The sequence below is a fragment of the Xiphias gladius genome, chromosome 13 (genome assembly GCF_016859285.1).
Source record: "Xiphias gladius isolate SHS-SW01 ecotype Sanya breed wild chromosome 13, ASM1685928v1, whole genome shotgun sequence".
In the NCBI taxonomy this organism is placed as follows: Eukaryota; Metazoa; Chordata; class Actinopteri; order Istiophoriformes; family Xiphiidae; genus Xiphias; species Xiphias gladius.
The window spans coordinates 1,270,772-1,552,069 of NC_053412.1; the positions used below are offsets into that span (position 1 = coordinate 1,270,772).

A 281,298-nucleotide genomic window follows, 5' to 3' on the forward strand; every position below is an offset into this window, starting at 1 on the left:
TCCCCCTCTCCATTCAAAGAAAAAAAACTGATGTTTTCAATATGTCTATTCCTCCAATACAATATGAACCTGCTTTTTCCAAACGTGATTACAAAGAAATATCATCTTATATTCGGTCCAGTATGGCAGTTGTAGACGTATGGAAATTGCATACCAGCAGTGAAATTAAAAAACTCGCAGAGCAGGTTTGACAGAAGCCTGGGGGCTAAATATACTGTTTGCTCCTCGTTATGTTTCTGAACATGGAGAGTTGGTACGACTCTCCATGTAGCGCTCTCTTATACCTACAACATATCCAAGACCTTTACCTGAAGCATCATTCAGCTTTAATTCACAATAACCAAGAGGAAAATTTGAAATACACTAAACTTTGATAGTCAGGTGTTGGGTGTATATCCCTTCTTTTATTGGTAGTGGCATGATATCGTTTAATCAGACAGAATGAGTTTCATTTAGCCAGTAGCCCCATTACACCTACTATCTAATCTATTGGTCTACCCGGGCAAATGCTCCGCGCTTACCTGCCAAAATGTCTCAGAGACAAAAAACTAGACACTAATTATCCTTGTTTTTTCACCTATTATATGCACAGTCCGATGTGTGTGAATGTCACTCACCGGCCTCTCTATCCAGCCCCATGATCTCGGAGTCTCCAAACTCCAGCTCTCCGCTCAGCAGGAAGTCGCTCTCCAAAACCAGGCAGCCCGGCTCACACACCACAGCCCCGCCCTCCGACTCCACTGAACACACAAACATTTCTCATGATTACTTGAGAAATTTTACATGTCAAGACACAATTTCAAACATTTCCCCCTAAGCAGTAAATTAAAACAGCGAGCAAGGTGAAAGAGAAGCTCTGAGCTGCCCGAAGCTCAACAGGAAGGTCCCGGCCCCTGTTTTTCATATTGACTAAAACACAAAGTAGATTTCCATTTGAGAGCATTAAGAGGTTTGGGCTTCACTGGGTGTCTGCCTTACTGATAAAATTACAGTGGATTAAGAAAGCTTTATGATTACTTTCATTACCGATTTATCAGACAAGTCTATTAAATGTTAAGAAATAGTGAAACACAAATGTCATGTGCGACTTCTAAGCCCACTGTGATGTCTGCAGTTTTGGCCATCCAGCAGTCCAGCACCTAAAGACGTAACATTTACTTTCATATACCAACAAGAAAAACCGGCAAATTCTCAATGTTGAAAAGCTAAAACCAGATAATTTTTTAGCATTTATGCTTTAAAAATGACTGAAACGATTAATCCATTATCGATATAGTTGCTGATTAATTTGATTTTGATCGACTAATTGTTGCAGCTCTGTTTTATAAAACTGGAAATGTATGTGACTAGTGTTTGGCTGTAGAAAGTGATTTGAGATTGCAAAAAGTGAAAAGAAACAGGACAGAAGTGACAGAGTGATAACCGAGATTTCAGAAAAGGTAAAAGAAGAAGATGGACAAGAGTAAAAGGAGGTGAAGAGGAAGAGAGTGCACGGGGAGAAAAACAGAGGCAGGCGAGCAAAGGAAATCAGTGAGGATGAGATAAGTGCCAAGGAGGAAGAGTTGGAGGGTGAGGAATGAGGCTGAGAGTCAGGAAAAGGAAGAGAAGTGAAAGAAGGGATGAGAAACAGCGAGAACACAGCACTGATGATACATGACATTTTCATACAGTTAAATAAAGTAAAGGGTTATAAAAATGAAAAAAAAAGAAAAAAGAAAAAATTCAAGCAAGCTACATTCATTTTAGTCCTAAAATGGTCCTGGGAAATGAGGCCCAGGCTCCTAAATGGCAATTTACATGTGAGCCTGTGCAGGACACAGACAGGGAAAGTATTGCTGTGACAACAGAGCAGTGGAATTAAAGGAAAGGTCATTACATCCTTGTATTCAAATGATTTTTATTCAAAGTCTGACTAGAACTAAAATTAACACTAAGTAGCTTGTATAAGTCTGAATACGCCGGCTGTACGATGCACTTGACAATTCGTAAAAACTATTTGTAAACTACTTGTAAAATTAAGATTCAGATTACTGACAGATGTAGTTCTGTGACGAATGGAAAAAAGCTCGACAGAGAAGTTAAACCACGCCTGTGTTTTCACACCTCCACACACCTGACCAGTCACCGCATTAAGCTGATGTTCAGAAAGGTGAAAACACTGTCCAACGCCTTTCTTTTTTCATGCACATCTAATGGAATGTAAAGACAGGTGGCAAATTACAAGGAAATTAAAACCTGAATAAATGAGTGAAGAAACACAATGAATGCAGATGCTTCCAAAGAGGTGCACTGCATGGTACAACTAAGCAGTTATCATCCAGTCGTGCTCTGTGGCCTGTATAAAAATGCTGAGCAGGCCCAGCGGATTCTGATTTTGTATCAAGATGGTAGGAGGAAAAGATCTAAGTAACGTTGAAAGGGGGTTCATTGGAGGGGGTTACTGCACTGCAACCCCACTGTATTATCCCTCTACATGTAACTGTCGACGCACTGTTCTTGCTGACACTGTCTGCTCACATCCTGCACTGACATTCTCAGTCACCTGAGGAAGAGCTTCTGTTTTTCCTCACAGACCGTACTAATGCACAAACCTCACGTTCATCAAATGTCCCCTGTCGTCCACAGTTTCCGACCCTGTTTACTGACGTCTCTCCGACTGATCTAAATGCAGATGTCAATATAGTGGCTGTTCCTATTGAAACACCGGCCAGTTGAGCAGTCTGTGTGACCGCTCAAATGTCCATCCGTGCCCCGACAAGTTCTGCTTTGGGAGAAATTTGAGCGCGTTTATTGTAATGCTCTTAGAAATCAAATTTCTCAAATAACCTACCCTGATTACTGAAACCAGAATTCTCATGTACAACACATGTCGTTTCGGGAAACTTTCTTACTGGCGAAAGCTGAACGAAAACCTGGTTAGTTAAGTGCGTGTAACATGGTTTCAAGTTAAATTTAAGACCTTAAATGGACCTTTTTAGTGCCCCATAGAGTGCATTTAATAATGAAAGAGATCAATGAAAACCAGGGATGATAAGGCCTAGAATTATTAACCAAGTACATGAACTTATTTGCATTTATATCCCATTTCTGTCACTACCTCCCAGCAGTATATAACAATAAGTTCTAATAATAGCATTAATTCATCTTTAAACATGAATTTGACCTGGATAAGCAGCAGAAAAAGGATTGATAAATGGATGGAAGGTTTAACTAATCGCAAAATAACCTATTGAGCATAGCATCAGAGGTCTGGATCAATGGTACTGGTGATTTTTCAACCAGTGTTTGCTAAAATCCCATACAAAAACATTTTTTAAGTAATATTATTGTCTATGGCAGGCAAAAAAAAAAAAAAAAGCTTTCAGATCTTTGTAAATTAAATTTAAAACTTTCTAATACTGTTAAAAGCTTCATTTTTAGAAGAAAATGAAATCGGTTCTTTCCAAGACTTTTCAAGACCTGCAGATACCCTGATGTAAACACACTGATGTGCTGAAACACCGTGAGATGAGCCCTGAGCAAAGACACTCGAGAAAAAATCCAAGTATAAAACAGAGATAAATGTGAGGTGGGGGTGCACAGGAAGCAATGAAAGAAAGAAAGGAAGAGCAACGGGAGGGGAAGGAAAGGAGGGGGGAGGAAGCGTGGGGAGGTCAGGTGAAGGCCTGCGAAGAGGAAGAGAGGAAGTGGAGAGTCCAACTTGAGCCAGAACAGTCAGGATGAGATAACACACAAACACATCTGCTTAAAAGGACAACATGACTCCAATAGTCTTCCTCTCTGACAGATAATGAGGAAGACACAGAGCCTGCCATGTCAATACGTTAGACCAGTTTGACAACTTTTTTTATGACTGTTTTCTGGGTAAAATTTTAGTATCAGTTCAAAAGAGGTATAAACTTGAGAAAGGTCATATTAAAGTCGCCTTGCATGGATTAAAAGCAACAAAGAGCCACTTCCTTAAACTGAGACAGTGATTTAAGGCACGAGAAGAGAAGGGCAGCTCGTGGGACATGAGATCCAGCCTCAAAAAGCTGGAGGAAAGCAGCTAAACTCACATTTCACGGGCTGGGGGTTGGATTGTTTTCTCCGCGGCATCCTCGGCTCTCTTCGTCCCAGATCCTGCTCCGGTTGTAGGGAGAGACACCTCACAACGACTGGGCTCTGGTCCGTCGGTCCGCCAGCCAGCCAGCCAGCCAGCTAACTGCATGTAATCATCATCATCACCTCCTTCCTATTCCTCTTCCTCTTCCTCCAACGGACAGCGACAGCCGCGGTGTCATCGCTACCAACTACTGCCTGAAACGGAGGCTGTACACCGACACCAGCACCCATTAAGAACAAACGACTAAACCTTCTTTTTAACTCAAGAAATTACACACTACGTCTACTTCCAGCCGCTGTGTAATTTTAAATAACGTTACACACACTTCTGCCGCTTTAAATCTAACGCTGCGATTCATTCTTTGTTATTGTTTCGCAGCAAATAGCCGCTGCTAGTCGGCTAGCTAGCCACCAAGCTAGCCGGCTAACTTTAACATTAAAAACTAAGCTTTCGTTTCAACTTCAAACTTTAAATAAGATCTACATTAGTAGATATAACTTCGCTGATAAACCTACCTGTGATAAAGTTTCCCAGAAATAACACTGTCGTCGAGAAATTGTCTCTAACTGTTTCAAAAACACTCTTTTGTTGCCAAACGCACACCGTTGCTGACAGAGCTACGCCGGGTCCGGGCTCCGGATGACGTCGGGGAACGGAACAGAGGATTGTGGGACTTGTATTCTTTTAAATGCCCTTTTTGTTTTTCTCTCTCTGTCTCTCAGATGATGAACTGAGGCTTTGAACAGCAAGAGCTGCAAGAATTCAGGACTTTTTCTTTTCTGTAAATGGAATTAAAAGCCTGAAATTCCTTAAAAAACATTTAAGGAATTACTTTTGTAGAGATTTAATGTAGAATGCTTTTTATTTTCTTTTCTTTTTGCTAATTTTTTATCTGTTATTTATCTATTAATTTATTTATCTTCTATTTCACTTCTCTGTGCTTTAACCCTACATTCTTTCAAGAACATTCTGTGTCTTAACGTATCTTAATGTACGACCTTTGTATAGTCAGACTTTTTGTACTTTACTAATGTACATACTTGTATGTAAGTATACTTATATACTTACATACTTACATACATACTTTTTTGCTTGGTAAAAAGAATGACGAAATGGACGTCCGATTGTGAGTGTCATGTCACGGCACCCTTGTTATGTGGGACAATTTTCTATATAAAATCCTGAAAAGAAAAAAAAAAGGATTTGTAGTCTTTTGTATTGAGGCTCTTAAGCTAATCAGTAATAATACATGTCCTGTAATTAACCTGCTTCAGGAGAGATTTTAGTAAGAAAACTATGCCTTTTTGCAGTTTTTTAAAAACATTTTATTCCCCTTTTTAAAATTTTACTGTATTTTTTCTTTATTGATATGCTAGGTCATAATTTTATTGATAATTGTAATATTTTATGCTTTTTAAGTCCTTTTCTGTTATAAAAATGATGTAATGGATGTCTTAGCTGGCTGCCACCTTTCTACGTGTGACGTGTTCCAGTAAAGCTTGGAAAAACAAAAGAGGTTTGAAGTCCTTTAAGGGTGAACCAGAAAACAACATTTTTTCCTTGTTTGTTTGGTTGTTATAGAAAACATCTCCATATTATTAATTACAATATCAAATATGGTAGTTCAAAAATAATGGTATAAAGTTAAGTAATACAAAATAATTTTGATAATATACACAATGTACGCAGAACAAAATTATGTACGATGCTTTGCAAGCCGGTTTAATATTATTAAATTCAGTCATGAATATAATACAACTGTGATTATCAGACTGTGAAGTTTACATTAACAGGAAAACATATAAGTCAGCTACACATACACCATATCACTTGTATCAGTTTCCACCCAAAAACAAACTGTTAAGAGTATCACTGTGTTTATTTTCTACGACTTTACAGACATATGAAGCTATGATGACATCTTACACATCTTGTGTCCAGCAGGCCTCATATCGTTATATTCTGACAGCTCTACACGTACATGTGCAAACTCTAAACTTCTCTTGACATCAAATGGGTGCGGTTTTGACACTTCTGTCCAGGGTCCTCCTTTCTCTATTTACAGTATTACCAATAGGGGTCATCATCCACAAGTACGAGATCACAAAAAGCCACTTGGTCAATGGCACCAAAAGCCTCTGACAATAGTTAGGGCTTGATCACAAGTTAATCATGGCCTCAAACTCATCAATTCTCTGTTTGGTGTTTCCTTTCCGGATCTTCCTGTAGGACACGGTTTTATACTTCGTAGACTGGCAGCTCCCGTTCTTCTTGTCGTCCGCCTCGCCGTTCATCTTGGGAGAGCTTTGACCTCCTTCCTCTCTGTCTCCTTTGTCCTCCTTCGCCTCCATCACAGGGTTCCCTGTGATGGATTGGCTTTGGGTCGGGCTGAGCTCCATCGACGACTGAGCAGCTGCATCCATCGATGTCACTTTTTTCTCCAGCCTGCAACCTGATGCCGGTAGATCTGGAAGTGGAAATATCGTCTGTGTCTTTAATTTAAATAACAAGGTGAGGTATGCATTGTTTTTTAATTATCAGACATTTGCTTTTGCCTATTATGTGAGCGTCATCTTTGTGGAATTTTAATTGGATTTTAATGAATGAAATAACTCTCTGGCCTGGGTCTCCACTTTGAGTGTTTGCTTTCCGGCCACTTGTAGTTTCAGTTACGTAACCTCTTCTCTGCACTGCAAACCCGACAGCAAAGTGGGCAACTTCCAGCCCGACAGTTGAGCACTAATAGCACGAATAACTAAAGGTTTTACAGGATACCGCCAGGTGATTGCAGCTGGGAAAACACAGCTGTATGCAAGCGTCTGGGCACACCTGGGCAGATTACATATTTTAATCGATTTTTTCTGGGGTGAAAAGAAGTAAATACATAAATTCAGCTGTCGGCTGAACTTAATTTCTTAAGTTTGTCCCACTTCTTGACTTATTCAAATTCAGCAAATGTGAATTATAGTTTTACATCAGGACAACTAGTGAACTCTATTCAGTACAAACTAAGTTTACTCAAAAACTGAAGGCACCCTGACCGCTGTGTTTCTGTGTTGACACGACTTGAAGCTAAAGCCCATTTTTGATCCTATTTATAGTCAGCGCTTTTTCAGCCAAAGCCATTCAAGCTATTTACTTTCTTGTGAGTTTCCATGGAAATTCTCAGAAGTTTGTGGTGCAGCCACATCCACACGACATTCGTATTCTATACAGTGTCTACAACATACTCATCATGGCAGAGTCCTGTCGTAGGAGTTGGTATACTTTACCATTTCATACTGTACTAAGAAGAAATTATATTACACCTGTAAACTTCACGAATGGACATCAGAATCTTTTTCCAAAGATTTAATTGTGTAGTCTGGATTTCTGGCAGCTTTCTTGGCAACTTTTAACCGTGGATCAGGTTGTATTTTGCCTGTTTTTTGAAGGGCCCTCAGGCAACGGGCTGCACGCCGTCAGCTCCTCAACAAGGTCCTGTGCCAGGCCGTTGTGTGGAAAAACTGCCCATGGGTTCAGATGGAGGTTGCTCACAGCACAATGGACAAGGGCCTGTTTCGAACTCTGCTCGGCTGCTCTGTAAACGGATTCACCAGTTGCTCTTGTCCTGTTGTATTTCTGAAAAAGCAGCAACTCAGGCTGTGTTTGCTGCCCTGAGCGGTTGATACGACAGCATAAAGTAGGATTGCCAGCCGACGTCTGGGATCTCTATCATTAAAAAGCACTTGCAATTACCAACAGTGACCACGGGTGTTGCCAAATCCGCCAGCGCCCACATCTAAGGGATCATAACTTTACTGCGTTTCCTGCAGTAAAGTTATGAGCACACTGTAAAAAGAAAGGGCAGAGAGTGGTTACCTGTCTGTGGTCGCGGTGCAGTATCTCTGGCGTCGTCTTCAGCTGCCGATTCTGCGTGTGACACCTCGGCAGGAGGGAGATTTGTGTCTGCCATGAACTCTGAAGCGGCTCTCTGAGTTGAAGCGTCTGTGCTGCTCAGAAAAGCCTCCCTAAACTCTTTGTCGTTGCTCGGCGATGTGGGATAAATGTCCCCGCTGTGGTCCTTGGCAGCGACTGAGCCTTTCTCCTCTTCTGTGAGGACTCTGTGAGCCTCATTTTCTGTTTCCACACCATCATGACTCAGAGTTTGGGCAAAGTCAGGGTCTTGTAGAGGTGACGAAGGCGATGACTTTTGGGAATCTGATTGATTGAGCAGGTTTGCTGGCTCATCAGCTGGTTCCTCTTTCCACTCTTTTTCATCTTCTGCATTTTCTTCTTGACCTGCTACAGTCTCCATATTTTCTTCTTTTCCATCAACCTGTTGTTCTTGTTTCTCAGCCTCCTTTTCTTCTTTTCTATCTACCTTTTGTTTTTTATTTCCTTTCTCTGCTGCCTTTTCTTCTTTTTCCTCCATCTCTTCTCCTTCAGTGGGATGTTCTTCATCCACTTTTATCTCTCTTGTTTCTTTCTCTTTTGGCACCGTCTCTTCCTTGTCTTCGGTTTCCTCCACCTCTTCTTCAGCTGTCTCTCTGTCATCTTCTTTTCTTTCTTCGTCCACTTCCTTTTTCTCCTTTTCTTTGAACCCTTTTTCCTCGTGGCTCTCCATCTCTTTCTCTGCTCCGTCATCCCTGTTTTTTTCCTTCATTATCTCCTTTTCTTCCTCTTTCTCTCCATCTTTTGCTTTCTCCACATATTGCCCCACTTCTTGTTTTTCTTCTACATCTTCTTCCACTGTGTTCCTCTTTTCTTTTCTTTCTTCATCAACCTCTCCTCCCTCCTTTTCTTTATCTACTATGTCATTGCTTGTTCTATCCTTCATACACTCTTTTTCTTCTTTATCCTCTAGCTTTTCTTCCTCCGACTGCCCCTGTTCCTCATTTTTCTCCACCTGTTCTTCATCCTGTCTTTCCATGTCTTTCTCTACTGTCCCCTCGACCTCTACTATCCATCCAATTTCCTCGTTGTTGTCCTCTTTTAACTCTTTCTCTTCGTCCTTGTCACTCTCTACTCTCCCTTCTTCTTCCTCAGTCTTGTCCTCCTCCCTTCTTTCTTTCTCTCGTTGTCCCTGAGTCTTTGCTTTGTCCTCTTCCTCCACCTTTCCTTCCTCTGTTTTTGCCTCTTCTTTCTCTTTGTCTGCTTTATTTTCCCGCTCCTGCTCTTCTTCTCTTCCCTCCTTCTCCTCTTCTTGCTTCTCTATATTTTCTTTGTCTTTTCCAACCTCTACCTCCTTCTCCATCGTTTCTGCCTCGTCATCTTCCTTTTCCTCTACCTCATCTCCATTTTTTCCTTCCTCCTCTTGCTCGTTTTCTTTCTCACATTCCTCCTCTTCCTTCTGTTTTTCAATCTCCGTTTTTTCCTCTAAACATCCATCATCTTTCTCTTCTTCTTCCCCCAACTGCCCCTTTGCAGTTTCCTCTTTTTCTCCTTCAGTCTTCTCTTCCTCCACCTTTTTTGTTGTCTCTTCTGCCTCCTCTATTACATCTACTTGTGTTTCTTTATCCATATCAGTGTGTCCATCTTCATCTTCTTCTTTCTCCACTATTTCTCCTCCTTGCAAATCCTCGTCCTCTTTCTCTTCTTCTTCCTCTTCCTTTCCCTCTTGGCTCTCATTTCTATCTTTCCAGTCTTTCCAGCCATTTTCCACCTGCTCCCCTTTGTCGTCCTCCCTCATCACGTTTTCTTCAACCTTTGCTTCCTGAACATTTTTTACCATCTCCTCCTCGCCCGATGCGGTCCCTTCATCACTCTCGGGACTTTTCTCGCCTCCATCCCTTCTTTTGACTCCAGACAACATCGGCTCCATCGTGTCCTCTAATGACAGAATATCTCCAAACAGGCCGACCGCCTGAACGACCCGAGAAACTATCGAGTTCTCCTCCAGGTCCAGACTGTCCAGCGTGTCTGCTGCCGTCCACCAGCTCGCCATCATGAGCGCAAAACTGCTCTTTTTTTTTTACTGCTCAGTTTGTGGAATTTGTCGAACCGAGTGAAAGAAATAAACCTGCATTTGTCCTGCCCGGGTTCAAACCACTTGTCCGTTGTAATGAAAGGCCTTCACACACGCTCAGAAAAGGATTTCATTAATGCTGACTGGCAAAAACACAGCACGCGTCATTTCTCAATCCACCGCCTGGTGACCCGAAGGCCACGTTTTCAGTCCCATGCTCCATGTATGCGAACAGGCTCAGGCTTGTAATACTTTAATCTCTCAGGTATGATCTCTCTCTCTCCTTCACTCCCCTTCACAGTAAAGCGCCCACCCTTTGTAAGTTAGAAATTCCAGCGATGGAACAATTGTTCAGGTCCTTTACTTAAAGTAAATACCACAGGGAAACTCCTGCATTCAAATTTCTAAGTAAAGTATCAAACATAAAAGTACTCAGAGTGCGGAAAGGCCCCTTTTTGGAGCCCCAACGTCCTGAAAGATTATACATATTATTTTGATAGCATGGTAAACAAAGAAAATACAATATATAGCAGCATAAATTGGAAATACTAAACTCCTTCTTTAAAATTGAGTAAATGTACAAAGTTACTTTCCATCACTGGAAGAACACAAACCCCTTAGTCCTGGTGTTGTTCCTTAGTTCCTGTGTGAAAATGATGTGTTATAATATGTTTTAAATGTTTTTTTCCCCCCTATTTTCAATTACAATTTCTGATAGTAAAGTAAAACATTAAGAAAGTCAAAAAAATATACAGCAATGAAAGTGGCTGAAAGTTGTCAAATTTAAATACAGTGAGTCTGAAAATGTCGTAATCAGCCTGTAAAATTGTGTGGACCCAGCTTAAGACCCTTATCATGTCTTTCATGTTGATATTGTGCATATTTCAAAATAAATGTTCAATTAAACCAGCTCAGACACAGGTTCTATTAATAATAATAGCTTTAATTTAAAGAGCACTTTTCAAAGCCCAAGTCACAAAGTGCTCCACAGAAGACAGAGAATTAAAATCAACAAATGATAAGAGAAATAAAACTAATTCCAGTGCGGTTAGATAAATGAAAGGAATAAGGTCAACGTGATAAAATCCGGTTTTCAATCGTAAATAGCAGTACAAACTGAACAGATACTGAAATCTATCAAATGATATAGTTCGAGTCGTAATTCAAGAATAGGTTATGTGTGTTTTGTACTGTCCGGGGTCACAATTTTAGACTCACAAAAAAGGAAACTTCTCTGTTACCATGTTTAGATTTGTAATGGCTGAGCCTTTTCTCCGACTCTGGATTATCCCACTGCGGCATGTAAAGCCTCACAATAAGCTATAATGAGTGCTACACTCTCACATGTACTGGCATTACGTCACCATTTCCCATCCTCACTGCAGTACACAGCCACACTCTCGCCAGAGCTACACCTTTAATGCTAAATTTCAATCAGTCATCCGATTGTTTTTTTGGTCAGGTAAATATGATAAATAGTTGAAGATGAGGTTCACAAACAATACTTAAGCTCAGAAATTCCTTATAGTTTACACGCCGTGAATATTCATCTGAATGACGCAGATCTTCAGCTGCTGTGTCCTGAGTTGCCAGAACATTCAGTAATTACCAGTGAGTCACACACCATCTTTACATTTCCAAAACAATATCCCTCACATTTCCAGATCTCAAGATATCAAAAGCACTAAAGCATTTGTCCACTAGAGAGCGGTATAACATGAGGAATACAGTGGACCGCTCTCCCAGATGAGAAAAGTCTGGGCGACCCCCGGTCAAAGTTTCTGCTACTGTGAATAGTTAGAATAAGAAGAAGATGAACTGCATAAAGTTAAAAGCGAAACATTCTTTTCAACATTAGTATTATTTTAGTTTTGTACAAGTTTATAGGAAAACAAAGGATAGGAGCACCAGACAAAAGTCGGGGCAACCTACGAGATTTGAGCTCTCAGGTAGCGCTTGCCGAGGTCCCAGACCTTAATCAGCTTGTCAGGGTTGTGGCTTGTTCACAGTCATCGTTAGGTTAGGCCAGGTGATGCTAATTTCCAGGCTCTGTAAATAATCAGCAGCCGTGGGCTCCTCTAAGCAGCTGCCCAGCCCTCGGAAAATTAGAACAACCGATGCCCACAAAGCGTGAGAAGGCGATAAGAAGAAAGCCAAAGAGGGTGGTGCGGAGCACTGACCGTTCAGCCTGTCCGCACTTTAGTTTCGGGCCCTTTTCCTTTCATGTTATTTTGAAACTGTGAAAGATGGAAATAAAATAGTTATCTTGCTTAAAATATTAAAGAACTTTGTCATCTTTAACTTTATGCCTTTTGGAAATCAGGTCATCTGATAACTATCTAACTGCTAACTGACTTAGCTATTTACAGTAACAGAAATATCGACCAGGGACGCCCCCGCTTTGTCGTGCCACGGTATATCCATTCACTGCCTGGCAACACAGCTGCTTCTGAAAACAAACCACTATCTAAACATAAATCAAGCCTGTCAAAATCATCAAACCAAAGGAAATGAGCAGAGAGAAGAGGCAGTTTTTGCCTCATTATACAAGGAAAATGGGAGTTTTAATATCAAACTCCTCAATATGTATCTGTAAAGAAATTTTATTTCTGTAGCTATCTGCTGTGTTGTTTAGTTATTCATTTATTCTTTCTTCTTTCAGTTCAGTGAGTTGTTTGTTATAACGTCTGTTTTGTAGACGCTAATGGGGACGCTAATAAATTAAATAAGGAATCCACGAGTCATCATTTATCAGAGTATTTATTGCAATAAAATAATGTAACAAGTGGGATTTGATTTTCCTTTTTTCAGGAGTTTCACCTCATCTTATATGAAAATTCATTATGCACTAAATGTGTTGTATGATCAGTTACATTCAACAACGGTGCATCCAAAACCTTAATTCAGGGATAAACTATTTATATTTAAAGTCATTATTAATAATACGGGAAGTAAACATTCATATAAAATTTAGATTCACGAAGAGCTGAGAAAGGTGCTTATTTTCCCTACGGATGTAAACACTTCTAAAGATAGACATCCACAGTTTGAAAAAAGGGACACCTACTTACACATAATGGCTCATTAGAGCGTTTCGTGAACAATGGCGCATAACAAAAGTCCTTAATCCACCTCATAACTTTTTATACAGTGAGTCTTTAGATAATATACATTTTTGAACCTTTTTGAGAAACATATACTTGAGATAAAAAGAGCACTCTGTGAACTAGCAGCAGCATGGAATTGGCACTTAGCTCTAATTTTCTAAAACCCTCCTGCATCAGTAGTATTTTCTAAGATTCACTCCGACTATGTGACTTTGCTTCTTGCTGCGCCCTCCAAGCAGCAAGCACCTCATCGTCCTCGGCCTCTGCAGCAGCCCGAGCTCTGATTCTCTGCCTGGTTTGGGCGATGAAGGTAGCGATATCATCCTCCTCCTCCTCCTCATCAGCTTGTGCCCTTCTGCTACTCCTCGCCTCTTTCTCGCTGCTTTCATATCGTGAATGGTGGCCAAACTTTCTCTTAGTGGAGAAGTCGTTGTAGCTCTCCGTCCCCTCCTCGTTCTCGGCGTAAGCTCCATACGCCTTACCGGCCCGGCCGTAGCTGTGGGATTGCGTGAACCCGTTGCAGGAATATTCTGCCTCTTCACTAGATAGATCTTCACGTAACCTTGATTTGTATCCGGAGCGGTGCGTTTCCTCGTCTTCTTCATCGGCAGCATAGGATGCCCTGCGGCTCGAGAAATCAAATTCAGAAGCGGAGGCGTCAAGGTCATCGTAGGGATCCTCTGACGGGTCAGCTTCTGCTCCGGAAGCTGTTTTTCTTGGAGGAGGCCTGACGCTTTTAAGCCAGTCATCGATGCTGGTGTGCTTATCTTTCTCCAGTGCTGGGTTGAGATTCAGGCACCCGGAGAGGCCATAACTCCTCGTAGTTTTTTCCTTTTTCTTTGTCTCTTCAAGGAACTCCTCCTCCTTCTTCTTTCTCTCCTCCTCCTCATCTTCGTCCTCCTTCGGTTTCTTTTTCTTGTACAGAGTGCTGCGCTTGTTGTCCTCCAGGATCTTCTTCTTTTCGTAGGTAGCCATCTTGTCCCTCATCTCAGACTTGATCCCCTTGTCCATGGCATCCAGTTTGCCCAGGTTGACCTGATCTTGGAAGAGGCTGAAGAGGGGGACGCTGGTGGTGGTGATCTTGTTTTTCTTGGAGCCCAAGGTGGAGCCCGGGGTGGAGCCCAGGGTGGAGCTCAGGGTGGAGCCTGGACCTTTGCCACTGACACCTGAGATGCTACTCGGCCCACCACCTGAGAGGACTGATGCTGCCCTGCCATGACCCTGGGAGAGAGCACTGGAGTAGGAAGCACCGCTCAACAAGGACGCTTTATCATCATCTACTCCACGGCCGGAAATCACACTTGTTGCACCACCAAAGCTAAGCTCTGATCCTGCACGTGACGGAGGAGGCAGGCTCATCTCGTTCTGCTTCTGTTTGATTGTTTCAGAGACGACATTAGCGATCCAGTTTTGGATACTGGCCAGATTGACCATTGGTTCACCTGCCGGGCCCTGAACAGTTGGAACTGGGAGAATGGGAGGAACTGGGGGCATGGCATTAGGTGGGACCTCAGATTGTGCCGATCTTGTACTCCGAGCTTGTGAAACTGAAGATATGACCGATGACCTGCCGCTAAGCATGGACATGTTGTCGTCATTGGCGACGCTCGGTGGGCCCGTGACCCCGGCTCCAGCCCAGAAGGCAGAGAGAGGTATTGTACCTCCGCTGATGGAGCTCTCAGTCTCCCAGCCACACATGGACTGACTCTCTTCTAAGGTCTTCTTTGAACGCTCCAGAATCTCCTCGCGTCTTTGCCTCCTTTTGACAGTTGCAGAGTCCTCACCTCGACTCAACTCTAAAATCTCATCTGTGTTCTCCTCCCCAAGACGCTTCTGCTGCCTCAGTTTCCACGTCTGATATGCCGTGAGGTTGACATCTTGGAAAGATGGTGTCTTTGCTTCTCCCTCGCCCTCACCTTTCTCGCCATCTCCTACAGAACTTTTCTCTCCATCCTCACGATCTTTCTTGTTCCAGCCAAACTGGATCCTCTTGATGCGCCAACGCTCCAAAGGCGTCAGGTTCTCCTTGTTTTTCTGGCAGAAGTTGTACATGGAGCTGTTGTCAGAGAGGATACTCTCCACTTCATCATCGACCTTCTTCTTTCCTCCTTCTCCTCCCTCTGTAGCGGTGCTCTCACTGCCTTCGTCGTCCTCTTTCTTGCGGTAGCGAGCAGCGGCTTGTTCCTCGATTTCCCTAAGCCGCTGTTTCCAAAGATCAGAATAACTCATGCAGCTGGAGGTGGACATTGTGTCTGAAGGTGGGCGTCTGTTGCGACGCTTCAACCGCTCTTTCACAGCTCGTACGTCCTCGCTGGTGACGCTCTCCACGTCGGCGTCCACACCTTCCTTTGTCCTCTGTGGTCGGCCCCCTGCGAGAGATTCTCCATCCTCACCGTCGCTGTTCAGCTGCGCCTCCCACCACTCGTCACTTTGATATTTCTCATTTCTCCGCTGCCACTCATGGATCACGCTGTTGAGACCATCGTCATCGTCTACCTTGGCTTCCTGCTCAGGTAGGACAATCTTTTCTTGAACAGCGGTTGATCCCTGACTTTCCAGCCCATTCTGTACTCCAGTCAACCCAATCCTGAGTGCTGCAGCGGCTGCAGAAGAGGCGACACTGCTCATCACACTTTCTCCATCCTCCTCCTCCTCCATCATGATGGAGTGAGCTTTCACCTGGATCATACTCTGCTCTTCCTCTTTATCAGTATCATCATCACCATCATCATCATCATCTCCACCTTCGTTGAAGATGCGAGCACGGGTTCGAGCGTCAATCACAGAGCACTGGCTGAGCGTTTCGTCGTCATCGTCACGCTCCTCCATCAGGTTCTCATTGAGCTCTCGCAGCTGCTTCAGGAAGCCTTCGTTGGGGTTGATGGGACGCTTTTTCCTAATGGAAGTCAGGGCCTCCATGATGCTCAAGTGTTGGAAGATCATCAGGTAGGACGCCACCAGGACAGCAGAGCGACTGGCACCCATCATAGAAACCACTAGAACCTTTCCTGCAAGCAAAGAAAATAGTGCGTATAGCTTGACTGATAATGGGTTTTGAGTCCAATACTGATAGATATTTTAGAGTTCACCATACATCAGCAGTTTTTCATGTTTTTACATAAACATATCAACAAATATCTAGCACAACGAACTCTGGAGCACACAGATTTAATGAGGTTAAAAAAGCTGTAACCCATAACCCTTCAGACCTCATCTTTCCAGATCTTTTCTCTGGTTTTCTGTCTGTTGAGCCACTGTTTTGAGCTCAAAGTGGGCAAATGCACGCGGATTACCCCGTACATATCATGTATTTGTTATGAGATTATCTTGAATATTGTTATCAAAGACTAAAGACCCAGAAACGTACTAGGCTGACTGAACTTGTCATGGTTCCCTGGTGCAGAAACTATTGGCAACACCATTTCTAAACTACCTCAAACACATCTTTGACATTTCTGTAAAGAAATGTCTTGTTACTCATTGGCTGATACACTGTACCAATGTTGATATTTCTGTAAAAAGTTAATATTGGCAAAACCTGCAATTCCTTATTTTTTTGGCAACTTGGGGGCAGCAGAAACAAGCTGTGAACATAACATTGACATATCATCACCTTTTAAGTATGGTATGGTGAACTGCTGCAGTTACGGAGCAGCACGATCATTAATTTGGAGCAGTGTTTGACGGGTAAACGAGGAGCTGAAACGCACTGTAAGGCTCCGTAAAGCGGAGCGGAGCCGCAGATTCAGCTGATAACTCTCGGTAAGTTCATCACTTAAAAATATTGATTATAGATGCTTTGAAATCAGTATGTAAAAGATTATAAGGGTTTTTTTTGTAAGTTTGACTTATTGACAATGATATAGGTACTGTAGCCTCCACTTATGGGTGCTTATCAAGAGTTATAGTTGATGAGAAATGCATTGATAAACACTTCTGTATATCTGCTTACAACTGCATTAGAGGGTGTTATGAACTGTTGTCAAATGCACATATAATGCTTATAAATGCTAAATAGCGATGGTTAACGTAAAGTGTTACCCTATCGTTGTGTTTTTCTTGAAATTTTTGTAATTGCTTTTGTTTTGATGCCCTCATTTTGTAATATCAAATAAACTAAACTATGCTTAAATTGTCCAGTTATTCCAGAAGGAGAATTTTTTCGGCCGGGCCGTTACTGCGAAAAATATATAATCTGCGGTAAAATATTCCACAGTTAAAAAAGCGAAACTCTCAGCGCCTGTTAAAAATAAAACACACGATGCATATTTTATCATGGACATTTGGCTATAAAAGTGTTACGCTTCGTCGGTAGCTGCTGCTGATGTTCTCAGGCAAGACTTTGTGAATCAGCTGCAGTTACAATGAATAAGACTCAGTCAACACTGTGACTATAATAAAATGCTCTTCCAGGAACACAGAAGCACTCTGTAATACACTTCTCAGAAACTGGGATGTTGTATAAGTCACTGAGACGTTTCCGGTGAGCTGTTTTTGATCTTTTACTGCGTCAGCATCGACCCCTGCCCAGGGACATACAGATTAAAAAGAAAAAACAAAATGTGCTTTTGGCTAAATCTGGCGAAATACACTTATTGTCCCTGGTAAGTAAACAATGAAATAAATGAATTGATAAAAATCTCTGGGAATCACAGAAGAAATCACAGCACAATAATGAATTTTAAAAAGTTAACATTAAACTGAATTCTGGAGACGGATGGAATAAGTCACAGGATTAGAAATCAAGAATATGAATAGAGGAGACAATGACACAAATGCTTTGATTTCTAGGCCCACAATTAGGAAACATAGAAGGATATGTCATTAAATGCAGGCCGATACAGGAGGGACATAATAATGGGAACAGCCCTGAGAAGATGTAGGCACATAAAAATCTCAAATGAAAAGTTCTTTGTGCCTAATTGTGAAATAAAATGTCTTAATATTAGAATTAATCATTGTTCAGTGATGACAGTGATACGTACAGTATTATTCTAAATGTGAACACGCCCCTGATGTGGTGTTTGTGTCTTTTTGTGTATTAAAACCACTTTCCAGTCAACGCACACACTGCCTGAATGCTTTTCTTACATTAAATCATCGTCAAAAGGAACAAGAAGAGGAAGACAATGGAGACGAAGACAAAACAAACCCTGTCTCACCTTTGTGCGTCAGCAGAGCCTCGTCCAAGAATTCGGCGGTGGGTCGGAAGTGCACTGAGATGTCGGCGTCGGGGAAGTCGTCCACCTCAATGCCCATGTACTGGATGTTCATGCCGGTGTAGAAGGACTCGCCTGTGTAGACCCCCGTGCCGTGGGCGGTGTTAAGGATGTGGGTGATGCCCATTCGCTTCAGACGAGCCTTGTTGACTCCAACGGATCTAAGGAAGAGAACCAACCTTAGACTGACGGACAAACGAATCCCGTCTCATTGGGTGTGAAATTACCAATCCAAACTGAGGCCACCATTAAAGACACTCCGATTTCGGGGCGGACAAAAGATTATGTTTTGAATGAAAATTGTTTTCTTTGACATGGTGGACTCATGGGAAATGTGGTTTCAACTATACATAACACAACATGCTACATCGTGCACCTTTAGCTGAAATCTCTCACGTTTCCACCACAGATTCTTGATACATTTAATTTTTCCAACCCAACTATCCTTGCAGACAACGCTGAACCATTAATCGCCGTCCAGTGAAGACCATATCAAAGACTTTTTTAAGGCTCTTTTAAGGATTTAGAAACGTCAGTCTCATTATTTCAGTTAAACTCACTTCTCGGCTATGAAGATGTTGGGCCACACCTCATCCACCGGGTTGCTGGGAGCCTCCAGGCGGTCCTGCACCATGGCCCTCTGGATGTCCAGCACGCAGGGGGTGTTGTAGGGGCTGCGGTCGTCGATCATGTCCCTGACCCGGTTGTAGAGGTCTTCCACCATCAGCTGCTCAGCGCTTTCCAGCATAGACTCCTGGACGGATTCGGTGCGCACGCCTCGAGGCGGCAGCTCTGGGGAGGAGAGACACAGTTTGCAGCAAAAAGGATTGACTTTGAGGGATTTATCTGTTGTAATGCCAACTCTTGTGGTTTTTTATGTGGGGTTGTAACTCAAGAGTTAAAGGAATACAATCATAAACTGGGAGCCGATGGATTATTGGGGCGACCATGGCAGCACACTCGGCTGTATACCGGCAACAAACGACCATATGTAAGCCAGCCCTCCCCCGTGCCCGGCTTGGCTTTGGGGATTTTTTTTTTTTTTTGTCACAACACTTACAAGTTATTTTGTACAGTTACACTTTGATTCATTCTTTTCCACCCCTCATGCTGTTCTTCTGTGTCTATGTATGAACATACAGTATCTACTACTGGAAAAACATAAGCTCTTTACATTGCGTTGATTATGAACGTTCCATAGTCTCCATCAAGGCACTAGAGACGATCTTCCTCTGGTGTAATTGCTACAACACCTGCTGTCTGACTAACCCCTCAGAGTAAACACATACACTTTCAACTCCCAGGGCGAATAAAACCCCCTCCGTGTGGCATAGGACACGGGAGAGGAAGAGGACAAAAAGGAGGGGTTTGACATCCAGGGAGAACAATAACAACCAATGGGGTCTCAGCTTCAAAAGCAGCGCCCCAGACCTGGAGAAACCGGCTGACAAAGCTGTATTCATCACAGACCGTCGTCCTCCCCCTTCAGATGGAACATGCGTCGTCCATTAAGCGGGCGCTAATGTAAAGTAATGTCAGAAGAGAAATCTGAAACAGGAGCTGCTCTCTGATGAGTCATATCGGCCAATTTCCTCAATCAGCGCGACTCTGCTCCTCCAGTGAGAAACGTCTCAATCTGTCGGTCCAGTAATGAGCTGAAGGAATGAAACGTGGATTCACTGTAATTGCGGAGCATTTGACCAAATTAGAGTTGTTAAATGTGGATGTAGAAATCATTTTTACCAAATGCTGCATTTGTATGAGGAGTCATTTGTGTTTTTAAAATCTTTTACAGCTTCTTGAATGTGAGGATTCGTTTATTCTCACTGTTGCAAATCGGTGTAAATTCAATACCTGCGACACAATAAAACCAATTAAGCAACCAATCCTTTTTAACTGATGAAAATGAAACATGACGATTGGTTGCAGCCCTAGAACTGAGGCTAATTTTAATGTATACAAACAGATCCGAGGGGGAGTTTAGGCACGCTGAGTAATGCTGATCAGACTACATGATATCGAGGGCAGAGGAATCACATTTTTTTTCCAGCTGTAATGTGTCTGAGCACCTACGGGGGAAAAAAACAAAAACACAAAAAACAGCCGTTGATCAGAATTTTCAGATGTGATAACTACTACTGGGCATTTGTTGTTTCTTTGACTTTTTATAGGTTTCATTACTGATCATTAATTAAAAAAAATAAATAAATAATTGGAAGTTAGTCTCATTTAGGTTTGTGCCTGTTGGTTTCTCTTACTGTTCGGCTTGACTATGTAACTGCCCATGAAATACACCCGAACTACATTTAAGCTGCCTGCTTAGAATTACAACACAAAGACAAATGCCTCAAAAGCAAAGTCGAAACAGTTCAAAATACTTTTTCCCCAATGGCTTGTCTCACCCTCGCTGATGATCTTCTTCGCAGCGATGGCCGATGAGAGGTGGATGGGCTCCATGAAGATGCTCGCAGCATCGGAGCCCGAGACCACGGAAAACCTGGACTCAGATACCATGGAGAAACTGAGAGAGAGAGGAAAGTGAGAAGCTTATAAATGACCTTAAGACACGGACAGTTCCGTTTGAGAAAACATTTGCCCAGTTTACAAAAAGTCGAATGCCCTGAGGCCTCTTCACACATCCAACATCACAGGTTTTACTGATATCGCTTCCATTCACGACAGAGCAGTTATAACATGAGAAACCACAGAAAACCAATCGAGATTCTCAAATGTCAGAACAGTTAGATGATGATATTTCCACCGGGGCTGCACAATCCCCTAGTCATGTGATCTCAGTGAAAGAAAACGTTCAGGTGGTCTCCCACCTGGGGGAGGGGCAGCGGAGGTAATGAGACTGGACTCCTCTGATGCTCCCCTCCTCCTCGTCTCCATCAGGAACCGTCTGATCCCCGCGCTCCCCGTTCTCATTGGCCGACGCCATGGCAACCAAGATCCCTCTTTCCTGCTGGTTAAGACGGGTTCCCTCTGTCACAACACGCACACACAGAGGAGAAAAAACAACAACACAAACCCACTTTGATTCCTGTTCAGTTTTTCGGTTGAGGTGAGCTGCACATTTCTCATCTGGCTGGACTGTTGTCCAGGGAGAAATCTTTTTTCAGCATCCAAACCACCAAATACTGAAAGTCTGTTTTCTGATGTTCCTGTTTGGATCAGGACAACATGTCTGACTGTGCTGTCGGCTCCCGTTTCAGATTTGTCCTCTATCCCAAGACTTATCCTGGTTCCTGAAAGCCTACTCTGTCTGTGATCATCAGCGCATAAGTCAGACGCCTCACAGTGAAAGTAACTGTTCAACCGCTCCAGTGACTAATGACGTACGTATCTCATGATTATGACTTTCCATCTCACAAGTCCGAGATAAGGCACAGTAGACTCAGGGGACGGTAGCTGGAATGCTTCAGAACTTGCTCCAGAAACATCAGGTTTTTAAGATTTCTTCAGTATCAGAGTAATTCAGGAACTGTTAAGAGCTAGTTCAGCTTTCTTCATTTTCCAAAAACCCTTTGCTGTTGATCATATATTGCATTTAAGCTCATATTCATTATATAGATATACAGGATAGACTTTAATTGTCTTTTCAAACAACAATAACTGATAACCACCCTTAACCTTTTCTCACAATTACGAGATCCGGCTCGTGTAATAATGAGATAGCGAGTCATAATTATGAGATGAGGCACATTTTAAAGAGGTCAGGGTTAAATAAATAAACAATCCTTTAAATCCAGAATTTTTCCTCTAAATAAAAGGCAATATTCACCATCTCGCATTTATCTATGATATTTTATTCCTAATCTCTTAATCAGGTCTTTAATTCCTGACATCAGATCAACTGGAATTAATGACAGCTGCTCCGTAAACAGATAACTGACGCCGCATGTTAACATGATGGCAATAAATTACAACTAGGGTAAATTTCCATGGAGCACAGTGACAAAGAGGAGCAGAATTCAAAAAGCAAAAGGCAAACGAGTTATTATCCGTCTGGTTCTCTGGGTAATTGATATCGTTTTTTTTTAGGTTTGATACCTAAAATAATGTTTAATCTCACCTTAAAGTTAAAAACAAAGAAATGCTTCTACAGTACGATATGATGATAAAAAAAACCCCTCCATCGTGTTCTGAATAATGGATGCAAGTGCTGCCATTTATGTGACTGACACAGCAGGAGATCTGAGAAATTATACTGACGACTGACATGGAGGGAAAACAGAAACGCACTCATCAGGAGTTACAGAAATTAGAAATGTTTCACTGACCGGAAGCATAAAGCAAAGAGTGGACCAAAGACGAGGGATCTGCACTGTGAAATACTCCAAATTCAGCCGGGGATTTATGACAGCGAGAGGGCTCAGTGCTCCACGCGTGAGCCTCCCGGACCTGGAGGGAAAATATGGTCTGGAAAAACAAGATGTCTTTAGGATTAATGAAGTATTTCGTGAAAGACGTGAAGACTGGCGTCCGAACAGATATGGCCGGTATAAACCTTTGGGGAAAGTAGCTGCGTGTTGATGGGCTGCTGGCTACAGCTTCATATTTACCGTACAGATACAAACTGAGCCTCTTACTCTCAGCAAAAGAAACAACAAAGACGACAAAGAGTATTTCCCAAAATGTCAAACGTTTCCTTTGAAGGAAACATTTTTACGAAGAAACTGGGAAATTTGGATCATTTCCATGAAACAAGACATTGAGAAATTAACTTCACCGTTTCATGGTGGACTGACTGGAAAGGGGATCATGTCCGAGTGTCTTGTAACAGCTATCGACTCTGTCATGGTGGATTTGTGCTACTGGCACATGCCGTAGTTCCCAAACCTGAAAAACCACGCAGGAATTAAAGTGATTTATAAAAGAAAAATCTACCAGGTTTTCAAACTGACGTTGCTGTAAATCTGTGCACGTAAACCGTGTGTGTGCGCGGGGGTGTGATATGAGTCCTTCCAGCCGGTCTATTTTTGGCTGAGGTGACAGCTGCCTCAGAGCCCGCCAGGCCTGAGAGCAGCAGCCCAGTGAAAGGCCAAACAGCCTCAAGCTTTAGAACAACAGCACAGCGCCGCCGGTCAGAGGAGTCAAGTCTCACAGAAATCAGCTTTACATAAAACACCTCGTGTGTGTGCGTGTGTGTGTGTGTGCGCTTTCTTACCTCAGCTCGGACGGCGGTCGGTCACAGTGTCAGACTGGTGGAGGTCGTGTGGTCTGAAGCTGACGGCGCCCGGTCTGACACAGGCTCCTAAAGTTAGACAGAGAGTCCCCCTCCACCTCCCCCACCGGGCCTGTGGAGGCCCTGACACCCGACTCCAGGGCTGCGGGTAACTGAGTACTTTTACTCGAGTAAAGTTGTGGTAATAGACAGTTTAGAGGCTCAGGTACTTCACTGGAGCATTTCCCCTCACAAGATTTCAGCAGAAACCTTTGTAGCTTTTACTGCACTTGTCTGACAGCTAGACTCACTGGTTACCTTGCAGATTTAGACTTGAATGGAAACAATGTCTTATCTGATTCCTTCCTTCTGTCTACCTTTCCTCCTTTCTTGCCTCCATCCTTCCTTCTCTCCCCATTTCTTGCCTTGTTTCCCTTTTGTCGCTCATCTCTTTCCTTCAGTCCTTCCTTCCTTTGTCTTTCTTATTTTCTTGCCTTTGTCTTTTCCTCTTTCCTTAATTCTTCCATTTCTTTCTGTCCTTCTACCCCAATTTCTTTCCTTTCATTCCTTCCTTCCCCTTTCTCTCCCTTTTTTCTTACCTTGGTTCTTTCATTTTACTCCTTATTTCATTGTCCTTTCCTTGTGCTACTCCCTTCTATCTCTATTTTTTTTCCCCTTTTTTGTCCTTGTTTTTTCGGCTCCAAGCTTTAATAAACTAATTAATAAATTCCTAATCCGTGTTCTATAATGATAAGAAGAATAAGAATAAGAATAATGCATTTTATTTCATGGTGCCTTTTATGGCACTCAAGGTCACCTTACATCAAACAGTAATAAAACACACAATAAGTAACACAGTAATAAAACATCAGTAAAATCAACAAAAAGCAACAGAGCGTAGCTCAACAATGAGTTAAAATCATTGAAATGTAAAGTAAAATGCGGTTGATGCAGTTGTCGGTTCAAAACACAAAAATATTTCAGAAAACCAGAAAATATTCACATTCTAAAAAGCTGGAATTTGTGAATTTTTGAATATGAATCAATCAAATTTTTGCAGATTATTTTTTATATGTTAATCAATTGATTAATCAACCAATTGTTTGTGAACTACATTATTGTCTTTCTGTCTTTTTTTAGCCTACTTCTCTGCTTCTTCTGTCCAGTCCTCTGCAGTCATTTAGTTTGTCTTGTCTTTTTAGCTTCTTTCGGTTCCGTTTAAAGCGTTAAAAAAATGAAATGGTGGTGTTTCACAGACCTTGGGATTTTTGTGAACTGGTGAACTGATCCTTTAAGGAATGGGTAAATGACTTTGGTTAGAGTTGGTCAGGGTTTCATTCACTGTAATGTTAAAAAACAATATCAATAGCACAATTAAACCACTCAGACCTGTTAAATAGCTTCTGCAATAACCACAGTTCACTTTTAAGTTTTACTTTTTGTGACATATCTGCCTTTGCAGCTGGACTTTCTCCATCTCTCACAGGAACAACATTGTCTTCTGAGCTTGAACGCTGCCTATGTGTTCATCTAAAGTCAGCTGACAATCGTCTCGACTATTTATAGCACCAGAATGCAGCTAATTTAAGTCACACGGTCACAAACACATCATTTGGTTTATTGTTTATTTGTAATATAAGACTTATGAAATGCACAATGAGCTTTTTATGGTCAGTAGGTAATTTTTAACTGCGATTTTACATTCAACTTAATCACTTTCAGATGTGGCCATTTAAATGCCGACAAATGTGTGTGTTTAAATGTGCTCTAGAAACAAATGCATACAGAGGGGAACATGGACAGACTTTAAGCTATTTCCTATACTGGAAAAGTGCTTTAACCAGATGGCAAATCTTTAACAACACAACTATTCAGGGAATCCATGTGGAGAAAAGCCAAACAGCCACTGGCAGCATTTGCTCCCTTTCCAAAATATTTATCACGCTTATGTGTCCAACACTTCTGCAGAGTTGAATTGAAATTAGGGTGTACAGTCAGAGCCTAAACACGATTTTCAGTGGGTCATTTTTCTCATCTGTTCATACTGTGAGTAAACGTTTCCCTGTGAAGCAGCAAATATGCTGCAAAACATGCAACCGATCTGACATTCCTTCTTTGAGCCAGGGAATCCTGCTGTGGCTAGCCAGCTACTCTACACATGGTTAACCACAAGCTGACTAAGTTAGTCCAAATAAAAAAACGCCATCAGTGCTAACAAGCTATTCTTTGGGGAGTCTTTGTAATTAGCACATGAGAAATATACTTTCATCATTTCAATACTTTCACGCTGGCTGGTCAAGCCATCTGCTGAGATTTCAGTAAGCACACAAATTCTGCTCTGTGAAAAAAAAAAAAAGGCACATACAGGCACAAAAATCGATTACTGCACGACATCTAACTGAAACTTCAACAACAACAACAACAAAAAACTACAGTAACAACCGAGTTCCCAATAACAGAGGTGAGGAGGGAAAGGGGGAGGAAGTGCTGTGAGCCGTCACATTAGCATACAATGACAAGTGTTCTGTAGTTAGTAGTCCAATTTCTTTCAAGTCAATCAGGGTCAATATTGCTTTTGAACCCTAATCCACCTCTGAGCAGTGTGATAAACGTAGTTCACGTGGTACAGCTGCACACCCAGTGAGACACAACGAAGAAGACCCCCATGATAACGGAGTTTACAGCATGAGTTGGGACATGATGGACAATAAGCAAACAAAGTAGCATGTTAGAAGACGCATTCGCAGGTTGTGGCACTTTGCAGTCGAATGTGAGGTAGGTGGGATCAGGGTCAGGGTCTACAAGTCTGAGATCAAAAATGGCAGATTTACCCATCCAGGTTTGAAGCAATTTGATGCCCCAAGTGAAGGAGGTCAAGTACGCTGAGATCCCGTCCATGAGTGATTGTAAAGTGTTCAATATGTTTAAAATGGCCTAGTTAGTACAATGTGCTGTCCGACCAAGTAAAATGCCACCTTCTGGCCACATCCAAGTGTCTCAGTTCTCATTTGCACCTCTGTAATCATGATGCAATAAATTTCACAAATGTGGATAACGGTGCACACTTTCAAAAGCTCTCCTTGGAGGCATTCATGGTGTTGGTGTTGCAAGATTGAGAGATAAGTGCAGCCGATCGTTGGATCATTTGTTCTGGAAAGTTGCAAAGTCTGTTGGACGCAGCCCATCAATTGCAAAGTTGGAAAGGGGGTTTCAGACACTGTCAGGCAGTTCATCAAGTACTTTGTTTTATGCGTAATCGGGCTTTAAAGGGAAATCCTGCTATATTTCAATCTGATGTATTTCCCATACATGTAGCTATTGTGGCTCTATGGGTCATACCAACGTTGTAATCGAGGACTTGCAAGGACCTGCTCAAAATGACATATCTTGGGGCACGCTGCACGAGCCTCATGTTTATTTGGAAAGCTGTAGGCTTTCTAATTCTTCTTTTCTTTTTAATCATTTGAAATGCTTGTCTCAGTCCAACTGAAAGTAAACACGGAAAGTTGCCACCTGGAATAGCCATTAGAGCTATCTTCCACATTTATGGGAAATACGCTAGGTTTTCCTTTAAGATGCACCAGTAGCAGTGGCATTGTTCCTTGGCTGTTGTGATGAGGAAGACTTCAATTTGCTTTATGATTTACAGTCGACTTATTTTCCAACTCTGCCTTATCATCACGAATTTTGGGTAATATCCAAAAGAATGAGGTTTCAGATTACAAGTGGCCAGGATGAGTTTGGACCTCCAGAAGGACCTCAAAGTAGGACCACTGCATCTCGACATCTGATCATGTTGCTTTCTGGAGACTCCCGTGACAGAGTCAAAACACACTGGAGGGACAATGTGTCCCATCTGGCCTGGGAACGCCTCGGGATCCTCCAGGAGGAGCTTAAGGATGTGGCTAGAAAGAGAGACATGTGGACTACCTTGCTTAGATTGCCGCCACCACGATCTGGACCCGCTGCATAAAGCAGAAAATTCATGTAGTGATGAACACCACATTCGTGCGGCTTTCGAGAACCAACGCTCATCTACACAGAGTAGCATCACCTGGCATCAAGCCAGACCAGCAAATAGCTGATGGTCAGTTCCATACATGTGAGGCATCGCCCTACTTTTGGTCTTGATTACTCCATTGATTACAGAAATTCTGGGACGGGAGGAGGAGATGCTAATATTTTCGAAACTTGTACATTGCTCTTATCTTTTACAAACTTTGAGTTCCATGGCCAAATGGCAGATTAAAAATATCTGATTTCAGTGGGAGCACTGGTTCTTTTTGCTGTGTTTGCATTTTAGAAAAAACAAAACACTACCTGAGGTCGGTCCTTCAGCATCTCTAAAATATACAACATCACTTTTTGTAATAGTGTCACATGTGTCAGACAGGACTACAGCAATCCACTGTATTAAAAATATATATTATACTTTCTAAGTAATGGTCAGAGAGGGGCTTGCCAATTGTGATACCTTGTTTTGGCACCAAACTCTTCGTAAGTTCTCTGGAAAATAAATAGATGTCCAGTTTGGAGAGTTCAGAAAACAACACAGTGATAGAAAACATTGTTAAACTGCGTGATGATGATGAAAAGAAATCCACAGATATTCTGCAACAGGAGCTTAAATTCACAGCTTGCATCTTCCTGAGGGTGTGAAAGTTACTTTTTGTTGATTTCTGACCTCTTGTATGCAAGTTGTTTTTTTTGGAATCAATCTGTTGAGCATCATCGTAACGGACTACGAATTGAAAATCTGCAAGACAGGAAGTTTCTCCTCTAAATCAGCCCATTCAAATATCAAGCAAATATCACACAGACTGCTGCAGTTGGGCTAAATACTGAAGGATGAAACAAAAGAGACAGAAAAGTGAGAGGAAATGAGACGGATTCAGAGTGAGACACATGCAGATTAATATTCCATTCACGTTCAGGATAATCAAATATTCCCTTAATGAGCTGGCATATGTAAGTACCACCACATGTACAGTATGATAATGGAATATGCCCATATCCTGAATATGAAAATCGTGTGGAAACTAGCTGGAATATGGTGATATTAACAGGCATTATCTAGGATATAAAAACCAACAGCACAGGAACTGCTTCTATAATCAGTGCATTCAACACAGCAGGAAAACTAAAGGTATCTCTATGTGGTTAAACCAAAGCAGCTTATGGTCTTGTGTGAAAGGCCGTATCCCAACTATGATGTGGTAAGGCTAATGGTTTTGGAATATTAATGTGTGTAAACGCACCAACAGAGAAACAAGAAAAGGGGGTTGGAATGTGAAACGTACCCAGCAGTTAATCGCTCTCTTCCGGACCTGAAACAACATCAAACGATACTGCACTTTTTTAAAATCTTTTTCCTGAGACGCACATACAACCCTGAATGTGAAGCTTTACACAGACAAACTCGGTTTGGGTCGTTACGTTACTGTTTCTTGTCTTCCTGTTTATTTTATCCAAATGAGGTAACTTCATACTCTCGTCAACTTTGACAGACTTCATGGAGTGCTTGCTTGCAGCAATTTGGTTTCAATTTTTGAATTTTGCTCTTAAGGTTTTTTTTCGCCTGAACTTTGGATTTTCGCATTAAGATCTGGCCACCTGCAGCTTTAGAAGCAACAGGTCTGGGCCACTAGAGTATAACTGCTTCTGGACAGGTGACCCGAGCTACCAAAAACAGAAACAAGTTGAGGTCCAGAGGAACTTTTGCGAAGGAGAACGTGTTGGTCGCCTAAACACAATGTTATCGCACCAGAAACTGTGTTTTGCAGAGTGTGCAATGTGTTGGTTTTTTTTGTCCTCAAAAACAACATCTGTTAGTTGAACTGTTTTCAATGCGAGGTCTGGACGTTTGCGAGCTAAAAAGAGTCCTTTGGAGGCTAATGTCCTGCAGGTTACAGCAGACTCTCAATCTGCACATGGCAACAGTTTCCATCTTTCAGCACATTCAGCAGTTTTCAAAGTATTTGTGTTTTTGTGGATGCACTTCCTGTCGTTCACCCCCTGTTGTCAACAGCAACAGGCAGCAGAGGGACGGCTGCTTCGCTCCTCTCGGCCTCGCCGCCATCTTTCGGCTCGTTCATCATATTCTTCCTGGCTTGGTAGCCGGCTAGTTTCTTCTTCTTCTCTTCTTCCTCACTTGTATCTAAATCGGGCCTCGGCAGAGGTGGGAACTCCCGGCAGTACGGCAGCGGTAAGCAAGGCACCAGATGCACCTCGCCGCTTTCATTCATGAGCTGAACACAGGTGTAGAAATCCTGCTGCGAGCGACTGGTGGGGACAGTGGTGGCGTCAAGAGCGGGGACAGAGTTAGGATGTCCCATCATGGTGTAGTCCGTCCCCGGCAGCGTAATGATCTCGGGCCTTGGCCACAGGGAGGGCACGTCCAGCAACGGAGCGAAGGCTTCGGGAGGCGAGGAGTAGTAGGGCAACAGGCTCTGCAGGTACGGTGTCGGGTTTTGGGTTGTAAGCTGATGATGATTGGTCGCAGGCGTCAGGTCACATGGAACCATTAAGGCGTCCTTCTTCCTGTCTGTGAGGTTGGCCGGGATGCTGCAGTCCCTCGGCGTGCTGAGATATACGTCGTTGGCTCTGACCTGGTCCCAGACTTCCTCAGTGTAGTTTGGAGATTTGTAGCCGTGGAAGTTACTGAAGTGACGGTTGATTTCATCCAGGTTTCCCTTCTGAGGAAGGACGTCAGAGGTGCAAGGGATGGAAAAGAGGGAGAGGAAGAAAAGAGAAAAGGCAGAATGAACGACGAGCCATAAAAAGAAAGAGGCAAGACAGAGCAAAGTGCGGGGAATATGGAGGACAACAGTAAGGGCAGGCCCCGGCAGAGAGACAATAAAATAAAAACAGATGAGGGACACATAGAAGAAATAAGAAAAGAGACGATGTGAGAAGAAGGAAATCAAGGGAGGAAAAAGAGGGAGAGACAAGTGAGGAAGTAGAAACAGGCAGGGAACAAAAATGGGAGAAGGATGGAAAAGGAGAAAAGGAAAACCAGAAACAGGTAGAGTAGGAAGGAGGAAGATAAGGAAGAAATTTTAAGTATGCAAAGAAGATGGGAAGATGAAGAGTAGAAGGAGAAAAATAATACAGTGAGAGATTTGGAGAGATACGTACAGGATGGAAAAGTAGGAGGACAAGGAAGTGAAAAACAGAGAAAGAGGGAAGAGTTAAGAAAGGGTGAGGGAAAAAGCAAAAATATAAAGTGAAGAAAAAGGAGGAAAATACAAGCAAAATGCAGGAAGAGAAAGAAGGACGAAGAAAAAAGACAAAAAGAGCAGGAGAAAGGGGGAAAACAGGTTGTAAAAAGTACAGAGAGAAAAGAGGGAGTATAAAAGGAAAAGTAGTGAAGGAGGAGGAGAACAAAATGAACAACAGCGAGACGAGGAGGGAGGAGAGAAAGAAAAAATGGAATTAAGAAAGAAACGCAGATAAAAAAGGAGGAAGAAAAGGAAGAGGCAGAAGAGACCGAAGGGTTTTTAGGCAAAGAAGCAAGAGAGCAGGCGAAAGGAGTCGGGGAGAGAAAACAGAACGTGATATACAAGAAATAAAAAGAAAGAGGAGGGAGAACGAAGGAAAAAGTAGGGTAAGAGAGCAGGCAATGACAGGTGGAGGTGACTTCAGAAGCAAGACAGACGTCTCATTGGCAGATAATCGGTTCAGACCAGCCTTAAATCGGGAACACCCCCTCAAATGTGGGAGGGTGAATTTGACCCAGCTAAATCTGCCCAATTAGCCTCCGGTGTGGGGCCAGCATTACCTTCAGGAGCAGTGGGTCAATGCCGATGATCCGCGGCTTGGGAATTGGCGGCAGGAAGTACTCTTTTATCCTGAGGTGAAGAAACATAAAGAGAGGGGGCTTGAAACACACAACCCCTGCATCCACTGGCTAAATCAACACACAGCAGCCACAGTATCTCCTACCTCTTGCTCTGTGGAATAACACCGAAGGCGATAACCAGCAGAGCCGTGACGCCGACGCCCATCACCAGGATCAGCACCAGCACTTTTCCTGCTCAGAGAAGGTTTTATTAGAGTCACCGCCCCTCCCCTGTCCTCCCCCTTCCTCCCCCGCAGCTTGAAAAGAAAATGCCTCTTATTCTTTTATCTGCTTTTTGTTGAGGTGTTAGCCAGCTTTTCTCCTGCTGAATATGCAGAATAATCCCCAGCTCCACATCAGCAACGACTGCTTGCGTGAGAAACACCTCCGGGACTCTAAGGGAAACGGCTTAGCTTCTCTAATTCATATCTGGAAAGACTCTGTGGGCATTTTCAGGTTTAACCAGGGCTGTGCGGTAGATGACTGGCACACTTCTCGTCCCTCCCGCACCTGACTGGACGAAAACGCACCCCTCGCCGGGCTTTGCTTCCCGATTTATGTGTGTTTAAGTGTGAAAAGAAAAACCCCGAGTCCAAAAGTTTATCGCCTTGGGACACTTGACCGGAAAACAAACAAAAAGATAAAATCCCCACATAAAAGTGTAAAAGGAGTATCGAAGGCCACTGCCAGAATAAAATACGTCTGACGTTTCGCCGATGATATCAAAATATTTGGAAAGAAATTGCTTCAATTTAGAAAATGGAAAAAAAGGTCATAATTTTTCATGAAATAAAGTTATAATCATATGAAAAAAGCCGTAATATTTTGAGAATAGAGACTTGATATTTCAAGAACTACTTTGGGATGTTTCCCCGTGTCGGCCTACCTGCCGGCGGCCTGCCGGGGATGCTCATTAAGAGCGCGGGGCTCCATTTGCTCCACAGGCCGTAGTTCCGTGACCGGCAGCGGACTCTGATCACGTAGTCGCCGACGGGGAGGCCGAGCAGCTCCACGTGGGGCTCGCTTAGAGGGTGTTTCACCTGCCGACAACAAACACACGCATCCGGTTAGACGCGCCCAGCGAGCACTTTACCAGGAACACGACTTCCTTCCTGTACCTTCCAGTTGTCGGGCTCGGTGACGCGTCTGTACTGCAGCTCGTACACCAGCGTGATCCAGCCGTACTTCAGGTCTGAGGGCACCGGGTACGTCCAGGACAGCAGAACGTTGTGGCCCATTTCATCCCCGCCGGCGACTCTCAGTGCGTAGGTCAGGTTGACCGGAGCTTCGGTCTGAACTGTGGACCCCACACACACACACACACACACCGGGGTGTGAAATGTTACCGGGATGGTTGAAGAGGGAAACTCCAGCTTCAGGCTCAGGATTTTCTTGTCTTTTAATCAGCATTTCAACATTTTTCCAAACCCAGAATGCAGTTTTTATTTTTCCTTTTGAATATATTCTCTGTTATCGTGTTGAATCACTGTTAATTCACACATGTAAACAATCGAGAACTTCACCAGACATTCTGTTCAAAATCTCTCACCAAAGCCGTGGAGGCTATAATGAGATCGCTTTCTCTGTTGTTCATGCGGCAGAGAAAACCTTCACTCTTGTAGCCTCCCGGGGCTCATTTATTTTGACCCATTTTGAACATGTCACAATGTTTATTTCAGGACCCTTTATTCCCAAACCCACTGTAACGCTAACGCTCCGGGATGTCACTGTCACTCCTGAACGTTGACCTTGGGTGCTTTCTTTTTCTCTTTCTTTTACAGTCGCTCACCATATGGGCGATCAGGGTCAAATCCACATTATCGCTCATCGTCCAAAATGTCCGCTCGCTTTCCGCAGCTTCTTCCGTCACGGTCTCAGTCATCCAGGGGTGCGCTGAACCCAGAACACCGCGTCATGTATTGTGCTGAACCTCGGGCTGATTTGATCTTCACAGAGCAGAATGCGATCCTCTGCGCGAGTGTTGAAACAGCGAATCGGTAAGTCTATCTTCAGAAGCTTCACTCGCAACAGTTTTGATAACAGAACCCACCGAATCACATCGATACGCGTTTCGTCTGTGTGTGTTCAGATTCGACTCTGACTTTCTAAAATGCCATACGGCTCAGGGAGTTTTATCGCCAAGGAGCACAGTGAATATTTCACATTTCAATATTACACATCTTGCTGTACCGCGTCATTCAGCCCTAATGTGGAGTCTTTAACGCGCCGAAACAAATACAGATCGACGAGAAGTCGATTTTTTCGCGAGTAGCATCTATTGACTCCGCTGGTTCGCATTAACGGGGATTCGACTGCCTGCGAACACAAAGCAAGCGGTTGAAATCCTCGTCGTGCAAACGCATCCTCTCTCCAGGGGCAGGATGGGTTGAAGCCAGCCCATTCACGTGTTCACAGTACTTATTCTACGCTTGATTGCGCTGCTTTGACTTTTGCTGATGCAGAACTTATTCATTTGATCAGCCAAGGATGCCCTTTTCTGGGTATACTACTGCTAAGAAATACATTATACAGTTTTGGTTTCGGTCGGATTTTAACATACAGAAACACTGACTTGCTGAATTTGTTGGATACTGCAGTTATCTGCACCGCCCTTTCCATTTCATCCCCTCTCCTACATTTTATTTTTCCAAGTTGTCGTTTTTACATCGCTACTGTTGAGCCTGTGCAGCATATTTGGCCGCTGTGTGGATAATCCAATAAATAACTGGTCACAAAAAAGAAAATGAAATCCCTGACTTTAGAAGAAGTCCGCACCAAAAACTGATCGAATGTTCCTTGGTCTCATTTTGCAACGTTTTTGCGACGTACTGCTAAATAAACATGCAAAAACTTCCATCCCCAGGCGTCCTTACCTATGTCTGCCACGTCCAGGCAGTGCTCCTGGGAGGTGTAGTTCTTATGGGTGGTGATGGCGGTCACGTTCATACAGTAGATCTTCCATATGGACGTGTGGCTGCTGTCGAAGTGGCAGCTGTTGGGACCGGCAGTCACATAGTCTGGACATTCATGTCTGGGCCCCTCACTGTGAACGTCAAAGGCAAAGAAATGTTTTGATGAACCACAACCTATGAAGATATTTCCAGTTTGGATATAAGACTTTGCCCAGTCTCCCTCACCCCTCCCTTATTTCAACGTGTTAATTTGCATTGCCAATGTAACCTTTTAAAAAAGTGATTTTTATCTCCATTTTTCATTTGTACCCTTTGGATTTTGACACGTATTGTTTGTCTCATTTAAAGGATTTACGACAGTATGACACAGAATATGTTCAATTTAGTTTTACTTTCCTGAATAAAGAAAAAGGAAAAAGCGGCTTTTGTATTACCCTGTTCTTTTTATTAGGTGGCAACAATAGCTTTAATATTCTGAATTAGCTAGAACTGCTGTTGCAATGCTTTTAACGTGTGAAAAATGTTGGTTTTAAGCCCCAATGGGACTCCGTGGCTGAAATGCTTCAGATTTGTTGTACTTTTCTTATTTTGACTCTTATGAAGTGAGATAAAATTGAAACACCACCTCCTCACAGCGTGTGAATTCGCTGACAGGCCGTATGGATGGATAAACTGAATGTGTTTTTGTTGGTCTGTGTGTGGACCGTGTCTACGGAAAAATCTTGACACCGATGCCAAGGCTGGATTAGCAACTAAAATGGGCAACTGGCCCAGGGAAAAAGCTGCAGGCTTTCTGTGTCAACTGGTTTGTGTTGATCTAATTTAACATTCGTGAAAATATCCCCAGTACAGCACAATAGTAACGGACAGCGTGAACCAGGTCCTGCATTTATCACTTTACCCTGAGAGCCTGTCTGACCGGAGGGTTTAGGTGTCAAAACCTAGTTTTAAGACTTCAGGTCTGTGCCCCCCGTGTTGCACATTCCCAAATGAATGTGTTAAATTACCACGCAGCAAATGTGGGACCAGCTTGCCCTGGGGCCCCATAGCAGGTTAATGCAGCCATGTCAGCTTAGATTTTCTCATTGTATTGATTCATTTACCCGCATGTGTCTGCAGTTACATTTTGATCAAATTTGATCCAAATATTTTACATTTTGGTCTAAATTCTAAGGCAAATACTAAATTCATTTATCATTTTGTCATCCTATTTTTAAAAAAGAAACAAACAAAACAGTCAAATCTAAAGATACTTAGCGTAAAAAATATGTTGTTCAGCCTCCGAACTCCTCTTTGTTAAAACCCACAAACTCTGAGAAACAACGCTGAGGTCATGCGTGTGACCCTGCACACTTTAAACGTTACTCGTTTTTCAAACCGTTCATTTATTCCCCACTGTTTTTGTCACTTTTGCTCACATAATTCTAGATTTACAGCTGTGGTTGCAAACACAAAAACCCCTGCCACAATCCACGGAGCCGCGGGTGATGATGCCTTGTCGGATCAAAAGGCGCAGTCCAGTCCGTCCTGACTAGCGGGAGCAGTTTCTTCGCTGTGCGCGAAGAACGTGGGCCGGCCGGCATCTGCATGAGGCCATGTTGAGGCTGCACTCGGGATTTTTTTTGGGGATGCTCCGAAATATCGACGCGTTAAAAGCTTCACGCTGAAGTGGAGCGCGACAAAATCAAACTGGATTTAAAAAGCAGAGGTCACATGACCCGGAAAATGTTGATCTGGGGCTGTTTTTCCCAGTTTGGGCCTCTTGGCTCCAGTGGAGGGAGATGTCAACGCTCCAGCGGTCATACGGCCTCTAGTTGGACCTTTTGTGTGGAGAGCACTCAGGAGCCACAGTCACAAGTCTGAACCCTTTCTGTGTCGCAGCCGTCGCAGTGACGCGAGGATCCTAAAATGCTTCACACAGATAGAACCGGGAGGAGTTAGAGCTTCCGAACTGTGCAGAATTAGTCCCGAGGTTGTGTGAAGACCGAGCCCAGCACAGACCAAAACACACCTGAAGCAGTTCTACGGAGGCCAAAGGGTCGGATTTTAAAGGGTTGAATGTGAAACGATCATGGGATGTATAAAACAAGAGCAGCGTGAGACGGTAAACAGAGTCTCAATGTCTGTAGGTTTGAATTATAACACATTTCTTGAATTTCCTGTGGGAATCTAATATAATACAGAGATGTGTTATTCAATACCTGTTCAATACATTGCTCATTCATCTTCAAATTGCCCTTACCAACATCTGTCCAGGGCAGTTTTCTTAACGTGGAGCCTTAGACCCGAGTTTTCAAACTGAACTGTTACGGACTGTAAGCGCACTACGCCACTTGACGTGCGGCTTAAATTCACCCTTCGTTTAGCGCGTAAAAGCGCAAACACTTAAGCTGTCAGAATAAATGCGCAGCGGTGAAAAGTATTTCCATGTGAAAATCACATAATAAAGCAAATGCTCCAGAACAGGGACATGGCGCAGCCTACTTAAGACGATAAAGTTGAAGTTGAAGTGAAAGAAAAACAATCCCTGTGAGTGTGGTGCACGTACTTTTTGGAGTAGGTGAGGACGTAGGCGACCTCCTCGCCGTCTGTCAGGTTGTCGAGCGGATGCCACCAGCAGGTGAAGTCCTCCATGTTGGGCGAGCGGCAGTAGTAGACGTGAGGCGTCGCTGTCACGGCGGCCTCCTCTGTGGAAACCGCAAAGGCGAGTCAGTGCGGGCTGACGCCGCCGAGTGCTGACGTGTGTTTTCATGCATGTGCAAGGTCAGACACGGGTGGACTTACAGACAGGTGAGAGGTGGGCTTTCTCTTTATCCCTCACATTTTCTGGCCGCCAGCTCTCACCCGCTGGACTTGAATCGCACACCGTCATGCAACACATTTTATTTTCTCAGTTTTGAAAGGTTAAAGCTTAACAAAAGAACACAATAACACCAGCTGCGTCCTCTTGTCTTCCTACCAGCCCTTTTATTCTAAAGCTCTTTAGCTTTACTGAGGAGGAGATTATCACTGTAACTCGGGTTTTATCCTGCTCTTTAATTGAAATAATTGCTAAGTACAGTGTGTTGGCTTACAAGATAAACCTGAGGGGTCACAAGACGATTGACTTACTAGGAAAGGAGAGAAAAAAAAAAAAAAGGGAAGGAAAGATTGAAACACAGTGGAAACACAGTAAAATATCATCTTATCTGTTAAAGGCGCGACACCTCAGGCAGAGACAACGTTTTTTCATGCACTGGTCAATTAGGAGATTTCGTCTCCTTTCAGACTAGTGGAAGGAAAAAGCACAAAATACACATGTAGGTGTTTATTTTTTCTACCCTGTGTCTATTTGCATCAGTGGACTTTTTCCTAAAAAGCACCATGTCCTCACACGTGTCGTGGTAAAGCTCCTTCCCCCCCGCACAACGTTCATGGGATCCCAACACGCTCGTTTCCTTTGTGTCGGCCGCAATATCATAAATAGTGGTTTCCACTGAAAATGTGTGAAATTTTACAATACGTTTCTTTAAAGGCTGTTTTCTCTCATGCTCTGAGCCAGAAATCCCCACTCCAGTGGCACACCGAACTTTCCAGTTTTATTCCTGTCTATGTCCTGAAGGACCTTGGTCATATATCATTCATAGCCTGATTTATGTGACATTTATTTCCTAAAAACATGGGGAAAATTGTTTTGCTTTGTTTGTTTTTTTTTACAGCTGCTGACAGTATTTTCTGATTTATGGAGCGATGAAAAAGAGACATCCAAAGCGCCCTCTGTAAAAACCTTTGGCTCAACCAGGTTCGGTTGCTTTATCCAGTGTTCAGATCTCTGTTCTGGAAATTTCTGATTTATTTATTTAGCCCTCATGTAAGCAATCGGCTGGGGAGGTCTCCTGGTGATAAAAGTTGGTTCAATTTTTACCCTACACATCAGACTCTTTCTGATCAAGTGCTTGTGGGTGCATTGTTCCATTGTGTTTCTGGTATGAAAAATAGGACGAACATGGATCTGGTTCTCTACCTCAGTATCCTGGCCAAAGCAAGTCGATGGCACAGAAAATACGTGAAACAGCACATTTTTTCACTTTAGATTGTCCAAAATCGACAGAATTTAAACTGGCTTTTCCGCTGCCTGGCGGCTTTTATAATGTAAATCCAGGGGTTTTTTTCCCGGCGTCCTCCTTTGTGCACAGAGCAGCCACTAACCCGCTGCACTACGAAGGCCTGTGGAGGTGAGGAGATGAATCAAACTCTCTCCGCAGAGAGAGCACAGACACCTGCTGCCTCTGAGGGCAGACGGGACATCAAGTGCCCACAAGTCGTAGTTTTCGGCAGATGCAATCTCCCAACCCGCCACAAACCCTGGATCCCCACCGTCCTCATTAATGCTTCTACTTACAGGGACAACGGCAACATTTCGTATCATATTTCTTATTATTCTACAGCTACACTGGTGAGTAGCAGCTGCGGGGTCCGTTTCTCTATCATCACGTGCGTTCTGCACAATCTGAACGCAGTGCAGCCACAGCCCCCATACAAATATATATGGAGATCTCCATGTGGTGATGCCCTCCGCAGTCAGTCAGTCTTGACACTGGCAGACATGGGTCCAGTTAGTTTTGTGGAAAGCGGTCTGTCCTTCTTTCATCATGTTTTATATCAGGAAGATCTTTCTCCTTCAAAAAAAAAAAAGGAAAAAGAAAAGAAAAAAAAGAAAAAGCTGAAAAATGACTGAGAAGGAAATGACTGGAAAATGGAGAAGTAATAAAATGGCCATTGAGTCACAATGTCAGGCCAGTAACACACACACACACACACACACACACACACACACAGTCCATTATCTAATTCATCTCTGTTTGATGGACTGTTGGTCCCATGAATGTGATTTAGAGCAGCAGTGGAAAATTGATTGGCGTCTGAAAACAGCAGGAAGTAAGAACAACGCTGCCTACACAGACCAACATGCTGTTTTTGCTGGGGGAAAAAAAAGAAAAGAAAAAAGACACAAAAACCCGTCATTAGAGGCAAAGTCTCTGAACGCTTCTCGTCCGAACAGAGATATTTTATAAACATTATTTTATGTAAGCATTAAACCATGAGGCAAAAAGATGAGTTTCCCCATAAAATCTGATGCTTTACAACTGTATGGTTGTAACTGCTGGCCCTCATAGAGAACAGTTCAAAATCTGTTACGAATGACAGCATATTAGCTGGAATGCTTTACATCCTTTGTTTATTAAGGTTTATCCAGTCAAAGGCCCCTTATACGAGAACTGAAGCCCCGTCAGTTTACTCAGTGTAAGTAGAGGAGGTCTGACCGAAGCATCGGTGGATAAACATCCTCGTACAATATAGGGTTTTATTTGTCTTTAGTCCGTCGGTGCAGTAAAACAGATGTGACAGATGTGTTTAACTTTATAAATAAAATGTTAGTTTTCCCTTAAGAGGGAAAAAGTGAGGCGCTTTCCTGCAGATGAAACACTGGACTCCAATAGTGGGAGTTTGTTCACCATTCTTTGGCTTAACTGAGACATGTTTTCAACAGGAGGATTGTAAAACAGATAGATGGAGGAGAAAAAAAAAAAAAAAGGGGGGAAAAATATGAAGAGATTACAGACGGAAACATTTTCAAAAAAGGCACCTGCTTCTTTCAAATATGTCTTAGGCCAGTGAAGTTTCTTTCAAATTCACTCTCAGGGTTTTTCTTGTTTTCCGGTTCGTTTCAGCCCCGCACCTGCATTTGCACGGAATCTTTTTTGCATATAAATGTTGAGAGTTTGCAGCCGAATGCCCAGAGCGCATGCCGCATAACTGCAACGTCCAGAGTTCCACTCAGGCCGGGGACCCTTCTGATGCGCGCCACACCCCTCCTCTCCCCTTGTTTCCCTGTCTCAGCTCTGCCATCTAACTGTCAACATCAGGTTTGTGTCGTATTTATTCTTGAGACTTCATGTTACACGTACGCCACTGCAAAGGCTTCGAGTCCTGCTTCTCATGTAAAAGGAAATAAAAGAACATTAAAACGGCAAAACATCATGTGCCCTCGAGAGATCGTAGCAGTCAGAGGCCAGCGGTAATCCATCAGAGAATGCATGGAGCTGCAGTCTGGGGGCAGCAGGGAAACAAACGCCTGTTGTGGTTGCTGTAAGGAGCTCAGTGAGCCACGCTGCAGGGATCTTCTAATCAACAACCTCCACTTCCCAGAAATAAAACAATAAAGGGCGCACGCTGGCCACAAAGAGAGCCGGAGAAATGTACACCTGCAGCGAATCAGACCGGCCCCGGCACGGCAGATTTACGGCAGGTGCTGCGCAGCGTTTACGGTCCGGTTCATTTTTAAAAAGGGAATTAAGTTTGAGTTTAATTGAATCAAGGCGTCATGTGGACATAATGTAACGGGACAGAGAATTAAAATATCTTTCCTCATGTAAGAGGAAAGATATTTTCAACCAGTTGAATAATAAAAAAGGACCATGCCACAGTTTCCAGCCCTTCACATAGGTGTAACCACTGCGACATTTTAAGGGCTCAAGGGCAGGGAAGAGCATTTGTTACTGGTTTTTAAAGACCGCACACTGGCTTGCAGGCAGCTAACTCGTAACTCTGATGCAAACCTTTCCATTTCAGTTAAGACTTTCACTTTCGATAAAATCCAACAGCCGCAGGGTCTGAAATTTGTTGTAACTACCACAGGTGTTTCAGATCAAAGTTCTGAGAGGGGTCGACGTGGAGAGTCCCCAGAGAGGCACTTGATAGCCAAGAAATCCCCGCAACAAAAACATGCCCGTGTATCCAGAGAGGACCAGAGAGCGTCACACCTGACAGACACCTGCACGCTCACACTCAAAGTGAGCACACGACTGCACTGAAGAGTCCCTCGGAGGCCGCGCTGTGGCACATCTGGAGGTGGTCCAACCTGCGTCGTACTCAAATATCAGCCAGGTGCAAGTTCGTTTAAGAAAAAAAAGAAAGAAAAGAAGCCGATGCTAAAAGCTCTACCTACCCACTGTGCACACTGAGATCCCATCAGAGAGCAGGCAGAACCAAAGATGATCATATCATAATTACCAGCTGTAAAGGCTCGTCATCCAACGCTACTACCCAGAAAGCATTTCCTGATCCAGGTCGTAGCTGGGATGTGACACGCATGCAAAAAGATTTCCCCTCGATGCCGGTCTGCGGTGCGACGACACGCGTTTTTTTTTCATCCTGAAAAATACGCATCGTTTGTGTCAGTGCGGCGTTTTCAGGCCCATTCTGTGTTGTGATCTGTGAGGACAGAGCGGTGCTGACAACATCTGGAAAGTGAGACGGCTGCTGAGGATTTCATTTCCTTGCTTCTTTCTGGTCAGAATCCAGTTTTCCCTTTTTAAGACTTTTAAATCGGACACATTAACTGACAAAGTAACCACCTACCGAGGAGATTTATTGCGATTTTAGATCGACTTTATAGGATATAAGATTAGATTTATGGGATGATTTTCCCATCCTTACAATTTACGCGCCACAAATGAGACGGAAATGACCGAAGTCATGAGACGCTGCTGCTGTTTATCAGGAGACTGTTTTCTTTCGCTGATGTTGACGTAAACTCGGTCTGTGATTTGGTAACTCCTGCTGCGTGGCTCAGACGAAACGTTAAGGAAACGAGCCGAGGGCCGCACGGGCGCTTCATGTCCAAACAGAGACGGGCGGGGAGAGACGTCTGGTTATGAAGTAACGTGTCCGGTCACATCGACTAATTGGAAGCCAATTACACACAGTTTTCATGGTGAGAGGAGCGTAAATAACCTTTCACTTGGAACAAAAGCAGACAAATCTCAGTCAGAGCCAATCAAACATCAACCTGTCACGGACACACTGATTAAAAGTGTCCATCTCGCCGCAGTGTGCGCCGACAGTCGATCCGTGCGAAGCCCTCCGCCGTTTCTGTGCAAAGGCTCGGTCTGACTGCCGGATAAAACGCTCTGCGAAAAAAAAAGTGGACGGAGAAGGAGAAAGAGGAGGAGCAGAGAGAGAGAAAAGGTGACGGCATTAAAAGGAGAGAAGCCCTGCGGCAGAAAGACGGATGCGTTCACGAGTGTTTGAAAAAGAAAGGCAATGCCAGCAGGGCCGCCCTCAGCGCACCCTCACATCACAACTGCCCCTCACAAGCAGATTCAAAGCAGATTTAAAACACAGATGCACCGAGATTACGGCATCTTTTCCACCTCGGCCAAATGTCAAACAACAGGTGGATGGAAACAAGTGGCAGCCTCCCCCTGTGAGAGGTGTTTGTGTTACCGGATTCTTATTTGAGTTGTCGTTCGTAATATTCTGTATCCAGGTAGAAGTCGCTCTTTGTAACAGTGGGAGAACTTCGTCGCTTTTGGCCTCAAAATCGTATCAAGTTATGAAATGCAGCTTAATTATGTAGGGACCACGGCCACCGTATTTCTACCCATGATGGAGCCTCTCTTATGCCTATCACAGTGTAAAAATGCTGAAATGTCCAAACGTCCCGCAGTCTGATCAAAAAGCCCCAAACAGGGCCGGTACAGAGCGTGTCTGCGCAGGTCTAAGCTCGCCGCAGAAAGAGACAGAAATTCAGCAGTGAAGAAAAGTCAAGTGATAAAAGTTCTCAAAGCAGCAGGGCTGTGAGTCATCCTCCCAGCTGAGGTATAATTGAGCTGCCGACACATCCAGCTGAGCGTAAAGAAAATGAACGACACAGCTGGCGGCCGTCTGGGCCCGGTCCTGCCAGACGGCCGCTGCTAACGGCCACAGTGCTGTTTGCTTCTTTTACGGCCGACACAAACCTTTGTGAATGTCACTGCAGCACGTCCAGTGGAAAGTGGCCAAACCGATAGGTGAGTCTCCCTAAAGCGGAGATCAGCGCTGGGCATTAATTATCTCTACAATACATCTCACCGCCAGCAAAGTGCCCGACTCAGCCTGATCAAAGGCACTGATCAAGCACGCGGCCGTGACAGGTCAAACCTGTGACAGGGACTCAGCCACCGAACCGTTTCTTTTCACAGGAGTCCGCTAAAAAGCTGCGAGGAAAAGCGACCTGCACCAGCTGCTGTCTTGTCTCCGAATGTCCTACACCTGGTCCCTATGGACGGTCCACCTTAGTCCATCCCGATCCTGCAGCGGAGTCCCGGCCCCATCAGCAGATGGAAGCCTCTGTGTAGTTTTTGACCGTGACCTTTCTTTTGAGAATCAAGTCTCAAGGGGTTGTGCAGTCCTGCCTCCTCTGAGGAGCTGAGGAGCATCCCTTAAATCAGGTCTGTCCTTTCTAGTGCTGATCCTGGGAAGGTCATACGTGCGTCTATAATGGTCACTTCTTGATTTGAATGATTCGCTGTGTTCAGGGGGAAACCAGAAATCGATGTCACGCATTCGGTGCAAAACATTGCTGCTCAGCTTTTAACATCAGGCAGGATAACGTAACTTCTGGTTACCAGTCTTTTTAGGAGTTGATTTCGAGATCTTACTGATCATTTTAAAGCGCTTTATGTCTTGGTTCCTGGTTACATTGCTGAACTGCGGCGGCCGTGCGAGCCAGGCTGCAGCCTCGGATCCTCGGGCAGGACCGTGACCCAGGGTGACCAAGCTTTTTCTGTCTAATGTCATTTCTATTTATATTTGGGTCATTTCTACCAATTTTCTTTCTCTTCTTTTTTGATTTGTTTGAATATTTTCTTCTGTGAAACCCTTTGTAAGATTGTTTCAAATGGTGCTATATAAATAAAGTTTGTTGTTATTATTATACTGGTGCACCAACAGCATAAACACAGAAGCATTTTCCTCCACTTGTTTTTCCGCACCCTGCGACGTGTCTTCCATCATTTCAATCCATGAACCGTAAAACGAAAGTGACTCTAATATTTAAAACTAAACCAAAACATATTGTTTGTCACATAAAACGAAGAACAGACCTCCTGGTGAAACTGATTAAAAGATAATCCATTTGGAAATTGTGTTACTGAATTGTGTTACAGCTGAGCAAGAACTGGAGGCTTTTATCATGACAAAGACAAGACTGTGGGGGAAGGAAATCCACATGCTGTGAGAGGACAAGTCCGCTTTGGACTTGTGGCCCCGATGAGTCCAGCCATGAGCTCTTAAGATGTAAGAGTAGGCTGTTAGTATGTCGCCAAAGAGACAAAACCTCATCTAGTGTCAGCCAAGCAAGATGCAGGGTCAGTGCCGGGTTGGAGTTCAGTAACAACATCTGGAGTTGGTCATTTGGTTTTGATTTAGGGCATCATGAGAACACAATTAACACATGCAATGACGTCCTGTCATGTAACGCTACGACGAGGACCCCGAACACACTGCTCAGAAGATCAGGCCTGAGGAGGAAGGCTGGGAAAATGATTCCTGCAGGTTTCTTCAAAAACTTCCACACAAGTCTCTTGAAAAGAGTGGAGCCATGATTAGATTTTTTTTTGCACAGCTCTGGAGGATTCTGTGTAACTTTCTTTTTTAGTTTTCTGCATTGTTTTCTGGGATTGATAAATATATACTTTTTGCCCACAAATGTCTGGTTTCACTGGAATTTAAGTTTAAAAAGTAACATTCACGTCCTCAGACTCACCGTGGTCGTGTCTGTCTTTATAAGTGACGTCCTGAGCGACAATCCAGCTGCAGCCCACCAGAGGAAGCAGACAGAGCAGCCGCCACAGCATCCTGCCGCCTTCTGTCAACCTGTCAACGACCCAGAGAAAGGTGGAAATTTAGACTTTGAAGGGCAACGGCGCGATCGCCCGGCAGCTCGGAGTCCGGAGACTGAGCAGCAGCGACGCAGCATCGCTTCCCCTCATTCCTCCTCACTTCCTCCTCTCTAACAAGGACGCCACTGCCTCGACAAATATCGCCTGAGGAGTGCATGCTTTCTGAAAAATGACACCATTCGTTCGCTTTAAAACAAAGTAGATAACGGAGGGGTTAATTCAAACTTTTAACCGGACTTCAGGACAACTCAATTCCCACAGTCGTACAACAGCAGTGAAAAAAGACCTAGAATCTGTCACATCACAATGGAAAAATGGTCAATCGGTACAGAAATCTATGACCGACAACATCAAAATGAAATCATTGAATTATTCCGCTGTTATTTTCAATCTGGGAGCACATGATGTACAAAAAACACGATGATGCAAAAAATGGAAGCAGTATTACGACGGACAAACAGATGTGAGGCCTTATTTTGTCTTATAATTGTTCTTGTGATTATTAGTTTATTCACTTAAAGATAAAAATAGGAAAACATTTTTCCACTTTTGATGCCTACCGAAAATAAAAAAATAAATCTTGATCCGTGTTTTGTTTTCCATTTCCCAGACTGAATGAAACGGACGGAACAAAGGCCGAGCTCCGCTGACAGATTACTCTCAGCGTCACACCGCCACAACGACAACGGTGAGACCGAGCGCGACACTGACATTTTGCATTTCCCAACCGTTAGAAATTGTGAAACCTAAACCTGGATATTAAACTGCAATCACGACCACTGTGTTTAAAATTTTGAATTACGTCCAGATTTGAGCTCAATAAAAAGTCCAAACGCTTTAAAATGGAAGATGATTATATTGTTGCGGGCGGTAAAGGTGAGTAGAGGTGAGTCTAACCTGAATTATTTTACACACTATACCTACAACTGTAAAGACTCAGAACTAGTGGATTACATTTTGTATCAATAAGTTGAATCCGCAAAGTAACTAGTAACTAAAGCTGTCTGATAAATGTCGTTGAGCAAAAGAAGAATATTTATGTATTTGAAATGTCGTGGAGGAGAAGTATAAAGTAACATAAACTAGAAATACTCAAGCACCTCAAATCTGTACTTCAGTACGGTACAGGAGTGAATATACTTAGTTACTTTCTACCACTGCTAATTTCTTCTTCTCCTCTCCCTATTTGTGTGTGTAACAGCGAGGATATTTTCACCATCGGTGGATTCTTGAACTCCGTTATCTCAGCACGTAAACGGCTTTGAGGAGGGCAGGGTCCTAGCGGCACTTAATAAAAAGAAACGTTAAGGAATAAACGTGGTTATGATCGTGACAGTTGTGCTGCATTTCAAGGCCCAGTCATACGGTGACACCACACGCATCTCATTCAAAGTGCAACATCATTGGTCTTCTGCTCATCGGACCCAGAGGGCGCCGGGGTGTAAGGGTCCGCTGAAAGCTCATTACGCCAAATCAGCTTAGTCCAGTGAACTGCTCTGTCGGAGATTACTGAGCACGTGCAGCACGTCAGGCCAGTCTTCAGGAGTCACTGACACACATAGATCGCAGAAGGGTTATTTTTCTGTCGGTTAATCGAAACTTTCTGCAGAGGTGCAGGTTATCGGGGATTCGTTTAAAAATCACACCTCACGCGTTGCAAAACGACAGTAGAGAATATGAACTAGACGTAAACTGAAGTCTTAGATCGCCATCCCTCGATCTAAGTTTAAATTTCTGGCTCACCTGCCAAAAACCTACCAGCCGTGGATCATTTTAATCTCCATGAACAGCTACACACAGACCTTGTCCACTGCAGGACGTTTTCCAGGAACCCTCTAAAAACCCTAAGAACAGGAACCTTACCTCGGAAGCCTGGAGAAACAAGGGTCTAAATTTAGTTCCCAAACCCAAAAAAGTCCCTGCTGTGAAGGTAGGACTCTGCTGGTCCAGGAACTATCAGGGTCAGGTTGCCTGCCATATCAACCAGGACTACATAGAACCCTTTCCCACTGCAGAACTTTACCAGGAACCAAGAAAGCTTTGTAGGAACCCAGGAGCTTGAAAATGAAGGCCTAAATCTAGATCCTGAACCTGAAGGTGGGACTTTCTGATGGCCCAGGTGACGCTATCAGGGTCAGCCCAGCTGCCAGAAAACTACCTGCCGTCAGTCAGCTAGCGCGATAACAAATAGCCCCTTTCAACCACAGGAACTTTTCCGGGAACCATTTTATGAGCTCAGGAACTTTAGCTGCAGTTTGGCTGGAATCACAAGGGTCTAAATCTAGTTCCTGGCCTGCTAGAACTCCTTTCTGATTGCCCCGGATCTATGGCGCTATCACGGGTTTTCTCCGCCGACAGTGACTGACCGGTCTCCACCACCATTTTAAAGACAACATCCTTTCACAACATCCACACTACGGTCACGACTTGCGCAGCGGTAAAACAACCTGCTGTCCACGTGTTCACCGAGCGTGGTACGCTTCGGTCTCCGGAGCTCGGCGGACGGTATTGCACCGCCGTGCTTCACCTCTACTGCGTCCCATTATGTTAGAGCTGCGGTTCAGAATTTTTAGAACGGGCTCGGCAGCGTCGGTGTCGACCGACTCGTTGTTACGAGCTCGGCTTCAGTTCAGGTGCAAGTTCTTTATCGACACACGCGGAAGCAAAACCTGGTCCTCCCGGGTTAGGGTTAGGGTGCAACGTGTTCGACGGACGAGACGCGCGTACGCCGAGCAGCAGAAGTGCTGACGTTGGAGACTGATTCGTCTCAGAGGGCGACTGATGTGAGTATATCAGAGTAAAAATGTGAACAGCGGACTCGCGTTGTGACTCTGCAGCTGGTGTCCATCACGGTGCGTCTGAATGAGCCTCTCGCTACGAGCATCAGAAAAAAAAAAAAAAGGAGCTCGGGTCAGGTACCTACGTCACCTCTGTGTCACGTCTCCCTCCTGTCCTGAGAATCCAATACACTCTGCTGGCTGGATCCCACCAAACAACGTCTCATTTACTGATTCAATTTGTGGATCTGATTAATCATCGTCTTTGACCTCGGTCTCACATGACTAGGTTCAAGCTTTTCTCTTCTTCTTCTTCTACTCCTCACTTTTATTTACTTTTATACTCATTGCCTTTTTTACTGCCCTTTTCTTTCTTTTCTTCTTCCTTTTCTTTTCTTCCTTCTATCCCTCCCTCCTTCTGTTTCTTATGTGTCCTTTATTTTATTCTTCTTTGCTTTTGCCCTTCCTTATACTATTCCTCCTTTCCTCTATCCTTCCTTATGTTTCTATTTCCTTCCCACATCCCCCCCTGCTTTGTTTTTCCCTTCTCGCTTCATTATCTCATTTCTCCATTTTTTCATCCTGACCTTTTATTTGACCTTTTCTCATTTCTTCTTTTGTATCTTTCTTTTCTTCATTATATTCTTCCTTCGTACTATCATTTTTTCCTTCTGGCTTTCCTTATCTCCTCTGTCAGCTGATCTGGATACAGTAGGTGTAAATCCAGAGTAATTTTAATGTGATCAATTTATCACATTTTACTGCGGACACCTTTACTTGTAACGGAGCTTTTCTCTACTGTCTTATTGCTTTGAGGATTTGAGGACAGGAACCAGACATAAAACAAGGTGAGAGAACAATTAAAGGCCTCATGTGAATGATCAAACGCGGAGACTCTGAAATGGTGGGAGCAATGAGGTCACATGGCAGCTTTGGGGTTTTAAAGTCTGCTCTTATGAGGGGCAGGACGACAGAACCGACATTCAAACAGCAGCAGCTCGGTCCTCGAGCGCTAAAACAACAATCACAGTGAATAATCCCTGCCTTGATCTCATGGGAGAGGCGGGGGATTAAAACAAGGGCTTGCTGGGTTTTATCTGGAAGCCTCGGCTCCTTCCACACCACAGGACGCTACGACACAATGACACAAGAATGACCGCCGCAAAAAGCCACTCACACTTCAAACTGAACACAGCAACGCCAGACCCACCACTCTAACTGCAGGTTTCTAATCCCTCAACATCTGCCGCTCAGATTGTCATTTGAGACAGGAGCTTGGATTTCGTACCGGCCCAGATCACGAGCCATGCGGGGTATTTAAGGCCCCGACAGCCACCTGCGGCTGATACTTGTGACAAAATAAGCGCGTTCGGTTTTCCCCTCTCGGATGCAGCTTAGTGGGTTGGCAGGGCATATCATCATCATCATCATCATCATCTTTTTCAGTCAAAGTCCAGGGGCCAGAAATATAAAAAGAAATATGCCCTCTGCTCATTAGATTTGGCTGCACGGTTGGTTCTGTGCAATAAATCTTAGCCTTTGTGAAAATGGCTGCACGGTTCTAATTCGAGCTCCCACGGTGAGAGACTGCGCATCAATTCCTCCCTGTTTGCTCCACCAACTTTTACATCTGAAGAAAAAAGCAATTTCACACATTTTCTACGGCAACATTAACAGAGCAGCCACAGTCATGCAGTGCTCTCGGTATTTGTCAGGCCTGCTAACTATCGTTAGCGGCGATACTTTAATCTCCTTCACGGTAATTCATAAATTAGACTTTTCTTCACGGCTAGATTCTAAAAACGGGTGTTCCAATGATTTATTGTTGCAAATCTGATTCTCCTAAAAAGACGCTGAAATTGAAGATCAGTCAAAAATAAAAAACACTGAGTCATACTGAAAAAAAACAACAAAAAACCAGACTGATGAATGGAAAATATTTATTAACGAGAGATTATTAAAACTGGAAATCATCACTAGTCCCACTCCTTCTGTTTTACCTGGTATTAAACAGCGTCACTATGACAGGTTTCAGTGGAACAACCGAAACGACAGCTCGTCAAACAGTTGTGCGTTTCATGTGGGAAGCGATGGGGGTGAGGTGTTTGTGAGCGTGAGCAGATTTCTGTCAGGCTTACTCTCCTCACCTCCGGGTCACTGGCTCATTCACGGCCCCCCATCACACAGAGATGATCTGAGAAGCCAGACGGGAAAGCCCCCGTACCAGCTTCACGCATGTGACTCCTTGGACCGAGAAGAGGCCTCTTTGAATGTCCTCACTGGTCTTTCTTCATCACGCTTTTTGGATCTGCGTCGACCCAGAGGGACTACATAAACTGAGGAATGTCCACTGCCTTTCATTCGAGCTCCGGAAGCACACAACAAGCCCTCCGACGCATCTCTTTTCTGCTCGGAAGTAAACAGCGCAAAGACACAGATGTTGAAACGCCTGTATTAACACTTTTGCTTTAGCCATAATGACTGCTTTAACGTGGAGTTTTAATGTGTCATTAAAGCTACTTACCTGAGGAGTTACTGTGATAACACCCAGCTGGATTACAACTGTTTACACTTGTGATTAGGGACTGACTGAGGTCTGCGTTCATAGCCCCTTTTACTGGCCCATAAATCGACAGCGCGCATGGTAAAACCACTGCAACGCCCGGCTGCTTTCACAGATACAAAGGTGACCAAGCGTGTTCAGGGGAAGTTATTTATCATTTCAGGTTAAAGTCGTTTATGCAACTTTTTTCTTTTTTTAAATCAGGTGCACTTCTCCACGTCCTTCAACCCTCATAACATCAACAGGAAGTCATACGGCACTGATGTAACACAGCGTAAAAAAATGTAATGTCACAGCAAGGTGCATCGAAGGGTAATCATGTAGTTTTACAGACTGAGATCCTCGGCCGAGAACTCCACACGCACACAAGTACATTCGGTACATGCAGTACTAATGCACTACAGTATAAGGACTTTGAATACTGATAGAAAGTAATACCGCTTTCTGATAACGTCGACACATTCCAGGGCCTGACCTCATCTACATCATGCGGTTTAAAGTTCATGGCTGAGACATTCTGACCTCTTCTTCTCAGGAAAAACAACAATAAAACTCCCCGACGCTGAAGTTAGGGCCGCCCGCCGTCTCCTCCAGCCCTCACCCTCTTTCCATCAGGCCTCTTGCAAACTCTAAAAGACGCCATAAAATCAAAACCACACAAAACCGTAGGAGTAAATACGGCCGAGGAAGTGAAGGTGTCAGCCACTGCTGCAACTTCGGCGCAAAACAAAACCTTTATGATATTTAAAGAGGAGAATTCTCGCTTATTTTCCAAAGGAAAATAAAATCATTTTCTTGAAGGAATCTGCACAGGGACACACTGAGCCTGTATCAATTTATTCAATGAAGAAGGTATTTTAATCCTGAACGCCAAGAATTACGAGTTGATGGACCATCATGCGTCATAACTTGATCCAATTATCGTCTAAGAATTCAAAAAGTGATCTGGAAAGCTGCGGCCGCAGTCATGCAGCTGTGAAGGATGGGACAGGGTGAAACCGGATTAGATCAGCTGTGATTGGTTGGTACGATGAATCAACCGTGACACGTGGTAGGACGTCCCTCCAGAGGACAGGAAGTCTTTGTTGTGCTGAGCTGTATTTAGCCTGCGCTAACGCTGCTACCAAAATAGTTTCCAAAACACTACTTTTCAATTCTAGAAATGAAGTCGATAACCAATTACCTCCATTATAAACAGGTCTTAGAAAAGTCTCAAAGCTCCTGAAATCTAAATTCAAGGTCTAAATTCTGTGAATTACATATTTAAGCAAATATCTGAATATCAGAACTATTTGGAAATATCGGAATTTGAGGCGGAACGGTGTTTCTGAAGATCCTGTATTTGAAGATTCGAGGAATCCCCGGAAGAGCGACGGACTGGACTTAAATGTCCCGACTGAAAAACGTCTCCATCTTCCGTATAACTAGAACCGAATTACACAGTCACGCACCTTGGAAATTGTGAGGACATTCGTCGACCTGCAATTGATGGACTACAAAAAATATTACATGTAATATGATCAACTGTCTGCAGCTCTCTGTTGGAAAAAAACAAACAAATAAAAATCTAATCACTGATTAAAGTCATTAAGGGGCTGGAGCCTGCCCTGACAATATCCGGCGTCTCACCCTGTTGCACCTTCCTTCAGCAGCTGCTTTTACACACTTTATCCACGTTCTCCAATCTGTGCACGCACCACGTCCGTTCCACAAAAAAAGGGAACGCTATGGAAAGCGGGCCGCAGGCCAACGATTCAAGCCCAGCTGGCAAACCCGAGCTGGGCCTGATGAGCGCGATCACGAGGCCCCGGCAGCTCTCTTAAACTGACGTCTGACCATTTTTCTCACAGGCTCATCTGGTACATGGAGGCGGCGTCTCTCCTGCAGGGCACCACTCACTATCTGAGCGGTCGCAACGCGCGCTCTACCTGTTGCCGTGGCGACCGGCTCCCTACGCGTACAGCGGCGAATCAATTCCCATCTCAGCCCCCCCCCCCCCGCTGTTTGAAAGGAGCGAGGTCGCGCAGGCAGGGGTCCTGATGACCCACGGGCTGACAGGGAAATCCATTCTAGTGCATCCGGGAGCTTAACGTGAAGAGACGCCGCAGCCGGACGCGCTGCGCCGCAAGCCACGCACACGCCGCTTCGCGCATCCGAGACCGAACGCACTCGCAACAGGGTGTCCACACACGGGGGGACAGATTGCTGTGCACTTGGACCAAACTAACCTGTGACATGAACACAAGGACTCTGCCTCAAACATCTCTATTTAACAGCCTGTGAATTCTGCTTTGGCAGAAAAATTCCCGTTTATCCAGCGCAACACATTTTTCCTTTTTTTTCTTTAAAAGCTTTTTTAAAGTTAAGCTGGAAACTCACGTAGAAGCACTGCAGTGAGTCATTTTGGTCAACGTTGGCCTTCAAACACCTCATGGAAAAAACCAGACCTCAAAAGTCGAGTTTTGATTCTTCAGAGCTGGGACCAGGTGTACGAGCTACGAGCACAGGGCTCAAGAAATCCCCGTAAAAACCACACCTATGTCAGACGGATGATCCAGCACTTCAGTCCAGACTGAAGAAATCTCGTACCAACGTTCATGGTTCCCAGAGGATGAATCCTGACTCTGGTGATTTCTCTCCTCTGGCGCCACCATCAACGAGCTCGGCATCTCTACAACTCTTTGATGGATTGTCAACATTTTAATTTGTCCAGTACTTTGGTTTGTGAACAAATACCTGCAAAACTAAAAAAAAAAAAATCAGTCTAACTTTGTGTAGCAGAAATATGTTGTTTCTGCCTTCCTCTCTTGCTAATGACTAATGGGCCGTCACATTAATCTTGCGATCTCCTCGTGGGAAAGATTGTCCGAGATAAGGCGGAGTTGAAAAATAAGGTTAGAGTGAAAATCCAATAACACAACATTTATCTTTGAATCTGTAGAAGGAACCAAGCTCCAAACTCAGCGTGAATCAATTTGATTGTCAGCTAACGTCATTGATTGCTTGACTATTTTGCAAATCGGAGAAGCGCTCAGCGAAATGCCGATCAAGGGCCCACGAATTACCGAGAAATCCCCGACGACGACGATGGTCAATAACTAAATACCCACAGCCATGTGTCATGACAGCTGCCCTTGCATCACTGTACAACCCTAATCGATTTGACAAATCATTGAAAGTGTTCTTGTTTGCTGTTATTTTCATTCACAGGTCTGATGACCGGTGGAACAGGCAAAGTACTGATATACTCCAGCAGACGATGAGTGTATATCCACGTCTGATTACAGATAACTGTGGGGGTCGAAATCCGTTTTACGGCGTCAGCGATCTATAAAATACAGAGCCATGCAATTACGAGTCTTAATAAACCTGACAGGAGGAGTGAGCGCAGTATCTCGGAGTTTCAGGAATCCTCCTCTTGACAGACGCAGGCCAAGAAAATGTATGAACACAAACTCGTGATTGAACAGCACAAGGCGCTTTCAATCGGTGGGACTCCGGCGGCACAGCAAATCAGACCTCAGTAGAGCCACGAGTCAGCCCCTGCAAGTCGCCTCACTTGTTTGCACTTACACGGATCAAGTGGTGAGGAAAATAAAACAAAAAAAAGAAATCCGTGGCCGTTAAGATCGCTCCTGGTCCGAACCTCTGAGGAGGTGCGACGCTTAAAACCCCTTCAGCGTCGCTGCAGAGTGAAATCTGGCGTCCAGTTTGGAAACAGGGACGCTCTCACAGTCACTGGTTTGTGGAAAGAGTTTAGGTGAAAGTATGAAGATATTAGATTTCCATCTCATCAGTGTAGTTTTCCTGGCGGTCTTGAAAATGATTACGACTGTTCAGAGCTGGAACTCTGTTGACAGAAAAATGACCGGCAACGTCATTTTTAAGCAAAAAAAAAGAAAAGAAAAATGCCAAATCGTGCGATTCCAGCCTCTAAAAGGAGATGATTTGATGCTTGTCTTTGTCATATATCACTGTATCACTGTATACTACATATTTTTGGGTATCCGGACTTTTGGTCAAACAAGAGAAAGATGGCATTTAAAGACGTGACGTGACAGTAATTGTGTCACGTTTCACTCACTTTTAAATGTATGACACAAGTACAACACACCTTTTTCACCTTTTTCCCTTTCTGATAGATCAGGAACATGTTACCATGGTTTTATATATGTATATATATATATATATATATCCTTCCTTTTCAGGCTGCCTTGCCTCCGGCTGTTTAGCCACCACAAGAGTTGGACCGACGGCTTTCACACCGACCCAAACAAACTAAACCCAACGGCACAAACTTAGAGTTCATTTGAACCAAAAGGTTAGAGGGTTTTTCTTTTTAGCCTTTTTTTAATTACTCTGGGACATTGTGTTAACTCACACTACACATATTTAAATCAGCCTTTCTTCACGGCCAGAACCTGAGGCTTTCATGCTCACACTGTATGGATCAGTTGACCGGCCACGATGTGCAGCGTCAACGGTTCTGTCCGGGGACAATTCCCAAAGAAAAAAGTTTATTCAAACAGGACGAGAGAATCCTCAACAATGTTGACGAAAGGGCAGAGAAAGGCAGCGATTCTTCTACGAAGAGAAAGTCAGAAGACAGAAGAAAAATGAGCCAGAGACGGAAGAGGCAGACAAGCTGATCCCTCTGTTCTGCAGTGAAGTTCAGTTTTGTATCACGGCTCAGGCAGCGAGATTAGCATTTTAGCCACAACACGTAAAACACTACTCCAGTTTGATCAAAAAAGCTCACCACAGATTTGGAGATTTTGCCCGGGTCTGAACCGAATCCTGGTTCCATCCGTGCCGTGTCTGCCCAGCTCTATTCACTTCCACGTGGTAGTTAGGCTCAGCTGGTCTTGCGTCTGGTCTTTGGACCTGCGCAAAGCGGTCTCGTCCTACCCTCTGGCCACCACGTCTTATGCAATTTTAAATAAACATCGTGGCAGTTACTTAGTGTCCTCTCGTTAGAAAAAGCCTGTACTTGATGTCAGCTAGATAGTGACTGTTTGACAAGAGTCAGAGGCCACCAAATGTTAACGTGCGGAGACACCGTGTTGACAACCCGCAGTGGCTTTGCAGATATCCTGCAGAAAACAAGACACATATTAAATGCGGTGAAATGCATTATTTATCTTTATCCCAGCTTGGATAATAAAACACTTACAACACACTGAAGGCAGAAGTTGTTCCTTTGTAACCACAGCACCGGTTCATTTATTCCAAAACTATTCAGTGTTTCTTTCCCTTGAAACACGTCTGCAAAACTCTGATTAACATGATGGTTTGTCCGCATATGGAAGTCGTCAGGGGCTCCAGTGGGGCGACGGAGAAATTCACCCTGAGAGGGCAAACGTTTAAAAAGCCATTTGAAATAAGAGATAAGGCTTATTTAGACAGCGGGGCTGTTGCTGTTTCATCACAGCGCTGTCCCCTCAGGCGAGTCGCTGACCTTTAACAATAAAGGCTCTAATTAAGTCTCAACAAACAAACAGGAAAAAAAGAGAATGGATCTTGGTGGCTTTCAGTTCAATTAATTGCTGCATTCAGTTTATCACTACCAGACTGGGAGCAGCACAACACATGCTTTGTAAGTGCTGACATAACATTTCAGATGAGGCTAATACAAAAAAAAACAAAAACAAAAACACAAACCGACTGTTTTGAAATGAAATGACGGAAGTGGTTGGTTCATTCAAGCGAAAGGTTCCCAGTGAACAAAATGCATGGTCACAGTCGAAGTTTGTGGAAAAAGTCCCACATCTCATGTGCAAAAGTTTAAACCTTCACTCTAGTCAAAAAAAAAAGTTAATATTTCCTGCCTCAAACATTCTTGGTGACAGATTTTAGTGGACGTTTTATGCCAGATGTTGAAACTTTCCGTCCAAGCTGCTCTGAAGTTTGTTGATCAACCAACTAACCAGATGTGTGTTTCCTACTGGACAAAAGATGAACCAGTAACTATTCTGACAGCAGAATCCCTCCGAGTCCCTTTTTGAGCGAATGTTTTAGCGCAGCGTTGTAAACTAAAGCACGATGCGGCCTGATGACGTCCGTCTAGAGGTGTGGCGGTGCCATCAAAAGGCGCAGTTTGAAGCTTTAGGGCCCAAAACTTCTTGATTCAGGTTAGTTCAAGCTGGTGGCCATGGTTGAGAAACACTCACCCACACCCACACCCACACCCACACACACACAACTTTGACTGTTGGTAGGAAACAGGAAACCAACAGCGGTCTGTCACACACTCTGTGAGCCCAACCATCCATCCATCATGCTCTATGAAAGTCTCCCGCTACTTCTGGCTTTGTTTCCAACAGCCGAGAACGATCGAAGAGTCTGTGGTCGGGACCGTCTCCCTAAACCCGCGGACTGATTTTCAAGCCTCGCAGAAGTGAAGGGAAACCGGTATGCCTGAAATTTGGGTTTGTTTCTCTGAAACGTTGTGACTGTTAAAGCTTCCACGTGGCAGTAAGGGTAACGGAGGAACAAGACGTCTCTGTCAGACGGTCTGCTGGACTCCGTGGCCACGACTTCAACTGCCACGTGCAGATCCAGCAGCGATAAGTCTTATCTGGAGGATGTGCGCCGCTCCGGAGCTCCACTCCAGCAGGGGTCAGAGCCTCCGCCCATCGCAGCTCACGCCGCGCCTCAGGCAGACGCACACACACGCACACGCACACACACACACACACACACACACACACACACACACACGGCAGCGCACAAACGGGCAGGAAACACTGATCTGAACAGACAGACAGGGGCATTCGATCCACAGGGAGTCACATGTTTTTTCGCATCAACGCTGCAGCATTATACAATCCTGTGTCCACGCTGACCTGTTACTAATTAACAGACGGACGGCTATCATATCAAGAACAGGCTGACACACACTGACACAGAAACATAATGACAACACCGAGAGGACAATGGTCCATTTTAAAAGGGATCAGGTCCGAGTCACCAAACCATCACTGTTGAGCGATGCTGCTTAAGTTACTGACTTTCAAACCACATTTCGACGACATTCATGGTCCTTTTTCTGCAGTAGCCACCGGCCGCACTGTATCTGCATCCTGAAACTGGTAGTTTTCGCTGTTTCAGGTGGAGTCCAGCTTCCGGGGATCCGAGGTATTCGCAAGCTTTGTTGCGCTCGGTGTCAGGAAGTACGGTGAGATTGTGCGGGGAATGTCTGGTGAACTGTAGCGCTGCAGTGTAAATGGTGATATGCGGGCAACACAACGGGTCACCGTGCCGGCACAAACCTCGACTTATATTTCATCGCGACTTTCCTGATCGACTGACATGGCACCACCCTAATACTAGGGGTCAGCCTCACTGACTCAGGCATGTTCAACGGCCAACAGCGACTAGCACACGGAGAAACCGCGTTTACATCCGGAAACGGGGCAGAAGGGTCACACTAGAGGCTAGTCCACTTTGTCAGCAATTACAGCTCTGTCTCCCGTTTACAAAGAAAACAAAGGCGACAGTGTGAGAGGAAGAGAGGGTGTGTGAGGCCAGAGAATGTCTCGAGGCAGGACGAAGGACAGGAAACACGTGAGAGGCAAACGCAGCCCATGAGCGATGGCAGCTTGATGGGAGCGACAGTCTCGCAGTTAATTAGCCATAAATCAAAGCATTGGACAAATTGAAATGCTGACCTGATGATGGATGAAAAGTCAGAGGGTCACCAGAGTTATTACAGTTCATCCCCAGCAGTTGTTGAGATATTTCAGTCTGGTCCGAAGTGGTAGCTGCTGCTGGAACGGCTAAAAACACGGCACGCCGGTAAACTCAAACTCAAACTCAAAAGGATAAGGCTTCGGCTGTGGTGCCGGCCCGACGTCCAAAAACCTCCAAAGAAGAGGATGAGGAGGAGAGCAGGGGAAAGGGGGCAACGTGGAATGCGGACCTTCAGTCGACACCAACCGGTCCAGAGTCCAGTCCAGGCCTTGGACTTTGGTCCTTGCGTGCCTTTCATCAAATTGAACGTAATCTTAACAGCCGGTCTTCTTTTGTCTGGCTGGCCGTCACTGACAAAGCTGCTGCCCCCGGTGATCAATACGTGCCACGTCAAAGGGGGGCAGCTGGAGCTCAGCTGCTGCACTGAGACGACCAGTGATGGCAGGGCCGGCGGCGGGTGGATGATCCCTGCCTCCTCCTGCCCACACGTCGAAGTGACACGCGGAACTTCGGACGTGCGAACAAGATGAATACATGTGTACATTAATACAGATGTAAGTCGCTTCGGATGCCGCCGTTGGCAGCGGTGAACACAGGAGGCCCGGCTCTAGGAGAACGGCGGTTTGAATAATGTGCAGTGAACAAACGGTCAAAGGAGAGAAGCCTCTGCATCCTCAGTCCCGTCTTTGCCCTTTAAGGTGTAGTTAATTAAATTACCTTTTTTCCGAGGCCTGTACAGAGACAAGATTCCCCTGTTGCCCTGGCCCCCTCAGATAATGAACGAACGTATGATGTTAAGGGTCATATGACACATGACCAGCCACGTGGTACTGAATTGTATATGTCCGAATGGATTTTCCACTCCAACGCACAGCAGACAGGACGTGTTGTACAGTTCTGGTAATGTTAAACAGTGCAGGGCAGGGAAAGTTCCCTGCTGCTTCCCCCATCCGTTAAATACTGATTTCGTATTTTTCTGAACAGGATCCGGGGGTTTTAAACACAAATCCACAAGTGCTGAGCTTTAGCTACTTTTCAGGCCCGGCATTTGTCCGGTCTGTCTTGGATCTGGTCCGTGTTTTACATGGTCCATCCCAGGTTTGGAAACTTTGAAAACGGCTACCGCACCAGAATAGTGTGAAACACCTGTTCTAATTTCCCACAGCTCCAGGTGACGTCTTCAGGTGTCTAGTTTTGTTCGACCACATTCAGTTTAATATCAAAAATTAGATTCAAGTCTTAAATTTGAGAATCTGACACCAGCAAATGCTCTACATTTTTACTTGAAATAAAAAAAAAAGGACTAAAGTTATTATTTGATCATCAAAATAGTTTCTGATTAATTTCATGTTAATTGACAAATCGATTAATCGACAAATCATCGCAGCTCTACGTTTAGTCGTCAAGTCGAGCCTACAATCATTCCCTCACAACGTGAACTCTGGGCAGAAAGGACACACTGAAGCCAAACCGTGAACCGCAGCCTACTAATACAAATCTTCATAAAGAAAAACCTTGATTTAAAAAAAAAAAACAAAAACAAACATGTAGCAGAAGTAGCAGAAGTAGCATGTAGCACTGCTACGAAAAGGTAGCAGTGTGCAGAGTCTGTCCTAGATTTAGGATCAGTAGCATAACAAATTGAATAAAATGGAATAATGGAGGGTAAATGCACACTACATTAAAGCTCCTAAACCTTTTTTATTTGGACTGAAAGACGATTCAACCCCAACTGATTATTCAAAAGATATACAACAACACTTACAACATGACCCCCAGAGATGACCCCCATCAACATGTGAAGTAGCTGCAAAAAAAGTTGTAGAAATCACAAACCACAATACATAGAGAATGTATGTCCTTATAAAAAAAAAAAAAAAAAGGGGTACATGACAACACTGGGAAATATTTAGTTGACCCCACTGTCGACCAGGACGACCGGTCACATCACAACACTGGACAGTATTTCAACAGACCAAAAAAACAACCGGAATCCACTCAATTTTATAAAACTACGAGAGACTGACTCAAGAGGGAAACTTTATGTTAAATTCACTTTCTTTGAACGAAACTACCCGCAGGTCTTCGCCTCTCTCCCGTTTTCCTCGGCGGCCTCTCGGTATCTGTAGTTCGGTTCTGCGGGTGTCTGACGGATGTTCACAACATTAGAAAACTAACAGTGAAACACTCAACAGCGGCCACGGAAAAACGTCTCGTTTTCCTCTGCTTTTCTTCGAGGCGCGGCCAAATGTGCGAGTCCCGCCGTTCTTATCCGCTGTAACACATGCGGTCACCCAGGAAGTGTCGTCACCACTGATAGCGCTCCAAGGAGAGACCAACGCACCGTAGTTCCCGTTATCACGGCGACCACGCGTCGCGATCTCATCTAAAAACTACGGCCGCATCTTCTTTGGCCACGGCCGCTTCAAAAATAAAATGCATCTGCAGTCGCAGTGCGGCTTCAGCGCCGGCGCCACTGGGCAGCCTGTGGCGATAGCTCGAAGTTGGGCCGTAATCAGGTGGAAGACACACAATCGGAGACGCCGGGCTAATCTGAGGCTGGACGGTAGAAACGCCTTCGTCCTCCAACATGGTGGGTATGCTGAAGTGGGATTTTTGACCGGGAGACATGCGCGCAGAGTCTGGATTTAGCCAGAATGGTGAAATGGGTTGTGGATTTTACCACAGCGAGTGAAGTTTTAGTGAGAATGGGCTACGTTTGGCTGCATTTAAGCACTCAAATCAAAAAACGGGACAAATTATAGGTTGGGGTTTTTTTTAGAAGCCTTATTTCGATGGTTGTCCAGAATCTCCTGCACACATTTCTTGACGAGAGCTGTGGGGGGAAAAAAGGCTCTAAAAGTTCAATCCTGTTGCAAGGCTCCTGCTCAGCACCCGGAAGGAAAGCTTCAACCCCAGACACTACTCTAAATACACATGAACCACGAAGGTAAAACACACAAAACGCAGGGAGCACATGGCCGACAAACACACTGGATCATTTGCACAACGACTATGTACCAAGGAAAAAAAGAAAAGGAAAAACAGGCACAAAAAGCTGTTCAGCTTTCACGAAACTATCCTTGTTTCTCCAGCTCCTCCACAGGTTCACACCACAGGGAGTCAGGACTCACTCACACTTCGTTCGGTTCAGAACAAATGAAGCAGTGACACTTTACAATCGATCACTCAACAGGTCCTTCATCCGGTAAAAAACCAACTACAGATATTTAAGGTTTCTGGTCTAAAACAAAATGAAAGTTTTGAGCTGTGGGAACTTCTGGTCTTGATTCTCTACAGTCCAGATCTACAAAAACGGAATCAGCATGATTGCTGTTGTTTAGTTAAATTAAAATTCCACCGCCATCTCGTTCTTCTCAAATTCTAAGGCACACCTGTGCACGAGCGCCCTGTGCACGGTTGCCTTGAGGTTATAAACCACGGATCCGTCTTACCTGTCGAGCAAACGAACCCCGCGGAGAGCCGCCGCCGCCGCCGCCGCCGTCGCTTCACAGCCTCCTGGAAGCCGATTCCTCGAACATGCACCCACGCCGGGACCGGGACCGGGACCGGGAGCGGGACCGGCCGGTAGCCGGTCGATGGAGCCGTTAGCGGTACCGCTGCTGCTGCTGCTGCTGCCGCTGCCGCTGCCGTGTTCGTCGGTGCGCTGGCAGCGGAGTGTGGCGTTCACTGCGCTCCCCGCGTATTTCTATTCCTGGCCCTCTGTAAGGAGATTTGTCCGCCACCTGACCCCGCGTCATCAGACACACGCCAGCTGGAGCTCCGGGCCTCCCCTCTCTGAGCTGGACCCATCTCCTGTCCGCTGGAGGGGCTACGGAAGACCATCAATGCCAAAACGAACCAACACAAAAACAAATGAATGATAGAATAACAAAACAAAATACTCAGAATTAGTTAGAATTAGTCAAGATTATGAAAAACTATATTCACAAAGTCATGACATTTACCCTATCAAAATAAAAAAAAATAAAAAATCCTCCCAAATGATGATAATAGATCGATATGTAGGAGTTTTTGAAAAAATCACAATCACAAGGAAAGAAAATTAAAAAGAATAAAATGATAAGACATAAAATCTTGTTCTGCCTGATAAAACCAGTATAGTTACAGCAGCAGACCACAACTGCAGCTCCCCCAGGCTTTGCTCCTTTGTTGAGACAGCCTCCTGACGGCTGGCAAAACAAGTGTTTGAATTTTCTAAAACACTGAGTCGTTCGAATGTTGTTACGTTACCGTGGCAAGATACTCATTTAACCCAGAATACGGAACTCCACATTGGCCGATATAAAATAAATGATCTCGATCATTTTGAGAAAAGTTATACAAATGACCCAATAATCAATCAGTAGATCATTAAAGCCCACCTCGTTATTGGAAGTTGTTATTTCACTATTCTTGTTGATTTCATTTTTAATTCATTATAGCTATTGAGAAAGTTTAGATTTTTTTTAACTCTCCTTCCTCATCTTTTAATATGATTGAAAGCGCCAGCAAATATATACATATATATATATATATATATATATTGTACATTGAGAAACTTTTAATGGGCCAACGACTCTAACACATAAAAAGATGAAGTCAAACCGAATATTCAAACTGACCGTCGCACTGTAAAGTATTTGTTTACTTTAAGGGTGAATCTTTACTCATTGTGAAGCTTTTTTTTAGGAAAACCTCGATCCTGCAGCGGCACATTGTGTGAAAGAGCAGTCACCTCAAATCAGTATTAGCTTTGCCCCACGGCCACGACATAAATAATCAGATTATCCTCCCGAGCAGATTGTTTGGTTCCCGATCTGGGAGGCCGCAAGTGTAGGTCGCCCCGCGCTGGTGTCTTACCAATGAGAACAGCATGACTGCTCAGTGCCCCGGAGCTAAGAGGCATGACTCAAATTAGCTGGAGTGTGTCCTCCTCTGAATGATTCATCTAACGGATCCAGATCCCTGGATGCGGCAGGATGCGGTTTGTGTTTCACAACATTTTTCCTGCATCACAACAGAGAAGTGAAATTAACGACCGGACTCTCACCTACACTAACTGACACGTAACACAATATCTGCTCAACGACACTACGAAATACTACCTGAAAGCTGATCCCTAAATTCAACGGAAAGTAAGAACTTAAAGCAGCAGTTGGACATTTTTGTGAGATTCGCTCCTTCACCTCCTTGCTCCCTTGAGTCTCTGTTGCCCGGTTGCCTGGCGAATGCTCAGAGCCCAAGAAACAGTCGGAAAAAACAAAACAAGAAAAACCAAAAACCCACTCACAACTGCAGTGACATCAGTATGCAGCCCTGCCGTGCAGTAAGGAGCTCGTGCATCCTTCACGCTGCATTTTGCAGAACTGCGTAGACCACTGATTAGATCCGGAGCAGAACGGAAATGTCTTATACTCCGCACCGAAGGGCCAAAATCCACAAATATAATATAAAGTAAAAATTACAAATATAATACACAAGACTTTCCTCCCCCCAAAAAAACGACCCTAGAGGTCGTCTGTGCAAGCGGCTTATTATGACCCATGGTCACGTTTTTATGGTTAGGAGGCCTCTCGTGTTGGTAGGATTCATTACGGCAGGAAAGGAGGACGTCGGCTGACGTTGTATGAAGAGCGACGAAGTCCGCGTAGAGAGGAGGTCGGGGTTGGGGAGGTTGCCACAGGAGAGCGCTGTGACAGCCACTTTCTCGTTTGAAACCAACAGTCACCGTCGTTTCTTTTGACCACGACCGCCCCACGACCTGAACTGCGACTTTACCACTGTAACCGTGACGATGAAGGTCCTCTATCCGTAATCAAATCCTTATTTTAACCCAAACCACAGCTCCTACACATCCGGAGCGTGGCACGAAGCCACAGCCCGATATTGTTTTTCTATAAGTCACGATCCAAAACGGTTGGAGACCACGGGATAAACTTTAATAATGTATTTTATAAGCTTACATTTATAGAAAGTAACATTTTAATCTGAAAAGCAGTTACAGTAGAGTAGAGTAACTTTATAAAGTAAATAAAAATGATAAAGATGAAAATACTCATGTTAAGGAAAAGTACCTCAAGATTGTACAGTACTTGAGTAAATGTACTTTGTTACTTTCCACCAAAGGAAATGCCTTTTTCCAAACCTTAAACAACCTAAAAAAAAAAAAAAATCACCAAGAAACTGCAACCAGGACCCTGATCAGGATCAGAGAGATTGAAAAAGATCCACTGAAGCGTTTTTTTTGTTTTTTTAACCTGACAATTTGTGCACTGTGTAAAGAAAGAGATCTCTATAAAATGTCTCAAAAACGTATGAAGAAAAAGTTTTAAGTCTTGTCTCTGGCCTGCTGCGGGCGGTAATGTCAGGAGGCGCTTGTCCCGGTCCAGGTCATGTGAATCGATTAATAGTAGTAGGGGGAATTATTGCTGTTGGGAAGTTTTGACCAAAAAGTGACATAAATGTCGTTAAACTTGTGTCTTTAATGAATGCTTACAGGCCTTTTTGTCCCTACTGTTTTCCTGTCATTCTTTGACTGGCACGACAGTGAAAAGGGTATTAAACTGTATTCTCTGTAGAATTAAAAAGAGGTCTTGAAATGTCTTCAATTTAATTTGGCGAACCCTCAAGAAACCAAGGCAGAAAAGGGGATTTCAGGAGGCCTCCCAGTGCTTTCGTAAAATACTCTGTGAACACGACCCCTGGTCCAGGGCACCAAGAGGTCCAGAAACCTCCCTGCCTTGGCTGTGCTTGGCAGCGCAGAGGTTTCGGCTGCAGCGTCCTCGGTGGCTCAGGCACGTAAAGGAGAAAGCCGCAGTATGGCACAGCGCTCTGTGATTATGCATTGTGAAACGGGTCGGTGCTGATGTCACAGTCGCTATGCAACAGATTAAATCTAATCCCCTTCCCCCTGCCCAGATTAGAGGGGAAAATCACTAGAGGGGCCTTTTGTCTAAATTGCTCAACGTGTGAGTGTTGCTCTAACCTTCACCTCCAGCAGCAGGCTTTGTCATTTACCTTATGCTGCTACGCTTCAACCTGTGTCGACTTTTGACTCTTGCTTCCCTGCTAACTGCTACAGGGGGAGAGTGGCTGCCGTGTTATCGCCACGGCTAAAGAAAAATACCCAGACCAGTCTGAAGCGGCGGACCGACGTGAGAGCACATAAGATGACCCAGCGTGTCCCGAGACATTTTCAGGGAAAGCAAGAGCACTTTACTCCAAAAAGAAGAAAAAAAGCCTGTTTCATGATTCATTGTTATTCATTATACTACACCAGACTTCACTTGGAAAATAGTGATATGGATGCAATGATTTAGCAGTAGAAATATTAATAAGAATTATAAATCATAATAATAATCATAATAATAATAATAATAATAATAAGCAGAAGACATCTGGCATCTTAATTTTTGACGACTGATTGACTGACGTAATTCATTTGGATGTGTTTGTTACAATGTGCCGAGCTAGACAGGCTAAGACTGGCTTTCGTCGCATCCAGACGATTTAGTTCTGTGGCTGCTCTCCCTAGAAAGCGGGCGCCTGGCTAAGATGACTCCAGCGGCACAAACGCACAACGCTAAAGGCTTAAAGGAATCTCTGTTCACGAGTCGACCTTACACAGGTCACGGCGCGTGGCTGCACGGAGCGTGGCGTCAACGACGGGACACCGCCAAAGAGCGCCCTCACACTCCACAGCACTACTGGGAAACAAAAGTGGAACTGTTGTTTGCTCTACGTCTGGTATAAAAAGGGCACAGCACACCAACATCATCCCGGCGGTGAGGTACGGTGGATTCTGGGCTTTGCTGCCTCTGGTCCTGGACAGCCTCGTCATCATCCAGGGGAAAATGGATTCCCAGGTTCGTCAAGGTATCTCACAGGAGAACGTCATGGTGGCTGTCGGCCCGCAGAAGCTGGGTGATGCAGCAGGATAATGACGCCAAACGTCGAAGTAATCTACCACAGAGTGACTTCACACAAAGAAAATCCCCCTTCTGGAGTGGCCCAGTCAGAGCCCAGACCTTGACCCAACAGAGATGCTGTGGAACGAGCACAGGGAGCTGCTCCCACCAGAGAATATGGCCAAACAGGTTCCTCCTGAACGTTGTGCTGGTCCGATCCGCAGCTACTGAAGACCTTGTTGGAGCTCGTCGCTGCCAAAGGAGGTTGGACCACTTACTTTTTCCACCAGCACCGTGAAAGTTCAATGGAGGTGTTCAACAAAGACACGAAAGATTATAAGTGTTTTGTGTGTTATTATCGTAAGCACGAAGCGTTTGCCTCCACTTCAGATCACGTTTTATGGCCAATTAACGCAGAAAACCAGACCTTTTGAAAAAGATTCACACTTTTTTTTTTTCTTGCCGCTCTGTTCTTCTATCACACGGTACCTCGGGGCACAAACGGGCAGGACAGGATCCCAAATCCACCGGAAAGTGAAAACTGACATGAGGATACCCAGAACGATCCCAACTACCTTTGGCTATGGAGAGCTTTATGAAACTATGGCAACAGCGTCGCAACAGACACGTCTAATGTCACTTAAACCCTGCTACATGTTTCAGCTGGGCGGCCATGCAGAGATACACATGCCTGGTGGGAGCCCATGAGTGCATGTTTTCATTGTGTGTGTGTGTGTGTGTGTGTGTGTGTGTGTGGGGGGTACAGTATCGTACAGTATTGGACTCATTCTGTCACATCTCGTGTTTGTCACTCTGCCATTAAACTTCAACCTTGTACAGTGTGAATAATTTGTTTTCCCCACTCACTCCCACAACCATCGGTCTGACACTGCCGGAAGAACACACACACACACACACACACACACACACACACACACACACACACACACACACACACACACACACACACACACACACACACACACACACACACACACACACACACACAAACAAAAAACACACTCACACAGACAGTGCTTGTGCAGCTATCCCGTTAGGACTTCCATTCATTGTGGACAGCCAAGCCCAAAGCCAGACCTCAACCAGGACCTGAAAAAGGACGCTTGGCCTCGGCAGGACCGGGCTTTGGTCCCAACAAACACAGCATCCCACACACGCACACAACGCTTCCCCATGGACACACTTGGTTGCTGTGAAATGAAATAATGCCGAAGAAACATTTACCACAAAGATCTGGATTCTTTCCCGCGGCTAGATATTGATTACGGGCCCCACAGAGGACTCTGATCAGTCCAACTTTCAATCTTCATCTTTACATAATTATTCATCGGTCACACTATTATTTCCTGCTAGGTGGCAGTAACACACTTCCTGCCACCTCCGTTGTGCCTGCCCTGTTATCTGTTGCATTGTTACAGACAAATCCCCGTGAATGCAGATTTAATCATCTTTAGCTGGGACTATACAGTGATTTGTTTAGTGTGTCGTGATTACATGTCATCGCATCCCGTTTCTTGGTTTAGTGACACTGGTTTAACGTCAGTTTGTGCTTTTAAAGCTTTGTAACTATTATTAAAGCACATTTCAAGGTATTACAGCCCTAAAGAGTATTAAAATACACACACATCAACGGAGTACACAGTAACACTGGTTAAATAAAGACGGCAAATAAGGTAAGCTATCGCTAGATCTAGATGCTAGAATCATCTGAGCCCCAGACAGATATCTAACTCAGTAACCAATGCCTTGCTCAACGGCAGCCTCGCATTCTTTTCCTGTGAAACAGGGAGCTTTTTCTAGTTCACTCGTCCGGGATTAATCGTGCTTGCCCTTTCAGGATTTAACCTCAGTTGGTGTGATATAATCTACAATGTTAAATCCCTCTGAACAATCAGCAGCAGCCTGATTGACAGTAATCCGGAGTGAAAGTTGGATTTCCATTCATGCGATTGTGCTGAAAGCACCGGCGCCGAGGTGATAGATGAAACCATTGTACATGCTCGGTATTTTATTTTTTTATCGTAAACAAGAAAGCGTGTACAATCCTCTGAAGCCGGTGGCTCGATGTTGACTAGTAAAGCTTCTCTTTCAAGTAGAGATGACTGGTTCCCATTGCACTTACAGGGATGACACCCAGACCTTCCCCAGGGTCGGGGACATCAAATAAGTAGATTTAATTAGGGATTATTTTGTTTGTGAGACTGCAAACAACTAAAGGTATCAGTAAAATCTGATTAGTTACTGTCATAAATTATCCAATTATGGATTTTTGGGAAATTAAATTATGATCTTTATTTTGACCCCTTCAAAGACTCCTGGAACCGAGATCTTATTAAGAACTCCCAAACCCTCCCACGGACTCCTGGAACCATATCCAGGTCCCATGGAACCTCTTTAGGGGAAGTTGAAACCACCCCATAGACTCCACACACAAAAAAAAAAAAAAAAACCTTCAACAGACCTCTGGGACCCTTTCAAAAGCCACAGGAATCCCACCAAGGACCCTAAGGAAGTTTTCTAGCCCCTCTCAAACATATCTAAACCTCAGGGCCTAGAGTTGTCAACCAATGACACATGAAACCCTCCGTCAGAGCCTGGACCTCCTCATAGAACCCCTTAGACCCTGACAGGGACCTCTGAAAAACCTCTCAAGAATCACTAGATCCTATGAAAGGTCCCCTGAACCTCCATCAACAGTCAGTGGGGGCTCGAGTGCTCTTCAGGCCTCTTGACCGTCTCTGAAACCACCTGTGATACCTCTACAACATGACGAGAACCCCTGGGTTGTTTTAAAACCCGAGGGTGGCTCCTGAGAGCGAAATCAGGCAACTCGTTCACAGCAGGAAATGAGACGCAAGTGTGTCCCTGCTGAGAGCTCCTTTCATCACGCAGGGTGAAAACTACAGGGCTGCGGCTCATCTTCGCTCCGTTAAAGCTCCAGTTACTGCGAGCACCCCCACGTGAACCGGCTGTCCATCCTACCGCCATGATCGGAAACTGATAATGACTTTAAAAAAAGACGCAACAAAAACAATTTAACACTTCCGTTTTGCACTTGTTATACTGCATATTGCAAGTTGCTTTTCTGCTTTGCCGCTTTTTTTCTGGCGTCAACCAAATTTGAGTATTGGCTCAGGTGTTTCCCTTTCTGCAGTTGAGTTTAAAACAGGAAGCATGTGGCAACTCATCTGCTTTACTTCACGTTTACAAATCTGCCACTTCCTCTGCCTAAAATTCACAGTGTCACCATCAGGTATTCGTTCCTCCTCAACGGTCACCTGGCCTCGAGCATTAACACACTCAGGGCTCCACAACTGCTGCTTGTGACAGGAGGGCGTCGACACCTCACAGTCCACATCCTTCCATTTCATGTGTGTCAGTGTCTAAGTTTCGGAAGTGTATTGTTTTTCATCATGTTTTGCCATTTCAAGACCCTGAAAAACCTTTTTTTTTTTGGCTAAATAATTTAGAACTACCTGTTTATTTTTTGTGTTTTTGTTTTTTACCAACTTGAACCTTAGTGGATATTGAATTCATTTTCTAGTTATAAAGAAATTTGTGTTATAGTCATAGAGAAATGTTTGACAGGGATTTAACTTTTTTTCATTTTTTTCGAGGTGTGGAAAGCATAGTGCTTCCCATACCATGCAACCGTCCTGAGTTGTCCAGCGACATTAATACTCGCAGGATGTAAATGTGGGATTTTTTCCTACTGCTGGCTTTAATCAACTTTATTGTCCTTACACAGAGTAGCTAACATCACCGCCTGGCGGTTTCGACGCCTCCGCCAACTGCTCGAGTTGCAGTTTACACCCGTGTCTGTCCAGACCCATTTACTATATGCAGTGAAGACTTTGAAGGAATTTGATAAAATGTATTAAGTGAATTTCATCATAATTGGCGTCTGGATTCTTGAGTTATGGCCAAAAACGTGTTTTTTGTGAGGTCGCAGCCACCTTGACCTTTGACCTTCGACCACCGAAATCCACTCAGTTCATCCTTGAGTCCATGTGAAGGCCTGTGCCGGAGCTGAAGAGATTCCCTCCAGGCGTTCAGTGCATCACAGTCGCTGCTGGCCGAGCATGCACAGGTCGGGGGCTGAGCCCAGGTGAACGCTGCCGGGCTCATCCTTCTTCTCTCTCTGGCCTCCAAACAGCTTTTCTTACACTAACTGTGATGAAACCTTTCACAGGTAAACACTGGGATTCAGCTAGTTGACCCAGGCTCAACAAGGAACCCTTCAGAATGGACTGTGGATCTTTATGACTGGAGAAATGAGTGTGGGTTAGACCAGCGGCTGGTGGGAGGACAGAACTTCCTTCTGAAAAGTTTGAAGGGCCACTTCCTTATTTGCTCTCAGCAGAGGTTGTTACTGTCCTCCTTCGCTGTTTCCTGCTTCCTTCACCATTATCTCGATAACGCCCTCTCCTCCACACATAGCATTTCAGAAGCACTTTTCACTATGGGGAACTTTGCTGCCAATGAGGGACTCTCCATCTTTGTTATTGTGAGTAGATTTACTTTAACACAATTTTCTTTTTCTGGATTCCTAATTTTTCACGTTTGCTTTCATCATTTGCATTTCTAACCGGCTAAATCTGCACGTTGGAATATTTTGGAAGAGGCAGTTACAACTAGGCAATGCTTTAATGTAAAAGGTCGTAACCCAAAATGTGTGGGAAACTGTTTGGGAACCGACTGCTCTGCAGATTTGTTTCTACTCTTCCAGGAGTAAAATCTAGACTCACTGTGCGTAACTTTAAATTTTTAAAAATGCAAACCGCACTTCGGGTCCCCAGATGCCTCCCGCATTACCACGGACCCTGTTGTGTTTTGTGGTTGTGTGGAGACAACTTTTAACACTTGAGAAGTTTGGCTTCTTTTGTGAAATGAAAATTTTGGGAAGAAAAAAACAAGAAGTGACCCTTTGGCATCAGTACCGAGACTCCAGAGTCGTATCGGCACTGGTACCGAAACGTTCCGAACAACATCCTGCCTTTTCTGTAAACGTTGTAAAAACTGACCTCTTGAAAAATGAATGCCTTCTATTACAGCCTGTCTTGATCCATTTGTCTGGCTGATGAATTGTGAATGATGAATGTCGTCTGAATTGTTGGCGTGAACTGTGCGTTGCAGCTGGTGTGGCTGGGGATCAATGCATACCTGTTTGTCCATTTCTACATGGCCTTCCTGGTGGAGAGATGGTTTTACACCAGGGTCCTGCTCGGGGTGAGTCTGAGCCGCAGCATCACTTCTGAGCCATGAAAACGTGCCAATATTTTGATTGACATTGTTTTTTATTATTATACGGATTGTGATTCATTTAGGGTATAAAGTGCTTTATCCTGAGTTTCAACAGAGAGTAGAAAAAATAGACAACTAATTTAAGAACTCGTGAATATTTTAGGAAAATATGAAATTAGTCATTTTCGAAAAAAAAAAAAGTGCCTTGCCTTTTTCAGTTCCTCAAAATGCCGCAGCTGCTAGAAGTCCCCACCATTAACAGCATCAAACTGCACGCCCACTCTTCCTCTCTTTTCTTAAACTGTATGCATGCAGCAGAATGCAGGACTGGTAAACTTTATAGATTAAGAGATTAGCGGACAATCGTTTAAGTCACTTTTTAGGCAAAAATACCAAAAGCTCTTTGGTTCCAGCCTCTGAAATGTGAATATTTGATCATTTTCTTCAACCTCTGTCACACCAAACAGAATATGTTTGGGTTCTACTACTCATGATTGCCGGTCAGGGACTACCTGGTTTTTCCCACCCGGCTGCTTGTGTTTTCTCAGTCAGGGTTGGCGCTTATCTCCTGATTTCTTTCAGTTTCAGACTGAAGAGTTCCACTTCGATTTGCTTGCATTCAACTTGACTCTATGGGATTTGTGTACGTCAGATAAACACCGGCAGTGCTTGAAAATCAAAGCACTCCTCTGGATTAACGCTGGGAACTGACATTTCTTATCAGTATTTTTAATAACACTGGATCATTCAACTGATAATCGTGATTAATTGGAAAATAGATTTTTTTTCCCCAATTTTTAATTACATTCTATCTGATATGACGTGAACATGGAGTTCAAGTTGTCCTTACATATCCACATATACATATCTTTTAACCTAATATCACAGACTATGTGATGTTTATATTCATTATAGGGATATAAACCTGACATGTTGGCTTTTCCTCGGTCAGTTTTTGGATCTCCACTAGAGTTTAAAATAAAGCCCCGTGGTTTCGAATAGCGCTATGAAGTCACTCCATCTTAGATACGAAAGAAAGAGTGATTGAGTTTTTTTCAGGTGAATTATTTATGTTCTTCCTCTGACAAAATGCACAGCTGGCTTCAGGTTGGCAGAAGTGAAACGCAGATGCTGCTTTTTTTCCCTTTGGTCTGCATTCGATCCGACCAAATATCATCACAAACGTAGACAGATGGGGAACAGTATTCAGCATTACTTCTTGACACAGCCTTTATCCCTCAAAGTATCAAGAAATCTTGAACCTTAAAAAGTTGCGTCAAGGTTAGGAAAATGTTTATTTTTTTGGTTGAGGAGAGGGTTGAGGTTTGGATGATTTTCGGGACTGGGGCCTGGGTTTGAGGTTAAATATAATATTAGTGTCAGTAACACTGATACTACTGTGTCAACGTAAGCCACAGCGGTGAGGAGAAAACTAAAGGCACGCGCAATCTCAGCAGCATTTAATGGTAACTGCATTCCAGTAACATTGACATGCAAAGACTAATGGATAAAGATACCGTATTGTATTGATCAGGGCTATCTAGCGAGTAAGCTCCAGCTCACCAGGAGCCTGCTAGGGATGAGGGGATCGATACAGTGTAAAGGATGGATTACATCGACAGTGACTAAATTAAAAGTTCGATTAAAACGTGGGCCAAATGTACAGAAGCATACGGCTGCCACTCTTAAAAGGAAATCGTTCAATCCAAGCCAAATGCCATTTTCTAATTGTAGGCACATGATGGATTTTTCACGTTTGAGGTTGTATAAATTTAAACTGAAACTCCAATTAATGAATCACAACACAAAAAACCTGCCATTTTGATAGTTAAACTAAAAGTGAAGTTGACTTTTCAAAAGTTTCAATTTAAAATAGTGAACTGAAGTTTTGTTTTCCTTCATTTCCAAAAATTTTAGAAACAACTTTGAACATGAAAATGACAATTAAAGCTGGATTTTCCTATCAAATCCTATCAAATCAGATCAAATCCTATCAAATCAGATCAAATCCTATCAAATCATATCAAATCAGATCAAATCATATCAAATCCGATCAAATCCTATCAAATCAGATCAAATCCTATCAAATCCTATAAAATCAGATCAAATCCTATCAAATCATATCAAATCATATCAAATCATATCAAATCCTATCAAATCAGATCAAATCCTATCAAATCCTATCAAATCCTATCAAATCAGATCAAATCATATCAAATCCTATCAAATCAGATCAAATCAGATCAAATCATATCAAATCATATCAAATCATATCAAATCCTATCAAATCCTATCAAATCATATCAAATCCTATCAAATCAGATCAAATCATATCAAATCCTATCAAATCAGATCAAATCCTATCAAATCCTATCAAATCATATCAAATCCTATCAAATCAGATCAAATCAGATCAAATCATATCAAATCAGATCAAATCATATCAAATCCTATCAAATCATATCAAATCCTATCAAATCAGATCAAATCCTATCAAATCAGATCAAATCAGATCAAATCAGATCAAATCAGATCAAATCAGATCAAATCCTATCAAATCCTATCAAATCAGATCAGATCAGATCAGATCATATCAAATCCTATCAAATCTTATCCAGTTCTTTAGTAACCAACCAGTTAGTTACCTGTTTAGGAAAACTTTTTAACCTGACCAGTGAGATTATTTCTGTGACCTGTTACCTGAACTCTTACTGACAAGTAATCTGATCACATTTTGAGGTAACCCAGCGCTCTCTCTGTCCCATCAGCACGCCCTGTCCTGGGCCAGAGCTCCTGCTGCCTGCCTCAACTTCAACTGCATGCTCATCCTGCTGCCCGTCTGCCGAAACCTCCTCTCCTTCCTCCGTGGCACCATCCAGGTATGGATGAAAGCTGAGGGTTGGTCCAGAACGTTAGATCATTTAAAATCCAATAAATCATTATTAGAGGAGTGGATCTACCTGCTAATGACACCATTTCTCATTGCTCATTATTTTAACGTTGCTGTATTTGTCTTTCTTGATTGCATTCAGTGCTGCAGCCGCACGGCCGCTCGGCAACTGGACCGAAACATCACTTTTCACAAACTGGTGGCCTACATGATTGCCTTCCATACAGGTAGCGTTTTTCTGTGTGAAGACGTGAGCGGCAGAGTCTCACAGTACTTTTCTTGATCACAGTTTTTGAAAAACAATATAAAGTTGGTGGAAACACTTTCATTACAATTATCAAAGGTGCTACTGGAATCAAAGACAACGAGGAAGAGAGAGATGGCGTTCGTTGTCCCGGACGACAGCATTTTAGATTTTTCATTCCTGAGCTGGACGAAAATTATCCGGCGTCCAACATCCGATGTCAGTGCGCCAGTTCTGTAAGGACGTCAGGCCGCCGATTGGTTCCTAAATTTTACAGACGCATAAAGCCGCGTGTCAGCGGCAGAGCTGCACAAATTGACATTATCATTACTATTTTTCCCGTCTAGACGGAGTTAATAAAAAGGGTCTCCAGTCAGTCCAACTAGGCCCAGACACTTTTTTCAAACCTTAATAGACATATAAAGCTGAGTATCATTGACATAGCAGGATGTATTATTTGGCCAAGTGGGAGCATGTAGCCTTAAGGTACTCCCCAGTTCACATGGGGCACTTTTGAAGACTTTAGTGTCCCTGTTTTAAAAAGTGGTAAATACAGGTTGACATTCATCTCTATCTGTCCAGATGAACATAATAAATTGTCTTTATTTAATCACCACGAGTAAGAAAACACAAGGTGCTGCGGATATATGAAGCTGCATTTCATAAGCATCATAACAGTGAGAAGAAAAGCATGAAGATGTAAAATAGAATTCAGGGGTTTTTGAACAAAGGCAGTCTATAAAAATGCAGCCTATAAAACATTTAGAGCTACATTTTGTTTTGCACATCTGCCAATATATCGGGCACAAGGCTGAAGTCGAGAAAACAACCCGCTGACCCTGAGCGATGTTGAAGGGTCTCTCATTTTTCTGAAAACCGCTTGTAATTCCGTCACTGTCACGGAATTCCCAATCATGAACCAGTGAATTCATTTTATTGACCTCCTTTCTCTGACTAAACCCGTCTGATTACTACGCCACCACCTAAAACCCCTTTACATCAGTTTTACTCATTATATCTTATTAATTGCGAGCAGCATTTGGCAGCTTCGTGGCTTCAGCTTCCCATGTGACTTAAAAACCCCATTTGGGAGAGCTTCTGGCTTTTTTAAGTGCTCCTGATATACCTCTCCCTTCTCTCCTACTTCTAGCCGTGCACATCGTTGCGCACTTGTTTAACTTCGAGTATTTCATGGACGCCCAACTGATTCAAAACAGAAGCTCCCTGCCCTTCATCCTCTCTGAAATCGGCACCGGGGACAACGCATCTTTCCTGAACCCCATCAGGACAAACGAGACGGTGAGTTGTGGTGTGTGATATGTCGCTGGATGCTCCTTGTGTTGCTAAAATCTGTGAAATTGTCACTGCTTAATTGCTAAATTTGTTGTCTGAAAAAAAATATATATATTACTTCATCTGACAAACTTCCTCCTTGGTGGTATTGGTCTTTGCAGATATTTTGTCATTTCAGAAACTTCCTCTATTGCAGTTACGGCTTTTATCTTCCAAATGCATTTCTGCAAAAGCCATAACACAGGGAACAAACGATTAGATCTTTTGTGTCATCAGAGCATAGAATACGCTGCTTCTCATGGAAGTTACATGGATTAGGACCAACAGTATATGTTCAATCTGCTTTCTGCAGTTTTGAATCCAGACTCTGAAATATTATAATCTGAGACCAGAAAACTAGGCTTTCTCAGCCTCGCTCTTACCAAGAAATCTACTAATTACCAAAGTAGATCACTTTAGCCTTAACATTAAAACTCCCCCACTGCCTCTTTACTGAGTATGTTTTTACCAAGCATAAACTTTAGGTCATCACTCCCCCTCTTTGTCTCTCTTTTCTGTAAACCTCCATGTGTTTCAAGATTTTAACTATTAGGCTTCAACTGACCCTTTCACTGCTTTCATCTGTCATTTTTTATCCGAGAGTTTATGTGCAGTCAGTGATTACATTCCTACCGACATCTCAACTCCTTTCAGTGCTTAAACCTAAGAACAAAACACGCCTCCGCCTCTTATGATTCCCAAAACTTCCACGGTGTACACAGAATTGGCTCAAACGGAACTGCTTTCAGTGCTTACGCTTCACTCGACACTTCATCTCCTTAACGGTTTATACAGTTGAACTGTCGTTCATTTATTTCGGGACAGGCACTTTAACTGACACTTCAGCTAATTTTAGCTCATCTTTAATTTCAGTTTCCTGCAGTAATTCTATTTCAATTGCCACGTCAACTACTTTCAGTGTTTCAAATGTTACCGATGCAAAATTTCACCTGTAAACACGCAAATTTTCTCAAACAACTTTACTCTTATTTAGTCCCCATAGTATAGGGCCTTCGCTTGAACCAATCTGCTTTCTAATGCCCAAACTAGCTTCCCTCTTGGTGTCCTTACCCTTTTGATCCTTACATCTCAAACAGCAGAGTAACCAGAAGAGTACATGGCTGAAGTCAGTCTCAGCAGTGAGAGGAACTATGACAAAACATGAGGGAAATTAGCCAATAGCCATGCGAGGGGGTTTTGTGACTTAAGTGCAAACGAGTGAGGAACTGTCAGAGGTGATGAACCCGATCCGCATCACGACGAACGAGCTGCGTGTTTATGTGTGAGATGAGTTTAAATGTTTGAAATCTGGATCCCCCAACAAATCAAACTGTGTTTTCACGCAGAACCCCACAATCGTCATGTTCACCACCGTCGCCGGGCTGACAGGCGTGGCCATCACGCTAGCCCTCATTCTCATCATCACCTCGTCCATGGAGGTGATCCGGAGGTCGTACTTCGAGGTGTTCTGGTACACCCACCATCTCTTTGTCATCTTCTTCATCGGCCTGGTGTTCCACGGCTTCGGGTAAGACAGCACAAAAGTTCAGGTACAAAAATACAGCTCACTTCTTTCTGAGAATCCCTGCCTGGTCTGTGGTTACTGCCGTAGTTGCTCTGGATTTGGAGAGGAAGCCACTTTGGACCGGACCCTACCCTTGTTGTCCCACGCTTGTCTCGGTGTCGGCCACCAGCCTTGTCTGTTACAGTCTTTGGTCCCCGCTGAGTTCAGTTCCCATTGCTGAATCCCATTTGGACTCGGCCTCGACTCTTGTCTCTACACTGTTCAGACTTGGACTTGCCTCAGAGTCAATTTAAGTGATCACTGTCTACATTTCTGCTGTGGACATGTACAATTTTACATGAAATATAAACTATATGTAATAAACAATTAAATAATATAAACAAATTTTGCATTTAAGTACCACCACACTAATGTTAACTTGTTTAATTACATATGCATCTTGCCAATATTCATGTTTTTGGAGTCCTACAATTCTACTGAGGTCCAGATTCCCCCAGTTTCACGTATAATAAAAAATCCTTATCGCTATTTAAGCGTTCGTCCTTCCTCTGTTTCTGACTGCAGGCGTATTGTGCGAGGACAGACGGCTGCTAGCCTGCGGACAAACGAACCAGAGGTCTGCGCTGACCAGTTTGAAGACTGGGGAAAAAACGGATCCAACTGCGCCGTTCCAGTGTTTGCTGGAAACCCACCGATGGTGAGCTGTTAAAGGTCGCAGGGTTTTCACTACAGGGCGTGTCAGCTGCCGGTTTCCAGTGTTGCTGTAAATAACAACTGGGAAACTCTACTGCTCTACAAGACTAAAATATCAACCAAAATAGTGTTAGCAAGTTTTATCGTTCTTTGTAGTAATTATTAGGAATCATTCAGGATCACTGTACATTTTCCTACATTTTCCTTTCTCTAGACATGGAAGTGGGTGGTGGGCCCCATGATTCTCTACGTGTGTGAGAGGCTCGTTCGCATCTATCGATCCCACCAGAAAGTGGTCATCACCAAGGTGTGTATGTTGGATATGAACAGTAATGTCCTGTAAAGGTGAGGCGGCAGGTTCGACGAAGTATCCTTGAGCAATACGCTGAACCCCTGCATTCACATTTAAGTTGAGTTTTTTTCTACTAAATGCCTGACATGTAACAGAGCGTAAACTTGAAGGGACTTAAGACGCGCTTCAACTGCAGGGACATTTGAACCTCTACCTGTGAGGGACGTGTTCGTAGCCAACAATGCTACTTGCACCTGGAGGGGATATCAAATGTGGCTATTTACACCTGGGGGGTCTAGGTGTCCCGTGGGAGAAGTTCTGGCAGAAAGGCTTTCTAACACGTGGTTAATGCTGTGAAAGCATCTACTTTAACCCAAACCATGATCTTTTCCATAACCTAAGCAAACTGCGACTGAAAAACTGAACGTAATAAATTAAAAAAACATAAGATAATAAGTCAACGAAGTGTAAAAATAAGTCAATATTAACTTTTGGTTTCACATGGGAGCTGAACCCCAGTCTTTTGTCCTGGGTGAAAGTCCAGTGCTTGACCCATTCATCCACCACAGCCTCTTCCCTCAAAACATGTTGCTGTATATTTGACATAAACTGCCATAATTTACAGAAACATTGCACAAAAAGCCATAATACGTCCATATAGGACTTAAGTATTCTTCAAAAATCAGAATGATTTTCTATCACCATCTATTCTGAGCTAGATTCGAGTGAAAATGCAGATTCTAGTAATAAGAAACACAAGTTTAAAGGATTATGCAGCGCTGAGTAAATTCTAATTATATCTGGTATTGAAACAGGCCAAGGGACAAAATGTTTATTGATTTATTGAGCAGTTTTGATTTTAGATTAATCATTTATCACACAAAATTGCCAATCGTTCTTTGGTTCCAACTTCGTGTCACCAGTGACACTCTGAACTCTGGTGAGGTTGTGAACGCTATTTTCTGACATTTCATGGACTATGGAATTAATAGAAAATGGAAATAATCACTATCAAAATCCCAAGCTGTCCCTTAATACTTGTTATCTGACAAATAAGCCTAAATAAATAACCTGACTTTATAACTGAAATAACCCCGTACCTGGTCTACAGGTGGTGATGCACCCCTCCAAGACTCTGGAGCTGCAGATGAAGAGGAAGGGCTTCCGTATGGAGGTGGGTCAGTACGTCTTCATCCAGTGTCCGTCCGTCTCCAGGCTGGAGTGGCACCCCTTCACCCTGACCTCCGCCCCCGAGGAGGACTACTTCAGCGCCCACATCCGTATCGTCGGGGACTGGACTCAGGCGCTGTATGAGGCCTGCGGAGGAGACAAAAACGAGACTCAGGAGGCCTGGAAACTGCCCAAGTACGTCAACCGGGGAAGCGTGTGATAAAAGAGGAAAATTGTGCCTGGAATTGCTTGCGATTACATTTAACTGCACCCTGCGCCCCCTCCATCCGGCTGGTCTTTGAAAATCTGGCAATGGGGGTCACATTTACAGCCGAGTGGTTTATTGTGTGCGTCTGTAATTCTTTGTCCTTTCAGGAGTGAGTGGAGTCTCAAAGAAACTGTAGGAACCATACAATATTAGCAACACGACCTGCCACAATGTCCAGTTAGTGGCCCTGCTGATCAAGCTGCAGCATTTTGCTTTTCTCTTCAGACCAGACAATGAAAGAGCTGCTGCCTCTAAAGTAATTACCCCCAGGGCAGCTTTGTTGCACTTGTTGAGCATGGGCCCGAACAACGATCAGGTCCTCGAACGTACCTCACAAATGCAAAAGAGATGAAACGAGCACCTGATTTAGACCAGCTGGAGTTGGTGTAGATGCAGAAAAATCAGATTTCCTTTCCAGAGAAAAGTCTCCCAGACTTTCTCATGTTTCTGTTTTGGTGAAATGAAACTTGAATGAAAAGTAGCTGAAGTGAAATGGGTGGCCTTGCACGGAGGGTGAATTTATTGAAATCTACTTCCCTCTTGCTGTCCTCCATCATGAGCAGTCTCTGTCTCTCCGTCTGCCTGTCTCCCAGGGTTGCCATAGACGGCCCGTTTGGCACTGCCAGTGAGGACGTGTTCCGTTACGAGGTGGTGATGCTGGTGGGCGCAGGAATCGGAGTGACTCCTTTCGCCTCCATCCTGAAGTCTGTGTGGTACAAACGCATCCAGAACAACCAGGAGGTCTTCACCAAGAAGGTGAGACGGACCGAGATGCTGAGACTGGTATCAGGCGGGGAAAAAAAATGTTAAAACGATGTTTGGAAGATTTCAAATCAGCTGCGTAGAGAATTCAAAATCACGATGGACCAAGTTTACTTTTCCTTCGTTGTGTACACTGGAGCACACTGCTCCCCGACATTTAAGTCTACCTCCAGCTTCGACTTAGTATTGATATTTAAAGGCCAAAACTAACTAAACCGGGGGCAGCAATGAGCTGTGGGCCCCCGCTGAACGTCACGTTTCTCCCATTTCCAGTGCATTGTGTACTGTCGGTATTAGTTTGTGGTAACTTCCCGGGAAAAACGTACCATTTAAGCACATGGTAACGGAACCACATGGCTTTCACCAAAGACAAAAACAAAGTGTGGATCTCATTAATCTTCTTTGTTATGACCTCTCTGCGTCACAGTTATGACTCAGTGACCCACTGTTATCCCGTATTCAGGGACCTGATTAGGAATTTCAGCTGTATCGCCAATTCAAATGTTTTTATTACACTTTTTAGCTTTATTGTGACACCAAATGGACCCATGGAATGTCGATAGGATCACAAACGGGTTTTGTGTCCTTGAAGCGTCTCATACTGGCTTAGCTAATAATAATAATAATAATAATAACGTCCATATTACTCGTTGACATTAATGTTTCAGTGTCCCCGACCAAGGAGGAAATAACAGTGAATTAAATCTCATAATTACTCATTTCTCATATTAACAAGAAATCTATCTTGAGATGTGATGAGTAAACATGAGATAGTGAGTCGTAATTAAGCGATACGATAATTACAACATTAGGCTCTTGTTTTTCTTCGGTGAGTGCAATGTGCTCCCACACACTATCTACTGAAACTACTAAAAGGCCAGACTAGAACTGAACTCATAAATATGCAATGTGCTTTATCTGTACATGCAGTATGAGCAAACTAATCTGCAATACATTAAATTACCGCAAACTCATTTCACCTGGATAAACTGTCCGTGCAGATACGATTGATTTTATTTACCCAGGTTTGAAAATATCCATCGCTGAGGTTTGCTTTGAAATATTGGCCTCAGCCTCCTTCCAGCTTTTTAGAGAACTTTTTGGGCTTTTTTCCCTTTTTTTTTTGTTTTTGTTTTTGTTTTTTGCAATCAAGTTTTTATTCCATTTCATTGATTTTACAGTACAATAACGCTACGTTGCAGCGCTGCGATACAAGCTGTGACAGCTGTTAGAGAAAGAAAGGAAAAAACGAAGGGGGCTGTGGATAAATTATGAAAACTGCAGTAATCCGCGTTTGAGCCTCTGTTGTCAGCAGCAACATCCCCGGATGATTCCTCTCGGATTTGGTAAATACGGTGACTCGTGTCGTTGCCCCTTTCTTCCTCAGATCTACTTCTACTGGCTGTGCCCGGAGACGCAGGCCTTCGAGTGGTTTGCAGACCTGCTGCAGTTTCTGGAGGGTCAGATGACGGAGAAGGGCATGGCCGACTTCCTCAGCTACAACATCTACCTCACCCGCTGGAAGGAGACTGAGGTACGACGGTACCGTTCAGGCGGTAGAAACCCTTCTCGAGACTTACTCATACTCAAAAACCTAATCTTTAACTTAAAACCAGGACGTTTGTGTAGTTCCTGAAAAGCTGACACCCTGCAGCGACAGAACTGTCCTTCCTGGATGCACTAAAAACATATGTGGTTGCTAAACTTAGATTGAAAGGTTGTTTGTTTTAGTGCCTGAGAAATCCCAACCTTCACCCAACACCCAACAAAACCTTGTGAACCCAATACAGTGACAAATTCTTTTTCATGTCTGTTTGCTGAAATATAAAAAGTCCTTTAAATTCTGTTTTTTTTTTTCTCTCTCTCTATCAGGCGGCTCACTTCCGTGTTCACCACGAGGCGGAGAACGACCCAATTACAGGGCTCAAACAGAAGACTCTTTATGGGAAACCCAACTGGGACAACGAGTTCACCAATATTGCGTCACAGCACCCGAGGTGAGGCCCTTTGTCACATTATCACGCTGTACACAAACAAACTTCATCTCTGTGCCGTTTATGAATAAGTCATAAGTCTAAATAAGTCAAAAGGATCGCAGTCATCACGAGTAACTGTCTTAAGACTTAACTACTCGTACTGTATGAATGGCTCCTGCTTCTGCTGCCAACACTGCCGCTACTACTGCTGCAACTACAGCTCCTTCTGCTGCTACTAATGCAGTAACTGCTGCCCCCACAGCTACCCCCCACCACTCCTACCCGGGGAGCGTTAGGGCAGCAGACCCCATGGTTAAGAGGGCTACGAGTCGCGCCGTCTGACAGGCTGTTTACGCACAAGGCGTTCAGTTGTCTGTCATATTCCTGCTTTGTTGTGTAAAGTCTTCCACTTGCTGCAACCTGAGGAGTCTATTTTTGCTCTAACACCTCGTCTACGAGGCAACAGAAGCAAGTCAGCGGTGCAGCAAAGGCCTGCAAACCGGAAAATCCGGGGTAGCGCCCCGCTGGCCGCACCTTACATCTCAGTCAAGTGGGAACGCACGGACAAGATGCACTGTTGGATTCAGTGTGACTCACACTTTCCAAGGGTACAATTATCTCCGCTGTCCGTCGGACACAAATGGCCGTTAACCCGTTTGGAAATCAGCGGGGGGAAAAAAGGCGCTCCTTATGAGTGCAGAACTTGCCTGTGAATCATCAGGTTTTTGTTTTCTTCTGCATCAAAGGGATCCAGTGAAAGTTCTCGCTACATCCATTGGTACACAGGAAACAGGAACTGCCAACAGCCAATCCGGCATAGTTCATTTTCCCAAACTGTGAACAAATATAAAAAAATCTACCATCTGTTCATATAAGTGAAGCCTTTCAAGTTTAATGTTAAATTAACTATAATCATGTACATAAAAAAAGGTACATATGAATTTATTCATGCTGATATTTAAACTCATATTCCTGACAGTCAAATCTGGCAACACTGACGATATGGCCGAAAAATAAAAACTCTGATTCACAGCTTCACTTTCCACAAAATGTGGGAAGAATAAACCAGTATAGACACATCGTATTTTGAAGGACTTATTGTCATTGTTATACATACGTCGCAACAGACACAGCTATTGAACAGCTATTTGAATAATTAGTTTCAGCACAGACAGAGCGGGAAAGTCTGCGCTCTCATTCACCTGCTCCTGCTGTCTGTGGCCTTACAGTTATTATGATAAAAAACCACATGCAACTCTGCTACTGCAGCTACTTCTCCTCTATTCTTCTACAGCTCAATAAAACTAATAAAATAACAGAATCAATATTGATTGCGATAATAAATAAAATGGTGTTTTTGTCCCCTCAGAGCTAAGGTCGGAGTCTTCCTGTGTGGTCCGCCTCAGCTGGGGAAATCTCTGGAGAAACAGTGTCTGTCCCACTCAGAGGCCGACGTCAAGTTCATCTTCAACAAAGAAAACTTCTAAAAGTCCAAGAAATCTACAACTGCTGGAGAACGGCCGCAACGACGACACGGAGGAAACTTCCCACGTAGCAGTGGAGGTCCAGCGGTCTGCTGAGATTCACGTCGGGGTTCCTGCACATTTCACACCACCTTTTTTATGTCAGTGAAAGTGCTTGAATTTAGGTGGGAAGCTACAAACATCAGTAACGGCTGGCAGCTCAGCACCACTCAGCTGGACTTGACTGTTCCTCTGCTCTTTGCTTCTTACAACAAAACGTTTTGCAAAGTCTCCATTCTTGCTCAAAAAATGAGGAAATAACTGCGGTTTTTCCACATTACTTTGTTCTCCTTTAGTCTTGCATTAATAAGTGAAACGCTGATGCTTTCAAAACTCCTCAGAGCTTTCTGTGCACTCTAGCCAGGGGTGCACATGGCCACGATTTCTGAAAAGCAGGTTTGATACCAGAAGTTAAAGTTCCCAAACTTGCTGATGGAAGAAATGAAACCGCCAAACTGTGATCGAGCAACAAAAAAAACCAACTTTGGCTGCCGAGGTGGAGCCGTTGAGTAGCTCCGAGTACGTGACTGTGCTATAACACAAAACAAAACAAAAAAGCATCAAACTTTCCCGCAAAAAAAAAGATAAAAGAATACAAGAAAGTGAAGCAGCTTGAAACAGGCTCCTCAGTGCTCTCTGCTTGTGCGTTGCTGTGCTTTTCTATATTTATTGTGCATGAGCAGAAGCCGTTGCCACAATTTCAGAACTACTGAGATCATGAGTCCTGGATCGGGCTTTTGTAGGTAAAAAGTGGCTTTAGAAAGAAAATCTTTTCTGGGTTCGGCTTCTGAAATGTGGGCATTTGCTGCTTTTTTCCCTCTGTTTTATAATTGTAAACTGAGTGTGTTTGCATTTTGGACTAATGGTTGGATAGAACGAGACATATGAAGCCGTCACACTGGATCTAGAAACTTGTGATGGACATTCTGTCCCATTTTCTTTGTGAAACAGTGATGACAGATTAACTGCTAATAAAAAACAGGCGTAAGTCGCAGCCCTACTTTCTAAGTTTTTTCTGTATTTCCACAAAAAAGTCTCAACAAAGCGTAAAAAAGGTGTTTCACTTGTCATATTGAAACACTATCATCATCAACTATGACGATAACTGAACCATCTCCATGACAACTGAGGAAATTACATCCATTGATGAAGGACAAGTTGTGGCAGAAAGCACCGGAAAATTAGCAGGAAGTGGACTACCGATGTTTTTATGAAGCTACTGTTTGCAAACTACTGTAAATTTACACGGTCGATAATTCATCTTAAAGCTCAAACTGCCATTAAAGCTTCAACGTGTGTCTGAATTTGTGTCATTGTTACAAGAAAATCACCAAACCTTCCAAAGAGGCAGGAAAGTACCAAAAAGATGCTGGAAAGTTGCAGGGATTCACCAGGTTTTTCCCCGTAACCCTGCGCAGAAGTGTCGGTAGAGGCTCTCATTTAAAAAAAAAAAAAATGTCAAAACAGCAAATTGTCACAGTGAAACCTTTCAGTGTGTGTGTGTGGTTGGTTTGCTGCTGTCAATCAGTCTTTTATTTTGTGTTTGTTTTTGTGCCTGTGAGCAAGTGAATTTCCATTAATGGATAATTAAATTGAACTTTCAGAGAGAGAAGTTTTGTGGTAATTCTACCTTAAACGTGTTGTAATTAGTGATGGGCAAACAAAAACAAGAGGGGAACTTCAATTAATAGCCATTTTTAAATTCCCCGGCACTCTGTGAAACATAAGTTCCCACAGAATGGAGAAGTCAAATTCACGTGATTTTATTCAATCCTGTCTGTAACACCAGACATTAGGACTGGCTGTAAAGTTAGGATCCTTATCTTGACACATCAATGTTCTTCTGTGGGAAAAAGCAGCAACAAATCATCATGTGAAGAATAAGTTATTTTATTCTTGTAATCAGTTTTTATTAATCTAAATTTGCAGAAATAAACTGGGCAGGAAACACCTCTTCAACCTCGAGGTCTTTCTCGATTATACATTTCCACGTTTCTCATGAAAAATGCCTGCCCATAATGATCATGGGTGGATTAGTGAACGGGCCTTCCAGGCTCCTGTGAGAAGTGACAGTTGATATTTCTCGTGTGAGAGGTCGATAACTAAAAAAGACCCAAAATGACCAAAAAGAGACAAAAAATTACCACAGAGACACAATTTCTTTAAACTGATGTAACAACATATGAGCATGTTGGGCTGGTTACTGTTTGAAGTTTTTCGATACCGTTTTGCTCCCAACAACAACTTTTTCCAGGATCTTACTTTGAGAAATATAAACTCTTCTGTGTCTACAAAAGAGAAAACCTTTTTCTTCCAGGTCAGTTGTTAAATGTCGTCCAAACACAAGCAGCTGTTCAAGACTCTGCCTGAATCAACCATTCTAACGTTGACCGAAATCAGAACACGTCAACAAGCCGACCAGACGGTAGAAACCCGAATCAGTTTGCTGCTCTCTGTGCTACAGACACATTTCAGACTGTGCTCAGAGTATAGGAGGCCGAGTTTTCAGAGCAGGTGACACCGCAAAGAAAATACTGCAACGAAAACCTCAACGCTCAGGACAGCGGAATGAGCCTTTTTTTCCAGCACGCCGCAATGAAGGCTCACGCCTGCAGTCGCCGGACGCTTTCCTCCAAAGTGAGGCAGCTCGGGGTTCAGTGTCTTGCCCGAGGGCCCTTTGGCACGCGGGCTGGAGGAGCCGGGGGTCGAACCGCCACCACTGAGATGAGTGGACGACCTGCTTATCCCCTTAGTGGATATAAACTGGAGAAATCCACGCTCGTGTTGAATCTTCTGCAAATCGTGTGTTTTGTTTTTACGTGATAGTTGTGTGAGAAGTGTGTCCACAGAATGTGCATCTGACAGAGAATAACTACAAGACAACGAAAACTGAGGGAATATCACAGATAAATAAAAGATGAATAAGTTTCAAAAAGCAAATAAAAGCCTGTTCAACTGCCTTTATTCATTTCAAAGAAATGACTCGCTCAGAAATCTGATCATGTTTATTTTCCTGCAGCCAAAAGTACAAAAGTCCTTTCTTTTCTCTCACTTCCACGGTGATGCAGATAATAAACGGAAAACAGAAACACAGAGGAAGACTCAGCTGTCAGGCCTCGGTGACGAACAGAGATTAACGTGGAGCAATTAAAGCACTGCAGTGACATGAGAGGGTAAATACTTCAAGGTGCTGATGCATCTGAGGGCCGAGAAAGCCGAAGAAAACCCAGCTGTTTTCCTCCCTGCAGCTGTTCCTCAGGGGTCAAAGGTCAAGCTTCGAGGTGTACAATCAGCTGCGTGGATGTGGGCTCTTGGTGGCCCCCTGCTGTTCGCAGGGGGACACTGCATTCCTCTTCTGGCGATGGTGGTCATTTGTGTGTGCGTGCGTGCGGGTGCGTGCGTGTGTGTGTGTGTGTCTTATGCGACAGTGACAGCAAACACACTGACCACACAGTACATGGTGCGGTTTTCCCATCTCACCGTGCAGCTTCCTGAAAAAACAAAAAAACGAGTATTAGGACAGAAAAGACAAATCCAGGAGATTTTCAGGTCAAATCTTTTGGACCAGATCCAAAAGGGACCCATCCGAAACTGATGGGCATAAATTACATTGTAATCCAATGGATTTATTTATTTATTGACACTAGCATGGTCAGACACAAGCTGAACAGTTCCAGCTTTCAGCTCTGGCAGGCACCTGCTGAGACCATTCACGCCATGGCAGGAATGGGTTTCCTCAGGACAGCGCGGCGAGGTAAAAGTCTTTTTTTATGAGGGAAGTCTCACTGTGGCTGTTCCTGCTTGTGCCGACAGTCAATCAAAATGCAGTGGATAACTTCCAAAGTTCCTGTTTTTTTTGGTACAAAATTCCCTCTTTTTGTTACTGTCCTTCGGTAACTTTGAAAGATCTGCACTTGATTTGTCCAACTCAGACTGCTCAAGTCTCGTGAAGACAGATTAACCTTTGAGCTGGGGATTCTGTCCCCCGTCGCTTACATTAAAAGCACATCAGGGAGGGATCTCCTAATGTCCAGTATGAACAGGAGAGGCGGTTACAGCGAGCCAAACCTGTTACGGCGTTCATATGGACGCCTGACCTTTGTTTTAAAGTCAGACTAGAAAAGCTGTGAACTTGCCCTTTAACTTCATGCAGGAACACAGGGATTAAACTAACCTTTAATCCACAGAGATTCGGTTGAAAACTTTTCTCACTAGACTGTAAGGACGCAGTGGCAACAGGTGGTGGAGAGCCAACATTAATGTTATTAGTTCCTGCACTTTTCCTGCTGTGAAGAACGTCTATTAGTCTTAACTTGAAAATACCTCTGGTATGTTTAAAGCAGACACTTCCATTATAAGCTTTTATTTCTGCGTTACCCTGTGGAGGTACCGTAACCACGGAGAAATACAACAGACTATTTATTTCAGTTAAATCTATCAAACAATTAGTTTGAATTCCCTTCGCTGGCGACAGCTTCGGCGGATAAGGTCTAGATTATACCCTGGGGTTTTCATTTTCTGAATTGATCAGACTCGACAAATCAAAGCGAGAGCTGCTCTCCTTACCGTCTACGGCAGTGTCCCAGTAGCAGGAGTTAGCTGTGTGGAGCCCTGCTCCTGTTTTCTGCATCACAGCACACGTCACTGTACAGACAAACAAGCACATTAATCGGTTTATCCCATTAAGCATTCTGAGAAAAAACAAACAAGTATCAAAGCTCATACATAAAGCCCCATGGGACAGGAGGGGATTTCATTTTTATTTTGTTGGAAACTTTCATTTCACAGTAGAATTTGCGGTCACTTTTGCCAGAGAGGTCGCTGGCACTCATACCGATGTACTTGTATGGTTTCCCCTGTTTGACCAGCTGTGTGAGGCAGCGCTCCACGATGCTGGCGGTCCATTTGTTCACCTGATTCTGGCTGTAGTCGTCACCGCCGACGACGCTCTCGATACACTGAGAGAAACACACACGCGCGCACACGCACACACGCACACGGGGGTCCATGAGGTAACATCACAGTGTTTACAGTCATGTGGGAATCACTTGATGCTGTTTCACCCCGAGGAGACTGAAATAAAGAGCCAACACTGTTCTGCAATTCAATAGACATTACTGTTGAAAAATCTGGGTACAGCAGCACCAGTGAAACAGCACTTCAGATCAAAAATAAATAAATAAAAAATCTTGGTACACAGAATCTTTCTAACCATTAAAAAAAAAGAAAGAAAGAAAAGAAAAAAGTCCTCAAAAGCAGCTTTAAGCCATTATATGATCATGTGTCCATGTTTTGATGTGGCATTTTTCATATTATTTAAAAAATCTGTGACTCTAATCTTGAACCAGATCCTCTAGTAATCCTCCTCTGCTGATCTGAAGCATTCACTGGGGAATTTCACTTCAGCACAGAAACTCTCCCTTACTCCCTCATCAACTCAACAAAAATAGATAATGGCAGTAGCGTCTTGGAAACAAACCACTGTCCGTACAATTAAAGTGTCACCAGGTTTGGTCAGACAAAGTCTCACATTTTGGTTTAAGTGAGCAGCCCCTAGCCATGTGCAAATAAAATGGAAGTTAGACTGTGCGGGAAACCTCTCCTTAACCCCTGATCATGCAGCTTGAAATAAAAAGACATGTTACAGTCTCAGTTTCACAGTTTCAAACGCATCACATCACACATTAAAGTGAAAGTCAGACTAAAACACCGAAAGGGTGGGATAATCTTGGCTTGTCCTTTCCCCCCACTTTGTCTCGGTGTTATCATTACTGATCCTATGGTTTTCATTTATTCATAAAAAGGCAACAGATACATTCACAAAAAACCCAGTCACCTCAGCTGTTACACTTTTAAGTAAATGAGCGAGACGATGTTATCTGGGTGTGAAACAACCTGCTCTTTAAAAATATATTTGTATCTTCCGACTACTTTTCTAGGTAATTTCCTGGAAACACATATTTACTGATGTTCTAATTACTGGCTGAATAAAGACAAACTTGGGCTTAGACATGTCACTTTTCACAAAGAGCTGAAACCAGGTGATAAGTTCTGGTGGACTGGATTAATATGATTTTAACAAACCTTAAAGCTACTCAGGAAAGGGGGGAACTAAAGAGAGGCATGGTGTTGAAGCGTTAACATTACCTCTTTGACCATGCCATCAGCTTCTTCAGAGTTGAAGGAGCCCTGAAAGAGAACCAACGGACAAATATGAGACACAACGCTGAAAACATCCAGGTTAACAACTTTCAGACATTTTTCATCACAGGACTACTGACAATATATCGACAGCAGAAGTGCATACCCATGAAAGATTCAGTATGAGACCAAAAACATGCAACGTCCTTTTATTATTATTCATAAGCAAAAAGAAGCCCTGTAGGGTTGATACAGGTATCGTGAGCGGGTCATTAGCGAATTCCGAATATAACATGGAATTTCATATAATGGTTTGACAACGACAGGACCGCGGTACTTGGGTGGCGGCTAACGTTAATGTAACGAGTGGCAGTAACGACCCCGACAAATCAAAAAAAACAGGGCGATTCAAGGACAAACCTCGTTGCCGTTGTGGTATTCCTCCATTCCCGTCATTTATGGCCGGTTCAAAGCGGCGGCAGTGTTTGTTTGTTTTTTGTTTGTTTTGTTTTTTAAGTTAAAAACCAAGGGGAAAGGGCGAAGCTGCTCCGAGAACAACACGGAACTGTGGCGGACTTCCGGCGGGCTGCCAACAGTCAACGACGGCCGACAAGAGCGACCGGAGCCCCGGGGAGCCGGTGACCCCTGCTGGCCGCTAATGGAACTGCAAAATAATACACAATTCATCTTCGCTCAATGCGCCACAAAAACTGAAATAAACTACTTCAAACAATCAAGTCCATACTTGTGACTAACTCCAATTAATATTTTCAGATATTGCGTCCAAAATATGTTGTTTAAACTCACTCGTACACTTGAAAATGAACTTTCTGATACAGTAACACACTTTCTGCTGGCAAAATATTATTTACACACATATTTGAAGTGGGTATGAACGTCTTTTTAAAAGTCCTCTGGCCATATTCATGGAAAAAATTCATACTTGACTCCCTAGAATTGTATTTAATGTAATCCCTTCTCTCCCACTTTTTATCTTGTTTTTTCCCTTTTTTAAAAATCATATAATCATATGTTCTATGTGATAATTTACTTTTATGGTCGTGAGGACCCCGACTCCCATGATCCCACGCTACTTCACGACGTCCCCAAACTCGGGCTTTTTTTTTTTTTTTTAACTGTTTTGATGGAGAGACCACTGGTGGCAGAAAGTTACACATTGTGCGTCTGAGTCAAGATCAGACTGGAAGAAAAGAAAGTGCCAAATGACCATTTATCAAGGATTTCCATCCATTTTCCATCCATGTACGTATGAGAAAAGTAGATTCTTTTGGTGTAAGGTTTACTTGATAAATGGGTAACAAAGTATGTGTCCAGATACTAAATGTAAAGCTGTACATGTGGGAAATGGAATAAGTCGAGAGCAGCAGTTTCCACATTATTAACATATATTTCATGTTTTTGTTTAGATTTTTACACAGCGTTCAAATTATGACTTAAATTTTTTCTTGCCACTCAGGCTACAATGGTTTATTTTTCTAGTAATGACAGCAATTTGTCACCTTATAACAATAAAAACAGGAGCAAAGTGATCCTGACGTTTAACCTCAACTTTTCCCAATACAAAATAATGACTCGTGCTCAGCTTTATATCAAAATGCTTTACTGATGTCACAAAAAATCCAAAATGATAAAAAAAAATTAACACGAGAGTCAGTTAAATGAGATTATCATGTCGGAATATAAAACTGATGCATCTCCTTGAAATGCATACAGATCACATCAAAAGTGCAAATGTGCTCAAGGACCAGGTCGCAATAAATAAGAATGTTTACATCCTCACAGTTTAAAACACACACACACACACACACACACACACACCTTGAGGTTCAGCCGCCGGGCAGGTAACGTGCCACACAACAACAGATTAGCACAACTGAAAGTTAAAGACCTCCCAGCAGCACGGTGCTACTGGTCACACTGGTGGAGGAGGCTCAGCCGTTAGGCCACTTGTGAACACACTGTCGTCAGAGTTCAGTGGTCGAGTTTAAAGGTGCACTCGCAAAGATGGCGGCTGGTGGCTCCCAATACAGGCAGAAGGAAACTAATGAAATATGATAGTGTCAGTCCAGGTTTTCTTTTTTTAGATTTGACCCTTGAGGCAGAACTCCACGCATAATCTTTCAAGTATGGAAATACTCATTTGGATTCACAGCAGTTACTGCGGCTACAATGAAAAAAAAAACGTCTGTAGGAGCTTATCTGGATTTAAACTATTGATCGATTAATAGATTAGTCATATGACAGAAAATTAATCTGCAACAAATTTGGTAACTGGTCCACTGTTTCTGTCACATTTTAAGCAAAAATGACAAGAATTCACTGGTTCCAGCTTCTAAAATGTGAATATTTGCTGCTCTTCTGTGATTGGAAACGACTTGTGATGGATATTCTTCACAGTTTTTTGTCATTTCATAGCCCAAACAGTGAACCGGTCAATAAAGAAAATCATGAGCGAGTTTTGCCCACTTTGCCCCAGTTGGTAGTCCAGCTTTTGTGGAGACATATTTGTTTTTGCTGTGACTGTGTCTCGGTTGGGGGCCATTTTCACTGCTGCGAATCCAAGCCGAATCCAAGCCGAATCCTACGCCTAAAAGTGACGTCACAGTGTTCTGACGCACCCTGCCGGACGGTGCTTCGTCACTGCAGCCGGGTGAGAGGTTAAACTACTGTCTGGGGCCTGTAGAAACAAGATTTTCAGAGGGCGTTCGTTTGCTCCTTAACCTTGAACTTGCCACCTCTGGACTGAGGAAAAAGCAAAGACAGTGACAACAGATTTTTATTTAAGTGAATCTGCAGTGTCTCTGTTGTGGCTTGACTTTGGGATTCAGGCCGACATGATGAGTGTATTTACATAAAATCCCGTCCCAACAGAGCTGACACACCGTAGAGGAGCTGGATGATACTGTGTACCACTGACTGTGTGTCATGAAACCATCATCCCCGAGGGGAACTGCTTGAAAACACCGTCAAGCTCTGCTAACGAACCTTTCGCACTTTGGTCTGACTTTTCGAGATAACTGAGGCCACCTGAGGGTTTAGTTCCTGGGTTCACAGAACTGCGCAGGCACCGGAGCGAGGCCCTCTGGCCACAGGGGGCAGAGGTTTCTGCTGTGCTCCACCCCTGTGTGTCCCCGGGTTGCCACTCCCGGCGGTGGCGGGGGACGGAGGCTCTCCCTGGACGGCCGCGTCCCCGCCCTGGTTGTCCTCCGCTGGGGTTTGGTCCCTGTCGGTGGCCTGCTTCGACCTGGAGAGGGACAGCCGCCTGAAGAGGGAGAGCTGAGAGGAGGACAGAGGAGAGATTGGTTTTGTAGCGTCAGGGTGCTGTGGCTTCACACGGTTTCAGAGAAGCAAAGGATGTTCAAACCTAACACACTGATGGATCCAAAACTTTGTGCTCACAAAGTAAATTTGTTGTGTAGATGATAGAAAAACTATCCTTCCCATCCTCCAGACTAGACTAGGCTTTAAGGCAGCGGCCGTCAGTATTTTTTCCACAGGAGCCGCAGGCGACAGGTGAACCACCGTTACCGTGTAAACACCAAAAACCACAACATTTTGAGCGCGTGGTTTGGAAAGTTACTTCTACTTGAAATCGACAGTTTCCTCCCCTCTGATTCATTGTGAATGCCTGAGAAGGTTACATGCTCATAGTTAACTGTACACGTAGTTTTTTTTTTGCTTTACCTGTCCTGCAGCACTTTTTAGATTGTGAGGACTAAACACTAAAAAACAGGCAGATGTTTTCGCTTATTTTAAGTTGCTCTTAAAAGCCTTAGGTGTAAATGTAATGCATTCCTGTTGTGGTGTACAGTGCTGTAGGAGATGTTTGCGTTACTGTATGTGAGCTGCGCGGACAGACTTCCGATTTTCCACCTTTTTGTTGGAGCCTGATTGGCTCTTCGAGCTGCTGTGTGCCGTCCCATTGGCTGGCTCGCTGCTGTCACCTGTCTTTTCTTCACCACCGCTGTCAGGCTCCTCAGTGATTTCAGCTGCTGTTGAGACCAGACATTTGTCAAAACTTTTTCTTTAACTTTATAAAACATTCTTTGGAAACTTGATTTTTTTTTTTTATTTCTGTAGTTTTCTGTGCTTCGTTAACAAATGAAACACAGGCAGCACCAGTGCTTGAATTAGTGACTGGTAGAGCATTTATATTTTCTATGGGTAAGTACAGGTAAAAATGAAAAGATGATGGAAAGTAAATAGAGGAAAGGACACTAACAGTGACTTCATGATACAATTTTGGTGAAACTCAACCGGGTTGGACTCTTGCAGGACACATGCAGCCTCATTGTGATTTGCACAGCAGCTCGACTGGAACTAGCAACGTAACAGCAGCTGAATTTTACTCCTTTCGAGCTGATTAAACTTAACAAGGCGATGGAGTTTCTTGAAACTCTTCAGAGTAAGACTCCTGTGCCTCTGTTCTCCGGGAGGTGACGGTACATTATAAAAAAGCAGCTAAAATCAGAGTTACCAGTGCTGTGTCCCCGTGTCCCCGTGTCCCAGTCAGTTTGTTGTCTTTTCCCTTCGCCTGAGGCCAAACGTATCTCTAACCATAGACAATGGTTTTCTCTGATGCTTCCCCTCAACCCAACCATAACCTAACCCCAACCAGTTTTCTCTGCGAACCTACAACCACCGTACAGAGGACACTATTCAAAAGGGGGAAACGCACTTCAAGACACAAGACCTGTTTTCCCAAACAACTTGGTGGCAGATGTCAGTCACCTTTCTGCTCTCCATCAGGCACAGACTCTTCTTTCAGCTCCTCAGGCCTCTGGAAAGTTCAGATGTTACATGTTAGTGCCAACGTGAAAAATGAAGATCATACATCAAATTCAGCTCTGTAGACCTACGGGACTCTGACTCTCCTCTCCTGATTTCTCTGTCGACTCTTCCAAACTTTGTGAGGACGGAGCTTCTGTCGGAGAGGAGAACGTATCATTCTCCTCATCTTCCACCTCTTCACCGCCAACGTTCTCTTCCTCCTCATCGTCTTCCTCTTCTTCCTCCTCACCTTTGCTCCATGTTTGATCAAATCCTTTTGTCAAATCCTAACAAAAAAAAAGAGAGAATTAAAGACATGAAAGACACATCATGTACGGACGGGAAGGAAAGCTCACTGAAAAAAAAATGTCTAAAGAGACATAATCAAGTCTTAAGATAATTTGTCTTGAACATTCTTCATCTTTAAATTCTAAGACTACAGAAGAACTTGGCGTGCATGTGATCTACTCCTACTAGTTGAGACAAAGTATAGACACAGTTGGAAAACTATACGTCCAAGGGCTGAGCTCAGTTTACTATTGTGCTAATCAATAATTTAGGAAGCACATTTTCTTCCAAAGGACTTTTGGTAGGGAAGGACACTCAAAGCTAAATGGAAGCACGTAGCGCCAAAAAAAAGAAAGTAAGATGAAAAGAAGCACTGAGCTCCTCCGGGCTACAGCGGGGAATGATGGGAAGGGATTCCAGCTGGGGTTATAAAGACAGAGATGGTGGCGTGACAGGAAGAAGAAGACAAGCCCCACCTGCTCCTGAGACCGGCCAATCAAACACTCAACAAACCGGGCAGGTGACGGAGGAAAAGCACCAAACGTCAGAGTTTAGGGACATTTGCTGAAAAGATCAGTCGCTCAGTGGATCAACAGTAACGTTTTTCTTTGAATTAATTATTTAGACGGAAATGTCATCATTCGCTGGTTAGAGCTTCTCTTCCATGAGAATTTGCTGCTTCTCTCTGTTTTATTTCACTGTCAGTTGAATGTCTTTGGGCTTAGGACTGTTGGTCGGACAAAATAAGACGTCACCTTAGACTCTGGGAACATGTGACGGACATTTTTTATTTTCGCTGCTGTACTATCTTTACCATCAATTCATCACAAAACATACTCATACCTACATTTTCAGAGATCAGTTTAAAATGAAAATGATCATTAGTTGCAGAAGTAGAAATGTGAAACCCTAAATCTGATCAGGACTCACTTTTCACCCGTCATCTTTAGTTTCGCTTTTAAAATCATTCACAACTTGACTTGTTTTTTTCTAATAAGGTTTTTTTTGGAGAATAACATTGAAGTATTTTGAGAAAAGTTCGCAATTTTATGTGAAAAGGTTGTAATATTTTAAGAATGAACTTGTCATACTCCTTCACAGTAAACAAGTGAGAGCAGTCTATCGGCCTTTACATGTCAAATGAAGGATATGATGACCCGACGTTACAGGCTTCAGCATTAAAGACGTCACTAGAATAGATTTTATGAAATGTTGACATGTTTTGAAGCAGAGGTTGGAGCACGGGGGAACCTGAGGCAAGAGAGAAAAAAGTTCTCAGCATCAGAAAAGGATTAAAGGCCGATTGTTCAAAATACTACAACTATATTCTTGAAATTTCAGATTGTTTCCTCAGACAGTGGCCGTATGATGAGCTGTCAGGAGGCTACTGACTTTAGGGTGAATCTTAAGTCACAGGAACAGAAAATATCCCTTCTGGCTTCAGAGCTGTGTGTTTCAGTGACGTGTTTCTTCCCCTTCAGGTGCGTCTACAGAAAAAATGTAGGAAGATGAAGAAAAAAGCAAACATTCTGAATTCTCCCCCTTAAGCTCGTTATCAACCTCCCCCCGCCCGCTGTCATTTAATTTCTGATAGTTACCATACTTTGAATCAACACACAGAAACGACAGAGAACAAAGGAGACACAGATATTTATTACAAAACACAGAGATGAATGGAAACAGAAAAAAGAAAGTAGGTAGAATGATCATTCTGCATAAATATGTTAATCTTTTACTTTTCCAAAGATTAAGGCACCGTGTCGGAGAATATTAGAGAGCTGACTGAGATCTGACTGACTGGTTGCGTTGTCTACTCTTCACTGCAGTGTCAATACAAATCGGCGTTTAAAAGATCCCACGACACTGAACCGAAGTGTACGAAATATTATAGAAAAAGGTCATGTACTGCGTCATCGTGGCAGAGCGGAAGCAGAGGAAAAAAAAAAAAAAGCTGCCAAAAAACAAGTAAACAAGCAAAACTGAAGACTAATTTTATCAGTTCAGAAATTTCTGTCATCACTTTACAGCAACAGCACGAGAGCCAAAGGCTGGATGGGATTAGAAAAGCAGTTCACAGATTCAGTTCTGAATCTGTGGAAGAAGAAGCTTGAAATGCATTGTGAGTGAAACTAACGAGGTGATGTAACGTGACGGGAGTATGTGCAGAAAGGCACAGCGTGGGACAAGTCATTGCCGTAGCGGAAGGACTCACCGCCTCATCTACCAGCTTGTCAACGGGTTAATGTAGCTTCAGGTCAATCAAGAATGAGCAACACAGGCCTTAAACATTTTTCAAAAACCTGAAAAACGTGGCAGGCGCCTGCCCTGAAAATTCGGGGTAACACCAGGAAATAGGGGTAAAAAAAAGCAAATGTTGGTAAAACTCACATTCAGGTAAATTATACTGAACGTTGAACAACAAAATCTTCTGTATTTTTTGGCAGTGGCAGCCTTTGATTGTCTTATCCAGTTTACTTCCATCTCTCTACTTCATTAATGCTTTTGGATGATTTGCTTTGCAGATGACAAGACATGAAACTACTCTTCTTGCAGCATTATTTCCTCTGGGGCCCGGGGCCGGATTAACCTCCTGAGGGGCCCCTGCTGACCCCCATTATACACGTCAGTTTCATTTCCCGGGGCACCCGGAAACCAACAAATGCTGCGGAGCTGAAATGATTAGTTCATTAATAATGAGTCAATTGACAGAAAGGTCATTGGCAACATTTTTTGATAACCAATTCATTGTTTAAGTTTTTCTTTTTTTTTTTTACAGCAAAAAAGCAAAAATTTGCCGGGCGTAAAAATAATTAATGGTTGCAGCCTTGAAGTTCTCCCACGGTGGAATAATACTAACTTATCCAACGTTTTCTGTGTGTTGTTGAAATAAGTTGAAATACAGAGAAAAGCTGAACTAAAATGATTCAGAATCCCTCTACAAGGCCGAGCCGAAAGACAGAGGATGGAGTAACCGGTCATATTTGAAATTGTGCTTTAGTGGAGCAAATTTCTAGCAAATGCGTGATTAATCAAATTTTGTAGACGGGAAAAATATGCCTGTAACCACTGATTAACCAATTAGTCAGCGGACGTGAAAATTTACCAACAATGCTTCGGTCAAAGAACTGAACTCTTTAGGTTTTTCATGAAGCAAAAACACCAGACGTTCTCGGGTTGAGAGGATTTGCTGCCTTTCCCTGTTTTATGTCAGTGAACTGAATCTCAAAAACAAGACATTTGAAGACGTCACCAGGACATTTAAAATTCAAACATTTCAAATAATTAAATCGATTGATAGAGAAAATAATTGACAGGTTGATCAGTAATGAAAATGATCCTAATTTCAAAGATCAGTGTTATTTCAGGTTGAGGTACTGGGGTAAAACATCGCCCCAAAACTCTCCTGCCGCCTGACCTTTGACCCCTGACCTCGGCTTACTTCTAGATTTAGCACTTTGTCTTTTGACTTTTTTGACCTCTTCCTCTTCCTCCTCCTCTTCTTCTTCTTCTTCTTCACCTTCCTCCTCCTCAGCCTCTTCCTCGCTTTTCTGTTCATTCTCCATCTCCTCCTCTTCTTCACTCTCTTTTTCCTCTTCTGCCTCTTCCTCCTTTTCATCTGCTTCTTCTTCCTCCTCCTCCTCCTCCTTTTCATCTGCTTCTTCTTCCTCCTCCTCCTCCTCTTCTTCACTCTCTTTTTCCTCTTCCTCCTCTTCCTCAGCACCCTCTTCCTCCTCTTCATCTGCTTCTTCTTCCTCCTCCTCCTCCTCTTCACTCTCTTTTTCCTCTTCTGCCTCTTCCTCAGCACTCTCTTCTTCTTCTTCTTCTGCTGCTTCCTCGTCCTCCTCCTCCTGCTCTTCATCATCACTCTCCTCCTCTTCCTCTTTTCCTTCCTCATCCTCTTCTTCATTTTCACTCTCTTCTTCCCTATTACTCTCCTCCTCTTCCTCCTCAGCACTACTTTCCCTTTTCTCCTCTTCCTCACTCTCGCTCTCTGCATCACTCTCGTCTCTCTCCTCTGAAGACTTCAAAGACTCACTTTCTCCCTCCTCTTCCTCACCCTCACTTTCCAAACCCCCCTCTTCTTCCTCACCTTCCTCCTCCTCGTTTTCAGTCTCTCCTCCTTTGCTTTCTGTTTCATGACTTGACCCTTCCTCGCGTTCCTCCTCCTCCTCCTCCTCTACATCATCTCCTTTGCTCTCTTGCCCTTCAGTCTCGTCTTCACTTTTACTTCCTGTTGTCCTGCTTGCTTCCTCTCCCTCCTCCTCTTCTTCTACACCGCTCTCGCCTTCCTCCTCATCCCTGCTTCCCTCCTCGTCTATGTCACTTTCCGACTTATCTACCGGCTGAAAAGTGTCGCTCTCTTCTGTGACTTTCTCGATACTCTGGCTCTCCTCTTCCTCCTCCTCCTCGCTTACGTCTGCACTCGTTTTCTGCCACTTCTCGTGTTCATCTTCCTCCTGTTTGACTGTTCCAGAGTTTGTCTCCTCCTTACTTTCCTGCTCACTTTCATCCTGACTCGTCTTCACTTCAGAACTCTCAGACGCAGGTGTCAGGTTGACGCTGACCGCTGATTTGTTGCTATAATCAGCAGCGTAGGATTCAGATTCGTGGCTTCTTGATTTCCTCACGCTGTCTTTCAGGACACCACGGCTGCTCTCAGATGGGGATGACGACTGCGTGCTAAAACGGCTTCTGGACGCCACTTGATGCGCTAATACCGTGCCAGCTGCAAGTGAGACGGCCCCAGCGTGCAGGCCGAGATCTGACACCTCTTTCTGAATTTCTTTTGACTGAGCTTCTTTTTTGTTTTTCTCATTCTTAGATTTTTTGGAAAAATCTGCGCCCTCTTTAGATTTGGAGCTTCTTTTCACCTCGGAAACCAATTGAGATCTGCGTGCGTTTTCCTCATCCAACGTGTCCCTCTTGTGAAAGCCAGGGGAGTCCATGTGATTGGCTTTACCTGGCGGGCTAACTCCTGCATATTGACTTTGCACGACTATCGGTTTGCTTTTCACAGGTTTAGCCTGCACTTGCTTAACTTTTGCCACTGCGGATTCAGGGCCAACACCTGAAGCTGTCTTTTTTGTATCAGGACTGTGTTTGGAGCTTGTTGCCTGCTTCCTGCCAACCTCTATCAGCTGGCTTTTACTCTGAATCGGCCTGGGACGCTGCTTAGATGCTGCCTTCCTGATGTCCCCTACACCCTGAGGTTTCTTTTTACTGGTTTTCCTCTCTAGCTCCCGAATGGCCATAATCACATTCTCTTTGTTCTGGTTTGTTGTCTTCTGTCTCTGTGGACTCCGAGAGGCCAGAGAGCGAGCGCTGTGGCTCCTCAGGAGCTCGGTGGGTAACGCCTGGCGAGGAGAGACAGTCTTGCTCTTACCAGATGGGGAAGTCAAAGTGAAACCGCTCTGCTTCAAGAGCTTTCTCTCCTTTGTTTCAATCTCTCTCTGTCCTATATTGGTCTTACCATGCTTACCCTTCCTCTATTCCCAGCACCAGAAAGCAAGAAGAGGATGAAAAAAAGGCATGCATTAGAGAGGGAAGAGACATGCAGATAACTCAAGAGATAGAAAATCAGACAACTATGAAGGAATAATGCGAAAAAAAAGAATGAGAGGAGCCTAGTCAGTATATTATATATCAATGGATGACTTAAATTCAACACAGGTAAGTTGGTATCAAATCAAATGTTGACTGAGGAAAAAGCAGTAGAGAAATCACAAAGTGAAAGAAAGTTTATGTTCATTTAGAATCAGTGTTTCTATTGCACAGTTTATCCACCAGAGAGCACTCAAGCTTATTTTTCGGCTGTAAAACGTCCTGCTCAGTGCATTTCTTGGTCACAAAACTTTGAGAACACGTACAATGCGATGAGGACATGTCACACAGCTCCTCTCCAACGTAACAAATAAATGTTTTCAGCTGTGTCCTTTCAGCTTTTTTTCTGTTTTTTTTATGCTTATAATTTAAAATATGGACAACTGATTTAGTGCACTTTAATTTATGCATTGCCACACTGTCATTTGTAATTTGCACCTCCTTTTGTTCCTAACGTATATATGTATGTATACATATTCAAAGTTTTTATTTTGGTCTGTATGTCAGCATCTTCTGCACAAAAACTCTTATATCTGACATCTTATCATTTGCAAACCTCTTTTATCAATTAAGAGTAAATATTTGTAAAACCTATTATAACTACATGTTGTTTAACTTTGTATTAATGGGGCTTTTTATGGTCACATGACTAACTGATGAACTGTGTATAAAGAAATCGGAAACAACCACAGACATCAGCCTGATGAAGGAAAAAAAAAAGCTGTGCAATCTTTTTCATCTTAAACGTCACAACTCATTAATCACCAAATGTAAGGGGCCCTTTAAAAAATGTTTGCTTTTATCGTGTTTATGTTAGAAAGCAAATATCAGATGATATATCGTTTGTTTTATTTTATTTTTCCATAAATTATCAGTATCATAATCAATCCATTTGGGATCTATTGACAAACAGTGTATGACAGAAAAAGTGTCTGAGTTACCTTCTGAACTGGAGACAGAGTGAGTGTTTTATCACTGGGGTCCAACTTCATCACATGTGTCTATCGGGAGGAAAAAAAAGGGGAAACGAGCAGAAATGAGTGACAATAATAGGCTTAATATTCGCTGAGACATGCTGCCGTCGGCATGGAGGTCAGAGGTCAAATAACAGACAGTATCCCTGGAAGTGGCTGGGATCGACTGATCTCTCACCATGTTGAGGAAGTCTGTGGTTTCTCCCAGGCCTTTCACGCTGTCCGTGTCGGTCAGGCTCTCCACAACGCTATCTGTCTCGGCCCCTGCCTGCGCTGACGAGGTAGAAAACAGGACACCATGTTAGTCCAATTAGGTCCAACTGTACACCAGTTTTTTCCTGATTCTGCCTGATTTGATGCAGCAACAAACGACATTCATAACAAAACATTCTGATCCCGAGGTGTCGATTATTAAATTAAAACGTTTATAATGTTTATACTTTTGGCCTAAACCTGGAAGAAACATGGGAAGGAGGATTAGGAGACGGAGGTGAGGTAGGTACCCTGGTGGATTGACCCTGCGCTACCGTGCTGGCGAGTGCCGTTGAGCAGCCTTCTGTGGGTCAGCTCAGGTGGAGGCAGTCTGGGCGGGATAGTCTGGCTGGAGACGGGCAGCGGCGGGTGGAGGTAGCCGTGCGTCATGGCGGGCAGAGTGCGGAACATGGCGCCAAAGTGATCTGGAGATCGCTCCTGGGGGGGGGCAGGCATCAGCAGAGGGTTTGATTAACCAGGAGTCACATGGTAATGTTTGAGCCACAGAGGAGCATCTCTGCTTGGAGATGGAAGCTAGAATCCTCCTGTCAAGAAAATACTGCCCTTCGTGTTTTTCTTTTTTATACTGCAGTGTTGTATTAAATTTAATCTGCCAATGCAGTAAGATAAAGTGGGTTTGTAGCTGTATTAAATGAGAGTCGTGTACATGATCGACACTGTTTTTGGAATCATAACTTGTGACTGGTGACTAATTTTCCACAGTTTTATCTACGCATGAATCCTGCCTCCGTGCTCTCACCCTCTCCCTCCTGCGAACCCGGGCGGAGAGGCTCCTTTGCAGGGTGGCGGAGTCGGCTGTGTCCCCCAGGAGCTCCACATACGGCTTCTCCAGGTAATCCTCTGTCACGTCGTCCTCCTCCAGAGTCACATCACCACAGCTCGGGCCCCTGGGACGAGCCAACACCACCATATGACAGCCGCCGCACGGAGCCTGGACACGTACAAAAAACGTAGTTCACCATTTGTGGGACTTTTTTTAATCCTACACCTACTATCAAAAATTGCTGCATCACTCACAACATTAAGAGACAAATCATAATATTTCTATGGTCAACAGGAGAGAAATATAAACTAAACAAAAATACAGAAAACACATAAAACATTTAAATGTAAATTTAAATTTAAAATAAAATATATTAAAATAAAAAATAACAAAATTTAAAAAAACTATACAATAATGAATAAATAAAAATATATATTACTAATATGTAATATAATATGTATAGGAAAATGTATAAACTGAGAAAAAATAAATCTATAAACACACATACATAAAAATAGACAAAAATAAACAATTAATTAATTAATTAAAAATCAAATATATTAAATATGAATATATAAATATACATTTAAAAAATGTAAAACTTAACTTGAATAAAAAATAATCATGAACTCTCCTGTGAACTTTATCACTTTAAACCTCAGTATTATTTTTCTTTACAATTCATAAACAAATGAAGTATGTGAAACACCTACTGCCTGAACATTATACTTGAGGAAGCGTGGACACAGAGTTGGTTTGAACTGGTTGGTAAAGTTTTCTTCTCCCAGGCCCAGTTTACCATGTCTGCCATCTCCAAATGTGTAGAGCAAACCCCCATCTAAAAACAAACATAACAGCAGCATCTCAATCTGGCAACGAGGAGGGGGAAAGCTACTGTACTTTGATCAAACCAGTGAAGACTGTGGGACTCGATGAGAAAACCAGTTAAGTTAGTGGTGGCACTGAAACAGAGGCTAGATGATACTAAAATCAGGCAGTGTTTACCAGTGATGACGGCAGTGTGATTCTCTCCGCAGGCCACCTGACAGACCCGTCCCTTCTTGAAGTGTTCGACCGGACGTGGCAGCCGAGACTCGAAACTAAACGTCCCGTGACCAAGCTGCCCGAACTGACCGAGGCCGAACGTGTACACGTTGTCCTCTGGAAGAGTTGGAAGAAACGGACAGAGTGAGGAGCTTAAGAAGAACCTGGTCTGCTGAAGGTAGTGTTTTCAAGCACAGTGACCTCCTGGAATGATCATTTTAGCTACAGCTGTCTACAGCCATACTTGCAGACCTCTAAAACATTTCAATCTGCAGATACCCTGTGTGGCCCGTGTCCGTCCCCTGCGTTGGCTGTTACCTGTAAGCGCCACAGTGTGTCCGCCCCCACAGGCCACCTGTGTCACCGGCTCCTTGATGCTCTTCACCAGCTGAGGGACTCGGTGTCTGGGCAGCTGGTCAGTGCCCAGACCCAGTTTGCCACTGTCACGCTCACCAAACGTGTACAGAGCTCCGTCAACTGAGACACAGAGGAAAATACTTTTCAAACAACTAAAACTAAAAGTTTGCACTTTACCTTTAAATTCTCTATGCAGCACATTCATTTTAAATTGATGCATTGCGTAAAATAGTAAGAGGTTAAAAGTGAAGTGTCCTTCGCTGAAGCATGTTGCTCTAATCTCTGCTCACCTGTCACTAAGGCGGAGTGGTAGTATCCACAGGACACCCAGCTGATCGGTCGCCCAACGCTGATTTCCTGTGGCGAGGAGGCGTGACTCTCCTTCCCCAAACCGATCTGACCCTCCGTGTTGTCGCCCCACATGAACAGTTTACCGCTCTCTGTAAGATTTCAAATTACATTCCACAAAAAAAAAGCAACTGACCTCTCGCGTGAGCTGAAGTATCTATAGGATTAGTGTATGAGTCTCACCTGTGAGAGCAGCGGAGGTGTTTGAACCAGCTGCGAGCATTTTGATTGGCCCGTGTGAATCGAAGAAATCAACTCGCTGAAACGCCGTCCTCTCGTCACAGTCCCCGAGCCCCAGCTGACCCTCACTGTTCCCACCTGAGGCGTAAACTTTTCCCTGAGCTGCAGAGGAAACGCAAAAGAAGAAAAAACTGGAGGAGACAGGAAAGTTTGCAGCTGTTTCAAATTCATCTTCAACTGAATCAAAATACTCATCGGAATCAGACACTGACCGGTGCAGATGAGAGTGTGGTTCCTTCCACAGGCCACAAGCTGGACTTTCTCAGACTTCAGAGCTGAAATTGTATAAATGATATTTTAGTAAACGACGCTATGTGTATCTTTGCAAAACCACGAGTGCCCAAACACATCTAGTTTTGAGCTGAAAGGTGACACCTGACCTTGAAAACTTAGTTTGACGTAAAAATCTTCAGCTCAGGGTCCACTTACTAGCTCTTACCTGAACTTTAAAGCGCCCAAGGTCTTCATCAGAGGATGGAGTTCGCTAAATTGTCATGGAGATGGATGTGGCGAAGTGTGAGCTCAGTAGGTGGTCTGATTTCATTCATAGCGCTTTTAGAAAACTTTCACCAACCATCTACCAAATATAGGAGGTTATTCTCTGTCTGTCAGATATTTTAGTGCGTATAGAGCTTTTTGTTTAAGATCTACAGGTCTTAACCTGGTAAGATTTGGGGGTCAACCAGCGACTTAAAATAGTTTCCTGTCCTGGCTGAAGCATGCGTCTCCTCCTCCGAGGGACTCCCTCTTCTCTTTGAGAAGGCTGAAGGCAGCTGTTGGTGGCAGTACTTGCAAACAATACTCACTCCTTTTTAGACTAAAATAGGGAACAGAGAGCTATTTAAAAAGGACCAACCTTTGACACACGTAGGCTTGTTCACAGTCAGTTTGGATCCCAGACCGAGCTGGCCCCAGTTGTTGCTGCCAAAGATGAAGAGTTTTCCATTTTCTGTGGAGACGAAGACAGCAGAATCTGAAAGGCTCAGTTGGCTTTTACGATGCTTCGGCTGGAAGTGACACATTACATCAGTACATGGTTTGCCATTATGCACTAATGGATTTTTTTCTTTGAATTTGTTTGATGGTAAGCACAAGAAAATGTCCTAGTGGAGAAAAGCCAACTATTAATAAGCATTAGGTCCTGCATGCATGGTCAATTAACTCAGTCCAAACAACAAGAGGAAAACTTGTCGGGGTAAAATTCAAATATTGTAAAAGTTTTCAACATGTTTCCAGTACAGATGAGACCTTAAAAATGGCTCTTACCCGTTATTAAGGCTGTGTGTTCGTCCCCACAAGCTATTTTGAACGGGACGTCATTTTTAAGCCAGAATTTACTGGGGACGTTGTCAGCAAATTTACTCTTTCCAAAAGTGAAAACTGCTCCCGATTCTGTAAGAAAAGAAAAGGAAACAAGTGAAGGGGCAAACTCTACTTGTGTGGCGACTAATGATTATTTCAACTATTGAGTAATCTGACGATTATTTTCTCAATTAATCAAGTAATTACATGTCCATAAAACATCAGAAAATAGTGAAAATTGTCCATTACAGTTTCCCAGGGCCCAAGATGACAACTTCAAATATCTGATTTTATCTGACCAACAGTCCAAAACCCAAAACTAATTAGTTACCTATCTAAACTTTGTCATTTTTCAAGCAAAAATGTTGCTGCTGGTTATTCTTTTGTGATTCAACCGACTAATCGATTCAGCTCTGAACTGTACCAACCAAAGTCTGGTGAGCATGAAAGTTCAATCTCGACCGCAGAAACGGCCGTACATAAAAATTAAAGCTCAAATAATTTGCCAGACACAAAATTAATAAATGACAATTTTGATTTAGGTTAATTATTAATTTATATCGTCAATCAAAAAGCAGGAAGTTGAAATTGTTTGTCCTTACAAATATCTGGGAAAAGTGAGGACTTGCTTTTCTGCCTTTTCTATCACTGTTGGTTCAACAAAAGAAGCAATCTGTAGACCCTGCTGTGAGGTCCAGTAACTAGGCTGAGCAACTGTCATCATTTTTGACATTTCTTGCCCAAAATATTGAATCTGTTGATGAAAAAAGCGCTCAACAGCTTTATTATCTGCCAATCTAAAACTAATTTTATTTTTACGTACCTCAGCAAGTACATGTAGAGTATGTTGTGTAACATGACTGAATAAAGCCAAACCAAACGTTAGCTTTTCACGTTAATGGAATTTCAATTATTATGTTACAGAAATATGAAGGTTTAAAACCCAACAGAAAACGTATTAACATTTAATCACAGAGCACGTTTCAAAATGAACTTTTAAAGTACTTCACAATCAAGGAAAACGGAAAAGAAAAATATAAATAGAAAATGCGGTAAAATACTAAGTCGAATACATAAATAACCGATGAGATTAAAGCGGAGAAAGTAGATAAAAATGGTTTATTTTAGGTTAGCCAGCCAGCCAGCTACAGCAGGAGCTAACAGCAACTACCTGGACCGCTAATTAGCTGTATGATGCTGGCTAACTATCATTCTGCCTTTTAAACGGTTAGTTACGAGCCCGAGGGAGTCTAGAATAATGACATGATTATTGTGACTGACCTGGTATCTCGTCCTCAGCCTCCCCGGCCATCTCTGCGGGACTCTAATCCGCTTTGCTCGGTGTCGTGGGCGTGTTAGTGCCCCTCTTGTTTTCGACTCAGGCAACCCGGAAATAAACAAAACGTCTCCTAGGTTACGGCGCTGGCCACGTGACCCTTAAAGGGCTAGGACGAATCTTTTTTGGAAGATTCAAGATGCAGCTTCTTGTTTTTTTTGATACTGTTATTTTTGAAGTAGTGGAAAGTAACACAGTACATTTACTAGAGTACTGTACTTAACTACTGTTTTGAGGTAGTTGTACTATACTCGAGTATTTCCATTTCATGCTCCTTTATACTTCGACTCCACTACATGAAAGGAAGTATTGTACTTTTCACTACTCTACATTTATTTGAATACTAGAGTTACAAGTTAATTATCCAAATAAGATCTTACATTTAAGAAAAACTTAAAACTGCAGCACACTGTTAAAGATTAATCCAGTTGTTTCTGACCTTTTTGGCTTGTGAAAAAAAATCAGCGTGTAATGTGTCTCTTCACACATTTCACGTCTCTGAGAGGAGACATTTTTCCATTTAAATAACTGTTTGAGACCCAAAGAGTCAAAATGATCACAGAAAAATCAAAGAGAAAAGTCCAAAAAAGAAAAAAACATTACCGTATCATTTCTTATTTCCTCTCCCATGAATCATCTCCAACCCCTCGGATTTACCTGGTGACCCTTTGGAAGGGGCCCGACCCCTAGGTTGGGAACCACTGGACTAAACTACCTACTATTGATATTGTTAAACTAACTATTATTTGTTATCATGTTACTGTTAATACTGACTGATAGTATTAATCTTAATCAGGTTCACTACAGGTTTACAGTTACTAAAGTACAAAAGTAATATTTGATGCAGGGCTATGTTGCATAGGCTATCATCACAACAGAAATAAACAACTTTTGAATGTTTTATCAAAAGCTTTAATTTTGAAACTCAAAGACACTTAGTGACACAAAACATATTATTATTATTATTATTATTATTATTAGCAGTAGTAGTACAATTTAAAATAAAGTTTGTTGGATCTGAACAATGATTAGCTTTTCAAACATGCAGGTACTGATAAATGTGTTTGTTTGTTTCTTTGTCTTCATGGCTCCACAAAAAGTCAAAATAATAAAAAGCCTTAACAAAAATTAAAAATGACACAGTATCGACAAAAATAAAAGAGACTACACAAACCAAATACGAAGATCAGAAGATGAGTGAAATCATTTAACAGCCATGAAAAAGTTGGAAACAGAAGGAAAAAGCAAACTGTTAAACTAAAAGAGAACAGAAATGAAATTTAAAAAAAAAACAATCAGAATTAAAATAAAAACAAAAATAGTTTTGGAATAATGTGATGGCAGGAGGACAAGTGCAGTTCAAGAGGTTAATTTCTGTGGCTTTTCAAGAAATAAACAATACTATAAACAAAATCATCCTCTTTGTCTCTGGTGGCTCTGTTCCACTGTCAGGGAGACCTTCAGTGGTAGGATCTTCAATGGGAGATGATCCACAGTGGAAATGAGTGGAAGCAGCTTCTCAGTGAAAGCGTGTGTGAAGGAGTGCATGCGTGTGTTAGTATCGGGATCAGAGAAGAACAGCTTTCCTCTGTTCCAGTCCAGATTCACTCTGATCCTCTGCAGCTTCTTCTGCACGTGGAGATCAGTGGACGGAGCTGGTGGTCACTGTGCTGAGTAGTTACCTCCAAGGAACCTTATTCCCCAGAATCCAGGCCCTGCGTGTCTCTTCCTCCGGAAGGACTGTACTAACAGAGCCAGTATCCAGCCTCTATTGTTTCCAATTTCGACACTCAGCAGTGAGTCCCTGAGTTAAAGCCGTCAGAGCCCAGGACGGAGGGGTATGAATCAAACCTGTCTGAATTGTCAGGAAGCTGCTCTTTCTCTCCCGGTCTCACACTGGTCAGATCTTTAGACAGGAGGAGTCCTGGACCAGCAGTGTTTGTGTCTAGAACCACAGGAGTGTAGGAGACCATGTCCTTCATCTTGTTCCAGACGTTGAAGGTCAGGTTGCCCATGTGTTTGGCTTTGTTTATCAGAGCTCCTGAGACCAGCTCTGGATCATCCGGCAGGGGGCGTTGCTGGACTCTTTCCACTGCAAACTTGTAGTTCTGCAGGAATGAGACGTCTCGGCTCTCAGCTCGTCCTCTGTGGCTCTGACTGTGGTTGAAAGAGCTGCTATATCTCTGCTCAGAGCCTCTATCTTTTCCTTCATCTTCTGACTCTTCTGACTCTTCTGCTCCTCTTCGTCCCTCATAGCAGCTTTCCTGTTCTCCTCCTCCTCTTCTAGAAACTGACGGAGCCTCGTAAACTGCTCCTTAATCTGCCTCTTTGTGCGATGGGCCTGGATGTGCCTTAATGTGCTCTGCTGTATGATAAACCTTCACTTTAATGTTTTTAAAACACGTCTTTAAGGGCTCCAGAGTTTCCTCATGTTCCCGTTTGTGTTGTCGTGCAGTTTCATCGATGGGTCTGAACATGTGGTTGGTGTGTTTTTCTGAATCTCTGCAGATGACACACACTGGCTGCTGATGGTCCAGACGGAAGAGTTTGAGTTTCTCAGAGTGCAGACTGCAGAGAGCCTCTGAGGCTCTCTGATCTCTCTCCTGTTAGGAGGCCTCACACAGGTTCTTTAACACCTGGTTACAAGGCGGTTCTGCATTTGAAGACCTTATTTTACAAAGTGGACACACTTTTTCTTGTGTCTCTGTCCGCCAGCTCTTCAGACAGTCTTTACAGAAGCTGTGGCTACATGACAGAACGACAGGATCTCTAAAGACCTCTTGACAGACCGCACAGTGGAGTTCCTCCTCTAATCTGGAAGCCATTTAGTCTCTTGAGTGAAGCTGAAAACACAGCAGACAGAAACTACAGTCAGTCATGGCTCCCCTCCCCCTTCTACTAACTTCACTGAAATTTACTTTCACTTTGAGTCCCGGTTTTTGTCTCACATTCAGTGTGTGGAGTGTCAGCAGGTTGAAGCAGCAGTGTTTTGGTTTCCCGCTTTTCACTCCTGTGGTCGGGCTCACCCGGCTGGAGTTGTGAGCTTGGTCTGAGGGTGAATCCGATGGTCTGTTCGTCTCAGATGAGGGGTGGAGCTTGAAATGCTGGCTGATAGTGTGCAGCCGGATGTTGCAGCAGCTCTGTTTATGTTCAAATGTGGAAGATGGTAGGAAAAGGGCTACCATGGAATATTCAGGGGAACCATGGAGCATAAGGGGCTGCAGAGTTACTGTATTTTTTATAAATGTTTTTAACATGCAGTCCGTAGAACCTAAACATATCTGTTCTTTAATAGAACATAAAGACAGTAAAATAAATAACATCTAGAAACAGAACGGAGAAGGGGCCTGGACCACTAAGTGAGTTCAACTTAGTCTGTCCCTCTTGGGGTTATCCGGCTCCACTGAGTCCAACGCTGGCTCTCATGGATACAGGGGCAAGAAAAAGCCAGTGAAACCCTTCCGAATGACCTGGTATTCTGCATTAATTGGCCACAAGAATCAGAACTTAGCAGAGCAGCGGTTGTGGAAAATAAAAAAAATCTACATACAGAAATTCAGACAGAGATTGCTCCATTTATTAGCAGGATTAGTAAGACTGTTTTAAGCGGAACCTTTGAAACGAGCTGTTGTTTGACGTCGGCGTCGCACTCTGCAACTGTCAACAAGAGCCGGAGCGGGAGCCGCATCCCTTGTAGCAAACGCTGGTAGTTTCGAAGTGCTGACATACTTGTTTTCATATTTTATCACGTCTCTAGATGTGTTGCAAGACGCTGTGGCGGAATGATGACCGAACAACACTTAACTACGTCAAAAGTCAAAGTCCACCGCGGCAGAAAAACAAACTCTTAGCTAACGTCCCTCGCCAGCTTCCTCTGCCACGAATTAGCCAAGCAAAACCTGCGTTTTATGACTTAAAGGGGGAATTTCGCAATAAGTATCGCTCATTGTGCTAGCGAGAACACCGCCAAGTTGAAGAATAGCTCCTACAAATGCAGTCACGGTTTAAAGTCACACGCTATCGCATAACTATATTTGCCTATTAGTGAGGAAACTTTAAAAATTCAGAGATTTGTCACTTCAGTTTGGTGTGATTTGCTTGTCGTTACCGGTTTCTTTTGACGTGGAGTAGCTAGCAAAACTCCTTTCAAAAACCTGTCAGTTTTTGAATACAGAAGTCATATCAACTTTTAGTGATATCAGTACTGTTCTTGTTTTGTTTTTTTGTTTTTTTGTTTTTTTTACTTTTTCTTTTTTTGTCGTTGTTTTCACTGTAGTGTAAACGTTACGTTAACCGTAGCATTTTTCCTATAGAGCTATACTCCGGGAATGACAGACTACTATTTATAATGTGGGCGTTTTTTCATTACACGTTTTTTATTGCACTGGATAGTTGTTGGCAGAATTAAAGAGTAGCTTCTAACGAGGTAGACAAGGTTTAAAATAATACGGTGTCTCGTACGAATGTGTGCTGAGAAGCAAGGGAGGTTTAAATTCAGAGATTTATGAATGGAGTTCGGTGTGCTGCTTTCGGCTCGCAGGCGAGAACGGAGCGTGTCAGGACTACATCCTGCCCTGATAACCTCTAACCGCTGGCACCCACGTCCAGCTTTGTATGGCTGTATATTGTAGTCATAAAGTTACTGATTTGGTATTTATGCGATTTCCAAATTGGCATGAGTCACCCTCTGAAACGCGCACTGTGTTTCAAATGGCGACTGACGAGAAATACCTCTTTTCTTTCCCAGAAAACAGCCCCATTACAGATCAGCAGAGAGGAGCCGGTAACCCGCAGGAGCTGCCACTGCGGTCTCCCGGGGGCAAGGTGGTGATTATGCGGTCGGGATGGCGTCTGTAACGCAGCATTAACAGATCTCGGTCCAGGCTTTGGGGGCGCATTCCTTGGAGGTGAGTAAAAAAAAAAAAAAAAAAAAGTTTGATAAAAAAGAAAATTACACCGTGTTTTGGGTGTGGGTGTTCACAGGCATCCACCTCCAGAACCAATCTCAGGACATGCATTTCGTTAGGAGCCTTTACCTGTTTTGACCCACAATGTTGAACTGTCGAATGAATGTAAATATCAGTGTATAATCTTTGCTGCAAATAATGATTATTTTCATTCTTTACAAATCTGCAGATTATTTTCTCGATTAAACGATTAGTTGCTTTGTCCATAGAATGTCCAAAAATGATGAAAAATGCCTGTCATGGTTTCCCAGAGCCCAGCGTGGCAGTTTCAGATATCTTGTTTTGACCCACCATCAGTCCAAGTCTACAACAAAGTTCAGCAAAGATAAACATTAAATCTACGCATCTGAGAAGCTGGAGCCGGCAAATTTATGGCATTTTTACTGGAAAACTGATTAAAACGGCCGATTGATCATTTTCTGGTGAATGATTAATGGGCTCTTGTTTCAGCTGTACTCTAAAAAACACACAACCCTGTATCGTGATAGTCACTTATTAAGATATTAAGTTATAAGATATTCATTTCATTTTTTGTAAAATTTACATACTTCGTAGCTCAATTTCCTCAACTACAGAACACACTTACGGTGTACCTCAAGGGTCGGTTCAGGACCCTGTTCTTTTGTCTGTTTACATGTAATTTCACAGACATTTTCATTTTTATGCAGGTGATACACAATTATATCTACCGGTCAACCATACCGATTCTTGTAGTTTGTTTGGTCTAAAGGATCGCTTTGAGAATATTAGGTGTAGAGCTACAAGAATACTGGATTGATGGATTGTTCGAGTAATTTTTCAAGCAAAAATTTGATGGTTACATGTTCCCAAATTCTCAATTGATCCATCAAATTTTCCTTGTCTTACATTATAGAACATCATATACTTGATGCTGGTTGGACAAAACAAGACTTTTAAGGACGTCACTTCTTGTTCTAAGAAATTGGGATGAGCATTTTGTAAACAATCAATCAGTTATTTGAGAGAATGTTTAGCAGATGAATCGATAATGAAAATAATTGTTAGTTGCAGCCCTAATTAAGAGGTGAATGTTTTGTAACGTTCTCCAATTTAACAAGGATATGAATGATTTGAAGCTCTCTGATTGGATGTTTCTCATTGAGATGCAGCTTGGGAGTTGTTGTCAACCTCTCCCTTCAGTTTTTATATCCACAGGCTTCTTTTACCTTTGACTTTTTCTTAAAGAACCAGATATTTTCTCACACAGTTGTTCAACTTTTGGGCCGATGACTCAACCGGGAGAGTTTCATGTCGTCTGTCAGCCTCCTCACAGTGTCATTCGGATCTCTTTTCCCTTTAGTGTGTGCATCCCATACTCTGTGCCCCGATGGAGGTCAGCGGAGCCCCCGCCGACATCCTCCTCCAGCGTCCCTGGCTTCCCGTGAGCATCAGCGGCTGCCAGTTCCTCGCTAAGATCTGGTTTGGCGACTCAGCGTACCACATCCTGCTGACTGACATGATCTGTGTGTGGGAGGAGAGGATGGACTCAGCTGCCATCCAGAGCCGAGCACAGGTACGCAGAAAACAAGGTAGAGGATCGAGCTTTAATTATTTCTGCAACTGGTGGTTATTTTGTTGATCGATTAGTCTGTCTTAATTAGGGTTGTTCAGTTTGCAACTTTACCTGCTATTGTCACACATAGTCAGGCAGCTTCAGCTTATGAGGATCTGGCCACCATGTTGCAGCATTGAAAAATCTAACGATCGGCCCCAAGAGCCGTGACTTTGATCCTTTGTTAATTTCTATGTTTGTTTGTCTGTCACGTGCAACAACTCGGACAACATCTTTTTAAAAGAGGAAAGGATGTATTGGAAATATGCTGGGGCATTTATGAAATAAAAGAATAGTGCAATTATAATGCGGGGAAATATAATTAAAAAATAAAAATTGTAATAACTAGTCAGTCCATTAGGATTTGACTTTCCTTTTACTTACCTTTCTAGACAATGACCAAAAAAATGACCATTGTCACATAACAAATATTTTGTGAAGAAACTACAAATGAGTAAAGAAGAACTGTCATCAATAATACATAATACATTTCAGATAAATACTAAAACACATATAACGGAACAATATTAAACTTGAGAAATTTTTTTTTTCAAATTTACTTAAAAATGCCGTCAATAAGACATTTGTGGTGACAGTTTACTGCTCTGCCATTTCTAAATATTGACCAATAATATCAGTTTTCCAATGTACTAACTACTAATAAAGCCCGTGTAACCTTCAACAGTAACTGAAGTAAAGACTAATCAAGTTGTCCATCTTGTCGTCTTTTCCAAGCTTTTGTGACAAAATAATTTTAAATTAATCAACATTTCCAATTTTTTGCTCATCTGTACAGAAAAATCAGGTCATTTCATGAAAAACTAAAGGCATCAGCATCTGTGCAACACATAAAAAAATGGGGCTCACTTTCCACTTCTTACAGATCACACAGTTTTCCTCCTGAATATTTTTCAGTCTGCCAGAAGTAAAAATAAGTTCTTAATTCTAGTAAAGACTTTAATGATGATTGTTTTTTTTTCTGTATTTACCTCCTTGCCTTCGATAAATGCATCTTGTTTTCCTCCACCAGGAGCTGAACAGGCGTTTGCGAGCCACGGTCACAGCTTTCTTCTCCCACCTGTGCGAGGTGGTTCAGCCCTGTCTGTCGGGAAGCGGTGAGCGAGCTGATAGTGAGGCTCAGATCTCCCTGAGACGACAGGAGGACGGCAACATCAGCATGAGGCTGAAGAGCGAGCTGGCGGGGCTGCCCTTCTACTGGGAGTTTCACTGCACCCCCGCCCCCGTCACACTGGTACGGTACACGGTGGTGGATGTGAGTTTGTTGTGGGCTTTGAACCTGTTACGTTTTAGTGGGGTTATGTCGTTTGCTAAAAAGGTCACGAACGTCAGTATTCTGGGTTTCATGTTATGTTTCACAGGCTTTTCTTTCCTGCACCTAAAACTATAGCTGATTGTCAGCTTTACTGCAGATGTATTGGTGTTACAATACATGATGCCCCAAAACTGGAACTGTGGATTTAATCAGCTTTGAAAATACTTCTTGGAATGTTTTAGGCAAATTATTGCACTTTATGGATGGATAAATGGTCAGATAATCATGTAATGTGATTTGTGTGGTGAGCTGAAGAATTTGATGGGGCGAAATCACGTTTATTTGTGGAACACTGCCTCCAAACAGTGTGCAAGAGCAATTCAACGGGCTTTCCAGAGTGATAGAGCAACCAAAAAAACAGATTTCGGAAAGTTAAAACATAGATACATCACCAGCTTATCTGATAAATGTCTGTTTGCTGCCGTCCATGTATTTATTTAAAACAAAATTTACAAATTAGCATGTTTAGGGGAAAGTTGGGAACCACGTGTATGTTTTTTTTTTAAATGGTGAAAAATTCAAAAACAAAATTGCAACTTGAAGTAATACTAAAGGTCAAAGCTGTAAAAGTGCGATTTTAAAGGAGGAATTAGAGGAAGACACAACAGCCAGTCTGAGGATGAGCAGCTCAGACCCCGCAGCGGCCTCTCTGACAGCATCACGTGATTGCGCTTTCAGGCTTGTGTTCAGCTGGTGCGCCCCCTGCTGGCGATGAGCCGCCTGCTGCAGTGGCAGGCGGAGCAGCTGCGAGGTCTGCTGGTGAGGAAGGACGCAGAGATCCAGGACTACAGGGAGAATGGAGCCACGCTCAGCAGAGGTACCCACACATGTAGAACACACATTAAACGTAACGTACATGGAGTTAATAGTAAAGTGTCTGTGACTGTCCATAAACAGTAAAATTACCATTACGTTCAGCCATTTTGCAGAAACAAATGTTAGATTTCAACTCTGAAACCAAAGTTTATCTTCCAAAAAGAATTTTACCTAATGTTTAAAACTCTCTGGAGACGTCAGTGCCAATGGTAAACTAAAACACTGCTAAAAGAAGACTGTACTCACAGGGATGACCGTGGACGCTGAGCGGCTACCAGTTCCTCACTTCCCAGAATCAGTCAGCACAAATTTACTTTATGTGTTTATTTTAAATATTAAAAAAAAAATGATCAGCAACTCGTGCGTTTAACCACATTCATCTGTTCAAATTCTATAAATAAAATATTTTCTGAGCTGTCCTCAAAACAGGAAGGCTTTCTGCTTTTTTCAAAAGTTCCATGTACGTATTTACACATCTGACATATATACAGCCTCCAGAGAGGGGTTGGCTTGTGACCCCACAACACAGGTTATGGCCTTGATGTGGAGTTAGACACAGTTCAAGAGTGTTTTTTCCTTCTCAGATTGTTTCATTTGAAGGATTTTAGAAGACCGAAAGAGATTAAAGTAATTTCATGTAACAAAAATATGTATGTTTTTCTCTGTCATTGGTTTTAATCGTCTTGTGACCCAATGGAGGGTCTTTATCCACAGGCTGGGAACCACGTGGTTAGAGTGAAGGTTTAACTGTAGAGTAGTAGACAGTGGAGAGGGTTAATGTTTTATAATACGCTCATAGTCCAAACGTGTGTGTGTGTGTGTTTGAACTCAGAGCGGCTGCAGACGGATGTTTTTGAGGAGCAGACCTACAGAGAGCATTTCATGGCAAAGGTGAGAGGTCAGCAACCCACACACACACACGCATGCACGCACGCACACCACAGGCCTCGCAGCCTGTTGTTTGGGTCTGTTTTTACCGTCCTCTCTGCTCCGTTCCTGATCGTTAACCGGCTGTGGTCAGTGCGGCGAGAACCACATTATAAAACACTGCGGCCGCTGGAACGAGCAGCGCTCCGTCTGACTGAAACACGAGCCGCCGTGACACGCTTTAAACTCGCTGCACGTTGCTCTCAGCCAATCAGGACGAGACGAGGAGCTGAGTTTTTTTAAATTTTCTGTATGCGTGTGCGTCTGTGTATTTACTGTATTAAGGTGTGGATTTTCTCATCTCTGACTGTGTTGACCCCTGACTCCTACTGTCTGTGTGTGTGTGTGTGTGTGTGTGTGTGTGCATGTGTGTGTGTGTGTGTGTGTGTGTGTGTCTGTGAGAGACTGATTGACTGACTAGGCATTTCAGATCTACCTGTGGAATTTTCAGTGTGTGTCTGTCTGCTCCCTCCTGGTTTCTTTTTGTTATTTCAGTTCCACTTCAGTTATGGACTTAAACTTAAGTGAGGTTTTTAGTTGGTTTTCATTTGTTGAAGTGACTCTAGGTTTTAATAGTATTCAGTCTTTTAGCATTTTTGGGAAGCCTTAAATCTTATGAGAGCAGTTAGGACTATAGCCTAAACCAAAAAATTTTTTATATTCTGGGTTTTAAAAAATCAGATAATGAGACATCAGCCATTCAGCCAAACATCATCATTTTTACATAAACACATAACCTAAACGACAATCTTAAAACTCCATACCGATACTCAAACACAAACTGAGAGCTCACATCAGTATACAGTGTTTTTTTTTTTCAGTCTGTCCATCTCATAGACGCAGCCGTTAAACTCATGAGGCGATGGCAGGAGACAGCGGGAATCACGACAGTCCAGTTAACTGTGGCGATGTGCATACCGTCTAACTATTCACTTGACAGTTTACAGGCCTGTTGTAACTCAAGACTGATACTGTAGCAGCTATCATCTACATCACTTTTTTTTTTTTTTTTTACTGAAAATTAACTTCTTGTCAGTGTTGTAATAACTGCAAAAACTAAAATTCAAATTAATTTTATGTCTCACCCAGACCTAGCCTAAGCCCCATTCAGACAGGATTTATTTCTCCAGTGGAGAAGGTGGGGTGATTTTAATATTACCTGCCTTGGTCAGTGATTTTTATCCAGTCTGGAGCGGGCAAGTCCCCAGTAATAATTACAGCTGAAACGAGCGGCTGTTTTTTCAGCGAACGGGCTGTTCCTCCTGTAATTTAAATCCCATCTGGAGCCGTGTCCTTGTATGTTAAAGCGAATCTTTGAGTTTTTTTTTCTCTACGGGAAGATCATCTCTTCTCCTGCATTTTATCAGCTCAGTGTGAAATTTGGCTTTTTGTGTGAAAATGGAGGAAGTCAAAAACGTTTCTGCCAATCTGATAGACTGAAACACGTTAACGCCGACCTATGGGCCTTTTCGGGAACCACTACGACGACTGAAAAGCCGCCAGGAGAGCTGTACCCTGTAAGCTCTCAAATGGGCTTTTGTAATGTCAGCTACTGGTAGGTACTGCTATTCTCTGTAAGTCCTGTTTTTTAGCCCTCATTTCTTTACGTTTTGGCAAGTTGGCACCATTAAAAATCTGCCAGATTAGCGATTAGCATTTCATGGATTTACAGACAACTAACAGTGGATCACTGTGATACTGAAGAAAACTTTAAAAACCTGATGATTCCCAGGCAAGTTCTGCATCGTCTTTTTTCCATGATTACTTCTCTGATTTATGGACGTTTATTCACCTCAACTGGCTTTCTCTTTTGGTTTGTCCAGCTCAATGTCCATGTTTGTCACAGACCATATCCTGTAATTTTGCAGAGTTTAAAATCCTGTCCTCAACGATGAGTTACGACGAGGGACCACAGGGAATATTTTATCCACCACCTCCGCCCATAATTCTAATCCTCGCCGAATGGGGCTTCAATCTTATCTCTTACATTTTTTACGTCTTATATTATCATCTTGACTAACTCATTACAGTTGGAGCACAGTAGAGAGCGAGTTGTAATTTCACTGCATGTTTTACGCAAGTGTTGGCCTTTCTATTGTGAGATTACGATTTCTGCATAAATATAAAAACTAAAATTAGCTTTTCTGAGGGGAAACTTGAGTTTCCCTCAGAAAAGGGACATTGTTCCAAAAACTGTGAAATCTGATTTCATGTGAAGGTCATGCATGTCGTGGAATTTTTTTTAAAGGTGAACATCAGAGAACTTGATTGTAGGGAAATTTCCCTTCACGGGTGACTTTGCAGGAACACACTGTAGTATAATTCACAGTTTGTTTAACTCATCAGTTGCGTCATGTGGTGGTTTTCAGGGAGGAGGAAACCAGCCTGTTTGTTGATGCTGTTTGTCTAAAAGGACAAACCGGGAAAGAATCACATTTTTAGGTGGTGGAAAGGCTCCAGCTCAGGTACAAGGAGTCATGGAAAGTTACATCAGGGCCACAGTGGCGGCTCTGTTTTCAGCTTTTTGGTGACCATACGACGGTTGAGGAGGGCGAGTGGACAGTCAGAGACCACAGAAGAAGAAGAAGAAGAGAAATGCTGCAGTGGATCAAAGTCTCCTCTCTCGTGGCAAATTCCACCAGGCTGCGAGGAGGCCGCCTTCAGACCAAAGTCAAAACTGAAATAAAACGTGTCTGGGAAAAATGTCACCGGAATGCGTCAGACGGAGGATCGCACACACTGGATGGACTACTGTGTATGTGTGTGTCTGTGTTGCTGTCTGTCTGTCTGTCCTTGTCTCTGTGTGTGAGAGAACGTGTGTGTGTGTGTGTGTGTGTGTGTGTGTTTGAGAGTGTGTGTTTGAGAGTGTGTGAGAGAGTGTGTGTGAGAGTGTGTGTGTGAGAGTGTGTGTGAGTGTGAATCAGAGAATGAGTAAAGGCGTTTGGCATGTGTGTGCAGTATTTATCTATCAGGGTAGGGCCTTTACGTGTGTGCGTGCGTGTGCGCGCGTGCGTGTGTGTGCGCGCGTGCATGTGTGTGTGCGTGCACGTGCCCTGTCAGTCCACCCAGTGACTTGTGTTTGTGTCGCCGTCTGTGTCCGTCTCCATGGCAGCGTTCACCCTACAGGCCGTCATGCTCGTGCTCCGAACTGACATATAATTTTTTTTTAATGTCTGTTATGAATGTGCACCTGGTTCAGTTATGAAGAAGCGTTCACGTCAGTAGTCAGCTGATCAGTAAGTCGATTGAGAGAAAGCTATCTGGATAATCAATGAATAAAATCAGTTATCAAAAAGGTTATCAGAAAAAATCCTCAAGGGCCACTTACTAGCTTTTTGCAGAAAAGCTTCAGGACATAGGAACTAAGAAAGACTGTAAGATGTGGTTGAAAGCCCAAGAAAAAACCGGGAAGAGTGCTTTTCTCCATTTTATAGCACTGGAAACTGAATATCTTTGGGTTTTGGGCTGTTGGTCATTCAGATGTGATTTAATACACTTTTGTTTACTCTTAGCCATATACAGTATATGCGTCTCCATTGGCCAGATCAAAAATCTGATTACAAACAGTCTTGCTTGTCCTGGGCTACTAACAAATCAGTGTCAGCCCTACTCCAGTCCAGAAGGAGGTCACCCATGGGACACCTTGGCCTTGGTAGCGCTACTGTAGGTGTTTTGGTCTGTACTGGGCTCAATCTGGACCGATTCTACATTGTTTGAAGGCTCTAAGTCTCCCGATTCTGTCTTTGCAAAGCATTTTATGGTCTCCATATCACTGCAACAGCTGTTGACGCAGAACTGGTTCGGAGCAGCCCAAGACACATAAAGTGACTAAGTGTAAATGCGGCCCTTATCTTTTCTAGCGCGGTTCCCAGACTCCTGAATTGCTGAACCTCAGATTGTTTTCAGCATTTCAGATAAGTCCTTTGTGCTCCCCTGGTTGGAAAAGGACCCATACGAGCATTTTCTGATCTGATGCCATTAAAACTATTATCCTTATGTTCTTTTGCTGATCTGCTACATTTTTATGGCTAAAGTTTGGTTAGGCTTAGGCACAAAAAAGTACTAGGGTTAAGGCTGTGGAAAGGTCATCTTCATGCTTAAAGGACACCGAAGTTGACGCTTGGTAGGAGAAAGGATGCAAACAGCGCTCCCTGGTGTTAAAGTCCTGCTTTGTTTTGTGGTGGTATTGTCAGGAAAACGTAAACATAGGTCGTTTTATGTGTTTGAACAAATAATGCTGTCATTTTTCTGGTAAGAAAAGTCTTTGTCCAGCATGTTGTCCTTTTTGCACTTTTGTTTTTGTCCAGATTTAACAAATGAGGTGCTTTAGAGGTGCTGGTTATTGAATTTTGTTAGCTTTGGATAGAGCAAGGCTCGCAATTTTTCACCTGCTTCCGGTCTTTATGCTAAGCTAAGCTAAACAGCTTCTCAAAAGTGATATCGATATTCTCATCTAACTCTGAATGAATAAGCAGAATCTAATAAGCCTATTTCATCAAAACCGTGGCTTTAAAATCGAGAGAGCAGAGCCACAGGTAAATACCCGAGTCTGTATTTGTCTCCTGTTCCTGTGAAAAACCGTCCAGCGTCAGTGTCACCTTCAGATTTTCCTTCCTTGAACTTGAACTTCTTTGACATTTACACAGATATTTACGTGCTGAGTGCCAAAAGACGGCAGAGCAGACAAATATCCGCCTCATCACCCCCTCTTTTACCATTTCCACAAGTGTGTGTTTGTGCTTGCGCCATTTGTGGCCTTTGTTTCCCACACCAAGGGGAATGAAGGGCAGAAGGACAGTGAAAGAGAGACGATGATGACAGGAGCAGGAGCTTTTTTTTTTTTTTTCTACTGCAGCTTTCCATGAAAGCCCCTCCCCACCCGGTCACCACACAAACACCCCACCCAGCTCAGGTCAACATTTACATGGGTGGAATTAGCCTGTGCTTCCCACTGATACATACACACACTTGGATTTAACTTGGGTACAGGCTAAAGCTGGTCATGGAGCTGAAGGATGAAAAAAATGTTCAAATCCTTTTAGGATCACATCAGCTTCCCTTACGACCTAAATTTGGAGTGTGTGTGTGTGTGTTTGTGTGTGTGGTGGCAGCAGCGGCTCATGACCTGGCAGAGGGGAGTGTCTGCTTGTCCACACAGCGCAGCCTGTGACGCATGCTTTTGGTTTTTCAGAGCTGAGTGTTGGTGTGTGTGTGTCACTGAGGCTGGGTTTTTTATCTTTATGTTTATGTGCATTAATTTGCTTGCTTGTGTCTGTGTGTGTGTCTCGTGTGTGTGTGTCTGTCTGTCTGTCTCTGTGTGTGTGTGTGTGTACGCCTCGGGTGATGCATGCTTCGCAGTTTTCAGCCCAGAGTCACGGTTGTCAGCTCTGAATTGAACTGTCACCCTTTGGGAACGTCACCGTCTTCCTGCTTCATGAGACAGTGGCTTCACAGCTCCATGGTGACCGCGCTGCAGTATAATGACATCTGACAATTAGTGGCCACTTCTGACCAAAACACCTCACTTGAGCTGCACAGAATCACATAATTGAGCCAAAGTGTCGTGGCTTCCAAATTTGGCATTCCTTACTCCTAATTTCCTGCTTTTTTTTTTATTTTATTTTGCTTAAATTGAAGGTTTTTCTGGTCAGGTTTTCTGTCGAGTGTGCTAGAAACGGCTTAAAAACAAAATGAGAATCAATAAGAAACTATTTCGCTCTTCTTTACAGCGTAGAGATGTGAAGTTTTCCATCTCCAGTAAAAGCGGCTGTAATGATTATGTGCTCAAACGGCTGAAGAAATTATCCTTAAATGCTACGTAGCTCTCCACGTGAAGCCCTGCACTGGCACAACAGGAGGAGTCAAATCCTAATATCTGTTTGCCTCAACCAGAGGCTCTAAGTTAAGAGCAGAGCAGGAAACTTAATTTTTTTTCATCCAGTTACCGCAGCTGCTGATGGAGTCCAAAATACACACTTTGACTCTAAGCAGCCAAACGCGACTTAAAGAACGAAGAGAAGCAGCAGATATTGATCGATTTGATGCCTGCTGAACAAGAAAAATCCAAAAACACAACTTGGAAGCTGCTTGTTTGCATAAAGTGAAATGTTTTTATTACCGATTCTAATGGTAAGACAACCAGAAGAGCACAGAAAGATGAACGTCAGAGTGGTTGAACCAAACCACGCAGATCTATCCTGCTTTGCTCTTGGCACTTGTGTTTTTATGTGGTCAAAAGTATGTGGACACCTGAACATCAGCGGGCTGCATTAAGAGCCTCTACTCTTCTGGTTCCAGGCCTTCCACCAGATGTTGAACCTGTTGCAGGGGCCTGCTCCTTTTTCAGCAACATAAAGATTAGTGAGGTCCAACACTGATGTAGGACAGTAAAATGGGGTTTATAATTGTCCGTTAAAGGGTTACGGTGTAGTTATGGAGACTACGCACGTAGCTTCTGTGGCTGACATGTGCCTCCTACATCAGGTTTATGGTGACTATGAAGACACCACACGGGGATTAGCAAGAACTGTGACTCGTCATCTTGAGTTTCCGATGCCAGTGGAGATTTTTATTTACAGTATATAGTGAATGAAAGACTAAACACAGCGATCGCAGGGGAGGAGTCTCCGGCTCAGTAATAGAACAAGACGAAATAGAAATTGCCTTGTTGTACAGCAGTTAACCACGTGTGTTCAGTGGCCCGCCATCACTCATATCACAAAGTAAATTGCACTTACTGTAAGTCACTTTGGCCGAAAGTCAAATGAATGCAATGTGATGTAAGAGAGAGAGTGTAAAAAAGTCACCTTGCGGGATATAATCAAGGCGCAATGCGTCCTGATCACATTCAACACATCTGTGTAGCGTTGTACTGGTGATATCGATGGGTGAAATCCGACACCCAGCTGTTGATCAAAACTTACGGCATAGGTACAGTATGTACCTTGGGGCTCCTGTTCACCCCCCGCATCAGCTATGAATACAACACAGGCACAGTTGATGTTCCAGTTCATCCCCAAAGGTGCCGGATGCGGTTGAGTTCAGGGCTCTGCGCAGGTCAGTCGAGTTCTTCCACACCAAACTGCACTGACTCGATTGCAGTGTCTTGAAGATGCTGCGTTTGGAGTAGGGAGGGAGACTCCCCTTTCACCACAACAAGTGCGAAAGAGAACCACCTTTCAGGGACCGGTGAATCACATGGTGTCATATGTGAAGATTTTAAGGCAGAGAAAATGAGAGAATAAGTGAAGGGGTATGAGAGAAGGCAAAGGACAAGGATACCAGAGAGAGGGAGGAAGGTGGGAAAGCTGGCAGCCTCTTCCTCTTTTCTTCCACTCTCCTCGGTAAATCATTGACTCTCAAACAGAGCGAGCGGGTCTTTATCTCACATACCTGAGGAATTCAGGGCCTGGGTGGTAGGCGAGGCTGATATGAGCAAGGGCTGCACACATCAGCATGAAAGTGATGTTGACCTGAGAATATTTAGCTTCCTGGCCACAACATTCAACCTAATATACTTGGTCATAAAGAAATTTCATTTGTCGATTTATATTTAAAACAAAAAAAAAATTCAGCTCTGTATTTATGTTGCAGTACTCTGACATGCCCCCTGTTTCAGTTTAAGGCGGGAACACACTTTGGGACTGTTGTGGCAATTATGAATGTGATGTGGGCGTGATGAGTGTGTCAGTTGGTGTTGACTGTCGGAAGATTAAATTGTATAGTTTGTGATATGTAATGATTCTAATGTTTGATATTTGCCACTGATGTCAGGCATATCGGTAAATTAAACATCTTTACCTGATGTAAGCTTAGTTTTACAAAGTTCTCTCGGCTCCAGTTCCCTCTTTGGGCTCTACTGTCTACACGCCTCTCCACCCAGGATCTCACCGACCTCTGAGCTTCTTTCCTCCTTTTTTTTTTTTTGGCCTTTTCTGCCAAAATTGCACTGAATATAAAAAGTACAAGCTGCTGGTTGGTGTCCATGTTTTTTTTTTTTTTTGGTACAAGAACGCGCAACATGCATGTGTTCGGTGTATTTATTCAGTCGTCGTAAGGTTTATCAGCAGATCTTGAAGAGGTCTCAAACAGTTTTGAATTTAAATTACCAAACAGGTGGAGCAGCTATTAGATGGCGTTTTGTGTGGCATTAAAAAGGTCTTAGAAGCCACGTTGATGCTGGAAACAATCTTTGTGTGTGGTTTGTCTTTGTCTTTGTAGGTTTCAGCCAGTCTTCACTTTAGTCCCAAGCTTAAAATATTATAGACTCAAATGGGAAAAAAAAAAAGAAAAATCTGCGCATGTAGTATTTAATGTGCAAATAAAATTAGTAACATGAACATTTATTTTTAGGTTTGGTAAGAATGAATGCGGACAGAAAAATAGCAAAGGCCAAATGCCATTCCTCTCATGGAAATAACATAAAAAGATGCAAAAGATGTGTTGAGATTCTCTGGTGTAATGAGAAAATAATAACATTTGACTGTTATTTAGAAAGACAGAGAGGGGATTTTCAGTTTTTGGACTTAGATATGTGTCTTTCTGCCAGTGCTGAAACAGATAGTTGGTCATCAGAGAATTAATCATCATTTTTGATAATTGTTCAAGTCATTCAATGAACCAAAACGTCAAACTTCCGCCGGCTCCAGCTACTGAAATGTGATGATTTACTGCTTTTATCTGTTTTATATCATGGCATACTGGAAATCTGTTGGTTTTAGACAGTCGTCAATACAAAACATAACGTCTGAAGATACCTCTTTAGGCTCTGGGAACTTGCGATTTCTTAGATTTTCTTAGAATTTCATAGATTCCTTTTCTTAATCAGATAATGAAAAAAAATCATTAGTTGCAGCTGTAGTGTATACTCGGTATGGAGTTAAAGATGGCAAAACAAAAACATCTCCATACAGTAGATCTTCCTCCGCCTCCTCCTGTGCCTTCTGTCAGTTGCACAGAGTTTCCACAGGGTTGTCCCTGGTCTGGGTCTGTAATTAGGCCCTCTGTGGCCTGGCTGCTCCCCCTCTTAAGCTGCTGGTCGCTGGGCTGAGCCCCAGCCTGGAGCGGCCGAGTGCGGCGTCCCGCGAAGACATCATGAGACTGTGAGCAACACAAAACACGGCAGCAGCACTTGTCGGCACGTGAACCCGCCGTGCGCAATTTGCAAGAACCGCGTCCTGGGATACTGTATTTTATTTGTAACACTTAACACTTCCTGTTACAACAACGTTGTGTAAGTGTGCGGTGTACCGAGTCAAGCCAAAACAGCTTTAAAATGAATGTGAACCACAAACAAATATTAGGGTTTCCTCAGCTGACAGAAGATGAATTTTCAGCATCTGGAGTTCACAGTTCAAACAAGAAATTTTTGTCATGTGTGGGCTTGGCCTGCTTTTTACTGTGTGCTGAAGATTTTCCTAAAACCTGCAGGCATCAGAGCTGACACTAGATTTTTTTTTAGGCCAGTGTCAGAATTTGAGTGTGGAGATTAAAAAAAGAAGATTGAAAGAGAAAAGTCCAACATTTTGGCCTGAGATATTTCTCAAAACTCTTGCGAGATTTTGACGGCCAATACCAATATTATAGACTAAAAACAAAGCCTGATGACCCTTTTTAAATTTGTGAGCATCTGAGGTCTCATTTGAGGGGACACAGATGTCGATATCTGGAGCATAAGAAATGTAAAATGCCCCGCTCAGTGCATAGTGTGCTCACAGTTCTTTGATAACCAAATTTAAGGGATCCTTCGCAAAAATTCTAATATATCGTTATCTAATCGGTCTCAAAAGTCCAGTATCTGTCAGGCTATACAGTAGTTTGATATTCAGCTCCAGATAAGACCCAGTATTTTCCTGAAAAGCAGAAGACTTTACCAGAAATTAAACATTTAACCTGATTTACAGCACAATGCTGGTTTTTAAATCTGGAATGAGTGTATCTGAAGATCACAAAATCCCTTTGAAAAACAAATTCTAAACACAAGATCCAACTTGCTGGTTATTTCCGATGCTTTCAAGCGTATTGTTTTGCCTTCCTCAGCAGACGGAGTTGCTCAGGTGTAACGGAGATGGTTTGTTTTTATCACGTGACCTACACTACGGAATTTCAGTTACGTGATAACAGTGAATCGTGTTTGGGAGGGATTGTACGCCGTTTCTCTGTTCGCCTGGCGCTGGATCGCACTCTTGGGTCACGTGATAATCGCACGCCATCTCCATAACCACATCCTCTGAGGAAAGCCATGAGGTGTGGGTGAAAGCTTCGAAAACAACAAGTAAGTTGGACCTTGTGTTTGAGAATTTGAGAATTTGTCAAAAATGAAACCTTTAAATCACAAACATGTCTGTTGAATAGGTTTTCACAGCCTTGGCACTCTAATTTGTAGTTCTTTAATCAACTCCATCAATATAAGTAATTTAATTTTTAAATATTTTAATGTATTTTTAAATGTATTTGTCATTTCATTTATGTATTAGTATAACAAGTTAGACTGATGATGGTCTGGGAATTGAAATGTTTGCTCCTTTCTAACCAAAACACCAGAGAAGTTTATTGCTTTTGGCACTCGTAAGATTTCTGTCTCAACATACACACACTCAGGCATGGTTTTTGTTTCCACGGTCCAAGGCATATTTTGAGTGTGTGCTGATTTTAATCTTTAAAACTCAACCTACTAATTAGGAATAGGGAATCTCCGCCAATCGGCCAACTTGGAGCTCAAACCGGTGCCTCGACAGGTGGACATCTGAGAGAGGATCTGACAGTATGAGATCTAAAGCGCCATATTGAAACGCTGCGATTCAGCTCCAGACCTCGTCACTTCATATCCCGTCAACCTTGTCATTCTCCTGTTCCAGCTGTGCACCTCCACCTCTTCCTTTGTCTTTGAGTAGTTTAAATCCTCCAGTTTTTTTCCAGAGGAAGCGACCTCGAGACCTCAGGGTTCAAATGGAAAAGCGATTCATCGCTCCTGGCCTTGGGACGGGAAAGCTGAGGTCACATGGGGAGAAAACGAGGTCGAGAGGAATGGCGGGAAAGTAAACGTGAGGTCGGCAACAGAGACGAGGATGGGGGAAATGAGTGTGAGACTCTCCGGCACCAGATCCCCCCCCAGTTAAAACACAACAACAACGACAGCAGCAGCAACAGCAGCAGCGCATCTAAAATCAGAGCTGTTTACCTGCTAATAATAGAAAAACAGCAGCATGCTGCCAACTTCTCCCCCTTTCCTCTCATCGCCTCCCCCCTCGCCCGGGGCAGGAGGCAGGGTTCGAGGGCGTGGCCACCAGGTGAGCGCTCCTCCTCCTCCTCCTCTTCCTCCTCCTCCCTGCTTGTTTCCTCTGCGGTTGGAGGACTTTGTTCTGTTACAAGAGCAGGGAGGAACTTTCCAGAGCATTACTCAGCTCGACAAAACGGGCAAAGGGGTTATTGACCTGCAGTAATCACCTTTTTATTCCTCGTCTGGCATTTCATTTCTGGTCAGCAGCAGCAGCAGCAGCAGCAGCAGCAGCAGCAGATAACGATCTGCTCACTGCTGTGTTCACACCCTGTGGCCCCTTTTGTGCCTTTCCTAAAATACAGAGGTATGGAAGCCTAGTTCTGCCCAGAGAAGAATTAAAAATACATACAATGTCAGCCGTGATCATTTTTTTAAAAAGATACTCATGAAAAGTCATGATGCAGACTTACTACAGTGGTTTCATTTCTCTCTCCCTTGATTCAAGTCATCTCTTGACTACTGCCGTCTTCTGATTTTGAAGTCAAAGTCAAAGTAGTGATAATATAATTTTGATCCTTTTGATTTAGGAGATCAACTTTTTTTTTTTTTTTTTTTGGGGTCAGGCAAAAATAACCACAACCTTGATCTGATTTCATGCTGAACACAGAGCCAGTAGTTTTCCAGCAACAACAGCAGGAAACAGTACAGTTGGTTTTCTTTCTGAGGAATTGGAGGTGTGCAGCTCTTCATCTTAAATAGCTCACCGTGGCTCACTGCTCCTCACTCCTCCGTGACTCCCTGGCAGACTGGTCCTCTGTCAAAAAAAAAGAAAAAAAAAAACCCAAAATTGACTGTTGTCTTGTTTTGTAGACGCATTTCTGAGAACAATCTTAGTCCGTCAGCGCTAACCACTGTGAAAAACCGGTTGCATTTCCTGTGACTGCTTTACAGTAAAGGCCTCCCCATGTGTCACCAGTTGAATGCTTTTAATGTGGAGCGTCAGCAGCAGGACGTGGCATGTTAGCATTAGCGGTAATTTAATACAGCTCTTATATTAAGTAAAGAGAGAGGCCAGTAAACAGCAGGCTGATACCAATAAAATAAAACCTGCACTGGATTACATGACTCCACCATGGACAAGGAAAACTACTGTATAGAACTGTAGTTACAGGATCTAAATAAAGTGAATGGCTATTGCTGAAAAACTGCCGACCAAAAATAGATTGATTCAAGGAAAATCTTAAGGATTACAACTAATCTCATAATTCGAATCTGTTAGTTGAGTAATTTATACGACCTAAGTCAAATTTCTAGGCTTGGTATCTCATTATTTTGACTTGGCAGCTCATGATTTGACATAATAAAGTAATAAAGTGGTATTATCATGCAAAACTTTTAATCTTTTTTTTTTTTTTTCTCTCTCTCCTTCTGGGAAAAGTGGGCTCCCTCAGAAAATAGAGCAGGGTCTATAAATGATCAAATAAGGCAGCCGGATTCAACAAATTGAATGCAACATTTCAGATCAAATAATCCGAAGTGAGCTGGTTGGCAGCCGGTGGGGGGGGGGTTAAAAAGAGAGAATAAGGATCGGCTTTCTGCTGCTTTCTCTGCCCTCGGCACATTGGTTTCTCTGTGCCCAAAGCAGAACTAAGCCTCACCAGAGCATACATTTATTTTTACGATATTTAAACAAACAAATAACAAAAATAAATCAATGCGAAACCTCGAAACCTGACCAGAGTGTGTTTAGGAGCCCCTCTGCCCTGACAGCGAGCGGGAGACCACCAATTCCTCCCGGTCAATATTTGAGGAGCTAATTTGGAGAGTTTGTCCTCTCAATTGGGGAAAAAAAAAGAAGGATTTAGTGAATAGTGTGTGTTTTTCTATGCGTCAGGCGTGTGTTCGCATAATGTCGCATGAGTTTACACGCACCCTTATCTGTCAGGCCTGTGGTTGACAGAGCTGGTGTCGGCGTGCGCGCGTGCGTGTGTTTCAGTTGTTCCCTTTCACGAGTCTACCTGTGGTCAGCTGTGCTAATAATGCAGCTTTGATTAGAGGCTTATCACAGCCCCAGCACACCCTGCATCACACCTCAGACATGTGACTCCCACAGCCGGGCCATAAAACAAACATACCCAAAGGCACCGAGCTGCTAAAGGGGAACCTCACATCATGTTTTTAGTTCATGCATCTGATTATTTCTTTTTATTTTTCCTGGATTTACTGGCTTTAAAAGACTATTTATTTCCAGGTTAATACAGTAATATGTTCAAATAAGATCTCAAATGGGAACATAGTGAGGGAATTCACACCTGAAACCTCAGCAGAATCTTATCACACCAGGGCTTGAAATAAAGATCCCAGAGATTTTTTATAATAAGATATTTGAAATGCACATTCCAAAAAAGACCATTTTAAAATACCCGACATTCGTCGTTTGGTGTTTTTATAGGCTTTAAGGCAAGAAAATTGAGCGCACCTTTTATTTCCAGGGCTGATTAACTTGATTTCATAAAAAAGATTGTTAAACATACTGAAGATTGTCTAATATCTCAAGTGGGACCTAAAACTGGTGCAGAATTTCATCACATAAGCTCTTAAAATAAAAAACTGATCCTAGAAATTTTAACAATGAGACATCTGAAACATTTTAAAATACATTTAAAGGACCATTGCGGTTTATTACTACTTTATTTTGCTCTTATAGTTTTGGCTGTTGTTTCTGCTGTTTATGATAATGTTTTACTGACAGTGTTTAGAGCAGAGATCTGGGAAAACGCTGCCATTAAAAGCAATTAATTGCTGTGTCTAAAATAAAATCAGTTCAAATGAACGTGTTTTGAACATGGTGAACATGTCAGGAACCACTTTTATTTGGAAGTGAAACTTTCTCTAATCTGTAGGTTTGTTTCCCACCTGTGTGAACATCGGCCTGCTTGTGTGTCTGTTGTACTCCTGAAACACCTCAAGCATCGCAAGGAACAGTGTTTTTTCTTTCAGTTAGGTATTCACTCACTTCCGGACTGTTGTCGCTCACCTTTTCCATCTCTCTGTCCCCTGTCTCTCCCCCCGTCAGGCTCTCCCTCTGGCTTGCTCTGAGCAGGAGGACACTCTGGGCTTCGACGACGGCCTGCAGCACCTGTACGCCTCCGTCGTCGCTCACGGAAACGCACGCACAAGAAAACGCAAAGCGTCGGAGGAGCGCTCTGTTGAGGAGGACCGGCCTGCCGCCGAGGAACCTGACCTCACCCCATCTTTAGGTGCGTGTGGTGTAAAGTCCAGGGGGCACACTGCTGACTACTTACAGCTTCACAGTTCATAAAAAAAAATCAATAAAAAGTTTATAATGCTGCAGTTTTTAATGATAGGAAAAGGCTTTTCTTATCATCAGCCAGTAGAATGAGCAGACCTTAACTGTTAGCCTCCCATTCTCTAGCTGAAAAAATTTCAAACTCATCGAAAGAGTCAAATGGTGGTGTTTTTGGTCGGCGCTTCACAGGCCTGCTTCTCCAGTCAAATAAGTCAAAAGCCAAAAATCCCATCCAACTTTTTGATAAATGCAATTCCGCATGCAGACAGAGCAAATCAAACACATCAGGACTTCAGTGTGAAATGCGTGTGAGTTGTCTAGATGGAGCTTCTGTCAGGACTCGAGGCGGTTTCATTTTTATAGCCCAATATCACTAATGACAAAGTTGCCTCACGTGGCTTTACAAGAGCTGCAGGCGGAGGCTCAGTGACTTTCGGTGCAGCAAGCGAACCCGTTTTCACCATTGGTTCGTTAGTGTGTGGATAATTACACGATAATTAAAAATGCCAGTGTTCCAAGAGACTTTGTTGACTTCTTGAAACGTCTGATGAACAGTCCAGAATCCAAAAACATTCAGTTCACAATATATGATATAAAAGAGGAAAAAAGCTGAAAATCCTTGCATCGGAGAAGCTACAACCAGAGTATGTTTGGCATTTTTTTTTTTTTTATCAATGATTGAAACAGTTAATATATTTCCAAAATTGTTGTTGGCTTTCAAACAGTAGTGAACCACATACATTATCACTGACAACTGCCAGACAATAGATACGTGGGACATAATTTATGCAGCGAAGCGAAAAACAAAAAGTCAGTTTACGCTCATGGTGACACCAGCAGCATTTGTTTTGGAGAATAAACATTTTGTGTTTGTTTCTTCTGTAGAAACTTTTAAGACTTTAGGGCCAATTTCATGTTCAAAATGTTGAAACTGGCATCATCAGGGGGCAAAGGACGACGTTTTAACTAAGAAATGGCTCAAAATGTGAACGAGTCAGCGTACGTGGAGTTTGATTTGTTTCTTTAGCTTCACGATCTGTTAAAGGCCCCTACACACTGTGAGATGACAACCTTCCTGCAACTAATCTGGGTTGCAGTTCGTGTCACACTGTACGACGCCGGTTCTGCGCTGCGTCAGATTGTGGGACGAGCGTCTGGTGAACTGTAGCACTACGGTTGGAAGTTTGAAAGAAAAAAAAAGAGGTGAAAGTAACGACACCTGCCACACTCTCTTGATTTTTTTTTTTTTTTTAATGCAAAGAGACATTGAAGTATGTTTTTTAATATTTTCATAGGATTGCATCAGCTCACCGGCAGTGGTGGGAGTATTCAGATCCTTAAGGAAAAGGATCACAGTGTGAAAAGGGAAGATTTTTAAGATTTAGTCAAGTAAAAGTGCAAAATGTAATTGAAGTGTTAAAAGTAAAAAGTACTCATAATGCAGAATGGCTAAAATGGATTTTTTAATTATTATTCATTAAGGTGTGAGCAGCATTTTAATGGTAGTTGAAGGAGGAGGAGCTGATTTGAACTCTTTTATATGATGATTATATTGTGTTGTGCACTGCCAAAAAAATCTCCATCTTACCAAGTTATGATCAATTAGCCACTGAGTCCATAAGTCTTTTGGTTTTTGTTTTTTGCAAAATAAGCAAGAAAAATCTGCCAGTCTAGTTTTACTATTTCAGCCTGTTTTTGTTTTTGGTTGTTTCAAGAACGTTCTAGAAATAAGTGTGAGAATCTAGAAAAAAAATACAGAACGGGGGAATCGCTGCTTTAAAGTCAAGAACAATGTCACCTTATTCTAGAAAGCTCATAAAACTGGTGACTTTATTCAAAATCAAGCAATCAACCTGATGTAGTAGAGTGAAAACTACAGTATTTCGAAAGTAGCACGGAATGGAAATACTCAATTACTTAAGGACGAGTAAATGTACTTAGTGTGTGACTTTTCCTGTGTCTTCTTATGCCATATTGTGATTTCCAAATTTTCAGAATTTGATCCTGAATTTCAGACTCTCTGATCTGCCGCCAGTAGATTTCGATTCGGACGATTTCAGGCAGTTATGCCGACAGTGTTGAGTTTAATTCACACTTCGCCTCCAGGTGTTGGATCTGCCCGCAGCCGAACGGCTGAGGGGGGCGGAGAACGGAGCTACAACGGCCGGACAGACGCGCCCGGAGCCACGGTGGCCGACGGAGCCGCGGTACAACAGGTACGACTGGAAGAAGACGTCAGCTTCTTTCACATTTATCAGCAGGGTTTTCTACAAAGAATCCCAAATAACTGACATGAATTTATTGTTCAACAGGAAAGAGACTCTCACATATTCACATTTTATGATTAAATTCCTCATTTACATCATATCGTTGGCTTCAAAATAGAATATTGTGGTAATTTTGACATTTATTGGCTTTTAACTATGGTAATAATTGTGATAGAAATGTGTCCAAATGCAAAAAGACATGAGGGAAAATTTTTAAATGCACGCTTTTACTAAACAAACTGTCTCATGTTGTTAAGCTAAACATTGCTCAACTTCATTGTAATTTCTAGTTGAGAAATCCAAATATCCGAAAATACTTTTGCTGAACTGGAAAATGTGGGAATTCCCCATAAAAGTCTTGGTAAATAATGTAAAGACGGTGTTGGTATTTAGGGTGAAAATCAAGAATCTGACAGGTTACAAGATGGTTTCTTGATTAAAATCATTGAATTTAGATAAAACGAACCATTTAAAAAAATACATAAGATATGAGATGAAAGGTAAAGACCATTTTAACAAGAACGTTATAAGAGAAGTACCAGTGTATAAAAGAGAGAATGAAAGAATGTAAAAGATAGTAAAAACATCAGAAGGGATATAAACACATCCCTCCCCTCCTTTTTGTCCTCTACAGTCTCTGCCCATCACGTCCAACCCTGCAGAGCGACCGTCCTCCAAACCAAAGAAGAAGAAAGTCGTGGGACTGTTCAGATGAGCCCGAGCAGTAGGACACACACACAATTAAGAACCTCATTGGAAAAAAGCGCCTTTTTTCCATTTGGAGGAAAATGGAAAACGGGTCTGCCTTTTAAACTGTTTCTCATTTTTAAACTTGTACTCTGAAGAAGGACACTTTTGTAGTTTGAGATCCTGTAGCTGGTTTTAATTTAGCTTCGATTTGATCATATAAACAGCTTTTAGATTTAAAATGTGATTAAATATTTTTTTCTACTTTTAATAATTTTGTGATCTGCGGCATGAGGCTTGGTTTTACCTACGTATTAAATTTGACCTCTTATCTGATAACTGCTATCAACACTCGTTGTTTTACGGACACAATATTGAAAATATTCAGGTATTTAAACGGGTGACTAGTTGTATTTTTTTTTCATATTTTATCGAACATTTATTGAACATGATTTAATGGATATTTGTGGGGGTTTTAGCGAAGTCAAGAAAGCTGCTGATTAAAGATGTAAATGAAATTTTAATTCTGATGGATGTTCTCGTCCGTTATTCGCCAAATCGATCACAGAGAACGGTCAAAGTGTGATTGACAGTTTGAAAGAGGAGATGTTAGCTCTAAAACTTAAAACGGCTGTAAACGGAACATGTTTTGGGCTTTCCACTTCTAAAGAAGAAAGATTTTTATTTTATTTTTTTCTAGCTACTTTAACACAGTCACTTCCATTAAAGCTCTGACAAAGATCCTTCAGATCTTTGTATTTATATTTGTTTGGTTTTAAAACCACAAACTCATCTGTGTATACGTCTAAAGATGCACTCTGAAGTACTTCTTTTCTTCCCAAGCTCAGAGAGACGGAGTATAATGGGTTGACAGCGGTCGATAGAGCAGCCTCTCTCCTTTTTTCAGAGCACAGTGAGATGTTGACTCAAGGTGTTGCAGCATCTCGGGAATGCTTTTGAAGTCTTAGTTGAAAAGTCACTGTTTGTCTGCATGGCCCTGGAGGATTTCAAGTGTTTCTGTGTGAGAAATGTTACTGAAAAGTGGTTTCACTTTAACTGGAAATGCATCACGCTCTCGAGAGGACATGTACGTACTCTTGAGTGGCTTTTTTTCGGTGAATTTCCCGGCAATCCTGGTCCTAATAATTTCCCATAAAGACTCTGGTATCTAACTGTTAAGTCTTTGAAAATTTTCATCCTGCTGACACCGTCATCATTTGGTCTTAAAAGTTTCCTCTGTGGTTGTGGCGGATAAACTTTGGTCATAAACGATATTTACTGGGGTTACTGAGTACAAGAAATTGTCAAAAATCCATTTTTATTAGGAATTTTTTGTAGTTGTTTCCCCCTCGGATATTAACGGTTGCTAATAAACTCTTCCCTTGATCCCGTCTGACGAGTAGATCACTGCAAATGAAATCTGATAAAAGTGCAACACCGAGCGCTTTCTCCAGTTCCCGAGTTATGATTAGTGCCACTAGAGCTGCAACGATAAGTCAAATCAATCAGTTAGTCGCTTTAAAGCAAAGTGCTCGGCCCCTGTTTTTAAAATCGATTGATCGTTTCTCACTTTTCACGCAAAAATGCCACATATTCCATGACTCCAGGTTCTCGAATTCTACAACTTGCTGCTTTTCCTGGTCTCGTATAAAAGTATATTGTACAGTTTTTCGATGTTTTCTCGACCCAGTGATTAATATAGAAAATAGTCAGCAGATCTCTCAATGATGAAAATAATCCTTAGTTGGAACCTTAAAGTGTTTATCACCTTGGATTAACAAGTACCAAGAATTGTAAGAAAAATCTCAGTTATTGAGAATTTCTTCAGTTCTTTCTCCCTTCAGCATGAATGGCTGCTTACGAACTCCTACAGCGCAAATCCCAAATAATGAGCGGATAGGACTGAACACGTCCTCCGTTTTCCAGGTTATAATCAGTACCGCACTGTGTAGCCTTTTTGTTCCAGTCATCGTTATGCTTTATCTATTTGTCCTGAAATCTTGTGTAGGGAAGAACAGAAAGTCATCATTTTGCTTTGGGCCCCCGAAAACCCTTCTAAAAGCCCCCTGGCAGTCTTCAAACCCCAGTTTGGCCCCCAGCTGAGGGCTCAGCGGGCTCAGCGGCTGGGTGTAGGGTGTCCTGTCTCCGTTGCTGAAACCGGACCTTTCCTCCCCGGCGTAATTCACTGCGGCGGGCCGCTCCACTATCCACTGCTGAGCTCCCCGTACAGCGACCGAGGTCTTCAGAGATCTTTAACACCAAAAACAAAGCGGCCGGGGATCGTTTCAGGGTTGGTTTCGTTGTCTGGTCCTGTATTTTTAGTAACCTCTGGTCTAATGTTCACAATGAAACGTCACGTGCAGATATTTTCAGCATCTCCAGTTGGTGGATAAAATATTCTGTCACAGTTTATGTATGTGATATTGATATACGGATGAGTGACGAAAGAAAGGTAAAACCGGGGTCAGCCATCTGCCCTTTTACACCGGAAGTCCCAGGTACTGAAGGGGGACAGGTTCAGAATTTGTCTGAGGTGCCCATACGGACAATTAAACCGTTTTCTTCTTGTTAACAGGCAAAGATAAAGCCCTGACACGCTCCATTCTCACCTGTAAGCAGAGAATTGTCAAACCAAACTCCATTTACAGTTCTCTGAATTCAAAGCTGCCTTGCTCCTCGACGCAAAATTCTCAGGCAATACCGCGTAATTTAAAACCACGCCTGCATCATTAGAAGCCACTCTTTAATTTGGCCAGCGTAACCCAGAACAAGCAGCGGCACTTTTACCAAAAAATGCCTCCTCTCTGAATTGTATTACTGTAGAGTAGAGCTCTGTGGATAAAAGGGACTGTCACAAGAACTCAAGGCTTCTTCAGCACGTTGCGTTTTGTGTTTCCACTGCGTTCACATCATATCATAATTACAGTCATTTCTGACTTATAAATACTGATCACGTCAAGAATCAGAGTTGTATTTACGGCAGGAAAACTGAAATTCCTCGTAAAGCTCTGATATTTCCAATGATACAGGAACGCCGAGGAATTCAAACGCTGCTGATGCCTCACGTCAGCCGAGGTTGCTCCAGTGACACAAAGGTCTGGACTGGCTTGATGACCTTTCCTTCACAGGGAGCGCGAGCACAGCATTAAGCCCCTGGAAGATGAGGTGAATTGAGAAGCGCCACCAACGAAGCGGGGACTTTTTGAGGGGCAGGAACTGTATTTAGACTCTGGGCCCCCCGGTCAAAACTCAGGTCAAGCTTCTGGTCGCCTGAGAGAGAGTAACTGTGGTGGAAAGGGGCTGACGGCCCGACAGGAACCCTGGGAAGAATCTTCAGTCCACGTTAGTTCTTTCGACTCTGATGTGTTTTGGCATTTTCCTTCCATTTCTGGCCTTTTCCTAGGCTGCGGTGTAGTAAACTCTCTGGCGAGTCAGTGTAACAAAGCTTGGCAAAATACAACATAACCTGATGGATTATGTTGAGATGGATTATCTGCTGTCAGATTTTTAAATTCGTGGTCCCATCACATTGGAGCAAAGAAAACGGTGTGAATGGTCCCAGAGCAGTTAGCTCAGCACAAAGGAGAGAGGGGATATTTGAAGACAAGCGTCTTTTGCGTCGCGATGTGTACCATCGCACGCTTGTGGAAGGGGCTTCTGGGAAATGTAGGAAAGCGCCGAAAGAGCCACCGGTGCGCACCTGCGCTGCGCGAAGACCGGGGTCCAAAGGACAGAGTGAGCGCGCGCGCCAGGCCGGACAGTCTCGTGGCTCGGCGTTTGTCTGTCCTCTTGGCCGAAGCCCCAGCTGACAATAAACAGATGAAGGCGGCCGCGGGGCCTGTGCCACCCCGATGGGAGGAGAGGACGGAGCAGAGGGCAGGTCCAGCAGGGCGCGGTCTTCTTCTTCTCCCGCGGCACCTCATCTGTACTGTAGTAGGATCTCTTCCATTTCCATTTCTGCCAACAGCCCTGCGCCACAGGGACGCATTGAGAACAAACCCGAGAGGCAGAAACCGCTGCGGGGACACCCTTTGACCGCCGTGCCCAACAGGCGCAGCCAGCCTACGCACCGCGCGCCTCCGTGTCTGTCTGTAGCCCGTTTCTCACAGCTCCGACACAGAGAGACCGCTTTGAACCTGCGTGCCAAGATAAACTCACCTCGCCTATTTATGCCCCTGCCTCGGCGTGCACTCGGGGCAGGAGAGTGTCAGCGGCGCAGAGGACAGGTTCAGGTCTTTCCAGCTCGTCTCCAGCTGCGCACTGGCCACTTTTACGCGCCGGGAATGGCGACTTTCGGGGACTCGGGGATGAGTCCTGCACCGCTACCTCCACTCTAAAATTACCAAGGGGAAGCCACGCGAGGAGACGCATCAAGAGAAATACAGCGGTGACATTTCGGCCACCCGCCGGGGGGGTGACACACCGGCCCCGGGGCGGAATGCTGTTCCCCACGCTGGTGACGTGCCTCGCCGGTTGCGCCTTTCTCCTCTCGACGGTCAGCGAGGGCTGCGGACCCGGTCGAGGCTATGGCAAGAGGCGGCCGCCGAGGAAGCTCGTGCCGCTCGCCTACAAGCAGTTCAGCCCCAACGTGGCGGAGAAGACGTTAGGGGCCAGCGGGAGATACGAAGGGAAAATAACCCGGAACTCCGAGCGCTTCAAGGAGCTCACGCCGAACTACAACCCCGACATCATCTTCAAGGATGAGGAGAACACAGGTGCAGACCGCATGATGACACAGGTAACCCTCCCGGCTACCGTAGTGCCTTTTAGCCCGGCTCTTCCAGCTCTAGAACGTGCTTCTTTCGGCGCATTACCCGCTGCACTTTGGCCAGTCTTTAAACGCGTGGACGCCGTTATCTTTTTCCGCGCTGCTTGTTGACTCAAGGCTCGTCGCTGCATAAAAAAACAAAAAAACAAAAAACCGAAAAAGCCTCTTAACAAAACCGAGTTTATCACACGCTTTTCTTAACGGTCCCGAGAACCGCTGTTCAAAGGGAACGTGTCCTTTCTCCGAAATGTCCCCGGGGAGCAGCTTCATTAGAAGATTGTTTTTCACTTTCTGATAAACAAAACTGCGGTTTTCACGCTTCTTCTTAAAGAAACCCCGTTTTTTAAGGTGGATTCTTCTTGCAGCGCTGTTCTTTGGAAAGGCTGATTACAAAACCTCTCTTGTTTGCACAACTCGTTCTCCGGTCAATTCTAAAAAGAAAAACAAACAAAAAAAACCCCAAAACACTGCAGCTTATTGACACAGTTCGTGAATTGTGGAGGTGCCCGGTTCGAATCAGAGCTCTCCTCTTCCGCGCCACATGGAGTTCCAGAGCTTCGCTGTGGGCAGCCCGTGCGTAAAAGAGGACAACCCCGCGTCTAAAAATGTATGGAAAAGCGGTCGCTTTAATTAAAACACTATGTCCTCTGTTTTACATCAGGTTTTTTGGTGGAAAAACTGCCAGAAGTCGTATTTGGTTAGAGCCCGGGTCAAGCGTGTACTGATGTTTACCGTTTTCGTTTTTAGCCCGACTGGCCAGAGTTAACAGTCGCCTTTTGGACTGTCAAAAATTTTTACGACACCGTCATTGATGTGGCCCCGGCTGGAATTTATTTGACTCCCAATTTCCCCAGGAATAAAGTATTTATATCTGGCTCTTGTGACCGCGGGCTTCCTCCCCGAGCGGCGGCGTTTATGTCCACAGACCCACGTGGGGAGTGAAAGCGCGCGCTCCGGTCTGGAGCTGTCACCTCTCGGCGCGCGCTGCAAGAAATATCGGCCGGAGCGAGTCTCTCTGCAGCTCGAGCTTGGGGTGGAAAATGTGACGGACAGGGTCTTTGAATGCAACAGGCAAAATGCGCGCGCGGGGGCGAGTTCCGTCGGAGCAAAATAAAACCGGTTCGAGAGTTTTACCCTCCAGGATCCATCGACTCCATCAGATGTGTTGTCTGCTTTTTTATTTTTATTGTTTTTTCTCAGAAAGTGACCATATTTCCGGAGAAACTCGGTCCAAGAAGCGCAGCCGCGGGCAAAGCACGAAGCGAAACATCCGCTCTCCCGAACCTTGTTCGTGGAATCAGAAATTCCGACGGCCCTCAACGCGCAACGTCTCCCCCAGACGGGACATTTTTTGCAGCGCGCTCCCCCGGGCCGCCGCGCGTCAACGGCGCATGACCTGCGCACAATTTATGGGCTCCAAGCCACAAGAGACAGCCTCCTGTTTGTCTTGTGCTGTCCCGCGTTACTTTGTGTTTGTTTTCGCAGCGCACATGTGCAAAAATAGCCTCCGCTTCACTTGTGTCGAAGCCCTAATTATACAGATTTTTTTCTTCGCCTCTTTAGTTTTTATTCGCTTTTTCCTGGGCGCCCCGAGCCGCATACAGGCGCGACTGTTCGTGGGGCTGAGGCCCCGCTGCAAAAAGTGTCACTCTCCGCGCTCTGCCCGGACTTTGAATGGGGCAGTATGTGCCTCCCGGAGGCACAAGCGAAGAGCGGGAGACCGAGTGTCCTCACGTCCGACACGCGTTCGCTAATTTTGGGGGGGGGTTCTCGTGGACACGGCGCGGAGAGATGGCCCCAGAAAGGAGAGAGAGAAAGGGAGGAAGGAAGGAAGGAAGGTCACTCCGCCGCCTTCTGCAGAATATGGCCCCTCCGCTCTAAGAGGAGGAGGCTTTCGGGCGCCCCTCGGACCTGAACGGTCACTTTTTGCAGCGCCAAGGTGCGCATAGGCGCGTGTTGTCAGCCCGCGCGTCCAATGTTTGTGCAGCCAGCGGTTTGGTGCCGAAACCGCTCCTACAGAAACCCCCGTCGATCCGTATACCTTGAAAGGAAAACCAACAAAATCCACCGTCTGATTTATGAAGTCCAACTCGTTGCTCTGACCGCAGAGGGAAAACATAGGACGTTCAAATCCACACTGAACGCCGTGAAAAGGCATCTGTGGCCACTGAGCCGCGAGCTATTCTTATCGCAGCCAACATGGAAAAAGACATTTATAGGGTTTAATCCCAGTTTTCAGCCTTAATAGGGAGAGATTCGGGAAACGTCGCATCGCTGAGACACGCATTCAGAGGCCCCGAGCCGCTGCAGAGGCTTCCGCAGTCACGCAACCTCCGTTTACTCAAACTTTAATGGGCTCGCTGCAGAGAAAACGTCCGCCCGTCCACGCGCGGTCCACGTCCCGGCAGCTGGAGCCTTTATCTCCGAGGATGTGACCGGACGGGAGCGGCTCGGAGTTTTTAAAATCAAGTTTGCCGTTTTATTGTAGTTTCCCACCAGAGCAGTTCAAGTGTTTGACCGAGCGTTTTTACAAAACGGCAAAATGGCGCAAAGACGCCGGAACGCAGAGTCAACGTGCATCGTCCCCGCATGACCCGTCAAAACCCACACAACCTCAGCATCCTCCCGTTGATCTGTTTCAACTCTGCTCAGGATCAGACCACAGGTGTGTGGAAATGGCGAGTCGGGGGAAGCAGCGTGCGTTTTTTCTTTCTTTCTTTGTCTCCATTCACTCATTCATTCATTCATTCATTCATTCACTCATTCATTCATTCATTCATTCATTCATTCATTCATTCATTCATTCATTCATTCATTCGTTTGATTGAGAGCAGCCTCATCAGGCCAAATCCAACGAGCGGTGGCTGAGACATCCAGACACTGATGTCCTGAGACCCCTGCCGAGGCTCAGTGGTGTGTTCAAACACTAAAGGACAAGACAACACACGCATCGCGTTTCGGCAAAGTCCGAAACAGAATCTTACAGTTTCTCAGAGAATTGGACCAATCGCATCGTGATATTGTTTTATGTGTTTTTGTCACTTATCTCGCTCATGTGAGTTTTAGCGTGAAGTAGCGCCCCCCTCAGGCCAAGCTGTGTCACTTTCTAATGAGGGGTTGCTGAGAAAACCAGTTCCCACCTGTTCCATCACGGTCTTGTTACAATTAGCGTGTAATATTTTGAACTGCCCTGTGACCCTTTTGAGGGAGAAGGTCCTTCCTGGGACCAGTCTCTGTTGTTTTGTCGTGAATTCTCCACCCGTGTGTCTGAAAATCAGATTTATTCTGATGGAAAAACGGGAGAAGGTGAGGCAGCCCGTGAAAACCGGTGAACTTGATTTATAAAGCTTGTCCTCGTCCAGCCGATTCCTAAAGCTCTGATCTCCTCGACCTGTTCCGACATTGGACCTGGGCTTCGTCCCAGTTCAGTTTGCTTCCCTTAGTGGTGGAGAAATCGCCCTCTTCGGGCCGCTCTCCCGCCAGTTTTTGGACCAATCTGTATCGTGATTTGAATGAATTCTCTCCCCAGGTTTGGGGGAAAGGGACCGGCTGGGCTATTGTACCAAAAACCAAAAAAACCAAAACCAAATCACAGATTTAAAGCTTTATTCATTCTGCCCTCATCAGTCTCTTAACTCATCGTCCTGTCAGACATAAGCAGACTCCGACCAGTGGTGTGTTAGAATATAACGTGTTTTTAAAGTTTGAAGGTGAACGCAGCTTCCTCCTCCGACCAAATCCAGTTGATTCTCTCCCACCGGACAAGGGGTGAAGGCCGTAGTGACACATTTTGAACTTGGCCAACCGGCTCCTACATTCCTGAACGGGTGGACTCACTATTTCCAGGAACACGAGTTTTATGTTCGGGCCGGTCTGTTTTTTGTTTTTTTTTAATGAATTCTCACCGGGCGCTTTCTTGTAAAGCATTTCAAAGTCAGACCAGGTGTATCAGAAAGGTCACCTGAGATATTAAGACCGACGCCCTGACAACGCCGCCTGGGTGTGGATCCGATAAACGGGGGCGGGCCCGGAGGATTTATTTGCGTCGGCGGGAGCAGGAGGGAGTTGAGCGAGTCCTTCAATGGGCCCTCTCACCTTCTGTTTGCTCAACCTGACCAGACTCCAGGTTTAGAGGGACGCTGAGGACCTCTCGTTCATGTAGCTGCCACCCCCGTCGCTCGCCCCCACCACCGCCGCCACCCTATAACCTCAAAGCCCCCCCCCCTCCATCCCTAACATAGCCTCCCGGCTCCCTCCGCTCGCCACAGAGAGCAAACATCGGGCCCGACCGGGACAGCAGGGGTGCAGTGTTGGAAGGCTGAAGCCACAGACAAGGGGGAGAGGGGTGACCGGGGTTCGGTGAAGTGGATGGGTGCAGGCAGAATGGGTCTTTGTGCGGAGCCCGAGTCCAGACCTTTTTCTGAATCGGTTTTAAAGTCCGGGCTGTGGGTGCAGCAGCCGAGGGCGGGGCTCCGACTTCTAAATCCTCATAAATTTCAGACCAAACGGCAGAAACGAGTTCAAGGGTCAGGTCTGTGGACGGGGAAGTCATGTGACAGGGGTAAAGGCCGAGAGACAAGAGCGAGACGAGCTGACGGCTCATAATTTGGCTTTTTTAATTTTTATTCTGTCAGGGTGGAGGAGATGTACATTTGAAGCAGTCACAAAACATCACCTTAGATAATGTGGCAGCAAATAACAGGAAGTGCCTCCAAACTCCATTAAAAAAATAAATAAATAAATAAATACACAAACCCTGTCGACACGAGCTTCAGGGGAGACACACTTTGAGTCCACACGGAGAAATCAGAGGGTCACAGCGGGAAAAGGCTGCACGACAGCAGGCAGAGTTCCCAGTACAGGTGACAAAGATGCCCGCGCTGGCAAACAGGCGAAACTTCTGCTGGAAGTCTCCCACGTGTAGGGGCTCAACAGCTGGGATCCGCGAGTTTGACCCAAAAATGACCTCCTCGTCCCGTGTCGCAACCTCGGTAGCGAAAGGTCGCTGTGTTTCGATTGGCTCTCGGGGTCCGGTTTGACACCTTAGCCGACGAAACAAGACAGAACATAAAACGGGGCATGGGAGGAGGTAAGAATGAGTCCGCTGTGTCTCCTCTGCTGCAGCGCTGCAAAGACAAGCTGAACTCCCTGGCCATCTCGGTGATGAACCTCTGGCCCGGGGTCCGGCTGCGGGTCACCGAGGGCTGGGACGAGGACGGCCACCACTCCGAGGAGTCGCTGCACTACGAGGGCCGGGCGGTGGACATCACCACCTCGGACCGGGACAGGAACAAGTACGCCATGCTGGCGAGACTGGCGGTGGAGGCCGGATTCGACTGGGTCTACTACGAGTCCAAGGCCCACATCCACTGCAGCGTCAAGTCAGGTGAGAGACCCCGGTTGTCACCAAATGTCTTTTTTTTTTAGGGGAGAGGTTTTCCAGAGAACGTTCGGGTTTAGGTCTCAGTATGTTCAACGTGTCATCTGAGCAGGTCTGAGGGCAGACTACCTGATCCACCTGGCCGCGCGCAAAGGCGGGACGAAACGTCTGCCGCTGTGCAGAGGTGTGGGACGAGAAAGCAGCGCGCGCGGTCAGACGGTCCGTCCTCGGAGACGTTCAGTTGGCATGAAAAATGACAGGGGTTGTGTGGAGGAGTCTGAACCCGGCCTACTTCCACACCCCCACACACCCGACCAGGTGGGACTCGTGTTGAATTGTCTGTTTCGGACCGTTACCGAAAAGCAGACCAGGTCCCGCCCTCTCGGTTCAAACGGCGCAATGCGGCCGGACCAGCGCCTCCGGTGAAGCACGCCGAGGCCTGTAAAGCTTCCACCACGTCCAGACTGGAGAGGTCTCAGTCTCGACACGTAGAGTACCGAAGAAAGCTGGATCTGTTAAGTCCCTGGACATTCCTCCGTCCCGTCTCCTCCCAAAAATAGACCCTCAAAGGGACGGAGCCGCCCTCCGTGGTTTGATCTGTACGCGCGCGTTTCTTCCCTCTGCTGCCCAGACTCCATTTCTGAAGGGAGATGGTTTTGACGAACGTGCCGACGACGCAGTCCGTTGGTTGGTTGGTGTGTCCGTTTTCTTCGATATCAAATCAGGGCAACTCACCGTAACGTTTTCACGGTTTCGATTGGGCAACTCAAAGGACCTGGACGCGGTCATGGAAAACATGGTGGTCTTGTTTAAATGCTGGTCAGAAAGTCAACAGCGACTTAAGGCGGTTTACTTTTTCAATATTTAACCAAAACCACCATCTTTTCCGAACCGTAACTGAAATGTTTTTGTAGCCTAAACCCAACCACACGTGGGACGCGGCGCCCGGGTGGGACCTGCTGCCAAAAAACGGACAAACGCGCCTTTTCTGCCGACACACATCCGAGTTTGTTACGGACCAGGTCTGCGCCGGTGCCTGCTGCTCCCGGGAGAAAACCAGGGCCTCGTCACCGGAGCCGGACACCGACGGAAGCCTCCCCCCCCCACTCAGCCCTGGTGCATAACTAATTGCAATCCACGCGTTTCCTCGGCGCGAATTTTCAGCGGCCCCGAAGCTTTAACTTCAAATGAAAAACTGAACTGATTTTTGTGCCAATAACCGAACACGTCCCGTAGACGTGCTCCTCTGTTTGAGGCTCCAAAGGTGACAGGAAGTCACCGGCAGATTTTAACGGGAACTGCTTCTGCTGCCTTCTTCCTTCTCTTAAGTTCTTCCTTCTCTCCTCCATCCTCGACCACTAACTCTCTCCCTGCTCACGTCTCAAGCGAGCTCCCCGCTCCTTCTCTCTCACCGGCCACTCACCCGGTGTTTCCTCGGAATGGGCCACGTCCCGAGTCCCGTCCGGCACGGGGGCCTTCTCTCTAGCGGTCTGTGGCTTTCTTGCTTTCCTCGCGCAGGGGCAGGCTCGCGCGTACCTTCATGCAACCACGTGCCCGGCGAGTGATCGGGACGGTGACGCCCGTTCCCCGGAGGTGCCTCGTGTAAAAACACACTTCGCGGCCAGAAAAAGCCGAGAGTCCGGGCGGGAAGCTCACGGGAGATTACGCGCAGCCAATTAGCAACCCGTCTCGGGGGGGGGGGTTGGCTCTCGTTTTACTGTTTTACACACACACACACACACACACACACAAACAGCTGACGTTTAATATTCGACTGAATTCGAGTCAATATTTGTTGTCGCCTCGTAGGTTTTTTGGGTTTATTGGTTTATTTCATGAAGCGGGAGATAATCGAAGCTGTCAGGGACAAACAGATTGAGTCCTGCTCGTGATTCAGGGGGAATCCATCCCGGAGGACCTTTAGTCTGCCTCGGTCCCAGCGGGTCCCAGACTGACTCCGTGACGTTGAGGGTCAGGGCTCCGGGGGTTCGGGCCCGTCGTCCCGCATGGGACCGATCAGAACCCCAAGTTCAGCACTGTAGGTAGGAAACGGAGGAGTCGGCGGGGTGGGTGTCAGGTCTAGGAAGCCCCGTTAGCCCTATAGATTTAGCCAGTCCAGTCCTGCTGGTCTTACACGTCGTAGTGACACAAGACCCCCGCACGTTGTTACCAGCCGGTGGCGGAGTTGCTTTCCCCTCGTGGCGTCAAATCGGCTGCTGAGGTCCGCGGACCTTTCGGTGACCGGTCGGGACTTGACACATTTCCATCCAGGTTCAACGTGTTCAGTAGGAACATAACCACAGACGCACAGTGCGTGTGTGTGTGTGTGTGTGTGTGTGTGTGTGTGTGTGTGTGTGTGTGTGTGTGTGTGTGTGTGTGTGTGTGTGTGTGTGTGTGTGTGTGCTGGGGGAAAAAACGTGCAGCTAGCATGAAAAGTAACACCCATGTGTCCTCCAAAAGTGGACACGCACACACACACGCGTGCTGAAAGTCACACACTCTCGTAAAAATGCATCAGAATTGAAACACCCACCTAAAACCCCCCTGACACATTTGACACTGAGTGGTAATGAGATTTTCCTTTTCTTTCTCCTTTTTCCTGCTTCATCTCTCTTTTCCCTTCCCGTTTCCTCTCCTCCTCTCTCCTTCCCTCCCAGATCGGGTTGCGAGGGCCCAGTCCTTGACTTGATCAGAAGGGCAACCAATCAAGCCGGTATTTTTTTTCACGTTTTTGATTTCTCCTTTTATTTTTGGCCTTTTTTTTTCTTTTTTTGTGCTTTTTTTTTTTTTTTGGTTTTTCTCCTGTTTTTTTTTTCTTCGAAATCGTTCTTGGGAAGATAAATCCACCCAGCTGAGGAAAAGTTGTAACCGATGAGCTCTGCAGCAGCAAATCCACCAAAATCCTGCTGAAAGGCACTTTAAAGGGGGGCGGCTGGACTGTAGTCAGCAAGAGGAGACAACCACTAGGGGGCAGCAGAGCGCCGGGAGCCTGTAGATGGAGGACTGGACTGAACAGGGGGGAGAGACTGAGGGGGAAACGGGAGAAACACGGGGATCAAAAACCGCCACATGTCACCTCCGACTTCTGCTGCGTTGCATCGACGAGATGAGAAACGTTACCGCGGTCAAACCGGGACCAGAGTTAGGAAGGTAACATTTTGAGTTCTTGATCGTGAAGACCAGCGCCCGTGCGATGAGGCGTTGTGGTTCGGGATTAGAGTCAGGACCAGGTCGCGCCCGCGGCGGCTCAGAGTCCAGTGATCCGTCAAAGGAATGAACATTTCGTGAAACACGTTCGCCCCGAAATTTCTTCCTCGCGCTGGAGGTTTCGCGTGGCTGAAAGTTCAGCATCAGGATACAGGTTCGAGTCTGACATCCGGTTATCCATTTTATTTTATTTTAACTCAGGTGTGAAGTCGACACTTTGGTGGAAAAAGCAGTTTACGAGGATTGTAGTTATTCCTCGCTAATTCTCTCTGGCCTTTATTGATTGGGCAGAACCGGGGCCCAGACTCCGATCCCGCCTCCGGTAGCTCGCTCTGCGGCGCAGTTTGTGGAAGTCACCTCGTAAAAACTGACATTTTAGAGGAGACTTGGTGTCATTCATACAAATGGCACCGGACACCTGCTGAGATTCGCAAAAAAAAACAAAAAAATTAAAAGAAATATGTAAATTTCATGCTATAGACAATAAATGATTCATTAAGAAAGTATAGTCGTAAAATAAAGAAATGAGTTTTGTAGTAAAATCGATATGTAAACAGAAAATAAGAAGCGAGCGACACCTGGAAGAGACAGGTTTTAAACGCGTGAGCTGGAGTCACGTGTCGTTGGCGGTCCGTCAGTTTCCCGCTCCTTCCTCCTTCACCTGACTTTATCTTATCACCTGGCCTCGGCTTTCCCGCCTTCCCCAAATGTTTGTCCCCAGATAAACTTGAGACAGTCCCCGGGTGTCACTTTCAAGCGCCCGGACGCATTGTCCCCAGCACAATCCCACACACACACACACACACACACACACACACTCAGAGCTGCAAACGGGAGCTTTTATCTGGCAGCTCGGTCACCGTTCCTTTATGTCCAGCGTCAATATTTAGCTAAAGGGAGCTGGAAAGACTCCTTATGCGCCCGGGTCCTTTTTCTACGGAAGCTCGTTCCTGCCGAAAAGAAAAGAACAAAGTGTTTTATGAGTCACGATGATAATCGCTTTAAATTTAAAGCATGAGCTACCACGTCGAAGCTAGAAGAAAAAAAATGCGATCCAAAGGTCACAGGTCGGATTTTCTCAGATTATGACACAGTTTAAGCAAAATTATGAGATAACGAGTCAAACATATGATACAATAAATTTTAGGTCAAAAGTAAAGGATTTTTTTTTTTTAAATTATGCCATAAATCAAAATTTTTACTTTTTCTCAGAGAATTATGGGATATTACGTCAAGATCAATAAACAGAGACGGTAAATTGAAATTACGCCTTAGAAATGATGGGATTATTAAATCAGAACAAGAAGGTATTGAGTCAAAATTCTGCTCCTTTTTGTGTCACATTTATAACTTTTAAGGTCAAGATTATGTCCCTGTTTATTTCAAGTTATGTGACAATAATGGAGAATAAAAATCCGAATATCATGTTTCAGGTCAAAATGCTAAGACATGAGACCAACTTAAAACTTTTCAAGCAGACATGCGAAGTAACGAGAATGTTTTTGGATTATGAGACACAGAGTCGAAGTTACGGGACAGTAATTTAACATTCAAATAAAAAGATAAAAAGTCAAAATTGTGACGTAGTGATTCAGAAATATGAGACACTATGTCACCATCGGGACTCAGACCTATCACGTGAACTGGACTTGGTGGTAACAGTCAGGTTTAACTTACATAATTAATCCTAATTGTGATTTAAAAAGTCCCATAATTCTGATTTACCATCGCCGTTTTGATTTTTACGATCTCTCATGATCTCTGCACGTCAGGAATGAGGACACCTTCTTTAACCTTGCCGTCTCTGTCTTCGTCTCTCTCTCTGTCCGTCAGACCACTCGGTAGCGGCCAAGTCCGGAGGCTGTTTCCCCGGCGAGGCGTTGGTGGCGTTGGAGAGCGGCGTCCAGAGGTCCATCAGCGACCTGCGGCCCGGTGAACGAGTCCTGGCCTCGACGGGCAGCGACGGCAGCGGGGAGCTGGTTTACAGCGAAGTCCTGACCTTCCTGGACCGTGACCCCGTGACCCGGAAACTCTTCTACACCCTGCAGACGGAATCCGGGACACAACTCTCCCTCACCGCCGCCCACCTCATATTTGCATCCGAGGGGAACTGCTCGGAGGGGGCCGTGCCGGCCGGCGGCGCCCTCAGGACCGTGTACGCCAGCAGCGCCCGGCCGGGACAGTGTGTGCTGGTGTCTGGGGGTAAGCCGGGACAGACGCACAGAGAGGGGCGCCTGTCTCGGATCACCCGGGTCGGCCTGAGGAAGCGGAGGGGGGCGTTTGCACCGCTGACCCGGCACGGGACGGTGGTGGTGGACGGGGTGGTGGCGTCCTGCTACGCCGTGGTGGACCAGCACTCCCTGGCCCACTGGGCCTTCTCCCCACTGAGGCTAATGCACAGCTGGACCGGCACCACTGGACGCCACGCTGACGGCATCCACTGGTACTCTCAGCTTTTACACTGGCTGGGGAGGGTGCTGCTGGACTCAGGACGCCTCCACCCGCTGGGCGTGGCTCAGGACGACAGGTGAGGGAGGAGAAAAGGTAAAACCGAAACACAGAGGAACCTGAACCCTTCCCCTTGTGACGGACGTGGACCTCAGATACAAGCCTGTAGAGCTGATCGGGACCATGATGAACCACCTAACAGGATGGGAGACGTTCCGGCTCCTGCTGAGGCCTGATGGGAGATTTTTTTTTCAAATGGATGAAAAGGGGGGGGGGGGACAAACTGTGAACTGACACGGATGAATTCTCCCAAAATAACACTCAGAGCACTCAGAGTCAGAACGACCTCAAGACAGACTCTGTGTCCTCAAAACACTATGAAACAATAATCCCACCATCAATCCTCAATTTACCCCAGAAAACACACCAAGCACCTTAATCTAGATCTACGTGGTCATTTGTCCATTAATTTGAAAAGCGAAACAAAACACAAAAAACACCTTAATTTCAAAATCCTGTCATTCGCAAGTTATTTACACTCGGAGGGGACGCGTGATTTTCTCCCTCATTTACTCACGTATCATCAATCCAAAGTGTTGATTGGGATTTTGGTTTAAGTTGGCGGCCAGAGATGTTTTCAGGGTCAAATAAATTACAACTTAAGTGACTCAGGATGAATTGATGGGTAAATTAATTCGTTTTTTGAGTTGACTTTGTGGGTTAAGGGGATTTGTAATTAAGGGACAGCTTTTGTGTTATTTGGTCATCTTTAAGGGGTTCCCACCCCCCGAAGAAGCCCCTAAACTGTGCAGATAATCCATCTATAATACCAAAACATATTGCAGTTGATTTTACCCGTAAAACCCCAATACATATACCTTACTTTCATGATTGCAAATGGTTGAGTTAATGGTTTGAAAACGTATAAATGGCTTCAAGTGGTTTTTCTCAGTCAATGGAGGAGGATTTAAGGGGTAAAAATGCCTTAAACATGCCTGAATTTTCACCTTTTAAAGAAATTAAGGCACCTTTAAGGTATACTGTAAATTAAAGAGAGGCTTTAATGTTGTCTTGATCAACTTTACGGGGTTTTTACCCCTCAGAAAAAGAAACCCCTTCAGCCAAGCAGAAAACCCATTGAAAACCCTTAATATAATCCATCCGATCCATGAATTTATCAGTTAGTTAGCACTTAATCTGGGGTAAACCTTTCAAATACATGAATACTCAGTAAGAATCCTTTCAAATCTCGTTAAATTGCACCTGAGCATGAACCAGAATCCCCAATAGTTAAAAATGCATGTATCAATTAAATCATTATCGGCCTCTTAAAGCCCTTAAACCCTGCTGATTATCCATTAAGAATATTATACATTAAGATCCATTATTGTAAAAAACCATTCAAATAGCTTAATCCTTTTAATATTAGTGTAAATTAATGAAATTTTAATGTAAAAACAAATTAGGGGATTTAGTTTTATAGTGTCCACAGGGATGTTGTGCTCGTTGTAAACACGTTGTATGTGACATTACTGCTACAGTACAGAGATTTTAGAGGAAATGAGAAAATGTATTTAAGTGTTATTTGTTTACAGGAAATCCGACAATGTTTATGAAGTTCTTATGGGTGAAGAGATATTAAAAAAGATTTATTTTTGAAATTAAATTATGTGGAAATGAGCCGTGTGTGTGTGTGTGTGTGTGTGTGTGTCTCGCTTGGTTTTTTTTCTGACGGGGTATTTTAACACCTGCCTCCCGTTGACACGTGAGCGCACCTTTACTGACATCTACCGGCTTTCTCGTCAACAAGCACGAGCCTCCCGCTTTATGTCGGTCTTTATAAATCAGCAGCTGGTGAATGTGTGTTCGCGCGTGTGTGTGTGCGTGCGCGTGTGTGCGTGTGTGTGTGTCTCCTCGGGGCGGGGGTCAGGACTGATTTAGCCCTCACGTCGGACTGGAACCCGCCCTGTGCGCACAAATAAAGCCGTGCGTAAAGACAAGACTCGCCGGCTGCGTGTGCGCAACAGTTGCCTGCTAATAATAACGGCGGCCCGCTGCGCCTTTAAGAGGTTGACTGAGGAGGAAACCTAATATCTCCCCATCTCGAGCTCCGGCCTCATCGATTAACAGTCGGAGCCGAGAACAGGACGACACCCAGACCGGTCCCCCCGCTCTCTCTTCACCAGGCTCCACCTGCTTTTTGTTGTTTCTTGTTTTGTTTGGTTTGTTTTTGTTTTGTTTTGTTTTGTTTTGTCTTGTTTTGTTCTGTCACACACGACCCGGATTAAATTACGCGTTGCGCCTTTAAGAAGCTGTCGCCGGGATTAGAGTTACGCGCCGCGAGCCAAATCGCCACCCGGAGGGGGTTTTTACGCACAGTAGGTATCCCGTGCAGGCTCTGCTCCTTCAGCGACACCCCCCCCCCTTGCCCTCCGTCTCTCCTCTTCCCCCGCTGATCCTGACGCGAACCGGGGAGCCCGACACACCGCGCGAGACATGGCCGAGATAGGCAAAGGGGTCACCGCCGGGAAACTGGCCATCAACGTCCAGAAGAGACTCACCAGAGCGCAGGAGAAGGTAAGAGAGGCGAAGCCCCAGCTCGCAGGGCAGCGGGACACGGTGTCCCGGTGTCCCTGTGAAACTGGATCCCTCGAGACTTTTTACCTTCCAACGCTGCTTCATTCACCGGCTAACGACGAGGCAGCCGATGGGCTAATTCATGGACTCTAATATGTGAAGGTACTTTGTTTTCCGAACGGTTCAACGGACCGGTCTCCTTTAAAATATTGAATGAACCTTTGCCCGAACCTCAGCCCCGCGTCACTGAACAGGACCCCCGAGTTTACACCTGAATTCAAGCTTAAAACCCTTTAATACCACCTTAACTTACTGTAAGTAAGTGTCCTAGACCCGGTTGCTAAATGTCCCTTAAAATGCCATTACTTTCATGACGGGTAGTAATATACGGCGCTGTGAAGTTTAACGGGTCGTCTGCCCGGTTAAAGGGGGGTTTCGACACCTTATAAATAAGGGCCTTCGTGTTTCTGCTAAGATCCTTTTAATGGGTTTCCTGCGCTGGTTAAGGGGTTTTTCTATCGAGGGGTCGGACGCACCGACCCGGGGGGGGCGCAGCTCGATCTGCGCACCGATTGAAACATTGAACGAGGGTCATGTTAAGGTGCCGAACCGGGGGCGTCTTCCATGGTATCTCCACCCTTGAACAGTGCAGCGCGGTCACAATAAAGAGGGATCTGTCGAAGGTTTCAACCTGGCGCGTCAGTTGAGGGAGAAGTGCCTCGCGGATGAAGCTCTGCACAGTTTAAGGGTTTTCGGTTGTTTTTTTTTTTTTATAAAACTCCCTTAAAATCTGCCAAATAGCCCGAAACCCATCAACCGACTTTTACCTCAAAAGGCCTTTTATTTTTCACTTAAGGTGACAAGTTGCATAATTTAAGGGGTTTTTACACCTTAAAAACCCTCAATCCATAAATTATTATAATCACGATCCATAACTTGTCCATTAATTTAATCCAGATCTGGGGTCGACCCCTCAACAGGAATTCGCATTTTCATGTTTTCATTTTTTTTAAATGGCAGTTGGTCCATTTGAGGGGTTTAAGGGGTTCGCATCTGAGAAGTCCACTGGATTGAGGGGTTTTTCAGATTAAAGAGCTGAGGTGGTGAACCCGCGACCGGCCACAAGGGGGGCGGGGGCGCGGTGAAAATCCTTTGCGTCACCGTGCACTTCACGTGTTACGGTATCAAAATCGGGCGTGCTCGTGCGCTCGCGGTCTCCGCTTCACTACTTTTTGTGCTACTGCAACATCCAGATACTCGGCTTCCAGGTCCTGCTCTCTAAGATTCACAAAGAAGGAACGGTAAAGACGTACAGGCGGTAAAAACAGGTTGTTTTGTCCTTCGAGTGCAACTTCGACGATACCTCAAGAAGGAGGCGTCGTCGGATCGATTTAAATGCGTCTAAAGTTTCAACGACGAGATCGAACCTGAAGTAGAATCGAGCGATAACCTCAAACCTCCGGTCTGGGCTGTTTTCCTGCTTGTAGATCAGCTGGAGAAGCAAAAGACGTAAAAGAATGACTAGAAACAGTTTCTCGGGGGGGGTTGGGAAAAATTCGCCAAAGCCCTTTAGACAATTTTGAAACTTATAGTGTGTTTCATCGAGCTTAAAGAGCCACTGTTACGACACAGTTAGAGCGAGAGGTTCGTTTGCAAACTAACCAGTGGCCCCAGAGTAAAAAAACGGAATTATGGCTCCGACCTGAGGCCCCAGGAGGAGCTCTAAAAGGGACAGAACGAAACCCGATCAACAGTCTGTGTCTCGCTCTCCGAGTTATTATTGTCCTGATCACTCTTGTTGCTTAAGCCTGCGGAGGTTTTACCCTCTAATCACCTCAGTGCAACACCAGGAGCGCTGTCAGTCAGTCAGTCAGTCAGAGGTTTAGGTTTTAAACCAATTATTGTCCTCGGTCCGTTGCTCCGATTGTCTCCTTCCTCTAAAGTCTTTTTTTTTTTTTTTTGTCGTTGGTTGAGTTGTTAAGGTTAGAGTCAATCTAAATGAAACCTGTCATGGCAGGAACACAAGTCCTCCAAAGAAAAGAAAGAAACAAGACAAAAAAGAAAAGACGAAATCTGTCGTTTGTCAGTGTTTTCCAAAAACGGTTAGAAATCACTGTAAGGTTCGGTTGAAGGAACTGTTCAAGATTGTTGTTGCTCTTTCCGGGGGTGAGACGAGAAGGGTGGACATCGGTCTCCCCTCTGTGTCTGTGTGTGCTAATTAGCCTAGCTTAGCATAAAGACTGAAAGCGGGGGGAAACAGCTAGCCTGGCTCTGTTCTGGAAGTGTTTCCTGACAAGCAGCGGGGGCATCGTGCATCCATCCGCCCTGTGCGTTTGGAGGGTGTGGCGTCCGGGCTGGTGGGTCGGTCTACAGGATCTTTCGACCCGACCTTAACCGAGTGTTTTAGTGGGGGGAAAAAAAACCCCACGAGAAAGCAGAAGAAGCTGTTTGAGTCTGCAGAGCCCGATCGGTCGCTTCAGGAGCGCCCGAATGAACTTTACACAGCAGCTGCTGCCGCTGCAGCTCCCTGCGGAATGAAATCCACGCCCCGCGCCCCTCGCGTCTTCACGCCAGAAGTTTGCTCCTGAACCCGGAGGGAAGCCAAGTGTGCATTTACCACACCGACAAGACGTAACAGAGGAGGACTCCTGCAGGAGTCCTTTCCAGACGGGCAGAGTTAGGGAATGGTCTTAGCTCTCTGCGGGGAATAGCGGGAACGTTTAATCACCGGGATTTGCCAGAATGTGGATTTGAGCTGGAGATATGGAGCCAATCAGGAAAAAAAAAAATGAAGGCAACGTGTCTATGTTATAAATGGCTGCACATTTGTGAAAAAAGCTACAGAAAAGCCTGGTTACAGGGGTCAGAGGTCCTGACCCAGACCCAAAACCTCTGCAGAGCTCTCTCAGGCAGCTCCTAGATAGTCCCCCTTGCTCAGGATTAGCCAGGGGTCATGGAGACTGGTCCCCGCAGGCTGTCTGATGATTTTCGTTGTTATTTTAATGGCATTAAAGGCCAGGCTATAGCCATGTATCTGGATATTTGGGAGGCTATAATGACATAAGGAGAAGTTTACACCGTATGATTACACACATACCGGGTTTTGAGGCCAGTTCTGACGTCTTGGACCACATGGGTTTTGTATTCTCCGCCCGGTTTTACATATCCAACGGAGGCAGGGCGATAAGAAAATGCAATTCAGTAGTAAAATAGAAATTTTGTGATTTAAAAAAAAAGAAAATACTTAGAAAACATTACAGAGTCTGGTTGGTGCCTAGTCCTTTTATTTATTTATTTTCTTAATGTGGACCATGTTCTGCTCGTGGCCCAAATTAACAGGCACTGACATGTGTTTCATAACCTTGAAATCCTGGAATCGTACACAGAAAAATTCAAGGTTTCTGATCCTCCATGGATATTTACCAACCCGAAGAAGGTGGAGACGCTAGGAGACAAGCAGCAGTCTGACCGAGCTCCGGCCGACGCTGAGGCTTTCAGCTGTGTAGCGCTGGTGGCGTAGACGAAGGTCAGAGTATCATCTTCCCTCTGGCGGAGGCGGAGGAAGGGGGGGGCCCGGCTTCAGCTGTTTGTCTGCTGGCATGCCGCCCTGCGCCCCTCAGGCTCCCGAGCAGGAGGAGGTTCAAGAGGATTCGAAATGAGATGAAACTGTCTCCAAACAATTTGAGCATCAAAACCTCCAGAGGGTCCCGGGACGTGAAAGCTGCACGATCGCGTTCACTAAGCTGCGGGTTTCACGACCCCCTTGAAATGCAGCGTTACCACGTGACCCTGCTCTCCTCATATGATGGCTTCTCCCGGTGAAACGAACACTTTACGTTTCAGTCAGAGGAGTGAGGACACGTCCGTCGGACCGGAAATCGCGATTCCGGTTTATCCCGGGGGATCGAAAGCGGCACTCGAGGGATGTTCGCTCGTTTTGTGGAGCTGGGAGGAAGGGGAGCCCAGGAAGAGTTGGTAGTCACACTTCTGATCTGACAGCAGCGTGGCTCAGGTTTGGTTTCTCTGAGGCACAAATCGGAGGTGCCTGTGTTTTTCCCCCCTTTGGCACTTTCTACTTCTACTCCACCGCATTTCAGGCTCCGCTTTCTTTGACCCGACACCTGCGGTCACATCGCGAATGAACGTTTCTGGAAAGCTTTCAAGATCTGGTCTTCTTCTCATAGAGGAACCTACCAAACAGTATCTACAAGTACAGCCTGACCGGATTCATCGGTGGACAGAATTCATTGGCAGCTGCTAAAGCAGGACGTTCACTTTTTGCAGTGTATTTGTACACGCCTGTTTTTACAGTGTGGTATTAGGACTTTTACCAAAATACAGAACCGGCCGACCTCCTCTGCTGCTGCTCTAGAGGGATTCGATGCCCCCTGTGCCCCCTCTCAACACAGTGAGGAAACACGGAGACGCAGCATCCTGCTGACGACCAGTTCAGCAGCCCGTTACGGTAATGGGATTACTCCTCTCCGCAGTGGGTAGTGTAAGGGATTACATTTTGAACGATAGAATCGGTGACTGGTGACATTCGTGGGCTGGGACGCGTCCTGTGGAAACGGTTTCACATTTCACTGTAAGTTAGAATTTGATTCAGACCAGCTGGCCCCATAATCCCGAGCCTCTGGTGGGTGTCGCCCCGGTTGTCATAGCGATCACGGACCGGTCAGCTGTGCTGCAGAGCATGCTGGGAAACTTTTCCCTCGGAGGAATCCAGATGAGCGTGGTGGTGGTGCCCTTTAGAAAGCAGCTGGAGACCCGGTGCGGTTCTGGGAGTCGAAGAGGCAGGACCCCGTGACACCAACCTCCCCCCTCTCACACCAGCCCTGACAGAAATGTCCCCAACAGAAATGTCCCCAAAAGAAATGTCCCCAACAGAAATGTCCCCAACAGAAATGTCCCCAACAGAAATGTCCCTGACAGAAATGTCCCCAAAAGAAATGTCCCCAACAGACATGTCTCCAAAAGACATGTCTCCAACAGACATGTCCCCAACACAAATGTCTGTCTCCAACAGAAATGTCCCCGACAAAAATATCCCCAGCAGAAATATCCCCAGCAGAAATATCCCCAGCAGAAATATCCCCAACAGAAATGTCTCCAACAGAAATGTCTATGTCTCCAACAGAAAAGTCCCCAACAGACATGTCCCCAACTGACATGGTCCCAACTGACATGGTCCCAACAGACATGTCCCCAACTGACATGGTCCCCAACAGACATGTCCCCAACAGAAATGTCCCCGACAAAAATATCCCCAACACAAATATCCCCAGCAGAAATATCCCCAACAGAGATGTCTCCAACAGAAATGTCTATGTCTCCGACAGACATGTCCCCAACAGGAATGTCTCCAACAGAAATGTCTCCAACAGAAATGTCTCGAAGAGCCATGTCTCCAACAGAAATGTCCCCAACAGAAATATCCCCCAACAGACATGTCTCCAACAGAAATGTCTATGTCTCCGACAGACATGTCTCCAACAGGAATGTCTCCAACAGGAATGTCTCCAACAGAAATGTCTCCAACAGAAATGTCTCCAACAGCCATGTCTCCAACAGAAATGTCCCCAACAGAAATGTCCCCCAACAGACATGTCCCCAACAGAAATGTCCCCAACAGAAATGTCTATGTCTCCAACAGAAATGTCTCCAACAGAAATGTCTATGTCCCCAACAGAAATGTCTATGTCTCCAACAGAAATGTCCCCAACAGAAATGTCTATGTCCCCAACAGACATGTCCCCAACAGGAATGTCTCTAACAGGAATGTCTCCAACAGAAATGTCTCCCACAGACATGTCCCCAACAGAAAAGTCTCCAACAGGCACAAGAGTTTAGTGATAAACACAGAACTGACCCTTCAAACTCCCTTGAACTGCGAAGCAAACCGGACTAGAACACAGATCCACGAGTCCATGTGCGAGTTTCACATCACAACAACTCACCGGTCGCATTTTAATACAGAGTCTGAAAAAGTGCCAGAGTTTGGCAGAAGGATTGATTTTCCTCTGGTAGTTAAAAATCAAGAACGTCAAGGAGAAAGAATAGAGGAAACTACGGTCAACAACAAAAGCAGTGGACATATGCAAATACAAACAGAAGCTGCAACACACAGAGAGAAGAGAGACACACACTAAACAGTGTGAGGACAATCAACTAAAACCAAAGATGAGCTTTTCTTTATTTGGGTTCACTCGCTGCTCTTATGGGGCTTCGTGGTCACAGACATGACAGGTAACAGTCTCGGGAGCAGTAAAAGCCTCTGGGACGAAAATAAAAAGAGGCAGCGAATAAAGAAATCCTACAAGCGTGTCGAATAAAAATTAAATGTATTTTTAAAAATTAAAATAAAACAGAGGATGTTTTTCTGACTCCTTAAAGTTCTACATTATTATTATAATGATAAAAAGTTTGTAACTCAACACGATGATAAGTCGGACTTTGTGAAGTATGAAAACTTTATCAAAACATCTGTATGAAAGTGGTTAGAATCAACGCTCAAGTCAGACGAGACCGGACATCTTTTACGGCTCATGTTAGGAACTCGAATCCAAAGTTAGCAAACCTCGAGGTTGCCCTGCTTGGCCTGAACACCTGTCCCTCCCTCCCAGGACTCCCAGCATGCCTCGCTGCTGTGGGCAGGGCTCAGATGTGTGTGTGTGTGTGTATCTATCTATAGCCCCCCTCCCCCCAGGCCTCCGCCTCATCATCTCTTAATACCCCACAAACTGCCTGTGTGTGTGCTGCGGGTGTATTTTTGACGGTTGAAATTGAACACCGGCGACCGCGGCCTTCTGTGGATGAAAACACACACACACACACACACACACACACACACACACACACACACACACACACACACACACACACACACACACACTTACAGCGCTACGCTCTAGTATGTCCCCTTATACCTGGATTGACAGTGTAAGTGACATTTTCCCTCCACACGTGAAAAATACACGGAGCACGTGATTTTTCCAGGCCTCTGGAGGGTCACTTGAATGCACCACGACGCATCCGACTGCAACGCGACGAGTTGACGGACACCGGGGGCCTGCGGGGCAAACGTCAGCTGTGTCGCCCCAAAATAGGTCCGGATTTCAGTAGAGGCCGCCGATGAAATCCTCAGTCATCGATCAACGGTCGCCGAGATCGATTTCTATCGATCTCCGGGGGGGGGGGCAGATCGAGAACGTAACGGGGATAAACAAGTGAAAGCAGAGAGGCGTCCCGCTGCTTTTTGCTCCTGATGGTGCAGTTCTCTGATCATCCCAACCAAAACGCTGGAGTGTAGATTTTACACGAGAGCGTGGATCCGCAAAGAGTGTGACCCCGAATAATAATGCAAATGTCACATCAGAGATATTCGGACACACACGTGCATACAACACCCGTTTACACGTGGAGCACGTGTAAGGCTTTTACCAAATGCGGCACAACATGTAGAGAACATTGGAAAGGTGTTTTCCTTCAGCTCGGCAGGTAACGACAAACACGAGATTCACACCCGTCTGCTCAGAGAGAAAGCAGCAAAAATGCCGGAGCGCTCCTTTAAGGGCGGGCTGCTGTCCCCGTTCGCGGTCCTGGTGGACACCGAACCGCCATGTCCAAAAATGAGCAGACTGCACCCTAAATGTCAGTGCGCGACGTCGCAAGCATTCACGCGCGGAATCCCGGACGCGCTTCCGCGGTCAGACGGTCACCGTACGTAGTCCAGTGCAGCGCCGAGGCCCCGGAGGACCCCCCCCCCAATGCCGCTCTACATCCGCACTGGGCCGCAAGCTCCGAGCTACTTTTCACGTTGAGATTTGACACAAAGCAAAACATGGTCCAGATAAAAACAGTTTATTTGTTTCATTTAAAAAATAGTTTGAGGCCCAAAGATGTGAAAGTGTCGAACGTTTCACGGAGAAAAGCCCCAGAACTGAACCCGGATCAGCGAATCGCAACCTTGGTCTGAATTCCCCCCTCTCCCGTGAATCGTCTGACAACCGCTCAGATTCACCTGGTGACCCCCTGGAGGGGCCCCGACCCCCAGGCTGGGAACCGCTGGGCTCAACCGCACATAAAGCGGCTAAACGCAGCTTTACGGGTAAAGTGCTGCCGAAGCGTCGATGCTTCGTTGTCAACAGCCCAATAAAGTCCTGTAACGGTCACAGTAGAACCAGAGGTCGTTTCACAGCAGAACCAGAACTTTTACTGGGGGTCCTTTCAGCTGATAAAGGACTCTAACGGGGGGGGGGGGCTCCCTGCAAGAGCTATAAACAGACTCTGGCAGATAGAAACTGGCAGCGAGTGCGTGGACGCTCACTGAGCAGGTGTGTGTGTGTGTGTGTGTGTGTGTGTGTGTGTGTGTGTGTGTGTGTTGCAGCAGCGGGGAAGTCCCCTCCGTCGTGTCGACGGAGGTTTGTGTATCCGTCACAGGACTATTAGGGCGGCAGCTGGTGGAGGTGGAGGCTGCGCAGTCAGATGATCGGATCAGCCACCGGTGACCTTGTCACCGATTTTTCCTCTTTCTCTAATCCCTCCTTCCCTCGGTTGGTCGAGTCAGCACCGGTCGACCGACCTGCGGGGTCGCTCCGGTGAACGGGGACACAAGACGACGGATCACAGGCAGCAGCTGAGAGCACTGGGGTCCGACCGGTGCTGCTCGTGTGGACGGGAAGCAGCAGAATCGACGATCCAAGCCAGCGGAGGCCGGCTGACCCAACTGTCCCTCTTCCTCGGTAGAAGAGAGAAAAAAAAAACGAAAATAACAACAAATAAAACAACAAATAAAAATAGGAATATAAAATAATCTCTAAAAATGATTTAAAAAACCCTCTAAACAGCAAATAAAACATTTTAAAAAAACAACAAACTAATATTTGAAAGGAAAGAAAATCTTTCAACACCTTTTGTCCGATTTTCTCTTAATTTCTGTGAAATAATTCGCGTCGACATCAAGCTAAAACCAGATCTGGTCCCCAGGACCACGGACACAGGTGACTGCGGTTAGTCCTCTTCTCAGGAGCGTGTGTGTGTGTGTGTGTGTGTGTGTGTGTGTGTGTGTGTGTGTGTGTGTGTGTGTGTGCCTGTTGCTGTGTGACAGTACATGAGGGTCAGAGACCTCACGTCTTTCCTGCCGTCGCTCGTTGCAGCTTTAACCTGAGCAGAGGTCCAATGAGGAAAGGGGGGGGGGCTGTGGACCTGGGGTCCTGGGCCCAGCAGAGCAGGTAAACAGCTGCGCTTCAACCGCTGGCTCTCACTCCTCCTCGTTCTTCCGTCCTCTTCCTCTTTGCCCCTCAGTTTCCCCTCCCTCTTCTGTCAAGGTAGTTTGGTCAAGGTATGAAACAGTTCCGGAGCAATAAAACTCTTATTGTGACAGGGCTGCACATGACTGCTTTACAAGTGTCAGCGGGTCGGTGCGGCTTTGACCTTTGACCTCCTGGCACACACACACGCACACGCATACACAGCTGGCGGTAACCACAGACACAGGGGAGACACGTGGCTTTGACAGGCAGCCTGGAAATAGACCGATACACGGCTCCGGTTATAGACCCGAACAAAGTGGCGTGAATGAGAATGAGCCCGGGCACACGAGGAGATGACAATCTGCTCGGGTTCGTACCTTTTTTTTTTTTTACTCCTTTTTACTCCTTGTCTCCTCCGCAGGTCTTGCAGAAGCTGGGCAAAGCGGACGAGACCCGAGACGCTGCCTTCGAGGAGATGGTGGTCAGCTTCCACAAGCAGATGGTCAGGAGCCATTTTCCTCCCTCACTTCTCTTTTTTATCTTTACCGAAAACCCTTTTCCTCGTCAAGGCAGGTGAAGAAATCATCATCCAACAGATTCAGGGAGTGTCGCTTGTTTTGTTTTTTTGACGCAGTGGATTCACCTGTTTTCTCATGCGATTTTTAAGAAGTAGTTCCCCACATTGTTCAGGCCTTAGTTCCATTTTTTTAGAGGGTGGTCAACGGAGGAAATGAGGAAATGAGACCAACAGAACGCCCCCGTAATCCCCACATTCAAATACAGTTTGGTTGAAATGGAAAAGTGGGATTTTTCAGATATTCCTGTGAGGCTTGACTCCGGCCCGCACGACGCGTTCATCCCCCGTTCTGTCTTGTCCGTTTCAGGCCGAAGGCGCCAAACTGCAGAAGGACCTGAAAGCCTACGTGACGGCGGTGAAGGGTGAGTGTGTATATGAGCGCTCGAACCCCCGAGACACTTCCACACCCGTCTGTCTGGTATAAAGCACGCTGTCTTTATTTCATGGGCTGGTTCCAGTGTTTTCTGCACCCCGGGGTGTTTTTTTTAAGCGTCTTCCTGCGCGCTCCTCTGTCTGTGTTTCAGCTCTGCACGACGCGTCGCGGCGGCTGCAGGACTGTCTGGCGGACATGTACGAGCCCGACTGGTTCGGCAAAGAGGAGACGGATGCGCTGGCAGAGGTGAGACCGGGGAAACGAAAAGCGGGACGCACGACACTGCCTGCGGTGGGAGAGGCGTCCGGTTACTTTCGACTACCTCTGCTTCCACCCCGGCTGCTCCCTGCCAGGAAGCAGCAAGGGCCCTTTAGCTCTGTTCAGTAACATAGACGACGATTTGTACATCTGACAAATGCTTTGATCTCACATGAAGGTTAGGAAGAGACGTGTAGGAAAAAAATCAAGGAAATATTTAAACACAAGCACCTCTTCTGTGTCACACATCGTTGACTTTATTGTAAATGTTCATCAGTTTTTAGAAAGAAATTTCACTCCGGAGTCTGAAGAAAGTCCTGGAATTTGCTTTAATGTCTTTTTCTTCCTTAATAATGAAAATCTGAATCTCTGTTTTGAAACTGATCAGCGCTGCTCAGTGTGAAGAGGCTCGGCTCATTCTCCGGTGTCTTTTCCCTTCTTTTCCCACTTTCTCTCTCTCTTAACCCGCATGCGTCTCTCCTTCCGTCCCGAAGGAGATGATAGAGAAGGAGATGGACAATAACTTGGAGGTAAAACGCAGAGAGGTTCCAGCGTATCCCACCGACAGGGGGCGCCGTACCGTAATGATCGCTGGCCGACTAGTGGGGCACATTTTGTGGAGGGAAGTTTCCACAACAGCGGCCTTGTGGCGCTTCCTCGCCTCTGGCAGCACAAAAAAAGGGGGGGGTGCGACAGTGACACTGACCATTGGCCTGTCGGTCACTGACCGGGACTCGGTTGAGAACCGCGGCCCGACGTCCTTAGACGGGGAAACGGCAGGAGTGCCCTCGTGTGGGAAACGCTGGTGCGGCTCTGCAGCGGAGGGAGTAGACACGTTCAGCTTTTTGGTTTTTTTAGAGCAGACTTTTATCTTCACCCTAGAACCCCTTTCACATTGCCGGACTGCAAACGTGGCTGCAAGTGGCCGGGATCCCCCATTTACGCGGGAAAGTACAGAGGCCAGGGTCGGAACCGAGCGCCACTTTGGGCGGTCACGGGTCGGAGATTTGATTAATGCCGCAGATGACCCACCGGTCGCCGCAGAGCGACAGGAGAAAACCCACGAGGTGGGTTCCGACAAACGAAGGAGGGCATAGGAAAAATAATGTCGGTAGCGCGGGTGCCAGATCTGCGCAGCACGTCGTCTCGTGCCTCGGTGCGTTGAAAGAAAGAAATAGAAAGGCTGAAATTTCCAAAGACGAGCGGGGAACAAATCCGCAGCAGTTCTGGCAGTGTGAAAACACAGAAGACAGGGCGTCTGGGCTTTTGGCGGGAAACACGGCGCCGTGTCACTGAAGCTGTGTCGTTGTTGTCGTTGTCGTTGTCTTTGTTGTCGGGTCGTGTGTTTCAGGACACGGACACTCTGTGGCTGGACTACCACCAGAACATCACGGACAAGTCTTTGGTTTGCGTGGACATGTACCTGACTCAGTTTCCGGAAATCAAGGTGTGTACGTGTGTGTGTGTGTGTGTGTGTGTGTGTGTGTGTGTGTGTGTGTGTGTGTGTGTGTGTGTGTGTGTGTGAAAGCCCCAAAATATCAAATTTGTGAACTGTATCATCTAAATTACAGAGAATCCTGTTGCCTTTGTCGAAGACTCAGTCTACCTGCTAATCTTTGAATGTGTGAATGTGGTAGAAACTTCATAAGTGGCTTTAAAAAAAAAGAAACCAGCTACATCTAATTTTGAGCTTTAGTTTTAAAGGTCTTGGTTGGATTTCTCACTGTAGATACTTTGAAAATTAACGAGAGCACTCGGTAGCATTACGAGTGCCGATAAAACTACATTTCCCCGTGAACCCCCGCCGCCATCTGCTTCCTCAGGGCCCAGTGGGCGTCAGGGGCCACCTCACTAACCGTTCCTCAGACAGGAGGAAACAGCGCATGGGTGGGGGGGGACTATTTTCAGCGGCGGATGAATCCACATTTGGTGCTCTAGTGTGTATTTGAGGCAGCAGGGCGTGTGTGTGTGTGTGTGTGTGTGTGTGTGTGATGGTTTAAGGTGGGCGCAGCTCTCGGGCCTCACTGACGTGAAGGCGCTCTGACTCTGAGCTCTCCCGCAGGCTCGTATAGCGAAGCGCGACAGGAAGATGGTGGACTTCGACAGCGCCAGGCATCACTTCGCCTCCTTACAGAAGGGGAAGAAGAAGGACGAGGCCAAGATCGCCAAGGTGACCGCGAGCGTGTGTGTGTGTGTGTGTCCACATTTGTCTAGTCTGGTGAATTGTTTGTGTGTGTCCGTGGTGTTTATGCTGAAGTTTAAAAGGATTAGTTCTGATTTTTTTTTTGGACTTAAGGTGCTATTGGTTATTACTGATGCACGAACAAGTCATACCACCTTAAACTGCTGTGACCCATGTCTCCATGAATTAAAACTGGCAACTGAAACTGTTTCCTCTGACAAACTAAACGCTATTTAACATATTTGCATTTGTTTTGAATTGTCCTTGTTTGCTTTTTATCTTCTCTCTCTCTCTCTCGTGTTCTACAACATCTCCCTTCTCTCTCTCCCCTTCTCTCTCCCCCTCTCTCTCTCTCCCCCTCTTGCATGGTGTGTGTGGTTAGCCAGCAGCCCTGTTGGAGATGGCGGCTCCCAGCTGGGCTCAGGGTTTGATATCGGCCCACCAGTTGGCTCAGACTAACCTCTCCTACAACCAGGTGAAACTCTGGTTCATCACTGACACATACACAGACACACGTGTGTTATTTTGACGAAATCCTCGTCGTGCGTCAGCTCAGACTTAAGGAAAACACGCGGAACGAGAAAATGTCCTTCCTGATGTTTAGGCAGATTCGAGGCTCTTTGGTGTCTGGCTCGCGACAGATCCCTGATGGAGAGCCTCGCCTTCATTTGACCCCCAATCAAAGCTATTGTTTGCTTTCTTTTCGGGTCATAGTTGCCCCTGTGTATTTCGACAGAAAAAACAGAAAAACCTGTACTTGCTTTTCATGGCAGGCCCCTGAATGCCTCACAGCGTTCGCACGTTATTAAACCCTGTGTGTGTTTGCCTGCATGCGCGTGTGCTCATGGAAAATTGTCTCTCTCGAACAATTTGGATTTTGAGACACACGGTAGATGTAGATATATTCACTGTGTGTGTGTGTGTGTGTGTGTGTGTGTGTGTGTGTGTGTGTGTGTGTGTGTGTGTGTGTGCGTGTGCGCAGGCAGAGGAGGAGCTGGGCCGAGCTCAGAAGATTTTCGAGGAGCTGAACGTGGAGCTACAAGACGAGCTTCCAGCACTGTGGGACAGGTGAGACACCTTTTTTGTTGTTGTTAGTTTCAAAGTGAACTCCTTCTACAAAATCTCCCATGAAGACTCGGTCCAAATGTGTGTGTGTGTGTGTGTGTGTGTGTGTGTGTGTGTGTGTGTGTGTGTGTCTGTGTGTGTAGTCGTGTTGGCGTCTATGTTAACACATTCCAGAGCCTGGCAGGTCATCAGGAGAAGTTCCACAGAGAAATGAGCAAGGTGAGTCAAACCGTGCACAGGGTGATCGATCAGGCCGATAGAAGCGATCTATTGATTATCTGATCAGCGACATTTCTCCGTGCGTCTCCTCAGCTCAGCCAAAACCTGAACGACATCATGACCAAACTGGAGGAGCAGCGGCAGCTCAAGTGAGTGAACCGAACGCTTTTTTAGCTCAAACCATGGACGGATTACGAGACAACAGGCCCCTGGGAAGAGACATGTCAAAGCCCCCCCCACACACACACATACACACACACACACACACACACACAGGAGAGCGACACTCAAACTGAACTTCTGTGTCGTCTGCAGTAATTTTGATTCTCTTTGGGCTCATTTTGTGCCATTTTGTTGTTTTTTTGCATCTTTTTATGGTCATTTTGAGTCTCTTTGGGCTCATTTTGTGTCATTTTGCATCCACTTTTGGTGGTTTGCATCTTTTTGTTGTAATTTCTAGTCTCCTTGGCATCTTTTTGTGTGTTTTTTCGTGTCATTTTGCCTCTTTTTAAGGTCATTTTGAGTCTGTGGTCATTTCAATTCTCTTTGGGCTCATTTTGCATCTATCTGTGGTCAGTTTGTGTCACTTTGGGCTCATTTTGCATCCACTTGTAGAAAAGAAATGTTAAGAGTCACCTCAAACCAGTAGGAGTCTCCTGTCCACGGGCCTGGTCAGTAACCCTTCCATGGTTCAGACGCTTCAGATTTTAAATGCTCAAGGGCGGGAAAGACAAATGAGAGTAACGTCCCTCGCACTGCCTCCTACTGCAGAAAAGGTGGTACTGCAGCAGCCAAGAAAGAAGATGGTGCAAAGAGGTAAAGTCGGGCTGAGCATGCTTGCTTTTCATGCGACGCTTTCCTGCACTTGAGGAAACCCCCCAGCAGTCGGTCGAGCTTGAAATCGGTTGGCGTGAGAATAAAAGAGCGGAGCGTGATCACGCAGCTGCAGGGGATAAAAGGAATCAACGTGTTAAAAGGAACTTTTCTCTAAGGTGTTGCTTTAGGGGAAAAGGACGACGTTAGAACCTTTTGGTCGTTCCGTTACGGAATTTCCCGAGTGGGAGCAGAAACCACGTCCAGCTGCTTGGCGCGGGTCCGGGATTCGAACCTGTGTGACTTCCGTTTGTGCCGAAGCGCCGCGTCCTGCTCGGGGGGTTTTCTCAACCCGACGGCAACAACGTGCATGCTCTGGCCCCGGGCTGCCTGGGAGTGACGCGGGCCCCCGTCCCGCCCGCTGAGCTCCAGCAGGTGTGTGTGTGTGTGTGTTTGCAGTCTCTTTGTCGCCCTCGTGTGGAGCCGAGAGCTGCACCGCTGTGTGATGAGTGTGCGACGGGGAGCCTTTCCTCCCCCTCCCTCTCCCTCGTCCTCCGTCTCTCCTGTCTGCCTTCTGTGTTCCGCGTTTTCACGCCCGTCTCTTCCTCTGGCTCCTTTCTCTCTCTCCCGCAGTGACGAAGCCAACCACAGCGACCCGGCCAGCTCGCCACCGAAGGTAAAGCCCCGTCCCACCGCGCTTCCATTACACCGAGCCACTAAATACGGACTCGAGGAGTCGCTTCTAGGGTCAAAGGCAACGAGAGAGTCCTGAACTTTCATATTGGTTCCAAAAGAACAACTGTAATCATCCAGATTTTAAATTGTTTTCTCTGCAGTTTTCTGATAATCAGGGTTTTTGATCATCTTTAAAGGCAGTTGGGGACTTTAAACAAAAAATGTTGAGGAGGCTAAATGTGAATTCTCCAACTTTTAAAGCCACATAATGATGCAAACCTCCGTCATGTCGTGTGTACTAATGTGTGTCTGTGTGCGCCACTGCTCTGCGTGTGTGCACGCGTGTGCTGCGTGGGTTTGATTTAACCCCGCCGGCGGTGCAGAGGCCCGGCCCTCCTCCCAGCCGGCCTCCGCCCAGACTGACGCCGTCTCCGGACCAGAGACGGCAGCGCGTCGGCCCGTCCGAGGACGGGGCCTCGGTGCCCGACGCTGACGCGGACCCCGCGGCCGCAGCAGCGACGCAGCAGGTCAGACCGCGACTGACCACCTCCACATCTCAGTCTGTCCTAGAAAGATGTTTGTGCGTGAGTGGAAAACACGGGTTGGACTGAACCACCAAGGTCGACCAGACTAGCTCACTAAATGAGCCTGGCCAATGTTTGAGCGGGGATGTGGAGCCTGGATTGTGCCACTGGAACAGGGTTTCTTTAGAATCCATTCATAAACTGACCAGTTTCAAAGAGGTGCTAGGAATTTCTCGATGAAAAAAGAGCTGGACTTAACTCACAAAAACAAATTGAATGTTGGTGAATTGTTAAATGAATAAGTCTGTTCAGTCTCGGAGCGAAGAATTAATAGTTGAATTTTGAGTCATTTTTAAAAAGGGCTTTGAACTTTTACCCGTCATTCCATCTACCTATGTGTCTGCCCATCTTTTTCCATCTCACGATGCATTTGTGATCACTTTAATTTATCTCTGGATTTAAAGCTGTGTAAGCGGTGTGCGTCCTAAAAATGATCCGGAGTCAAACCCGCAAAACAGCAGCCGGAGCTCCGTTTGGCCACCGAGTATGCGTTCGAGGGGATCTGGCCGATCCAAGCTCCCGCTGCTCCGTCTGTAAAATATATTCACTGTGTCGTGTGCAACAGTACATGCGTTGTGACTTATGTGTTAAAATACATAGCGCCGAGTTACTTTAAAAAGTAGCAGCACCGCGGACAGCTGGCGTACTTTCTCTTAAGCGATGCGCTGGGAAGACACATAGGAGATGAGGAGGCTCTTAGAAGACACTCAGCTTCTGAGAGTCTAAACAGAGCCAGGCTCCGTCCAGTGTTTACAAATCTAAGAGCTCCAGTGAGATCGTCCTCCCAGACGGCAGAGCCTGCTAACCTCATCTGTGTGTGTGTGTGTGTGTGTGTGTGAAGCAGTGTGAGCCCCCGTCCGGGGTGAACCTGCTGGACTGGGATGTGGAGGTGTTACAGCCCGTCAGGCTTCCAGCTCCCAAGGTGGGTGTGCTTTGTTGGGGGAGCTCTGCCAGAGCCGGAGGGTCCACAGACTGTGTTTACATGCAGCTTAATAGACCAGTTGACCAGAGGAAGAAGAGGAGAAAACTCCAGATGAACACGAACCGTTCTTAGTGTCTCGTCTCTGCCAGTTCGCCACCCGAGCTGGTCATTTTGAAACAGTTTTTAAGTCTCGCTGACAGTTTAAAAATCCAGTTTTAGACTGCATGTAAACTCAATCCATGTCATCTGGGGTGTGTGTGTGTGTGTGTGTGTGTGTTTGTGAAGTCAGTAAAACAAACCTCATGTTCTTTTATTCTAATTTGAACAGATCCGCTTTATGGCTTCGAACGTGCATGCCCGTTTCGGCCTCACTTTGCATGTTTGTGTTGTGTGATACTTGTTATCTGATCAGATTGATTGATTGACGGTGATCGATAAGATTTGTGTATTTAAAAGGACCCCGAGGAGCCAGAGGAGGGACAGCCGGGCAGTCACGCATTTGGGGCATTTTGCTGGTGTTCCTATGAGGCTTTGGTGCTGTTTGAGTTTAGAATGTAATCGTTATTTTCTTCTTTTGGTAAGAAGCCTGAAAAAACCACTTCGGTTGGTTGTATTATCGTGGGTTAAGGTATTGCTGATACTGAAGTCCGAAATTTCCAGAACATGTGGTTGACATTTACCCAAGTGCAGATTTAAAACGGGGTCACCCAACTTATACGGGACTGCAGACGACGCTCACGGAGCCCACGTCGAACTGATGTGTGCTCCGTGAGCGTTTGATGGGGGTGAAGATTATGATGAAAGCTCTTTACACACTCTCACCTCACGAGTTGTCTTGTCTCTTACTGCCCCACGGAAGGCGCCATCATGGGACTCATGGGTAAGCAGGGGTTAAAAGACAAAATGGCAGAGCAGAAAACCACAACTAGTCTTTTTACTATATTTTGTTTATTTATGGACTGGGAAATAAACTCTCTAACTGCATCTTTTTTGACCAAACCCTCCTTCCTCTGGCTTCGTGATACCCTGTGCGACCCCGGGTTGTGACCTTTATTATACCCTTGGCGACCCAATAATCCTCTTGCGTCCACTTTCTACAATATGTCCTCCTCCCACCCTCCATTCCTCTCGCTTCCAAAACGACCGCAATGCTCCACAACCCTTGATCTCATAGCAAGAAAATACCGCGGCAGAGCAGGAACCCCCTCATGATGACTACCAGTACCCAGAAGAGGCCCGAGGTGGCTGGGATTACGACGAACGCTCCACCCAGAGCTACACTGAGCCCGGCTGGGATGATGCTCAGACGGCTCAAGATCAGGAAAGCTGGAACGACGACGGAGGCTGTGCCGCCCAGTCGCAAAACGAACCCAGCTGGGATGACGATGGCGCCAATGTGGGACAGGGTGGCTGGGGCGATGATGAAGCGGCACAGGTAGAGTTGGGTGGATAGGGAGGCAGGCGGGACCTCAGCGCGGTCTTGAAACGATAGCAGGTTAAAACCTGGAAGTCCCGAACCCCCACATTCGGTTGAAAGCCACAAAAACCTCTTCCTTTCTGAGCTTCTTCTTTTTTCCCTCATTTTTAATACTTTTAATACATCATTTTCCTGATGACAAATCTTGTCGGCTACCTACATTAACCATTTCTTTGTCTTCCTTCAAAATGTACCTGGATCCTCCTTATTTTTTGCTACAGAGTGCAGTGTCCAATGGCTCTGATGGCGAACTCCCTCCAGGATTCCTCTTCAAGGTGAGACACTATCCCCCATTAAAGACAGTCCTACATTCACTTTCTAAGGAGAGTCTGCGTGATTGGGTTCATACAGTGTACAGGGTCCATATTGGATCAAAACTTTTAATTTGACTTCTGGTTTTATTTCATTTCCTCCAGGTAAAAGCAATACACGATTACACTGCCACTGACGGTGATGAGCTGGAACTGAAGACCGGAGATGTTGTGCTGGTTCTGGCCTTTGACAACCAAGATGAACAGGTCAGTGAAGTACGCTTATTTCACTGTCAGTTTAACTTTTCCATGTTTATTTGCCTCCTCTTTTGTATTTACACCTGCATTTACATTTTGTTTAAATCACTTTTAAATACGTAGATGTTTGACCTTGTCCCAAATTAAAGACTCCTCCTCCTCGTCCTCTTCGTCTCTACTGTCTGTCTGTTATAGTTCCTTTTTCATTTTTATGTCCACAAATATTAGGTGGTTATTCTAATGGTTGTGCTCTGGAAATAACCTTTTTCCTGATGTTCACCTCGATCACTCAACTTATTGATAGGTTGTAGCAAGCCATCTAACACTGAACACGTTCGTAACAGTAAAATATTATATATACAACAGCGTCAACAGCGTAAATTCACGCAACAAAGTTCCTGATGCAGAAACATTCAGTGATCGATCAAACTGATTTTGCAGTTTTTTTTGAGAATGTAAGTGTCATTTGTCATTTGACTGTAGATATTTTAAGATTTTGCAATGAGACTCTGTTTGTATTCTGTCTTTCTGCAGGACGATGGCTGGCTCATGGGCTTGAAGGAGTCTCAGTGGTTGCAGAAGAAAGATATTTCAGCCAAAGGTGTTTTCCCTGAAAACTTTACCCAGAAGGTTTGAGGCCCTAAAGATTCTGCCCCTCTTCCCTGCCCCAGACTCTTCAGATGTGTTATCTGAGACAGAAAAAGTCAAATCATTCATTAAATGTCTATCTACACAGTAAAATGTTATTGGTACTGCATGATTAGAAGTGTGCACTGAAATAAAAGGACATCTCAATTGCTACAATACCGAATGATTTGTTTGTTGGAAACGGCGTCGGTGTTTACTCATCTGTGTACTCATCACTGATTTCTCGAACACATTTATGCAAAACAAATTAAACAAATGTCAAAGTTAATGATAATTGAGAAGACGTGGGTTTAGCCTATTTATCTAAAATGTTAAAGATGTCAAATCGTACACCCCAAGTTAAACTTATTCCAAAATTATTTATATTATGCTGAACTCAAATGAAACACAAAACAGTGTGTTCGCAACATTTAAAAAGAAGAAATAAGTCATGGATGTACTGTATGAATGTCAAAATATTTATGTTGTGTATTGTCAAGAGGTTTTGAGAACTTTTCACAGTTCCTTGCATGAAGCATTTGATCGTATTGTCATTTACTTTGTGACATGACAAACACTGTGACAGCAGGTGGGATCGCTCTATGAAATATGGTTGTGATTGTCAAAAAAATTGCAGGTGTCCTAGAATAGAGCCCTGGGGAACACCACAGATATAAACAGTATGTTTGCAGGGCTTTGCCTTGCATTATTAAAATCTATTAGTTTCTTGGGCTTGTAGAAATATCAAAGGGAACAGTAGTTTTTCATTTATTTTATTGGCCATTTTGAGGAAATGACTTGACGTGTGGCTTAAATTTTCTAATGCACATATGGTTTTATTTTGATTTTTGAATCATCTTTTCATTGACGCAAGAAATGCAAATGCAAAACCTTATCACCGAAACTCATCTTCTTTAGTTGCCACTATTTAAGACTATTCAACCACTGATTTAGATGCAGTACTCTGAGACAGGAGATGTACGTTTTTTAACTCTTCTTAAATATTTTTCATATGAATTTGATTCTGCAACTCTGTGCTTCTTTTGGACACAACTATCTGACTGGACTTGTAGTCTTTTGCTGTATAAAGGGTGACACTGGATCAGATTTGGAGACACATTTTTCTTTAGTTTTCCCAGTAGAAATATGGTTTAGACTCCATACTGTGAGTCCTTGGCTGGACTGTCAACAGCTGAATGAGGCTATAACCTTTGTTTTGTTCAAAAATAATGAGCCTTTCGTCCAAAGTAGCTCTAACCAAACGTCCAGTAGAAAACAAAGGTAAACCCATGAAAAGGGTATTTTTACACTGTGTGGAATAAATGAACATGTGGTAACTAATGCACCATCTGTTGCATCAAATCAGTCATTAAAGATGAATGAAACATGTCGTGTCCATGTGTGATGTGTCTCACTTTTACTTTGTTCCGATTCTGTTGGGTTAAAGTCACATTTATGATAGATGGATGTCTTATTTTCTTTTGAATATTTTTTCTTAAAGGATGGAAAGGACTACTTGACTTGTGTCAGGGTAATCAAGTAACATTTTAGTGCACTTGCACTTCTTTAAGTAATTTTACTCAGTTATTAAATAAAACTTTACTTAAATTTTAATGTAAATAATGTGCCAGAATCACATACATTACAGAGAATAAACTTTTTGTCCTGTCTTCATGAGCACCCAAACACTGGCACTGAGTCACACCCTCTAAAAGAGCAGTGTATTAACTGAGCTATTAGTTAATAATTAATAGATATTTACTAATTCACCTGTTTATACCATCTAGTTGAAACTCTGTGTAGTTTGTTTTTAAAAATGCAATCATCACTGAAATAAAATAACAGTAGATTATAATGTGGAGATATTTAAACTAAAATATTTTGTACTTTGTAACTTGGATAGAGTTTTACACACTCGAATAATTAAGTGGATTTTCCATAATTCATAAGTTCTATATAGAAAACCCTCCAGAGACAGTGATAAGATGCCCAAAAGAGATCCACGCACACACTGCTGGTTTTCCTTTATGCGACAGCAGGTGGTGTTGTGGTCAGTTTCTCTGCTTCGCATGACTGCTGTATCTCCATCTCCAGTTCTGCAGGATTAGGTTTGGGGTCACTTCAGTCCATTCATCAAATACGGCCACTTTTATGTGAGGTCCTTTTATGAAAACACCAGTAGTGTGAGAAAGTAACATTTTCTCACAGATTTACTGGTTGGAAATACAAGTGGCGGTCACTTTTTAAGATCATGTCTTAGAAATATGCAAAAACAAACTTAGGAAACCACTGGCTTTTGAAAAAAAGGGAACTGTGTTAAATATAACCCAGTTTTAACAGTTCCTTCACATTATATAACCTACTTATTCTGAGCTTTGTTTGTGTATTTATGTATTTATTGCCATGTTGTTCTGTAACTCTACATTGCTGCTGACATTTTGAGCTTACCACCAGCAACAGCAGCGTGACCTTCGATGTTTCTGTAACAACAGGACACTCAGTCATGTGGAAAACACAACAGAGCAGCCCAGCCAGGCCTAATGGGGGGGGGTCCTCTGCTGCAACACTGGATAAAACAGCAGAGAGAGAACAGGATTACAGGCCAAGAACCAGAGAGACTGTAATGAAATTTATTATGTATCTATGTTATATCTGGACTTTATAACAATCAACTGGATAATCACTTATTTGCAGGTTACACCTTAAAATACACTGTGATCATTTTAACCCTTTAATCACACACCTTTTAATTTTGAATCTCTACCAAATAGTTGAAATCGTGGAGTTTACTATCACTTCTGTTGCTAAGAAATTTTTTTAAGAAAAACTTGGTCATTGGGTCAATTTGCACACTGCACATACAGAAAGAAACATAAATGTATAAATGGCAAACATGTCGATTTCCACTAAAGAGCAAACCTAAATGTTTTACCAATTTCTGCATGTTCTTCTCTCATTGTAGATTTATTGAAACAGTTCTGCCAAATCTGTGTTTCTGAGCCATTTTGTATCATTTATGGGTTTTTTTGTAGGGTTTTTTCTTTTTGTTTTTTTGTATTTGAGTATGTCTTGTTTAGTTTGAGAGCTTCTTAGTTAAAATGGACTCCTCATCTTACTCAAGGCTCCGTTTACCCCTGGCTCCCCTAAACCTAAGCCCTACAAACAGCCAGAATTAAAGGGTTTAATTCTGCATAGGATTACTATTCTGTTCACAGGCTATGGGAGGGATTTATGCAAGGTCTCTGGATACAAATATCTGGGGATCTCACTGAATATCCTTGACTGACTCCAGAAGATCTCCATGGAGATGTCAGGCCCCCACAGAGCCTTAAGTTCATTCATCCCAGGGCACTCCACAAAGACTAAAACAATGCACCGTTTGCTTTGTTGCCTGTGGCTTAAACGACTTCTATGTGCCTGACGTATGCGGGGGTTATACATTATCTTGGTTTGAAGACGAAGGGTTATTGATGTGTGGCGGAGCATGTTTGCACACTGTGTTCCACAGATGAATTATTGGCTTTTCCCCTCTGCTAAACCCAGTCAACCCCCCCATTTATCGACAACAAAGCTTGTTACCATAGAGTTTAGAGGAACTATAAGTACCAGACAAATCTTAACAGACACACCGACAGAAGTCTTCCCCTGCAGATCCTCAACTTCAGCAGCAGGAATTTTTAATCATGGTAAACCTCAGCAGTTTCACAGCCTTCAAGCACATGCTTTTTACTTTCTTGCCTGGAGAAACTAATTTACAAAGAATGAATACAAACTGCAATGTGCAATTTCAAAAATGTGTTACTGAAATGGCTTCCACTAATTATACCTATTTTCTATCGTCCTCAAGCGGGAATGCCTCTCCGTCCATGTCGGTCAGGCCGGTGTCCAAATGGGCAATGCATGCTGGGAGCTGTACTGCCTGGAGCACGGCATCCAGCCGGACGGTCAGATGCCCAGTGACAAGACCATCGGGGGAGGAGACGACTCCTTCAACACCTTCTTCAGTGAGACCGGAGCTGGCAAACATGTTCCCAGAGCCGTCTTTGTAGACTTGGAGCCAACAGTCATAGGTAAAACTATTATTTTCTTATGCAAATTTGCACTTTAGGTTGAACTGGATTCTGGAACTACTCATTGTATCCTTGGTGTTTTCCATGTACAGATGAGGTCCGTACAGGAACCTACCGCCAGCTCTTCCACCCCGAGCAGCTGATCAATGGAAAGGAAGATGCAGCCAACAACTACGCTCGTGGTCACTACACCATTGGCAAGGAGATCATCGACCTGGTTCTGGACAGGATTCGTAAACTCGTGAGTTGGCCTCCAAAAAATTCATATATTTGCTCAGAGGAAATCAAGCATGGAGGGAATTCTGATATTTTATTATCCTGCAGGCTGACCAGTGCACAGGACTCCAAGGTTTCCTCATCTTCCACTCCTTTGGAGGAGGAACCGGCTCTGGCTTCACCTCTCTGCTGATGGAGCGCCTCTCTGTCGACTATGGCAAAAAGTCCAAGCTGGAGTTTGCAATCTATCCAGCCCCTCAGGTGTCCACAGCCGTGGTGGAGCCCTACAACTCCATCCTGACCACCCACACCACCCTGGAGCACTCCGACTGCGCCTTCATGGTGGACAACGAGGCCATCTATGACATCTGCCGCAGAAACCTCGACACCGAGCGTCCCACCTACACCAACCTCAACAGGCTGATTGGACAGATCGTCTCCTCCATCACTGCCTCCCTGCGATTCGACGGCGCCTTGAACGTGGACCTGACAGAGTTCCAGACCAACCTGGTCCCCTATCCTCGTATCCACTTCCCTTTGGTCACCTACGCCCCAGTTATCTCCGCAGAGAAAGCCTACCACGAGCAGTTATCAGTAGCAGAGATCACCAACGCCTGCTTCGAGCCGGCCAATCAGATGGTGAAATGTGACCCTCGTCATGGTAAGTACATGGCCTGCTGCCTCCTGTACCGTGGCGATGTTGTGCCCAAAGAAGTGAACGCTGCCATCGCCACCATCAAGACAAAGCGCACCATCCAGTTTGTGGACTGGTGTCCCACAGGCTTCAAGGTGGGCATCAACTACCAGCCTCCCACTGTGGTTCCCGGAGGAGACCTGGCCAAGGTGCAGAGGGCCGTGTGCATGCTGAGCAACACCACGGCCATCGCCGAGGCCTGGGCCCGACTGGACCACAAGTTTGACCTGATGTACGCCAAGAGGGCCTTCGTCCACTGGTACGTCGGCGAGGGAATGGAGGAGGGAGAGTTCTCCGAGGCCAGAGAGGACATGGCAGCCCTGGAGAAGGATTACGAAGAGGTGGGAACCGACAGCATTGGGGACGAAGGAGAGGAAGAGGAAGGGGATGAATACTAAGAGCTTAACACAAAGTGTTAAATGTATTCACACATCTAAGCCACAATTGTATTTCAGTTGTGACAAAACTGCAAAAATATCACTTATTGATTTAACACTTCTAAATAAGAACGCTAAATGGAAAATAAAGCAAAACTGTGAATTACTTGTCTCTTTTATTTGGACTTAAATTTCTTAGAAATGTTAATAAATTCTGTCCGGTAACAATAAGAGGCCTTGCAGGAACACAGCAACCAACACCTCCCTATTGTGTGCTGATGATTAGTTTCTTCCTTTAGCTTTGTGTGTACTCCATCAATGAGAGTGTGTGCCGCTGAGTGTAATGCACACACACCTCTTTGAACCACTGCCTTGCCTGTTAGGATCAGCTTACATCCGAGAGCAAAGAAGGACTGAGAAAAGAGTAACTAGGGAAACGGAAGGGGACCATGTCCTGGCAATCCTTTCTTGGCAGATGCATGCAGTTTGTCATTATGTCTGTAAGGTTACCTTCAGATGTAGAGTACATTGATGGAAGCACAATCGCCACAAACTAAGATTTCCTCAAGGGTTTTCACTCTTCCTAAACCGCATTATATCACTGGACACCAAGTCTGTACCTTAAAACAATGCTAATTAAATTCTTTTAGGGTAGGCAGCTTTCTAAAGCACTTTGATCAAACCATACCCCTTCAGTATTTGGGGAAGGTCTGCCAAAAACTCTTGGGGGAGATTCCTTGGGAGAAATCATAATCCTATGTTGGTCACTAGCTTTAAGTATTGCATGCATCCGGACAGCTCAATAAGAACACCATTCACCTATTCTCTTTCTTTGGTGCAATAAAACTCAGTTGAAATATTTATCACATTCATCGCTGCTCTGTAACCTGCTGCAAAAGAAACAGCCATCTCAAATGTCCCCTGCCTTCGAGAGAGTGTGCTCTAATGTTTTCCCCAGGTAGACGGCTATCTTTGCATTGCAAATGAATCTCAACCAGAGTGGTGACGCAACGGTGATCTGTAACAAAAGCCTATTCAGGTCACTCCGGGGAGGTATCTGTTTTCTCTCCACTGTGAGATTAAAAAAAGGAGGCTACCAATGTGTCATATTAACAGGGCCAAGTTTTAATTTGAACAGCGCTGCATTGAGAAGTATTTTTTTTCAAATACACAACCTTTTTCTTGCATGGTTACTGAAAGGTAATGAGTTTGATCCATCACCAGGCAAAAAAATGTTTCCAACAATTTGTGTAAGTATCCTTGAGCAAGTTCAAACCCCTGACTGTTGACTGCACAGAAACAACCAACATGTCTTAAATCTAAAATGTGAAATTTGAGGGGAGGGCAAACAGTTACGGGTCATGTTTCACCGCCCTTCAGGTCATTGTTGCTGGTTACTCATCTGTGTAAGAACAGCCGTTGTTCCTTAGTACTGTGCAGGGAAGCATACCAGTATATTTTCTTTTTTGTGCTCTTTCTCCTCATCTTTCATCGAAGGAGATGCTGTTTGCTTCTCCAGCTCCTCCAGTTACCACAACACGCCAGGCTGTTGCCTGGTGATGCTGGGCTATAAAGCAGCTTCTTGCACTCTGACCCAACACAACATCCCCAGCCACTCATCTCAGGTGAACAAGGGACTGCTTCAAGAGACGAAAACATGGTGAGGACTACTTCATTTTTATGTTTTAGTTCCACACATCAGCTACATTACACAAGTTATGAAAAAACGAAACTCCCCAGAAAGATAAGACTTACTAGCTATATATATCAACATATTGTATATTGATACCCTTTCTTTGTGTTTGGTAATTATAGCTAAAGAGGCAGTGTGAAAGAAAAAATAAAACCTGTTTAGTGCATGTTAATATTTGGGATTTTGTGACAGCACCGCTCTTTCTGTTTGCTGTAAAAAAGCAAGTAGGATACCTGTTAGATTATAGAGCTGCAAACACGACCACATATCATTCTGTAGTAGCCTATAAGTTATTTCTCCTACTTACCTAAAGTTAAACAAACACTCTGATGCCTTTTTAAAATGTTCCAGCAACCAATATTGAACACTTTGTATGCTGAATGGTGGGATCACTCTAGTTTGGCTCAGTTACAAGGTGTCAATGGGATCAGGTAACAGCTCCCTTCTTAGGGAAATACATCTTATCACTAGGTTTAACAAATGATTTTAATTACTTTTTTGTTGGAATTGATGTCGCCGATTGGGATTCACTGTTCTGACATATTTTTCTCCCAACACCTATATCCTTTTCTCAAATTTAAAAATCTGTATACCTCACTGTGTGGAATTCATTGGCTACTAGAGGACTGTGATAACAGTCTTTTTTTTTTTTTAAGAGTGCTATGTAATTTTGTTTAAATCTGAATCTCGTCCTTGCAGCGTGAATGTATCTCTGTCCACGTTGGCCAAGCCGGAACCCAGATAGGCAATGCATGCTGGGAGCTCTACTGTCTGGAGCACGGCATTCAGCCAGATGGTCAGATGCCCAGCGACAAGACCATCGGGGGAGGAGACGACTCCTTCAACACCTTCTTCAGTGAGACCGGAGCTGGCAAACATGTTCCCAGAGCCGTCTTTGTAGACTTGGAGCCAACAGTCATTGGTAAGATCATACGATTTCTTTGAAAGCGGGAATAATAACAAATAGTCTGGTGATGTTTTCATGGCTCCAGAAACATTTAAGATACAAAAGCAATGGAACGTATCTACGTGTCAACAATTAACTGGATTTGTTTGATTGTGTCGCCAATGTTTTCCATGTACAGATGAGGTGCGAACTGGAACCTACCGCCAGCTCTTCCACCCCGAGCAGCTGATCACTGGAAAGGAAGATGCAGCCAACAACTACGCTCGTGGTCACTACACCATTGGCAAGGAGATCATCGACCTGGTTCTAGACAGGATTCGTAAACTGGTGAGTTGGCTTGCAAAAATTTCATATATTTGTTGATGGAGGGAATTCTGATATTTTATTATCCTGCAGGCTGACCAGTGCACAGGACTCCAAGGTTTCCTCATCTTCCATTCCTTTGGAGGAGGAACCGGCTCTGGCTTCACCTCTCTGCTGATGGAGCGCCTCTCTGTTGACTATGGCAAGAAGTCCAAGCTGGAGTTTGCCATCTATCCAGCCCCTCAGGTGTCCACAGCCGTGGTGGAGCCCTACAACTCCATCCTGACCACCCACACCACCCTGGAGCACTCCGACTGCGCCTTCATGGTGGACAACGAGGCCATCTATGACATCTGTCGCAGGAACCTGGACATCGAGCGTCCCACCTACACCAACCTCAACAGGCTGATTGGACAGATCGTCTCCTCCATCACTGCCTCCCTGCGATTCGACGGCGCCTTGAACGTGGACCTGACAGAGTTCCAGACCAACCTGGTCCCTTACCCTCGTATCCACTTCCCTCTGGCCACCTACGCCCCAGTTATCTCAGCAGAGAAAGCCTACCATGAGCAGTTATCAGTAGCAGAGATCACCAATGCCTGCTTCGAGCCGGCCAATCAGATGGTGAAATGTGACCCTCGTCATGGTAAGTACATGGCCTGCTGCCTTTTATTCCGTGGCGATGTGGTCCCCAAAGACGTCAACTCTGCAATCGCCACCATCAAGACAAAGCGCACCATCCAGTTTGTGGACTGGTGTCCCACAGGCTTCAAGGTGGGCATCAACTACCAGCCTCCCACTGTGGTTCCCGGAGGAGACCTGGCCAAGGTGCAGAGGGCCGTGTGCATGCTGAGCAACACCACGGCCATCGCCGAGGCCTGGGCCCGACTGGACCACAAGTTTGACCTGATGTACGCCAAGAGGGCCTTCGTCCACTGGTACGTCGGCGAGGGAATGGAGGAGGGAGAGTTCTCCGAGGCCAGAGAGGACATGGCAGCCCTGGAGAAGGATTACGAAGAGGTGGGAACCGACAGCATTGGGGACGAAGGAGAGGAAGAGGAAGGGGAGGAATATTAAATTTGAGATAAACAAACAGAGCCAACACAGATCTGGTCCTTTCAGTATGCTTTAAACAAACCACCTTGCACAGAGTGTTGTCCAACTGTTGTCCGGCTTTTAGACATGATAGACAGGGACAAAATACAATAAAATGTTCAAATTCTTTGCCTTATAGCCAAGGAATTAGGAGTTATATGATATTCTATATTAGACAGATATTTATTAACTTCAAGCCTTGAATCGTCTTCAAAATTCACGTGATTACGTAGAGCGATTAGGAGGAATTCAGTGTCAAGATGTGGTCTTTCCTATGTGTCTTTGTCTTGAAACAATAAACTGAAACATGGTTCCACTGGTCTACTTTGTTGTCAGTGTCTGATCACACAACACAACCCTCAATCACTATTCACAGCTCATGCTTCATTAGCTCCTTTCACCTCCCTGACAAGCAGTGAACATTTGAGTCTAATTCCTCCTCATATATGTGCAATGCCTCAGATAACAAAAATACTTCGAGATTATGCCCGTTTTCCTTGGTAGTGTCAGGAATAGGTTTCCGAGTTCATTCCTCGTTACTCATGAATAAATGAGAGGTCATCATTTGTTACGAATATTAAGGTACTCTTTTTTAATAATAGCTTTTGGCCCAAACATGAGAGTTAGGCTAATTTAACGAAGGTTACTTAGCTTTTGATGAATGAATGTGATGTTGCTGTATGAGTGAGGGCCTTCATATAGTGGAGCCACTGTACGAAAATGTCCTAATTTGAGTCATGCTGCATTCATGTGCATCTACATTCTCCTCCGCAAGTTGCAATACCAAATAAAACAATGAATTCAAGTGCCTTTCAGAGTAAAATTACAATAAAACAGAGCCTGTAGTGATAGCTTTGGCTCGGTATTATGCAATTCTAGAAATTAAGTCGAACACACCAACTGACAAAAGTTTCTGTGTGTTTGTTTCACGCTTTGTAGCAATACAAATATTTTTTTATTTACTATTATTTATATTAATGCAATTGCGTGACAATAAAACTGCTATAAATAAAAACACAGTGAATTGATATAACGCAATTAGAAATATTAAAGCAGTAGGTAAGAATTCACCCAATACCTCAAGATCTCCAGTTGGTGCTTCATGTAATCGTCATTATTACAATGTATAGGCCTATTTTACCAAGAAAAGCAGCACATTCTCACATTTCACAAACCTATTGTTGTTTGATATCTGTCTTTAATTGTAAAGTCTCGTGTTGTTAATGAACTTGTCTGACAATTGCCACAGATACAAAAGGAATTTCTAACTAACTAACTAACTAACTATTTTTAAAAAGTGGGATTGCACTGCAGGACGCTGTTCAGTCCTTTTTTTGTGGAGTTTCAGGCAACACCAATCAATTGTTTTGTTTTGGGTTAATCTTTTTTTTACCACTTATCTGGGTCCAGGTCACATTTATTATATTATTAAGAATTATTGTTATGCAGAGCTGAGAAAATGCTGACAAAATGTGATATAAAAGTCAATAAATCCATGTACTTAATGAATAATTGTAGACTTTATTGTTCCCTTTGATTTTCCGTCATTCTTTGACTGTGAAAAGGGTATTAAATCGCGGTCCATGTGGTTTTAAAAAGGTATTAAAAAGTCTTGCATTTATTTTGTGCACTGCAGCAACCCTGTCCTTCAGATGATGCAGCTAAATTGTCGGGGGCATTTATCGGACTGCACCTGAATGCAGCACCGGCCAACGTTCGCTCCCGCCGACGGGAGATTCAAACCGCCGCTTTGGCTCCTCCCCCTTGAAAAAGTATAAATACCACTAGCGTCTCTTCCTCTGCTCAGTACCACCTTCAGCAACCGATACTTCACGTCGGCGAGAAGGAGAAAAAAAATTTAAACAAAACCAGTCAGAAAAATGGTGAGTATCGAGGTTAAAATGCATTTAAAAAGTCGTACTCAGGTTTTTTTTAAATTTATGTTATAGACTGGCTATTGCTGCTGTTAGGAAAAAGCATTGTTGTGTAAAATTTAGCCGTCGCACGATGAAAAGTGACGCATTAATATGTTTTGATAGCTTGTGTATCGCTGTAAAATAACGTGAAATCCGTTGAATTTCGTCAAATCGACGTGAAATTGTTTATCGGTAATGATCCCTTCAGGGTGTGCTTAACGTTAGTAGACGTGGAACGAGGCCAAACTGCTGGCGCAGTTTCAAAAAAGAAGAGACGGCGACAAAAATGACCGTTAAACTTGTCCGTCCTGACATCTCAATAAATGATTAAAACGGTTTGTAGGAGACCGTGTCCGTGTAGCTGAAAACCGTGCGTCCATGTGGCTGATTGCCGTCTAATGTGCAGGAACTGAGAGTGAAACTTCACAGCGGCATTTTTTTTTTTTGTGTGTGTGTGTTAGCTGGTAGGCGCCATCAGATAACGCCCTGTCCGTGAATGTAGCACAAAGGTAGGGCTTTGCAGTAAGCAGTGTGGGGGCAGGGAGGAGGACCTCCTCCTGCCGGTGTGGATGTTTGTTACACTCCTCCCTGCTAGCGGATTTTTTTTTTTTTTTAATAAACTGATCTGCTGGTGCTGCTGTTTAGTCTGTGTGGCGGGGGTGGGTGGGATGGGGTGGGGGGAGGGTTGGTGGCGGGCAGCGCTAACCCACCGCAGGTCTGCAGCCAACCTGCCAATGTGACTCAGCAAGTATGATTCATCAGGCCTGCAGAAAGTCATCACCTGAGGCCGGGGATTACCAGAACGTTGCCGCCTAAATACCTTCAAATGCGATGCCATTAAAGGCTTTAAAATACCCGTTAACCATGTATCTGCTAGTACTCACATTTTCCCCCTTTAAACAAAATCATGTAGCTTTGATAAGATCCCTTAAATGTCCAAAAGTGTCCATATTGTCTGAGTCCAAGGAGGCGTTTTCGAATGTCCCAATGGTACAAACCCACGATACTTAAATTTATTATCACAGGAGGCTTTAAAAAAATGCTTTTTAAAAAAAAATATATATATTTTTGCTTAAATTGATAATCAAATAGTTTTGTCACTTGTTTGAACTCTAATGTTCACTATACAATACAGGACTGCATAATGAAATACAGTTCTTGATTAAATAATTGTTTTGTCTATAAAATGTCGGGGGGAAATGGCAAGATAGAGGCCTCTGATTACTGTAACTGCTGTGTAGCTTATTATGAAAATCCCAGAAGGCCGTATTATGACAAACACGCAGGGTCTGGAGTAGGTGATGTGATCAGGCTCAGTGAGTTCACTGCAGAGGAAGAGCTGTGCAAACTAACAGTAGAAACGCGCAGTGTCTCGTCATTAAAAGACACGATCTGAACGTGGAGCGGTTCGTACGTGTCAGCAGCTTCTGTTAAGTGAAGCTGGCAACTCATCTTTTTTTTTTTTTTTTTTTCCTCCCCCTGCAGCGTGAGTGTATTTCTATGCACGTCGGCCAGGCCGGCACCCAGATGGGCAATGCATGCTGGGAGCTGTACTGCCTGGAGCACGGCATCCAGCCGGACGGTCAGATGCCCAGCGACAAGACCATTGGAGGAGGAGACGACTCCTTCAACACCTTCTTCAGTGAGACCGGAGCTGGCAAACATGTTCCCAGAGCCGTCTTTGTAGACTTGGAGCCAACAGTCATTGGTAAACATTAATTTTACTAAATAGAGGGGGAATTAGTTTTTTCCTTTTTTTTTTTTTTTAATTCGAACATTGATGGAAGTAATTAAACGGGCACATTGTACAAACATTTCTTGTTTTGTTGCAAAGATTATTAGGGCTCCAACAAAGTTTCAATATCACTCAATCTCTAAATGATCTTTTGATTTATATTTTTGTCTAAAATGTCAGTAAATGATGTGATCATCACTTTCCCACATAGGACAAAGAAACGCAGTAAATCCTTACGATTAAGATGCACCTAGGGATTGTTTTATTTTTTTAGGTTCCAACTTGATTAACTTTAAACATCATGAACTGAAGTTATTTAGGAATAAACATGATTTTCTCTCAAAGCTAGATGAAATTTTAATTTTGTATATGGAGCAGAACACACAGGTTATACAGTTTTTTTTTTATTATGTAAACTGAGGTGATGTACTGAGAAATTTACTTTTTTAGCTGAAACAAAGTTGGTTGGGGTTTTTTTTTTTTTTTTCCTCAAATGTAAACTGTATAAACTCAAGCAGCTGAATGTTACTAATAGTTTAAACGTGGTGAAATTGTGACTAAATTCTATCTAATAAGTGAACAGGATTGCAAATCTCACCACCAGGGAATTTTCACTTGGACACATGTCGGCTAGTAGCAGAAAATTAGGGAGGTTCAATATTCAGCAATAATTGTAACTATGGTCCCAAGAAAAATTGACAAATGACATTTCTTGAGCAGCTAGGCTTTTAGGTTAGAGCAAAGTGGAGCATCACTGTAAGCCAGTCTTCTCGTTGCTCCTCAGATGAGGTGCGAACTGGAACCTACCGCCAGCTCTTCCACCCTGAGCAGCTGATCACTGGAAAGGAGGACGCTGCAAACAACTACGCTCGTGGTCACTACACAGTTGGCAAGGAGATCATCGACCTGGTTCTGGACAGGACTCGTAAACTGGTGAGCTCAAATTCTCCTCATTTGTTAGACTAATCGTATTATTGAGAGAACCGTATTGATCCATGTCAACATTTAAAATAACCTCTATTTTCCTGCAGGCTGACCAGTGCACAGGACTCCAAGGTTTCCTCATCTTCCATTCCTTTGGAGGAGGAACCGGCTCTGGCTTCACCTCTCTGCTGATGGAGCGCCTCTCTGTCGACTATGGCAAAAAGTCCAAGCTGGAGTTTGCGGTCTACCCAGCCCCACAGGTGTCCACAGCCGTGGTGGAGCCCTACAACTCCATCCTGACCACCCACACCACCCTGGAGCACTCCGACTGCGCCTTCATGGTGGACAACGAGGCCATCTATGACATCTGCCGCAGAAACCTGGACATCGAGCGTCCCACTTACACCAACCTCAACAGGCTGATTGGCCAGATCGTCTCCTCCATCACTGCCTCCCTGCGATTCGACGGCGCCTTGAACGTGGACCTGACAGAGTTCCAGACCAACCTGGTCCCTTACCCTCGTATCCACTTCCCTCTGGCCACCTACGCCCCAGTTATCTCCGCAGAGAAAGCCTACCACGAGCAGCTCTCTGTTGCTGACATCACCAACGCCTGCTTCGAGCCAGCCAATCAGATGGTGAAATGCGACCCTCGTCATGGCAAGTACATGGCCTGCTGCCTCCTGTACCGTGGAGATGTTGTGCCCAAAGACGTCAACTCTGCAATCGCCACCATCAAGACAAAGCGCACCATCCAGTTTGTGGACTGGTGTCCCACAGGCTTCAAGGTGGGCATCAACTACCAGCCTCCCACTGTGGTTCCCGGAGGAGACCTGGCCAAGGTGCAGAGGGCCGTGTGCATGCTGAGCAACACCACGGCCATCGCCGAGGCCTGGGCCCGACTGGACCACAAGTTTGACCTGATGTACGCCAAGAGGGCCTTCGTCCATTGGTACGTCGGCGAGGGAATGGAGGAGGGAGAGTTCTCCGAGGCCAGAGAGGACATGGCAGCCCTGGAGAAGGATTACGAAGAGGTGGGAACCGACAGCGTTGGGGACGAGGATGAGGGTGAGGAGTACTAGGTCACTGAAACATCTGCTGCTTGCTGTGGCTCCATCAGCCAACCAATCCCGGAAATAAAAGCTAAACACCAAAATGTGTAATTGCTAAGCTGTTTGGACTCATTCCTTTAAATTCTGCACATTCCAGTGAGCTGCAAGTTTCCTGAGTCATTTTACTCCCAACTAATAAAGAACATGAAGTCATTCTTTGTCCTGTGTTTACTCACGTTCAGTCTTGTTTTTAGAAGCATCTTATCATCCTCAATCAGGAAACTAGTTTTGTTAATGCCTTCATTATATAATCTGATTATTTTCTTAATGGCACAGTGGCTTAGTATTACAATTTTAAATGGTGACCAATAGTCCAAACCCAATGATTTTCCATCATAAGGTAAAGGAAACCAGTAACTAATCAGGTAGGAACCAGTGATTTTTATTAATCTACCCCCCAACTTTTCCTTCAGTGTCTAGACAGTTGCTGATGCTCAGCTCTGCACCTGACAGGTGACATTTGTGTAACACAGCTAAGGCTACTTCATACAAAATGGAATTGTAATCTTGTAAACTAAAGAAAAAGGGGGCAGGTCTTTTTTTTTTTTCTTTTTTTTTCCTACTCTAAACTGTACACACAACCTGCAGCCTGTGACTTTTAAAATCAGTGAAGCTTTTGCCCGAGTTGGGGATGAGGAAAATCCCTAACAACTCATGAATGAGAAGCCGAAAGCTCAAACTGCTCTGGAAGCAGATTTTAAACCCCCGTTGTGTTGGGGGGGGGGTTGAACTGAAAGTGAGAGCCCGGTGATTATTTTTTAAACTATTGTGATGTGTCATCTAATTCTGGGCCGGGCTCAGTCCTGGCGCAGCAGCAGCAGGGTCAGATGAGTGTGGTGTTTCTAGGGTAGGCCCGCCGAGACGCAGGGGAGGGAGCCGAGTGTTTTATTTCTGGGTCAGGAATCGGGAAACAGACTGAGACGGGACGAAAGACCGGAGCAGTTCGGGGAGTTCTCGGTCTCTGTGCCGTGAACGGGAACGTCTGAGGAGACGAGGCGTGGCCGTTGAGGCCTGTATGTGCTAAAAACCAGATCCTTAAAGACGCGGTCAAGCAGAAAACAAAGGAGATTCAGTCACTGCAGGTATCGGCTACATGAAGCAAAGGGTAAAGTGTGTTTTATGCAGCTGTCAGTTTATCTAACGTCCTGTTTCTCAGGATCGAAACATGGAGTCAGGTGGATGTGACCACGCCTTTCACGTTCTTGTGGTTTTCACTGTTGACCTCGAGTTCTCACCTGTAATTTTTAGATTAGATTTAATGCATTTTTGTGACAGTAAATAACTACTGAGAATTTAGCTCTAAATCAACTATAAATTTTAAATGAAAATGCTCACGTCAAACATTTGTATAACGAGGCACCAAGGGTTCGCAAAACAGACAATGTCATATTAATATATTAGATGAATATATAATGTTAGTTAATGTTAGTTATATTAAACAAGATTTTTCATTTACTTCTTATTGGAGTTGCTGCAGATGATTCACTGTATTAAAATGAATGGAGTCCTTTGACCTTCTGACCTCATTTTCGTCTCAGAAATCTGTTATTCATCGCCAAGTCTTGATCTTACAGTTTCGGCAAATAAATGTATCAGCAGTCGCTTCCAATTTGCTTTTTGTATGCTTAACATTTGACACTTGACAAGGTTTATTATTAAATCAAATGGAAACGTTTTGATAAACAATAAAGGCTGTAAAATGAGGATCACAAAGTACAGAAAGTCAGACAGGTCGAACGGAGTGATTGCAGCACTTAAACACAAAAAGATTTATTTAAGGTCGCACAGATACAAAATAGCTTTTATTTTTTTCATAGAATAGCATTTCTTTCTTTTTTTTTTTTTTTCATTTTCTGATTTGCGTGAGGTATACAACAATCTATGCACTTCAGATGATCTGAGGGACGGACGAAGTACGTTTGTGTTTTCTGCAGGTCATGTGATGAGGAGGAAGAGGAAGCTACAGATGTGTAAACAATCAATTCAACACCAGCCCTCACTTTCACAAAACGTCCTACACTTAACCAGTGACCTTCAAAGCTTGAACACTTATTCCACCCTGACATTTTAGCTTTCGGAGCGTTTAAAATCATCTTTTAGCCGTTTTGTTTCCTCATTTTCCACTTTTCAACAAACTTACGAGAGGAAAAATCAATTTTTTTGTAAAAATCAGGTTTAGAAACTGCTTAAACTGGAGCGTCAGGGCCGGATTTCCACAGGTGGACGTGAAACCTGATGGTTAAAATTCACATACAGGTCGTAAAAATGAATTCGGGGCGGGAACGTACAGAGTCAAAGAGCTTTCAGGTTATGAGGCGCGACTGTAGTGTTTCAAAAACCCTCGGGAGCCCATCTATTCACAACTTTATTTATATATCGTGTGAAGACAAGCTGAGAAGGACCAGGTCAGAGTGAAAAAAGTCACAATCAGGAGCTGGAACTGACTCACGTTACTATTTCAGTTTTATTCCCTATATTATTCTGCTCTATTGGTGCGTAGAAACAGTAAAACGACACTGAACTGTTCCATAGTAACAACTCAAGTGATTATCACTTGAGATTTGCACATTTTTGTAGGTGTTTGTTCTTGTAACGTGGGTTCTGGCCTCTTTATACTTTGTTAAGTTGACAACAGGAGGATCTAGTAGCTGAGGATAACATGCATGTGGGCGTGAGGGCAGTTTAAAAGGTGCTGGAATAGAAAGTCGGCAAAAAATAATCAAAATGAACCTGGACTCCAGAGGGGTCTGAGAATTTTAGTGCAGCTTCATTCAAATTAGCATGAATGCAGCACTTTTTATCCTCTGAAGGTCCCTGAACACACCACGTCTGCGCCACAAACACTGAAAAATCCGACACGCCTGCGTAAATCCTTCCAAACTTTGTGTTTCAAGGCATCACCCGACAGACAGAAAGATCATCATCATCATCATCATCATCATCATCGTGGAGAGAAGAGCGAAGGGGAGGGGAGGGGGGTCAGGCTCGGTCTGGATCGTACTGGTTTCACTGGGGCAGAGCTTTGAGGATGGCGTTGACTTCCTCGGCGACGGCCGTCAGCGCAAACTCAAACTGGTCCTGGAAACGAGAGGAAAGACAATGAGGCTGTTATGCGGAACAATTACGGCACAGATAGTACCGACCATAAATCCTGTGAGGCCGGACCGGTGTCATCTGCTGGTCAACGCTCGGCACCGACAGATTCAATCCGAGGCAGCCAAGCTCAACGTGCCCGTGCAGCCAATGTCAGGAGGCGGGTTTGCTGCTTGATTGTTCTGCAAGTTGCCTGGGACTCTTTGGCTCTTTGTGTTCAAACCTCTCTGTTCTGTCTCTGCGGATTCACCTGCCTGGTCTGGGCACCGAACTTGAGCTCCATTGAGTCACTTTAGACACATTTACTACCGTAACTTTTTTTTTTTTTTTTTCCTACGAGCAGCCATTGATGAATCAGCCACCCCTCTACATGTCAGGTTTTAAGGTAGCATGTGGGACCTGGCAGCTCAGGTGGATTAGGAGGAACAGGTGTGTCAGTGGGCGGTGCTTAGGTCATAAAAAAGGCAGGGTGGCCACGTGGCACTGGCCTCTTAGACGTGCCCCTCCTCACCCTGACAAACACTATGAAACCCTTGTGGGTAACGCTCTGTGCTGGACTGGAGGTAAAAGACAGAGGAATACCAGTTAAATTGGAGCAAAGCATAAGTGTTCTGACCTCATCAGCCTGTTCCTCAGTGAAGCCCAACTTCAGTCCCTACGAATTACTCAACAAAACTTCCCTCCCAGACCCAGGATTCTACTGGGTTTGGTTGATTTTTGCTTCATCTCAGTGTTTCTACAAATACCAACATCTTAGTGTCTCTGGCATTTCAGCAAAATGACATCTTGCTTCATTAAACCTTTAAATGACCTTAACTGTGTAGTCGCTTTGGCCAGCTTTTCCTAAGAGAAACACAAAAGATCTGGCTGCAAAGGAGACTTTCGAAAAGGCTTCTCTCGTCCTCAGTGTGGAGAGCAGCGCGACAAAGAGGTACCACACCTGTTCCTCCCTCCGCCCGCTGCTGATCCACAAAGCTTTTTCCACAGCAGACATTCTGACACGTGCGGGCAGAGAGAAAGCCCGGGTTTAATCGACCCCATTAGTGACAGCTGTAGTCCACCTAGACGAGCCACGGGCCAGGGTCTGGTGTGGTACACGCCGGCCCGCACACCTGGAGACGTATCCCGGGAGACTTAATGCGACAGAGCCCTTGTTAATCTTAGCAGTTCCACCTGCTGTAACTCAAAAGTATCCGCTGTGGAGGAAAACAGGACTACGTAAGAATGCAGTGCCTTTGAGAACCAACTCAGGCAGACGCTGTGTGGAAACCTTAAGCAGCGATGCATTCTAAACGTACGAAGAGGGATGGAGAGCCAGACTGAAGCAGGGACATCAGTTCTGGAGATAAAAATTTCACAGGTGGAGAATTTCTATTTTCAGTTTAAACAGATTCAGAATAGGCTCGTTTGTTTTCATTCTTTATCATCTTATTTATTCCGTACAGTATACGTGTGTTTCCCCAATGGTGGTGGAGACAGGCGGAAAATGTTGAAAAGTGCAAATATATACTATATTAAAAGAAAAAAAACCCATAAAAATGATATCAAAATGGCAGAAATGTATTTGTTTAACTCGCCTTGGTGCGAACCATCCCAGGCCTCTGGTCCCGGACGTGCTCCAGTGTCGCGGCGATGTCGATCTCTTTCACACCTGTAGCAGAGCAGGTAAGAAGCTGTTTCATTTTTATATCATGTCGATGTAATCAAACAAGACCATGCGTGGCTCCGAAACACAGACACACACATACATAGAAACCTCACCTTTAGCCATGCGGTTCAGAACCATGTCAATCAGGATGTAGGTCCCAGTGCGGCCCGTACCGTCGCTATGGAAACACCAGCACAAAACAGACTTTAAAAAAAAAAAAAAAGGCAAAATGATCAAATTCAGCTCGAGGCATTAACTAATGCAAGAGAGAAACTTGAAGTAGACCGAGTATCAAGCTTCAAAGTGCTTTACAATAGAAGACAATAAAAATCAGAGGGTTTAAAGAGTTTTCTCGGTTTTCAAATGGTCAAATCTTCTTTTCTGAAGAACAGAATTGTTTGTGCAGCAGGGAAGTACATGTTGCATATGCCTGCCGCCCGGTGGATTGATGTGGTACTACAATGGAGTGCATCTGAGCGTGCCCTATATCATGTGCACGTATCCGCACGTGCGTGACTTGAAATGTTGTAAAAATCAAAATGAAACCCCTTCCTTCGTCGTCTTCATTTCCCTCTTATTGCTGAAAAAACGAAGACGCCCGCGGTTTACCTGCAGTGCACGATGATGGGGCAGGATCGTCCTCTGTAGCACTTGTTCACCTTCCTGAGGAGAAAAATACCAGAAACAAAGACACAATTACTTAAAAAATATGAATTTGCATTAGCTCATAGTAAAAAAAAAAAACAAAATCATTCAAGCTTTCTGTCATATCCCGCTCACTGCTGGTATACTTATTTACTAATTGATGGTGTTTTGGTCCACACCAAGTTCATCAGGTCTATGAACAAGCATCACAGAAACCCCGTGCGCATAAGTACATGCAGGGTAAAATTTCCAATCAGTGTATAACAAAAATCAGGCCCAGTGGTGATTGGAATCGAATGTAGTCCGATACAGGAGTTCTGCCGTAACATCCATCTTTACCAAACTCATAACGTTCCGTCACTTGTGTTTATTATTGAGGTCACAGTTAACGGGGGTGTTGCACTCGACCCCTTTATATTGAGAGATTTCTAATTTCATCATAAGAGTGGATGCTATGGCAGAACGGTTGTGTTGGATTGCATGAGACTGTGCAGGTGTACCTGATAAGGTGGGTACTGAGTGAACATCTGACACGACATCGTCTTAAGCTTAGAGAGCGACAACAGGCAACAACTGGGGCTCGTTTCTATTATTGTTTCTATTATACCCCAATAATAGTTTACCCAGTGTCTGTTTATATGTACAACTGCTGTAATGCTTGTTCATAAAACTAATAAATGTTGTTAAAAGAAAGTTTGTAAGTAGTTAAAAAATATATAATATACACACACAAGCAGCAAGTGATGGATATAGACAGACAAGCAATAATTGTAAAAGTTAGTAAAAGAAAAAAAATCTTCTAATTACTAAAAAGTCCTAAAAGAAAAAAACCAGCTTGTTTCAAGAATTTTCTAGAAGTTATTATATCATGCAAAAAGAGAATATAACACTTGAAACATGTTGAAATTTTCCTTTGTTTTCACTTGTTTCATGAAAATAAATCTTAAAGGACAAAATAACATAAGACAGATGAACCTTTTTGCTTTCAGCCAGAGAAGCGGTGTGTTAGATAAGGGTGTGTGTGTGTGTGTGTGTGTGTGTGTGAGGAAGGGGGGTGTAAAGGGGGTTTTCGGCGATGGACCTCCTGCTGCAGCCACATCAGTCCATGATCATTTTTGTGACTATGCAACTGGACCCAGACCACTAGCTGCAAACCACAAGAATGACACAGACAGATATGTTCAAAATTAAACCAGGGGCCCCGCTGACCTCCATCGCACAGGGTGGGAGGACGGGGACAGAGGAGGGACGGAGGAGGGACGGAGGAGGGAGGAAAGACTGGAGGATGGGGGAGAGAAATGTTGTTGTTACTAGGGGTGTGTAGCGTTTAAAATAAATGTTCCAATATCTGATCTTTATCATTCTCTTCATATAAATATTTGAACATGTATAATCGCTGCCAAACTGACAATTCAAATGGACACAAATGGCTTAACAGTGTCGTAATGATCATGAAATTTGAATATGGCTGAAAATGTTCAACGTAAACCTGAAAATTTAGCAACTGACCTATGTGCTCATTTTAGCTTGATGCTAATTAAAAATAAAAGCAGGAAAAGGCCATTTTCACTTTATGATGCTCAGGAACACGCGGAATACGCAGTTTTAATTTTCCTTTTTCAGTTGGGCCGTGACTGTGCATCCTCAGACATGAATATGAATGTTGTGCTGAACATATCCAGGAGAATCGGAGATGAAGTATTGGACGTTGAAAGGAGCTGACTGAAGTGTTAGTGAAGCCAAACTTATTTCCCAAATTCAACTTGAGGCTAAATTTGTCTCTAATTCACGTTTAAATCGAAGAAGAGGAGATCAGCTTGGCTACACATGCTTTTGGGAAACTCAGTGCAGGAGAGAGATGTACTAGGCCCCTTTTTAAGAATTTTGTAATATTTTTATAACCATGCTTGACTTGAAGACAGCAGTTGGTAAAACAATCTGTAGCCGTAGCCGTTCTGGAGCTCTCGCCTTCACGTTTCAGATAGCGACATTGACAGGAAGTCCTCGGAAAAACGATTCGGCTTGACTCTACTCTTTCACGCCAACTGGGAAAACTTTTTCCGTCGTGTGGTACTATCGAGGTCCAGGACAGCTACAGCTGCTAAATGGCTCTGTGGTGAGATTGTTTTGTGCTCAGCTTCTACTCCTCTTCCCCACATTAAATCTAGCTGTTGTTTCTGTAATTTGACTCTTTAACGTGTGCAGAGTTCTAATATTTCCAGAAGAGTCTACCTGCGGAAGTCCAGCAGGGGGCGTGTGGAGGTGGGGATGCCCTGAGCCGGCCAGCTGAGGAAGTGGAACTGAGTGAGCGTCCTGGTCTCCTGCGTCTGCACGTTCTTCAGGTAGAAACTTCTCACCAGGAAGTCGTTACACCAGATGTGCTCCGACACCAAGTTCACCTGGGAGACGGACGGAGGGACGGACGGATGGGCAAAAAGAGATCTGCCGTAAAGGGGCACTTTATTTTACCATGATAACCAAAGGTGTGGGCATGGTCTGTTCTCACCTCATAGATGTGGTAGAGGGACGAGCCTTCATCGGGCCAGTAGCGGTCACACTGTTTCTCTCCGTCTTCCACCAGAGCCGTCATCATCACGATCACAGTGCAGCCGTTCTCCCAGACCATCTACGCAACATCATCATCAAACAGAAAATGAGTCCAGCGACTTACCTGTGAAATACACAGGTATGAGATGGTCGCTCCACGGTACGAGACAGTAACCGTTTCTGTTGACCTGTGTGTTGTCTAACTCCCACCTGGGAGACAGGTGCAAAGCAAAGTGTTTAATTCTTGCACTCCCTCAGCGCTTGAAGGTCCATGGGAAAAGAAGCTGTCTGCACGCTGAAATTTCAAGGCTCCCACGTTTAATTAGTGGGGGGGTTCGTTATATATGTTTGTACATGTAGGTCTGTTGACCTGTTTAAAAACTAAGCTTTGATAAATTACATTGAGACTCTTAAACTGTTGGGTAACACATAGTCTGCACAGTACAAGGCTCTTATCCGTGAAGCCTTTAAATAACTGATACTTAAGCCTCCTTTCTTAGAGCTTATGATTCTTGCCGGGGGGGGTCAAGCTCACAACCCTCTAACACCCTGCGCTCTCTTTCTCACAGCCTTTGACTCTGTTCTCTGGATACTGGAGCTCAAAATCGACTGCCCTGAGTTTCGAGCCCACAACACCCCGAGCGTCCTTGGCCAGGTCCCTTATTTTTAGAGCTAAAGTCTTCAGTTTTGGATTTGGGCTTTATGAGGATTGTGCTTAAACTTCCTTGAGTTATTTAGTCCGGGACAGTTAAACTCCCTCCCTTTAAGCTTTTGAGTCTTTCCTTTAAAAAGATTGAGAAAATCGATTATGCTATTAACGCAAGAACATTGGTATATTCATTCTTAAGGAGTGTTGAGGTTGTTGGTTCAATCCTTAGGGCAACTCAGGGACTGCTCAAGTCCAACAACCAAAGTGAAGACTCAAAAGCTTTGAGTGAACCTTGTGGCCTCCCGGTGGTTCAAAGCAGAAGAACATCTCACTAGGTCTGAAAAAACAACTTAAACACAGGCATTCCTGGTTGCTGGTTCAAGCTTGATGTCCAGAAGAAAGACTGAAAAGTTCTTCAAAAACAAGTCTAACCTGCTTCGCCCAACTGGCTCATTGTGTCTGCTTGGGGGTTTTTAGATTACGGGTCCAGTCCCACAGGGAGTGTTTTTGAAATAAGAGAAAAAAATTCACCACTTAAGAGTCGTTGGTCAAATAGATCAGAGGACTGTTGAGTAGCTTCAGGCTTGTGAAGTACACTGAATTTTGAAGTAAGACTCAAACGCACAGGCTGATTAAGAAAGGATGAGTTAGTGTCACTCACTGAAAGGCTCAATGAGTAAGAAGAACAGTGAGAAGTTTTGAATTTTTGAAGTCCCATGGCCAAAGGACTTGAACTGAATTTTGATGTCCATCACCCAAAGTAAACAGTCGAAGGCTCTAAGGAGTAAGGATTAACTGTCTTAACTAACGGCTCAGGCTGTTAGAGGACTGACTGGGTGTTCTGAGGACGTGGGTTCGATCCTTATGAGGCTCGGTAGGTTTTGAAGTCCAACAGCCAAAGTGAAGAGTGAAAGCCGCGCCGAGAGAAGTTCCCAACACGAAGGGCACTTGGTGGCGTGGCGGGTTCGTTGGTGGCCGTAAGGTTGTGCCAGTTGTGGAGTGGCTGGTTCAAATCCTCCCCGTTGTCAGTACCCTGAGCATTAATATCTGGAACATTGGGTGAGCGGGTGGGCTCGGGGGGTGGGTCCCCCCCCGAGCCTCCAGAGAGATAGAAGCAGGGGGTTATGGGAGGGGAGACAATGAGCGGCTGAAATATTACAGAGGCAGCAGGGAGGGAAGGGAGAGTCTCCAGTAGGAGGCTACTTGGTTTTAACTGTAATCAGCTAATTATAGAAGTAAAGTGAGTTGTGTTGTAGTTTCTTTTATCTAATGTTGTAACAGGAAGAACAGTAGAGTTTGTGAAGTGCTGAAACTAAAGAGAGTAATAATTATTCATCATGGTTTCCTCACATAGTAAAGTGAATTACACAGTTATATAAGCAGAAATGATGCCACTTTAATACAAATGTTTCTGTGTAGAGTCACTGACCTGCCAGAAGTCAGAGATGGTGTGTGACAGGGGGCCCTGGGTGGCAATGTAGGCCGGCATCCGGGGGTCGTGCTCAATCTGAAGGGAGATGGGAGGGTGAAAGGTCTTACGGGGTCAGAGGTCACCCCCGGCTAGGTACAAAGTCTAAGAGCAGATCCTGCATTTCAGGAAACGTTCAAGGAGTTTTGGTCCATTTACAGCCAGTGAGGCATGAGAAATCCAGGCTTTTCCTGGTGTCTGCAGTTACCACGGAGACGGGGACTTACTATGGTGCTGGCGTTGACGTAGTCAGACCGTGAAGGGTTGATCTCCGCTTTCAGCTTTACCCTCGAGTGATCATCTGGAGGACAACAGTAACAGTGAGCCCTCAAATCCGTCTCACAGTATCAAATGATTCCAGCTCTTTCTCGAGGCTGTTGGGACTCACAGGGCACGGAGTCGGGGCAGCGGTTCTTCTTGGCGTTGGCGTCGCTCTGAGCCACGGAGACGGCGCTGGGCTCGGCCTGGTAGGAGCACAGAGCCTCCCACTCCTTCATCAGACGGTCCTTGTTCCTCAGGTGGTCCTCCATGTAGGCCTTTAGAAGTAAAGCTTGTAGTTATTATTCTGCGACTGATGCGGTATTAGTCTGGCGACGTTCTGTATATACGGCGACAGGCACTGACCAGTATCATGTGACCGGTGGAGATGTCCATGTTGGCCTGCGCCGGCTCCTCGCACCACGACGGCGTGCTGCTGTGGGAGCTGGGGCTGGGCTGGGCTCCGTCGCTGAACTGGGACGACACGCTGCTCACCCTCGAGTCCGCGCCTCCGCCTCCTGCCGCTCCTCCCCCAACGCCAGCAGCCCCTCCTCCCCCTCCTCCGCTCGCGCCGCCCACGGCGCCCAGGGCGGCGGCTTCCAGGCGTCCGAAGGCGCCTTTGGAGGCCATATGCTGCCGACACAGGTCCTGGTGACCCAGTCATGCATGCAACGTGTTGTTTAAATTCTGTGTTTCTAAGCTAATGAGTTTTAATGCTTTAAAAACATTTAAAAAATCCTTTAATGTGCCTTCGTTGTACGATATAAAAATATCGGGAAGAGCAGCTTTAAGGGTAAAAGATTTAGCAGTTGGTTCTGTGTACCTGGTACTCCTGGTGGCTGAAGCTGCCCCCCTCCGGTCCCAGGCCGAGCTTCTTCGCCGCCAGGCGGTGGGCGTGGTGACGCAGGCAGGCGATGGTCATGGCCGCCACCAGGATGCCGCCGATGCAGGCCATGGCCACCAGTGTGGCAAACACCACGCGGGAGCCGGGCTGGACTCGGGTCGCCAGGGGCAACGCTTTCCCGTCATTCCTCTGTGGCGGGAGGGACAAAGGAGGAGGATGCTGAACTGATGTTGAGCAGGTTGTTCATTATTATTGTATTTTCTCCTTCAAGACCTTTGCACGTAGCAGTGCTACGGGGCTATTGGGGAATTGGCTGGATGTGTATGGGTTTATTCATTCATTTATTTTCCAAGCTTAATATTTGTGGCTGCATTATTTCTATTTTATTTTTTATTTATTTCTCTGTATTTTACATTTTCCATTCTTCTTAATTATTTCTATTTGACATTTGTCATAGTGGGACAACACGACGGGGGTATTTCTCTAAAGCTAATCTTCCCTCCTCTTTCCCCACTCTTCCCCTTCTTTCCTCTCTTGTCCCCCATCCCTTCCTCTGCTTCCTCCCTCCATTCCCTTTTCTCCTCTCCTCCTCCTCGGATGAATTGTCTCTCTCGAACTTTCAGACCTCCTCCTTCCTTTCTGTGGGCCTCAGGAATGTGAGATGTGAGGCACTCTCTCTCAGTGTGTGTGTGTGTGTGTGTGTGTGTGTGTGTGTGTGGGGGGGGTAATCTGACAGACATTAAGGTTTGAGCTGAGAAGGGGAGGGGGTGTAGAAGAGGGTACTTCACCTGCTATTATAAACAGGCCCCAACAGGGTTTTGTGTTTGTGTGTCTGGTGTATGTGTGTGAAAGGGGGGGAGAAAAAGAAAATGGATGACCAGGCTACATGTGGTCGAGAGAAGTGAGCGGATTTAAGGTGGTTCCGGTTTTTTGAGTCAACTTTTCTTCTTCTGTCTTCCTTTCATGATGCTACAAAACCACCTGCAGGACTGTTAGTTAACGCGGCGCTGGATCCTTCAGCGAGGCTGGTTTAGAGACAACATAAGGCAGCTGCAGAGGGACATTATTCACGTGCCGGTGGTCAAATAATCTAGAAACAGCAGAAAGTAGTCCCTAAAGGAACATCACGAAGATACTGAGCACAACAGTAGGACGTCTGATGAAACATCAGAGACAAAGGTTGTGAGTAATTATAAGTAATGAACTATGACATAACTCATTACTCACGACCGGCAGTTGACGGAGCTACAGACACTGGGTCACAAGTGACTTAAAGAATCTTAAGTAGTCTACAAAAAATATACATTCATCAGTACAGAGACCACATCATCATCATCATACCGCAGCAATACTGAATGACAGACAATATGAGGGAGTGTCATTAATTACTGAACATTATATGGTTTCATTTTATATCATACAAGTGGTCAATGAGCGCGAAGCCTTCGTCTCCACTAGACTCTATAATAATAATGATGATAATGATAATTATAATGATGAAGAGTTAATTTGTTGTTTTCATTTATTCACTCACTCACCGAACACACGACGCAGAGCAACTCGTCCTAACGTCCCGCTGCTGCACACACACACACACACACACACACACACGCACACACGCTCACACACACACACACGCTCACACGCCGAGTGTCAAGTTAAACTCGCTTCAAACGAACTGCACTTCCGAGATCAGCTTTCAAAATAAGAGCCGCGAAATGAAGGCGTCGCCGGGGAGATCGGTGCCATTTAAAACGACGAGCAGATTTACAAGTCACCGCAAAACTGTTCGCCCTTGCAACTGAAATCGAGCAGCCGCGAAACGTACACGTTGTAGCCGAGGACACGCCGTGCTTTTAAACTGAAGGCTAATCTGCTACGGCTTGATTCGGGCCTGTCGGCGTCTCCGGGAGGCACGTGGGGGGTCGGCTCATTCTTTCAGCCACCGACCGTCACCACCGTCACAAGATTATTAGCATCATTATTAGGATCATTAGTGACAGGAGTCATTGACAGAGCAGACACGGCTCCCACCTCTCCAACGCCGCTCTGCAGCACCTTCAGGCCCGTCTCCGTCTCCAGGAAGTTCTTCTCTGCAACTGAGCAGGCACAACGTTAAACGAACCAACAACCAGTGGGGGTCAGATTAAATTCACATTAAATTCACTTGGTCATTCTGTCGGCCTGCTTCGTGGATGTGGATGGAGGGAAAACGTGGACTTTACTTCAATTAACATCATTGACAAATAACTGTTTTTACTGTATTTTACTAAAATTCAGCTGCAGTTTGCGCTCGTTTGTAGAGAGAAACCCGGCAGCTCAAGGAAGAAGCCCTTTGATTCACACCAAAAATCTGAGGATCATTCTCGATGCTTTAAATGACAGGTTGTCTGTCTTTGGCCATTTTACAGAAACAAAGACAAATGACCAGGTCGCGGTCACCTGCTGTCGCTGCCACTTTTCCGGCCGTCAGGTTCTTGGAGTTGGGCCTGATCCTGAAGGTGATGGCGGGTCCCACAACGCTGCGGAGGAGAAAACACAAAGGCGGATCCGCATGTGAGTCACCCAGGGAGAGAAAACTCTGACCGCTTCCCTGGATGTTGTCGTTCTGCCGTTGTAAATTACGCGAGCGGTTGAAAAAGTACCTATTAATGGAAAGAAGAGCCGCCAAGAGCCGACATCACCAGAAGATACTCTCCTTAGAATCTTGTCAAGTCTTTTATTTTATTTGTAAAGTGCTTTTCTTCCTTGCCCAACTGACAGATGTCTCAGTGTTATAATACAGTATATTACATTATTAAATTATTATTACAGCTGTATGTGTACAAAATTAAATTAAAGCCCTTCACAGTCCTTGTTTTGTTTTTGTCCAACCATCGGTCTAAACCTCACAATTATTTTTGTATGTAATCTGGATTTATTCCGTAGATTTTCTTTTCTATTGTTTTTTGGAAGATTTGTTTGTTTATTTTTATTTTATATTATATATATATATATATTTATATATATATATATAGTTTATTCTGGTTGGTTCTACCTTTTCTTGTACCATCAATAATATACGATTTTTCTGCTCTTTTGTTTCTTGACTAGCTGTTTAATGGTCAATAATAGGTCAGAAATGTCCAGCTATATTAACAGACTCTAATCTTTATATTAACGTATCTAGTATTTCTATTTATTTTTTTTAATTGTTTGTGACTAAATTACTTGCTTCCTTGAGGACCAGGATTTTTTAATTTAATGGAAATATATTTGTAACCTGACTTGACGGCCGGTTTTCACTGTTAGGTGAAAAGTCAGGGGTCGTTGGAAGGCGAGTGATCAGACACGAGCAGGAAGAAGCAGAAAACGAGCAGTGATTCGCCTCCACATCAACACACACCACGCTCCTCGGCTCCACCAGATTTCACGTCTCATTTGGCGTTTAGCTTTAGACAAAAGGTTTGGGTTGACCCCGCGAAATAAAGGTCAAACGGCGAGGAGGATCCAGAGGCGTGGAGCGAGCGGGGTGGGGTTGGCGACACCGCCGGTGTCCTCGGTCCTACCTGATGTTGATGAAGGAGCCCGTGGAGAGGCCGATCCTCTCTGACAGCAGCTCCAACAGGCGCACCCCGTCGTTCAGACCGAGGGGGCTGCGGTGACAAAACACACACGCACACACACATATATAAACACACAAACACAGTCATCCACACAGACACACATGAACACACATCCTGACGTCTGTCTTTTCCATCATTCTTTTCCTTTGGTCTGTCCTTCCCTCTTTCCCTTGGTTTTGCTTCCTTCCCTTCTTCCTTCCTCACCTTTCAGCCAGTCTTTCCTCTCTCTCTCATCCTCTTCATCCCCTCCTTCCTTTCTTCTTTTCTCCCGTACTCTCCCCTCATTGCTCTCCTCTTCTGCCCCCTTCAGGCTTCATTGTTACCGTTCTTACCTTTTCTCCTCTAAATGCAATGTCAGTCTTTACCACCTCTCAACTCAGCCTCTTAACTCTGGTCACTTCTGAAATCTTTTCAGTTTCTCCGGACTACTTGAACTCTGCGGCGGAGGATTTGAGACGAGCAGTGCTCCTGCTCCTCCTCCTCCTCCTCGTCACTCTTAGATTCGAGACAGGAGGGCTTCGTCACAGCCGATTCACCGTTGGCGGAGCACTCACTGTCTTGGTGGAGCAGATTAGTTTATCAGCAGCAGTAAGTCAGAGGTTGTGGCTGAAGGCAATTTTCTGATAAGCGCCAATAAACAATTAAATGCAATTTATAGTTTGTTTTAAAATGATTTTTTTCGTTTTACTCTACTATTTTTCTACTCTCTTTTTCTTTCCTTCCTTCTTCCTTTTGCTTCGCGTTCTTTCTTCCCTCACCTTGTGGTCCCATTCTTTCCTCCTTCTCTATAAACCTCTATAAACTACCTCCCTTACCTTTTTCCTCCCTCCTTTCCTTCCTTTTATCTTCTTTCTTTTATTTCGTTCAAATTTATCATCCTTTCCAATTTTTCGGACTTTTACCTTCGTTCGTTCTTTCTTTCCCTCCTTTCCGCTGCTTTGCTTCAGCAGCTGATCTAAAAGCATGAAAATCTCCAAGTACTTTCACTTTAGACAATTTAGAAGATTTTAATTTTAAGAAAGGATAAAATTGAATTAGCAGTAGGACTTCTGAGGACTCCTCTCACATCCATGTCTCCTGACATCTTTAATTTCACCACACAAACAGAAAACATCCGTAACTTGACACCACGTTCATCCACTCATTCACTCATTCACCCATTGACTCATTCATTCACAGACATTAAGTCGTTGCACTTGGTGGGAAACAGACTTGCTGTACCTGTGGTTGGTGACGATGTAGCCGTATTCCTCCGCCTTGGCTGCCGTTTCCTTCTTTCCCAGTTTGTCCTGGTTGGACGCCACAGTGGGAGCCGTCTCTTTCTGGGGCCCCTCTGCTTTGGGGGCCCTGACGGTGGAGGGCGGAGCCTCCGGAGCCGCCATCTTGTACGCCACTGAGCCCTCCGTGATCTGATGGATGAAGACAAATGAAGACATGAAGTTAAAGAACTTTTTTAAATCCTTTGCACAGAATTTTAGTATTTTACTAGTTCATTTGCAGATGACAAGCTAATGAGATACAACAGATTTAACACATTGTGACAGTCACAACATTAGCTAATGTGTTAATAATAATGTTCGTGGTGCAAATGTTTAAACACAGTTACAGGTAATCAAATTACAGAAGCTACATTCTCACCTTCTTTCCTGCGGCAGCATTGTTTCCGTATTTATCTGAATAGTAAAAACAAAAACATAATATGTTAGTCTTTGGCCTCCATTTTTAACCCCTGTACATGCAGTTAGCTAAGGTTGGGACCAATCTGAAAACTACACGTCGTTTTTAAAGCGCAAAGACTCGTGATTCTATCAGTGTTTGTAAGACTTTGAGATCCCCACGTTACAGTGACAACAGCTGCAGGTTGTTGATTTTTTTTGCAACAGCAGACACCAAAAAAAATGTTAAGAAAAACATGTTTGAGCCTCGGAAAATTTGGTTCCGTATCACGTTGACAAATGATGACAAATGATGAGAGAACTGTCCGTCGGAAGGGACCAGGATCGTGACTTCAATCAAAAGGGTTCCACATCAATAACCATTTGATGTTAGATACAGTATATAGTCATTTTGGGGCTTGTAAGGGGTTTAAAATGCACAATAGTGCCTGTGTTTTCTAATCTGTGACTTATTTATGGTATAACATGTCAATGCACATCTTTTGTCACATTTTCACAACCATCAGGCTGAAAAAGACCGTTGGTCTTAAGTACTTTGATTCAATTCAGTTATTTTTTCTTTATGACTTTGTACGTCTGAGACAAAAATGCACATAAGTGGAAAACGTGCCCACTACAGTCCTGTTGAGTACACGAAGGACCGGTGGATTGAACAGCGTTCAGGGATCGTCCAGAGAGCAGAGACACCCGCGTATAAAGAGCTGACTCAGCCCTAACGACGGCAGCGATGAGCAGCTGATGAGCCGATGACGCTGACGTAGGCTGAGGCCCCCGAGCGCACCGACCTTTGGTTTGTTTGTGGGCGTAGGAGCTCCCCAGCTGCAGCTGCTTAAGGGCGGCCGGCACGTTGTCTCTCTGGTCGGGGGACAAGTCCTTCGTGTCCAGGCCGTAGTGATCCAGCAGCAGAGCCAGTCTCTGCAGAGAGTGCTCTGCAAAACACAGAGAGGAGATGGAAGCATTCACGTCTACTGATAACAGGTTTTACTGGCACTTTGCAAGAGTTCTTCCAGTTTGGGAGACTTTCTACTTTTCCTCCACTCGATTTCAGGGTCAAATATTGTCCTTGCAGTGACATATTTTTGTTTCTGCAATGACATATAATAGTTTTTTTTTTACACATGTCTTTATTCTCTCTCCTCTCTCACCGTCCAGTCCCGACAGGGCGTTGTATTCCTTCTGTGCCTTCTTCTCCGCCTGCTCCTGCTGCTGCTGCTGCTGCTGCTGTTTGCTGAGCTTGGACATCTGCGAAACGTAGTCCTCGCCGTAGTCCAGAGGGAAGTCCAGCTCCGGGAAGAAAGAGGAGGACGAGGAGGAGGACGAGGAGGACAGTGGAGAGGGGAAACCTGCTACCGCCCCCCTGTGATGGGAGAGGGACTGCACAGGTGAGGACAAAGAGGAAGAGGAAGAAGAAGAGGAGGAAGGGGAGGTGAGGTAAAAAGACACCAGGTCCTGGAGGACCTGCCGGTCTCGGTCCAGAAGGTTTCCTCTGGATCTGGAGCGAGAGGGGGAGGCGAGGAGCGGGAAGGCTGGATTATCGTCCAGAGAGTTGAGGGAGCGCTCCTCCTCCTCCTGGTAGCCATACTGCTGCTGCAACAACATACAAGACACGTGTCGCTTTTCTTGGCCACTAGGGGGCAGAGCAACCCCACAACACGCTGAAAAACACACGCCTCTGGCGTCTTATCGCGCTTCAGCTGCTAAATGCTCCGCTACGTTCAGCGTAAAACTGTCTGCTGTTTTACTGCTGAGCAAGGGAAGGAAAAGTGGATTTATCAGAGCTTTTCTGGTGAAAACTGCTGCTGCTGCTGCTGCTGGAAATGCTGGAAGTGCTGGGACTGAACCAGTAAATAAAACCAAAACAAAAGCATTGGTGGTAATTCTCTGTGGGTCCGTCACTGCAACTGACGTGTTTCACATTAGATTTATTGTTGAAAAGAGCGTTGATTTGTTCTCTCTGTAACCCTGATACGTATCTGCAGGTGTATTTTATCTCAGTTGTTTAAAGACAGTAACACTTTATTTAAAAGGTCTGTAATTTCCAAATCCTTTCCTAAGACGCTTCCTAGAAAGAAATATGTAATTTGTAACTAGTTAAGGGGAAAATAGGAATTTCCTTGGGAAGCTCCATTTACAACCAAGTAAGTCTTCATTCATTGTGCCTTCATTGCTGAAAATTACTTAATCAATTGCCAGTGGAAGATGCAGTGAACCAGCTAAACACTGTCTCTAAAACGACACAGGTCTTTCCAGGAAACCTTGTGAAAATTACTAGAAAACAGTAAAGGAAAGCACTAAATTTAAAGGCCTTTTAAACGCCGGATTTTGGTGAAACTGAAATGGAAAAATGAATGTAAAAACCCTCTATACAGCTCTTTCCCATTATGGCGCAAAGAAAGTCAAACAAAAACTACGCATTTGTGAATCCGGCTCGAGAAATGTTTGCGCCTTTTTTCCTGGGGAACAGGAGCCCACTCGTTCTGCCTGTAAGCCTCCTTTTGCCCACCTGGTGGTAGGTGTACGGGTCCAGCAGGGGCGTCTGCATGTGGACGGAGGATCGGGAGGGATCGAGGATCATGTAGTCCACATACTGCTGCATCATCTCAGGGTCAGCTGGATCCTGGGGCCCTTGGGCCCTCCGCTGGCCGGAGCCCGACGGTCTGGAGGGACTGGGAAATAAGACCAAGGGAAGCGCAATTTTGTACAATGTGTTTTGGTTGTACTTCTGGTGCTGGTAGGCACTAGTCTGGGATACAGTGTTGGTTTTCTTACTGTCTGGGCGTCTTCTCGCGAAGTTTAGAGGAGGCGCCGATGGTAGGAACATTACTCAGCTCTCGGCTGATGACCGCCTGGGTGACGTCATCCCTCCACGTCAGACCTGAGCGGCCAGAGGGCGACAGAAAGAAACGTCAATCAATCGGACTTTGGTCCCCGTCCGACTCACTAAAGGAACGATCGGCGAGCAGAGTTGAAGGCTTAATTCTCCTGCTCTGCGGCCGTGAAGCTTCAGACCGGGACTCACCTTGCACCATCAGGTCTTTGAGGACTTCCTGCAGCCGGTGCAGGACGGGTACAGACACCTGGTACTGGACGGGCTCCTGGTGAGGAGCCTGGCACTGTCCGAACAAACCATCTGCACAAGGAAGAGACCCAGCAAGTCAGAGCGAAGACATCAGCGTCCCGGAAAACTGTCACCTCCTGTAGACGCAAACTTAAACTCCAAGGAAGTTTCAGGAAGTCCCACGGCTGTTTTAAAAGACCCCTCATCGCTTAAACAGAAAACAGCACCCCCCGGACATCGGTTTTCATTCGGCCTATGCAGGATTTTAGCTACGCTTGCAGACAGGACACGGGCCGTGAATATTTTTATCTAGACGAACATTCACATTAGATATAACTCTTGCCGCTCTTCGCTGGCGGCGTCTGCGAGGTCTGAGGTATCTGTCCCTGACATTTCCGCTGCAGTGGCGGCGCATGGGACTGCACGTGTGGCGCTCGCAGCCTTGAGGAGGGGCATTTGAAAACGCGCAGCAACGAGCAGACGCTCGAGCCACCGACGGCTGACGGCAGGCGTCAGCGAATGTAGTCGGTCGATACGTCGGGAGCTGAAATATGCCAAAGCGGGTTCGGGTTCGTTAAGAAAACGGACTTCAACCACCGGAAGCCTCTGACAAATTGATTCTCCAAATGTCCCACTCGGCATATAGCTATCGCTACGAAGATTTTTCTGTTTCGTGTGTTCAAGTTTAAGAAATTGCAGTCGGCCAATACGTCGTTCTGTGAGTTTTTTTAAAACCCAAATAGCCTAAATGTGGATATCAGCCTCGAAAAGCCAATAACGGTCGGGCGGTAGTAGATATCTGTAGAGGTCAGCGTGGTCAGAGTCTGTATGACCCATGTCACACAACGAAGGAAGAAAAAAAACACACACACACACACAGAAACCAGAGTGAACACCAGGGCACACACGTACACGAGCATGTAGACAAACACTCGCGTGTGTGCGTGTTGTACGTGTTGTACATACAGTAGAATATAGTGTATGAAAGACACATCAGAAGCACACAAACGATATACACACACAAAGACGCAGACACACTCAGCTTCACACAAACACACATACATAGTGAAGCACGGTGTGTGTGTGTGTGTGTGGGCCGTGATGAGTCATCACCTCTGTGTCCCTCCATCTTTCATCAAACACACACACACACACACGCCCACACACACGAGGGAGACACACAGTCGTCAGGCAAGTGATGTCACCGTTGTCATGGAGACGGCCGGGATGGGCTGTGATTGGCCCCGAGCAGCTGACGGAGGGAGACCTTGTTTATGTTCTTTTCCTCTCCGTGGCTCACCCCATCCCAGCTTGTCGCTGCCTCTTTCTGTCCATCTTCCTGCCGCTGCCATGATTCTCATGGACAAACGGATCGTTTTTTCACACGCACATTTGGGCACGACCACTCGCACACGTCACCGTCGGTCACGCACTCCGCGACCCAGAACAAGCACACACTGAGAGGGAGCGGTTACGTGTCCTGAATTTAAATTTCTTTCGATTTAGCAGATTACAGATGAAAGACAGATGTCTTTCGTAAAACGGGCGTCTTTTTCAATGCAGTCTGGAATGTGTTTATCTTTACTCAAAATATTCCAGAGGTTCATCACAGATTAGAGATGTTTTAGCACACAAGCTGGATTTTTTTTATAATGCAGTCTTGAAAAAATGTGCTAAAGGTTTAACACATATTTTGATGCTTAGGAAACAAAATTGGTAGTTTTCTTATTTGCACTCTGGAACGTATTTCATTTCTTCACATAATGTCGTTTACACACCGTTTAAAGATTTCTAAGGACACAAAATTGTTTTTTTCTACTGCTGTCTGGAATCATATTTATTTTTATGCAAAATATTGCAGACTAAAGATGCTCAAGGACATGTGTTTTTGGATGCAGTCTGAAACCGAATTTATTTTACTCAGATATTCTATAAGGTTCAACACAGATTTTAGACGTCGCTTTTTTAATGCAATCTGGGATAACACGGATTTTAATCAAGTTGCCACCATTTTAACACGTACTACAGATGCTTCAGACCGAAAACCTGATCATTGTTTTGAATGCAATATGGAAATGCATCTATTTTACTGAAGTATGACGGAGATTTAAGACAGATTCACGTCATGCAGTCTGGAACCTAACCTGTTACTCTCTCTACCTCTTTTCCTCACACACTCATTCTCGCATTTCAGTCATGCACCTCCTCGAAGCATCGCCCGGCCCTCGCTGCGAGACCTCGCTACGAACGCCTCTCATGTTCCTGCCTCTGGAAAACAGGGAACATAACATCCTCGGGGTGGACACAGAAACACACGGCCGTCAATAATGCAGCAGCCGCCGCCGCCTCTGAGGGCTGAGAAACGCAGGTGCACGCCCATGCACGTGCACGCTCTTGTAATGACATCCTCATTATGTCTGAACAGGCAGGAAGGAAGCAGGAAACCCACTGAGGGATTATAGACAAGCCCGTTGAAGGCAGGCTGAGCCGTGACGGCTAACCAGCTCCTGTCTGTTTGATGGACAGAAGACACGTCAGAGCTTCCTGAAGCGTGCTGCTGCAACTGTGGCCTGCTGGGATTGCTCGCCACTGGTCGATTTACTGTTCTCGTCACGTTGCGTTCGGGGTACCTTAAATATGAGCTTCCTACTGGGGGAGAACGTGTCCACGTCAGCCTCCCAGTTCCAACCGAGGAATGTGTGAAAATAGTGTGAAAAGAGTGTATGGATTATAATACACATATCACATAATAATAGATGTTTAAAGGTTCAGTTCACTCAAATAAGAGAAAACGATCTCTCCCTACTTCCTGTTTCCTACTTGTTGTAAACAGATGTCCGATTATTTCACCTTTGGTAGAAAATAGTCCGAATAAAAACCACTGAGGTGCGTTTAGGTCTGTGGAATCATTGTGTTGGGGTAGAGGCCCAGGTCAAAACTGGCAAATAAAACCGTACCTTTATTTTACAATAAAACCATCATGGTATTGTCCCTGCAAACCTGATCTTTCCGTGGTTCTGGAACAAAGAAATCAAGTGACGACAATCACGTCAAAACACTTTTTTCCATGTTCCTTTCTCAACTTTGTCCTTGTCTGTTACTTTTGCCACTTTGATGTTTAGACCGAGATGCCAAAACGTTTAAACTTTCAGCTTCGTGTAAATACATATACCTCTTAAATTTAACTTAAAATTGGAGTTTGTTCAGTGCAGTACCACATGCTATTCCTATTTACATTCAGTCCTTATTAGCGTTCGACTCAAAGCACCGCTGCACCTCACGTGTTCATCTCTGCGGAAAAGAAACGTTAGTCAGCTGGTCCAGTTTGCAGATTCAATATCCAAGTGAAACGTTAGCCTTTCAGCAGCCAGGATTCGTTTACAATGTTGACGAGGATGCTACATCAGAGCTCTACGCTCATGCGAGAGTGACGAACAACCCTCCAACGTGTGAACGCAGAGAGGTGTCACCACGTTGTCAGTTCACCGTTTCCGCACCTGAATGCAGGGTCGCTCTTACGGGGGCCATTTTGTTTTTTTCACGTGGTGGAGTAAAGCCCTGGACGAAGGCCGCGTGTGATGCAGATGCAAAGTCAAACACTCACCGTCGTTGCACAGCTGATCTCTGGGACAGAGCTTCTTCTCAAACAAGCAACCTGCAGTGACAAAATGACAACGACAAGAAGAAAACAACAGACTTAATCCAAACTGAGAAACACACAGAATTTTCAAAGCAGCCGCAAAACCCGCACCAGGCCTATAAAATGGACGGTGTTTGTAATGCGGCTTGAATGAGCCTGAACTTTGCTCCTAAAAGTATTTCTCTTTGACCGTAAATAAATAAAGCGTGAAGTCCGATGTGTTAATGTGTGCGTGGACATGCAGAAGGCGGTGACTCTGACCATAAGCAAACACCTGGGGGCTCACTGCTTCAGGTTCAGGGCGAAGTTTTTAAATTTGAACTCGAGGAGAAAACGTCCACCTTGCACCAAATGAGACTTTGCCCGTTAAAAGGCTTGAACCCCCTTTAATAAGAAACAACGAAAACCCGTACAAGTTCAGTGTTTTGTAGGACTGAAATATAGACAGAGATGAGTTGGGGAGTCCCCAACTAGAGCAGGCAGCTATGGCGGATGTGAGTCTTGTGTTGCTGAGAGGCTTTGGATGGGAGAGTGGTTGTATACGCTTGTGTGCGTTGCAGCTGACCTTTTCCTAGGTCCTGCTCTGTTGCGAGGCAGTAAACGGCAGCAGATGTGAAGCCGCTCGCTCCGTTTCTGTTCATTCACGCCTGTTGGCGTTAGGTTTTCATTAAAGATTTTCATCCTGCGGTACGCGGCACAACCTGCACAAGCACGCTGCGCTCCCATAACAGAAGTCATGGTTCATCCATCTTGATTCTAGAGCAGCAACTTCACCTATTCTTTCCCGTTTCAAGACGGAGACAAACATTTCTGGACAGTTTCTAAAACAATTTGTTGTTTTTTTTAAATTTCAAACGGATTGAAATAAACTCACTTGTGAATCTGACACTGTGTACACAAGGTTTTCCTCCGTGTCACGTGTTGAATGTACAGTCAGTGAAATGCCACCGAAGTGAAAAGTTCTAATCTAAAAAACTCAAACCTTTGAATCTCCAGAGAAGCCTCACGTCCTCCCTTCAGGACAGACTGTCTCCGTAATTATTCCTGACTGGAATTCTGCTTTAATAATTTCATGTGTCCCAGATTTTTAGTAAATAAAATCTGTTTACTCCTATTTACTCTGGAAGGACTCAGAAATCAGGCTGCAGATTGGTTTACAGAGGGAAATGACCATAGTTGAGTGAGCGGTGGGTGATTAATGCTGCCTACTTCGTCCCCGCCCACGTCAGTGACGTCACAGTCCCCTCCTGAGGAGAATGACATCACTACTTAAACAGCCTCCTCTTACGGCAGAAAGCAGGGCTCGGCTCCCGACAGAAATAACCGCCCATAAAGCAGCGCATCCCCCGGGAGACGTCGGCTCCGCTCGATGACTTAGCCCAGCCTGACCCCGACCGGCGCTGACGCTCCTTTCCTTCACCTGGAGCCTATAAAAAGCCAGGCGGCGCCTCGGCCGCACGACGACGCAAACAGACCGCCTGTGCGGCAGCTATCGGAGGGGGAATCTCCATTGGGCCAGGAAGCTGAGCCGCGGCTAAACATAGAGCGGAGAGGTTCTCCATCCATCCACCTGTCGCCCCCTCCATCCAAACTCCACATGATGACTAATCCCCGCTCCGTCCTCTCTCCTCCGCCCACGCATCCCTCCCTCCCGTCTCATGTCTCCGTCGCCGCTCCTCTCTCTTCGACTGTCTGTTTCTAGAAGATCTCGGTCTTGTCGGACTCGCGAGACTCGCACCACACTCGATCACCTCTTCTCCTGCACGACATTACCGACTCATCAGCAGGAATTCCTGTGTAACTGAATCTCGAAGGGGCAGACTGATAAATGCAGCGCTGGGGATGAGCAGCTAGTTTCTATAACACTATATGGGTGTCTGGCTGATTTTGAGGTAGTTCTACCGATTTGCAAATAAGCGGCCGTGCTACAAAAACAGCAAATCTTATTTCCTTAGAACAAGTGAAAAGTCTACTGGGAATATTTCAACCTGTTTTCCGACAAAAGTTCAACTGATTTTGAATTTTTTTTCTAGAAATTAGCGTCTGCATCTTGAAACAAGAAAGAAAAAGAAGGTTGCTGCACTGAAATCAACCAAAATGAAACTACTCAGTGAAAACAAGTTGATCTGCACTGCAAACGCGTTAAAATATTCTTCCCGCCATGGCAGATTTGTTTTTCGTCGATGGACGAAACGGACTCAGCGAGAGGCAGATTTGACTTAGCGGCGGTGAAACTTCAAACAAGGCTGTTTCAACCCGGTGAGTCACAGACACAGAAACAAAAAAAGCTCTGCCGTTTGACTGAGTGTCACCAGAAAAACCACGAAAACGTCTCAACTCGGCGTCAGTCAGCGGCTTCAGGCAGCGGCAGGCCTTCAGGTTTCTCAGGGGAAACTCCTCCAGCTTCTCTCCCCGTCTCATAAACAAAACTTCGTTCTCCAGCTAAAGCTCATTAGAGAGAGTAGGTGCTGTGAAGAGTCGCCGTCTGGCTCTCTACCCTCCATCACGTACAGGCTTTCCTCTGAGGTTACATTCAGCACCGGCTCCATTTTGTTTCCTGAGATGTGCTTGTGTCAACAAAATAAAAGCTTAAGTATGTTGAGAGGCACCAATGATGACAAAGGCAGAAATCGGAAGCCAATTCGAAGGTTTTTGTTTGGTCTCCTCTGATTTTCAGACCAGAACCAACTGGGAACCGCGCAGAGCCGTCCACGTGTCGCCCGCACGGGTCAGGAGTCGCATCCGGGTCAGGTAACGATACAGGAGCTCGCTGCGTCTACTGAATGAAGACCTGAAAGGTCCGGCTGAAAGGTCCGGAAAGCTCGGAAGTGGCATTTCAAGCTTGAGTTATTTGGTTACGTATACTGGTCCCAGAGTTCAAGAACAAACTTCCATGACCAATGTTAGTGTTTTACACCGAACAAGTCATTTGTTTTCCTGTAGAGGTAAGAAAAGTAGCAAGGAAGTAGCATTTAGGCCATTTTAAACAATCCTGTCTCCCAGAAACTGCATTGGTTTGTAGCCAGAAACAGGAAACCACAGCAAAACCAATGTTTTTGGTTCTGTTGAGGAAAAATTCGAGGCACGTGATTGAAGGCAGGGAAGGGTGGCGGTCTTGGTTTAGTACTGAAAAAGTCAACAGTGACTTGAAGCTTGAGACGGAACAGGTTTAACCAACACCACAATCTTTTCCCGAACCTCATCCGGGTAGTTTCAGTTGCCTAAACTTCACCAGATCTTAGTTGTCAAATCAATAAACAGTCACACGGGTTGTTTTGAGCGGCACTGACTAATTCCCCACCGTAAACCTGTTGCAGCTGAATGTCACCAGGGAGTGGATCCCCAAGGTTTGACGGCACGATTCAAATCATCATTCAGTGGTAGGAGAGACCGGGAAACACACGCGGCATCTCAACGGAGAACCGGCTCCCAAGAGACTCGACAACTAGGCAAATAAATGCTGAGCATCAGTTTTCATTTGCAGTTTTCTGACCCGACTATCGATAGATAGATGTAAAAAACAGTGCAAGATTTTCTTCAAATGTGTCTTCTGCGGAAAAGCTTTGATTAAAACAATCAGGCTGACTCATTATCGGCTCAGAAACTGAACCCCAGCCGGCCATCATCATCATCATCATCATCATCAGCGTCTGCAGTGTCTCTTTGCTTTTATCGTCCATCAACCGCCTGCCAGACTCAATCCGGTGTCTCTCTCGTAATGGTGCTGCTGGCATTTGAGGCTGCTGCTGCCGCCGCCGCCGCCGCCAGTGTGTGAGCTGCCAGGGGATATTTAAGGTGGAGTGAGTCAGGCCCCGGACGGAGCAGAATAAAAACCTGCGTGGCGCTGTTGAGTGGCAGCGGAGGCGGCGAGGTCGTGGCCCTCCGCGGCTCGGCCGAACCTCTGAACTTTGAACTTCACACCGACTCACACCCTGCTCCGCGAGCAGCGCGTTAAAGGACAAGGCGGATGATATTTTATACTTTTATGGCAAAGTCCACGAAAGGGCCGACACCAGCGCTGAATGTCTCCCGTGTGTGTGTGTGTGTCACAGCCTGATATATCTTATTAAAAACACACCAGTGAGTCACACTGTTGCGGTGGGTGACACGCTCCTTCATCGCCATGAACACACACTCACACTGTAGTTTATTTAGACTCAGTCCCACACACACACACACACACACACACACACACACACACACACACACACCACTGCCACAACTACACACTGGAGAACCAACCGTGGATTAATCCGCCGCTGAAAATAGTCCCCAACAAATGCCCCATTTCCTCCTGTTTATGTGGTGAAAACTACAGTGAGCAGTAAAGATGAGACTGACCTATTTGTTTTGAGGCGTTTTTTAAAAATTCATGCTGGTCTCGGGGCCGAGAGCCACAGACAGAGCAGCGGAGTCAGAAACTGTGGAGAGACGGACTATCACGCGCTGCTGGTTTGGGTCTGAACATTGGATTTGTTGGCAGAAAGGAAAATACAGAGAAGCGGCAGCCTCACCCTTTAAGGGAGAAACGAAAGCGGGGTTGTTAAAGGACCATTCAATTATTAATCCCGGGTTCATTCTCCGTACAGACTCTGGAAAAAAACGCTACTGACGTTTAATCCATCGCACTGAACGTCGGGTCTGCGCTTATTGTTTTTAGTTTTTAGAGAACAGGCTTGATTTTTGTTCACTGTGCTGGTTGTTGCACTTTTCTGTCACCAGTTGGAGATTGTAATTCAGCCACTGATAAAGCCACGAGTTATTTATTTTTCTTTACTCGGTCCATAGACCACGAGCTATGAGCTGCTGCACCACCGCCATGGATTCACACATCCAGTCCTGCGAGAAAGCTTCGACTCCGGGCAGGAATATCAGAGCACGACGCTAAAAATGAAATGAAAATCTCCGCAAACTCCACAAACAATCACCGTGAGTCTCTTTAGGAATATCGCAGAGCATTAGAATCACATTAGGTGTCGACCGATACGCATCCCCGCAGGAATCCCCGGGGAATCTGATTGAATCCTGCCTTAGGAAGCCGCCGGATGCAGCTCTGGGGGGGACGGGGGGGGGGGTTTGGATTTACGCGCTGCCGTTCGCTCTCCGCGGTGCCGAAGTCCTCCGGGCCCGCCGCTGTCCGCGGTGCTGAGACACTGGGCTGCGTTGGGTGCGCGGAGGAGAAGCAGGAATCCGTCGCAGTTGCTGCCGGCAGACGGAGCCGAGAGGTCGGTCGTGAGTCACGACGCTGAGCACGACGTCCCGCAATGGTGCTTCGACATTCTGACAGGGATTTCCATTCTCCCTGAGGCTTTACCCGATTCGGTATTTATTGATTTCTCTCCGCCATAAACCCTCAGGAGAGATCTTGCAGTGGCGAAATGATTAGAGCCAACGCGGCGTAGGGTCGCTGCTGAGAGGCTTTGTTGTTGGGGGTTTACAGCCCACATTCTCATTTTATTTCCCACCAGAAAAACAAGCACTTGAACAGAAGCTGTATTAATCGCTTTTTTCTTTTAGTGTAATTTTCCATTTTATTGATACAAACATGCTTAAATTCAGACACACTGGCCAAGCGGGCGAAGGCCCCCGGAGCACAAGGGGTCAGGAGGCCCTTGACTAATATTCCCTCTGCTGAGGAAGGTTGTCTGATGTGGCTGAAAGCTCCAGGGCAGATGATTCCTTGTCTTTCCTTGCGCTACGGTGTTCTGCGGGGAGCCGGGTCCCGGTGGACGCGCCGTTTCTTCCGGCAGGGTTTTTAAAACCGATAGCAGCGGTTCAGGGTAAAGGTTAACCCGCAAAATACCCGGGAGGAGAAAAAAAAGAAGAAGATGCAAAACAACCAGAGGCAGCGGGGCGGGGTTTCACGACGGTTTTCGTGTAGAGCTCCAGCCTTTTTTGAAATGATGCTCCTCCTCACTGGACCGTTTTTCTCTGGTGCTCAGCAGTGAGTTTACGAAAGATTTTTTTTGAAAGGGTGTCCTCCATTTCCACTGATCTTCAGACGCCGACTCGCGTGTATTTTTCCTCAACGGTACGTCGGTAGTGCGGCGTTCACCTGGATTCGCAGTGTTACCTCTGCAGGTTAACAGCGAAGATACAATGACCGTTAAAAGAGCTTAAGGTAGTTTTATCCCCCGTAATAATCCTATATGGTGACACAGCGTGTGTCTGGCATTCAACAGGATGTTAACAGTGAACGTGATTAACTTCACGATTATTTTAACGTCAGCTGTCTTGACTATATTATGCGCACAATTTCCTTTCTCAGAGTAAAGGCAGTTGCTGCCATACATGTATATATTACAACATATATTAATCCTATAGTCTGCATATGGTCCCATGGTTTTTATTACTATTAGTTTAATGACATTGTGAGACTTTCTGACATTTTACTTCCCATTTACATGACTATAATTCCTATAATCTTCTTGTAGGTGTGGCTGTTCTGATTTATTTCATGTCTTTTAAATGTAGTTACTGAGCTTCGTGGTGCATTTTTCTTCATCTAACTCACCGGAGACCAGGCAAATATTGTTATTTACAAATGTTGCTGTGATATCTGTACTGTAGCCCTGCAGATTTCAACCACAAGGCCCCGGTAGGTGATGTTCACAGGGAAAATGTTCCCTCAGATATGCAGCAGACAGGCCAGGGCTCCGCACCTGGATACCGGCTCCGCACAGCCACGGATTAACCAAATCACCCAACCACCTCCCTCCCTCTGTCTCTCTCCTGCCGCGTGGCCGTGTGTCTGTCCGTGTGTCGTCCTCGCAGACCGAACAGCAGAAATGATTCATTCAGGCAGTCAGACACATCCAAGCCGACCCCCGGTCAGAGCGTGTGCGTCAGTAACGCAATTTAGCAGCGGTGTAAACAGATCAGAGGCAGATGAGCAGAGCCCAGCAGGAAATGAAAAAATATATGGGATGAGGGCTGGCAGGTGATGATGCTCTTATTGATCTGTACTGGCAAGACTGGTCACACATTTTACAGGGATGTCACAGCACAATACAACTCACTACAGGTGCGGTATATGAATATTATGGGCAAATGATTTCCACCTTTTTTTTTTTAGAACATATGGGAGGATCCAGCCGAGAAACTTAAAACCTGCGTTTTCCACGAATCCTGCAGCACATTTCAGGGAAATACAACCGAAGTATCATTGGAAAAACTAGCGATTTTATGACATCCTCGATAAATGTTATAGTGGAGGCAAAACGCTGACATAAAGTGCGATAAGGTCACTTCAAACTCGCTGCCAAGTCTCACAGTTACTATAGGAACACCGCAACAGGGACCTTTCATCGGGGAAGTCGTGATTTACGCGCCGCCTCCCAGTCTGGACGCGCCGGGTTCAGTAAAAGACAAGCGCGGCCGCCCCCATCAGCGTCTCCGTCAGACCTGATCCGTGGACTCTCGTGACAATGTCTTACCGTGTCGGGCGGCCGCGCAGAGCCGGCAGGAGGCGGTGAGGAGGAGGCACAGAGCCGCCCAGAGCCGCGGAGACCTCATGGTACATCCAGCATCCACCGGAGCGAGGAGGGGAGAGCCGCCGCCGCTGCTGCACTTCTACCAGCTCTCCATCTCCGAGGAGAGGCCGCTGCTGCTGCTGCTGCTGCTGCGCAGGACTGATGGAGAGGAGGTGTGTGAGAGGGAGGGAGAGAGAGAGAATGAGGGAGGGAGAGAGAGAGGGAGAGAGAGAGAGAGGGAGAGAGGGAGAGAGAGAGTGAGAGAGGGAGGGAGAGAGGGAGGGAGGGAGAGAGAGAGAGGGAGGGAGGGAGAAGGGTCGGTTGGAAAACGCGGGCAAGGGGAGGCGCCACAGTGCCATACATTAACAGAACGAGAGCTTTAATTCAATTCAATTCGATTCAGTTTTATTTATATATCGCCAGGTCATAACAGAGGTTATCTCACGTAGAGCAGGTCTAGACCGGAATCTTTACAGTTATATTAACAGAGACCCAACATTCCCCCATGAGCAAGAACAAAACTCCCTTTTAACAGGTAGAAACCTTGAACAGAACCCGGCTCATGGTGTGTGTGTGTGTGTGTGTGTGGGGGGGGGGGGGTCCTGCCTCGACCGGTTGGGTTGAGAGCAACCAGCCAGAGACCACCCCCCCATAAAAAGGCCACAGGTTGCTGTGCAGGAAGTGGTTTGAATAATTGTGTTTGGTTTTTGTTTTTGTTTTTTTTGGAAATATGCACAACTGACACACAACAGGACACTATGGGGTCCTAGAGGTGGGTGCTGATTTCTCCACGAGGCCCCCCGTGATCTAGTTTTACTTTTTGCCGACATGTTGCTCATTCCTAAACCCACAACTGATCCCACAGCGGACACGGGGGTGACGGACTCCCCCAGCATATGTCAGAGGGCCTGTTCCTGCCGACTACCACCGGTCCCTCTGCTACAGCTGCCGCGCTTTCTACCAGAACCACCGTCCCCGCTGCCTTTGCTGCAGCCTCTCACGGAGGAGGCTCAAGGTGTGTGGAGGTGTGAAAATGTCAGAGCTCTGGGAGGAGAAACAAAACCTGAGGATGAAGTTTAAATAGTGAAATCCAACGGTGTTTTATTCCTGCTCCTGCTTTAAAGAGTCTAAACTGTGGATATAAAATTATATTAAAATCTGATGTGGTTCTAATTATTAGGGTTTGTTATTTTTGTCCTGCATTTTGATTTTTCCATTGTATTTGATCATATTTTTGAAATGTTATCTGCGTTATTAGTTTATTGCCTCGAAACATCCAAATAAAGAGTTTTTGTCAACGCTTCTGACAGTCTCAACACCAACCCAACGTTCCTGGCTCCAAAGGAACGGATTTACTGCAGGTAGTTATTGTCCTGAACTGTGAGGTTGACCTCCTCCATTTTCTGCAGAGAGCTCTGCTTGTTTCAGGACATCTATCTCTAGAAAACGATGCAGGCTGCATTAGGCGCCAGGGGGATTATTTCACCCCGACAGAAACCTCTGCTCCTTTCTAAGATAAATACAGCGGACTACTACTTTTTTTTTTTTGCAGCGTGGAGCTGCGTCCTTCTCCCTGCATCAGGATGTGGCTCATATGGATCTGAAGTGCATCTCGTTCTGCCAAAAACCTGTCGAGACACTTGGCAGAGCAGCACATCTGGCTCGTCACCGCGTCGCATTAAAACCCGGGGGAGGTGAAATCAAATTACAGCAGCCGTCCCCTGCTGCAGGATGAGACCTTCCAGATTGACAGTCATTTGTGTATTTACTCCTTTTGCTTTGTTTTGTCAGACAGAAAGAGGAGACAAGAGGAAAAATCTGCAACACTGGATGACTCAAAAAAAAAGGAAAAAAAAAAAGGACACTTTTAAGTATTTTATTATTTTCTAAACAATTTCATGTCATAAGAAAGATCAAGAAGTGCTTGTGTGGTCTCTGAGTGATTTTCATTGGGAGTATAATTACAGCATGTCGGGTTTTAACATGGAGGTTTTCTCAACATCGTCCACAAAAGAGAAATCACAGTTTTTAAAAAAAGGATTTGCCATTTTCAACACAAACAGCACCATTTTTAATGTCCACACCCTTTTGCATCAGTATATGTTGAATCCTAATGCATTCTTATGTTGAAAATGACGTGTGATCCTTCCCGGCTCTAATCGACGACCAGTGTGCTCCTCACTGCGGGGAACAACTCGAAGAAACCCTGCAGGGGGAAGCAGACAGGAAGTCAGGATGGAAAAATAAATGGCAAATGTGTCAAATATGTAGAGGGAATTGAAAAAAAAAAAAACCTGTGATGAACAAGTGTCGGGAAACACCAGCCGGTGAGAGAAAGGTAGAAGCGATACGGTTCATTTAATATCTACACGGCAGCTGGAGGTTTCGCTTTTATCAGTGTGAACGCACAGTGTTAATGTTTCGGCCGCCGTTTGTGTGCATTTTATTTTTTAAATATGTGTTAAAAACTCTTAAACCCACAAAACGAGGGAACCAAGGCTCTACCGGCGCTCTGACATGTTCACACGCGTTTCCTGAAGCAGAACTTAGAGGTGCCCTGTGGAGTTTTGTTCCCATTCAGTGAAACGAACCCATCGAGTGCATTTCCTTCCTCATGAAACATTTGCAGAGTCGACTTAAAAATAAATAAATAAATAAAAACCAATGTTTTCGTCCATGCTAGGATTCTTCTTCTTCATCGCTACAATTCTTTGCGCGTCACCGCCACCACAATCGATCAGTGAAACAGTGTTAAAGTACCAGCAGGATGTGAATCACACGTCCCGCCCTCTCGCAACGTGTGCACAGTGCACGCAAAACGTAAAAAACCCCAAAACAAAACACTGCTCCGTTGTGCCGCTGCCGGTCCCTTTCATGCGAATGCACAAAAACTCCATTAAAAGGCTCCTCTACAGTTTTATTTTTTATTAGCAATTCATCTCACACTAATTTTTTGATAGTCTATAAAATGTCAGACATTTTGTCAGTCCTTCACAAGTCTCGTCTTGTCCGACCGACAGTCCAACACCCAAATATATTCAGTTTACAATGATATACAGGAGGGAAACGCCACAGGAAACTCCCACTTGTGAAGCCGGAAGCAGAGAACGTTCTGCATCAAAACTGCCGTTGGGTTTTCACTGCGTTGATTAATTTTCTGTCCATCGACTAACTGTTCCAGCTCTACCCAACGGTGCTGCAGGAAATCCTGACTTGAACAAGCTCCCTCACACTCAGTTTCTGTTGAGACCGTCAGATGCTGAGTCAAACTCTGGGGTCGTTTTGAAGAAAATGATTCTTATCAAATGTCAGTGGGGGTATAAAATAAGGAACGTAAACAGCTGGTTTGGAGAGAAAACCTCCGAAAACAAAGCGAGAACTTCTCGACTCCACGTGAGTCTGTGCTTTTCCTTTCTACTGCGCGATTCAAAACTACTTTTTTTCCAAGAAGGAGCAGCTCGTAACAAGACGCTGCTGAAATAATCCTAAAGAAACGTCCCTCTGCTGCACCGCTGGGAGAAAAGGCGTGTTTGTTTAACAGACTGGGGTTACCTTGAAGAGGGTGGTGCTCTGCAGGACGCTGGAGGTGCAGCACATCTCCCTGATGGAGTGCATGGAGAGCTGCGGAGCTCCGATGTCGACCACGGGGACGCCGAGGCGGGCGGCCAGGATGGGTCCGATGGTGGTTCCACACGGGCTGTCGTTACGGACCATCACATCCTGCAGAGGAAGAGGGGTCACAGGTCAAACCATCTGAAAGTGATTGCAAGCACAGAAGCTTCTCTTAATGACGTCTGCCTTTCACCACCTGGAACGTTTTCAGTCACTCACTCACCCTTCCACAGGTGACCTACGTGCCCCTAGTGGCCACTAGGTGGCGGCGCCGCAACGTCTAAAAACAACCAGGATTAATCAGTTGTCGTCTGAAGCAAAGAATCTTAAGTAAATTAACATATTGTCCTTAACTCTGTCCATTTTGTTTGCTACCAAAATCTCTTGAACCCACAACATGACTTGAAGGCATCACACAGATCTCGTCACTGACATGATTTAGTGGCAGGTTTCAGGAAGCCAAATAAATCAGACAGAATAAATCAGTGCAGAGGATTTCGGTCCTTGTACGACCACAATAAAACAACAAGATAAAACCACTAAAAAGTCCAGGACTTCCTGCCTCACAGCAAAACTTAGTTTTTTATTTTGATAAGGACGCAAAGATTTGGCGAAGATCCGATCCGACTGCATTTTTTTTCCAAGTTCAACTCATATGTGGTTTACGAGCACTGGTACCAGCTTAGATTTAATGTTTAACTCGCTGAAATGCTGCTGAAGCTCCTCGGGCGCCTGTGTCTCTGCTGTTATTACACCATCACTCGACGCGACGCACACAAGCTCTCCCCGGGCGTTATCTCCTGTTCTCCATCTCAGAGGCAATTTAGAGGCTTTGTTTGTGGGGCTGGAAAAGGATCATGCGTCCTCTTCCATTTTACCTCCTTTGTTTCCCTTATTGTGGATCTTGTCAGTGATTCTGAAGAGCCCTGTGCAGGAATGTAGCGTCACATGGATTCTCTGTACTTTCCATCATTACTGCAGGGATTTCTATTTGAAAAGTTTCAGGTTTTTTTCCCCATGACTAGATGTGATATCTGGTAAATACTGATTAAAGAAAAATACCTGCTCCCTAACTTTTTGTCCGTTTCTGACACTTGCAGCTCCGGAGATGACAACACGTCTTTCAGCATCTGTGCAGTCACCTCGATTCTTATGATAATGTCAATAAACTGCCCTTCTTTTTGGCCGCGAGTCTTTATTTCACACGTCGATTCTTTTCTTTTCCTTTTCTGCGTCGTCCCGGAGCGGTCCGCCACGTTGCTAGGAGATCTGCGTTCGCTGCCAAGCGACTCGAGACACACAAACAAATGAAAAGCTGCCGAGCCTCCACCTGCAAACGCTTCATCTATAATCACACAAACACACACACACACACCCAGTTACCTGCAGAGGCACACCAACCCGGCTGGCGACCTCTCTAATGATGGAGGCGGTGACGGCCGTGGTGGCGTAGCGCTGGTTGCTGTTGAACTTGATCACTGGGCCCTGAGAGGAAAACGACATCGATAAATGTGAGCCTGAGCTAAATTCCCATTAGACTGTTACTATTATACGACCGGACAGCTTTTATATCTTGTGGTCATGAAGGAACATTTTCAGGATTTAAAAAAACAATAATTGACAAATAAATCTGTTCACCTTGTGGAAAGCTGGTCGGTGGTTCTCTTCGTGCTTCTCCCTGGGAAGACATTGTCAACAGCTCTCATCAAAATCAGAATCGGGAATTACAAACTGAAACCCAAATGATGAGGCTGACGGAAGCCTCCCCACGGCTGATTACAAATTATGTACAATGACTAACGTGAACGGATTTTTTTTTAGTGTTGTGCCCACAGGATCAAAATAAAAAACGGCATTGTCTTATCTGTTCTCCCCTGAAGTGTGATGTGCGATTGCAGTCTGGTTTCTGAATACAAAAAAAAAAAACATACTCAAACTGTCACTTCGTAATGAGAAAAGTGTTAAAGTTTGTTCGAGGCTTTGGACCGAGGATCGCCAGTGATCACCCGGTGAAAATTCAGGCGTAATCGTCCACAGCTCAATGAAACAAATCATACTAAGCAGAGATGTCCTGTCAGTGAAATGTGGACAGCAGCGTTACGTGTCCCCCCGTCGCCCATACTGACTGGTAGTTGGGGTGCACGGCGTGCGCCATGTCGGCGCTGATCATGAAGGAGAGCGGCATCGCCTGCTGGAAAGCGGTGAGGTTGGAGGAGGAGGCGGCCAGGCGGCTGAGGGTGAGCTCCGTCAGGTTGGACTGGGCACCCTGAGCGCTCTCTGACCCCACCTACAGGACACACCGATACACTGTCAGTGAAACCCACCAAAAATAAAAAAGATAACAGATAGTTTGTTCAAGTGTTTCTACAGTCATTGTTGATTAATCTATTGGGTGTTTACTCTAAAAAACGCCTTAAAATGGTGAAAAGAAGTCCGTGAAATTTTATCAGAGCCAAAGGAAGAAATCTGCAGACGTCTTGCTTTGTCTGACCAATGGTCAAAAATCCAAAGTTATTCAGTTTACAGTAACAGAAAAAAAGAGAAAAAGCAGAAAATCATCACGTGAGAAGCCACAATCGGAAAAACGCTTTCCGTGGTAAATTACCTGAATGATTCACTGGTAAATTCATTTTCGAACAGTTTAATCATTTCAGCGGGAGCTTCAACAGCTCTTGAGGTAAGTACTTCGTTTTGTCAGGCTTTGCCCCAACTCTCTCCTGAAACCTCCACCTTTTGTCAGCCACGACAGCAGTGGCGATGGTACAAATCGCTCGCCCACCGTCTCGCTCGCATTGTTATAAGCTGACGGAGTAACGGGAACCAACCAAAAAGCCGTGAGGAGTTTCTGTTTTAAATCTCATCAGGTTTGAGGCAAACCGAGGCTTCTAGACAACTCCAGTTTTTCACTGCGCTGCCTGTGGATGTGAAGCGTTTTCAGGAGACGAACTGAACACTAATGACTTCACTGGTTAGGGATCACCCGTCACTGAGAGTTGGGAGTAAAGCGACAGCCGCTTGGGAGACACTGAACGCAGCACGCCAAGAACCAACCGTCACGAGGCATTCAGGGTCTAGCCCGTTTTATCGTCAAACAAGACGAGCAGCTCTCCCAAACTACGCCAGACGGTTGACGTGCCTCTGTCAGCACTCACCTCCTCGTTGTCGTAAAGGGTGACCATGCGGACGTTGGGATCGTTGGCCAGAGAGTCTCCGGAGCAGGAGCCCACCAGCCCCTGAGAGAGAGAACACGGTCAGAAAGATAGAAAGTGAGCAACGGGGCGTTGCTCCTAACTAAACAAGTGAGGCTTTCTGTACAGGAGTAACCGCTGTCAGTAAATAAACCGACATGTAGGAACAAATGAGAGAAGAGAGTCCCACTTTCTGGACACGGACATCGTCACAGTGAAACGTTTAGAAAACAAACAAAAAAATTAAACCAGACTAAAGAACGAGTAAAAGCAGATGTATAAGAAGAAAGTAAGGCTCTGACAGTAAAGATGCATCTATCTCTGACACCAGGTTGCAGGTGATGCGATTGGTGGGCGCGCAGGTGCTGAGTCTGACCTGCAGGGCGCAGTAGCAGCTGTGGAGGTTGTCCAGACGAGGAGCGTAAATGAACTCCTCATACACACCTCCCAAAGCCTGCGCAGAGAGGAGGAAAATGAAAGGGGGACGAAAGACGTCTAGTCGTTAATGCCTTCATTCGGGTCATACATTTATTTGGCAATAAAACCTGGAACCACGCACAGATTTAAAGATAATTACTAATAATGCCGTTAAATCACAAAGTTTACTTATTGTTTTATCTTTTATTTTCTGTTTCTTGTCCTGCTGAAATTCTTAACTTGTCTTTCCGCTGATCAACTGAGTCCTATTTTGATATTAAATAAACCTGCTGCATCAGGACCATGTACCCAAACACTCCAGTGAGTCTTATTCCAGAGAAATAAAGTTTCATGTTCTGCTGCAGTTGTATTTGTCGCCGAAAGAGAAACTACAAGCCGTCATCTGTGACAGCGCTGAGGAAACACGCCCAGCCCTACTTGGCCTTCAAAGACACGCCAGATTTTTACTTTACTTCAACAATAAAACATTTTTGCATGAATGGACACGATTTTAACAACTCTGCATTAAATCAGAGATTAACATGAAAACTCCCGACAACTTTTCCTCGGTTCTGTGCCAGTGTTACAAACAAAATTTGAGACTGTGCTGGTCGCCTGAGATCACCGCTGCTTTAGGGTGTAAAATTGGATTATTGCATGCGACAGAAGTCAATGGTTTACTTGCAGACTCACCGCAGGCTGAGTGTCGGCCAGACAGAGCTCAAAGTCCAGCAGGGCTTCAGGCGCGACGCCCAGCTCCGAGCACAGCACCTTCACCAGCGCCGGGTGGTGTTTCTCTGCCTGGGGGGGGGGGGGACGATACAGCACTCTCATTCTGGTATCAATCCTCTGAGAACCTCTGTTGGTGTTTATAACTTAAGCTGACGAGAGGTGTGTATTGTAACGAGCATCCGAGAAAACAAAGCAGCTTCGCCATACGTTTCAAAATTTTTTGAGGCCTGTAACTAAACTATCTGGAGATCTTTCAAGCTACTAACACGTCAAGATGCACCAAATTATGGCAGAAAAACTGCCACCATTTAGTGTTTCTCCATCTCTAAATAACCGATAAATTATCCTGGACTTTACAAGGCCAATGTGCCTTTGGGAAGACGAAAGAAAGTAAAGCTAACAGACTAGAAACTCGTCTTTTAAAGTTTCCCTTCGTGCCGCATGCTCCGTTATTACACAAATGCCGCCATATCGGTTGTGTGTGACCGTCGGTTTTACCGTGTTGGCAGCAGAGGCGGCGTCTCCAGAGGACGCGCAGCCGGTCTCCAGCTCCTCCTGGACGACCGTGGCGATGATGGGCACACTGAGACAGAAACACACGAACACACACACGATCACTTTGGCACAAACACCTCAGTTAATATTCGGCCAAACTCTGATCTACAGGCTCATTTTTTTCCCTGCTTTTATTTTTACTCTTTTCACCTCCCATGTGTATCTGAACTCAGCAGGTATAATATTTTTTTATTAAATCCCCTAAACCGCCGTGTGTTGTTACTGACAGGTGGTTTTCCTTGTTGGGGCCAAAGGAGTCGTTGATGTCCCGCTGCAGGTGGATGGCCAGGTGAGGGATCCTGAGCAGGGGCCTGGAGACGTGAACCAGCCGTTGGAGCAGCCTGCCGTCGCTCTGCAGGAGGACGATAACACTGTGACTGAACCGACAACCGTTAAGGCTGATAGTTATTGTTTTACATGTTTTCACTGAAAAACACAAGATTTTATAGAAAAGCAGTAGGTTACTTTAAACTGATATTTAAGAGAAAAATGAAAAAGTCTCAGAAATACTTTGATGACAAAACAGAAGTATTAATTGTACTGTAAATTGTTTACTAAGACTGAAACTGAATGTCGTTCAGCTACAGAAAACGTCCAAATAATAACAATAATAATAGTCTTGGTACCTTGACCATAACACGGCCGGCGACGGTCAGGTCACGGTCAAACCAGGTGTTCCAGATGCCGCCACCGTAGCACTCCACCCCGACCTGCAGACAGCCCTGCTTCGTCCTCTTAGACCTCGGCTTCACCTGGATCACAGAAAAATGAACAATCTGATGAATAAGAACCCGAGTCCCTGAATTTTCCAAAAAACGCAGCTCCCTCCCGTGTTTCGGTAAATTAATACGTTAGATTCAACACGTGCATTCAGTTTGATGTCAAAATTGCAATAGGACAGCTATTTAATGACAAAGAGATTTCAGGACAGCAGTACTTTCAAGAATGTTTCAATGTTATGAGCGTTATCCCGTTTAAAAGATGATCTTGCTTTTTTATTTCCCTGAAAAGAAATCGGGCCAATTCTAACACAACCTTTTTTTTAAGCGGCACAGGAAGTGATTCACATACTAGGCCTCCAGAGAAGAAGAATTTATGGTTAAGCTTTATTGTGTGGGTCCTGTAATTTATTAGGGATTTCCAAGAAAGTTTCCTGTGAAGAGGAATTTGGTTTTGATTGACTAAATACTTGCAGAGACAGTAGGGACAAAGATACGATAAAAGGTAGAAGTTGTTGATTTCCAGTGAAATTTCCTCTGGAAATCAAATGGAAAACAAAAGAAAAGTAAATATCCATCCATTATTCATTTATAACTAATTTACAACTTTGATCATCATATATATTTAATTTTATGATGTGACAAATGTCACTGTTTCTTAATGCTCATTTGTCCTGCTGTGGACGGACTGAAAGACTCCATATGACACTGGATGTGTGCTATTAAACACGGTTTGTTTCCCCTACAACTAGAACCATTTCTTTCCTATAAATGTACAGTTATACATCAGTCGCTTTCTGTGAAATTATCCGCAGACGTTGGACCTGTAAAATAAAGGGTTGTAGAATTTATCAGTGGCGAGAGGCGATGTTGAAAGTATAGGACACAGATAAGATCACAAAACAGGTCATCTTTAAAAACCTGTCATAATTTGACTCCCCATTCATTTATTTTTCTGCATCACGGCACAAACGGCAGACGCCGTTGGTCACCGCGACTTTGGCTGATCTGTGTGACGAAAACAGCCCAATGTGCTGCAACAGTTTGGGCCTCCACACGCCCACACATCTGTGGGAGAAAGTCACGTCTAACACAGTAATATTAAAAACCGTTCTTCACGCGTGACTCTTTCATGGCATTAGTGCCTGTACTCTGTCTCCTCTCACGTTTCATCCGAGTCCCTTCCTGTGTATCTTAGCTCACTTTTACTGCATGGGGGTTTCACATCCCGAAGATTCTGACTGCTTTCCCGGGGTGTAAAAAAAGGGAAAAGGCAGATGGGGGTTGGACGGGGCAGAAGTGGGCGGGCTCTCACCCGGAGGCAGGGGCTGTCTGTGTGGGCTCCGATCATGGAGAAACCGTTTCCTGGCAGGTAGCGTCCCCCCACGGCGAAGGCGATGAGGCTGGAGAAGTTTCTGGTCACAAAGTACTGCAGAGAGGGGGAAATATTCAAAATCACGAAAGGCTCGCCAAGAAGCAGGTGTGGAGATTCTCATTTAGCGCTTGAAAACTGTCTAAAATAATCATTCTAGTTTAGTTTATTTGTTGGTTGCACTGCTTCAGAAAAGGGGGCAAAATATATTCCCCTAGAAATTCCTCAATGTTTCCATTTTCTGACTTGACTCGACGAATACGTGTTAAAGAAACAAACCACTGTTTCCAAACACTGCAAATGATTTAACCATTGGGATGTTTTCCAAAGCGTTCAAGTCATCACAAATTTTGGAGTTTTGGCGTATGCACTCTGAAGGTACCAGGAACTTTGACATCGAGACACCGATGTAAAAAGCCGGATCCCATTTAACACCTAGCAAACTGACCGGCCGGCTCGTGTGGCCCTGCTGCAGAAGACCGCCAACCCCGACTCACCTTGCTGGCCGGCTTGATGTCCCACTGCTCCGTCTCCTTCAGCTCGATGAATCCCGCCTCCAACAGAAGCCCCCTGCATTCTTCAACCACTGCAGGGAGGGAAAGAAGAGGGGGAGGAAAAAGAAGCTCAATCTCCCTATTAGCGACATTTCTGTTCACTGCTGCACTGACTTTTATCGGGTTTTGGAAAACACAGTCTGAGTGATCACTTTTCCACTTTATCATTTGTTTCCATACGTAGAGACATTCCTACACAATTGGCTGGAATGAAATTTATAAACTACTGAGGCAGAATACACATGAAGTTAATTTTTTACTGCTTTTATGGTCTTTATTTGTTAGAGGCCCAGTCTGTGGGATGCCAGAGGTCAGCGTGCAAAGGTGAGAGACATGATGAAGAATCTGTTTCATCTGCAGAAACTCTATCTTATCTCAAGCTCAAAGTCACCTGTTGGACCGAACAGCGTCTCGACTTGGCACCTTGTTTTAACGCTGACACACGCACATCTCCTTTGTTTTCACATCACAGGAGAGGGAACTTTATATCGCTGTCTTCCTTATCAAACACAACTGCTACCTTGTCTGAACTGTTAATCTCGAACTGTATAGATTATAAATAACGTGTGAGTCGGTCAGCGGAACTTAAAATTGAAGAGAGTGTTTTAGAAGCTTTAGAACAAATCCACAGTGATGGTTTTTTGTCAAAAGGGTTTTTGTCGGAAAAGAAAGTTATAAAATATGACACTGTTAAATTTACCAGCAAACTTTAAGGTGTCAGATGTGACACACATTCTGTGCTGGAAAGTAACTAAGACCATTTACTTAAGCACTGTACAAAGGTAGAACTTTGAGGTATTCGTACTTCACCTGAGTACTCCACTACATTTATTTCATAGCCATAGTTATTAGTTACTTTTCAGATTCAGATTTAATATGTAAACACGTTTCCTATGAAATACTTGTTACAGATTAAGCTACCCAGCAGCAGCTAAAGTGGTTAAAGCTAGCTCTTCTTTGACAACATTAAAATGCTGCTCACACGTGAAAGACACACAATGAATCACTTTGACGCAACCACTTTGCTACTATTACTTAATGAAAAGATCTCAGTACTTCTTCCACCGCTGTTCTTGCTTGTCAGTTGTTTTCTGCTTTTATTTTGTCGAAAGTGAAGCAGGAGGTTAAAGAATCAACGAGGACTTTAATTACTAAACTGGCATTTCTGTTACCTTTTTTCTCACAGTTTGCATCAAAACTAATGCGAATTTACTTACAAATGCAAATTGTGTGTGTGTGTGTGGGGGGGGGGCTACATTCATTTATCCTGAAATTACATTTTTTTTTCAGTCAGACTTCAGTGTGTCTGGAGGTAGGACTGGGTCTTATTACCATACTGTTTGCACTGAGGGATCTCTTCGTTTATCGTCTACGGGTGTAATATTGTAAATTGATGAGCAGGACTGACATGACTCTTCCTGCCTGTCGTGTCGTTGAAGTGCATTGAAAATAGGCCAGAAATGTAAAGAAACATTTTGGAAGAACATTCAAAGTGCACCTCCACCAATGGTCAATGGTCAAGGTATGAGGAGAGTTTTGTAAAAGATGGGAAATGTTGTGTTAGTGATGAGGAGACAGCTGGAAAATTAAAGGGTAAATGCTCAGTTTTCCAGACTTTACCGTGATATGGAGACACCCCTTTGTTGACAAACTGCAGAAACTCTTTGGCAGCGGATTGCACGGCCTCCTTGGAGCTCTTCATGATCAAACACTGAAAGAAAAAAAAAAGGACAAGAGTGTAAAATTATCACAAGGAATGAGACAGCAAACCTAGCAGCTAGCAGCGATTAGTTCCAACGTCGGACAAAGGTCAGGAGTTTAGACCCTTCCCTGATACTTTCCGATAAATCAGAGATATACACGAAGAAGCCTCCGGTCAACGATGTAAAAATAATTATGAAATGACAGATACTTTGCTGATAAACTCTATTTTAAAGACTTTATTGTCGCGTAACAACCGGACTTGTCCGATAAAGGATGCAGCGGCTGTGAGCTTTGCTAGCTTCTTGCCTCTTCTTCTTCTTCTTTCTCCTCTGCTTCCTTGCTCCTCTTCCTCTGCCGGCCGAGGTCAATGCAGCTCTCAGTGAGGGAGCAACACGTCCACGTACTGAAGCGACATTAATAATCATTTTTATCGCACTTACCTGCATTAATTGGACTTTCAAAGTCTGAACTCCGCCGCCGTGCGACAGGAAAGACAAACAGATCCGGATCAGCTGAAAGCAGCAGCAGGAGCAGCAGCAGCAGAGGGAGAGAGAGAAGCGGCGACTGTTTTCAGACACAGCGCCACAGTGACACCCAGCGGCCAGGCGGTGCATTACAAGCTTTTCATTTATCGCTCCAAAGGGGGAGAGAAGTGTTGCAGCTGCACAGTAAACACTTCCTCTACACGATAAAACGCATCAGCAATTTGACAGAGCGTTTTAAAAAAGCATATGAAAACCAGCTGTGCAAAGGAGGCATGGTCCAGTATTGCGCATGAACCCGCGTGGTTAAAATAAATAACTGTAAGAGTGGCAGAGCATATTTAAAAGAATCTAAACAATAAAAAGGGGGAAAACCAGCTGTGAGAAAAGGAAAAAATGTCCATAACTTATACCCAAATAAAATAAAGTAACTGAAATAGTAGTGCATTCACTAGCGGTCCATATTAGACATGAACCCATGTGGTTAAAACAAATGGTTTTGATTTTAATGGCAATAGAACGTCTTCCTGGGGGAAACAGTTCAAAGTGTAAAATATGTGCTGGGTCCTTCAGTATTCTGTGTTCTTGTCTGAGTATTATTATTACAATACAGTGTGACCTGCTTACTCTGAGCTCTTTTATCTGTATTTTTTGTGTGCTCTGTCTGCAGTCTGTTTTCTTATTATTGGCCGTGAAGCCCTTTGAACAGCACCAGGTTCCTCCATGTTGCTCTCTCTCTCTCTTCTCTACAGGCAAGCAAAAAGTCCCAGACGCAGTTCCATCATTGCCTCCGGTGTCCACCTACTTTTGTCAGACATTCACTGCCTCGGCCAAGAAATATCAGAAACAAAGACAACTAAAAAACTGGGCATCTGAATTTTAAAGGTGGAAATATTTGGACTGAATTCTTTCGTATGGGAGTTTTATGTCTGTGTTAGAAACCAAAAGTCCTCTACTATCACTATACGTCACTGTGGAGAGGAACAGCTAAGGGCCTAAAATCTACCTGGTGTGGACTGACTCAATGCCCCAGAACCTAATGAAACACCGATGTTGTGATTTTTTTCTAATTCCAACGATGAGAAATGATCAATTAAGCAGAAGTACCGAGGCAAAGTGTGTGTTTATCTTGAATCAGTCAATGAACCCTCCGTCTGTTGCCCATTGTTTTCACGTTTGTTTTTATTTTGAGCGTCTATGTAAAGGCCTCACTCTCTCTTTCTGACTCACTCATGTTAGTTTACTTCCAATCTCCGCCCCACCCCCGTGCAGCCGTTTATCACTGTGTCCCTACAGGAACCAGCCTTATATAGTCCTGAACGCCGAGTGGGTGGGAGAAGGAGGAGGAGAGTCAGAAAAACGGTGTTTACTTCAGCTGTCAGCTCGCATCGTCTCTCCCGCTGTTGAGGAAGCCCAGAGGGATGAAAGCACACGCGCACACACACACACACACGCACACACACACACACACACACACACGCACGCACACACACACACAATAGACATGCGGCGAGCAGCAGGCTGCAGCAGTGGGATTTGTTGAGCACACTGGGATCAAGTGGGAATTTCTCTAGATCACACCAGATACATCTCTGTACTTATAATGGTTTAACAGCAGCAGCACATTATGAGGACCGTGGTCTCACCATGCCAACCCCTGGTCACTTGGCGTTTGGTTGTTCGACTGAAGCCCCTGTAGCTTTGGCCTCTGCCTGCAGACACCACAGCGTGGCGTCCATGAAGTCCAAGTCCCAGCCAGAGTTTTTCAGGTTAAAGCGTCTAATTAGGGTCTGTTTTTTTTCGGCGGAAGGCGGTTACAAAACCGTTGGCAGCAATGTTTAATAGCCGCTGTTGTTCAACATCTAAACGTCATCTCCGGCGCTATGAGCCTCCGCAAACTAAATAACCCATCGACTCCACCAAAACCAAAACTACCTGGGCGACTAGTAAAAAACTCGATTTTTGTAATTTACAAATTACATTCTGAAAGACTTTTAAACAGACTCATCATGTAGTGACGCCGGGAGCCTGACCCGCTCCTCACCCAAATTTTTGTGACTCTAGAGCCCACGCCTCAAGTTTGAAGTTTTGAAGAGATAAATATCTTAATAGCTTCCCTTTTTTTTCTTCTTCTTCTTATTACGTATGTTTTAATAAGAGGATATTTTTGTTTACTGATAACCGCTCACCAAATAAAGGCCTGTTGGAAGGCGCTGGAGCTGTGATTCAGTCAATGGAAAAACACTCCGATCTGTGTAAATATCCAACAAATTAATAATGCTGCCCGGGGCTGATGTGTGCAGATGCCTCTGTAATTTTACAGTAACTATCCCCAACCTACAAAACTTTTCAAAATTTGACTAGCAGCTGTTTGTTTTTTTTCATCCCCTCAGAACAACCTTTTAATTAAATGAATTTAAGAAGTGAACCCAGCAATGGAAGAGACCTCACCAGTGGAAGTTTTCAACCACTGGTCCGGTGTTTTTTGACACAGCTTGACATGACTCAGAGCACATTTGAGTCCAGTGAGTTAGCTGTCAGAGGTATAACCTCCCTCCAAATCCCCTTCACCGTCACACACCCATCATTAATGGCTTATTGTTTGGGAATGTGAGCTTTATCCTGCTCTGGGAGCGCCGGCAGGATAGGATAGTTTTCCTTTTTAAGGCAGGGTTGTCAAAGCTCTTCCCCCTCGGGCGCTGTCGTTAACAACCTGTGCCGCCTTGCCATGTGAGGACGCGGAGACGCAGAGTCTTGACAGCCGCCGTCCCTGCACGCTGGCATTGTTGTGTCATGAGATCACAGAGGCGATTTCCTCACCAAACTGTACGTCCACGGTGGATTCGGCATGTCCTCTCAGCTGAGGATTAAAATAAAGCGCTTGTCATCGCCTTCCAGTTCCCATGTCTTCTAATCCAACCTGTCGCCTCTGAGGTTGAGGTTATTGTTGACACGGACGTGGAAAGAGTCGCTGACCGTGAGCCAGGGTTTTGCAGAACTGTCCTGCCTGGAGATAAGTCTGCAAAGGTCACAGCTTGCTCATTTATTATTATTCATTTTCACACCGCCACCCTCGTGGGCCCTTGTCCCAAAAATGTAAACGCTGGCTGTTTCAGGCACCAACGCTGGCCGATGCTGCCGTTTTTCCTTGCGAGGACAAAATGATTCTCATTCCTTATCAAAGTTACAAGTTGTTTCGCAATTTCAACCACAAAAATCCAACTTTTACTGCAACCGGTTGCTGGGTAGGAACCTTAAAAGTTAAAATCCAATTTTTTATTTTTATTTTTAGGGGTTTTAACCCGCTGTTGCGTGTCGGTTGTTTTGTTGAGTTTGTGTACACACGACATCGGCATCACAGCTACGTGATGTAACGACTTCCGAGGTATAAATAGACAAAACAAAGGATTCGATGCCAAAGAAGTTCGAAGGGAAGGAAGGAGTTGAGGTAAAAGGGGGGAGGAAGTTAAAAAGGGGGAGGATATCGATGGAGGGCAAAGGAAGGGAGGAAGGGAAAATGGAGAGAGAGCACATGAAAGAGAGGGAAAGGACGAAGGGGTCGACGGAGAGGAAGAGGAGGAAGGAAAGGACAGAAGGATGGTGACAGAGAGGCAGAGAAAGAAAAAACAAGGAGAAACGAGCAGAGAAAAAGTCAAAAGAAAGAAAAGAGAGGGATGATTGGAGAGAAAGAGAAAGAGCGAGACAGAGAGACCAGAAGGACACAGGGAGGAGGGGGAGAGAAGGGAGGGAGGGGCTACTACAAATAGCCCGGGGCGGTAGGTTCTTCCTCAGTGCTCTTCTCACCAGGCTCTGTGTGTCCACCAACATGGCCTGCTACAGCTCCTCCGCCCAGGCCACCTCCTCCTACCGCCGCACCTACGGTCACACCGGCTACGCCACGCCCTCCCTCAACCGCTCGCTGCTGGGCCACGCCGCCGGCGGAGGGGGCCACGTCACCTCCAGGGTCTACGAGATGGCCCGGAGCAAATCGACGCCAGCCTACCGGGTCTCCTCCAGCTACTACGGCAGGGGGCCGGTGGCGTCATCGAGGGCCTCCGTCGCACGCTCCTACGCCGGCATGGGCGAGACTCTGGACTTCAGCCTGGCCGACACCCTCAACCAGGAGTTCCTGACCACGCGGACCAACGAGAAGGTGGAGCTGCAGCACCTGAACGACCGCTTCGCCAGCTACATCGAGAAGGTCCGCCGCCTGGAGCAGCAGAACCAGGCGCTGACGGTGGAGGTGGAGCGCCTGCGCGGCCGCGAGCCCGCGCACGTCGCCGACCTGTACGAGGAGGAGATGAGCGAGCTGCGGAGGCAGGTGGACATCCTGACCAATCAGAGGTCGCACATAGAGATGGAGCGGGACAACCTGGCCGACGACCTGGAGAAGCTCAAACTCAGGTGCGAGGGGCGGGGCGGGGCTGTGTGTGTGTGTGAGTTCGAGTGTGTGTCTGTGACACACACTCGAACTCACACGCGTGTGTGTGTGTGTGTGTGTGTGCAAAAATGAGAGAAGCAAAAAAAAAAGTTAGAGAACTGTGACCGTGCTGGTTCCCGCCGACCACGTGAAGGTGGAGAAACGCGTGGACGGGCGTGAGGACACGCACGCGTGTGGAAATATTTGACGGTGCCGTCTGCTGTGGTGACAGGAAGTGTTTTTAAGCCCCGACGACTGACGTGAGGCAGCTCGAGCACAAGCTCGAGAGGCCCGCCATTGGCTCGTGCCGCATCTGCAGGTGGACGTAACCGTCGTCGGGCCTCTCCGCACGAGGCTCCCGCTGTCCCGCCTCAGAGCGCGGGACCGGTCCCCGTCCGAGTCCTGGGTCCCGAGCGTTGTCGCCGTGAACGAGCTGCGTCTTAACTTCGCCCGCCGACACTCGCGAAAAACGCCCGTGATGCCGAACCGGGCGCCAGACGCAGCGGAAGCGCGAGGGCGGGGAGTAATCGAGTACGTTCCCCCCGGTCCGGTGTGCAGACCCTCGCACTTCCGTTTCCGCTACTTCAAGCCTCAGAAGTGTTGGACTTTCCGCCCCGTTGCGTTCGGCTCATACCTGCAGCTGCTCCGTCTTGATTAGTGGTTAAACACTGAAACGGTGATTTCACGTTAATGCACTAACAACAACAACAGCAGCAGCACTGAGTACTTTTACTTTTTAATACCCGCTGCAGGTACATTTTGCTGATAATACTTCAAACTTTTACTTTCTGCCAATGTAAATAAAAAAAATCTGAATACTTCTTTCATTACTGCTTCACTAACACTATCATTACCGTTACTTTTGCAGAGCTCTTTAGTTCCAGTTAACAATTACTGTCGACCACTACCTACAAACGCAGAATGCTGCTTTTTGCCACAAGGTGCGATCACTAACTACAGTGATTATTCATGTATTAACAAAGGCTAAATTAACGGGACATTCATAAATATTTTACGTGAAGATACTGAATACAAAATGTGCCTCGGATGAAGAAGAACGCGGACATTTTCCAAACCTTGAACCAGTCTGGATTGTGCCGGACCTTCGGCTTAGACCTGACAGTGAACTTCATTTTTGAACCAGGCACACGATGATCTGTGATTCCCGCCTTTACTAGTGTTTGTCCTGTCGAAGCGTCGAAGACGCCGAGTCCACTCCAAAGATTAAAAAAAAAAAAAAAAAAAGGCCGCGGGACATGATGAAGAGCTTAAAGTCAAACAAAGATGATGAGTAATGTGTGTGTGTGTGTGTGTGTGTGATGTGCTCAGACTCCTGCAGTAACACACACACACACACACCATGTTCACCCTGTCCTCTTCTATAAAAGGAGAGGACAGAGCCCGGGACACATCGGTCCTCCTTCCCCTCTCTCCCTGGTTTTCATTCAAAGTGCCAGTTTTATAAAGATTCAGAGAGAAGACGACGACACTGGAATTCAAATTAAATTCAAAGTAATCAGAGGAAGGTTCTTTACAGGGATTTGCTCCGTTTTCACTCAGACCCGAAATAAAAATGTAGCTTTTATCTGGGGTGTTATCTGCTTTTATTGCTGACGGGATTTTGCTTTTTCCAGGCCGGTGCTGTAACATTAAATGCAGTGTAGACTTTCCTTAATCTCTTTGTCTCCTCGGTACATTTCTGTTTAAAGATGCTTTTAGCGGTCACCGCTGACTCACCCCAGAGGATTGGAGTTCAGATGTTTTGCTGTTTCTCCAAACAAATCTCGGCCAAGTTAAAGACAGTACGAAGAACCCGAGGATGTTTTCCCGGGAAGGGATGAGGGGAGTTTCACCTCATGACCTCAGCCGCAGCCCTGACGGCGATAAGGTTGAACTAACGGTCTGAACTCGTTCTCACCTCCCCCAGACTCCAGGAGGAGATTCACCAGAAGGAGGAAGCCGAGAACAACCTGGCTGCTTTCAGGGCGGTGAGTCCCTGCACATCGCCTCTCATGCATGCGTCACGACGGGAGACGGAAAGTTACATTAAAGTACATTTCCACATTTTCTCCACCTCTGCAAGGCAAGCCTGTACACGCAGAGCATACGGTGAGCACATGGAAAACGACGCAGCCTCTGAGTTTACACCGCTTGACTTGACAGGGTGGGATCTGTTGGATGGAAAATAGTCTGCGCCTCGCTGCAAAATCCGATGTCATTAAATATTATATAGCAGCACTATCAGGTTGATACGACGTCAGTGATGAGAATCTTTACTGTGCTGTCAGCTCATTAACGCTGGTACGATACCACCAGGACCTGCTTTAAGCAGCCACTAACAACTTGTCCTTCATAAAACTTAAAAAATGATTAAACCTGATCAGCGTTTTTTTTATCGTGAATTATGTTTAAGAGGGCAACTTCTAAAAAAAAATAATAATGATAATGAAACAGAGTAGACATAACACCATTTATCTGAAAAGTGCTGCACCGGGGCCGCGGTTAGGATGCAGCACTGATTTTGACTGTAACACCCTGTTTATCAGTATCAGTAGCGCAGCGGAAGTCGTAAGCGCTTAGACTGTCCAACCGAAAGCTGCAACATGTGACTGATCCACCCGACTCCTGCAGGACGTGGACGCCGCCACTCTGGCTCGCCTGGACCTGGAGAGACGCATCGAGACGCTGCAGGAGGAGATCGCCTTCCTGAAGAAGATCCACGAAGAGGTTCCCGCTTCTTTTTCTGTCTCTCTGCTCTCACCTCAGCGCTCTGCTGTCAGGATATCAGCACTTTATGGCAACACACGGTTGCATCACAAGGGCAGTTAACACTTGGTCATCAAAAAAAAAGTCTCTTTTGATCCCTGATTCCTGTTTCGTTGTCTACCTTTGCTTGTGCTCTGTCTGACTGTCCCGCAGTTGGCCTGTTTGTCTTTCCGTCTGTCAACATCTGTTGTCACCTCTGTGTGTGTGTGTGTGTGTGTGTGTGTGTGTGTGTGTGTGTGTGTGTGTGAGACATGACGAAGGTATAAGTGAACAGTTTCCCACTCAAAGCTTGGGCCTGAGCAGTGCTGCTGAAATCTCCCACAGCAGATGTGGGGCTAAAATTACTCTGTGTACCAGCAGCGGACTTCCACCAAGGTTGGATGTGTGTGTGTTGTGTGTGTGTGTGTGTGTGTGTGTGTGTGTGTGTGTGTGTGTGTGTGTGTGTTTGTGTGTGCGTGTGTGTGTGCGTGCACGCTACCAGACTAGAGACTGATAAGACTTGACCACCAAAACACTTTAGCCACCATTCTCCCACTCTAAACACACAAACATATACCTGGGTCTAACCCCCGTCTGACCCGACCTCCTCCTCCTCCTCCTCCTCCTCCCGCAGGAGATCCGCGAGCTGCAGACCCAGATGCAGGAGACTCAGGTTCAGGTCCAGATGGACATGTCCAAGCCCGACCTGACGGCGGCACTGAGAGACATCAGAGCCCAGTACGAAGGCATCGCCGCCAAGAACATCTCGGAGGCCGAGGAGTGGTACAAGTCCAAGGTGAGGCAGAGACAGATGGTACCGTGATTCCCAACAGCAGAAGTGACAGAGCTAAACTCTGACACAGCTTGTGGTTTATTTCATTGATCTCTTTCCTTTTTTTTCCTTCTTCTTTTTTTGATGTTGGGAGTTGAAGCAAGGCTTCTGACTCTTTCTGGGAATTGGGCCTGAAACGCAGTTTTCCCATCAAACACGGCGGGTTTTAAAGGCCAAAGTCAAATACTTTCCAGATGCAGTCAAATAATATTTGACCCGAGCCACGTTACCACACCAAACGGTGACGTCGCAGTGTCCCGCCGTACACCTGTACACCGCCGCATCAAGGTGACCCGCTAAACCACTGGGGGCTCAGCAAAAAGGGAAGCTAACAGTAATACCTGACCTTTGACTTTTCCCCCTTGCAGGTGTCTGACCTGAACCAGGCGGTGAGTAGGAACAACGAGGCACTGAAGCATGCCCGGCAGGAGACCATGGAGTTCAGGCACCAGATCCAGGCCTACACCTGTGAGATCGACTCACTCAAAGGCACCGTAAGTCCCCCCCCCACACACACACACACACACTTTCAAGATCTGCCTCATCCCGTCTGAGGCCTGTTTCATCTCAGACCTTTCTTCTCTCGAACAAATCCAGAACGAGTCCCTGATGAGGCAGATGCGGGACATGGAGGACCGGCACGGGCGCGAGGCCGGCGGCTTCCAGGACACCATCACCCGGCTGGAGGGAGAGATCGCCAACATGAAGGACGAGATGGCGCGCCACCTCCGCGAATACCAGGACCTGCTCAACGTCAAGATGGCGCTGGACGTGGAGATCGCCACCTACAGGAAGCTGCTGGAAGGGGAGGAGAGCAGGTGATGCTGGAGCCACGGAACAGTGACTTTTTTTTCAGGTTTTCTGGACCAGCTGGACCAGGTTGTTTCACACTTAACCTGAACAAAACAAACCTACAAGTTTTTTCCTAACTGCTACATGGCTGCAGGTATTTTCTGTTAACGTCTGATAGTTAAGTGGTGAATACTTTGTGAAGGAAAAGGGTTTTTTTTCTTTTCGTCTGGATGAAAAACTTCTTTGTATGAGCTGGTTAGGGTCGATTTAGCCAGAACAGAAAAGAGAAGTGGTGCGTTAAAAGTATTTACAGAGTGATTCACTGAGGCTAAGCACAAAGCCTGAGGGTCGTATTTCACAAATCGTTCACAACTCTGCCCGCTGGTTTTCTGTCTCCGCAGGATCACCTTGCCTGTGCAGAGCTACTCCACCCTGAGCTTCCGAGGTACGACCGCATCCACCGGTACCCGAACACACCACCAGAGGACACACGTCTCTGTGACCAGCACGGGGTCTGGAGTCTGTGACCCACACTATAGCTTATGGCTCACCCACAGATGTCGTTACACCTGATTTATGAAGCACCGTTGTTTAAATATACAGTTTGGGGTAATACATGGGATTATTACAACACTATGAGTTCATCCATGCTACTAATTGTCTCATAATCTGCTTTGAATGCATACAAAAAATTGATCTAAGAATTGAACAGGACCTATTTTACCTTACATTTTTGGATACTGTGTCATGTATATTTAGGAGGATTTTAACATATCCATGACCATAATGTAAGTATGTGCCAGAATGCTTTAAAAACCAAATACAGGCAGGTTTCGATCTGGTTAGTCCCAGTGTCAGGATGATATCGGCACTGACGATTTCCGATCTGCGTTTAAACAGAGACCAGCCCCGAACACCAGCAGCGTGCCACCGAGATGCATTCGAAGAAAACTGTCCTCATCAAGACCATCGAGACCCGCGACGGAGAGGTAAACATACTGCGGGAAACTGGGATCCCTTATCTTCATATGAACCTTTTTCCCTTTACAGAATAATGGAAATAAATCGAGTTTTTTGTTCAACTTTATTATATATTTAGAAAAAAAAAAGTCTAGAAAAACCTCTTTTTTTAGAAATGTTTTTCTAGCCGCTGTGGATCGACAAGTGACACTTCAAACCCCTCGATTTTTCACGTATTGACATATTGATTTCTGGTCCTAAACTAATGGGTTTAAATCTACATTGATCAGTTTTCAGACTGGGTCACTGCTCCCTTTTAGTTTATCCTGCCCTAAATAGCTCTCTTCATGACTCTTTACCTCCTGTCCCGATAAAAGTTCCCTTTTTTTTGAGGTGAATGTGGACAATAGCTCAGATCGTGGAAGCTCTATGTACAGTTTCTGGTCATTTTGAAGCTAATTCAGACCCCCCCCCCATTTCATTCGGAAGGCATCTGTGATCCCACCAAGTAAACACATCAACACATGCAACAACTAGTTCAGCCGAAGTGCCATCCAAACGTCCTGTCCCGACCGAGTGGAAACACACCGCACCCGCAGCGCCATGGGGGAAACACGCATCCCGGACGTGTCGCGACGGGTCGGAAATCAACTGCACTGTTTTGTCTTGTCAACGTGCAGCCCTGTTGACTGCGCTGAGGGATGGCGTGCTGCTGCGCACGAAGACGCCATCTTATCAAACCGTTTCCATCTGCACAGCCAACAGATTTCGCTTTGTTTTAAAAATGTTCCTCTGTCTTCAGCTAAGGAAGGAAGGATTTCAAAGTCCCAGATATAATAAACCAGAGGAAACAAAAGAGAGAAAAGACAGAAAGGGACCTCGACCAAAAGTTGAGATTACCCCACGATCTCTCTGTGGTTCATGGCTGAACTATGGACCACAGCAGAAAAACTACCACTGACCACACAGGCAAGTCTGTAGCTTCAATAAAATATCAATAAAGATGTGATAATTAAAAACCAACACATAGAAACTTTGTTTTGTTGTAAAACAAAATAAGACTTTAAGGACTAAATTACACACAAAAAGGGTTTGATAAAGGCAAGATACAGTTAAGAGTCTATTCTACACACGAAGTAGGTTCTGCTCTGCATACTAATGGTCATAGTCTACTGTCAATATTAAGAAAAAATAAATCAACACACTTCAGCATTTTCTTCTAATCCAGGATATTAATACCATTTAATGCATGTGTGTCAATCACACTGGGACTTTTCGAATGCTGCTGCCAGTTAAACTCCGCCAGCAGGAAGCACAGTGTTTCTCCAAAGACCTGCTGTAATACCGGCTTTACGTTCTCAGACGTTCCTGAGCTGCGAGCCGGTTTTCTTTGTGCAGGGGGATTTTGTCTGCGAACCGAAGTGTACATCAATCACTCGACCCCGACGCTCAAAACCTGCCCAGAATTAGTTCGGAACCGGGCACAGCACAAGGGCCCTCCCAAATAAAAAGCATCCATTTATTCGGAGAGGTCGGGCTCACTCTCTCGGTGTCTTAAGGTGTGTTTCTGTGTCATCGACCGGCTCCTGACCGTTTTGTGTTTCTGCCTTCCAGGTTGTCAGTGAGTCGTCGCAGCACCAGCAGGACATCATGTAACCACCTGCAGAAGTTAAAGAACAGGAACACACACACACACACACACACACACACAAAAAAAGAAGAAAAAAAAAAAACACACATCCTTCCTTCCCTGAGTTGGACAGATGAAGGAAAAAAAAAAAAAAAAGATTCGCAAATAAATCTAAGTAAAAAGACTCTACAAACTCATCATTATGGCCTGTACTGATCTTGTTTGAAAGTTACTGCAATATGTGAATTTAAAGCAGGGTGGTGGTGTCATCGACTTTATCAGGGTTTATTTATCTGTGCTTACTGGTGTGGTTTAGCTGGACACAACATAAATGTATGTGGCTGTGGGTGCACAGGCGACTCGCAAACAATCTCTCATTTCTGAGCCTAACTGATGCCTAAAGACCTGATTTTCTTTGAAGAGGCGACAAACAAGCATATTTTAACCTGCTCTCGGTAGAAATCAACAAAGTCTCTGCCTTGAAATGAGAAAAAAATAGGATCGGTTGCTGCAGTGGAATCGAGAAAGGGACGCAGATGAAAGAAATCATGATGAGATGAGAGATGTTTGCAGTGTATCGCCGAAGTCTTCTAATGACAACTTTAAAAGCAGCATTTGTGCTTCTGAGAGAGGTAAAGGCCTTTAGCTTTGCAGAAAAAGGTGAAAGCATTTCAGACGGCCTCCTAGATGAAATATTCTGCCGCTGCATTCGCTTCATAATCTGCTATTTAAGTTGAATGTGCTGTTTGCACTCGGCTCTTCTTCTGGTTTCTTACATACACGGCAGCGTTCGTGCTGTTCCTCAAGGTCGGAGCCACGGTTTTGTGCAGTCAGGAGCCTAACGAGGGATCAGGTGGACCGTACTGTATGTGCCCCTGTTCCTGCTTATCAGCCGAGGGGCCCAGAGAGGACAGATAAAAAGGAGAAGATGGAGGAGGCGATTAAAAAGGCGTCTGGAGATGAAGCGAGAGATAGAGGGAGAGGTGGTGCAAGGTCGAAAATACTAGGAAAAGAGGCAGAGAGAGAGAGGGAGGAGGGGGCTTGTTAGCAGTTACCATAATCCCCTGTGACTTTCAAATAATGTTCGCTAATAAAAGTAAAGTGGAATCATGTCGCAGCTGAATGATGTCTGTGTGTCCTTGTGTTAAAAGACGACTCTCACACACTGATCGTATACAGGCCCATTGGAACACATGCTTTAATAATCACAGTCATAATTCAATTAAAAAAAAAAAAAAAAAAGCATGGGGTTACCGGCCTACAGTGACGACATCTCACTCTCCTTTACCGAAATAAATAAAATCAGCAAATAAATACATCCCACTGGAAAAGAACACGTCTCAATTAAATCTGAGTTCCAAGAAAAGAAAAAGAGACTAAATTAAATGATAAAGTGGTGAAATAACCCAAAAAAAAAAAAAATCGTTAGTAAGTGCCGTGTTTTATGTACAAGTTTCACACCGATGCACATGAAAGGGTGGAGGAGTGTTTGGTGGGAGCCAAAATGAGGTCACTCGGGGCGGATCGGGGACGGGATGGAGGGGTGAGATCATGCAGTTCGGTTCCCCAACCCACGAATAAAAACGTACGGTACATTCCCAACCTCCCCACACACATTTGTTTTGCTTTTCCTTTTAAAAAGGTAGAGACGGTACAGTATTCACATGTTCAGTGTTGAGCAAAATGTTGTGTTGTCCCAAATAAAGAAAACCAAAGCACATGATGGACGGAGTGGTTGGTCTAGTACCCGTTGCTATGGCCACCAGTCCGCTTCTTCCATTCAGACCCTCGGAGCCTTATTTACACCGACACCTCAGCCTGGTCTCGTTTATTAACGGTGCTTTTCTGAGATTCTAGAATCGGACGGATCCGACCATTGCAGAGAGGCTATTTTTTTTAGTTTCCTCCCGGCTTCTCCAGTGCTTTTAAAAACTGGTCACCTTTTGGCGGGAAACTCGCCGGGAGGAGGTTGCCGTTCTGTCAGAGCAAACGGAGCTGAGGCTCCGAGGTTTCTCACAACGTCGTGGAAAAAAAAAAAATCACAAGATCTCAAACTCATCTGAATTTAAGGGACACAAAAAAGTGTCAACTAGTCAAGCTGTGGGTAAAACCTGCGGCTTCGCCTCTCCGTGCGTCAACCCTTCAACTCAAATCACGACAGAGGCGACGGACTGCGTGATGGCTAACCGCCCCTTTTGTTCGTGCCGCACACAGATACCGCACCAATCGAGTCACAGTACCGACGCCGTCAGTCACAGCGCCCGAAGAGCACTGATGCAGGGGGCGTCGTCACTTCAGACAAATAATAAAACCTACAGTTATTCTTTTTGGTAAAGAATTTTGACCATGTAAGTACCAAGTCAAAACAAACAAAGGAGATTATATATATATATGTAAACTATTTATTTAATTATTTTATTATTATTATTAAATTCAGTTAGACTTTAAATTTTGATCTGTTGGACTGTATAAAAGCACAAAACAGAAAGAGATTGAAGCTTTATCACGATGACAGACGGTGGAAAGTGTGAAACATCTTTCATTTATGCTTAGGAAATAAAAATATCACTTCTACTCTGCTGAGCAGTGCAAATACAGTTTACACTGCAGCGATGAAATTCAAAATAACTGCACTTTTTCCACACTTGGAAATCCTCAGAATCTCTTTTCCGTACGTACTGGGTGAAATCTCACGAGGTGCCAGTGTAAATATGGCTTTTCTTGGTGTCGGCTGAAAGCAAATCCCCCTCGTACATCCAGGCATCTGTGAAGACAACTCCGCTCCTGTACCTCCTACCCTGCTCGTCGAAGCTCCTTGGCTACCCCCTTCTAAAAAGAACAAAAAAAGTCCTTCTGTGATCACATTTAATGCAAAAACAAGCCGTCTTATCGGAGGTCTGCCAGTAACCGCCCTCCTGTTGCTGACTGGCACAGTCCAAGGAGGGGCAAGGCACCCGTTTAAACAGACTCCCCGGCCTTCGGAGAGAAGTTTGACGCTTGAAGTAGTGTATCGTCCAGCACCGAGGGTGATGAGGGGATTCCCCCTTTAAAAACGACGTTAAAGACACCTCTCCCCATTTCAAAGAGGATTTTTTTTTTAGTCCAGATGGCACAGAAGCAAATAAAGGATCCTGTTTTGCATTTAAGGGCCCCTACTTCCCTTTATATAAGATCCGTGTTGGGCTTTTCAGAGGTCTACAGGCTGAGGAAAAATGGCGGCAGCAGTAGAAACGGCACGCCGCATGAGGGCGACGCTGCATTTTAATTTGTCGTACGATGCCTGTGTTTGAACCTGAGGCGGGTTTGCACCAAAACTCCAATCCCTGATCTGGTTTGACTTGAGACGGTGACGTTGCAGGTCGGGGCCGGGTACAGTAGGCTGCTTCGGGTGTCCACGTCAACCCTCCTGATTGTAGTTGCGGCGTGTATCTGTGGAAGTGCATGCATGCATTTGTGCATTTGAATCTACCGAGAGCCAGTGAAAAGAGGTCAACCAAACCTCTGCACCACACTGACGGCTCCAGCAGGTGTCCGTGAGGAGAGCGGAGCTTTAGCATCTAAAATTTAATTAGTAAAGGGTTAAACGTGTTTGCATTTTGGGTAAATTCAGCCCTAAACATATTTTCATCCTCTTAGGGTTGTGGCTAAACCCAGACGGTATTCAAACCCAGAATCTTAGCATCTATCCCCGGTAGTGGTTCATTTTAGCACAGGCGTGATTACACCCGGGTGGGGTAGTGATTGTAGAGTCACGTATCTCCCTGGTTTATGGTGTGTTCAGGCCTCTGGGAGGTGGAGAAGGGGTCAGACCCGTAGCGAAGGTCCTGCTGCTCCGGCGAGGGGCGTCACGGAGCCGCAGTCGTAGCCCACGTCCACCACATCGTGGGGTCCACCCACCAGCCGTCCCGGGAACGGCTGCGCCTGCACCTGCCGGTCTCGGAAACTCTGGATGTAGCTCTGGAAAAAAAACAAAACAGAGTGGGGTTTAAGACTGAAGGATTTTATATAAATCATTACAAAGAAAGTAACAGCATCTACGGAAATCAGACATGACTTCAAATGCAAGAAACTTGATCCTAGAAAAGGAAAGTGGTTTCTTTCCACCACCACCAAGTTTGCTGGAGGAGGCAACACGCAGCCAACAACAACGTTAAGGCTCCTCACCGGCGAGAGGACGTCCGTGTCGTAGCGGCGGATGGGGTTGGGTTTGCGGCGGTAGGCGGGTTCTGGGTGGAGTTGCTTGGCCTGGTGGTTGTGGTGGGAGGCGGAGCCGTGCTGCTGCTTCTTCTTCTTCTTGTTGCGGTAGCGGTCGTCCCGCTGACGGATCCGCATCACCTGCATCCTCCTCTGTTGCCGGCTAATGATAACTGTGGAGGACGGGGGGAGGTCGATCAGAAAAGAGGGGCTACTGGCCTTCGCCTTGTTTGTTGCCATGTGGAAAAGCTCAAACATCAGTCAGACGATGCTACTGATGAGAAAAATAAATGGGACGACTTCACCTCCGCTCCCTTCCAACCCCTCTCACCACAAAGCCATTATGCTCATTTATAGAGTATTCTACATTTTCCCATCATGCTGTGCACACATAGCTTTGTGCTTTTAAAAGAGTAAATGGAGGAAAAACAGGTAACATGCACCAGAAGTTTTCCTCACCCTTGGTATGGGAGTATCCCTCAGCGGTCACCTTCCACTGGACCATGACACCCAGGAGGGTGAGGGCAGGCCACACCCCAAGCACCACCCATGTCAGCCAACACACAGGCTTGCCAGGCGCCGCCTTCAGCCGCTCGTACATGTACAACACGAGGGCGAAGAGCTCTATGAAGTAGTCCAAAGCCACCGTGATCACTGCTGCGCCGAACACTGCTGTGGACAGCGTGGTGAAGAGACGCTGCCACTGCAGGGTGAGCACGGCAAACAGCATGCCCAGGCCAAGCAGCACGCCAAGGGGCACCCAGACGGAGCGCGGCGGGCTGTCGGAAAGCTCCTCCAGGCCAACCAGGGTGGCCACGGCCACCAGCAGGCCCAGCAGCAGGCCCACCATGAAGAGGCCCACGCTGCGAACCAGCATGGTGACCAGGCCGCAGAGCGTGCCGATGCCCAGGCCGATGCCCACCGAGGCCTCCACGCTCAGCTGGGTGTCCAGCACGCGCTCCTTGTAGCAGAGCATGAAGATGACGACGGAGCCGAACATCAGGCCCGTCAGGAACATCACTGCTTTGAAGCAGCGGTAGCCTGAAAGGAGAGGGAGAAACATACCACGCCGTCAACGGGCCTGCAACTCAACCAGCAGGTCAAACTCGAGAATTTTGCACTCCCAACGAAATTTCACAACTCACCAAAGAAGCAGTAAATGATGCCGAAAAGGCAGCACATCGAGCAGACGACGGAGGGAACCACCTTGTAACGGCCGCCAGAGTCCCCGCAGCCGTCCAGCCGCTCGGGGCTCAGCTCCCGGTCGGGCCGGGCCAGCAGCATCTCCAGGGTGGTCGTCATGGCGAACAGGAGGAGAGAGACGGAGGGGAAAAGAAGGCGGAGAGGAGAGATGGAGGAGGAGAGGCGATCAGGTGGGCGGCGAGGGACAGGGGAGGCTATGGAGCACTGCCGAGCCGCATGGTTTTACCTGCGGATAGAGAATGGAACAGAAGAGGACAAAGAGAGAGGAGGGAAAAGTGAATTTTTTGTCTGACAGCGTGAGAAGCAAACAAACAAGTGTAAAAAACAAAATTGTTATTTTCATTGAAACTAGAGTAAATGGCCATAAGCTCTGACAACCAAGACACACGACATCAGAATCTGTAGTAGAAGCTTCACAAAGTCAGAAACAACCGAATGTAGAAAAAATAAAAATGCAAATGATCGTCTGTCTCAAACAAGATGTCCGCATGTTGATTTTCACAAGAACTGACGGAAACCAAGCAGAAATAAATCTAGAAATGGATTTTAACCATATGATTTGCAAAAACGGACGTCAAGTTTATCCGATTTAAAACCACCTGCATGATCCGAGGGATCAGCATCAGTGCCAGCAACCAAACCCCGGTTAACCCCTCAGTAAAGTGGCTTTCACATTCACAGCGGTGTTAAACAGATTTGGTTTTGTGTCCGCACACGCGCACACACACGCACATGCACACACACACACACACACACACACACACACACACACACACACACCAACAGACACACTAAGTTTGGCATCCCCTGAAGGCGGAAGCAGCGATAATAATAGCTCAGATAACAGCGGGGTGTTTGCGCCGGGTGGACGAGGACGATCTCCCTGCGCGTGATCACGAGGCGTTTAAGGGGAGCGAGAACCGTCCTCCTCCAGGCCACGCGAGCACCAAGCAGAGAAACACGTTTCTCTAATGGTTCTTTGCTTTTCCCAGCTGGCCGAGGTCGCATCGGTCATTCCGTCATTCGTTCCCTCAGCGAAGTCCATCGTTCTTACTTTAGACCGGATTAATGGCCGTTGGGTCTCCTTAAGCAGGGTTCTTCCTAATGCTTTTCTCCCGTCGTGCTGTTGTTGAGTGCCCAGCGAGAGCACGGTGATACTTTTACTTCGGCTTTTTGTTTTTGTGTGAAACATTGCAATGTCTTGCTGTTATTAATAAAGCACTCTCTTATCCATCTGTCTTTAGCTCTCAAGCCCCTTTCCCTCCCTTTTTTTCTCCTCTCTTGCAAACTCATCCGTCGTCCAGTAATGGCTTTTCCTTCGAGCACTTGATGAATAAATTTCCTCCTGGCGCTGTGTTGTTCCGCGAATCCCGGCATTCCTGCTGAATCTCACCTCATCTTTCACCCCGTTTCCCGCTGGCTGCACCACTCCGCTCGCTCCCTTTGTGCTCCACGTTCCCCTCCACGCCCTTTCTAACCTTCCATCAGTCTGTTGCACTCACTGCAACCTCCACACGCTTGGTGCTTAACTTAACTGTATAGTATTGAATGCCGAGACACTGAAACAAACACTGGACTGGATCAAAGCGCCGCTAAAGAGTCGCATAAATGATCGTCTTTATCTAAAAACTGAAAAAGTGCACGTTAGGTTCGATAAAACTGATCAGGGTCAACTCTCCTTTTCTATCTTCTTTCACCCCCCCGGCTCCTTTTGTTCTCTCCATCTCGGGGGTGAGTTCAGTCCAACTGTGGAAGGTTTCTGGGTCAGAGGTGCTTATGCAACTGCCGTCTGGGGAACTTTATTCTGAAATTCATGAGCTCCCCTGCCCCTATCTGCCTCTTCTCCTTTCCTCTCTCCTCTTTGTCCCCTACCTCCTTCCTAAACTCCCCCTCAGTACCGCTTCCTTTCCTTTTCTCTCTCCTTCACGCCATTTCACCTGACTCTGATGCTACTCCCTCTCCTCTCTCCCTTTTCCTCGCTTTTTCTTCACTTTCATCGCTCACTTTCCGTCCTCGCTCTCTAGTTAATTGCCTCCCAAGGGGTCGAGTCATGAAGGAGCAGATAAAAAATTTGTTTGTTTCACGCAGGAGGTTGAGTCTGGTCTGGCATGTCTGTTGGAGGATGAGGAACGCAGACAAAGTGCTTACGTGTCGAGCTAAGTATTAAACCCTTATTACATCTGGCTGCTGCTGCTCTGTATTTGACCTTTGACCCTGCGGTGTCTTCCCTTATGAGCAAGGTTGTTACACCCCTGGAACGCTGACACTCTCCTCTATCAATTCATATACCGTGATACACCGTGATCAGCAGAAAGCCTGGGGGCTGAAATCATTTCATTTCATAAAATCTGCCTATGACGTATAATACCGCAAATTTGACCGCATTTCTGAGCAGCCCAACTTATCCTGAAAATAACTTAAAGGGAGTGAAAACCGGGCAAAAGGGCCTCGGGTTCAGAGGGTTTCAGCCGGGATAACTGCCGTCAGACGGGGAGCAGGGCAGGTAGACGGGAACGTGTCGTCCGTCTCACTTTCCTGCAGGGAAGGTGGCTTTTAAATAACACCGGGCCGGGCAGTCGAAGCTGTGAGCCAGCGTCCACCCGCCGTGGCCTGACCCCGCTGGACAGGCCGAGACGAGAGGGGTCAGTGAACCGCAGAAAAGGATGCAACAAGCGCAGTCGACTGTATGGTCAACGTCTCATTACGCTTCCTACAAAATATGGGATTTTGAATCAGTCTCACACCAGTCACCATTTTTATTCTTTGACCGGAGGGTTAATGCAGCAGCTTCCACTTTATCATAATTCGCTTTATTGCCTCTTTTCTATGTCAACTCACCAACTTCCTTCACTCTAAAATAGGCAGAAAAAAAAGAGAATATTTTCATGTTTTCTTTTTGCTTTTCTAGCATTTTATACTGAAACTATTTTATATCTAAAGTCAAAACATGCATAAAAACAGATGAACGGAAACGTCCTTATTCTAAATAAACAAATTCAACTTTGCTGCTGAAGACGAATGACTGTGTTTTGCATTTGTTGCTGTTTCTGGAGCACTAAGTGTGTGTGTGTGTGTGTGTGTGTGTCTGAGACAGAGAAGCTTCTGCATTTGAACTGAGCCATAACAGAAACAGTCAGTAGGAAATGGTTGATGAATAGTGGAAAAAAAACCCAAAGAATGTCTTGAGAACGAACTCAAGCGCACAAAAGCACACACACACACACACACACACACACACACACACACACACACACACACACACACACACACACAGGCGCAGACACAGACAGACACACACACACGTTCTTTCTACATTTTCATCCCCATTTTCATCCACGCATGTCATATAATAATCATCTTTTTATGGAGGATTAGCAGGCCGCTACTGGGTGACCTTGTGTATGTGTGTGTATGTGTGTGTGTGCAGAAGACTAAGCTGTTTCGTACGCTGCAGATCAAAATGTGTATTTTTTATGTTTGCAGACGGATCATCCTCTGTAAAAAAAAAAGAAAAGAAGAAAAACAGAGAGTAAATAAACAAAAATAAACGGCAGAGGAGTTTCTTCATCTGCTTTTCGAGTCAGCAACAACAACAACGTTCTCCTCCTCCTGCCCTGCTTCCTGTCTGTTGCCATGACAACGGCGGGATGCTGACAGACAGCCGGCAGCCGGGGCCTGGTCCAAGCTCTGGCCAATGGAACAGCGGCTTAAATTCCCATAGCAACAGCGTGAGAGCCAATCAGTGGCCTCATCTGTTCCCTCTGAATGTGTGCATACACGTCAGTGTGTGTGTGAGTGTGTGTGTGTTATAAAAGCAGGTCCTGCTCCTATAGCAACCCTCCTCGCTATTATAAATAAAATATGTCAACACACACACACACGCACACACACACACACACACACACACACACACACACAGTCATAATCATGACGCCACGTGAAGGTTTTTGGCCTCTAGTATCGCTATGGAGCGATGTTTGGTTGTGTTTGTCCTCTTGCACCAGTACGATGGCTTCACGCCGTCCCACTGGTCTACAGGTGGCAGGGACACGGACCTGTGAGGCACCAACTATGACCCACAACATCCCCGGTTCTAGTCCCGGCGACCTCTGTTGCGTATGTTGTCCCAGTCTGTCTCCGCATCTCTCAACGTAGCATGTCAGCTCTGGTCTTGAACGGTCCCCTAGTCGTGCTGCTGTAGGACTAGACTGCCGGGTGACTTCCCATGATGCACCGAGCTCCTCTCTCCTCCTCCACGCATTCATATCCCATCAATGCTCGTCACTAGACCTCTTCTCTCTCTGGCGGCTTGGTGCCCCCCCCGTGTGGCGAGGGCAAAATAACCCGGACTCCCAAAGGTGAACACATGAGCATCATGTCAAAACCGATTGATGAAATGAAAACCAGATGGCACTGCAGTCTGACTATCAGGCCTCTCTGAGAAACAAAACGAAGAGAATCTGAGACGAACCGAGACCAGCGGTAACGACAGAAAAGGCCGTTTAACGGCGTTCAAACTGTCTGCGGGTCAGTCGGTAGGACTGGAGGTTCGCTACTGCTGCTTCCAGCGTTTTAGCCGCTAACTCTTAATCTGTGGATATCTGACACTGACACAAAATGAACTGCTGACCATAAAAAAAAAAAACCACAACAAAAATCCACCAGATGTCAAGAGCATGACTGATCCCAGCGGAATGACGCTGTTGCCGAGACTAAAGGGCAACACAAGCCCATGTGACACAGCATCCAGCGCCCTCTTCTATTGTTTCCTGTTCACGCCCACGCAAATGGGCAGCGTCGGTGTCTGACATCGACACATCCTGGCCACTGAAGCTCGACTACTTCTACTGTGGGGGGGGCGTCAAATGATGCAAAACTACCAGAGATCGTTGCCCTTGTGAGGCAACAAAAAAAGCAAAGCGGGTCCCGAGGGCGGCAACGCGGGAGATGCCGCGTAGCTGCCTAAACCAAAAGCGTAACAGCGACACCATCTCAGACTCGGCTTTTCAGGCTCAGCTCCAAGCCGCTGAAACTCATCGTCCACTAGTCTAAGCGAACGTCTGCTGTCAAACTTCACGTCTAAACGCGCGCTCTGCCTCCGTGACCACCGAGAATCCTGCCTCCACACACGCACACAGTCTCACGCGCCGAGGCGGGAGACGCGATTCATTTTGCATCCGTGCATCCTAACGAGCTACGACCCAGACAGAGAAATGTCTGCAGAGCAAATGAAGGAAGCTTTTTCAAACCGGGTCTGATTACGTCATCAAACGTGGAGACGATCAATACCCCCGTCGACTTTACTCTTTGTTCTCTTCGAATGTGCCAGGAAATTCAAACGTAAGATTTCAAATTCTCTTTCTGCGTCCTCTTTGCCACCTTGATGGTTTCTGATCACTCCCTGTGCACTGAATTCAGTTCCTGCTCGGTGTCCGCAGCCCCGTCATTCGTTAAATCTGTTCACGAAGCGTTCATCTAAAAATATTTCGGTTCCTTTTTGGTAATTAAAGCTTCTCTATGGCGCCCGCCAAAGAGCAGGAATTAGGAAGCCTCAGTAGAAACTGCCCTGCTCCGGACCCATAAACTGTTTTCATTTTCATCAATTCTTTAGGCCGAAAGTCGAGTTGAATCGAAAATGAAGGAAACTATCTGCAGTTTTTTCCTCGCTTTATTGTTTCAAGTAAGATTTTAGGACTGCACGGCTTCTCGAGATGCACATTTCAGCAGTGTGTGTGTGTGTGTGTGTGTGTGTGCACCGGGCGACACCCAGCTGTGTTAATCCCCTCAGACGAGGCCTCCCTGTCGGGGTCGGAGGGTGTCGCTCCCCGACCGAACTCTTCCGTCGTTCAGCTTCAGCCAATAAGACGAAGCCAAACCCCCGTGACCTCATCAGCGATTGTCTGGCCGGCCATATGTTTTAACATGTTCTCCTACTGCTTGTATCAACCTGGTGTACGAAAAACAAACAAACGAACAGCAACAACAACAAAAAGCACTGGGGTGGTCAGAAGAACTGAGCCGTGGCCTGAAATACTGAAGCCACGTTCAACTCTGACCCATTTTCGTCGGCGTTTTCCTACAAACTGGACGATTGAGACCAAATTTCTGTCGACTCCAAACCATGGAACACGTCAGGAGAGATGGAAACTAACCAGTTACATTCACTCAAGTGCTGCACTACTACAACTGAACCAATGATCCAACCAATCGATCAGCTGACTCGCAGAGAATTAAAACAACTATCTTGACAATCAATCGCTTGTTGAAGTTATTAGTGATGCGAACACATCAGACAGACTCTGGTTTCAGCTTCTTGAATGTGAGTATCATTGGAACCGAATATCTTTGGGTTCTGGACTGTTGTCGTGGAGATGTTATTTTTTGTCACTGCTTCCTGACATTATATCTAAACGTAACTAAGCCAATATCGAATAATAATAATACAGAAAATAATATGTTGCAGTTTTAAGTTGTAGGTTCTGGTATTTTACTGCATTTTTAAATTGAGTATTTGAAGACGTTTGACTTTTCCTCCACTTCATTTATTTCCCTGCACAAGTTGCCGCTTGCTTTGCAGATTCAGATTTTACACTAAACATGACATGAGATCTCACGGTGGCGTGAAAACCATCTCTCTTTGGCTTTCCTTCATTTGATTATTGGTACTTTTACTCTAAGGAGTTGAGTACATTTTCATTACGTCACGTTTCAGAGGGTTTGTAACTCAGCTCCCGTAACCAAAAGAAACTCACATGAGCAGAGGCGGTGAAAGTGGAAAGAGTTCGGAGGAAGATAAAACCGAAAAAGTAAAGAGATACAATGAAAGAGATAGAAAAAGGAGAGGGAAAAGAAAAGACGCCTTCCCACCGTGTTGTGTTACAGCCTCAGGGTGCATTACTCCCCGCAGTTCAGCTCCTTGCCCCATGTCTTTGCACTGGCGATGATTCAAAACAAGAGAAACACACACTCACAAACTTCCCTGTGTCAAAAACAGGTACAACATGGGAAAAAAAAGAACGCAGGCGCACAGTGAAGTGAAAAAGTCTGCTCACATTCGTACGAACATTGAACTTCCAGCTCCTGAACTTCAGCATCTTGTTTAGCTTAATACTTAGAAAATCATTCATTCCTTTCGTGAGCGTGAACGTTTGGGAAAACGCATGAAAAAGCTCGTAAAACAAACGACATTAAAATCAACCACTGTTGTGCTTCACACCAGACTAAACTCTTCAAACGTGTAAAACAACATGTTTCCACTTGACTTGGAATCATCTATTCCGACAACCACCAGAGACCAGACCAACCAGGAAACATTTAACTTAATTCACAATCACTGAGCATCCTGTTCCGTCTCTCACTCGTTTTATGAGCACAGAGACAAAGTATGGATGTTGTTACATAAAATGACATTAACACTTAAAATAAATATAGACTTGAATAATATTTAAAGCGATCACTATTGCCTAACAACAAAACAAAACTGGAATTGATTTTGACGACAAAATACGATCATATGGCCACGATGCTCTTCCACTGAAAGCCAATAACTGATCATTTTGAGATATTTCCCAGCCCTGCATCCAGATAACGACTTAGTGGCAAGTACAATCTGACCTCCAGTCACAAAGTGCAACGGACTGAGCCGAATCTCCTCCTCTCTCCGTCACTGACCTGGGAAATCTGCCGGTGCGACCGAGGCTGCAACATGTTCCCGTCCAAAAACCTCTTCCCTCCGAATGCCGGCAGTTTAATGAGAGAATGAGCCGGAGCGCGCGGTGCGGGACAGACGCCTCCCTGTCACTCGGTGTCATGCACAAGCCGTCCAAGGTAACAGGCTGGCGGGTGAGCTGCCAGCGTCCCGCCGCTCGCAGCGGAAGACCGAGTGTGTCACCGGTTTTCACGTGTCAGCTTCCGGGACGGAGACAGCCAGGGAGAGGGGCTGCTGTCGTCAATCGCCCTGCCGATGACCTGGCACGCCAGCTGCCATCCCTCGGCGCGGGTCAGTCAATACCGGCCGGGGGTTGCTGTGGAAACGTGACAGCGTGCAGGGGAGGTTGTGGCTGATGGCAGCAGCATCGTGACGTGTGTGTGTGTGTGTGTGTGTGTGTCTCATCACGTGTCTCACTGACAAAAGGCAGGTCAAATTGGTCAGGACACGACGGGACAGGACAGCACGGCACAGCCCCAAGAACAGCAGCTCAACGTGACGCAGAAAACCTGCTGCCCAGGGAAGGCTGGGAATAAAAACCACTTCAGAGAAAACACAGGGGACGGTCGAGAGAGAGTCTTCCTTCGTCCTCACCCCAGCTTCTGCCTCTCACGGAGACGGACGTACATTTTGCTGAAAGATAAAGCCTTAGTGATCTTTCAGAAAACCGACAAGATCTCTGAACAACATTTCCTGTTGTGAAGGTTTTCAGACACCGGTCTGTCCGTCTGGATCCAAAAAATGACTCTGTCTGCTGCACAATAAAAAAAGAAGACTCATACCCATTTGCCCAGTGGCAGCTCAGTTTGAAAATCCATTAAAGATCGTAGGAGAACAATGCAAATCCCTCGGATTTTGAGTAAGTTCCGTATATAAACAAAGAGGCTGCCCCATAGAGCTCTGATTGCTGAGTTAGAAAGATGCAAATCAGAATCTCTAATTGTTCAGCATCTTCGGAAAGCAGCAGAGGAGAGGTGTTTTTTCTGACATCTAAATAAATGTAAACAAACGGACAATGAGTCTCTGTGCTTATCTTTTTGTTTCTGCTAAAAAACGTGTACCTTTCTCGTCGAAAACAGCTGCGGTGATCGAGATGATCAGACGACGAAGGCGTTCAGAGACCGAGGCTTCGCGTCCGCCTCCAAATCCACACCGCACAGAACAAGAGCAACACTTGTTCAGACGCATGTAGTTCGCAGCACTCGTCGGCTCTCACCCACAAACACCGGCACGACTCTGCGAGGATTAGGCACGACCGCCGGCGCCGAGAGGCCGAGGCGTTCTCACACCTCCTCAGACTCTCGCTGAGCAGGTTACATAAGGCTGAGAGTGAATGGGCTGCTCCACTTATGAAACCACGTGTGGCTGCTGCCACTTCCTCCGATTGGGCAGAATTTGGAGAATGTGCTGATGGGGAAACGGTGTGAAGAGGAGGAGAGCGGCAGGAGCAGCAGGAGGAGGAGGAGGGGGAGGAGGAGGGGGAAGACACTGAGGTCTTTGTCCATGTCAGACTCTGTTTTCGCCCTGACAGACAAACTATTTCAGTCTACGAGATGTAAAAAGCTAATGAAACATCCCGAGTTCCCCGAGCTCGAGCTGACACCTTGAAATGTGTAGTTTTCTCCAACTACCAGTCTAAAACTCGGAGATATTCAAATTACAATGATGAAGGAAGATGCGAGAAGCCTTTAAGTTTGAGAACCTGCAACGAGGGAATGTTAAACAATCGATCAATCGATCAATCGATCGGCGAAGCCGTTCCAACCAGCCTGGGTGTTGGAAAACCCTCCTACCAAGAGGACGTCTGTGTTAACACTGAGCTCAGTCTGGTTGGAGACCACGAGTTGTCAGACGTAGTTTCAGTGGAATTTCAACGACTATATGTCAGTGTGAAACAAGTCCTAGTCACCAACTAGGGCTTGGACTTGGAAAGCTTGTACTAGAGTCAGACACGAGATTCAACTGCTTAAGGCTTAAAAACAAAACAAATTCAAGTTTCGGATTTTGACCCGTTAATATCACGGCCACACACACTGAATATTTCAATACGGGGCTACTGCGTTGAAAGGACTTGATCTCAGCGATGGTCGTCTCATTTTAGTGGTCAACATTCAGACCAGAGAGACCTGCATCGTCGCTTAAAAATTTGCGTACCGATGCTGAGACCTGCCCAAAAAGGCTTAAGAGCTGCTGTAAAGGCCTCAAACGGTGCCAAACTCCAGTCCAGTTCTGTACCGGTTGCTAATGGCGAAGAGACCTAACAGACACCAAAAGTTGCCACTGTGCCTCACCCTGGCAGGACTAAGTGTTAGATGTTCGAACGTGAACCTTCACGTTCACACGCCGCCGCGTCCCACCGAACCGGGATCGAGGATACAAGCCTCTGACGTCTTCTCGCCGATCACTGCCACATCCGGGCGCCGCTGATAATCCGCCTGTCTGTGCGGTCTGCTCACGGCAGACGCAAAGATAATGAGATTCGGGCGGACGGTGTGCGGCCTGGAGGCGAGGCCGGGCGCGCTCCGGACGGACAGCAGGTCTTTCACGGTGACTCAGGCTTGTCACTCAAGCTTTCTGTCCGCGTCAACCTTCACAATCGTGAAAGACGACGGTTTGCTCTTTCGATTGTTGTTGTTTTGTTTTTTTGTTGGTTTTTTTCAGGACTTCTAGGAACTAAAAACCCCCGTTTGTCTACTTTTAGGTGACGAGTCAGTCTTGCGTAACTGCCACCCTCCTACAACAAAGGCCTCTTCTCTATTTCACACCAGCTTAATCCTGCTGCTCAGCAGGACTGAACACTCCCTAATCACGCCGCTGCCCCCCCCCCCGGTCCACCACCGCCCGGAGGGAGCCGCTCAGGAATATCAATGATGTTTGTTCCCATGGAGGAGAAACTGAACACAGAGTGAGAGAAGCACTGGGGATCCGAACAGCTGCTGGGGGAAAAACAAACAAACAAACAAACAAACAAAAAAACGAAACAACCGAAGTGTAGTGTCGTTCTTTGAGGTGTGATGTCAGGAAATCTGCAGAGTTTGACACCGAAGGTCCAAGAGAGAAAGAGAGACGATGCTCGTGAACACGACGGCCGTTCTTTATGAGAAAGTGCAGTTCATGCACCAGGATGAGCACAAGTTTTTCTTTAAACTCCAGCTGCCGTCTCCCCAAATCAAGACAAGACCCCATTTACTGCCATTAGAGCAGCTGTGATAGGAAAACCCAGTGGTATCAGACCGTCGTGTGATTTCTGTCCGATTCCTGGAAAAGGGGGTCGTAAGCTCTTAAAAAAAAAAAAAAAAAAAAAAACGGACAATTTTGGCCGATTCAGAGCCTCGGTTCCCAGAGGACGGGACACATTTGTCCCTCTCCATCTGCGACTTAGGTGGACAACACAGGTTTGGTTGCAGATGGAGCAGAGAGCAGTCACGTTAAAGTCTACGAAATAAAAAAAAGGGTGGAAAAAACCCCCCAAAAAAACGGCCTAACCTTCCCTTTAGGTTTAGAAAGAGACACTGTTGTCAGGTGCAGTATATCAGACTGTTGTTGGCCTTCAATCAAATGATCATCATTGGGGGGGTAAAAATCAAACCATGTTGAGGTGGGGGGCTACTGCCCACAGGCCAGTGACAGGAGTCTCTCCATACGATTATCGTGTGTGTAGGGTCCCAAACCTCAGGTTTCAGAACAGTTCCGTAAGAAACACCTGTTTCATTCCTACAGATGATGGTTTCAGCACGATGTCTCTACAGTTCTCAAGCATAAATAAATAAACTATAAGCCTGTGAACACCAGAAGCCTGCAGATAAACTCTGTTCAAGTTTAACAGCTTGTGAAAGGCACTGAGCAAGGTCGCAGCCCCAAAAAAAAAGGCTGTGGACAGACAGTTTACAACAGGACGACAAAGTCTGCTCACAAAGCGTAACTGTCCCGTATCTTACCTGTAGAGAAGAAACCATAGCCGCCAAACAAAGAACCAGAGAGGAAGTGTTTGAAAGAACAAGAAGCACAGCGAAGACAGAACAACCGCCGACAACTGATGCATCATCATCATGACCTCAGAAAACCAATTTACCACCAAGACTCCATCATTATAGAGGCTAATTTAATAATCCATTTAAATGTGGATGAATTATTCATTTTATTCACATTACGTGTCAGAAACGAACCACAAACGCAACCGTGTCCTGATGTTCGGCTAATGAGAAAACCAAATGAAGCCAATCAATGTCTGCAGTTACACTTAATTACACGCAGGCGCACGTGCGGGAACAACCCACGATCCTCCGCGTTCGCCCTCACGCGCCAGCTCTGGTGACACCTCGGCCCGTGCGATCGCACGGCGGGAGGGTCGATGGCACTCGCAGGGTTCCCAAACGTGAGGAGCTGTGATCATCGGCTGCCGCCAACACGATTATTTCCGGCTTCGCTGCTTCGGCTGCTGTGAGTAATCAGCAGAGCAGCATTTCCATTTTTCCACTTCAGAGAGTCTAGGTCGGGCTCTGTGCTCGCCCTGAGGTCACAGAGGAGGTCATGTTAAACAATTTTGGCTCAGCCAGTGTTGTTTGTTTTTTTTTTTTTTTTCCAGATCACGTCGTCCTCCTCAGCGGGAAGAGCCTGATGAAGAGATGCTGGAACTGGTTGCGAAGATGGAAAAAGCTTAAATCACCCGACGCAAGACTCATCAGAGCTGACACAAGTGAAAAGCGCGTCCAAGTGCGATGGATGAAGGTCAAGAGCAGCACGTGTTGAACGCTGACGACGGGGACAGGTTGGAAACCGACGCCCGAGAGCCGCGGACCTCCAGGGCCTGAGGGGAAGGACGGGTCAGACGAGATATTGACGGCATATCAGGGGCCAGATCAATCCATTAATTAATTATGAAATCTAAACTTCAAGCGCTTTATGGGTCCGGCTGCTCCAGTGTGAGGATTCTCCATTTCGTATGATCGCAAACGGATTTTCTTTGAGTTTTGGACCATCAGTCAGAAAAACAAGTGGAGACGTCGCCTTGTCCTCTCTAGGAAACTGTGATGGACTACGTCAATACTTAAGTTCATCATTTCATGTGAATTAATAATCAACAAACAAAGATAATCGTTACTTAGGCAGTGAGGCACAGTGTAATACTGCTTGAAAACAATGTTCATTAGGGCGTGAAAAGAAATAAGTACAAATTGTGCATAGTTTTAGGATATTTCATCAGGTTTTAAAGACTTTTAATGATTGTTTTGATAATATATTGTCTTTTTAATCAATAATTGATCAATTGTTTCATCTATAAAATGTCAGAAATAGTAGAAAATGTATGTAACAAGATGTCCTCTTCTGTCCGACCAGCAGCCCCAAAAAAAATCAAAAAATATTCATATCTACAAAGAAATGAAACAGAGAAAATGACCTAATCTTTCTATTTTCTATCAGCTGACAAACAATTAATCTACTACTTTTTCAGAACTAGTCTACATACGACCTTGCTTTCTGCATGAACATACACCATATGTATCGAGAAAGCCGAGCAGGATTTCTGGATAAAATAATCCGGAATCAAAAAACCAGGAGATTTATAACTAAATTTTGCCTGTTTTGCAGAAGACTCCAGACTCCTCTCAGGCCGCCCAGTCTGCCTCTACGCACCTGTCGGCTCCGACAACAAGCTCTAATTCCTTGAACAAACATCTGGCCCACAGCAGCCCGCAGGCCTCGGCTCGCTGCTTGAGACTGCGCACTAATTAGCTCGAGTCGGTGAGCCCGTCTTCCCCGTTGGACCCCGAACGCCTCGGAGCAAACTCTGACATGGGCACGGTGCTTCCTGCGGCTTCTCGGGCTCCCGCTCATGCTGGTGGGAAAAGCAACACGGCAGCAAAACGCAACGTGTTTTCATCAGCAGCTGAAGCTCGTCGATAAGGTCCAACTCAATCTGCCCGGTCAGTTCGTGCACTTTGGGAATATGTCACCGATTCTGCAGTAAAACGTCATGAGAGAGTCCAGTGGAAAAAAGTAAAAGTGCAACTAGACTCAAGTTCCACACTTCCCGCCTGCCTGAGAATATTTTTTCTGTATCTATCATCACTCATTTCTCCATTGCGGAAGTCTGCTGCAGCGCAGTTAGAGCCGAGAGGCAACCTGCCGTTCATCGGATCACAGTGAAGCTGCTGCAGACAGAACAAACTCAGCCTTCTCCACATCAGACTCAGACAGCACGGGGTGGGGGGGTGGGCAGCACCAAGCAGGAGATGTTGATCCACTAGTAGATCTGAGGAGTCTTGTTGTGGCATTTTCATTCCCCGCGGCGGGCTGCGGAGCTCGGGCTGTGCCGCCTGACTGAGCTGATAAGACGGCGGCCTGACACACCGGGTGAATACACAAAGAGCACGCAGAGCCAGCTCCGGGTCTGTGGGGGTTTTTTTTTTTTTAAAATCAGGCAGCCGCTCCGAGTGCCTGAGCAGAAACTCCCCCTCACGTCCTCTCACTGTTTCATAACGTCAGGCTGTGAAGTTCAAAACACGCCCGGGGTTGTTTCTGTGATGGAATGCCGTCGTTCGCTCTCCCCTCACCTGCCTCGCCTGCCTCGGGTGGCGGAGTCCTACACTTCCCAGAATGCCTTTCAGTGACCTCCAGGGAGCATGAATCCACTCATCTTTCACTGGGTTGTATGAGAACAGTTGCTGCCTTTGAACCACTCTCATGGTGTAGTATTTTTCAGTATGGGACTATCACTATATGCTAGATGTTTAGATAGTTTACACTGTTGCTAGTTGAATGACAATACAATGGACATCAATAAAAATATTTGAATAAAATTTTTGTTTAAAAAAAAAAAAAAACGGACACTGACTTTCTCTTTTTCAAAAAAGCTCGTTGTCATTCTGGGAACGAGAGAAGGTTCGACAACAGGGGTTGTCCCCACTTGAAGGCACCACGACGCCAAACCCAACGACGTTTTAGATCGCTGGGACAATTTCTGCTACCACATAACATCTGGACATAGACGTAACAATAACAACGGACTACATGTCCACGTCCCAACACTAGACAGTCATGCAAATATTTGGCGCTCACACGATCTGCCTACCGTTCACCCGTGTAACAGGAGCCTGCCCTCAGCAATTTGACCCCAGTTTAAGTCCCTTCACCTAACCCTGTACGAGCATTTGGTGCATGCGAGCGTTTGTTTAAATACACTCACTTTATTGGGAACACCTGCACACCTGCTTCTTCGTGCAGTTACCCAGCCAGCCAATCACGCGGCAGCAGTGCAGTGCGTAAAACCACGCAGGTAACGGGCGTCAGTCAATGTTCACGTCAAACATCAGGACGCGGAGAAAATGCGATCTGTGATCGTGGCAGGATTGTTGGTGCCAGACGAGCCCGTTTGAGTTTTCCTGAAACTGCTGATCTCCTGGGTTTTTCAGACTCAACAGTCTCTAGAGTTTTTACTCAGAACGGAGCCAGAAACTAAAAAAAAAAAAAACATCCAGTGAGCAGCCGTTCATGTTGATGAGAGAGGTCAGAGGAGAACGTCCAGACTGGTTGGAGCTGACAGCAGGTCCACGGTAACTCAGGTAACTGCTCTTTACAACTGTGGTGAGTAGAGAAGCATCTCAGGGTAAACAACACGTCCAACCTAGAGGTGGATGAGCTACAACAGCAGAAGACCACGTCGGGTTCCAGTCCTGTCAGCCGAGAACAGAAACCTGAGGCTGCGGTGGGAACGGGATCACCAAAACTGGACAGTTGAAGGCTGGAAAACGTAGCCTGGTCTGATGGATCTGGATTTCTGCTGAGGCTGCGGATGGTGGGATCAGAATTTGGCATCAAAAGCATGAATCCATGGACCCAACCTGCCTTGTGTCAGCAGTCCACGCTGGTGGTGGTGGTGTGATGGTTTGGGGAATGTTTTCTTGACCCGCTATGGCTCCTTAATACCAATCAATCAGGGTTTTAATGCCTCAGCCTGTCCCTGACCACGTGCTTCCCTCCATGGCCACAGTTTACCATCTTCTAATGGCTACTTCCTGCAGGATAATGCTCAGTATGTCACAAAGCAAAAGTCATCTCAAACTGGTTTCCAGAACAGCACGGTGGGTTGGATTTCAGCGGCCTCCACAGTCACCAGATCTGGATCCAGCAGAAAGCTTTTGGGACGTGGTAGAGCAGGAGACCGGCAGCTTGAATGTGCAGCTGACAAATCTGCATCAATGATGTGACGCAACCACGTCGACATGGAGCAGAATCTCAGAGGAGAGTTTCCAACATTTTGTGGAATCCAGGCCCCGAAGACCTGAGTTTGTTCTGAGCGCAAATGGAGGAGCTACCCAGTATCAGCGTGGTGTTCCTAATAAAGTGCTCACTGAGTGTATATTGCCACGCCACCAAATGAAAACGTTGCCTTTCCAGTGGACAGGACGCACATACAGAGGGTCACAGCTGAACGTCACCTGGCTCTGCAGAAAGGGCCCTTCTCAGACCGGGGCCTACGTCGTCTCCTCATTGTTCCTCATAGCTTCAAATGAATAGAATGAAGATTAGACCCAACTCAACCTGCTGGGAGAAACTCCCAGCCGTGTCTCCAACCTCCGGAGCTTCTCACACGTTTCCATGAACAAAAAAACCCCAAAAAAACCAAAACACATTAAAAGCCCCAGACTCCCGCTTCGTCCAGGAACTCATCAAGTTATCTGGTTAACTTGAGTTAAACCCAGAACAGGTCTCTAACATGGGCTGCACCTAATGACTATTTTCCTTTTTGATTAGTTTATACATTTTCATTTTTTTATGATCGATGGTGATGACATGCTGAAAAATGCCCACGGTGACTTGTACGAATCCCCTGGTTTTGTCCGACCAACAGTCCAGAACCCAGAGATCGTCCATTAACAACGATATACAACGCTGGGAAGCAGCAAGTCTTCACATTTAAGACGCTGAAACCAGAGACTGTTTGCATGTTTTGTTGATTAATTCCCGTCGATTGACTTATCCAGTAACAGACTAATCATTTAAGCACCCGTAATTCCAAATTTAAGCAGGATTTAATAAATCCAGTTGTCCAGATGACTCCAGATGAATCCAAAAACGAGTCGCTAAGGAAGAACAATATTGCAAAATTAAAAAAGCCTATAACTGAATTATTACTTCTACGCTCTTAAATATGAGGAAACCAGGATTAACCTAATCTCAGACTGGTTTGAGACCCCTTCAGGGACCCCTGGGAGAGCCTGAACTCCACCACTGGTCTGGACATAACACTCTTTGGTAAACACGGCATCCATTCATCCACTCATCCACTCATGCGTTACACCAAGAAGCAACTGACTCTGACTCGATGGTTGACCATCCGGATCAGACACCGCCGAAGCCCGCTGACCTCGATTGGAGCCGAAATATTCCGGATTTGAGCCCGGTGCCGTCGCCTTAAAGAGGCCCGGTCCCGGTCCCGTCAGAAACCGCCGGTTTCATGATGTTTGGGAGCAGGTGTGTGCGTATGTTGAGACAAAAGAGACGCACCGTGCGCGTTAACCGGCCACTCACCATCATCCCCGGCGGGTCGACGCGCCTCGTCCGCGTTCACATGACGGCAAAAGCGGCCTCCCGGGCCAGAAACACCGACCATTTTTCAACGCGTTCGTCCCCGACCTGGGTGTATTCCCGTCGGCGTGGAGCTCCTTCTCTCCCCGGCAGCCTGAAGGGCGGAGGATCCCGAGTTACATTGCCGGATATAAAGCAGGGCTGCGCGTGTAAATTGGACATAAGCCGTTGCGCCGTCCAGGCTCCGGTCTGGACGGATGGATGGATGGATGGATTTGGGGGGAGGGGGGAGCCGCCGGTGCCTCCGCTGCAAAAAATGACGAGCCCAGACTTGTCGGAGCAGAGCAAAGCCCGCATCGCGTCGACTGACTGTCGGCGGTGGGGGTGGAGGAGTCCGCAGCGGCTCCTCCTCCGAGCTTTTAAATACATCCACAAATACACCGAAGTTCACTCTGAGTAACGTTGGAACAATAATAATCATAATAATAATTATGATTATTATTGTTCCGAGGTTCCTCACGAACCTCACAGGAAGCACAGGACTCCCGGCGTTTTCGCAGGGTTTTCTGCCACATGCAGCCTGTCATGTGCGCTGGTGGGATGTAACCAAGTACCGTACTTAAGCGCGGCTCGTTACTCGAGTAACTTCTACCGAAACGTGCCAATGGCGCCACGTGAAAACACTCCGTTACAAGCAACGGTCCCGCATTTCAAATCCCATGCAAGTAACAGGTCGAGTGGTGTCAGCGCGCGATCTTAGTCCAGTGGGTCCCAGCCTAGGGGTCGGGGCCCCCCGAAGGGTCACCGGATAAACCCCAGGCCTTTACCAACTGGCTCAATCTGCAACGACGTGATGTTTTGTGGAATCTCTGGCTTTAAAATTTTAATCAAAAGAAGTAACTAGTAACTAGAGTCGTCAAGTAGGTGTGGCGGAGTAAATGGTGCAGTATTTCCCGGTTTAGTGGAGTGGAAGTAAAAAGTAGCATCAGATGGAAGTTCTCAAGTACAGCACTCGAGTAAATGTACTTAGTTACATTCCACTCCGGCCAGTTACTTCTCAGGTTAGGTTTTTACACACAAAACACAAGCTCGCCTCAGAAATCACTCAGTCGTCGTGGATTAGCAGTATCCGGTAACTAAAATGAGACTCGCGGGATCAAAACGTGACCAAAACCATAACAGCACATAGAATAATACAGGTGTGGGTGTTGCTTCACTATGGTCCGTCGGGTAAATGTTGAACCGTGAGAGAGTTGCTCGGAGAATGAAGCCACTGGAACCTCATTTTATCTTTTATATTTCATATGTTTGTTTGTTTTTTTGCAGCGCTTGTGGCAGCAGCACTGCAGAGGCAGGTGAGAGGCGTCAGGCCGCAGGAAGCAGGCGAGGCTTCCCAATGACAGCTTGGGTTGTGCTGCGTCTCGTCCATTTTTTCTACGTGAACGCCTGTACAGTACGTAGGCCTTCTGCGTCGCTGTGTGTGGTCTTTAATGTTACACTAAGGTCCAACAGAAGTGTAACTTCCTTTCTTTACCACCGCGCCTCGTGATTTGCAGCCAATCGCTGCCAGTGTCCAAACTTCTTATCCAGCCTCAGTTCACGCATCCACTGAATCTGAATCGGTATCTAAAGAGGAAAGGTCACCCCTGGACCCTCAAAGCTGGTAGGGGCCCCGTCTGGTAGAGGGGCCGAAATTACGCTCATTAAAATCTTCACTATGTGGCAGTAAAACACGGGGGCCAGCTTTTGAGCACTCTAGTGGACGGAGAGTGTGAGAAACTGGGGCCAGTGGGGCGCCGTTCATTTTTGTCCCCGGGATTGGTTGGGTCACGTGGCCCTTAGCACCGCGCTGAAACGCGAGCGCCGCGTTTCTGTCTGTACGGGTTAAACAAAATCCAACAAAGCCAGAAAACACCCGGTAAAGCCAGACGGAGCCGCAGGAACAATTTCCTCGAAATATTCTTTTATTACGATCCACTGTTGGATTTACAGGGGAGCTGATATGATCCTGCATATACAGTGGGTGCAAATGGAATTTTATTAACAAGTGCGTTTGTGCAGAATCTTCCACAGTTATTATGCCGAGTGTTATTATTGTGTAAGACTCTGGTGCAACAGAAAAACAACATTCCCACACAGGACACTGAACATTCACTGCGGCTCACGTAACCGGCAGAGAGGCTTGAGTAAAACTTAAATGTGGCCAGCAGAGGTCAGCACCAAGACAGTCTTGGACCCACAACCACTGTCCCGTTTAAAGTCCGCTTCATCATGAGCGTCTGCTGTCACACGTTTTCTATAAATGGTCCATAAGCATCCCAACTCCCGATAAGTCCGTGCAGGAAACATAAAAACACTGCGTGCGTTTCCCTTGCGTGACTGATTTAGCACAAACTGGCTCTTTAAATCGCCTCTTTTATTTCCATATTTGGACCTTTTTTTCGTCGCCGTAAACTCCACCAGAGGGAAAAATGTGCCTTTCAATTTCTGCAAAAGCATTTCAAACAGTTAAGAGTCCCATTACATTTTAAAACATAATTTTAAAAAAAATTACACTTGCACTGTTAGCAAAACCACATCTGCAGGAATATTAGATCAACATACTGTCAGAATATTACAGTCACTGAGTAACAATCCGTGACAATACACTATGGAGTATCAGGGAAAACATTAAAAGACCCTATGGGAATATTAGCAGAGATTTGAACCTCAACGTATTCTTGTATTTCATGTACCAGTTGTCATTTGTAACGTATAGGAGCAAAACCTTAAAGTTAAGTCACCACTCGCTGTAAAAATGTTGTGCAAATAAAGCCAGATATTCGTAGTATCAAGCTGCTGTTAGATAAAGGAAAAAAAGAAATGAGCTCCCACTGTGCTTCACCCTTCCCCTGATGTCGGTGCAGCGCACACACGTCCTTTCCCTCCCCCGCCCCGCTCCTTCCCTCCTTCCCTCCTTCCCCCCTTCATAACACTGGTTTTCATGTTTCACGTTAAACCCTGTGCTGACCGTGAAGCGGGAACTTTTCGAGGTGGTGGAGGAGGCCAAGTCGACGGCAGATAAAAGCACAGAAATGACTCCGGTGAGTTTTCGAAACTCCGACCGTTGCGACGTTATCAAAGGCTGCTTTTCCGCCTCGTCGTCGGAGAGGGGCAGTGTGCGCCGTGCGTGTGCTCTACGCACACCTCTTCGAACTGGAAACCTGTTTCTCTGACTTTCCTTTCAAACAGGGGGGGATTTGTGAAATCACAAGTCGGTAATAAAAATGCCTGTGCAAAGTGCACTGAGTCAGCAAGCTTTCACGTACGTGTGCGGTGACAGACACACACACACACACGTACGTTGAGTAGGTCGGTCACTGCAGGTTAAATATACGCAGCTATTATATTTATTATCGTTCAGGAGGCAAAGTCTGATGTGTGTTTGCGTGGGGCTGTGGAGGCAGCCGATATGCTGATTTCAGTTGTCAGCAGACTGACGCGCACACACACACGCACAAAAAAAAAAAAAAAAAATGCTGACGCACCTCACCTTGAATGAGGACAGGGACTAACACAATCCTGAAGGGAGACGGGCTCCGTCTAACCAGACCATCTGACTTCTTCTTATTCCAAAACTTGCTCATGTTTCTGTAAATATTATGGGTTTCAGGACACTTCCTCTGTTCCCAATGGTTTCTCTCGTCTCGATTCTTATTCAATTAGTCACCTGAAGCTTCATTCGCTCCCTTGAATTAGTGCTTTGAGCCTGTGACTTGTAATTTGACGATGCAGGCAGACGTTTGCTGTTAAGACACTTACGTGAAAGCGACTCGCGCTTTCGCGCCGTCACAATTATAAAAAACAACACACAGTTTTCTTTCAGGCCGAGCTGTGATTGGCTAGCCACATCGCTGCAGTGCAAAGGATTTCTGGTCTGAGTGGTGCTGGTCCTATCAGCTCTTTAACTGAACTACAACATTATGTTGTGCATTTAAACATAAACAGGAAGAGACCTGGGGGGGGGGGGTTAAACACCCGCCCTGCCACCGTTAGGCTCTGGGCAGGAAGCGCAGGTTGATGGGCTTTGAGGGGATCAGCAGGATGCGGGTTTTGGGCTCCACGGTCGGGGAAGCGTCTTCAGGCTGGACCTTGTAGTGCTGCATCAGCTGCGGGGCGACACCACAAACCGATAAGTGTGGATCAATAAAGGAGACTTCATTTTTCTCACAGAAACTTCGTTTTTCACTTAACATGCTGTCCTCAAATTTATCTTGTAGGAATATGTAGAGAGAGATGAGATCTTCTCACTTTCCACAATGAGATGACGTTTTCAGTTTGGTTCTTTTTTCCTCAGTTAGTTCTCAAAAACTTACAGAAAGATTTTAGTGAAATTTAAGAGAAAGTTTGGTGCAAAACTGTTGTGTCCATCAAGGATTTTTTTAAAGGATTATGAGGCCACGAGACAACAATTTGATTTCTTTGTTTCAAAACAGAAGCGGAAAACCATTCTGTCTCTTCGTCACTCACCCGGGACAGAGCGAAATACATCTCCAACTCCGCCACCCTCTTCCCCACGCAGGCTCGCACCCCGACGCCGAACGGGATGAAGCTGTACGGGTGGTGCTGGTAGAAGCCGCGCGCCGCCTTGCCGCAGCTACTGCCGGGACTCTCGGCGCGGAGCCAACGCTCCGGGATGAAGTTCTCCGCGTTGGCAAACTCCGCCTCATCGTGACAGGCCGCGTAATGACACAGGTGGAACTGCGTCTGAAAAGAAAGGCACCCGGGTTTTGCAGGTTCTGGTTTGAAAGCTAAACGAGCGCTCAGAGGTGCCGGCGCGTCACGTCGTTTTGCCTCCCCACCTTCTTTGGGAACCAGTAGTTGTCCACGATCACCTCGTTCTCTGAAATAAAGCGTCCATTTCCAGGTACCACGGGATAAAGGCTGGTGGAGAAAAGACACAAAGGGACAATCGAGCTCCAGATCAGAGACACGTGAGACCTGGGGAGAACAAGTCTGTCACACTACAGCACACGCAGGGCGGGGCAGGGCAGGGCAGTGCTGGATTAAGTGGATTAAGCTCATTCAAATGAATTATTAATGCCACGATGCAAAGATATTAAAAGTATATTACAAAAAGATATTACAAGTTTAAGTCGTGCCTTCAAAATCCTACTTGAGTAAAAGTAGAAAAGTATTAGTAGCTGATCAAAAAGTACAAGTACTGGTTATGCAGACTGACTCCTTTCATAGTGTCACATTCTATATTACAGAGTATATCATTACTGCTGAGGCACTGATGTGTGAACAGCTTTTTTAACATTGTAGCTGGTCAAGGTTCATGGTGCTGCTAACGGGAAACTACATTATAAGCAGTTAAGCTGTTTAAACAATACTACTGCATCGTACACTATTTGGTGTAAAGTATGCAGACACACCTGTTATTCACACACACACGTACGCGCGCGCTCTTCACAGTACAGGTCGGTACGGTGACGTGTTTTCATACGAAAGTGCACTTCTCACTTTGTGGTAACAGTTTGGCGAAAGGCTTCAGGTGTCCACCTGCTTCTGGCCACGTAGCAGCGGACCGCAGTTTATAGTGTTATCAAACATACTGTCTAGTAAAACGATCTTGACCTCTCGGCGCTGCGCGATCTGCATCATGGGAACCACAACTGGACAGGATTTATCAGGTGAGAACATATCCTGCATGGATATCACACTCCACTCTTGCATCACATGGTATTGTGAAAGCCTTTTGTTTGCTGCGGGGCCAGCACCTCTTTGTCATGCACATGACTGAACGTACTGTAGGCCAAACGTGGCCTGTTCGTTCTGCGTTTAAGCCTCAGTCCGATTTTCGCTCAGTACTTGAGCAAATTTGTTCGAAACCAGCTGTGCCAACTGGCATCACGCCACCGAAATCGTTCAACACGAGTCCGATGATCTCAGAAAAAATTAAGAAAAAACGCAGCACGCGCCAGATAGGTCGCCGAAATGTTTCTGGGCGCCAGAGAACCTGTGCAGCGTGGATCCAGGTATTATCAAGCTGCGGCTCTGCAGATTATAGTTGGATTCGTTTCCTGGTTTCAGTTTTTCTTTTGTCTTTTTTTGTGCGTGATTAAAAAATTTGTGTGAAATTAAATAATTAAAATCAAACCACTGAAATGATAAAAATTAGATGAAATTTTTAAAAAATGAAATAAAATACTCATATTAAATGAAATTAAATAACTGAATGACAAAAATGAAATAAAGTAAAATAAATCAATTAAATCAAATAAACTGTAAAAAAAGACAACTAAATAAAAGATTAAAATTAAAAATCAAATTAAAATCATGCACAATGCATTAGCTCAGCAGAAAAAACATATTTCTACCACACAAAATTATGTTTGTGTAATTTTTTTCAGACTTCTCTGCACGTCCTTTCCAAGGAAATGAGATTTCTATTCTGGTAACTGACGGGGCTTCTTCATCGCGGAGTCGCTCTCAGCGAGAGAGAGTCATCCAGGCATTGTGCCAGCGAACGGATTTTCTTTTAATATTGTAGTGCTATGCTAGGAGACTGACCTTAAAGGTCAAAATAGAGTAGGGGTAGCATTTTCTTGACTCTGCCCTTCTTTTTTTTAACCTATTACAGGATCATTTTAGGCGTAACAAAAGCAAAGAGCCGCGGCTGACCGTAGCGTCTCCTTTATGACGGCCTTCAGGTAGGGCATCCGGATCAGGTCGTCTGCGGTCGGCTCCCGTCTGTCGGGACACACAGAGTTCACCTCCCTGTAGAGTCGATCCTGAGCCCTGTGGTCCCTCGCTAAGTGGTACAACGTCCACGACAAGGTGTTGGACGTCTGAGGTCAGGTGGGAGAAAACAAGTAGCGGGAAAAGAAAGGAGAAATCAGAAAAACAAAACAAAAAAAACTGTCCATCACAAAGTCACAGAAATTTGTCTTTGGTGAGGCTCACATAATACGTATAGAATAAAAATATAGAAACATTTTAAGACCCGTCCGCAGCTTGACTCGTGAATCTGATGACTGGGCTTTTTCGTGACGGCCCTCATGAGCAAAAGAAGACATCGTGCCAGGTGATCAGACAAGCCAACGCTTCGTTTCTCTGTCATCTCTCTTCATGATTGTCTTCTTTATTTGACTCAATCCGCCTCAGCGGGAGCTAGTTTCTTTGTTTTAGCAGACCTTCCTTCGCAGTCACTGAGACTTCAGTGGGGTTTTGTTTCAGATTTCCTCTAATGGAAGAATGTCGACTTACGCCTGGGCTCGTATCACAGCGGTGATCACCCAGGTCTCTAGACTTTACAAACCCCTTCAGCGTGCAGATAAATCCCTGGCAACAAGTCTTAACCCCACCTGGGAATGTAGCGAGACAGGCTCTGCGACTGCCGTATGTGCAGCAACGCCAGCTGTCAGTGCTTCTATGTCTGTCTGATTCTGTTGTTACAAGTTTTGATTCCCTCAGGCCAAAGTGAACTGATTTCACTGACATAAGTGGAAAGCTTCCAAAAGTATAAGCGATAGTTTGTTCATCGTTCTAGAAAGAAAAAAAGACATAAAGAAAAGAGATTTTATTTCATGTTTCAGGCCTGGCTAGGGTTCTCTTATTTATGAAGTCTTGTAATTGGGCAGTAACGAACTCAAACAGCTTCAGCAGCATAGTTCACGTCTCCACTTTCCATCTGTACCCTCCCTGTGTTCCTAACGCACGTACTTTCACCGAAATACGGATAAATTATCTCCTTGTGCCTGCACTGGTTCTTCGCCGGACTGTCCTGCTCTCCCGTCGGTCAAAAGTAGCCTCTTTAAGCCACGTGCTGGCAAAAATGTGACTGTCTGAAACGCAGTGAACATATATATGGACAGAGGAAGAGGCGATTATGCTGCAGCAGCGGCTTGAGAAGCTGGAGTTGCTTCCGTCCGGCGGCAGATACAACGTGCCAACATGCAGGACTCCCCCGCCCTGGCCGCCATGGGCCCTTTATTTAACTCACCGTGTCGACTCCTCCGAGCAGCAGCTCTGTGATGCTGATGGTGACCTCGGCTCTGTTCAGCTTGTCAGACGACAGCAGGTAGGTCAGGTACAGGCCCTCTGCCGGCCCGTCACTGCGCACCTGGGCTTCGATCTCAGCCACTCTCCTGTTGATGAGGGTCTGGGCTGCCATAGAAACGCACAAGCCAAAAAATACCGATGCAGACATTCCAACGATTTTACTAACCCGAAGCTGAATCCAAAATTGGAACCCCGGATTGCATGAATTCTCCCTTTTGTCGCTTCTTTTGCCACCTACCTACGTCATAGAGGTCGTCCCAAGCCTGAACAAAGCGTTTCCAGAAGGGGAGGATGCTACGGGCCCAGCGTGGGAAAAGGATCACCATATCAGAAATCGACAGCATGTTGTTGACAGCGGCGATGAAGCGCAGCGTGTCTTTGGGAATCTCCTCCCGCAGGCAGCCCAGCCTGGTCTCAAATAAGATTGAGGAGATACCTGCGGGGGGTAAAATTCAGGAAAAGGCTGAAAAAGATCAAAAACTTCCTAGTACCATCCAGTGCTGGCATTACTTCGGTACCTCTTACCCTCAAAGCCAAACTTGTAGAGCTCTGCCGCCAGATCTGAAACTGTAGCCTGGTCCTGACTGCGACTGCGGAGGAGCTCGATGCGTTGCAGCAGATCTCCGACCACCTGGTGGATGGTGGGGGCAAAAGCCGACACTTCCTGCAGCTTCAGCATCTTGGGGTTCAGGACGCTGCGGATCCGGTACCACTCTGGTCCTGATCTAGAAAGTGACAGAGATTTAATGGTTCTTCAGATTACAAATTGGAGGGGACCCATGAAGGCATCCTGAGGAACCCCTTCACGAGTTCTTATGAAATCAGACATCAAAAAATTCATGAACCTCTAACCATTTTAGTGTAAGAGGATTTTTTTTCAGGGATCTTTTAAGAGTGTTTTATCCACTGCCTTGCACATGGACACTTCAGCAAACCAGAAGCTTGCTACAGTGGCTTAAGCCCAACTTCCATGTATAGAAGCCATATTAACTTCTGCATTTGGTCATTATTGACCTGAGGTGAGATCCATTTCATGTCCACACAATTCAAAGGTTATTGTTAGTAGTACTATGTCCTCTGTCTCCACTCACTCCACATGCAGACCGTAGGCCTGTCCCCTCAGCTCCCTGTACTCCTTCCAGTGCGGCAGCTCGATCCGGACCGGGTAGCGACCCTCCTGTCGGATCACCTGAGCTATGAGCTCCGGAGTCGCCACGTTGACCAGGTCGAACGGGCCGAACCTGGAGCGCCAAATGGGCCCGTACAGACTTTTCTGTAGACCCTTGAAAATAAGCACAGCGTGTAAATTGGAATTTTTGTTATTACATTATTACAGTTATAGCGACCGGTTACTTTACTTACTAAATATGCTGCTAATACACTACTACCTACTGTATTTTTACATTAAGATTTTGCTTCTTTCACTTGTATTAAAAAAAATCCAAATACTTCCTTTGTGTGTAAACGCCTGCAGCAAATAACAGGTAAGTAACTGCACCCCAAGGCTTGGTGACAGTGTACGGCTTCGTTACTATGTTGTGAATATTGTGAATCACAATATGACAACCTTTCTGACAACATTCCTGACAAGTCTGTACAATCTAGCTGATTGTTTTTCAATCACGTCATTATTTTTAATTGGGTAAAATCTTGGTCCAGGTTTGTTTTTTTTTTTTTTTTTTAATCTTCAGGAAAATTGGGTCATTTCTTCATTTTTGTAAACTTGCAGATTTTTTATAAACACCACTTAACGTACCCGCAAAGTTTCCTGTTATTGTGACTTGAACTTTATGGGAAAATATGTTCTAAATATTTTTAACTGAAAATGGAGTCAATACTGCACAAACACTATAATATACATATAATAATAATACATTATCATGCCCTTTGGAGATTATACATAAAGTGAAAATACAAAATAAATAGATTATGCTCAAAATGGTTTTACATTGGGGCGAGTTGTGCAGTTAGAGAGAAACGCAAATCCTTCCGTCTAATCTGTCCAAACCCCTGAAGGCATTTTCTCTGCCTCAAGCTGCTCGGAGCCCGCTGTTCTTTCTGGAAACTGAATGAGATTAGGTTTGCGGTACTTTTCAATGTAGGAACTTACGAATCGGGAAAATGTTGTATATTTGGCGCTGTACCTGCAGCAGGTGGCCGTTTTCCGCATATCCTTTGACAAATAACCAGTAGAGAGTGGTGGAAGTGCTCGGCCCCGGGAGGTCACTGATGCTCTTCAGCCCACCCGCCTCAGTCGTCGTCTGGACGTTCAGGCTTCTCCCGGCGGAGGCTCCGGCCCGGGCCGCCGGCATCATCCGGGCGCAGGCCGCGGAGAGCCGGAGAGGCCGGGCAGCGGCCATCGGGGAACCCATGGTGCCAACGACAGACGTGGAGAGTTGGGGTGTTCGGTCGCGGCTGGTCCCGTCAGCTGCAGCGCCAGACTTTAAGTGCTTTCGCCCTCCTGCAGGACGTTTTCAGAACTGCAGTAACTGTCTGCTGGGGGAGATGAATTTATTCTCATATTCTCGAGACATTTTCCAGGGGACAAGCTGTACTTTAATGCCGCCCCCGCCGTGCCCTTGAGCAGAGAACACAAAGCCGACGAAGTGAGGTGAAAACAAGGCCTGAAACACGCAACATTTCTACCCGACGGGCGCCTCATGAAACAGGCCGGCGTGGCCACACTCCCTAAACGGATTTAACGTTCAAACCCCGCAGCTGAACTAACTCTCGGCTTCTTTTAGAGCCAGTTATAAGAATGATTTGTGCTGCGCTACTGATACCTACAGGTCACGTGTGGTTACTGCATACAGGTGATCGTAACACAGTATTCAGCCGGTCATAGCCGAGGAAGGACTGGCTGCTAAATTGTAACTTCAGCTGCAACAGGTTCTTACTTTCACACTGTTTGCTCACGTTGAATCCCCAGCAACAGTGCTCAGATAATCGATTACCTGATTGGGCAAAAAACTAATCAACAATTGTGATAACCGATTGATCATTTAAGTCTTTTTTGGGTTTTTTTTTTTTTAAATACAAAAACACCAGGCTGATGCCAGCTTTGAAAAAGGAAAAAAATATTCCAGAGACAGCCAGTTTACCGAAGAATAAAACATCAGTTGCAGATAATCCTACAACAAACTCACAGAGACGGAAGAAAAGACCCTTTACAGGATCGTTTCTGAACCTCGGCCCCCTTTTCGGGTCTAAATGATTGATAAGCCGTTCGAAGCCACCAGACTCCACTGACAAAAGCAGTCATTTTTTCCTAGCAGAGCACGAAGAGAGAGGTTTTCCCTGCTTTTATTATTGTTTGCTTCGCCTTGTAGTCTGTTGTTTATGATCAAGATGAATTGAACTGTTTTGTACTGGGGAGGACTTTGTGTTGGAGCTGAAACAATTGCAGCAACTACTTTGATAACTGACTAAATGTTTCAGTCGTACCAAACATTCACAAGCTCCTGCTGTTTCACTGTGGTGACTTGCTGCTTTTCTGCTTCTTCTTGAACGGGTTGGTGTTGCAATTTGTGATCTTGACATGACATTTTTTAAATTAGATGATTCATCTTTTAATCAAGAATATCATCACAGCAGAGTGACTGACAAAGACAGTAGTCATCAGTTGCAGCCCGCACATTTCCACCGACGCTGTCTTTTTACCACGATGTTTTGATTGTGTCATCAGATACAGACAAAGAAAGAAACCACAGATGACAAGATGTATTTCAACACCTCTGATCTGTGCAGCCCAGGGTGTTTCATGGAGAGGTTTTTTATATCATCTCAAGCAAGACTCTGAGGACTCTAAAACACTTTTGAGGGACATCTGCGATTTGGGCAATAATAAATAAAATTGACTTGACTTCAGACGCCGCCGTCCTATCACGTCACCCTGCCTGTCGGAGGCGAGAAGTAGTCCTTTATGATGTTTCGTGCCTCCTCTCGCTGAGGGCTGCAGCGGGCCGCCTGCTCTCTGGGGATTGGTCTCATCACGCCCAGTCCTTGACTTCTCCACGTCCCCTCCACCGGAGTCTGGTCGGCATCCTCGCTGTCCGACAGTCCGACGGGCAGGTAGGCCTCCGAGCGGCGCCAGCACAGGAAGTTATGGAGACACGCGACGGCCAACGTGACCTTCGCCACTCTGTCTGGGTGCAGCGTGTTACCTGAAGAAACTCTTCTTTAAGCGGCAGGTGTATGACAGAACACGTCTCTAAAATGATTTTTGAGACGGTGCTGCCTCCCATCCTGTACTTACAGCTGAGGGATTTAAAGGACTCTCCTGCAGGAAAGAAAAAAAAAAAAAAGAAAGATAACTGGAAACCAATGGAGGCCAAAGACAAAAATCAACGCGCCATAAGACAAACACACGACAGGAGTATCGGTAAACATGCTTACCTGTTGCCAGAAACCTGAGGGTCAAAGACAGCCTGTCTTTTGCTGGAATTGCTTTTCGTAGCTCGGTGTCCTGTCTGGCGAGTCGCGGCCCAACTCTCCTCAGCAAAATGTCAAATTCTTCCGGGGTCATCTTTACAAACTTTAAAAAGTCATTTCGGCCGTCAGCGGCCTACCAGGACAGAATAACAATCAAAACAACAAGTGAGTCACGTGACGAGTTGACTTCATTCAACGTGACTTTGCACTCTGGGTTATATTGTTGTCATTAAACTCATTTTAAATTTGTACAGTTCGTGTTGATGAAGTGGGTCTGGCATGACGTACCCACTCTTGTGATTTAAACAAATTTAATTTTTCTTTTTTTTTTAACTAAGTTTCACTTATCACTGGAGGAAAAATAGCTGAATTTTCCTTTAATATTTTTAATATTTCATATGGAATTCAACTTTTATTAATTATTATTTTATTAATTAAACACATGCTCCAATTAGCTTGTTAGTAAACGGCATTTAAAAAACAATGCGCATGCGTTAGAGTTTTTTTCCGGTTTGCCGAAGCGTTGGCTTTCGTTCGAACGAACGGGCCGCCATCTTTGACCGCCTCAACCGGTCTTTAACACATCATCCACAGAAAATCAAGTTTCCGACGCCTCAATGTCCGCTGTTTTTTTTTTTTCACTTTTACGTTCAGTGTGTCCGACTAAACTACCGCGACCGTTAAAGCAAACGGCCGCTCACGCTCACGCGCGGCAGAGTTAGCGTTCTCCGCTCACCTTTAGCTCCGGAAGCGGACTGCTGCGCGTCGGCCAGTTTCTCCTCCGGACGCGACGCTTCGCCTTTCTTTTTTTCTGCCGCGTTGCCCAGACGAAGCACTGCCGCGCAGGCATCGGGCGCCGAGCAGCGTTCGCCGGCGCCCGATGCCTGTTGTCTGCCAACAGTGACGCCGGAATGTCGCCGCAAGACGATGTCTCGTCTCTTCTGTCTGGTGCGACAGTTTTATTTTGGAGGTCTTAACCGGAAGTGTTAGTATGTTATTACACATTAAACTACACAACTTGTCCCTTAGTGCATTTTTACAGGGTTTAAAACTATATCCCCGTCAGCCTATATATGTAATGATTTAAATTTTTATCAAATGTATGGATGTTTACTGTCTGAGAGTCTGCTCAAAAATGTTTAATGTGCTATTGTCTGGTCAAAAACCTCCTTTAAACAGTGATTTCGAACCTTTTCATTGGATAAACAAGGAGGAAAAAAAGAGGAGTTTAGTGGGTTTTCGAGGCAAATTGACAACAGTCTTGATGGATTTGTGTGTTTTGCTTCGCTTCAGTCTGGAATAGTGGTATAGGATAAAGATATTAAAAATCTTTTCTCCCTACCTGTCAGTGAATGGTCCAGTTGTAGGGTCAAGTTCTGTTGCTCCTGGGAAATGAATATACCCTTCAGATACAAATGATCTGGATCCAAACCCCTCTTCTGTTTCCTGGAAAGAATTCAAACATTACGTCAAAACTATTGAGTTTTCCATGAACCGAAAAAGTTTTAAAATCTTCCTTTAGTAGTTTTTCTACTGTTGTCCTCATTGTTTTTTTAATCCCTTTATTAATGAATGTTTGTATGAAACAACAATGCACACTCACAAAAAAAAAAAAAAAAAATGCAAGCAACAGCCCGATGTGAAATAAATATCTTTTATTGTTTTCATCGTCATAGTCATAATTGTTGTAATTATGAACACAGAGCTGTGGCAATACTCCAGAATTTTGCCAAAAAACAGCAACCATTCAACGGCACCGCTGCGTCTCTCAGGACCCAACCATGCATAAAATCTCCCATTTAAAAAAAAGGTAAAATAAAAAATATATATTAAAAAATTATGCGTACCACTGATATACAGATCTGATATAAACAGGCGTATTGGTCACAAACCAATTAGAATTATAAACATGGCTTCTTTTACAATACACAGAGACCAAACATGTGGGATATAAGTGTACTTTTCTTTAAAAAAAGGGTACATTTTCATTTTATACATTTGTACATGATTTTTTATTTCATTTTCATTATTATTATTTTTAATGTTCTCACCCCCTACAGTCAGAATGCTCAAGGCATCTCGGGTGCAGTGTCCAATGAGCACAAATTGCAGTAAATGCACGTTTACAAACTCGCACGCACGCATACAAATTACACACACACACACATGCACGCGCGCGCACACACATACACACACCCAGGAGTGGCAGCAGTGGCTTTAGACACTATAGAGAGAGAGAGAGAGAGAACTACAGGTGTATCTTGGCGTTTGCAGGTGGCAAATACTGGTACCGAAGAGTTAATCCACTGTGGTGAACGAGGCCATCTGACGGTAAAAATGAGACATTACATTCATGTACAGGTCATTGCTAACACGCACACACACACACACGCACGCACACGCACACGCACGCACGCTCACACTCACACTTGTGTAAAAATAAAAAAAACAATAGTCTTTAAAATGTGCAAAGAAAAGGTCGCTGAACCGAGCTGCACGAGCGACAGCTGACGAGGAATCGTGAAAAAGCGTCGGTGAATAATCGATAGTGCATAACGGTGCGTATCAAGGTTGACCAGTGCTGGCGGCACTTCCGTCCCAGTCTCCGTCTGTACCGGACAGTTTACTGGTCGCCGCCTCAAACTCAACACAAGCGCTTATGTTTCCGTCTCTTTCCGGGAGCTTTGCTTGGTACCGTTTAGAAGACGCACAATGGGGCAGTTAGTTACAGTTTCCCGGGCAGGAGACGTTTCCACGGCCCGTGCAGATCCGCCGGGCGCGTTTTAGGCGCCTTCCGGGGGAAACCGCGGAGCGCCCGTTTCCTGGTTGGCAGCCCCGAGTCGCTCTCTCACCGGCCGCCCCGGGCGATTCAAGACACGGTGAGCAGAGGAGCAGCGACGGGTTTCCGGGTGCCATCGGCAACACGCGGCTCTTCGACGCCCTGTATTCTACAGAGCACCGCGGGCACACGTGCGTGCCCGTTCGTGGGATCGGCAATGTCCCTGCTGACCCCACATTTCGCGTTACCCCAATATTGCATTTCACGCCGGGAAGTGAATCGGGTCACCGCCGGGTAGTAAACTAAACCGGAAGTGTTGCCGTCACTCCAGCCGGCGGTGACAGAAAAGGGTTCAGGGCTGACGGGCCGTCTGCGCACGCGGTCGTGCCCACACACGTGCGGAGGGCGCTCGGCGACTCGGGGCCGCACCCGCGTGGAAGTGGTAGGCTGGCCCAGGAGGAGCTGCGCCAGGTGCAGGGTGCACGGTGGCGAGACGTTAGCCCCTCGTTTAACAATCACGGGAACAAGCAACATTTTCCGCAGTGACGCTTCAGACTCAATCTGTGCGAAGAGCCAGATTGCCCCTTTAAGGAGCAGCACGCGCCGAGCGTCTGCTCCGCACGAGCTCCTCAGCACGCTGCTCTTCGACAGATGCCCATTTGTCTGATTTTACACCACCAGCCCCGACAGGCCA

The 281,298-nt window shown here is 45.2% G+C and overlaps 18 protein-coding genes, 1 long non-coding RNA gene and 1 pseudogene across 23 annotated transcripts in view; 9 read left to right on the forward strand and 11 right to left on the reverse strand.

Annotated features, from left to right (window-relative positions):
• The window catches only part of LOC120798235 (zinc finger protein 513), a 15,289-nt gene extending 10,541 nt beyond the window's left edge, over window positions 1–4,748 (reverse strand). The window contains exons 1-3 of the mRNA XM_040142382.1: window positions 4,621–4,748; window positions 4,059–4,311; window positions 618–740 (exon numbers count right to left, since the gene is read on the reverse strand). Of these exons, the coding sequence (XP_039998316.1) occupies window positions 618–740; window positions 4,059–4,098 (163 nt within the window). The 5' untranslated portion in view covers window positions 4,099–4,311; window positions 4,621–4,748. The remainder of the gene's footprint in view (window positions 1–617; window positions 741–4,058; window positions 4,312–4,620) is intronic.
• Window positions 4,749–12,796: 8,048 nt separating this feature from the next.
• Window positions 12,797–23,670, reverse strand: dusp27 (dual specificity phosphatase 27). 2 transcript variants are annotated; one of them, XM_040142514.1, is made up of 7 exons: window positions 23,549–23,670; window positions 22,662–22,800; window positions 21,204–21,363; window positions 20,781–20,899; window positions 18,939–19,170; window positions 18,322–18,539; window positions 12,797–16,167 (listed from the first exon to the last, which is right to left on the reverse strand). In XM_040142514.1, the coding sequence occupies exons 3-7, from the start codon at window positions 21,317–21,319 to the stop codon at window positions 13,346–13,348; spliced, it is 3,507 nt and encodes a 1,168-aa protein (XP_039998448.1). In that variant the 5' UTR covers window positions 21,320–21,363; window positions 22,662–22,800; window positions 23,549–23,670; the 3' UTR covers window positions 12,797–13,345. The 2 variants fall into 2 exon arrangements, with proteins under 2 accessions (XP_039998448.1, XP_039998449.1); XM_040142515.1 differs by lacking the exon at window positions 22,662–22,800.
• A 669-nt stretch (window positions 23,671–24,339) lies between these two features.
• On the reverse strand, window positions 24,340–61,881 carry LOC120798363 (prolactin receptor-like). The gene is made up of 10 exons (XM_040142613.1): window positions 61,787–61,881; window positions 61,491–61,682; window positions 44,868–44,977; window positions 36,846–36,984; window positions 34,259–34,428; window positions 32,504–32,682; window positions 32,272–32,425; window positions 31,490–31,577; window positions 31,326–31,395; window positions 24,340–30,240 (listed from the first exon to the last, which is right to left on the reverse strand). Exons 1-10 carry the CDS (start codon window positions 61,879–61,881, stop codon window positions 29,554–29,556), a joined length of 1,884 nt encoding a protein of 627 aa, XP_039998547.1. The 3' UTR covers window positions 24,340–29,553.
• An 8,517-nt stretch (window positions 61,882–70,398) lies between these two features.
• LOC120797916 (cytochrome b-245 heavy chain) lies at window positions 70,399–85,239 on the forward strand. The gene is made up of 13 exons (XM_040141704.1): window positions 70,399–70,473; window positions 71,103–71,195; window positions 73,979–74,089; window positions 74,243–74,327; window positions 75,495–75,643; window positions 77,023–77,204; window positions 77,766–77,898; window positions 78,109–78,201; window positions 79,298–79,551; window positions 80,218–80,380; window positions 81,774–81,920; window positions 82,259–82,383; window positions 83,732–85,239. Exons 1-13 carry the CDS (start codon window positions 70,429–70,431, stop codon window positions 83,847–83,849), a joined length of 1,698 nt encoding a protein of 565 aa, XP_039997638.1. The 5' UTR covers window positions 70,399–70,428; the 3' UTR covers window positions 83,850–85,239.
• Window positions 85,240–86,830: 1,591 nt separating this feature from the next.
• LOC120798161 (dynein light chain Tctex-type 1-like) lies at window positions 86,831–90,607 on the reverse strand. The gene is made up of 5 exons (XM_040142257.1): window positions 90,447–90,607; window positions 90,033–90,074; window positions 88,720–88,843; window positions 88,452–88,529; window positions 86,831–87,376 (listed from the first exon to the last, which is right to left on the reverse strand). The coding sequence occupies exons 1-5, from the start codon at window positions 90,480–90,482 to the stop codon at window positions 87,303–87,305; spliced, it is 354 nt and encodes a 117-aa protein (XP_039998191.1). The 5' UTR covers window positions 90,483–90,607; the 3' UTR covers window positions 86,831–87,302.
• A 7,835-nt stretch (window positions 90,608–98,442) lies between these two features.
• rpgrb (retinitis pigmentosa GTPase regulator b) lies at window positions 98,443–107,390 on the reverse strand. The gene is made up of 14 exons (XM_040142252.1): window positions 107,289–107,390; window positions 105,972–106,097; window positions 105,562–105,654; window positions 104,918–104,980; window positions 104,649–104,807; window positions 104,408–104,557; window positions 104,079–104,237; window positions 103,722–103,877; window positions 103,430–103,554; window positions 102,693–102,884; window positions 102,184–102,370; window positions 101,859–101,953; window positions 101,648–101,707; window positions 98,443–100,591 (listed from the first exon to the last, which is right to left on the reverse strand). The coding sequence occupies exons 1-14, from the start codon at window positions 107,317–107,319 to the stop codon at window positions 98,462–98,464; spliced, it is 3,726 nt and encodes a 1,241-aa protein (XP_039998186.1). The 5' UTR covers window positions 107,320–107,390; the 3' UTR covers window positions 98,443–98,461.
• A 925-nt stretch (window positions 107,391–108,315) lies between these two features.
• Window positions 108,316–110,724, reverse strand: LOC120798158 (annotated as a pseudogene).
• Window positions 110,725–110,937: 213 nt separating this feature from the next.
• nhej1 (nonhomologous end-joining factor 1) lies at window positions 110,938–136,023 on the forward strand. Of its 2 annotated transcripts, XM_040142256.1 has the most exons (9): window positions 110,938–111,049; window positions 112,091–112,250; window positions 113,632–113,844; window positions 114,914–115,135; window positions 115,895–116,033; window positions 116,865–116,923; window positions 131,254–131,437; window positions 133,594–133,703; window positions 134,389–136,023. In XM_040142256.1, exons 3-9 carry the CDS (start codon window positions 113,659–113,661, stop codon window positions 134,467–134,469), a joined length of 981 nt encoding a protein of 326 aa, XP_039998190.1. In that variant the 5' UTR covers window positions 110,938–111,049; window positions 112,091–112,250; window positions 113,632–113,658; the 3' UTR covers window positions 134,470–136,023. The 2 variants fall into 2 exon arrangements, with proteins under 2 accessions (XP_039998190.1, XP_039998189.1); XM_040142255.1 differs by lacking the exons at window positions 133,594–133,703; window positions 134,389–136,023 and adding an exon at window positions 133,483–133,569.
• A 2,856-nt stretch (window positions 136,024–138,879) lies between these two features.
• LOC120798159 (indian hedgehog B protein-like) lies at window positions 138,880–151,341 on the forward strand. The gene is made up of 3 exons (XM_040142254.1): window positions 138,880–139,179; window positions 144,334–144,595; window positions 149,630–151,341. The coding sequence occupies exons 1-3, from the start codon at window positions 138,880–138,882 to the stop codon at window positions 150,325–150,327; spliced, it is 1,260 nt and encodes a 419-aa protein (XP_039998188.1). The 3' UTR covers window positions 150,328–151,341.
• A 1,045-nt stretch (window positions 151,342–152,386) lies between these two features.
• On the forward strand, window positions 152,387–173,708 carry bin1b (bridging integrator 1b). Its single transcript, XM_040141687.1, has 18 exons — window positions 152,387–152,821; window positions 162,497–162,577; window positions 162,960–163,014; window positions 163,177–163,271; window positions 164,635–164,730; window positions 165,346–165,453; window positions 165,848–165,940; window positions 166,448–166,533; window positions 166,674–166,749; window positions 166,843–166,898; window positions 167,521–167,565; window positions 168,196–168,240; window positions 168,614–168,764; window positions 170,603–170,623; window positions 170,918–171,178; window positions 171,442–171,495; window positions 171,637–171,738; window positions 172,264–173,708. Exons 1-18 carry the CDS (start codon window positions 152,741–152,743, stop codon window positions 172,363–172,365), a joined length of 1,608 nt encoding a protein of 535 aa, XP_039997621.1. The 5' UTR covers window positions 152,387–152,740; the 3' UTR covers window positions 172,366–173,708.
• Window positions 173,709–176,225: 2,517 nt separating this feature from the next.
• LOC120798000 (tubulin alpha-1D chain-like) lies at window positions 176,226–177,734 on the forward strand. The gene is made up of 3 exons (XM_040141875.1): window positions 176,226–176,426; window positions 176,519–176,667; window positions 176,751–177,734. The coding sequence occupies exons 1-3, from the start codon at window positions 176,246–176,248 to the stop codon at window positions 177,732–177,734; spliced, it is 1,314 nt and encodes a 437-aa protein (XP_039997809.1). The 5' UTR covers window positions 176,226–176,245.
• Window positions 177,735–180,173: 2,439 nt separating this feature from the next.
• On the forward strand, window positions 180,174–181,693 carry LOC120797994 (tubulin alpha-1D chain-like). Its single transcript, XM_040141868.1, has 3 exons — window positions 180,174–180,328; window positions 180,492–180,640; window positions 180,710–181,693. The coding sequence occupies exons 1-3, from the start codon at window positions 180,208–180,210 to the stop codon at window positions 181,691–181,693; spliced, it is 1,254 nt and encodes a 417-aa protein (XP_039997802.1). The 5' UTR covers window positions 180,174–180,207.
• A 1,783-nt stretch (window positions 181,694–183,476) lies between these two features.
• Window positions 183,477–187,551, forward strand: LOC120797934 (tubulin alpha chain-like). Its single transcript, XM_040141739.1, has 4 exons — window positions 183,477–183,594; window positions 185,113–185,335; window positions 186,147–186,295; window positions 186,394–187,551. The coding sequence occupies exons 1-4, from the start codon at window positions 183,592–183,594 to the stop codon at window positions 187,366–187,368; spliced, it is 1,350 nt and encodes a 449-aa protein (XP_039997673.1). The 5' UTR covers window positions 183,477–183,591; the 3' UTR covers window positions 187,369–187,551.
• A 1,546-nt stretch (window positions 187,552–189,097) lies between these two features.
• Window positions 189,098–218,044, reverse strand: LOC120798119 (receptor-type tyrosine-protein phosphatase-like N). Its single transcript, XM_040142162.1, has 23 exons — window positions 217,966–218,044; window positions 210,494–210,544; window positions 206,851–206,961; window positions 206,610–206,706; window positions 206,335–206,497; window positions 204,977–205,415; window positions 204,617–204,760; window positions 203,794–203,828; window positions 203,377–203,564; window positions 202,099–202,185; window positions 200,993–201,072; window positions 200,576–200,649; window positions 198,530–198,739; window positions 198,073–198,354; window positions 197,837–197,984; window positions 197,676–197,749; window positions 197,410–197,487; window positions 195,291–195,410; window positions 195,017–195,183; window positions 192,749–192,802; window positions 192,253–192,317; window positions 192,069–192,142; window positions 189,098–190,476 (listed from the first exon to the last, which is right to left on the reverse strand). The coding sequence occupies exons 1-23, from the start codon at window positions 218,042–218,044 to the stop codon at window positions 190,405–190,407; spliced, it is 2,892 nt and encodes a 963-aa protein (XP_039998096.1). The 3' UTR covers window positions 189,098–190,404.
• On the forward strand, window positions 191,116–195,512 carry LOC120798121. The gene is made up of 5 exons (XR_005708621.1): window positions 191,116–191,851; window positions 192,089–192,156; window positions 194,766–194,900; window positions 195,007–195,267; window positions 195,366–195,512. It is a non-coding gene; the product is annotated as an uncharacterized LOC120798121 (long non-coding RNA).
• Window positions 218,045–219,861: 1,817 nt separating the features above from the next.
• Window positions 219,862–231,440, reverse strand: LOC120798120 (aspartyl aminopeptidase). 3 transcript variants are annotated; one of them, XM_040142163.1, is made up of 15 exons: window positions 231,295–231,440; window positions 230,771–230,861; window positions 229,094–229,182; window positions 228,540–228,653; window positions 227,132–227,257; window positions 226,733–226,857; window positions 226,449–226,533; window positions 225,912–226,019; window positions 225,178–225,255; window positions 224,766–224,846; window positions 223,740–223,900; window positions 223,252–223,291; window positions 222,997–223,098; window positions 221,554–221,721; window positions 219,862–220,207 (listed from the first exon to the last, which is right to left on the reverse strand). In XM_040142163.1, the coding sequence occupies exons 1-15, from the start codon at window positions 231,298–231,300 to the stop codon at window positions 220,157–220,159; spliced, it is 1,425 nt and encodes a 474-aa protein (XP_039998097.1). In that variant the 5' UTR covers window positions 231,301–231,440; the 3' UTR covers window positions 219,862–220,156. The 3 variants fall into 3 exon arrangements, with proteins under 3 accessions (XP_039998097.1, XP_039998100.1, XP_039998099.1); XM_040142166.1 differs by lacking the exon at window positions 231,295–231,440 and adding an exon at window positions 231,161–231,280; XM_040142165.1 differs by lacking the exon at window positions 231,295–231,440 and adding an exon at window positions 231,114–231,248.
• A 3,586-nt stretch (window positions 231,441–235,026) lies between these two features.
• desmb (desmin b) lies at window positions 235,027–242,814 on the forward strand. The gene is made up of 9 exons (XM_040142106.1): window positions 235,027–235,740; window positions 237,684–237,744; window positions 238,388–238,483; window positions 239,136–239,297; window positions 239,702–239,827; window positions 239,931–240,151; window positions 240,527–240,570; window positions 241,026–241,114; window positions 242,700–242,814. Exons 1-9 carry the CDS (start codon window positions 235,163–235,165, stop codon window positions 242,739–242,741), a joined length of 1,419 nt encoding a protein of 472 aa, XP_039998040.1. The 5' UTR covers window positions 235,027–235,162; the 3' UTR covers window positions 242,742–242,814.
• A 2,348-nt stretch (window positions 242,815–245,162) lies between these two features.
• Window positions 245,163–265,717, reverse strand: tmem198b (transmembrane protein 198b). The gene is made up of 5 exons (XM_040142258.1): window positions 265,352–265,717; window positions 248,055–248,338; window positions 247,369–247,950; window positions 246,880–247,082; window positions 245,163–246,672 (listed from the first exon to the last, which is right to left on the reverse strand). Exons 2-5 carry the CDS (start codon window positions 248,209–248,211, stop codon window positions 246,520–246,522), a joined length of 1,095 nt encoding a protein of 364 aa, XP_039998192.1. The 5' UTR covers window positions 248,212–248,338; window positions 265,352–265,717; the 3' UTR covers window positions 245,163–246,519.
• Window positions 265,718–268,855: 3,138 nt separating this feature from the next.
• Window positions 268,856–275,766, reverse strand: si:ch211-113j14.1 (sterol 26-hydroxylase, mitochondrial). Its single transcript, XM_040142224.1, has 9 exons — window positions 275,539–275,766; window positions 274,486–274,676; window positions 273,920–274,119; window positions 273,633–273,830; window positions 273,336–273,499; window positions 272,015–272,181; window positions 270,190–270,271; window positions 269,858–270,094; window positions 268,856–269,496 (listed from the first exon to the last, which is right to left on the reverse strand). The coding sequence occupies exons 1-9, from the start codon at window positions 275,764–275,766 to the stop codon at window positions 269,380–269,382; spliced, it is 1,584 nt and encodes a 527-aa protein (XP_039998158.1). The 3' UTR covers window positions 268,856–269,379.
• Window positions 275,767–279,492: 3,726 nt separating this feature from the next.
• Window positions 279,493–281,298, reverse strand: part of map3k2 (mitogen-activated protein kinase kinase kinase 2) — a 14,716-nt gene continuing 12,910 nt past the window's right edge. Inside the window, exon 17 of the mRNA XM_040142059.1 lies at window positions 279,493–281,298. This exon is cut by the window's right edge and continues 3,198 nt beyond it. The gene's annotated coding sequence lies outside the window, so the exon portion shown is untranslated.

Bases quoted from the DNA above. Each gene is read 5' to 3' on its own strand.
- dusp27 (XM_040142515.1), bottom strand. From the start codon at position 21,319: ATGGCGTCGGCCAATGAGAACGGGGAGCGCGGGGATCAGACGGTTCCT. The intron at 19,171-20,780 runs GTGAGACAAGCC...TCTCCTCCCCAG, and splicing joins GAAGAAGATCATCAGCGAGG to AGCTGCCGCCTCGAGGCGTG. The intron at 18,540-18,938 runs GTGAGTTTAACT...TCTCTTCCTTAG, and splicing joins AACATCTTCATAGCCGAGAA to ATCCGTTGGAGTCAACAAGG.
- LOC120798363 (XM_040142613.1), bottom strand. From the start codon at position 61,881: ATGGTCTTCCGTAGCCCCTCCAGCGGACAGGAGATGGGTCCAGCTCAG. The intron at 31,578-32,271 runs GTAGGCCGACAC...TTCTCTGAGCAG, and splicing joins CCCCGGCAGGCCGCCGGCAG to GAAAAGTGCTGGTGCTGATC. The intron at 31,396-31,489 runs GTAGGAGATACT...TCTTCACCTCAG, and splicing joins GTTATTCCACAGAGCAAGAG to GATAAAAGAGTACTTCCTGC.
- LOC120797916 (XM_040141704.1), top strand. From the start codon at position 70,429: ATGGGGAACTTTGCTGCCAATGAGGGACTCTCCATCTTTGTTATT. The intron at 74,090-74,242 runs GTATGGATGAAA...GATTGCATTCAG, and splicing joins TCCTCCGTGGCACCATCCAG to TGCTGCAGCCGCACGGCCGC. The intron at 79,552-80,217 runs GTACGTCAACCG...CCTGTCTCCCAG, and splicing joins GAGGCCTGGAAACTGCCCAA to GGTTGCCATAGACGGCCCGT.
- LOC120798161 (XM_040142257.1), bottom strand. From the start codon at position 90,482: ATGACGGGAATGGAGGAATACCACAACGGCAACGAG. The intron at 90,075-90,446 runs GTTTGTCCTTGA...GTTCTCTTTCAG, and splicing joins AATACCACAACGGCAACGAG to GGCTCCTTCAACTCTGAAGA. The intron at 88,530-88,719 runs GTATGAGTGCCA...TTGTCTGTACAG, and splicing joins GAAACCATACAAGTACATCG to TGACGTGTGCTGTGATGCAG.
- rpgrb (XM_040142252.1), bottom strand. From the start codon at position 107,319: ATGGCCGGGGAGGCTGAGGACGAGATACCAG. The intron at 104,558-104,648 runs GTGAGACTCATA...GAAATCTTACAG, and splicing joins CACCTCCGCTGCTCTCACAG to AGAGCGGTAAACTGTTCATG. The intron at 102,371-102,692 runs GTGAGAGCACGG...GCCCCCCCCCAG, and splicing joins GGGTTCGCAGGAGGGAGAGG to GAGCGATCTCCAGATCACTT.
- nhej1 (XM_040142256.1), top strand. From the start codon at position 113,659: ATGGAGGTCAGCGGAGCCCCCGCCGACATCCTCCTCCAGCGTCCCTGG. The intron at 115,136-115,894 runs GTACGGTACACG...TTGCGCTTTCAG, and splicing joins CCCCCGCCCCCGTCACACTG to GCTTGTGTTCAGCTGGTGCG. The intron at 116,034-116,864 runs GTACCCACACAT...GTTTGAACTCAG, and splicing joins TGGAGCCACGCTCAGCAGAG to AGCGGCTGCAGACGGATGTT.
- LOC120798159 (XM_040142254.1), top strand. From the start codon at position 138,880: ATGCTGTTCCCCACGCTGGTGACGTGCCTCGCCGGTTGCGCCTTTCTC. The intron at 139,180-144,333 runs GTAACCCTCCCG...CCTCTGCTGCAG, and splicing joins CAGACCGCATGATGACACAG to CGCTGCAAAGACAAGCTGAA. The intron at 144,596-149,629 runs GTGAGAGACCCC...TCTGTCCGTCAG, and splicing joins CCACTGCAGCGTCAAGTCAG to ACCACTCGGTAGCGGCCAAG.
- bin1b (XM_040141687.1), top strand. From the start codon at position 152,741: ATGGCCGAGATAGGCAAAGGGGTCACCGCCGGGAAACTGGCCATCAAC. The intron at 163,015-163,176 runs GTGAGTGTGTAT...TCTGTGTTTCAG, and splicing joins CTACGTGACGGCGGTGAAGG to CTCTGCACGACGCGTCGCGG. The intron at 164,731-165,345 runs GTGTGTACGTGT...GCTCTCCCGCAG, and splicing joins CTCAGTTTCCGGAAATCAAG to GCTCGTATAGCGAAGCGCGA.
- LOC120798000 (XM_040141875.1), top strand. From the start codon at position 176,246: ATGGGCAATGCATGCTGGGAGCTGTACTGCCTGGAGCACGGCATCCAG. The intron at 176,427-176,518 runs GTAAAACTATTA...TTCCATGTACAG, and splicing joins CTTGGAGCCAACAGTCATAG to ATGAGGTCCGTACAGGAACC. The intron at 176,668-176,750 runs GTGAGTTGGCCT...ATTATCCTGCAG, and splicing joins TGGACAGGATTCGTAAACTC to GCTGACCAGTGCACAGGACT.
- LOC120797994 (XM_040141868.1), top strand. From the start codon at position 180,208: ATGCCCAGCGACAAGACCATCGGGGGAGGAGACGACTCCTTCAACACC. The intron at 180,329-180,491 runs GTAAGATCATAC...TTCCATGTACAG, and splicing joins CTTGGAGCCAACAGTCATTG to ATGAGGTGCGAACTGGAACC. The intron at 180,641-180,709 runs GTGAGTTGGCTT...ATTATCCTGCAG, and splicing joins TAGACAGGATTCGTAAACTG to GCTGACCAGTGCACAGGACT.
- LOC120797934 (XM_040141739.1), top strand. The intron at 185,336-186,146 runs GTAAACATTAAT...GTTGCTCCTCAG, and splicing joins CTTGGAGCCAACAGTCATTG to ATGAGGTGCGAACTGGAACC. The intron at 186,296-186,393 runs GTGAGCTCAAAT...ATTTTCCTGCAG, and splicing joins TGGACAGGACTCGTAAACTG to GCTGACCAGTGCACAGGACT.
- LOC120798119 (XM_040142162.1), bottom strand. From the start codon at position 218,044: ATGAGGTCTCCGCGGCTCTGGGCGGCTCTGTGCCTCCTCCTCACCGCC. The intron at 206,498-206,609 runs GCCCAGACAGTA...CTTATTTCCCAG, and splicing joins TCTAAACTTCGCGAGAAGAC to TCCCTCCAGACCGTCGGGCT. The intron at 197,488-197,675 runs GTAAGTCCCCGT...ATCTCCCTTCAG, and splicing joins ACGTCAACGCCAGCACCATA to ATTGAGCACGACCCCCGGAT.
- LOC120798120 (XM_040142163.1), bottom strand. The intron at 226,858-227,131 runs GTACCAAGACTA...GTCCTCCTGCAG, and splicing joins CCGGCCGTGTTATGGTCAAG to AGCGACGGCAGGCTGCTCCA. The intron at 223,901-224,765 runs GTGAGTGCTGAC...TGTGTCCTGTAG, and splicing joins CCCTTTACGACAACGAGGAG to GTGGGGTCAGAGAGCGCTCA.
- desmb (XM_040142106.1), top strand. From the start codon at position 235,163: ATGGCCTGCTACAGCTCCTCCGCCCAGGCCACCTCCTCCTACCGCCGC. The intron at 238,484-239,135 runs GTTCCCGCTTCT...CTCCTCCCGCAG, and splicing joins TGAAGAAGATCCACGAAGAG to GAGATCCGCGAGCTGCAGAC. The intron at 239,828-239,930 runs GTAAGTCCCCCC...GAACAAATCCAG, and splicing joins TCGACTCACTCAAAGGCACC to AACGAGTCCCTGATGAGGCA.
- tmem198b (XM_040142258.1), bottom strand. From the start codon at position 248,211: ATGACGACCACCCTGGAGATGCTGCTGGCCCGGCCCGACCGGGAGCTG. The intron at 247,951-248,054 runs GTGAGTTGTGAA...CTCTCCTTTCAG, and splicing joins CATCATTTACTGCTTCTTTG to GCTACCGCTGCTTCAAAGCA. The intron at 246,673-246,879 runs GTGAGGAGCCTT...TTTTTTTTCCAG, and splicing joins ACACGGACGTCCTCTCGCCG to AGCTACATCCAGAGTTTCCG.
- si:ch211-113j14.1 (XM_040142224.1), bottom strand. From the start codon at position 275,766: ATGGGTTCCCCGATGGCCGCTGCCCGGCCTCTCCGGCTCTCCGCGGCC. The intron at 274,677-275,538 runs GTACAGCGCCAA...CTTATTTTCAAG, and splicing joins AAAACGGCCACCTGCTGCAG to GGTCTACAGAAAAGTCTGTA. The intron at 269,497-269,857 runs GTGAGTGACGAA...GTCGCCCCGCAG, and splicing joins TGTATTTCGCTCTGTCCCGG to CTGATGCAGCACTACAAGGT.